This window comes from Chanodichthys erythropterus, chromosome 14 (genome assembly GCF_024489055.1).
Source record: "Chanodichthys erythropterus isolate Z2021 chromosome 14, ASM2448905v1, whole genome shotgun sequence".
In the NCBI taxonomy this organism is placed as follows: Eukaryota; Metazoa; Chordata; class Actinopteri; order Cypriniformes; family Xenocyprididae; genus Chanodichthys; species Chanodichthys erythropterus.
The window spans coordinates 29305994-29594351 of NC_090234.1; the positions used below are offsets into that span (position 1 = coordinate 29305994).

General features: G+C 37.5%; 6 protein-coding genes across 16 annotated transcripts; 1 reads left to right on the top strand and 5 right to left on the bottom strand.

The window, feature by feature from the left end:
• Positions 1-26007: 26007 nt before the first annotated feature.
• Positions 26008-72188, bottom strand: ramp1 (receptor activity modifying protein 1). Its single transcript, XM_067409915.1, has 3 exons — positions 71645-72188; positions 44804-44939; positions 26008-28780 (listed from the first exon to the last, which is right to left on the bottom strand). The coding sequence occupies exons 1-3, from the start codon at positions 71688-71690 to the stop codon at positions 28525-28527; spliced, it is 438 nt and encodes a 145-aa protein (XP_067266016.1). The 5' UTR covers positions 71691-72188; the 3' UTR covers positions 26008-28524.
• Positions 72189-73126: 938 nt separating this feature from the next.
• epb41l5 (erythrocyte membrane protein band 4.1 like 5) lies at positions 73127-113772 on the bottom strand. Of its 3 annotated transcripts, none has more exons than XM_067408976.1 (26): positions 113592-113772; positions 112388-112592; positions 101294-101398; positions 99594-99636; positions 99001-99079; positions 98869-98913; positions 98517-98569; positions 96544-96664; positions 96150-96237; positions 95948-96036; positions 94668-94737; positions 93372-93541; positions 92108-92214; positions 91856-91874; positions 89756-89795; positions 88209-88333; positions 83634-83779; positions 82474-82565; positions 82007-82135; positions 81732-81796; positions 81291-81413; positions 79326-79407; positions 77562-77639; positions 77329-77388; positions 75977-76101; positions 73127-74841 (listed from the first exon to the last, which is right to left on the bottom strand). In XM_067408976.1, the coding sequence occupies exons 2-26, from the start codon at positions 112565-112567 to the stop codon at positions 74775-74777; spliced, it is 2301 nt and encodes a 766-aa protein (XP_067265077.1). In that variant the 5' UTR covers positions 112568-112592; positions 113592-113772; the 3' UTR covers positions 73127-74774. The 3 variants fall into 3 exon arrangements, with proteins under 3 accessions (XP_067265077.1, XP_067265075.1, XP_067265076.1); XM_067408974.1 differs by having other exon boundaries at positions 94647-94737; XM_067408975.1 differs by having other exon boundaries at positions 94647-94737; positions 113471-113602.
• Positions 113773-114447: 675 nt separating this feature from the next.
• On the bottom strand, positions 114448-172600 carry ptpn4a (protein tyrosine phosphatase non-receptor type 4a). Of its 5 annotated transcripts, none has more exons than XM_067410375.1 (28): positions 172240-172598; positions 155155-155309; positions 143908-143953; positions 142327-142434; positions 141507-141549; positions 141300-141378; positions 138593-138637; positions 138241-138293; positions 136133-136253; positions 135621-135708; positions 135152-135240; positions 133962-134025; positions 132625-132797; positions 130869-130937; positions 129386-129520; positions 127767-127931; positions 124322-124475; positions 123125-123208; positions 122968-123024; positions 122589-122745; positions 120812-120978; positions 119810-119900; positions 119663-119724; positions 119411-119557; positions 119196-119324; positions 118065-118213; positions 117823-117958; positions 114448-116645 (listed from the first exon to the last, which is right to left on the bottom strand). In XM_067410375.1, the coding sequence occupies exons 2-28, from the start codon at positions 155250-155252 to the stop codon at positions 116553-116555; spliced, it is 2802 nt and encodes a 933-aa protein (XP_067266476.1). In that variant the 5' UTR covers positions 155253-155309; positions 172240-172598; the 3' UTR covers positions 114448-116552. The 5 variants fall into 5 exon arrangements, with proteins under 5 accessions (XP_067266476.1, XP_067266474.1, XP_067266475.1 ...); XM_067410373.1 differs by having other exon boundaries at positions 135621-135719; positions 136132-136253; XM_067410374.1 differs by lacking the exon at positions 143908-143953 and having other exon boundaries at positions 135621-135719; positions 136132-136253.
• A 1686-nt stretch (positions 172601-174286) lies between these two features.
• On the bottom strand, positions 174287-177603 carry tmem177 (transmembrane protein 177). 2 transcript variants are annotated; one of them, XM_067409971.1, is made up of 3 exons: positions 177512-177603; positions 175631-175700; positions 174287-175385 (listed from the first exon to the last, which is right to left on the bottom strand). In XM_067409971.1, exon 3 carries the CDS (start codon positions 175358-175360, stop codon positions 174428-174430), a length of 933 nt encoding a protein of 310 aa, XP_067266072.1. In that variant the 5' UTR covers positions 175361-175385; positions 175631-175700; positions 177512-177603; the 3' UTR covers positions 174287-174427. The 2 variants fall into 2 exon arrangements, with proteins under 2 accessions (XP_067266072.1, XP_067266074.1); XM_067409973.1 differs by lacking the exon at positions 175631-175700 and having other exon boundaries at positions 177512-177566.
• Positions 177604-178164: 561 nt separating this feature from the next.
• Positions 178165-191488, top strand: mrasa (muscle RAS oncogene homolog a). 4 transcript variants are annotated; one of them, XM_067409261.1, is made up of 7 exons: positions 178165-178447; positions 178529-178587; positions 186137-186343; positions 187260-187413; positions 187518-187617; positions 188682-188761; positions 188945-191488. In XM_067409261.1, the coding sequence occupies exons 3-7, from the start codon at positions 186151-186153 to the stop codon at positions 189042-189044; spliced, it is 627 nt and encodes a 208-aa protein (XP_067265362.1). In that variant the 5' UTR covers positions 178165-178447; positions 178529-178587; positions 186137-186150; the 3' UTR covers positions 189045-191488. The 4 variants fall into 4 exon arrangements, with proteins under 4 accessions (XP_067265362.1, XP_067265365.1, XP_067265366.1 ...); XM_067409264.1 differs by lacking the exon at positions 178529-178587; XM_067409265.1 differs by lacking the exon at positions 178165-178447 and having other exon boundaries at positions 178449-178587; positions 188682-188795.
• A 16109-nt stretch (positions 191489-207597) lies between these two features.
• Positions 207598-276514, bottom strand: pth2ra (parathyroid hormone 2 receptor a). Its single transcript, XM_067409925.1, has 13 exons — positions 276449-276514; positions 271663-271762; positions 269527-269637; positions 268459-268574; positions 268277-268374; positions 267012-267198; positions 254696-254849; positions 230652-230712; positions 226029-226095; positions 218261-218355; positions 216255-216393; positions 213623-213664; positions 207598-207987 (listed from the first exon to the last, which is right to left on the bottom strand). Exons 1-13 carry the CDS (start codon positions 276512-276514, stop codon positions 207598-207600), a joined length of 1626 nt encoding a protein of 541 aa, XP_067266026.1.
• Positions 276515-288358: the final 11844 nt, after the last annotated feature.

Genomic DNA, 288358 nt, shown 5'->3' on the forward strand with positions numbered 1-288358 from the left:
CCCATTGTTTCAGCTGGTAAAGCGTGATAATAAGTGTCCCATTGTCTAATTTTGCTCTTGGCAGCACCAAACAACACTAAGTTATGCTACTAGCCTTTCTACAGTGAGCGTGAGAATTTCTCTATGATGTTTAGTGAAACGTAATTAAAACACTTTTTATAGAAAGCTATGATTACAGGCTTATTCTCATGGGAGTGCACATCATTCAGATAACTCTTCATGAAAACATAATTAATTTATTAATGTGCAAAACTTTTAAACTTAGCACCAAACTACTGAATGCCCCTTTAACTTAAGTGTATTTTAAATTATCTTTAATTTTATTTAATGTAGTGCTGAGGGAACAGTGGATAGATTGCTCTCAGCAAATGCATTAAGAGAGAGAGCAAGCTCTAGAGAGAGAATGAGAGAGAGAGAGAGAGAGAGAGAGAGAGAGATTTAGTCATTTATTTTACATGTCTTTATAAGGCTCAAGACTGGCAGTTCAAGCTATTATTTAGAAGTTAAACAGGTAGGTAGGATGAAAGTCTCCTGGTTGCTTGGTCACATCAATCTATCATAGTGCAAAATCACCTTGTGTTAATTGTGCTCTTTGAACCAGAAATTAGTGGGCCAAAAACTGAGTGTGTCTGTCTGTGTGTGTTAGTGAAATCTAGGCTGTATCGCCTCATTAAATCTGCAATAGTGGAGATAAGTGTGCTTGTGAACCCCTCGTCTCACTGCAAACTCTTTCATAGTTATCTGCCATGGCAGTCACTGCTGATAAAGCTGTCTTGATTTCAATTCCCCCCGTTTACCAGCTCTCTTTTGCAGCCTCTCTGCAGGCAAGCTAGGATAATGGAGGTGATGACTATTTTTGGAGGATGGAGAGCCACCGTGGTTGTCAGCATTAGTGGTGGTTCGGATCTGCATCTCACAGCGGTATTTAGATTGCTCACGATGGAGCTGAAATTGATATAGAGTCACATCCCTGTCAACATTTGTACATAGGTGCAGCATTTTCACCCCTAATTCAAGTGAGGTACAGTATACCTGTGAAAATAATAAATATAAATACATGCTGAAGGATTTTTCCCTCACCTTCAGACTGTATAACACGATTAGATTGTACAAATCAGCTTTCTTTCCAGTCATTTTCTTTCAGTAACCAAGATTTCATTGTTTGCTTGGCTCGGTTCCCAAAACATATTAGATGTAAATACATATGGTAAAACTCATTTTGTCACATCATTGTGGATGTTGCTTCGGGTCCTTGACTCCATATTTTAGCAGTACATCTGCCATGTCCCTCATCTTTCAGAGCATATGCTGACAGATGATGTGATTCTGTCTCTGTGATTGGCACCGCTTGGTTTGTCAGACTGTGTGCCTGAGGGGAACCTGGCCAAACCTCTACATTTTTAATAAATCACTCTGTTGACTTGTGTGTTTTGGATCAATGAGCTATGCAGAGAAACCCGGAAGAGCAGAATGGATCAGTGTGGAGAGGAACACTGCATGAAGCTATCTGTCACTGCCTATGTTAAGAGATGAAGCGGTTCTGTTATCAGGATCCTCTGTTCTTCTATATTAATGAAGATTCAAGTTTTCAGATTGATTTGGGCATTTAAAAGTGTTATGCTTTTTATGATGCATTCCCTCATTGAAACATTTGTACTGCAGTGGCTCAATGGCATTGACCTTTATTTAATGATTAATTATTTAGCTGCTGGTGTATGTATCTTTCTGACTGTTTATCTAATAATCTAATACAATCTGATATTATATTCCAGTCTGGTATGTTTTTTATTATTTTAAATGGTGGTATTTAAGTGTGAAAATATTAACCATTATAGTGCTGATTATATATTTAATAATCTGTCTACTCTGTTTTAACAGCGCTGCCTGTTGTGGAGATGAGAGCCGGGGGGAGGTTTCTTTACCCTCTGTGTGATTAACCTCAGTGCTGAGCGGGCCATATGGATTACTGGGAAGGAAATGGAGGTCATGGCATCACACACATGCAGAATGCTGCTGATTGTGGCTGAAAGCAGTGGTTTAAATACATGCTTTTTTTTTTTTTACAGTGGTTCAGTGCTCTGAAAAGTGGGAGTTTTCGAAAATTATCCTAAAGTTTTACCCCCTTTCAATGGTGCTTTTTACTTTAAAGAGTATGTTTGTTTTTTTCTAACATAGATGGTGGGCAATCCATTTTTGTCAGCTCCAAATTTAAATGTCTGGGGGTTTTTTTGTGTGTATTTAATTATTAAGTCAGTTCAGTGTTGATTCAGTTCTGTTGTAAAGATCATAAATGATTAAATTAGTTAAATTCGGCTTTAAAGCAGCACTGCTGCAAACAGTGATGTTATCAACCAGCTCAGTTCAGTTCTCATCAAATAGTGTCAGTGCAGTCAGATCAATAATATTGTTGAATATTAAGTGTCCCCAAGTAAGCAAGCCTGAGGCAATAGTGGCAAGGAAACCAAACTCCATCCGGTGACAGAATGGAGAAAAAAAAAAACCTTAGGAGAAACCAGGCTCAGACAGAGGGTTAGTTCTCATCTGGCCAAACAAAGCAACATGGTGTGGTTAAATTCCAGGCTGTATCACAAGTCAGATTGAGGATTGGTATCATTCAAAATATTTTATCCAATTAATTTTGCTTGAAGATCAGAATCATCACGCCACTATGGAGCCAAAGCTGGTCATGTTTCTGTGCAGAGGACTTGCCTGGTTCTCATGGTCTTTGCTGAGGATCTGTGCCAGTGGCTGTTGTGTCAATGAGGTCTTCACAGGGGATTGTCTAGTAGACACTCAGGGCTGCGTTGTGGTTGTGTCTAGCTGCAGGTCCACCATCCTATCTGGATCCGGCTCAAATCTGGCTAACTACATTAAACTTGTGATAAGGATGAGACAGACTAGTGTAGATGCCTTTCTTCTTAAGAGGTAACAAGTACATCGGATGTTGTGGGAAGTGTTCCTGGTTCTGGCTGATCTACTTTATGCAGCCTAACAATCCTTTAATGGATTTGAATTGATAGAAATGTGATAGTGTGTTATGTGTGTGCTAGATTGTGTATGGTTTCATCTTAAATGGGAGTGGATCTTAACCAGTATCTGTTTGATAAATATTAACACCTCCTTGTATAAGAAACATGGGAGAAATAGAATGAATTTAGTCATTAAGGTTTCTTAGTTAACAAACATTTCTTAAAATCCTATGTTAAAAATGTTCAAACATTTTAGCATTTTTGCAAGCTATTTTTTAAGTAAATCGAGCAAATTCTTTTTTACAGTGTACCATTAGTTTCATTTAAATGTTTTGTTTGTTTGTTTGTTTGTTTTTTGGTCAAATTCACCAAACTTTTGTTATTGAATAGAACAATGAAGCATACATTCTGATAAAAGACTTTGAAGACATTTAGAAAAACAGGCATCAATGAACGATGCTGACTTTAGATGTGCTTACATGTGCATGACACTTCACAGATCTGTGTGCTCTAAGCTTTCATTGATTTTACATATTACCTGTATTCTTTTTAGAGCATTGAGAGATGTGTGGGCCTGCCATGGAGTGTTATGTAACTGCCAGCAGAAACAATTTACCTAGGATGTCGCAGAAACAATGTGTGTCATTGACTGTTTCCTTTGCAGGTTCACTTTTCGCTTTCTACTCTAATAATCACTTCTATTTTATCCCAACAGTTTTAATTTTAAATCATTTTAATGTAATAGCTTCAGAATAAACATGCTAATTAAAACATAATACTTTCATCCCAGCTTTGATCATCAAGCAAAAGTTGCATTGCTGTGCCACGAGGCAGATCCATTCGGACCATCAAGTGTTATTCTCATTAAATGCATAGCTGGGAGTCTAATTAATCCAGAAACAATGACATTTCATTGCCACATTCAGGGTGTTTTGCAGGCAAAACTGAATGCTGGACTAATTAAACTGTCATTTCAAGTAAGTTGACACTTTCCATTAAAAAAAAAAAATGATGTGTGCTTACCCTGAAGAACATGCAAAGATGCTGGAAAGAGGCTTTGTCTTTAACTCAGCAAACAGCAGTGTTTCGAGGGAATGAGAGCTCGGCTATGGGATGTTAATGACTTCTCACTCAGGTGGCCCATTCTGATTGCATGGACATAAATGTTTTGTCATGCCCCCCAGCTCCGACTTTAATCAGGGGGAGAACAACGCTGCTATCAGCCTGCAAATTTATCTTGGTTTGCGAGAGCAGCTCTAGCAGCTCTTCTAACCAGGACAAACAGAAATCTCATCTGTTTTTAATGTAACATAAATATTTAAAGCAGCAACATCCCTGCGAGATGAATAAATTAAATTTGATTTTGAAATGGATAATTGTTGGATAAAAGATAAATTTCATTTAACAAGGTTAAACTCATTGAAGTAAATGACAATTACATTAAAAAATCAAAACATACAGAAGAAACTTTTTCCAGAAGAGCTGTCATCAAGGACTTTTACAAGTTCTATAAATTGGTACAGTGATGGAGGGCAGATTTAAGACTTTCTGTAGATTTTCGGGTTTCTAATACATTAAACTTTCTGAAAGTCCAATAATCGGGAACTGTCAAAAATTCTCAATTGTTTGAGTTAACTACTTATAGCACTTAGAGTCACAGTGGTAAATGGGCAAGTTATGATTGACAGTTAATTTTGCCAATCCCTATTTCATTTGGTGGCTTCAGTCATTTGTTTTGTTCTGGTTCACACATTCCAGCTCTATATAACGAGTGTATTTATTCAGCAGAACACTTTAATGTTTGTTACATTAAGTAGTTTCCATCCCTCTCCTCAGTGGCAGGCCCTGCAGCAGGCATTCATCTAGAATTGCACATATCTTTCAAACAACTGACAGCTCTCAAATGCGCACACTATTGTCATTCATCCGTGGCCCACTCCAGTAAAATAGAATGGGAGTGTCACTGTTTATTTTGAAAAAAGCTTGAAACCCAAGAAACATATGCCACTATAATTCTATAAGAAATTAAAGCGTCTCTATTATGGAGTTTTGAAAATTTCCTTTCATAAAGATGGGACAGTAGCTGCTTTATTTGGACAAACTTGCTCCACAGAATCACAACTGGTAGTGTGATAACTATTGATGATTTTTATACAGAGTGTTCAAAATCATAGTTTTATGTTTTAGTTATATTTGTGTATGTTTCTGGCTAACTCATGTTATTTCTGTCTTACTGAAATACTTCTGCTTATCAACTTTGGCCTCACTATTACAAACCCGATTCCAAAAAAGTTGGGACACTAAATTGTGAATAAAAACAGAATGCAATGATGTGGAGGTTTCAAATTTCAATATTTTATTCAGAATACAACATAGATGACATATCAAATGTTTAAACTGAGAAAATGTATCATTTTAAGGGAAAAATAAGTTGATTTTAAATTTCATGGCATCAAACACATCTCAAAAAAGTTGGGACAAGGCCTTGTTTACCACTGTGTGGCATCCCCTCTTCTTTTAATAACAGTCTGCAAATGTCTGGGGAGTGGGGACTGAGGAGACAAGTTGCTCAAGTTTAGGAATAGGAATGTTGTCCCATTCTTGTCTAATACAGGCTTCTAGTTGCTCAACTGTCTTAGGTCTTCTTTGTCGCATCTTCCTCTTTATGATGCACCAAATTTTTTTTATGGGTGAAAGATCTGGACTGCAGGCTGGCCATTTCAGTACCCGAATCCTTCTTCTACGTAGTCATGATGTTGTAATTGATGCAGTATGTGGTCTGGCATTGTCATGTTGAAAAATGCAAGGTCTTCCCTGAAAGAGACGACGTCTGGATGGGAGCATATGTTGTTCTAGAACTTGGATATACCTTTCAGCATTGATGGTGCCTTTCCAGATGTGTAAGCTGCCCATGCCACACGCACTCATGCAACCCCATACCATCAGAGATGCAGGCTTCTGAACTGAACGCTGATAACAACTTGGGTTGTCCTTGTCCTCTTTAGTCCGGATGACATGGTGTCCCAGTTTTCCAAAAAGAACTTCAAATTTTGATTTGTCTGACCACAGAACAGTTTTCCACTTTACCACAGTCCATTTCAAATGAGCCTTGGCACAGAGAAAACGCCTGTGCTTCTCAAACATGTTTAGATATGGCTTCTTTTTTGACCTATAGAGTTTTAGCCGGCAACGGCGAATGGCACGGTGGATTGTGTTCACCGACAATGTTTTCTGGAAGTATTCCTGAGCCCATGTTGTGATTTCCATTACAGTAGCATTCCTGTATGTGATGCAGTGCCGTCTAAGGGCCGAAAATCACGGGCATCCAGTATGGTTTTCCGGCCTTGACCCTTCCGCACAGAGATTGTTCCAGATTCTCTGAATCTTTGGATGATATTATGCACTGTAGATGAAGATAACTTCAAACTCTTTGCAATTTTTCTCAGAGAAACTCCTTTCTGATATTGCTCCACTATTTTTTATCGCAGCATTGGGGGAATTGGTGATCCTCTGCCCATCTAGACTTCTGAGAGACACTGCCACTCTGAGAGGCTCTTTTTATACCCAATCATGTTGCCAATTGACCTAATAAGTTGCAAATTGGTCCTTCTGTCCCAACTTTTTTGGAATGTGTAGCTCTCATGAAATCCAAAATGAGCCAATATTTGGCATGACATTTCAAAAATGTCTCACTTTCAACATTTGATATGTTATCTATATTTTATTGTGAATAAAATATGTTTATGAGATTTGTAAATTATTGCATTCCTTTTTTATTCACAATTTGTACAGTGTCCCAACATCAGGTTTGTACATAAAATTGGGTTAATTAATGCAGATTGTCTTTCCTTCTTACTACTTTGAGTAATGATAAAGAACAGAGCATAATTTGTTTTACAAACTTTAATGTTACATCAGTCATTCACTCAGCTAACACATGCACTGTTATTGATACAGTTAATAATACCGTTTCCACACTGCAATAAATTAGAAATATACACCAGTTTGTTGATGTACATACACTAGTTAATGCTGATGGTGAGGAATTATAGTTGCAACATCTCATGATGAACATCAAACTGAATAGTGTGTCACTGAGAAACTTCCTGCTCAAGTCACCCTTGCGATGGAGGCTCAGTTTGAATAAGTTCTAGAATAGTTCTTCCAATATTTCATCATCGGACTTGTGCTCGGATTGATATGGTAAAATCGCCGCATCATTACTGTCTTTACAATGTGTACAGTGTGAACCTTTAGGAAACTCCGGAGCTGTAAGTAGTAGACCAATCACAACAGACTAGACCATTTGGCCAGTCAGAGCAGAGCAGGCTCACGGAAAGGAGGGATTTAGAGAGACCGATTCATCCGATGAGTCATTTGAGAATCATTGAAAAATGTGGTGATGTGCAATGTATGTTATGAGAAAATTAAAGTGTTTTTTGAACTTTGATTCATGTAAACCTGTAGAAGACATCCTAAACAGAATTAGGAACCTTTCAAATAGCATAATAGGGGCACTTTAAGCTCCAACAAAAGCTGTTTTGAATTGATGTTAATAATTAATAATAAGCCTAAGTAGAACACATTTTGACATTGTGTGGATATGCCATTTAGTTTAAGGTGAAGCGAGTGTAATTTGTATTCATTGTGTGCCTGTAATGAGATATAATGGATTAGGGCAACCCCTCGAATGTTTGTTGTGTCATGTTTTTATGGTAACTCTTATTTCCAAGTACTCCTACATCTGAATTCAAATTCGCCCTGAGGTGTCTAATCAGGCTTGTGCCGCCTCGCATCATGTTCTCAATGATACTTAAGGTACCAAAAAAAAAAAAAAAGGACTATAATTATATCTCTGATTCGCCTTTATCTTGTGCTGATGTTTTAAGGATAAGTATTATCATTTACTCAATGACTAGTTGGATACATGACTTGTGTGTTGACATAATAGAAGATTTCGGTTAGGCTATGTTGTGGGCAGTCTCAGTATTATTTCCATTTAAACTGCTACTATTGAACCAACCAGTAAACTTTCATCTTGTTGAAAAACAGCAGGAAGGCCTTAGAGAGCATTGATTCTCTAAGTTGACAGTCTTTGGCGTTAGGGTCGGTGTTTATCCCCCTTAGTGCCATCAGACCTGTGGAGCACGTATTCATGTAGCTTCCCTATGGGATTTCTTGCTATTGACCACAGTGTTAAGCTTGGTCGATGGATACTAGCGAGATCTCTGTTAGAGATGCCTGAAAAAAGCTTTTGAGACAGATCTCAAGCAAGTAGACAATGATTATCTGTTTATTGGCAATGACAAGCCTCACTCAGAATTTATTTGATTTTCCTTTAACAGGTATTAAAATAGACTTAGATTTTAAGAAGGAAATTGTGGTGCTTGTAAGACAGCCAAGCAATAAATTGTTTGGTTAGCTTATGCTTTAGACTTTAGTTCTGCATAATTAAAGGTGCAATGTCCTAAACATATTTGCAGTCAGTTTGTTTTAGACAATGAGGTCTGGAATACCCGGAGAGAGCGAACTGATAGCAATCACATTCATCTAAATTGAAGTTATTTTGTTAGCGTAGTAGTAAACAAAATGCATTTAATTTTGGACTGATTGTTTTTAATGCATGCCATATATGCCTTATTTCTCTGGAGGTGCAAGAAAACAATGTACTCACATGAATATATTTGTGCATATTTGTATCTGCTGCTTTTGACGTATGAAGTGGAAAAACTTGAAAGAACTGAATGCATTCTTCCCCATAACTGGGAAACCTGTTAGGAAACAATCATTAATTTCAATAATGTGCTTGCATTTAGAAAGAGATTAACAAAGGTGTTGATGTCATCCTCATTTTTCATCCGTTCCTTTCTGATAACAGTGTTTTGGCCAAAAACAACAACAAAAAAGCTATTTTTCATAGCATTGGCTTAAAATCAATGTATGATTCAAAATTCCTCCAAAGCTGTCTTTATTTCTAATTATTCACTTTAATCATCTTATATTTTTATATAAACAGTTATAAAAATAGCCTCTAATCATGCACTGGAATTTTCATGGCCTTCATACAATGTTAATTTGGTGCTCTTTGTTATTTCAGTGCCTGTTTTTAATGAGGAAAATCTGCCTTGTGAGAACGTTGATTAATTAAGCGATGCTGAGAAATCTTGAAGTCAAGAGCAGGTGAACACCCCATAAATAATTTATTTACTAGTTGTGTAAAAGGTTCTCTCTCTTCAACTTTGCCCAGCTCTGACTGCAGTGCCCTCACAGTGCAGGATAATTTCTGCTCTATTTAGCTGTAATTTGTAAATCGCTTGCAGCAAGTGAAATCTGAACAGTCCTGTTTTTACTACATGAGGATTTTTACTTGAGTGATATTTAGCTGAACAGTGAAAGTGAAAGTTTTTTTTTTTTTCTTTATTTAGATATTCTTGCAGTAACTTCACGCTCTGGAAATACCCTTTCCATTTAGCATTACTAATCCTTTCCTATGGATTATGTGGGAGAAAATACTATTTGTAAGATTCTGATCTTTTTTGAAGAAATGTTTTTTGAACTCACCGGTTTTCCTGCACTTAATATGAGGCATATATCATTCATTATTAATGCAGTCTGATTCATTTGTGTTCATGTTCTCAGCTAATGCTTTCTTCCCAAAGTGGCTATAAAGTTCACCGATTAGGAAAAAAAAAAATTATATCTCTAAACCAATTTACCTCATACATTAATATCACCACATACTGTATAATTCACATCCCAGCTGTGCATATGCATGTGCACAGTAGTTGTTCACTGAGAAACTAGTGTCTAATGAGTGCTGTGGGGCAATTTTCTTTCCTCTTTAGGGGTGGGGCAGATGTGTGTGTTTTCCATGAAGATGTGTCTGAATGCACGTCCTCTCGTCTCTGCACTTTTATGGTAGCTGGGCTACAACATGTTTGAGCAATCATTTAGTATGCTTTAAAACAATCAAACTGTGAGGAGGAAGGTGGGAAAATAGTTGGTCTATGTATGATGATCTTCAGATCAATCAGATCCCCTAGAACCATCTAAATCACCACTGAAATTCAGAAAAAGAAAAAATCCCTTTAGAAGTTATTCCTAATTATGTTAAAAAATAATATTTGTATTTATTTATTTATTTACTTACTTACATAAGCAACGAATGTATAAATAAAATTACTCTAGTGGCTGCATCCTGTTTACTTAGTTTTCCAAACTTGTCAGCTCTCCGGCTGTGTATTTTCATGGGCATTATGTATGACTGCCCTGTGGATGGCGCAGTGCCTGAGATCTCCTTTTGATTAAAGCTGAAAGCCCATTCCCACAGGCTCATATTATCTGCTAATAAAATCTGTGTCTATTTTAAAGGAGAGATAGCCAGACAAGAATAGCATTCTAATTTATTGGCCTTGCGTTTGTTAGTGTGTTCACTGATATTTTGACTCATTCAGTCTGGTGTGAAGAGCATCAGGGGAGCGAGACACTGTTTGATGCCCCACAGCTTCCCAACATTATACCAGATGACAAGAGGGGACGATAATAGCTTTATCCCTAAAGCCTGAGACTTTGACAGTCAGGAATAAACATGTCATCATGAAAGCAGTTCAGACTCTGTTTGCACATTAAAGTACCCTATCCTAAGTAACCCACTCCTAAAAGAGTTTTATTATACATATATATACATCTATCTGCCAGCTTTAAGACCATCTGTATGCTACTGTACTCCTAAAAGTTGACTCATAGTAGATATGCAGTATACATTTAATTTTACATTCTTTCTCTTCTTTGACAAAGGACTAAAAATAATGGTGGCAACAAGGGTTTATGTAAATATATGTATATTCACCTACTGAGTTGTGTAAACTAAAGAGAATCCAGTCAGCCATGTGGTTTGTAAATTATCCGCCAGATTAATACCCATTTGTAGGAACTATTTAAAGCCCCCACATGCCCAGGAATATTTATGTTACGTAAGGAGCTGACTGTGGGAGTTGAAGTAGCCTGTATCTCATGAGGCGGATTGTAAAGACGATAGTTCTGTCATCCTCATCCAGGCAGTTTGACTCCCTCCGTAGGCCAAATTAACTGCTGTTCATGTCTTTCTCTCTCTGTCTGTAAGGCATCCAAGAGTCAAATGACCTGATTATGCTGCAGCAGATAAAGTATCTTGTTTCATCCGGCCTCTGAAGACAACACATCATCAGTGCTGGTGGTTTTCTGTAATGAGACAAATGCTCAAACAGAGTTACCAGCAGTTTCTGAGTCTGTCTGATGCTAGTCCACATCTTACAGACTGTCCCCTGATTTGTGCCTTGAATATCATCGATTGTCCTCAGTATTGTTTTCTTCTTTGCCACTCTCTTCTTCTATTCTATATAATGTACAAGGCTTCCAACAGGGTTATCGGATAATTTGTCATCGCTGTTGTGATTTCAAAAGCACCGCTTTGGGTAAGAGATGACAAATGTGAGTTTAATGTCATATGTTTGGTCTTGAAAACATTAAAATAAAGAGGACATTTGAGAAAGTGAATGGGGATGCAGTCAAACTCTAAAAATGACAACAACAACAACAAAAAAACACCATAAGCTAGAGATGTTTCAATATTAAAATTATGTCCGATGATGAGCAGATTTTTATGTCATGGCTGATGATAACTGATAAACGTCCGATATTAGCATTGAAAATAAAATTAAAATGAAATCAGTTATTGTACATGTTAATTACAAGCAAATTTAGTCACCACAACATTATAGTAAAGAATTAGTGAAGAATGTTGGAACTTTATTGGAACTTAAGAGCTTTTCACTTTAATTGTTAAAAAATAAAAATAAAAAAAATACACACCCATGACCTTTATGATGACATTCTAATTTTTTCACCAATGATATGCACATGGTTGCGAGTCATAGAGTTGTAGATGTGTTTTTGGCACCCACCCTTCCAAGTCTGATATCAGCATGCCCTAGTGGACTGCTGTGACATTTAATATCCGGGGAAGACCTGTGGGAAAATGGGAAGTACATGGGAGTTTTTAGCCCAGAGCAGCGGACACACTAATCTGGTCTGAGTCAGTCCATCTCTCACACTCGCACCAGCAAGCCTCGCTCATCATCTAACGCCCAGAGCTGCTGTAACTGAACCTCAATCACAGACACCAGAGAACGGCCACCTGCCATGCTGATGAATAAAATGCAGATTTTGATGAGGGTGCACTGAGGACTGCTCACATAACAAATTAGGCTGGAAAGAAAATAAGCCCTGTCATTCTGAGATGCTGCCAAATTCCCCAGATGATCTTCCAAAAATCCAGCTGCGTGCTCATGCAGTATTCTCCCTGGAATCCTGGGACAACTTTTACCTTTTAAGACATCGCTATATAAAAACATTCATCATCATTCATCGTCAAGGGATAGTTCTTCCAAAAATGTTGTCATCCTTTACTTACCCTCAAGTTGTTCCAAACCTGTATGAATTTCTTTCTTCTGATGAACACAAGCAAAGACATTTTGAAGAATATGGGAAACCAAACAGTTGATGGACTATGAAAGCTTGTTTTTGCTACTGAATAAAAAATATAAAAAGGTAATTGTGACTTTTTAATGTCACAATTCAAACTTTTTCTCACAAATGCAAGTTTACAACTCACAAATCTTTTTTTTCTTTTGCTCAGAATTGAGTGATATAAATTTGCAATTACGAGAAAAAAAGTCTGAAATGCAAGATGTAAACTCGCAATCGTGAAAAAAAATCTGAATTCTGAGATTAAAGTCACATTTTTTTTTTTTTTTTATTCAGTGGTGGAAACTAGCTTCCATAATCCAGTCACTTCCATAGTGTGGAAAAAAAATACTATGGAAGTCAATGTGGCTCATCAACATTTTTTGTTCATCAGAAGAAAGAAAAGTCATACAGGTTTGGAATAACTTGAGTAAATAATGACAGAATTTTCATTTTTTGGTGAAACCTTTAATGTTGAGAAATGCATCCAGTATAGCTCGGACATAAAGGTCACTCTCCAGAGACCCTGGTTGTTTATGGCTCTTATGGACTTCTAAATGGTCTGTGGAAAGATGGCCTTGCATTTCCTCATGTAAAGTTACTTAATCTCTCTTATATAACGAAGGTGAACACAATCACTCCTCCCTCTAGTTTCTACTGTCAATTCAACCATGAATCTGGTTATACCAGTATTCCCCAAGGAAACACATCTCAACCTTTTAAATACATTTAATTTTTAAAGTCGAGAGATGTTGGTGTGAATTTCATGCGAGAGACCTGTCTTGGAAATTAGGTCAGTAAAGTGCCATCTCTTCACAACATACTTTCTTTCTTTCATATTTTGTATTAAAGGTATTTTTATATTTTACTTTTGCAAGGAATTAAGGGAGAAAGATTACTAAGCTTTGTGAAGTACTGCGGCATAGATGGCCACAAATACACAAGTACATTTACTTGAGTAAATAATTTTATTGCCTCTTAGTTTGTTGTCGTTGTTTAGCTTAAACCTCACAAAATTTCATTAAATGTCTTATTTAATACCTTAAGTCATTTTGCTTCTCGAAAAAACATTCTTTTAAGGATGTTTAGACAAAAAAGACAAAAAATACATGTATATATGTATATTTAATTGAGACTTTGTGTCTTGTAATAGTTTAAGTTTAGCACAGTGGTTCTTGTATTGCTTCAGAAGAGTATGGCACATGCACACACCAACTGAACTACATGTATGATCATTATGATTTGATGTGCGTTGTGGAGCCTGACAGTCATGAGCCCAAGGCATCCCAAAAAAACCTATACCAAAATGTATTTAAAATATATTTATTTCATAATAAGTATATTACAAATATTTACTGGCATATCGCTTGAGACTTACTGATATAATATTATAATTAAACTTTATTTGGAGTACTTCTTTATTGCACAGTGCACTTTTTTTTTTTTTAATTTTAAGCCTAAAATGTGTTTTAATATTAGTAAGGACATATGGTCACTGTATAATATCAGTCTTAAATGCAAGATATTTAAAGTGTACCTGAAGTATACTTGCAATAGTTCCATTTTAGTGCATTAAGTACAAAATTGGTTGTTTCAATTTAGCAGACTTTAAGTATATTAATTTAGTATACCAAAAGTACAATTGCAGGGTATTTATATTTAGTACACAAATATGTAAATGTATTTGTAGTATACTTAATGTATTTAAAATAAATGTATTTCAAATACATTTTGGTATACTTATTTTTCACTATAGGGTTGGTTTATTATTATAACTATTTTCTATAATTAAAGTTTTTTAATGTGGTTTTGCAACACAAGACGGACACTTTTACATAACATAATGGTGCAAAAGGTGTTTTAGTTTCAAAAGGGGGGCCCTGGGCGGCACATGGATTCATCTGTCCCAGTGTGCAGCTTGGGAACTAATGAAAAGACTGGGTGTTTTGACCTCATGTATTGATGCTTTATATAGACGGGGAAAAAACACCTCTAACATGTCTTACTACAAAAGAGACGGCAGTTTCTCACTTCTTCACATCTTGTTATTCTCATCAGATAGACTCAGTGAAGATACTGAGTTCAGTCTGTGACTTAAAGCTGCATTGCTGGCCTTTGCTCTGTCTGTCCTGTGAATGAAAGGAGACTAACATGTACTTGGTCTTCTCTTCTTCTAAAAACCCTGTTTACTGCTTTGACACTGGTGCAATTATTTATGATGCTTTGTTGGATTGTGTGACTGTGTGAAAGCTTGTGTGTGTCTGTGTGTGTTTTGCCATAGGCTTAGTGTTTTGTTTTGTTTTTAATTCAGAAGAATGTAATAAGAATGTAAAATCAATGGTCAAAGAGCCTGTGTGCATAAAATAGACAGCACACATTCACATCCATTGATAATGTTATATCTCAACAGATTTTTCACAGATTTTTATTTATATTTTTATTTTAAATGTATTGTATATAACACATTTTACACACTTGGCGAATTGAACAGACTCCTGTCTCCCCTATTTTCTCTCTGCAATATAGATACAAATTTTGCAATAAGTTGTATGGACAACTGTTATGCTATTTTTAGTGCTTACTGTTATTTTAGTCCTATGCTTGATCCTTTTATCCCTCATGAACCTCCTTTTGTGCTCCATGGATGGAATCACACAGGTTTGGAGCCATCTACTTTCATAGAACTTATTTGGACGTATATTGTTTTGAATGTTATTAGAAAACTAGATCCATAATAATCCAGAACAAGTCTCAGTGAGCACCAATGCACCTTGATGCCATGACGCCACCTTGTTATCAGCTTGAGCTTTCAGACCACTGTATGTGTCCTCAAAGCCTGACTCTATTCAGTGAAGAGAAGCCAAATGATCATCTCCATCTGAAGTGTAACTGACACATCATCTTATTGCTCTGAGCTCTTCACTGACTTCTCAATCACACCCCCTTCACACAGTACCAGTCTCCAAGGATGCCACAAATACATGCACAGCTTCCTCCATCCAGCTATCTCCCCCTGGACTCACTCTTGCTCAAGAGTCCTTATGTCTTATCAGTAATAGCTTTCTGTCTTAAAGGAATAGTTCAACTAAAAATAAAAATACTGTCTTTATTTACTTCCTCTAATGCTGTTTCAAGCCTGTATGATTTTCATTCTTCTTTGGAACTCAAATGATTTTTTTAAAATGATTATCGCTTATCGTTATGCGTAGTGAGTTGGCTCACGTGATTCAAGTTTCGCGCTTCAGAACTTCCGTTAAGGGAGCATAGTGAGCATGGATGCTCCCTGGTTTTCACGGTGCATTGTGGGACTTTTCAGGGAGCGAACGTTTCAGTGCCCTGAAAGGATTCTGTGATTGAGACAGCCCTTAAAATGGCCGACTCCCTGGTCAGTGCCTTGACTACTGAACTAGGGAGCTGATTGAGACGCATGGACTGACAGAACTGAATGGATATACACATACTAATGAACTCAAATGACTAACAGCTGTGGTGATAGTGATTGGTGTCCATGGAAACAGATTGTGGCAGGAAACTGAAACAAAGAAGCACGTGACAGAGGAAAAACAAACAAACTGACAGTTCATGTGACGTGTAGATGTGACAATATATCATCCGATATTGTATATTTAATAATGTAATTGAATAATTCGGGTGGTACTCGTAGGTTGACGCCGGAAAATCAAGCACGTCGGAGTTTGTCTTTGCATCATTGCGTCACATCTGTATACATAAAGAATGAGTCCCGGCTAGTAGGCTACATCACATGTGAGGCGGATCATTTATAGCCTTTTCTCACAGCAGCTGCAATAATTAAACTTATCATTTTGATGGCGGATTGTATGCTACGACAAATTAACGTTAGAGATTAGACTGTACAGAAATTGAAATCTACAGGTAACGCTAATACATACTAAATACATAGTCACGCAATGCTAATGTTGTGAACAATTTGAGAACAAAGTATAACAATAATAATAATTCCCGTGTGATCAGAGCTAAGCGATCGTTAGATGTAATAATCATTGGCAACGTGATTTATTGTAATGCTTTTTTTCCTCAGTTTGTCAGAACAAAAGTGGCAGACTTGTTCAGATGACATTTTCTGGTGAAAATTCTTACTTTGGTCATACTTCAAGACTGCGATCTGTGATTCCGAAGTACAATATCCACACCAGTGTGGTGACTGATGGCAAACACTAGATTAATATGTGCTAAGGAGCCATGTTGATGCACAACCCACATAAAGATGATAATTCTGCAAATAACTGCAATTGCAGGTTTCAGACAGAGATGGCGACAAACTTATGGACTGCACCTTTAAATTTAGTCTTTAGTAAGAAACATATATTAGTGTTATTAAATTATAAGTGTTTTATAATAACACTATGTTTCTTCAGCTAATATTTATCTATTTTTCATCCTATACATTATAATGTTGTAATGCCTAAATCCAGAATTTTAATATTACTTGCATCGCTACATCTCACAATGTGACTTTATTATTTTAAACCTTTTATTATTATTATTATTTTACTCGCAGGCATTATTTTACAAACAGGCTTCCATATGTTTGAGCAATTAAAATCAGCAATTAAAATCAATCACCTATGCCACATTTGAACCAACTCATGCAAATATCCCCATCTGGATATTCTCATATGTGTTTGGAATATTAAATATCACTAGCAAATATTCACATTGCATTATCTCCTTCTTTGTGTAAAATGACTTTAGAGGGGAAAGCAGGGGCAGTTATAACCATGGTTATTGCATTACATTAACAAAACCAACGAATGATTCATATTCACCTGCATCAACCTTCAAAACTGAGGACCTCATTCAGTCGCACTCAAATTTCTAAATAAAACTGCCTATTGCTCATCTTTACTGCACTCAGAACTAAGAATAGATATGATCACAGTCAGAGTTCAGAGCCAACAACTCTCTCAACATTATCACATATGCTGTTCTGAAAGAACAGTTCTAAACCAGTGTTTTATTTTCTTACTTTAGCTTTGACAAATAATAGTTGGCATAAGTCCACATCATCAGAATTTTTGTCTTTTCCCCCATTCATGACTTCTCAGTCATTTGGATGTTTGTTTGGTTAATTGATGGATACTTGGACCATTTCAGATTCATTTACATCTGAAATGAAGATCTCCTCTGTTCTATGGTCCTGAAGCATTTATGATTCTTGCCAAGCAGGGGTGGAGAGGGCACAGGGCATTTTTGCAGAGCAAATGCCAAACCTGTTTGAAGTTGCAAATGATTCTCGCCTGAGAGAGAGATGAGATGAGAGAGACACAGACCTGTTTCTGAGCCTGGCGGCTCAAATGTGTAACATGATGACCTGTTAGAGCAAGTAAGCCAAACAGTAGACTGTCTTTTTGTCTTGAGCTGTCAATCAAATTTCCTGTCTCTCGTTTTGCTTTTTGACGAGGCAGAGAGCGTGCAGGCCTGCTGGATGTGCCTCAAGCTAAGCAACAGCATTATGCATATTTACTTGTTTCCAACATTTTGTGGTTTTAATGCCAGTGTTGGTGAGATTTTTGAATCAAAAGCAGGTCACAGTGGTGTAGACCTATTAAAAACAAAAAAAACAAATGAGATGTTCTAGACAGAAATGAGAATCAGTAGAAGTCAAATATTTAAAGGAATAGTTGCCATATATATATATATATATATATATATATATATATATATATATATATATATATATATATATATATATATATATATATATATATATGTTGTGTTTCACCAAAGAAAGAAAGTAATACAGGTTTTGGGGTCAATTTAAGTCTCCTGCTTATCAGAAACAAAGACCTCAGTAATTTCAGTCTCATATTTGCTAAAATACCAAATGCTTTAATCAAAAGTCAGCATTTTCTGAACTCAACAATCCTCACTATTTTATTTCTCCAAAGAAACTGTATAGGGGAAAACTCTAAGTTGATAGTTCAGTGAAACACAACTGAGAACTCCTTTGACACATGAGCTCTGAAAGAACAACCCCGTGAGCAATGAAATCTTTCTCTCTATCTCTTCTCATAGCCCTGTCATTAAACCAAGAGTTATATTTTTTGGAGGGTGAGGTTAGGATCACTGTTTGACCGGGCCCTGAAGATATGCACCAATAAAACATGATGCCGTTTAAGACAGGACTGGTATTTCACTACTTCATCTCAGACCTGTCACTAACACCTGAAGGCATTTTAATGAGAGTCATTTTAAACTTTGGTGTGGGCTGTAGGGATTCAGTATAGTCTAACCATGTTTCCATTTGCTTCTTCAAAAATAATCAAGCTGTTGGATGCGTTCATTATTAGCAGCGCAGGCAGTCAGTGCATTAGATGCAGAGAACATAGTAAAGAGCCCAGTGTACATGACGCATTTATCATTATTTTCATGTCCACATAATAACAGGCTTTCAAAGAGCTCTTCCATCACACAGCTGTAGATACCATAAATATATATGTGTTGCTACATTGGTACATTAACAAAATACAGTAAAAGTACATTAACAGCATGGTTAACACTTCACAATAAGGTTCATCAGTTAACATGAACTAATAATGAACTGCACTTATACAGCATTTATTAATCTTTGTTAATGTTAATTTCAACATTTACTAATGCATTATTAAAAGCTTGTTAACCTTAGTTAATGCATTAGTTAATGCACTAACATGAACAACGCACAACTGTATTTTCATTAAATAACAATAACGAAGATTAGTAAATACAGTAACAAATGTATTGTTCATGTTAGTTAATACATTAACTAATGTTTAACTAATGAACCTTATTGTAAAGTGTTACCACAGCATGACAAAAACCTGTTGATATACCAGAGTAAAGACACAATGACAGTGGAAATACTGTAACACTGGGATAATATTGTTGGATAAAAATGAGTCTGAGCATCCCAAACACTCAAAATGAATAACTATTTTTGCTCAGATGGAATAGCCATTGTTTTGTTTGGCTCAATCTTTAGAGAATATTTGTCTTTTTCATGGGAATTACTCTGGTGTCCTTGTTTTCCTCCACATGCATTGACTCAATGGAGAGCCTTTGAGTCTGTGTACTTTGCTTTAAATCATGAAAGCCACCCACATTCAGAGCACTTGGTAGCATGAGATCATTCTACATCGGTGAACAAACCCACACGCTTACTTTACACGTGGGAGGCATTGTGAAGCAATTTGACTTCAATGCAAACAAACACCTTTTTGTGTAGCCAAGTTAAACACAGAAAATGGGGCAGAAAATTAGTTGGAGACTCAGCTGAGCTCTTCAGAATTAATGCAGTAGTTAAACAATCCAAGAACAGAGAAACTGAAAACTCTTCAGGAAAACTTATTGCATTTGACATATGAAAAGACTAAAAACACTAAATATTATGACATAATAATCAGTTACAGTATTTATTTAATAACCAGGCAGTACGATGATTATTTTGCCCTCCTGAAGACCCAAGATGATCTACTGTAGGGATGAACTGGACAGAGTGCCTGGAACAGCCATGGTGGGTTGGGAGCTGCTTGGTGGCATGCATCTGACCAACATAATATTAGAAGTGGTTACACACACACATGCATATATGTATATATATATACAGCTATGGAAAAAATTAAGAGACCACTCCAAGTTCAGAAATCAATGTTAAGTGGTCTCTTAATTTTTTCCATAGCTGTATATATATATATATATATATATATATATATATATATATATATATATATATATACATACACATAATAAATATATATATGAAAGCTTTTTCGGATGAAATGGCAATTTCTGATGGAAATCCATTTGAATGAAGTAGTTTATTCAGCAGTATTTAGTATTGCGTATGTAATACAGTAGTAAATGTAGGGATTATGCACAGTGGGTGTGATGGGCCGCCACTGCTCCTGGGCTTTTTGTTACTACTAGTCCATCTCTGCCAGCTATCATGCTTAAAACACAACCTTAAGCTGGCGTTATCTGGATTTTCAAGCAATGCTGTATCCATCCAGTAATGTTTTGTGTTCACAACCTGAACAACGACATTTGATTTCAGATTCAGGATAGGCAGGTTGTGCTTTAAATATCAAAAGTGAATGACTGACATCCCACGCAGAAGGCAACGTTTTCAGGACCTTGCGCAACGTTCTCTAAAAGTTCTCAAAAGGTGACGAAAATTCCGAACTTTTATAGAACATTTGGAACATTCCTAAAATGTCCTCTTTTGGTAATGAATGTTCCCAGAATGTTCAGAGACGGTCACGATGTGGAGTTCTCTTAAGGTTTGGCGAACGTTATTTAGTGGACCTTCAGGGAACATTCAGGACGTTCTGGGAATGTTTAGGGGACTATTACTATAGGACATTCTTATAAATTCCCAAATGTCCTCTATTTAACGTTCTCACACGACCATAAAATAACCAAAATAGAACGTCCCCCTAAACTCATATCGGGAACATTATTAAACGACCAACAGAGGACGATGTGGCAATGTTCAGTTAATGTCCCAAATGTCCTTTTTGTATCGTTCTTATGTGATCATTAAATTAACCAAATTGGAACACCCCCTAAAGTCATATAAGGAACCTTGAACTGCAGCACTTTCATTACCAAAAGAGGACGTTTTATGTCATAAATGTTCTGTAAAATTTCAGAATTTTCGTTACTTTTAGAAAACTTTTAGGCAAAGTTGTGCAAGGTCACGAGAACGTTACCTTCTACGTGGGTTTTTTATTGAAAACAATAAAGTTACCGTCATGGAGGTGAGCGTTTGCTTTAGATGGGCTCTTGATTCTTGCATTTTAACATTAGATTTTCTCTGACTGTTTTAGAAAGATTTCATCTGATTTCTGATCAGATTAATTTATTTGTTTAGTGCTGGTGATTCACTGATCATAAACTATGGTTATATGTTAGTTTTGCATTAATTAATGGTTATGTTTTTGTTTTTTTTATTCATTATACAGACAGAGTTTTGAATTGTGTTAGACTCACACAGACATCATGAATCAGCGTATGAACCTCAAAAATGGTGACAAACCATTTTTTGTGACTTTAGTAGCTTGTGTGATGTTCAGAGTTAATCTGTTTATCTGAAATATTTGTCACCATTGTTGAGGTTCTTACGCAGAATCTTGATGTCTATGTGTGTTATGTAATGTGGTCACTTATTATCAAAGCACAGCATCCTACTCAAATATTTCTCTTCTGTTGTACATATTCACTTAAATGGGCGAACAACCTTTGCTTTAAGTTTCCTTTAGTTATTTATGCAACCTGACTAAAACACTGAATAAAGTAACAGCAGTGCTTTCACTCAGTACTGGGCAGTACTGACACAATAAATAGATCTGGGGCAACTCTTTCATGTGGACCGGTTGAGAGTCCAGTCATTAATAACATGTTTTGATATCATCACATACTGGGACCTCCAGTGAAAGGCCAGATAACTAGAACCTCTTATTAGTGGTCTAATGAAGACAAACTAGGACACTAAGTCTGTCTCTAAAATAATTTATTTCCACCTTGCAAATGGAAACGTTCACTGCTCATTGTTTCAACTTCATGATCTCACTATTTAAAGAGCTTCACAGCATGACATTGGCATGCTGGGATAGGATATTTCTACCACTTAGAAATGAGTGAATACCATACTGTCAGACAGGGTTTTAGACAAAAACATTTTATAATAAATGGAAATAGCTCATAAAAGATTGTGCTGATGAAAGCAGCTAATGAGTGCTCCTCTTAGAAGATCTGTGACTGCAGATTGAATGTGTTGTTGTAGTCCTATGATAATGCATAAAATCCTGTCCTGCTTTGACATTTTGAAAGTTTTTATCATTGTGCAGAAATTATTCAGAAAGCTTCATGTAGATTCACACAGACGTCAAGATTCTGCGTATGATCCTCAACAATGACGGCAAAAGTTTCAGATAAACAGATTAACTCTGAGCATCACAAAACTAGTAGTAAGCTACTAAATTCACAAAAAAAAGTTTGTTATTGTCACCATTGTTGAGGTTCATACGCTGATTCATGATGTCTGTGTGAGTCTAAGAGACATTGCTCAAAACTCTGTCTATATAATGAAATTATAACAAAAAATAAATAAAATTTGTAAAAAAAAAGTGAATACACTCAGAGGTTAATCTCTGGAGAGAATCAGTGAATCATGATCATTAAAAAAACAAGTTCATCTAATCAGACTTTCTCTTGCATTTTTGCTATAACAACCTTGTTTTGGAAACACAGTTAAAGAAAAAGAACCAAAAAAAAAAAAAAAATCTAATGTTACAAGAATCAAGAGCCCATTTAAAGCAAACACCTCCATAACGGTAACTTCAAACTTTATTGTTTTCTTTAAAACACCCATGTAAAAGGCGACATTCTCGTGTCCTTGTGCAACTTTGCCTAGACGTTCTCAAAAAGTGAAGAAAATTCTGAAATTTTACAGAACATTAGGGACATAAAACGTTCTCTTTTGGTAATGAAAGTGCTGAAGTTTAAGGTTCCTCATTTGACTTTAAGGGGACGTTCCAATTTGGTGAATTTTATGGTCACATAAGAACGATACAAAGAGGATATCATCTAGTAACATTCCCAGAACATTCAGAGACGGTCACGATGTGGAGTTCTTTTAATGTTTGGGAAACGTTATTTGGTGTACCTTCAGGAATGTTTAGGGGACTATTAACTTCTTAGGTTCTTAGGTTAGGTTCTGTTAACTTCCCAAATGTCCTCTTTGTAATGTTCTTGTGCAACCATAAAATAACCAAAATTTAATGTCCCCCTAAACTCATATTAAGGAACCTTGAACTGCAGCACTTCCATTACCAAAAGAGGACGTTTTATGTCCCGAATGTTCTGTAAAATTTCAGAATATTCGTCATTTTTAGAGAAATTTTAGGCAACATTGCGCAAAGACAGAACATCGCCTTCTGCGTGGGTGTTTTATAGAAAATAGTAAAGTTTAAAGATACCGTTATGGAGGTGAGCATTTGCTTTAGATGGTCTTTTTATTTAATTTGTTTTGTTTGTTGTAGCAAAGAATGCAAGAGAAATCAGTTGAATTTAGTGATTGTGATTGACTGAACCGTGTTAATGGTTAGTTTTGCATTAGTTAATGGTTTGGTTTTCAAAAATTCATTATATGGACAGAGTTTTGAGCAGTGTTTTCTAGACTCACACAGACATCATGAATCAGCGTATGAACCTCAACAATGGTGACAATAAACAAAAATCTTTTTTGTGACTTTAGTAGTTTGTTTTGTGATGTTCAGAGTTAATCTGTTTCTCTGAAAATTTTGTCACCGTTGTTGAGGATCATACTCAGAATCTTGATGTCTGTGTGAATCTACATGATGCTGTCTGAATAATTTCTGCACAATGATAAAAACTTTCAAAACATCAAAGCAAGTTTTATGCATTATCATAGGACTACAAAAAAAAAATGCAACAGGAAACAAAACATCAGTGAATAAGGCCACCATATGATTATAAAATCATCAACAATGAAAAAGCAAGTATATTTGATCAGATTTGTTTTCTCACAATTTGTTTTTGCAATAAAAGTGCTTCAGAAAACACAGTTACAACAACTAAAGAAAAATTGTTATAATATCAAGGGTCAGGAGCCCAACTAAAGCAAGCGTTTACCTCCGTAACGGTGACATTTATACATTTTGATAAAACATCAACACCTTCATTAAGATGATTTGTATGAAAGAAATAAAGTCAGAGTGGTTTGTAATAAGTGAAGATGCAGATATCTAGAGAGATCTGTTAGGGTTTAACGTTGTTTCTGTTACCTGAGTTTTGTGAGGTCACCATTGTGCTGGAGAGTAGATCCTTTGCTTCAGTCAGTGATGATCCTGAAACATTGTTGTTCTGCTGCATGTTGCTTTATTTAAAGACAGTGTGTACAGTAGTTACATTAACTCATGCATGTGTTGTTATCAGCTAATGACTTACTGCAAGAGATTTGCATTTTAAAGAAAAGGTATTATAATATTAATCCAGGAAACACTTGTAAAGAGCTTTCCTTTTGTAAAACACTTAAGAAAAATTAGTTTTTGTTTGGTCAGCAGGGATGTTCTGAGAACATTTCTAAATAAAATATGGTTCCCTAAACGTTCAGAGAACGTCTTGAATGTTCTGTGAAGGTCTGTCAAATAATGTCCCCCAAACCTTAAAAGAATTCCACACCGTGACCGTCTATGAACGTTCTGGGAATGTTACTAGACAATGTCCTTAACACCAGTGGGGACGTTCTGAAAATGTTCTGGGAACGTAAAAGTAACAATTATACATGAAACCCCAGAGAATGGTAGACATGTACAAACATATCTGAATGCATTTTTAGGAAATGTTCTGTGTTACAAATTTTAACCGATTTACACCATCCTACGCCAACTATTTTGCTGTCGGCAAATTACAAGTATTACTTAATGTTTCATTGTAAATGCTCTGGGCCTAAAACCCAACAAAAGACATCTGGGTGGCATCAGGAAGCAGGGTTTTGTACTGCCAGGTTAAATTTGAGATCTAACAAACTTTAAAGAAGCAACCTTGAATAGAGCTGGAATCCTTGAATGGAATCAGTGCACCTGATACACATTCCAATTACAGAGCCGCAAATGTAACTTGTTTTGAGTCATTGCCGAAGCGGAGGGCACACAAGGATATCTAAAAGCCTGAGGTTATTTAGAGTCATCAAAAAAATAATGTGATTGCAACAGAGGGGATCCTAAGGTTTATTTGATTAGCTGAACAATGGTGTTCTGTAAAATTGTTTGAAAATCAGTTTGGTAATGTTAGCTGTGTATAAATTATGCACATAAGCTTTAAATAAATAATGTATTCATCTGATTTATCTGAAACAATAAAAAAAGCGAATTAGCGTGTTAAAGTGGTTTGTAGTGAGGGCCAGCGTCTAATTAAAGTATAGTGAAAATCATTGTGCTGTCCTTTACAGATTTCCTGCGCCCTCTCGTTCCTTTGTGATAACGGTTCCTCTAATTGGAGCATTACTTACAGTAACTGAAACTGTAACTGAAATTAAGTCTCTTGTGATTACTATTAGCTCTGGTGCGACTCCAGAGATGGATGGAGGGTTTGTCTCATTAGTGAGGAGACTGTGAATATTCCTTGTGCCGTTCCATTATTCCTTTTTATCTAACGGAAAGGACTGTCCTTTCAAACATGGCTCCAAATGCACTTATTTAAGATGATTATTCTCCTCCCCCTCCATCAAGGTGATTAAATGACATTATTAATGGCCTGTTTTTAAAGTGCTGAATAGCTAATGCATCAAGCAGTCATCCATTCATCTCTGTCAATATTACTATTTACTATTCTGATATTGGCAAATATTGGACATGGCGTCTTATGTAATATTCAATACACTGCACTTCATAAGCAATCAATAAAATATATGAGGCCAGGAACAGCACATTTGAAATCCTTTATTGATTCCACATACAGATTATATAAGAGATGAATGTTGCCCAAGAAAGATGCATTTCCCTGATATAGCACCAATAAATCAGCTCATTGTTTGCTCTAGAAAAAGTGATAGTTGTGTAAATGTTATGACCATTCATAATGTCACAACAGCTTTTTTGTACAGTCAATACCTGACTGGGTGATTCTCACCAGCTGAATATATGTGAATATTCAAGCATCTGCAGTCTGATGGATTTAAAGATTTACACCTTTTCACAAAAAACTTTGCCTGTGGTGCCCTAAACAATTTGCATTCATTGCTTAGGGTCAAGTGTAGGGTCATGTTGTGCTATCGGTTATTTTAGGAAATATCTGATGAAATAAAACAAAAATCTCAGATCACTTAAATAACACAATAATTCTTGATATTCCTTCCTTTGTGTTCCTGAGCTCTGTAAAGATTCGAGAAGGCTGTGCTTTTCAGATAGTATGGTGAGAGGAAAGAAATGATCATTTTTGAATGTGCTGTCATGTTTAAGTTGTGTCTTAGCTGAAATGAGAGCTGAGTTTAATGATTTTAAAATCTATTTTCCTGCTGTGGTAAATCTCATCTCTTTCATGAATTAGATTAGTGTTAGTGTTGAGACCTTTATTACATAATGATTTACAATGACTAACAGTGCGTTGTTGTTTTCTTTCAAATTTGTGTTAAAATAGTGGCACCTCAGTGCATTGGTGATACTGGCAGTTATTTACAAGAATTAGAAATTCATCTCTGTGGTTAAAAAATTAAGCTCCGGGTAAAAGGAGCATAAAACATGACTCCATGAACATCAGTGAAATTAAGAGATATCAACATCATGTGGCATCAACATCAAACTAATTCAGGAAACAGAAGCTGAGTGATTGTGCTGTAGCTGACCTCCTGTTATTTAACGGCTAAACTTCTGATGACTCACAACTGCGTGCCTTCTCTTGTGTCTGTTTGTTTGCATATGACGTGCTCCAAAGAAAACCCCCAATGAGGGGAAATGTCTGGAATAAAAGAGTCGAGGGCAAATGGCTTTATTATAACTTCAGCAGAATCAGAGGCTTTGAAATTCAGCTGAGATTAGGGACATCTGGTGTTTCTGTGCTGCTGTCCAGTTCGCCACAGGCAGGTGAAAACCACAGGCTTTTAATCCACTAACTGTGGACACAGAGCTCCAGAGATACTCAGACATTAAAAAATAAAAATAAATAATAGCAGACCCATGTAAATAAAAACATAATTTTAGTGCTAATACAAGAATTATTCCTTGCTGCAAGCTTCTTAGCCCGGGTTGCTCTCCACTAAAGAAAGAAAATATTTTCCCTTGACATGACCTCATGAAGCTGTGAGTTGAGAGACACCAAATAAATGCAGTAATTCTCTCAGTTCACTGCTTCTTATAGTATCTGATAGCCACTATCATTACAAAAGCTACATGGCTGTCTGTTGCCTACACAGCAGACATCTACTCTTTTAGGCAGTTACCCAACTGGGGTTTCACAAGATTTTGATAAAGGCAAACTGAACAAACACTTTTGGAATTTGAGCAATTTAAAACATTAAATGTAATGCAGGTAGTACATTGTCCCTTATGATGTTAGGCATTAAAAGTAAAAAACCCAGATGGTGTTGAACAATAGTCAAATCATTTGGAGTTTTTGTATGGTTATCTTTAAAGCTTCATAAGTGCCATACATTTGTACAAACTTAATTGAGATGACATTTGTGGTATATTTATATAAATGCACATAGATTTTATTATCAGTGCAATTGTGTTTTTTTTTAAGTAACTGAATATATATTCCACATGTTGTGTCCATTAGTCAAAATAGTCAACTTTTACTTGGATTGTAATTAGAAATTTTTATTGATACTTTTCAGTATTGAATGAAATCAATTTCTCACAGCTTCCCAAAATCTTCATAAAATAGTTTTTAAGCATTTTGGCCAAATATCTAATGGATTTGTTCACTTTGGAGCATATAAATACAATTATCAATTTATTTTTTTTATTTTTTTTAGGGATCATTAATATATCGGCATGTTCATGGTTGTAGCCCTCTTTTCTTATTTTTAAAAACTACAAAATAATATTAATCATGAATGTCATGCTACGAATGTCATAATTTGGCACAAAGCACATCTACGAGTGTGAAATACATTGAGGTGTCACAAAGTGATTGAGTCCAGTGTTCACATAGGTTCGTCAAACACATGGGAATAACAGTGTCCTTCCTTTAGTTTGGTGTTTACCCATTCAAGTTGACACTTATCCATCATCATGATAATGACTTGCATCCAGATTGGAGATCTGTTTTACTGACAAAATGCTGGCATGACGAAACATTTAGTTGAAAACTACTTAAAAGAAATTGTGCTTAAAGTTTTTGTCCATATAAATGACTTGTATGTTATCTGTTTGTAGATAACACAGTGACAGTGTTCACTATAAGCGTTTCAATATATGAGAAACAAGTCTTTCTTAGTGTTTGCAGTCTGTGAAATATCACCTTCTCTGTTGTTCAGTGTGGAGGTTCTTGGTTAGCTGTTATAGACTTATACGATTCCCTCACTGCGTTTACTCCTCCACACCACTAAAGCAGTCATGAGTAGCGTCACTAGAATGGGCACCACGATAAAAGGCCCCAAGATCCTATTGGGTGGGTCGTGAAGCAGCCGTCCAGAAATTGAACAGTCGTGGAAGTAGTGCCTGTGCACCCGGATGAAGAATTCATCCACCATTTGGTTGGGCCAGAAACAGTTCATCTTCAGAGCCACCAGGAACGTACAGTTGGTCAGTTCTCCATAGGACCTTTAGAAGAGAAAACAGGAGATTAATGTTGACTGTTTGCATAAGATGGTGTTGTGCACTTGTAAAGGTGAATGACTGTTTTAAAGCATTTCAGAATGAGTCAGGATAAAGAAAAATAGTTTAAATGTGAAGTGTGTAATTTTTTTTCTTTCTCTTTACAGAGCCAACTATACTGAAACCACACATATGTTTATTTCCCAGAGAGTGTAAACACTGTGGCACTTTCAAAACATTGCTCTTTTGGAGCAGTTCTACATACAGTTTTAAGCTAATTGCAGTGGCTACTAGCTTTTGCAACTTCAAAACAATTAATCAAATTGCTAATGCATCGCATATTTTCTTGAAAGTGTAATCTATTAAATGCAATCTACCATTAAACATTAAGCGTCTCTATAATGTGTTATTTTCTTAATTTGCAGGACTTGTTTTATGGAGGGCTAGGCTAATCAAGCCAATATAAGACTATTAGGACACTCAAAAATGACATTTCTGTCATTAAGTACTCACCCTCATGTCGTTCCAAACCTGTAAGACCTTCGTTTTGTCTTTTCATCAAAAATGTCTTAATTTGTGTTTCAATCTAAGGGTTTCTGAGCCCCACATAGACAGCAACATCATTGCATCTTTCAAGGCCCAGAAAGGTGATAAAGACATCATAACATAACATAATAATGTTGAACCACTGTAGTCACACGGACATTTTAACAATGTCTTTACTACCTTTCTGGGCCTTGAAAGGTGCAATGACGTTGTTGCTTAGGTGTGGTTCAGAAACCCTCGGATTTCATCAAAATATCTTAATTTGTGTACCGAAGATGAACAAAGGTCTTAAGCCGAGTTCAGACTGCACGATTTTAGCCCCGATTTTGGCTCGCCGACAGGTTTTGAGATATCGCTTGTTTCACGCGAGTGACAAACATGTAGTGTGAATGAGCAAAGATGCAATCTGAGAGAATCACCGACGAGTCGCCGACACCCGTGAGATATTTGGCATGCTAAATATCTGGACCTGTCGGTGATTCAAAATCCTGCTGTGTGAAAAGTGTTCTGACTGAAAACTACATTGGCGATGACCGACAGCCAATGAGAGAGCAAGATACAGAGCAGCGGGGAGTTCGGGGAGGAGTTACAGACCACTCTCGTTGCAGAACACACAATCCTTGTTCCTCACGTCTCCCCAACCATTTCCTCCTCCATATTCTTCTTTTCTTTTTCTTGTTTTCACTGCAAATCAGCACACAGGCAATTCGTATTGCAAGCTTCTTGCTGGCTACCGTTTTTAATAATAAACCCAGTCTCACGTGAGAACTCTGGTCCTGCACGTTGTTTCCTTGTCACATCTCGCATTTGTTTGGTTGTGAAACGTAGTTTGCGTGCCAGACAGAGTTGTCGCCGATTCTTCCTATTGTAAAGTCATGCAGTGTGAAACCTTCTGTCGCCGATCCATCGTGCAGTTTGAACACAGCAGCGACTGAATGCTGGCCAAGATAGACATGCAGTGTGAAAAGAAGAGTGATCTGACTACTTTGAAAATTGTGCAGTCTGAACTCGGCTTTACAGGTTTGGAAAGACATGAGTGTGAGTACTTGTTGACAGAAATTTCATTTTTAGGTGAACTAATCCTTTAACTGCTACACCTTTTTTTGTATAATACAAATGTACCATTAGAAATTAGACGTTATAAAATTGAACCAAGATTAGCTAAAAACCATAGACATTGGTTCATCGGTTCACTAATCTCGTTCCCTACTGGTGAACCATTGAACTTTCAAAATGCTTCAATATTGCCTCATTCACTGAGATCACATGACTTTAGTAGTTTGATACTACTGGTTTGAAGCAAAAATATGTGCAAAGGTTTTAAAGCTTCACAGAGCAGTGTTTTGAAAGTGCCCATCACAATGGCCAAACCTGAAACAATTTTCTCCAAGATAAAATTGCACGATTTTATTGGTAACACTGCTTTATTGACATACAAAAGACATTCAAGGAATCTGGTTGATAATGTTTTGCATTTGCCTTTATTTGCACGTGGCATCCAAAATTCATAGTGATATTTAAATTAAGTTAATTAAAGATATTTTTTAATAAGTAGACATTTGTCCAAAACCATAATTTTTGCAATTCCACTTGGTGCCACCAGTAATGCAGAAATCTCACAATTGACTTAAAAATTAATATAAATTTAATATGTGCTGAAATATAAAAGCACTATAAAAGAAATAATCACACCAAAACCTGCAAGATTTCAAGATACTTTAAGAACCATGAAAAAAATAAACAAAAGCAGCATATTTTGGATCTTACATATGCTAACTATTTGCATAGGTTCACACAAATCTCTTTGGTGCTGTTCCTAATCGTCCATAAAATGCACGTCTGCATATTTGTGTGTGAGAGTGTGCATGATAAATGTCTTTATTAAGCTGAATTAATGATTCTCTCAGTGACCGTTAAGGAGCCCTGATGGAATGAGATCACTCCAATAATGATGATGATGATGGTGATGAAGAGTGAAGGAGCTCAAGGAGAGGTTGTACTTCAGATGAGCTCTTAATAGGCCCCTGTGTGAGTGTTAGACCCCATAACCTCCCCCCCCCTCCCCCGAGCCGTCTATTTTTAAGCCCAGTCAGCCTAGCGTGGGATGCCTGGCATAACCAGTGCAGACTTTTAATCAAGAGTTTTCTTCCGGGCCTGTTTTAGGGGCTGGAGCACACTGCACACCGCCTCCCCTCACATTTCACCCCGAGGGATAAAGATGGCTTGCAGGATGGCAGCTCAAACACTCGGGCAGTGCAAAAAGCACGTCTCATCTTCCCAAAGTGGCATGTGACACATATGGGTGTCTAGGTCACTCCTGTGTGCACAGCCAGGCTGTAGAGGCTAAGGGTGTTTAGGTAAAGGAAATGGGAATGAATTAAAGAAGCCAGCAGAGAATGACTGGAACTACTGCAAATTCAGGATAGGGGTTTAAAGGATTGACTTGGAAACTGAATTTAAAACACTGAGCTGCACTTTATTTCAGTTGTACTGCATTGTTAAATGCACGTCCTTTTTTATAGTATAATTTAATCGATTTTATAACTACTCATACAATATTTGATTTTAAACTTGAAATTTGTCTTTTTCTTTTTATAATGATTTCAAGGTCTATTTCTTTCATAACTTTCAAAACGATTTTTATATAAAAATGTGCAATATAGGCTTTTTTTTTTTTTTTTTTTTTGCTCAGTGTTTGTATCTGTGTGCCTGTGTACCACTGAAAAATGTTAAAACAAAACAACAGAAAAAAAAAAAAATTTGTGGTAGACATTTACTAATGGTGAGAATGAGTCAGTTTTACTGAAATTAAAGTTCAGGAGAAGCTCCAGCTTCTGTTACACCCTGTCTGTTAATGGACTGACCCTGAACTCACACCTCTGACCGTCTCTGTCTGCCTGTGTATTTATAGCATTCACATTAAAGACTAAAATAAACAAAGAACCATCCAACTGTATACCCACAATGGACAGTTAAATAGTATGTAAATAGCACTGCATTTATTTCCCTCATTTCACTTTTAATGGTGTTTGCTAAGACAAGCATCTTTATTATTATTGCTCATACTTGAAGTGAACGTCTTATTACTGCGCATACTTAAGATTGGTGACAAAAACTCTAAACGTGTTAAACTTTAGTAGCTTTAAAGGTGCCATCGAATGTTTTTTTACAAGATGTAATATAAGTCTAAGGTGTCCCCTGAATGTGTCTGGGAAGTTTCAGCTCAAAATACCCCATATATTTTTTTTAATAAATTTTTTTAACTGCCTATTTTAGGGCATAATTAGAAATCTGCCGATTCAGGTTGCGGCCCCTTTAAATGCTCACGCTCCCCGCCCCCGGAGCTCGCGCTTGCCTTAAACAGTGCATAAACAAAGTTCACACAGCTAATATAACCCTCAAAATGGATCTTTACAAAGTGTTCGTCATGCATGCTGCATGCATACATCAGATTATGTGAGTATTATATACTGTTATATTGTTTACATTTGATTCTGAATGAGTTTGAGGCTGTGCTCCGTGGCTAACGGCTAATGCTACACTGTTAGAGAGATTTATAAAGAATGAAGTTGTGTTTATGAATTATACAGACTGCAAGTGTTTAAAAATGAAAATAGCGACGGCTCTTGTCTCCGTGAATACAGTAAGAAACTATGGTAACTTTAACCACATTTAACAGTACATTAGCAACATGCTAATGAAAAATTTAGAAAGACAATTTACAAATATCACTAAAAATATCATGATATCATGGATCATTATTGATCCATCTGCCATTTTTAGCTGTTTTCCTTGCTTGCTTATCCAGACGTTCTGCCCTTGTGTAATGCGTCGATCATGGGCTGGCATATGCAAATATTGGGGGCGTACACGCCAACTGTAATTCAATTTTTTTTATAGGGCACCTTTAATAAACTCTCTACCATTAAACATGAACACAATCATGCAGTCAAAACTATGCCAGTCACTGAAGCCATTTTAATTTGCATTAGTTTGATGATGTGTTTTCTTTCTCCTGTTTCTGAATGTTTACTTGAATACTGCTGTTAGGAATGTGAAAAAAAGTTTGTTGGTTCTGTTGTTTTTTGGTTAGTTCTATTGATGTAATGTTCCTTTAATAATTATTTTATTACTGACTGTTTAGTTGTCTTGAATAATTATAAAGCAGCTTGTTCAATAGCAACAAATTTTCCCTGTTTTATCAAAATTGGTATTGAGAATTGTAAAATTTCACTGGTATTGGTGCCATCTTCTGAAATGTTGGTATTGTGACAGCTGACACACAACACATACAGAAATATTATAATATTATTATGTATATGAGCACATTGTGGCCATTTTAATAAGACAACAGGCCTCAACTGAAGCCACAAAGCAGAACATACACAATATATATTTCATATACAAACAGGTATATGATGGCATAGTCCCATAGTGACATTTCACAGGGCCCTAAAGTGGTAGCCATCATGAATGTGAGAGAATCAGAAATCTAATATCATATCTGCTCCAGGTATATGTTATAAAGCTCTGCACATAAGGTTCATCTCGACATCAGTTATCACATTTTCTCATGAATCTGTTTTAAACACTGTGCCATTGTAAGCCTATAATAAATTCATGTAATTTGAAAGACATTTTGGTTAGAGAATCTGCCTAATTCATTAGAAGCAAATACACATCAAACCAGGACGAGATGTGCTCAGCTTTCCTCTGGTTTCTGCTCTGCTGAAGAGACAAATGAGTATTTCTGTTTATATTTAACTACTTCATCCAACTGTACAGAGTGATCAAGAGATGTCAAACGTATCATCACCAGTATGAACAGAAACAGCTGTGGCAATATTTAGCCTGTAGCATCAGTTTGAGAGGAAGTAATTTAACAATATAAATTTGAATGTTTTATTACAAGGAACCCTGGGAGCTTCATTTTTGCCCTGTCAAAACCTATTACCATGCAATTAACAAGTGAATACAGATAAGATGAAGCAATTCTGATCCTCTGACTCCAGATGTGAAACGTTGTATTAAGGCCATCATTTACTTTCATGTCATTTCAAACCCGTATGACTTTCTTCTGTGGAACACAATAGATGTCGAGGCAGAATAATGTCTTAAATTTAGGGCGGGTTCCTCACACAATACTATCTTCAGACGACCACAATGGCAGCTTTTATGATGCTAATCTCTTTTTTTTTTTGCATAATTATACAAAATTACAGCTTAACTGACTAAATAAAACTTTAGATAAAATAATAAACGAGATAAAACAAATTAATTGGTTGTGGGGGAAACAGTGTCACAAGAAGGACAGTCAAAAATTGTGTAAATATGAATATAACCATTTTCATACAATATTAAATGTTCATTTCATGCTTTTTTCGCATAGGCTTAAGTCAAGTTTTGATGGATTTTGTACATCTGGGACAAAAGTACAACAAAATATAGATGAAATAAATGATGACAGCAGTTTAAACTTGTAAGCAATCTTTTGTTTCAATTTAATTTTCACATTCAGTTCAATTAAGATTTACTGTACAATATTTTATTATCATTTTAATTAATATTTGTATTTAAGAGGAAAGTCTTAAGGAAGAAGCTGCACAAAAGTCTGTTTTTAGTTGTTTTGCACTTGGATATACTAATATGATAATAGTATACAGAGTTTAATATAAAACTCAGCAAGTCTTTCAGTCTATAATGGGTGACTGCTGGTGCTTTTCTTCATTGACTGTGTGATGAGAAAGTCTCCCTGCAGCTTTCAGTCTTGTAAGACAGCAGATTGAATTTCAAAATGGTTTAACAACACTAAATATAACTTGTGTGACAGGACAGAGACACTCAGGGACAAACATCAACACACAGAGACCATGACTACGGCACACTGTCACTGTTCATGCGGGACGTGAGGGTTTCTTGCCATCATAACCAGTCACAGAATAAAGATCGCAGTCATTTCCCTGATCGATCATTGCTTTACTAGCACTCATCCCTAGTTGGCACTGCACTATATGTCAATAAAAGCCTCTTTGCAAAGCCTGCAGTACATTGTGACAAATTCACGAAACTCATGCTCAAATATTACATTGCTAAAATCATTATTCTTAATCAGTATTTTGTCTTGTTTGGCAGAATTTTTTTTTATAAATAAATAACTAAATACATGGTAAATATAGTTACGATTTAAAATAAAATGCCAAATGGGGAAGAAAAATAAATTTAAGGGAAAAACACCCCACTGGCAATTTTTTTTTTTTTTTTTTTGGCAATACTTTTCAGTATCTCATGCTATTTTGCTTCAAGTAAATGTGTATTGTTTTAAGGATGTTTACATATTTGTACTTTTGGTTTTTGGATCGAAACAGCACATTCAATTGAAGACTGTTTGTAGCAGTGATCCAGATGATCATATACTCGATGATCCAGAAACGTCCTTTAAAACATCTCGAGCATTTGTCTCTGCAACAGTTACAGAAGCAGTTGATCTCTGGATGCTAAAGGTGATGAGAATTGTTGAAACATAATGTAAAGTGTCTCCCTCTTGTTGGCTCTTTCAGTCATTAAGTGTCATCAAGGCTGACAGAGGGGTTAAATGCTTTCAAGTGTGGTCACATTCCACAGAGCTAATGGAAACTATCCCACAAACACCTTGACTGTAATGTGAATGGTGCATGCCCTGGGGAACAGATGGACATTGGGATCAGAATCTTAAGCCTGCTACTGCATGGGGAGCAGAAGGATTTTAAGGGGGGCATCTTCCCCTATTTATATACAGTTGGGTATTACAGAATGTACTATGGCAGTATAAAGCTATATATTGATATTTTCCCTATTCATATAACTTCCAAGCACAGACACTGCAGGAAGTTTTTTGCCACTTGGTATCACAGCATTCAGATCCTACATTTTTACTCCAGGACTGTCTGTGAAGCAGCAACTCTAGGTTTTAGTATTCCCTTTGCCGTCACCAAAACAGTCACTCTGCTTTCTCTGCTCTCCTTTAGTTTCTCTCTCACTTTCCAAGTGATCACATGAGCTGCCTGTCCTCGTGCAGTCTCATCAGAAACAGGACAACAGGTCACAGAGGGCCCAAAGAGTCAGAACTGGCTAAACACCAGATGGCGTACACAGAAATGGCGGGTACAATGAGTCAAGACACCTGAGCTTGAGTTACAGGATCTCTGACGTATTATGTGCTTGAAGAAGATCGCATCCATCATGGAATAGATTTCTGGAGAGGCCAAAGGGTAATAGCCTCTAATATTTTCTACCATATATACTCTGGGTGCTCTCATGGCCTGAAAACATCACCCTTGTGTATCTAAAGGCATCTTTACACAGCCGATTTATGCCTGCTCTGAAACGGGTCTGTATCTGCTCAGAATTCAATGTAAAGATGCAATGCCGCATTAAAGCAGACCTAAAATACACCGGGTCTGACCCAGGCCCTAGTATCAAAGCCGACGCAATGCTGTTTTGATTTAGTGTAAATGAACAATGAACAATTATGTTAATAACGGCTTCAGCCACTAGAAATCTCTGGAAGTGTGCCTCCAACTTTTAAATTAGACCATTCATTTGTTTAATTAAACTCAATATAATTTAATTTTATCAACAAAGAACAGTTATTAGCAGACTAATTATGCCCTTTTTGAACACATTAACCTTTTGAGCGGTACGGTCCCACATATGCACATATGGGATTTACAATGTTCAGCAACGCCACATAACTGCCAAATTCAAACTGTGCTTTCGCGCTTTGACTGTGAGACGGCTGCTCAGCGCTTGTATCAGTGTTTTCAGCCACATAATGTTTTTTTTTTTTTTTTGGTTTCAGGCATTTAAATACACATAAGCACTAGTACAACAATGCATTTAGAGTTTGTAAAATACACACTTATGTCAGACCTCAGTGGAAGCAGCAATAACAATCCATTCAAATATAATTTGCCGACATTTATTCATATCAGACACACATAATGGGCCTAAGTAAATATAAAGTTTGATCAATTTTTCTTCCAGTTCACCAGCCACTTACTTGCATATATTTCGGGAGAAACTGATGAATTCACATGCTGTAAATCCGACTGACAGGACTCTGCGAACTGCGGTGCAAACTAAAATGGTGGCATCCAACTCCATTATAGATCAAGATAAAGATCATTTATAAAGGTTTTTAAATGACAAAACACACTCACTTACACATATATGAGAATCTGAATATCAGATAGTTGGTGATATGGTAAGCAAGGTTGTGAATATTTTAAATAAAAAGGGAAAAACAAAATAATAGCGATCCATCTGTCATAGAGTGTTATTGTGCATACAGCCAAAGTCCCTTTGTTATTGTTATTTGAGTGTTATTCTATAGTCTTTGATACAGCATACGTGACAAGCATGACGCATCACCGTGGAAACAATAATGTTCTAAAATAACGGTCGCTTTAAAAAAACTCACTCTGGGGGAGTCAGCTAAAATATTTTAAACATGCTTTAGGTTTGACATTGTGTCTCCCAGCTTGACTAATCCAGATAACACACATCAAAAATCTGACTACATAGACCAGGCAAATTTAAAAGATTCAGACCAGAGATGTGTTGGTCAAATTTTAGCTTGAATCATGCATTAGCTGTCATGTAACCATTAGCAGAATCAAGCCCTGAAGCACCAGACATTACTTTCTTTACTAACTATATACTGACAGTGTCGAACATCAACTCAGTTACTTGTTATCTGTTGTAAGTAATGGCACAAAAATAGTTAAGGTTAGTGCTGCCCATTTCTCAACTAAGTTTTGGAGTTGCTGTAACTGCCAAATCTCATTGAGTACATGCACATATTCAACCATGATGCTTCGATTCATGTTTTTTTTCTTCTTTCTTTTTTTCTTCTGTTTTTGGACAGCTTGACAGCTCTCAGTCACCATACTATACAATTTCATTGTAAGGAGAAAAAAAAAAAACATTTTTTTTTTTTTTGTGCTCCACAGAAAAAAAGAAAATCCAGTTTGGAACAATTTCGGGTGTGTATTTTCATTTTTGGGTGAACTATTCCATTAAAATAGTGTCCTGCAATAACCTGAAACCTGTTATGATCACCGTCTGTTCCTGTCAGTTCCCGGACTACATTACCCATAATCCTCTCTGCCAATCACCTGCACTCACTCCATCAATCACTATCACTAATCACCACACCCAGCTGCAGTACATTAACAGGACTATAAAGGACTCACACTCACACCACCAGTGTGCGAAGTCTTGATTACCATTGTGTCATTTCCGAGCGTTTCTATCCTGTCTGCCTGCTTGTTATCGTTCCTGCCTGTTTCTTGTTTTTGACCCGTCGCTGCCTGTCCTGATCATTGCCTGTCCCTTGACTACGACTCTGCCTGTTCCTCACTCTTCCAGTTTGTTCCTGTTTTGACCCTGCCTGTACGACCACTCTTACTTCTAATAAATGCTGCATTTGGATCCCCTGCCTGTGAGTCCCATTCGTTACAGAAGACTTCGCCACTACCAAGATCCAGCAGCTACCGTGAGTGTTCCTGTCTCAACAAATATGAACCCATCTGCCAAGTTAATAGGTCTCCGTCAAGGGGACAGATCCATTGAGAACTATGTCATGGACTTTATTGAACTGGCACCGTTAACGTGTTTTAATGAGGAGTGCCTAATGATATTTTTTCGCGGTGGACTATCTGACCCGCTCAGTGCTGTCATGCCGCTACACGATCCAAACGGGACGTTGGAACAGTATATTGAACAGGCTTTACTACTGAGCGGATCTCCCTTTACAGTGGGTGTCGCAGAAGAACGCGACACCATGCTTAATCACGTAATGGCCGCCGCATCAAAGAACACTCACAAAATGGCGGCCACCATCAAAACAACACCAGTCTATGTCCCAGCTGATCGCCCAGAGTCACGTCACGTCTCCGCTGATCGCCCAGAGTCACGTCACGTCTCCGCTGATCGCCCAGAGTCACGTCACGTCTCCGCTGATCGCCCAGAGTCACGTCACGTCTCCGCTGATCGCCCAGAGTCACGTCACGTCTCCGCTGATCGCCCAGAGTCACGTCACGTCTCCGCTGATCGCCCAGAGTCACGTCACGTCTCCGCTGATCGCCCAGAGTCACGTCACGTCTCCGCTGATCGCCCAGAGCCACGTCACGTTTCTGGATCCATCCAAGGGCGCAGAGGATTACGTTCCAGTGTGGCTGATCTTCCTCTGACTACAGTCCGAGCAGCTGGCATCCCCAAGTCCTCGCCGGCCACTTCGCTCTCAAACCAGTCGGCCGCTTCGCTCTCAAGCCTGGTGGCCGCTTCGCACTCAAGTCAGCCGGCCGCTTCGCTCTCAAGCCCGGCGGCCGCTTCGCACTCAAGCCCGGCGGTCGCTTCGCACTCAAGCCCGCCGGACGCTTCGCTCTCAAGCCTGCCGGACGCTTCGCTCTCAAGCCTGCCGGACACTTCGCTCTCAAGCCTGCCGGACGCTTCGCTCTCAAGCCTGCCGGACGCTTCGCTCTCAAGCTCGCCTGTTGCAACGCACCTAAGCGCCCTGGACGCGATGGACAAGATGGCTGCTTTGCCAGTGCCTACGGGCAAGATGGCCGCCCCTTCGGTGCTCACGGAGGTAGGGGGCGTTCCAGCCATTGAGTCCGCTCCAGAACCCGCTTCAGCCAGTGAGTTTGCTCCAGAGACCGCTCCAGTCGGTGAACCATTGCCTCACTCTCGGAGGAAGAGGAGGAGGAGGAAGAAGGCGTCCTCCTCTCCTCAAGACGCTGACGCCGTTCAAGAGGCCGCTGTGGGCCTGGAGACCACTCCAGAGGTCTCTCCTGCTCCGCCCAAGCGTCTTGCCCTGCCGGCGCCTACTGAGCTCCTCGCTCTGCCGGCGCCTACTGAGCTCCTCGCTCTGCCGGCGCCACCTGTGCTTCTCGCTCTGCCGGCACCACCTGCCCAGCCACTGCTGTCAGGGCCATTTATGGACTCACTGCCGTGGCTGCCCGAGCCACCTGACCTGCCGTGGTTGCCCAAGCCACCTGACCTGCCGTGGTTACCCAGGCCACCCTGCCTGTACGACCACTCTTACTTCTAATAAATGCTGCATTTGGATCCCCTGCCTGTGAGTCCCATTCGTTACAAAACCACAGCAGGATCTCAAGAAGCTGAGCTCCATTTCGATGTAATGTTTGCTCTTTATTAAAACTCTTGGGATCTGTTTTGAGCTTGTTAAATCAATAGCAAAGTATTTTAATACGTTCCTTAATCTAATTTCTTCAGAAAAGTGGAAATTGTTTTAGACAAACACCTGCCTATAATTCCAGCTCTGCATTGTTAATTTGTATATATTGTATGAGTTTATTTTGCCTCCAGACTGTGCTTTAAGAGGAATTTAATGAGCATACCGGCACACACAGGAATGACCCTTGGCAGGGCAAAAGGGTATGTCTGTAGATTGTTGGTTTTCGCCGAAGCAGTTAAATTCTTCATTGCCCAGGTGAGACAATTTGCTGAAGCACAAGAGTGCTTGCCGCCTCTGATCGCTTGTATATAACCTTAATTACCTGCGGTTGACTGCCCTCAGTGCTCGATAAGTCTTACATCGCCATTTCTAGGCTCACTGGAGGCCACACGCCATTCTGTGTAGCTCAGCCCTCATCCCAGACCTGTGGCTGTCTCTAGACAGTGCTTTGTGCATAATTGAGCAATGGAGTTGGATGACCTCGTGGAGGGAGCCGAGAGGCCATACATACTTTAATGAGCGCTGTTTCACAGGTGAGTGGGGCACTTGAACCTGCTTTCAGATCTGAGAACACCATGAAGTCCCCTGAGCTATGAAAGAGCAACCGTTGAGCAGTAACATTCTTCTCTAGGAAAGCTGACAAATTGAGCCTGGAGTCGAACTCAATGGTTAAAAAAAAAAAAAAAAACTTTTTGTCCTACCATGGCAGATTTATGCCATGCATTTTCTATTGATATATATATTCTATAATTTCTATTTTATATATATATATATATATATATATATATATATATATATATATATATATATATATATATATATATATATATATATATATATATATATATATATATATATATTATATATATATATATATATAATATATATAAAATATATATATATATAAAATATATATATATATAAAATATATATATATATAATATATATATATATATATATATATAATATATATATAATATATATTATATATATATAATATATATATATATATATATATATTATATATATATATATTATATATATATATATAATATATATATTATATATATATATTATATATATATATATATTATATATATATATATATTATATATATATATATATATATATATATATATATATATATATATATATATATATATATATATATATATATATATATATATATATATATATATATATATATATATATATAAAAAAGTGTGGCATCAATCATATTTGATGTACTCTGTATATTAAATAAAGCCAGCTAACTTAAGTCTGTGCTTGTTACTGAGGTTTATTTAAGGTTTATAAATTATTTAAAAATATTGTTAGCCAGGATTTAAGGCTTTAATTTTGTTTGGTGGGCTAAAGCTCTTCTCATGTAAAAAATCACAAAGATCAAGATCATGACAGACCATTATAAACAGTTAGCAGAATTTATGACTCTAAAGGGAATCACTCAAACTGCTTTTAATAAATTAGATGTAAATAATCATTTTGTGTTATAAATAATGGCTGAGCATAACAACACCCGCAGGAATCAATCAGACTCTTCAACACAATCATTTTTGTTTGCAACTTTAGGGCAACATTAGTTTTTGATCTGAATAACAACAAATGCACCAGCAGTTTTGTTAAGCCGGGCACACATTTAACGACTAGCTATAACATTCAAAGACTGAGCTCAACATACAGCGATTGTTTCCTCCGACTGGAGCCGATTTATATACTTACACATGGAATTTTGAACACCGACTTTAATCGCGGACTGAACGCAACTGGCTCTGACTGGACGCGTTTGAGCGTGATCAGTCATAAGTATCAATTTACATTCATAATTGGCTTTACAATCGTTAAGTGTGTGCACGGCTTTACTGAACACAAAGACAGTTTTGCTATGACAATCACTCCACTTCTGAGTGGAGCAAAAATCTGGGTTAAAGTGAGGCACTTACAGTGAAAATCCATAATTGAAATATTCAATAGACAGCCAATATATGTGTTAAGATTTTCTGTGTAAAGTTACATCTAAATTTACAACTACATCAATGGAATAAACTCTAAAACTTTAAAATTCATGGAAAAATCTTTTAAGCTTTACACCTCAAATAATTCAACGATTTAAAGCGAATAATTAATGTGCTTTTATAAAATTATAAGCTTCAAAAGTAATAATTTAAATTCTTCAGTAATTGGCCCCTTTCACTTCCATTATAAGTGCATTACCGTATAACATCCTTTTTAAAAATGTCATAATTTAAACACCCTCATGTTGTTCAAAACCTGTTTGACTTTCTTTGTTCTGTGGAAAACAAGAAGATATTTGGAAGAATACTGGTAACCAAACAGTTTTGGTTTCCATTGACTTTCTTTTGTATGGACAAAACAACAGCAACAACAACAACAATAAACAAACAAACAGTGAGACATTTTCAAAATATCTTCTTGTGTGTACCACAAAATAAAGAAAGTCATACAGACATGACATCAGGAATGACATCAGTGTGAGTACATGATGGCAAAATTATTATTTTTCTAGAAAAACAGTAAAACAGTCAGCATTTTGCACATTGACATTAGCTACAATAGAAATGAGTTAGGTCACAGGGGACAAACAGTGTATGAAGTGTTTCTGACAGGGACTGGCAGACCTTGCTGGCCCTCGATCCGACAGCCTAGACATCCAGTGTCACTTTTCTCGACTGTTGCGCTGGAGCGCAACGGTTTCAGTCTAATGTCACAGTTGCAGTTTTTTAGGGTCAGTTGTCAAAGGCACAAAAGTAAAGACAAGATAGTTCTTCTTGTTAAGTCCTTCAGTATCATATGTTTTCTGGGGCACCACAAATAACCTCCTCCATTATGTCATAGGGACAGCTGTGCATATGGAGGCATTCCCGAGAACGGTGTACGCCTGGAGCTGTGCCACATGGCACATTAAATCCCTCTGAAGTATGTGATAATATGGGAACCCCTGTCGTCTCTCTTACTGAGAAAACTCTGCTCTTCAATGACCTTGTCATGAAGTGTTCAAATAAACACACAGGCATGTCAGTGGCAAGGTAGGACTGCGCTAAACAAAAGTTGTTGAGTGAGTGCTGAACCAAACTGAGTGTGAAGTGAAACATGTAGGGGAAGTTTGGGGTCAGTAAGGTTTTTTTTTTAATGTTTTTGAAGTCTCTTGCACTCACCAAGGTTGCAATTCTTTTAAAAAATACAATAAAAAAAGTAATATTGTAGAATTTGCAATATTTTAAAATATATTTTAAAATACAATTTATTCCTGTAATGGTAAAGCTGATTTTTCAGCATTATTACTTCAATCTTCATGTCACATGATCCCTCAGAAATCATTCTAATATGCTGATTTACTGCTCATAAAACATTTCGGTAACACTTTACAATATGGTTCATTTGTTAAACATTAGTTAATGGATTAACTAACATGAACTAACAATGAGCAATACAATTGTTACTGTATTTACTAATCTTCGTTAGTGTTAGTTAATGATAATACAGTTGTTCAATTTTTGTTCATGTTAGTTCACAGTGCATTAACTAATGTTAACAAGCTTTTAATAATGTATTAGTAAATGTTGAAATTAACATTAACAAAGATTAATAAATGCTGTATAAGTGCAGTTCATTATTAGTTCATGTTAACTAATGTAGTTAACTAATGTTAACTAATGAACCGTATTGTAAAGTGTTACCAACATTTCTTATATCAATGTTAAAACAGTTGTGCTGCTCAATATTTTTGTGGAAACCATGACTAGTAACTCTTTATTTTAAGGTGATGTAGTTACATTGTACTTACTCAAATAAGTACTAAGTAATATTAATTAACAACATGTAATAACTATAGAATTAGGGTTAGGGTTTGGTTTGACTTTTGAGGATGACATTTAAGGATTCTTTGAAGAATATAAAGTTCAAATATGAAAAGTTATAAAAGTATTAATTTCTTTGAAAAAATAAAATAAAAACTGACCCCAAACCTTTGAACTGTAGTGTACATGTAACAGGAAAATAGCAAATACAGACAAATTCTGCACACTGGCTCAAGTATAACAGTTTATTCAGTTTCTCCTCCCACGACACAGGAGAGAAAATGACAATAAACACAGTTTGACTTTACTAAATTAATTAATGTTCTTGGAAAATATGTTAGCTAATCAGAATCAAGAATTTAACTATAATATATTACAACAAGTACAAGTGGTATGATTATCACTTACTCGACAGTGTCCTCCCAGCTGCACCACTGGCGCTGATCGAGAACCTCCATGTCCAGCTTGAACTTGGCCAGGCAGAACTCCTCAATGGCATTTCCATAGTGACTGCTGCATGCCATCGTTAACACAGACAGGTTCACTGCAAAAGAAAAAGAACTCAGGGTAAAGAAGGAAAAACAACTCAATTATTCTTTTATACCCCACAGATCATTGTGTTAACACTGTGTGTGAAAAAATAGTAACATAAATAGTGGAGCTCAATGGTAAAGGAACATCACAGATGTCTTTATATTGTATCTATTATAATTCTCTCAAGATCAAATGATCTGCGCTATGTAATTGTACAGCTCTTATACTACTGTATGTGAATAATTGTCTCATCTATGTCTATTTTTATTTCTACTAAGGAGTTTTCTATAAAGTACTCTGTATGTTTTTTGCCTTAGCCTATTTAAAGTTTGTGAAATGTTTCCATTCTAACAAAAAGAACCATATCTATTTTAATATCTCATTTTTAATCAATCTCATTCCCATGGGAATAATAAGGCAAGTGGTTAACCAGGATTTGTTTTAACCACATCCCTAGCATATGATGAGCTGTTGACTATCTGTCATTTGACCTAATAACCAATCAACTGGGAGAAATCAGAGAAAGATTTTAACAAAACACATTAAAATCACCATAAGGGGAAAATGTGTTTAAGCATGTGAGTTGCCAGTTGCCATCTCAGTAATAGCACAGGTCGCAGACACTTAAAACGTTCATTTTAATCATAAAGGGTAATGAAATATTCTGGTGTAAAATGGACACTGGAGTCTAATTTAGATTCACCATGCAGTTTGTAAAAGGCTTCAATCAAGCTTAACTTGATTGAAACTGGGACATTTTTTAAAAATTGAACATCACTTCCAGATAACCAGCAGTCGTGCTGTAATTAATCATTTGATTTAATTTAAAACTCTCTTAAAAAGCCAATAACAGATTAAACATTTTAGAAGGCAGCAATGGTCTGAGTAAAAGACAAAAAAAAAAAAACTTGAGAAGAGAAACAAGGATGAGTCATTTCATTAACTCTGATATAATGGTATTAATGTGCCGCTCTTGGAAAACAATGGCCTTTAAAACAGCAGTCATTGTCTGACTGTCATTTTCTTTCATATTCTCTATTCTCTCCTTCCTATTGTTTTATTCTCCTATAGAGATCCACAGTACCAGAGTTCCAGTGCACCAGCACTCACCCCCAATGCTGTAAAGAAAAGCTTCTGATCAGTATAAGAGACGGATTCAGCCAGAACCGCAGTGACTGCGCTCCCTCGGCTCATTGTTAGTCAATAACAACTATCACATCAATTATGTGACAGGTGAGACTTCCACAAGTAAAATAAATAGAGAAAGAAATGTTTGCGTGAGGGAAAAAAAAAAATCAAAAGGAATGTGTGCAGGATCAGGATTCCTATCAGACTTTCATATTCCTGAAGGATCCTAATGGGAATTCACTGGATAAACTGAACAGGATTTTTATTTATTTATTTATTTATTTTTGGCCTTCTTATAGGATAATGTAGTAAAGGATAGATTTGTGTTTTGTATTACATAAAAACTCTTTAAACTTTTTCCCAATTGTGATTCCGAAGACAGTCCTTAAATATTACACTATTTTCTTTTTAGAGAGTCTACAGCAGAATTGAATTCTGTTTGCCTAAATGAATCATTATTTTCCTGTTTATTCCTGTAAAGCTGATTTGAAACAACCTGTAATGTATAAAGCACTATATAAATAAAAACAACTTTATATTATTCTCTATGTAAAACCCCAGGTTTCTTGACATGATTTTGAAGAACTCTTTATGACAAAAAGTTATTATATAAGGAGAAATGTCTTAAATGGTTGCATAAAACTTTTATGTTTAACAGGTTATTTGATTTTTTTTCTAATATAGCATATAGTATATTTAAAAGCTGTTTACTTAAATTAAATTACAATTAAAATTTATTTTAAACAAAATGAATTAATTAAAACTAAATCTATAAAATTATTCCATGATGATGTTTATTTCCCTAAAATGTTCTATTTACAGTATGAAGCAACTGACAGAACCATTTAAGGTTCTATACAGAATCTTTTCATCCAAGAGTGAATGCTTTTGAGGTGGATTCAAGATGCTTGGTAAGAAAAATAGCAAACAGGAAAGGAGTGGAAATGGAAATGTATGTAACATCACAACATCAAACCATATTTGCAAATAAAAATAAAATGGGCAGAGGGGAGATGAAAGGATGATGAAACTACAAAATGCATGAGAGAGCATAAAAGCATTAGAAACACTAGATATTGCATAGCATCTGAGATAGATATGGGAATATGTTCCTGCTTTATTTCATGTACATAAATAACTCTGGACGTCAACCATGAGTAAATCCTCCAGTGATTTGAGCTATCAGGGTCTGAGATGGAATAGCGCAGATTCGAATAGCTTCTGCACAATTTAATGCAACACAACCATCACATATGCCAGGAAAGAAATATTTACATGCATCCTGTTGCTTAAAAACCTGAAATCAACTGCTGCAGGCACAAAAAGCTCTTATCCATAAATGTTACACGAGTGTCGTGTTGTAAACGGTTAAAAATGTCGACCTGTGGGCATTTACCAGCCTAATGATACAGTGAACCTAATGCTAAACTTCCTTCAGAGCATCTTGGGTATAATAAACTTGCTGGATTTCACAATGCATCACTTATTTCAACGAGAGTACGATTATCATAATTGCAATTCAATTAAATAATGTAATGTTTTATTTATTTGCCATAGCTTGTTAATACTTACATTTGCCTCTTGGAGAGTGTTAATTCTGGATGCTGACAATTTCTAAAATAAGCTACTGAGTAAAATTACAATCTAAAATAAAATTACAATCTAAAATAATTCTGGATGCTGACATTTCTAAAATAAGCTACTGAGTAAAATTACAATCATTTAATATTCCTCTCTCTGTTTTTGCTAATGTGCCAGTGTTTTCCCTTCCATGTGCCAAGACATTCAGGTTTCTGCACACTGCTGCAGTCAGTAACATTCAAAAGAGAGAAAATGTTCATTTTTGTGATAAGATTTTGAATACGAGCCACTGAATCTCACAGAATTGGATGGAAAGTGTTCCTTCACATTTTTCCTGTGTTAAAACACAATCATGACTTCAGTAATATAAAAGAGTTCTCTCTTGGGAAGACAAGAAACAAAACCATTCACTGTTCCAAATCCTTACCTTGAATTCATTCAGTTTTCAATCTTAAGCATGTAAACGAGTGAAAATAACAACGTAAAATAACTATATAAATATTAAAAGTGAATGGTTACAGTATATGAGACAGAAAACTGTATGTGCAAAGCAGTAAAATTCACAGCCAACCGAGTCAACCGAGTCTAACACACCCAGGAAGTAAAATTATAAAGAGTTGTTTAGTTTACGACCGAGCAACTGAGTCTTCCAGCGTTCATTTGCTCGAGCCGTAATAAGCTCTTGTAGCGGATATAAATATCCAACAATCGTGAAAACACTGATTAGAGCACGGTAACTTTAAGATCTACAGTTTAAGACATTAAATTTTAGAAGCACATAATACAAGACACTTTCTTTTAAAATCTACAAGAGACTTTATTTATTTTAACAAACTAATCTAACACAAACACACGCACACGCACACACACACTTTCATACACGTTGCAGTAAGAAAGGAAATGAGAGAGAAAGAGTTTTAAAAGAGAGAGTGATAATGAACAGGGTTCCTAGTAAAATATGCACTTCAAAGACCTGAACGAACCATGAATCATTGATTTAAATGCACCAGTTCAGCTTTTAGAATCTGGAGGTACTTGCTTGATTCGACTTTAATGTGAATTTGCCTCGTTGGTGTGCAGAGAAGGGTTTTCCAAGTCAATGATTTGTCACAGGGTCTTAAAGGGCCGTGTTGTGTTTGGTAAAACCCATTCACGTTTGAGCTTGCTGGAAAAATGAACGGAAGTCTCTTTGTCGCTGGAGTTAAAGTTGAAGCGGCAAAAGTCATTGGTTGAACTTTGCGGCAAAACTTAGAGCACGAGACTTTCTGTGGAAAAGAAAATTAAGTAAAAGAAATGAAAAGTGAGTGAAAGTTGGATGGTTTGAATGAGCTGCTTGTCTGTTCTTCTTGTTACTCCATGGTTACTCGTTGTTCTGCCTACTCTGGTCACTGTTGATCGGTTCATTCTTTTACTCTAGTTCTGTGTCTTGCGATATGACTATTTAAACTTAGGTGTTTGTCACACCTCTGAGAGGAGTTTTGGCCAATCAGATATCGTCCTGTTTCAAAAGGGCTTTTCTCTGCCCCCAATCATACTAGAGTACCATTTTAAACATAATTTCTATTAAATGGAATATGATACATTTATAAACAGATTTCATTCAAGCCAGGATAAGAGAAAAATAATTAAATTCATTCCAAATAAGGCATACTTTCAGTCAGTCATTCAAGAGTTATCACATTTACATGAATTGTGGGTGTTCTAAAGCAAAACTGGTTACAGGTAGTATTTGTGGACACATGATGTAAAATGTATGCAGTTAAAAGATGTTTGATAAGTCCATTTAAAATTGTTTGGAACAATTTTGATGCAGTTTTAGTTGTAGAACAGTCTCCGTTGGTTTTTCTGTGAAGTTAGGAAACAAAAGGGGCCTGCATTGTCTCTCTGTTTCTTTTGGAGAATCTGGTGATCAAAGACTCTTTATCTTCTTGACCACTTGGTTTGTCACTTCTCCTGCTGTGAGAAAGCATGAGGGTTATAAAAGTAATTAATGTTGGTTTTCTCTGTAGACGAGCTGGAGCCAGAAACCTCGAATCTGAATTAGAATTATGTTTTGAAAGAGTCTGGTTTGTCCACGGTTCCTACACTAGAGAAGACAACATCAAGCATGTCACATTTATATATGACCTTTTGATGCAATATTCTCAATATGACAGGAACCTTTCCACCAGAACACATAATTAGTCTCAACATCACTGCTCTCGCTGACATTCACAGCATATTTGTGTGTGTGTGTGTGTGTGTGTGTGTGTGCGCATGTTTGTGAGAGAGAGAGAGAGAGAGAGAGAGAGCAACACAACTACAAACTACTCACATCTGCAATATGCTGGCAATCTGGATGATATCCAGGATCCTTTAGAGTCAATTAGTCAGTAATACGTCACTCCATTTACTGGGGTGCGCAAATACAAATGGAAAAAAAGGTACAAAGTGTGATTTCACAATATAAGCACCTTGGAACCGTCCAATATGACCTAGACAACTTTGCAGCCTAAAACAATTCTATTTCATGAGCGATTCTAGCAGGCATAAGCTTTTATATTGCCCTGAAGAGGGATGAAAGAAAAACTGAATAATACAGTGGAACGCTGTTCCAGGTTTGCCTCCAAATACAGCCAAAAGTGGCATATTTGCTTATGCAAAGTGAATTTTTAACCAAGAGTGCACTTACGGTGGAGGGGACAGGGTGCGGTATTCTAAACATTTCGCATGTTTGCTTTCTGAGAAGCTGAACTCATTAAAACAGGTATTAGGACCTGTTTGCCATTCATTTTTAAATAGCAGGAAGAGAACAAATCACTGCGACATCATGGATTTTGTACATGCAGTGGCCCAAAAAACTATCTGTATACTTATGACACACTTAAAAATGTATGAATGTCATTGCATTAGATAAAATAAGGCAAACCAAGTGGTATTATAAAAGAAATAATGCTAAAGCTCAGAATTAACTTTTACAAGACATTTTCGCAATTACTATTAACCAACTTTTAACAGTTGAAAAAATACTAAAGTTTAGGCCAGCCCAGATTGTGTAGGAGGATGCTGGCCACACAGATCACATCCATCTGTTCTGGCTGCTAAGTGGTGAACTCACAAACAAGTGTTTTCAGAACCACTTCAATTTGTCACAAACCACTCAGAGTATCTGTACACAGAGAAAACTGTGTAACTGCACTGAATATGATTTGAATATTTAATTAGAAAGTTTGAAGTTTGAAATGGATTTCGATCTTTTTTTTTTTTTTTTTAATCAATACTTATCAGTATTTTTAAAAAGTATATTTATAGATGCTTTTTCATGCAACTCCATTTGCCATCTTGGACAAATATTTTTAGAGAACTAGTTACAGATTGCCTTATTTTTAAAGCATACGTGTGATGTTACTGTACAATTTGCCAAAGCATGACATCTTTGAAGGAAGCATAATGTTTTTTTGTGTCAGGGGTGCATCTGTGATGCCTTAAAATGCTGTGTATTGTTGCAGGGTCAAGATTATACTAAACTTTAAATATGAAAATAAAACAGTAAAATAAATAAATAAATAAATCTTGCTGGCTAATATATTACAGAAAGTACATTATGCTGCTACATGACCTTATTTTTCACTCTTCCAACTCTGAGATTCTTTTAATCTCAAACTCTTGCATAATGCACAAAACATTTGGTCTAAGATGAATTTTGAAAGGAATGAGAACTAAACGAAAGCATTTCGAGTTTCCTCCTTGATCATCTCTGTAACTTTGACTGTTTTGACTGGAATATTTATCATAATCTTTTCAGTGAAGAGTATTTATGCAGCTGTATGATGCGAGGCTGGCTGTTAAAGGAATAGTTCACCAAAAATGAAAATTCTGTCATTTACTCTCAGTCATGCTGTTTGAAACACATTTAACATTATTTATTCTATGCAACACAAAATGACAAGTTCATATGTACAAACTATTAGGTGTTATTTTAGTATTATTTATATATTATTATAGTAATTATTAATATTTTGAATTAGCTTTTTTATTGTGCTTTCATCATTTTTATTAATGTATTAATACTTAAGATATAATTAATTTGTGTTTTATTTATTGTATTCAGCTTAAAATTATTTATAGTTAGTTGCCATGTCAACAGTTCGAATTTTGTTTATGTTTTAAGTTAAAGTTTTATTTAAAATAAAAAACTTAGTTAACAATAACAGCATGTGCATTATATTCCAAGCATTGAATGAAGAACAGACGGAAATTTACTTAAAGATGCTTTATGGTTTTTAAAGACAAAATAATATGACCAGTCGCAGGTGAAGCAAATATCATTGATCATTTACTAACAACGCCACATATTAAAGCTTGGTAAGATTGGATGATAAGCAAACAATCAATTCTTGTAATCAACATGTTGGATACAGGAGAAATGGGCAGGAATAAAGATCTGAGTGACTTTGATGAGAGCAATTGTTATGACAAGGCTTGTGGGTTGCTCCCGGTCAGCAGTGGTAGAATTTACAGAATTTACCAACAGCGGTCAGAGTGACAAACCACACACTGGCGAGATTGTGTTGGGCACCCAAGGCTCATTGATGCACAAGGGCAACGAACGCTATCCCGTCTGGCCCGAGCAAACAGAGGGTCTACTGTGGCACCAGTCACACAAAATTCTAAAAATGGTTATTATGGAAGGAATAGTGCATTGCGAGAGTCGGAACTGGACCTTGGAGCAGTGGAAGAAGGACGTCTGGTCCGATAAGTCCTGTTTTCTTTTACATCACATGGTCGACCATGTATGCCATTTACCTGGGGAGGTGATGGTACCAGGATGTACTGTGGGATGATGACAAGCTGGTGGAGGGAGTGCGATGCTCTGTTGGGAAACTTCACACGTGCTACCTACCTAAACATTGTTGCAGACCCTTCATGACAATGGTTTTCCCTGGTGGAAGTGGCCTCTTTCAGCAGGATAATGCACTTTGCCACACTGCACACTTTGTTCAGGAATGGTTTTAGGGACACAAAGAATTCAAGGTGTTGCCCTTCAAATTCCCCAGATCTCAATTCAATTGAGCATCTGTGGGATGTGCTGGACCAACAAGTTCAATCCACAGAGGCTCCACCTTATAACCTACAGGATCTGCTGCCAACGTCTTGGTGCCAGATATTTTGTAGTGCTTTCATCATGTTTTCTTTTTTCGTTTTCCTTTTGGTAAGTTGACAACCCCTGGTCACTATCTGCTTTCATTGTATAGAAAAGATAAGCCTAGAATCTGAACACAAAAGGGACTGCATCTCTGGAAACTCTGCAGTGCCCTTTTAGTCCATTGAATTAATGCTGCTCAAAAGCCCCTAACAAGAGACATGAACTATTATTTCTAGCTCAGCTGCAGTTTCAGAACTATGTCCTTCCCCTTCCTACGTGTCAGCATATCTGTTATGCTTAACTAAACATGAAATATATCAGCACCACTCTGCATCCACTTGTGTGTTTGTATAGCTGATGCCCTATTAAGTGTGTATCCTCTTCCAAACAATGACTCACGAGATGTTTGAATATATTACTGGTAATTATGTGAAACAATGACACACTTTGAAACTCACAATTCAAAAGGCCACAAAATTCTCTATATGGGATAAAATAATGATGGATGAAAAATTTTGTATGCCATAAATGCTATCAAAACAGTTTAAGTTGTATTGAACCTGGAGTGTTCATTTAAAGGGGTGGTTGATTATGCTAGTAGACTGTTGTTACCATGCCGTCATTTTATGCCAAACTGCTTCACAAACGAGGGTCAATTCAACACTGGATTTGCACAAAAGATTAACATGACGGCACATGCTAGTCGATGAGTTGAATCAACTCCACAGCAACTACATAAATTTAACCACTAACCATTCAGAAATGTTCAGATGCATCGTAAAAGTTGTGACTTCTTTCTGAGTCTCTCCATCAGTGTCTGACTCTGGTTTGAACAATGATAGGCTGAACACTATTACTGACAATCGTCGTTTTGGCTACGTGAGATTCTCCAGCTTTTTTGTTTGTATGCAACCGAAGCATGAGCTGTTAAAGCTCTGCCCTCTTCTGGAAAGCGGCTGGGAGCAGCAGCTCATTTGCATTTAAAGGGACACACACAAAAACAGCGTGTTGTTGCTCACACCCAAATAGGGGCAATTTTAACAAGCTATAGTAAATTATCTGTGGGGTATTTTGAGCTGAAACTTCACAGACACATTCTGGAGACACCAGAGACTTATATTCTATCTTGTGAAAAGGTGGGTCTCCTTTAAATGTATTGTTGTGTTAAACTGATGCCCTTCACAGCTTCAGGAAGCACTTGAGACTGTGGTGGACAAATATTGCTGACAGATGCATTATACTGAAATTGCCCAGTTACTGATTTTTTTTCTTTCAGCAAAGCTTTTTATGCCACTGTCAAGCTGTCATGTTCTCTTAAGGTGTAACAGCCTCACAATTGGTAAAATTAATGCCTGCCACAACGAGTGTCTCACATTAGTAAATGGATGCAGAAAGACAGTGAGATTGACAGATCCTGAGGGGATGTAACTCAAGAGCCAGACTCATATATGCTGGGTATAAGACAACAGCTGGATTGGTTGGTATCATCTGAGAAAATATACTTTTGAAGGGACCATATGTCAAATTATCAAGACTGATCTTCTGCTACAAAATAGTGTCCAGTAAAAATGACTAATTATATACAAAAAAAAAGTCATGTTTTGGAATACATCTCTTGACATTATTCTTTTCCAAACAAGCACAAAATAAATTTGAATGTCATCTGTGCATTTTGCATTTCAGTAGTGGCCATCACAGTGATTTGGGCAGGCAGTTGTCTCAATGGTTTGGGCATGTCAGACTCAAGTCTAGAGTGCTGGTGTGAGAGAGGTGTCATTTGTACATGTGACACAGTTTCTGGGACCCACTGAAAGCCTCAAAGCTGCTAGGGCCTCATTTATAAATTGACACATAGAAACCATCCAACATTTGATTTTAGGATAATTTCTCAATGTGCGTACGTGTGAGTCAGAGAACGAACACGCGCAAACATACGTGAACGAACGTGCAAAAAATGTGCGTCAGCCTCTCTTCCAGATGTGAAATGTGTAAAAATCACAAATTGAAATGAAATGATGTGCAGCTGAATGGTTGCAGATCTCCACCTTGTAAACGCTGCATAATTAATGTCATTAACATAAAAGAGCACCAGTCAACATCCAAATCCTTTACTTGAGAATGGAGAGCAGCAAAAAATGCTTAGATTTCCAAATACCTGCAGTACTCCGACTCTCTGCCGTAAGGAAAATTGTGTACGTCTACGAAAAGCCTGACGTGGTGCTAAGCACTGTGCCACATCCAAAACATTGGTGATACACACACTCCATTTTAAAATCTGTGCGTACGCATGTTTTATAAATGAGGCCCCAGGTCACCTCAGACTGTTTACTAGCACGGACCAGTCAGCTGTAAACTCAAAGCTACATTTCAGCAACAGTAAAATCCATTGCAAAAGTTCAATTTTATTTTTATTTTAATTTTATTTTAAACAAAAAATTAGAATTTAGTAAAGCAAAATATAATTTTACACGTGTTTGTTTGTATATAACAGTCACAACTTATAACAAATAAAATTTATACATTTGATATTAATAAAATTATTTAGACTGAATCAGAAAACAAAATGATTGGACTAGTTGATATTAAAATTTGATACTATTTAGTCTAATTAAATTAAAAATAACACAAAAGTTGTTTTAAAGGTTACAAATGAATTTAGTTATCACAACATTTGAATGTAAACTATGAAACTTTATTTTGAACAGTCAAGAAGAAACCCGTACAAAACATTTTTGAAGTGTTGCGAGTGAACTACACTGCATGGCCGCCTGATCAAGGTGCTGTCTGCCATTTTTGGAAGCAAGCAATGTGCCAGTACAAATCGCCTCTTCCTTTTTTCATCCTCTTATTGCGTAACATGGTTGTACGTCCTGATTTTTCTGAATGAGACACTTTCCTAGGTCAACATGTTTGTTACTTGACCCTGGAACAACATTCTTGTCTGACAATTTAATCCTGACCATATCCCTACCTATAAACCGAACCCTACCCATAAGTTATCCCTAAAATCAGAGGGAAATGATACTGTTGAATAACACGGATATAGAAGCACCTAACTCAGGTTGTAAGCCTAAACTTGACATAAACTGTAAACCTATCCCTCAAATCTGACTGGTTGATTGGAATGTTGTTGAAGGATCAACAAAGATGTTGATCCAGGAACATGTTGCACTTGGTGAAATCAGGTTCTGCATCAAGGTTTATGACTATTGATAAAGCAAATGCCACCATTTACTCTTCTTATCACAGAAACACACATGCACAACATCCATCATGGCATTCCAAAATAATCTACATGGGCCATGGCACAGGTTCTTTGTGATGAAGCAATTACCAGGGCCATGAATGTCAGCGTATCTGTCTGTGCAGGTGATGGATCACTCATGGCTATTACACCAATGGCTGGTTCCCATTAAAGAGGGTCATTTGCTGTGGGTCACCATGACTCACTGCTGTAAGAGTTAATCGACACCTTGCACTGTAATTTGTTGTATAGCAATTGAAATGCACTTTATATTAAGCATCATAGTTAAGCTGCAAAATAAATAAATAAATAAAAAAAAATAAAGGTTTGTGTGTTTATATATATATATATATATATATATATATATATATATATATATATATATATATATATATATGTATATATATATATATATATATATATATATATATATATATATATATATGGGCAATTCCAGCGTTATGGACGTGACATTTGGAGTCAAAACTTGAAATATAAATGAATAAATAATTTTATTTCATTTTTCATGTTCGCATTAATGAGGAAAAAACAACGTTACGTATGTGACAGTTTTCCGTTACGGACGTGACCGGTCTGAAAGCGGCACAAAAGACTGGTTTAAAACTGCTTTAAAACTTTCACAGAGACCTCAAGCAAGCATTTAAACCACCAAATACTGAAATCTGGGATACCAGTATGGTAAGACTCAACAATTTATCAACTTTTTACTAAACTTTATACAAATGTAACGTTATACTCTGTAGTGCAAAAGGTTATGGATTAGACCTATTTATCATGTTGACAAGCATGTGCGTTGTTCAAGAATCAATTTAGAGACCATGATTTTCCTTCTTACAGGACTGCTTGCTAAAATACATTGACAAATATTTATGTTTATCATAAAGCAGTTTAAAATCGCATGTTTTCCCCACAGTCAGGTGAACCGATTGACACTATTGCCAATCGCAATCATGTCAGTTTTATGTTTTGTGTATATTTTTCGTCTAGTTTTCAGAGTTTAAAGCGGAGTCTTGAGTCAAAATGATCAAACTTTATTTCAAGTCAAAATTATTGCAATCTTATTATTTTCATTTTGTCAGCTTGATCGCGCGGATTGTGATCAATATAGGCTAGGCTATTCATTTTTAACCAACCGGTAACGCAACATCCCAATTCCCGAGGGAAGTGTCCTATGAGACACAATGCTCTTCTATAAGTTGTACTGTATCATATAGGCCTACCTTTTGATGTTCATATTTCGTTCTCTGGCAAGAGGAAGAGAAGATCGGTTCATGTGCACCTGATCCGCCGCTTACAGGCGCTGCAGTAGCTAATCTGTCACGCGCCGTAGGCTATTAAAGAGCGAAATCTATTGTTTAAATTGTTATAAAATCGACTGAATTTGAAAGTTAAACCTTTTTCATATTAAAACTAACAAAGCACAAAGAGTATTGCGATTATTGGATATGTTCTGATATGGTAAGCCTGAAACAGATGATAGCAATATAAAGAAGCAAACTCATAGGATTTAATATGAAGCGTCCGTAACGGTCACGTCCGTAACGCTTATTATGGTTGTTCAGAGCAACGTAGTGAAATAAGCATAAACATAATTTAGCTTTGCATATAAAGTTTCAAGTTATTTGCATTTATAATTGTTATATGACATAAACTTAATCTTTAAAACGTTACGGACGTGACAGAGCACTGAAGCGTCCTGACCTCTTTATTCTAGCTCTTTTAAATTCATCAGGCAGTGCTGTTATGACTAAATGAGTGTATTTATTTCTCAGGCATGTATCCATCTTTCTACACAATGCTTACTGCTAAAATAAAGTTTAAAAAAATGGGGTCTTTGATCACTTTTTTGAAAGCATGAAATATGGTTGGTTGAAAATTTAATTTAAGCATTGTTGCTTACCACATATATTGTGGATAAGCAAGGCAATTTTCTTAAAATTTCTGTTAGAGCACATTGATACAGTATATTACAGACCTAAATGAACAATTTAAAAAGGGTTTTGTTCTTTTGGTTAATTTTTTTTTTTTTTTTCATGGTAAAGATGACCTTTGCGTGGAATTGCCCATATATATATTGTAACAGTCTAAACGTTACCAAGTTTTTTTTGTGTGTATTTTTTCTTTTTATTGAATTAAGGGTTATATCGGGGTCAAAGGTAATGTCACTTGGAGCTGCCTGAGGGCGCTAGCGCACTATAGCTACCATATATAAGCCCTAGTTACCTCCGAGCAAGTCAAGTTGTTTGGTAGAGGGAAACCGCATGGGTGGTTGAACTGACTACCTAATTCTACTCGTATTAATGTCCTGTTTTGAGAACTCGTTGAGAGTTTACGCTCAGTGTGAGTATTTTCCAACTATGACTTGTTATAAGTGTAAACGCATTTGACTGATGGGAACTATTCTGCTTTCTTTTGTAGAAAGGACTCTTTTTGTTTCTCCTACCTCATATTTAATTGCATTGCTGTCGCAATAATACTCGTGCACGTCTCCAAGGTAGCATGAGCAGTTGAAAAGGAAAAGACCACGCGGTAGCGAGGCTACGGCGCGTGGCCTAATCAACTCAGCGTTTCCCAGAGAGTCGCCAAAAGCCGCTGACTGTCTTCTGTCTTCACTCCTCACTCATTGGATTTATCATTGCGTCGCTCTCAAAATACATCGTGGATTTACACTCATCTCATCGCTCATCATTCCAGCTCATCTACAGTTGATCATTGACGATAAGTTTCATTCATTGACTGCAGAGACAGAGTTTTTTTCTTATGGTTTATTTTTGTGGCAATTATATGCACTGGTGTGAATAAAGAAGAGTAAAATGTATATTTGTTTGGTGAAGTGGTTTTAAATTTCAGTACCGATTGAATTTCTGTTGAACCCCCTCAGAGTAATATCTTTTAAAAAGGGGAGGTATTACAATCTCTCTCTCTCTCTCTCTCTCTCTCTCTCTCTCTCTCTCTCTCTCTCTCTCTCTCTCTCTCTCTCTATCTCTCTCTCTCTCTCTCTCTCTCTCTCTCTCTCTCTCTCTCTCTCTCTCTCTCTCTCTCTCTCTCTCTCTCTCTCTCTCTCTATTCAATTCAGATAGCTTTATTGGCATGACAAAAAGATACATTTTGTATTGCCAAAGCATTTAACCAACATAGAAAAAATATTTAGAATAACAGAACATCTGAGTAAAGCCTATGTAGAGAAAATAATAAAATAAATAAAAATAATTTTAGTAACAGAATAGAATAATTCTAAAAAATAATAAATAAAAAAGATTATAATACAGAAATCATGTAGTAATAACTGAACTTAGAATTTGAACATTATATACAGTATATACAGTGTGTAGGTCTAATGGGGATGTGTTTACTGGCTGTTTGTTTCTTTCTGGTTGTCCCTCAGGAGATGGCAAGATGCAACAAATCTTGCAGCTATATTGGAACATTTGGCTTCTTCGCCAAGAATGTAATATAGTTTTTGGATTGGGCTATAGGAGTTAAATTGGGGGAATATTTTATTAATTTTGGGGAAGTAGTGGTCTCTGATATCTTGGTATTTTGGGCATTCTGTGAGGAAATGCAGCTCCGTCTCCATCACTCCCAGGATGCAGTGCGAGCAGAGTCTGTTCTCACGGGAGAGCCAGGTCTGTCTGCGCCGGCCCGTCTCTATGGCCAGACTGTGCTCGCTGAGTCTGTACACCGTCAGTGTTTTCCTGAGTTTCGCATCACTAACTGTGCTCAGGTAGTTCGCAATAGCGTATTCTCGATTTAGTGCCGAATAACATTCCAGTTTGTGTTGGTTTTTAGTGGTGTTTGTCCAATGGGTGATGTACTTGTCTTTTTCTGTGTTTATAATTTGTGTAAGCCGAATGTGTGTGAGTGTGTGTGAGTCCCGAGGCTGGCAGATCTCAGCGGGTGTGAGGTCAGTCAGTCTCAGCACCAGCTGGCACAGGGGACTCTTACTTACGCTCAGCTCTTGGTGTTTTAGGGCTTTGTAATGGTATGTGTTGGGGTCGCTTGTTTTTAGGTGTTTCCAGAATTTGATGGCTCTTTTTTGGATATTTAGAAGGAGAGGGTATTGGCCTAATTCTGCCCTGCATCCATTGTTTGGCGTCTTTCTTTGGACTTTCAGTATTCTTTTACAGAATTCTAAATGTAGAATTTCAATCGGATGTTTTTCCCAATTTAAGAAATCAAATTTTATAGAAGGACCCCACACTTCACTGCCATATAAAACAATAGGTTCAATTATAGATTTGAAAAGTTTGAGCCAAATTTGGATTGGGATGTCAATTTTAATTGATCTTTTAATGGCATAGAAAGCCCTTTGAGCTTTCTCTTTGAGTTCATTCACAGCCAAAGTAAAGTTACCTGTTGGAGTTATTTTCAGGCCAAGGTAAGTGTATGTTTTTGTGCTTTCAATGGTTCTGTGTGATAGTGTGAATGTGTGTGTTGGTCCCTGAGATCTGGAGCGTTTCTGGAACATCATGATTCTAGTTTTTTGGAGGTTGACTGTCAGGGCCCAGGACTGACAGTAATCCTCCAGCAGATTCAGGCTGTCCTGAAGCCCTTCTTTAGTGGGCGACAGGAGCACCAGGTCATCTACATAGAGAAGACACTTTATATCTGTGTCGTGTAGAGTGAGACCTTGAATGGGAGCGTTTTCTATAATATTGGCCAATTGATTGATATAAATGTTAAAGAGGGTGGGGCTTAAACTGCAGCCCTGTCTCACTCCACGCCCCTGGGGGAAAAATTCGGTTCTCGTGTTTCCAATTTTAACCGCACATTGGCTGGCTGTGTACATTGATTTGATCAAATCATAGAATTTTCCCCCTATTCCACTGTCAATAAGTTTTAGGTATAATCCTTCATGCCAGATTGAATCAAATGCTTTTTTGAAATCAACGAAACAAGCAAAAATTTGTCTTTTGTTTTGATGAACATATTTATCAATTAGTGTTTGTAATGTAAAAATGTGATCGGATGTGCGACATTTTGGAAGAAAGCCAATTTGACATTTACTCAAGGCATTGTGCTTCATAAGGAAGTCTAGGAGTCTTGTGTTCAAGATGCTGCAGAAAACCTTCCCCAGGTTACTGTTCACACAGATGCCTCGGTAGTTGTTGGGGTCTGATTTGTCACCATTCTTGTGGATAGGGCTGATGAGGCCCTTGTTCCAGATCTCAGGGAAAAACCCGACACTCAGAACATCATTGAACAGTTTTAGCATGGCCAGTTTGAAGCTTTGGTCTGTGTGTTTCAGCATCTCATTCAGGACGCTGTCAACACCACAGGCTTTCTTGGACTCAAGGACCCGTAATTTGTCTTCCAATTCTTTTATTGTTATGGGGAAATCTAAGGGGTTTTGATTTGCTTTAATTGATCTTTCCAAATTGTCTAGTTTGTTTATTATTTCATTTTGATTAGAATTTAGAATTTCAGTTGGGCTATACAATTCTTGGAAGTGGTTTTTCCACTTCTCCCCATCTTGGATTGCCAGAACTTCTTGATTTGGTTTGTATAGTAATCTCCATTTATCCCAAAATTTGTGTGAATTTATAGACTTTTCGATTTCTTCAAACTGGTTTTGCAAAAACTGTGCTTTTTTCCGACGGAGTGTGGCTTTATATTGTTTTAGTGCATCACAGTAATGAAGGCGGACATCTGGATTATCTGGTTGTCTGTGTTTTTGATTTGATAAATTTCTGAGGTTTTTTCTCAGAGCCTTACAGTCCAAATCAAACCATTTGTCAGTTTCTAAATATTTTTTCTTTGATTTAACAATTGTCAAATTACTTTTTCGTGCTGTTTTGTAGAATATGTTGTTTAGATCTTGTACTTCCTGATTGATGCCGAATTGATTTTTAGGGTATACTTGTATTTGGAATGAATGTAAAAGGGATTGAATTTCTGAAGATTCAACAGCATTGATGTAATTAGTGGCGCTGTTTTCTGTCCATTTAAATGATGTTATTTTGTTCATTTGATATGGTGTTTTAATTGGTTTGGGTGATGTTTCAGATTGCTTTATATAAAGGGTGATTTGGCTGTGGTCTGAGAAAGGTTTTAAGGGTTTGACTGTGAATGCTCTCAAAGAAGAAAGGTCGAGATCTGTGATTGCGTAATCTACAGTGCTGTTACCGAGAGCTGAGCTGTAGGTGTATCGGCCGAGCGAGTCCCCTCGCAGTCTTCCGTTGACGATGTACAGAGCCAGTCCTCGGCAGAGCTGCAGCAGCTGCCGTCCGTGAGCGTTCACTGTGTGATCACAATTTTGTCTGGTGGGGTAACAAGGGAATAGGTTATTACTGCCAGTGATAAATCTTGAACCATGTGATTCTAAGAAATCAAATTCTTCTCCAGTTCTGGCATTCAGATCACCCATAAGCAGCACATTTCCCTGGGCCTGGAAATGGCTGATTTCCCGTTCTATGGTTTGAAAGGTTTCTCTCTCTCATATATATATATATATATATATGAGTCTTTTTTTTAGTGGTGGGCCGTTAACGTGCTGCATTAAGGTGAGACTCTTATCGGGCGATAAAAAAAATATCGCTGGTAATCTATTCTCAAAGATGGGTTTGGAGCTGGGTCTATACTACGCAAGCTATGATGACTTTCACCTTGATATTTTGGCGCGGATGTATACCTATCCGAATTGACCCTTCGCAAATACCCGCCCCCCTTAGTTAGCCTACTGTTGCTTTGTCCGATAAGCCGTAGCGCTGTCACTCCATACACAAATGCATCACAGAGCAAAGACACTGACAACACGTCGACAGACAAGATAGAGCAGGTTACTTATGATATTAAACAAAGTGCCAGCTTTAAAACTGTGTAGTTTTTTTAAGAAATTCAAACAATAAAAAAAACAATTTTGTTTCTCTTTAATGTGTCGTGACCATGGTTGTGACAGATTGCTGTAGCGCCTCAGCTCAAGAGGCTCGTAAACCGATCATCTCTTACTACAAGTCCACAGCATCAAATAAACATGAATGAACATGAGAATCAATGTCGTTTTAAACGCGGAAAGATGTCAATATACACAATTTTTCAAGTTTAACTCCACCGAGGTTAATCTTCTAACTCCTGACAGCTTTGTCGGACAAAATGGCGGATTACTTTTAGTCGTTATTTGGGTAGCACACATATTCTGAATGTCTTCGGCAGAATTCAAATGAGCCATTTTAATCTAGATCACTTCCAAAATTACAGTGAGATTAATCTAAATAAAAATAAAAAAAAATCTATGCCAAACACTAATCTTTTTATATCACATCCATCAGAGTTCAGTTTTACTATATAGGAATCAAAATCTGCTAAGGGGTAATAATGGAACAACAGCTTTAAAAAGTGATTTTTTTTTCACTGTTATTTACAACAGGACCTGCATTTGTTATAAAAGAAAATAAAAGCAATTTTGTGCATCAAAAACACTCCTTTCCTGTTAAAAACAAACTTGATTATCAAAATTCAATGAATTTGCGACAGTTGAATGTAAACTTTTTGGCAAGCCAAACATGTCAGTCTCTGAGTAACATGTAGGTTAATTTTTTAATGAACTACACAAAAAGCATTTTCAAAGTCTGCAGCATGTTTTATAATTACCCAAAAATCAATCATAGTTCACCCCTAATGCATGTTATCATGTCAAAAACCTAGGCTGTCTTTTGGTTGGGATATTAGAACTAAAAACAACATAACACACACATGGGCATCAATCACTTCAATGAATACTTGCTGGCTAAGAAATAAAAAACCTTTTTACCTTTTGATCCATCTGTTTTCATCTCCACATCATTTGAATATCACAACATCAATGTCTGTCAAATGAAGAGGTCCATTGAGTACACACATTTCCTGAAAACCCACACCACCGGATGTTTTGAATGCATTATCGCTTTCCGAGAAGAGGGAGAAAATGGCGACCTGAGCAGATTCAACATGCTGTCAGAGATGATAACATATGATAACATATGTCATACCGCATGTGAGTATAAATTTGTTCTGCACTCACTGAAATTGTTCAAATTGAAATGATCAGGAAATACTAAAGAGAGCACAACAGCTGCATTCTAAAGAGAATAAACACCAATCCAATTGAAAAACTTTGGCGGGTTAGTGAACATCGTTCAACATGTTGGTTTTGATGGATATTTTTATGCACAAACTACACATTCTGATTCTGACATTCCTGATTTAAATTTTTACAATAATTCTCTATTCTTGACAGATATTTTTTCATAATTTTGGAAATAGATGAACTGATAAATGAGTGATCTTGTGATGAGTCCATGTAGTCGTCCAATTTTACTCTCATATGCTTATGTTATATATATGATAAAATTGACAGGTAATGTTTTTAAAATGTAGTTTGATCAAAATAAAATAAAATAAAATGTTGTTTTATTTTTCCAATAAGAGACGACAAATTCATACATGATTTGTTTCATTTTCCCCTTAGCAGATTTTGACTGCATGAAAAACAAAAAACAAAACATGAGTTCATTGTATTATGAAAACGATCATGAAAAGCTAAATTCTGTTATATTCTTTTTAAAGATATGACTGCTTTATAGGGAGAATTAATAATAGGGGATGTTTTAAAATCTTTTAAACCCTAACCCTGAAATCAAAGTTTTTTAGCTTTTAGTATGAATATGTTAGCCTTAGGCCGTAAAGCGTTTTTAGCCAGCTGAAAACGCTAGGCGCTCTGCTTAAAATGCCTATCTGTGAGCGCAGTGGGTTTTTTTTTTTCAGTTGGGACGCTTTGTTGCTATGATACGGAATATCTGCGGGCCTGCGGCACTATTATTTATAACTGATTTTGCAAGTAATTTGTTTCAGGCTAAAAATGTTGACACAATGTGAAATTACTTGCTATGTATTTTCGGCACTGTTACTTATGACTGATTTTGCAGGTAATTTGTTTCAGAATAAAAATGTTGACACAATGTGAAATTACTTGCTATGCATTTTCGGAGACCAGCAATATTAATTTCTCATTCATTTTGTTCCATACTCTGCTTGTTAATGTCGTCGTACAGCAAGAATGTTGTGACAGTTGGTCGGTGTTGTATTTGTCCCGCCCCTCCTCCACTCTGATTGGACGGATGGCTAAAAAGTGACAGTGATGAGCGCAGAGTTTTATTCAAAGTTGAACATTCTTCAACTCGAGGCGACCAGTAAAAAATGCCCAGCTCTCAGCGCTTGAGCATGAAAAAGACACTCAGCGCCTCGTATACGCTCTTGAAAACAATTGAAAAAGTACGCTAGCAGCTGGAAAAAATTCTCTGGTGGACACATGGCCTTAAGGTTATGAATAAGCTGGTGTGTTCAAAAACAATGACAAAATTCGCATTTAGGAGATATAAGCACTTCCTCTAAAATGGATCACGGCTTTTCATGACATCACTGCGGACTTCAGCTTCTCCTCAAATCTTCTGTCCAATCAAATGCTCTCTAGAATCTAAAGTGTCCCGCCCCCTACATTATAAATATATGCTGAAGCTGTGGCTGAAATTGGTCACTTGTTCACACATTTACTATTTCCTACATGGTGAATGGCACGTACTTAGTGCACTTCATAGCGGATAGGGAACATTTAAGACAGTGTAAATATGCTTTCCATTGAGGCGAATGAAGTCTGGTTTCACGTTAGTGTCACGCGAACCGCAGCGCGCACAGTCTGCTTCGGGCCAGAGACACAATAGCATAGATCGGATCATATCCTCGAGTTGGCGCAGACCACAAAATGTAACAAACCCATTTGAATTCTGCACAGAATGCTATATTTTAAAGCAATATGAAGGAAATTAAGAGGAGAAAAGATTAGAGATTAGAAGGAAAGTGAGGTTTTACAGAGCTCAACTGCTCTGGCCGAGCTGTGATATAAACAAAATGCTATTGGCTATTTAAAAAAAAGGGGAGGAGCTGTTCGATATGTCCTGCCCTGTCTTCCTGTTTCAGTGGAAATTATTTCAACACATTGAATAATGCGTTCCAAGGCACTTCAGTGGGCATTCAAGCTGTTAAAATACCTTAACCACTGAGCTTTCCATGTTGAATCTAAAGGGAAATAAAACGAATGATTTTGTTGGCTCAAGTGTTGGTTTACAACTTGGGGGCAAGTAGTTGTGGTTAAGATGACACTGCTCACTCGGGGGCTGAGAAAGATCTTGTTTCCTGAGCTCCTGCTGTCAGAGAGGTCTTAAAAACACCATATGGGGTCCAGTGCTGCTTTAAGCGTCTCTTTAGACAATCAAACCAAAGACTCCAGAATGATTCTTCACAGCACATTATGCCACATTCAGAGTCAATGTCATGTTGTCTGTCCCCTGCTTGATAAGAGGGGCCTGCTGAGCCTTTAATCTCAAGCCTGCCAGTGAGCAGATGAATCAACCCACCTCTTGTTTCCCTTTAAATCTAATTTACACCACAGTGATGCAACGCAGTTTATTGGGTGACTCAATCTGCATAATGAATAATCAGCTAATGCAGGAGTTCCAACCTATCCAGCAGCGATGCAGAGAGCTGCACATTCCAGCACGCCAATTCCCTGCTGACATCACATGACAAGTTAGGCATCAAATATTAACTGTATTTTTCAGTTCAACACCTATTTCTTAATGCATTAAACAGAGCAACGCTTTCATTTTGTAGCAAGACAAATCCTAAATGTGCCTCAAGGGGTAAGGCTGGCGCACAAATAGCCTGTTTTTTATTTATATGATCAGCGGCCAAGAGCTAAGACTCATGCCATTGCCATTCTGATGAAAAGAAATGTCTCCATTGTGTCTCCTAGACAGAGATTAAATTGAGACTTTTACTGAAGCCTACTGCTTTTCAAGACAAAAAAAAAAAAAAAAAAAAACTCAAATGTGTGTAGTATAAAGTTTCAGAAGATATCTGTGTCTATGCTCAGATTTCTCAAGATACCAAAGTCTGCAATGAAATGACTAAATTATGTTGCTATATACGTTTTCTAGCTCTGTATGTCATTCTTTTTATTCCATTTTTATTTGTCCTTTATTTTGAAATTGCATAAATATTTATAAAAAAATAAACATTTGAGATAAGGTTGATATTTAAATACATATTTCATAACTGAAAACTACATAAGTTTTACTATTTAACTGTAAGCGATTAAAGGCCCGTTCACACCAAGAATGATAACTATAAAGCCTCCACATCAGCACAAAATATCATTCTGTTTATTATAAGTGCATGACGCAGTTTTGTTGTCTGTCGCTTTGAATGCTCAAGCTCTTTAAAGCAGGATATATTATGATTAGCTGTTGATATTTTTATCTGTTATCAGATGGTAAACAAAATATAATTCTGAAAGTGATTCCAATGGCATTGTTCCTCTGTGCCATTATCATTATAGTTTAGTTGTGGTGTGGACTCTGCTATTCTTTTAAATGTAGAATTATTTTTAAAACTATATGATATATCTTTATCATTATCATTATAGTTAACTGTGTTTTTGTATTGATATTTCCCATATGTATTCTGCTGGCCAAATAGGTCATGCAGCACTCTTTTTTTCCGAAAAATACGATTATTGATGCAGGTGAAGCAGTCACGTGCCAAACACAACTCAAAAGGGGCATCTGAGTTTATGAACAGCATAAAAAGTAACTTTCTTTCAGCTTGACGGGTAAATATCACATGGCTATCTAAAATTGAGACAATGACAACACAGAGTATAAAAAAATTCATCCAGATGAATTTCAACTGCTTTTGCACTTAAAGGTGCCCTAGAACTTTTTTTAAAAAAGATGTAATATAAGTCTAAGGTGTCCCCTGAATGTGTCTGAAGTTTCAGCTCAAAATACCCCATAGATTTTTTTTAATACATTTTTTTAACTGCCTATTTTGGGGCATCATTAAAAATGAGCCGATTCATGGCTACTGGCCCTTTAATTTTCGTGCTCCACGCCCGCGGAGCTCGCGCTTGCCTTGTACGGTGCATAAACAAAGTTTACACAGCTAATATAACCCTCAAATGGATCTTTCGTCATGCTCGTCATGCATGCGTCGGATTATGTGAGTATTGTATACTGTTATATTGTTTACATTGATTTTGAATGAATTTGAGGCTGTACTCCGTGGCTAACGGCTAATGCTACACTGTTGGAGAGATTTATAAAGAATGAAGTTGTGTTTATGAATTATACAGACTGCAAGTGTTTAATAATGAAAATAGCGACGGCTCTTGTCTCCGTGAATACAGTAATAAACAATGGTAACTTTAACCACATTTAACAGTACATTAGCAACATGCTAACGAAACATTTAGAAAGACAATTTACAAATATCACTAAAAATATCATGACATCATGAATTATGTCAGTTATTATTGCTCCATCTGCCATTTTTCGCTATTGTTCTTGCTTGCTTACCTAGTCTGATGATTCAGCTGTGCAGATCCAGACGTTACTGGCTGCCCTTGTCTAATGCCTTTCATAATGTTGGGAACATGGGCTGGCATATGCAAATATTGGGGACGTACACCCCGACTGTTACGTAACAGTCAGTGTTATGTTGAGATTCGCCTGTTCTTCGGAGGTCTTTTAAACAAATGAGATTTATATAAGGAGGAGGAAACAATGGAGTTTGAGACTCACTGTATGTCATTTCCATGTACTGAACTCTTGTTATTTGACTATGCCAAGATAAATTCAATTTTTCATTCGAGGGCACCTTTAAGTTACAAAAGCCTAATGTTATTGAGATGTCTTCAGATTTTCACAAGTCTGCACTTTTTTAAAAAAATGACCGTGATTTTAACGATAAAAGACTAAAAATGCTACCGTGCAAAACCATTAATTGGTTTACAGAAAGTTTCTGTACTAGTGAATAACAGTGATAGAACGGTACATTTAATGTAATTTTACGGTAAAATACCGCAAAATTTACAGTTTTTTGGGGGAGTGAAAAATAACGTCATTGTATAATTAACAGTGAAAAGCCGTAAATTGATAATCCCACAATTCTCTGCGTGACACTTCACATTTAAATGCATTTTTGTTGAAATAACTTGGTTTTTTCTTAGTTTTTATTGAATCAGTTTATGTACATTAGGGTTTTATGTTACATCTAATGTTGTTAACAATGTTTATTTCATTTTTTTAAATGTTATGTGTGTTACCATGATGGTATTAAGTGTTTGTGTGAATGACACTGTGTGCACCGTCTATATATTAGTATTGTCCTTATCAGCTTTTGTAAAAGCTGCTTGTGATGAGCTTTGATTCATCATGTGATTCATCAACACTATGATTAGTGGTTGTCAGTGTATAGCAAAAGTACATAACAGATATTAACACTTCAATAATTTGATTAAGAACATTAATATTATATCTGTTTATGACATGTTTTTTACGATAAATTTAACATTTTTTTTTTTACATTGCTACCGTATTTTTTACGGTAAAGTTCTGGCAACCACAGCTACCGTTTTTGAATTTGTTGTTCAGCTCCAGCAGCCATTCTACACAATCAAGCATGCTTAGTTTACTCCAGCAGCCCTCGGGATGTAATTCCAAATGCTTCATTGGTAAGATGATTTCCTTAACAATTACCGTTAAATTATTTGCACACAATGTACCAAATGTCGAGATTCGATACCTATTGAACGGAATTATTACAAGGAAAGAACTGCTTAAGGCAGTACATTGAGAATGAAATACAAAGCGGTCCTGACAAGCGCAAAGAAATAGAGCAGCCATATATTCATCTTCACTTGTTACGGCTGTCCAGATCTCCCCGCCCACTGCCATCAGGTTATTCACCTCAATCAGAAAAATGCACCATGTTAATCTGCATTTAGAGAACTGTATAGGACACATCCTTGAGCTCCCCTTCATCCTGAAGTGTTCTTAACTGCATGTGGTGTTTTTATCTGTGATAGACTTTCAGTTGTCAGATATATGAGGGCAATGGATCTCAGCGGATCTCTAAAGATAAAGCATTCTGGCCTGGAATACAGTGAAAGCTTTGTTCGATTTTTAAAAAGTGAGCTCGACATTTATCTCTCGGCTCGCAACAGCATAAAGCCACCTTTTTCTCCTTGCCAGTAGTGAACTGTTATGATGCCATCAATATCCTGGGACTTCTCAGGCTCCCCTAGTGCATCTGTGTGACAAGATGGACATAGCCGTCTATAAAGAAAGTAGGGTGGGAACCATCTATAAAGGAAGAAAGGGAAAAAGGAAAAGAAAGTATAGGGGCCTTTGCAGCTATGCCGAAAATGCAACACATGCATTGTAGTTAGAATACTGCATTGTGACCTATTCTGAACGCAACATTAAATTGAGTTTTTTTTTTTTTTTCACTTACTTTTGTAGAGTATGTAGCAGGTTTCAGAGAACAGTTAACATCAGAGCCCTTTTTAACATACACTCCTCCTGAGTTCACTTCCTCACGCTGTTTCAAAGTCAGAAGATTCTCCTGCTAAATCTACATATTTTATAGGGCTCTCGCTACAGCAGGCTTAACTGGAGCAGAAGTGTTTATTCAAGAGTTACATATTTCTACAGACTGATTGCATATTTTTTCTGTAGTTACATGAGCTTAATGCCATTCTCTTGTGTGAATCCATCAGCATACTGTTTCCCTCTGCTGTCAAAGAGCCAGATACATGTTTGTCACTGTCACAAACAAGAAAGAGTCACATCCATGCATTACTTTACTGACAGTCAGGTCAGTTCACAACAATGAACCGCTCATATTTGCGTTAAAATTCTTTAGAGACATCCTTCTTAAACATATGCCATGAATCTTTGCAGAATAAATATAACAATCCCAATTGAATGGTGACAGGAAATCAAGGCAAGCAAACAGCAGCTTGTTAGTCATGCCTAGTACAGCTCAGTGAGCTTGTTAAGGTAAGTGTGAAATGAATTCTTTCCAACAGAAGGAGGTTGCCATGCATTATTAATTAGAAAATTAGATAATTGACACATACGTGGGTGGGCTTGTCACTTATGGATTTTTCACCTTCATCAAAATTCCCAACCTGTGTGTATTGTGGAAAAGGCTAAAAGCATGTGTTCTATGTAAAAAAATATTCCATGTTTTAAAATGTAAAAGGTTACAACATAAAAAATAAAATAAACCTGTTTTGGCCAGCAAATACTGCAGTTAATAACTGTGTGTGTGTGTGTCTGTGTGTGTCTGTGTGTGTGTGTGTGTGTTACAGTGTAATATACTACTAGCTACAACTAAATGTTTTTAATACAATACCCTGACAACACAAAATCAGCAATTATTTTGATTTGTCTGAATATACTGTATGCTAGTGTGTTCACTTGTTAACCTTAACATTCATTATCTTAATATGGTTTGTATTTGATTGAAACCAACCAACATACAAAACCACTGCAAAAACTGGACTTATGACTCAAAACCTTACAGTTACTGAGATATAGCCATAGTGGCAGCTAGTCATATCTTCCCTAAACCACTAACAAACCAAACAAACAAACAGATAAACAGACAGGTAAACAACTGGATAGTTCTAATTTGCTTTAGCTTTCTTTTTGTGTGTGTGTGTGTGTTTTACAATCAGAAACACACATAATAGGTTGAAATGCAGACATAAACAGGACAAACCAGTTTAACTTACCAACCACCAAGAAGAAAAGCGCGTGTCTCCACGACACTGATGCCATGACGTGTCAATGTCAGTCAAAGCAAACAGAAGTTTGTTGATTAAACTGCACTATTCCCTCAGAGCTCGACACATCTGCGCGTTTGGCAGGTAATTTTGCAGACTGTTTCATTCAAAGCTGAATCTCCAATCAAGACGCTGAAGGGAGAATTCCTCCGTTCCTCCTGGTCATCATGCCCTGTTTTATAAAAGTACTGCTTTAGTGCCGAATAAAGCTCAAACGAACAACTGAAATGGGTCTCGGGGTGACTTGAAGCGTGCGCGCTCAGTAGTTCTCGCTAAAGTCGCTCGTGGACAGGCGGAATGTGCGCTCGAGCGCGCGTCAGGCACACAAGTAAAAGATGCGAGCTGTGCTGTGGCAACTGTAAATGCGAAGCCACCTCCCTCAAGGATCATCAACTTATGCAGGCTAATAATAAACATGAAAATAATTAATTAGGGAAATGAGGAAACTATTATAACTGTTCACACTGTGGAAAAATTAAGGTAAAACATTTGCGTCAATTCTATGGCAAAATGGAATTATGCTCAATTACAATGTTACTGTATACGATTTTTGCAAATGCAATATATAATTGATATTTTCAAAAAAAAAAAAAAAAAAAAAAAAAAAAAGGGAAACTAAAGATATATTGACGCAAATGTTCATGTCCAGATGCCAATTTAGAAGAGCAGTCCCAGTAAAAGTGTGATTTTGCGCCATCATAATGTGAATAGGGGGATTTGCCAAACTAGACTGAAAAATTAAGCACCAGCATCAGTTCTGCTAAAGAGAAATAATAGGTTATTTTTAGTTGGGCTTTGTGTAGTATTTTACAAAAATAAAACCGGGCAGTTAAATTGATTTCCTCCTGTAACTATTTTACATTGTTATAAATAAGTTCTTGATATATTTTTTATGGTTGTCAACAATAAATAAGCACAGACTGCTTTGATTTCATGTTAACAACTTAACCTGGCTGCTGTAATTAATCAAGTGACATTTATTTGGTAGACTACTAAATGTTAAAATTATTTATTAATAATAATAATGTATTAAGATTTCCCTATATTTCAGTTTGGTCTTTTTGAGCTACTGCGCACCTTACGAATCTGTAGTTTTAAATTTGACCTAATGAACGAGTTAAATAAATGTGCTGTAAATATTATTTGGTTAGAAATCGCACGATGCATAAGTTTTAAGTAGTAAGCTAATCTGCATTTGTTTCTGATGCCGTTTTTAAACAAATTTCCTTAAATATGAGGCGAAAAAAAGTACCTTGGTCTGTTTCAGTTGTATTGAAGCTAGAGGACTCAAATCAGAGCCTCACTCATGTAGGTGAAGAGCTCTGGCTCCACCTGCTGGTCCGCTGGAGACTTCAGCCCAACTGTACAGTCTGTCCATCAAGTGTACAAGGGGTTAAGTTCAGTGAATTTCATACAAATATTAATCTTCCTTTATTATGCCTAAAAAAGCCTTACAATTTTACCCATAAGTACTGGATAAATATCAGCAACATGTATGAGATGAAATGATTAAATTAAAATATAATTATTCTAGAAAATCATGGTTTGAATATGAGCTACTGTACACACTGCATGCACATGAAAGCACTGGTCAATAACCGTTAAAATAGTTTTACTTATGGAAAGTCTCACAACATACAAAATTTGACAAGGCTTACAGTCAGTGTATTCATATAAACAGATCATTTCTGTGACATCTACAGATCATTAATATATGTAAATAAGCCTACAGTGTGAGACTTGGAGAACAGAGGTAATTAGCATATCAATGGAATCCAGCTACAACTGACTTGTGATTGAGCACTTCCACTAAAGCAGGGAGTACAAAGCAAATCAGAAGATGTAGACCATATAAACAACCTCTGAGAAGTCTGACTTTCACAAAAATTGATTTTATAAAAAGTTGATATTTGACCTCCAAACATTTTCATCCCAGTGATTTCAGTTCCAGTGATTATACCAATAATGTACTTTTCAGTGTGCTGAAAAATAGCAGCAAATGCTTGTGGAACTTAAAGTTGAGGAAGAAAGGCCTCTCATTCGTGGCAACTGGTGGCACAGACAGCGAGTGGTAATTTTTCCTCCCATTATCACATATTACAATCACAATAAAAATATTTTAGTTTGTTTACATTGTCCAAGTCTTCCGCAGTTTTGATACTGTATGAGCCATAGGCTGAGCTGCTCCTGCGTCTCACATAACATCTAATGCAGCATTTATAACCACAGTGAAGCACACTTAAAACTACACAGTGAAATACGTCAACTAAATACAGTAGATGACAAACTACATTGTAATACGTTCTGCTGTAATATGTTCATGTACATTTAAAATCTTATATGAACTATTAAAATAAGGCAGGTCATAACTACAATGTTTAGATAAAAACAGCATTGATGAAAGGTTCAAACAGCAAATCTTGGCTCAGTGACTTCATGACTGCATGTTGCCCAATGCTACACAATAGTGCTCTAACAACCTTGCAGTTTAGAGTACAGTAATTAAAAGCATAAAAATGAATGCAGCTACTTCTCATAAGAACATAGAAAGCAGAGCAAAAGAAAGGCAAAGATAAAAAAAATAATTTCTGTAGGAAGAACTACTCCAGTTATAAAAATAACGAGTAACGCATTGTGATCCAAATGTGTTCACAAGCTCTTTCGCAGTCATCCAATCGGAGAGCAGGTGGATCAAACTTTCTACATCGAACATCCAGTCACAACAGGACTGGGTCTAACATGTGCTGCTGCTGCTACAACAAAGGGCTGTATAGTCTCACTCAAAAGAGGTATAAAAGTTATCAAAGGAATGGTGGTCCCCAAACACTGGACCCTGCTGCTAACCCTTTGTGCAGTAGAGTTGAATTGTTTTATTCTTAGTCATCAGCATTGAGATCTGGGTTTGTGGATGCCATCTGTCCAAAGCCAGCGTTCTTGAAGATGCCCAGAGTCCAACTGTCTGTGCCTGCACTGTAAGGGCACTGGAATGTGTTTGACTGGAATGTTTGACTCCCTTAATCAAGGGAAACCTTTTGATGGTCCAGTGACAGGTGTCGGGCATGTGCTCAAGGCATCGCTCTCAGAGTTCAGTGGTCAGCAGACCTTTGGGCTTGTGGCTGTCGTCCTTGGTTGGGTGAGCCACAATACTGTCAAAGATCAATTCAGCAATTGGTGGTTACAATCAGAAGCCGAGTTAAAGGGATAGAGATCACCCAAAAATGAAAATTCTGTCATAATTTACTCACCTTGAAGTAGTTCCAAACCAGTATGAATTGCTTTCTTCTGCAGAACTCAAAAGCAGATATTTTGAAGAATGTCAGTAACTAAACAGTTAATGGACCCCATTGACTTCCATAGTATTTTTTTTCCTACTATGGAAGTCAATGGGGTCCACCAACATTCTTCAAAATATCTTCTTTTGTGTTCAGCAGGAGAAAGAAATTCATACAGGTTTGCATCATTTACTCAACTTCAGGGTGAGCAAATGATGAGAGAATTTAAATTGTTGGGTGAACTATCCCTTTGAGTACATACTCCAAACACTAAAGAATTCAATTAGATTAAGTTAAAGCAATTTCTGTTGCAATAAAACATTTTTTTTTTTTTGCAGTTTATATGCTGCATGCAAAAGCACACTAAGTATGGGGTCTGTTTTTTGAAAGAAATGAACACTTTTATTCACAAAGGATGCATTAAATTGATTACAGTAAAGACTTTTATAATTTTACAGAAAATTTCTATTCCAAATAAATGCTGTTCATTTGAAGTATTCATCCAAAAATCCTGAAAATAGTTTCCACAATATTTAGGCAGCACAACTCTTTTCAACATTTATGATAATCAGAAATGAGCACCAAATCAGTAAATTAGAATGATTTCAAAAGGAAGGATCATGTGACACTGAAGACTAGAGTAATGGCTGCTAAAAATTCATCACAAGAATAAATTACATTTTAAAATATGTTCAAATGTTAAGTTGTAATATTTCATAAATGCAGCCTTGGTGAGAAGGATAGATTTCTTTGACTTTTTTTTTTAAAGATTAAAAATGTACAGACCCCAAACTTTTGAACGGTTGTGTATTTAATGGAATACACAACTACTTTTGACTGGCTGTCGGTGAAAAAAAACACACCCACATAATGGTGTAGTTACAGCATGACTCCTCTTGTATTTATCATCCACCAAGTTGAAAATGGCGAATCTGATTGCTTAGAAAAGTAATAGGACAACTGCCCTCAACAGAGCAGAAAAAGGTTATGGCGCAAGGATGAAACAAACCTGGTGGCAATCACATTATGAGTGAGAGAGAGATGGGGGAGTGGGGAAATAGCAGCTCCCTCAGGATGTTGAGATGACATCTTTGCTGTACAGTCAAGGAGGCCGTTAGTAAAGGTGCCAGACAGCTAGAGGAGAAAGAGGAAGCAGGGGACAGTCAGTCACTAAATTAACTACTAGAAATGTGAGAAGTGAGGATAATGAAAATGCACACTCCACTGAACATGTGGCTTGAAAGGGAGTCATCTGGATCAACATCATCAGATGCAATATGAAAGCTTTTGCTAAATTTATAAGTCTACAGAGTGCATATACAGAACTGCAGAGAAATAGGAAGAGACAAGTGCTTTGATAAAGTTGCTGCTCTTCTACAATATTGCATGGATCAGTGCCTGGAGTGACAGAGACCGCTAAAACTCTGATTTCTGCATGTACTGTTAAGGCTTACCAAATGTATCATATTCTGAGAATTCATTCTATTCATCTATCTGAGATTTCAATTTCATTCATGTAATATCTTCTAGTCAGGATTATTCAAAATGACACTAAACCTTTAGATCAGTGGTTCTCAAACCTGTCCTGGAGTACCCTCAGCACAGCACATTTTGGATGTCTCGCTCATCAGACACAACTGATTCTATTCATTAGCTCATTAGTAGAGAGTGCAAGACCTGAAGTAGGTGTGTCAGATAAGTATGACATACAAAATGTGAGGTGCTGGAGGTCCTTCAGGACAGGTTTGGGAACCCCTGATTTATGCTGGGTACACACTACAAGGTAATCGGGCAGATTTTGGGCCTATTTCTCCCCTCCCGACAATCCTAGGTAATGTCCTTATTATCTTGATGGTTCTACAGATTATCTTATCAGATTTTCCTCTGGTGTGAGGTGTGTTAAGAGTGACTGAATCTGCTCGGAAGGACATTGAAGGCGCCTCGATCGCGAATCGTAAATATTCAACATGTTGAATATTTACAATCAGAAATCCTGAGGTGTGGGGGAACCAGAGGACAAACGCGCGCACGCTCTGGAGATTATGACGTGAAACTAAACAATATCCAATCAGAAAGCGAACTGACAGAAGACAGAAGCATAAACGCAATCATGGTACAGAACAAAGTTAAATGGATTTGAACAGCAGAGATGGAGGATGTTTGTCACAGCATGGCACACCACTCACTATAGAAGCAAAACTGTTAAATCTATATTTTTTTTGTCCTCTTCTTTGTGGTCTCTCACATTTTGAAAATCTTACAAGTTTTCAAAAATCATTTAGTGTGTACCCAGCATTAGATAAAAGCTTTCAGATGGAAAAAAAAGCTCTTGATTTTAGAGTATTTTAGCAGTAAACTCACTGTAGGTGCTGAAGCTGGAATGATCCATCGAGGAGTGATTGTTGGTTTGGGGGCTGGAACCTGTGTCAATTCAAATGTTTCCATAAAATAGTAACACTTTAGCAATGTGGAAAAATCTGTAACAGGCATTATTGTGCTATACAGTCAATTACATAGTCAAATGGTAAACGCTGGCTTACTATAAGCAGTATAAGCTTATTGGTTCAGTCTTAGAGTTGCAGTGCTGAACTTACTACAGGGATGGGGTCTGTGAAGTCTATCAGGTTATCAGTCAGAGGGGCAGTCAGCGGCTCAGGATCCTGAACTTTGACCTGTATTGCAAAAAGCCACATACTCTAAAGGGAATGCCAACCAAAAGCACAGTCAATGTCTAGATTTGCATTTCCTGCAGGAAAAAGACAATCAATAAGTTTTACAGCTTTTGTAATCATTAGAAAACAAAACTTTAACAGATGCAGAAAGACAGAGATTGATAGTAATATTCAATATAGATGGGTAAACAAAGGAGTAAATAGTAAATATAGCATTGCTAGGTGGTTTCTTAGTGGCCAAAACACCCTCCCCGAGTGTTATTCTGGTCCCTAGATATGGCGCAGGTCCCTCCCGTAATAAGTCTTAAATTATTAATACGTTTATTTATTTATTTATTTCTGCAATGGATTCATTAAGTTGCAGTCACAATAGTTTTGTGTTGCGTAGAGGAATAGGTCCTAAAACCCAGAAATGAGTTTACTTCAGGTTCCAACGTCCTGAAGTCAATAGGTTTTTGGTTAAATGCCTCAAGTAAGGTCTGTGGTTAACACAAGCTCAAGATATTTTCACATTTGAATCTACTACAACATAAAATACATCAGTAATACACACCACTCATGATTTTTTTTAAGCTTTTACATATCTTAAAAGGGTGTCAGTGACACCCTAAGGGAACTATTATGCCCCTTTTTACAAGATGTAAATTTAAGTCTCAGGTGTCCCTAGAATGTGTCTGAAGTTTCAGCTCAAAATACCATGCCATGATATGCCATGATGTAAAAACCCACTTTTAGGTGCTAGCAAAAACATGCTTTTTTCATGCACGTGTCTTTAAATGCAAATGAGCTGCTGCTCGCCGCCACCAATCCAGAATCACTGCCTTCATTCACAGCTCCTGCATGCATCGGATATTCTGCCAAATTCTAACAAAACATCTGCTTGGTTTTGATTATCATCTATATCGCGATCACACTCAGGTTTATTATCATGCGTTTTAAAGCTATATCAGTTTAAACTTGTAACTGATTGTTTTCTGAGCGCACACATGCACAGAAAGCTGGCTGTCAGATGACACGTCTCGTGAGTATTAAACTAACATCTAATCACTAGTCTGCTTTTACAGCCTTGTTGTGTTTATACTCATGATCTTGTATAATATTTTAACTCAGAATTTCCAACCTGAAGACTTTATATAAAGACAAACAGTTTACATTTCTGAGTTTACATTTAGAGTCAAAAGCTGGTGACAGTAGTGACGTTAAAGTTGTGTGACCATGGCGGAGTTTGTTTATAGCCTAACTTTTGCTTTTTGACTTCTAGCAATTCTATTTAGGCAACAAAATTCATAAACTTTGTGATACTGTCATTTGTGAAGATTATCATTTGTGTAAGTATCAAACTTTTGTTGGTTCCAGAGATTTTCTGCAATAATCCAAAAACCAACTTATTGTTTTTTTACCAAGGGAACCAGGGTGATGTGAATTTTTGTGCTGGCCTACAATATGCAATCTCTGCAGCACTCTATTACCTGCTGAACCAGCCAAAATGTCAACATGAATGTTTGACAATCAACGGAAAAAGAAATTTTTTTTTTTTTTTTTTTTTTTTTTGCCGAATTCAATTTCCCTGTAAAGGAGAGCATGCGTTAGCTGAGAGTGAGTAAATGATGGGGTATGTTGACAGCTGCTGGGGACTCTCATTACAGCGTGCCAGCAGCTGGAATGACATTAAGCCACTTTTGTTACCTTGGATGACTGCGTTTCATTCAGTGGATCTGATAACAGAGGCGGCACAGAAGAAATGAAGTCATCTGTGTTCTCTTCCAGGCTAAGGACAGACAATGGATAGATTGGTTTATGAAAATGCCAAGTGATTGGTCTTTGTTAGAGAATCTTGAAGATGCCATATATGACAAAACAATGGCAGTTGTTGATGAAGTTGTTTTAGTCCATTTTGTGACAATAAAACAAGCAAATAAACAATAAACATTATAACAACAATATTTAGGCATTTTCAATATTGATGAAGCATGTCTGAGAAGAGCTCTGGACACAAAACCTTTTGATTTGAACACTGGTAATGTGCACAAAAGACAGAGAAATCCTTTTAACATTTCAAAGCACTTCACAAGCCATTCATTAGTGTTCATTCAAAAGACACACAGGAAATCACAATGTTCACCCTTGAATGAAATCTATGAACACCTCTTATGAAGTGTTTGAGGAAATGACTCAGAGGTCACTTGTGATTACTGTTGATTATGGGTTTGTGTGTGTGCACATTTGGACAGCTTCCTACCAGAGCACAGCAGCCTTGACAAAGTGGGTACCATTGTAAAGGTACAAATTATTTGCACATTTGGCAGACGGTTTTGCCAGTGTGTGTGTTCCCTGAGAATCAAACCAATAATTTTGGTGTACAAACTGAGCATCTGATGTTGGCATAACTAGTGAATTGTAATTTAATCTCTTGTTCCTATCCATAATAACTGATTTTCTTATGGTATATAATTTCAACAATTAGTCACATTTGATAAATTTAATTTGATTCTACAGATATCTAACTGTAAATAAAATCTGCAGCTGATGTGTACAGTGATGTTGAATAGAGAAAAAAAAAAATCTTCCACACTAAGACACTTATTTTACATATCTTTCTTTTATCATGTGGCTATCTGAGCTGAATGGCTCCAAGTCAGTGTACACAGATAACTGTGCAGTCAATCTGTGGCATGAGTACATGTTTCCAGGCAGACCACGGCCATATGAACCTTCGGTAACTACATATCAACAGTTGCCACTAGATGGCAACACCAAGCTACATTAAGGATATGTTAAAACTAGATTAAGGAATGTTCTGGGTTCACTACAGATCTTTGGAGGAATGTGTCCAAATCTGTACTACTTCCTTACGTACATTCTTGCCAGTTCTAGTTAACATATACTACTTTAAAAAGTTGGGGGTTGTTAAGATTATTAAATATTTTTGAAAGAAGTATCTTATGCTAAGGCTGCATTTATTTGATCAAAAATTCAATAAAACAGTAATACTGTGAAATATTACAATTTTAAATACCCGTTATCTATTTTAATATATTTTAAAGTATAATTTAATTCTGTGAAGGAAAGCTGAATTTTCAGCATCATTACTCCAGTCTTCACTCTTCAATGTCACATGATCCTTCAGAAATCCTTCTAATATGTTGATTTGCTGCTCAAGAAACATTTCTTATCATTATCAGTATTGAAACAGTTGGGCAGCTTAATATTTTTGTGGAAATGATGATCTATTTTTTCAAGATTCTTTGATAAATAGAAAGTTCAAAAGCATTTATTTGAAATAAAAATTTTGTAACATAATAAATGTCTTTGCAGTCACTTTTATGCATCCTTGCTGAATTAAAAAAAAAAAAAAAAAAACATACTGACCCCAACCTCTAAATGGTAGTGTATGATCATATACAGTATAGAAGAAATAAAACAAGCCCTGGCTTGCTGATGGGAGGACCAGGTGGCCCCTTTAATCTGGGTGTGCCCCAGTTTCTGCCTGCCTGCTTGTGCTCCACTGTCCCAGGAGGATTACAGGCCCACAGGCTCACTCACATGGCCCTACTATGTCTTAATCCACACACTCAAACAACAAAGCAATGCTTCTTTGTAGTACAATCTTCTCACTGTACTTGGACTAGGTTTTGTGTGCTGTGATCTCACCTGCTAGTAGAGCAGGGCAGCAGGCTGGGCTGTTTGAACAGGTCCCAGGACTCCTGCCGTTCCGCTCTCCCACTCACTGGCAGAGAAGTTGTGCTTCCCATACGCCCCCCTCGACACGTCAGTCTGACAAAGAGAGACAGGCATCCACCGTTCACATCTTTTGTTTTTAAAAAATGATTCTTTTTAATAACAATCATGTAACAATTAAAATGTTTGTATTAATGTTTGTCATCGGTTACAAGAGATTATTACAAATGTATCAAAAACAATGTCTGACCTTGAATTTCAGCTGCTACATTGTCATTTATAATGGCAGTGCATGAAGCAAATAATTTATGGCATAAACTGACATTAAACCCAAAAACAGTTTAGCTATAAAAGGCATTCTACACCTTTAGCACAGATGTACAACAGCGTTCTCTCCCTCAAAATAAATCGTACCTGGCTGCTGCCTCCTGTAGGTTACAGTTCTTGTCTGGAGTCAGTCCAAGTTCATCTCTAGAATCCTGAACAAAGAGATGGACATTTCCAAACATATACATGCACAAGACTTTATGCAACAGTTTACCTGACATTAACATATATAGTATCATGCTGATGTTGTGACCATGTATGTACCCCTTCCACCCCCTTGAGGAAGACGAACAGCCAAATTTCCTAGAATAAGCTAATATGTTAATACTGCACATAAACGCTAAAACTGCCTATGAGAATACCTTGAGTGCTGCTTCTGCCTGAGCTTTCAGGATGTTGCTCTTGAGTTCATCAGGAGCTTTGAGCTGGTTCAGCACAGGACTGTTGCCCTTACTATTTAAACTTTTCTCTGTCAGTTTCACCACTTCCTCCTGCACACAAATAAAAGATTGAATGTGTGATGATGAAATTGTATCCACTGTGTATTTGTGTTCTGTTAATGTTCCCTTTGCTTAAATATACAGACCAGGCTTAAATAAATATCAGGTCGAAAAGACCTTAAGTGGCATTGAGCTGGAAAAAATATAGATATCACTGATTGCAGTAATAACATGAGTAATCATCTTCCCTATTCACATTTAATGTAAAGTACGTCCTTAGGTTAGAGTGTTGAACACAGTGCCTACTCCTTTTATTTAAAGTCTGTCAAGCTTTAATTAGAAAGCTTTGTTCTCAGTGTGTGTGGGGACTTCTGGATGGCTGAACTGACCTGGTTGTTCATGTTGAGGTTGACGTTAGTTCTGGCAGGAGCAGACACTGGAGTGTTTTCGATCTCTAGTTGCTTGAGCCGAGCTGCAGCCTCTGTGGATGAGAACAGATTCAGTGAGCATCACTAAACAATGAGAGGTCAGATAGACAGATGGAAACACATCTGCATGTGTGGGGATCAAAACAGATTCACTCTTGGGTTAATTGGTTCACACAATGGAAAGGCAGAGTGTGACATCGCCATAACTGTGCAGAATATAAATACAGGTCTGTTAAAATACTCAAAATAAAAACCAAGTAAAATATAAATTAAATAGTTTTGTCATAAAAGCCTTTAGATATTAATTCAAATATATAAATGTATATATCCAATGTATATACATGTAAATGTATATATAAATGTATATACACTACAGTTCAGAAGTTTATGGTCGGTACAATTTTGTTTACATCTCTTATGCATCAAAACTGCATAAAATAAAAAAAGTAACTGCTTTTCCACTATCAGCCCAGTGCGAGCCAGTGCCAGCAATGTGCCGGGTGGGGTCAATAGCCTCGGACCTCGACCCACAAGGTCAAAAATCAAGCTGCGTTTCCACTGTCAAGCCAGTAGCAAGATCGCAAAATGCACATGACAGAAGCAAACGTTTGGTTTTTACTTAAGGACTTAAGATTCCAGCATCTATATTTGACCAATGTTTTACAATAAAAAAGTTACAGTGACAGTAATTTGTTAATTTGTGTCAGAAGTGAACCTCAATCATGCTGAATTAAACTGGTATTTACCATTTCACATAAAAAAAAGAACACATACAGTACCTATTCAGTTGCACCATAAGTTTTTACTGTCACCTTTGATCCGTTTCATATATCCTTGCATAATAAATATATTAATTTCTTTAAGAACGGTAATCTGTGTGTAATTGGTACTGGTCAATATTACTGTTTTATTCATTATTCTGGTAGGTTACAAAAGCACTAAACATTTCTAATGTACATTATAAAATTGTTTTGATGTCTGATTTTGCTTTTGAAGCATTTAAAATGGTTCATTGTAAATGCACTAAACATTTTAAACGCATAAAAAACATTATGTAAAAAATAAAAACATTGTCCAAAATTTTCAGTACATCCCACTGTATTTGTGATGTATTAACTGACCGGTCAGAGAGAGGGTTTCCTCGGTGACAGTGCTAGCTGTGGTATAAGCTGCACTTGGTCCCACTTCTTCTGCTGTCACCATGGAAACAGTGGCCCGAAGAACCTCATCTACACACGTCTCCAAGAGGTCAGTCACCAAGGGCATGCTGTGAAGGATGAAAGGGTTAATTACCATTTGTCAGTTATAGGATGTAACCCCCTATGTGCTGCGCGTACATGGTCCACATCAATAGATATGACAATGTCACTCACCTGGACAAAAGTCCTTGAAGCTGAGCCAACCTCAAGTTACAGCTATGTATGCAATAGCACAGTATCGCATCCCAAATATATGATAGTCAAAATTAAAATATATTATACACACACATTTTTTATATATATATATATATATTTTACACCCAGTGAAAGATGGTGTTCTCACAACTAGATGCGTTAGGGTTGGGCGACAGATTTACTTATATATGCGATGTTTTGCACAATCCTAATAGCACATTCAAACCTTTATAATCAAATTTTAGAACACACACACTTATTACTGAAGAACCTCACACAAAAGGAATGGAACTGTTATCTAACAGAGTCATATGCCAACTGACCACGCACATTCCTGTAGATCTAGATTAAAAGACCACACACACACACACACAATTTGCACTATACAGTATTCAGTGCCTGTACAGACCAAGTAATTAGCACTTCATATATATATAAATCATTCCATTCCAAATCAAGTTTGTCATTTACAGAAATGTCACGTCACATCACATGAGTTCTAACACAAAACGTATATAAATCTCCCACAGACCTAAAAAGAAACTGAAACAAACAATGGGGAGTTGCTTTAGTTTGTTAGTTTTAATCAAATGTCTTACAGCCATGTAAGATACAGCTGTCCTTTGGTAATAACTGTACTGTTGACAATCTAAAAACCATGTATACTGCCCTACACGTTGTCAACTGGTTAAAATGTCTAATCACCCCAATAAGAACTTACAGCAAAGTTCAATAATCAGATCATTCTTATTACACAGAGATATACTGAAATAAAACACATCTTAATGGCACTTTTTCACAAACAGGCTACAAATAGGTTTCCCTATTCCCTAAAAGGCACAAAACCAATGTTCTTAAGAGGGGGAAAAATCCCTCTTTTTCTTTAATTTAAAGGAAATTTTTTTCCTATAAAATAATTTTCCTTTAAAAATAAACAGGTTCTTATTTAGGCAGCACTGTTACCCACTTTGGTATTTTATTTTATCCATTTTTTTTTTTTTTTTTTTTTACATTTATTTAATCAAAAACTAATAGGTTTTCAAAAATTTCTAACCTCAAATAAATATAACCATCTTGAGGTGGACAAACATCACTTTCTAAAAGGTAAAGCACTTCCTTTAAGTGAAATTCTAATGCCCTATTTTGTACCCTATTTGTGAAAAGCACCTAATAATGGTTTTAAATGTACAGTAGGTCTAAACAATCAATTAAAACCAAATATGTTGATCAAGGTATAACTTTTATGTCAAATAAATAGCTAAAATAAATGTCAACAAGATATTTCCTGTGTGACAAAGCTGGTTGAATAATGACAAAGTCATTGTCATCACAAGCACAGCCACAGTAAGAATTTCAGGCATCTCCCATGAAGGTTATCTCATCACTCTGGCTGGTTTCAGTCTAAGAGGGAAAGGGCATAGAACGCTTTCTGTGGTTGGAATGAGGGGAAGAGTCCAGGTAGTTTCACTTGATCTCAGTCAGAGAATATGCCTTTTATCCTGGCGTTTCCTGGCGCACAGTTTGTATCCAAGGAATGCGGGGGAGGAGGAGCTGTGACAGCATCCGTGCCTGAGAGGAGGTGCAGGGCAGTCACGCTGGAGTCAATGGTGGGATTGAGTGGGGGGAGTGAAGCCTGGATGGGTCAGTGGAGGAGGGGGGAGTGTTAGCATGAGGGGACAGGAATACTGTAGAGTTTGATATGCAGACATCAGAAAAGGGTAGGCAACATAAAAAGGGAGGTAAAACAAAGGCAACAAAACAAGGTAAGAAGTTGAAGGAGCTAAGGCAGAGGATGATATACAGAAGATATATTAAGAGCTACATAGTTCATAGATGAATGCACTAGTTCAAACGCACTGTAGAGGCAGTATTTCCTGGTAATGATATTTCACTCTTTCAAGCTGCATTAACACACAATGTGTTCTACAAATTTAATGTAGTTTAATATCATGCATTAAACATATCCCATTCATAGCCTGTTCTAATGCAATGATATTTTCGAATATCCTAATTTCTGAGTGAAAGGGAGTAAAATATCTTCATGTTTAAAATCCATTCTTAAATAATGGTACTGTTAACCACTGGACTACTACCTTTTGCACCTTGAATAATAAAGTATGTGGTAGACTTCTCACTAGCCAACTGCCTGAGAGGATAGATTCAGACTACAAAAACAAACTGTCACAAATACAAGATAATACAAATACATTTTTATATAATTTTATCTAGCAAAAAGGCACAAGTTAATTGCATCTTTTGAGTGCATGCTTCCTGAATCACTATTCAACATATATCTTCTGTCCTTGTTGCACTCAACAAGAAACATCTGAGATGTCTGATTTTCAAATTATGTTCCTTTTAATGAATCAGGGTGCATCTCAATCAACTCCCTAGCTTCCTAGGTCGTGAACCTGTATATCGTGTACTGTACAACATCACTACTGGTATTTATGACCCAGAGCAGAACTGATATATATTATTTTTTAATGTTACCTAAAGTACATTATTATAAATACCTTGCTTGGTAATATATGTGCAACATTTCAGCCGTAAAAAAAAAAATGTTAGCTTGATTATGTTCATCACCTGTCTAGCGATGTGTTTATGCTGACACAAATAATGGTTTGCATGTTAAAAAACATCTATTGCGTGTCATTATGTGTAGTGAATTGGCTCATATGATTTATGTTTTGTGCTTTAGAACCTCCCTTATGTTAAGGGAACATAGTGAGCATTGATGCTTCCTGGTTTTCACAGTGCATTGTGGGCTTATTTATGGAGTGAGCGTTTCAGTTCACTGCAAGTATTTTGCGATTGAGACAGTCCTTAAAATGGCCAAGTCCCTGAAATAGGGAGCTGATTGATTTGAACAGATTCACAATTTGGTGAATCTGATTCATTGTTTGAATAATTTTACCATTCACGAATTAATCACTTTGTTGAGAAGCAAAATTAGTATTTTTACTATTAAGTATTATTGAGACTAATTAATTAATAAATATTGAGCAAAAATGTGTTACTAATATTAAAACTATGATATTATACTTTATTAAATATTTATTAAATTTATTATAGCACAAAGATGTGGCAATGAAAATGGATCAGTGGGAGAGCAGATGGTAAGACATGTAATTTGAAAAAAAGAGGGATGAATAACTTCAAAACATACTTGAGTGAACAAAATTGAAGGCAAGAAAGTATTTTTAGTCTATTTACTAGGTTAGGCAGAAGGGGGTTGTGTTTGGTTAGTGAGGAGTATTAATAGGACTTAAGAATCAATTAAAATAAGAAGAACAGAAGTGAGAAATTGTCATCAGAAAGGAATGGAGAAGAGATGTCCACTTGTCTGTGTTGATTCCATCTTTGACAAGCAAAGTTACTAGCAGTAGTATCAGGTTTGATGAAGGAGAGGACAGGACAGTCACCAAGCCAAAAACAGAGAGCCCATTGCTCATCTGGCATTTACACCACACCATTCTATTGGCCCAGCTGAGATCACAGGTACCCTACTGATTAGGTTGGTTGGTTTGGACAAGAATCAAGCAATAGCAAAACTGATGTAGATACTGATTTTCCCAGCCAGAGAAAAACAACAACATACAAAGCCAATCACAAGGACTCCCTCAGAAATGCACTGATTTGTTGAAGTGAGCCTATGAAGGGTTGAAAACAGGAGTATACATACCTTGCCTTATGAAAAGGCCACTGGGGTTTCAGAACATCAGACTAGAACAAAGTTTAACAAAAAAAAAAAAAAGAAAAAAGAAAAAAAAAACTAGAACATTAAGGAACGAGGATCAAATTTTCATAAGACAGGACAACATATCCAACACTCACAATAATACCACTGTCTGATTTAATTTATTTTCCATATTTCAATTTTATAGCAAAGCTCTGCACAGCACAATAACCCCAAAGACAGCCTCAGGAGATAGAGCAAGACGGGGGTGGGTGGGGGGGGGGGGAGACAGAGAGAAAGACAGGCCTTTCACGTCAAGAGAGAGTTTGTTGTTGTCAGCCCAGCAGGCGTTTTCTCCTGTGCTGAAGCAGCCATCTGCTCAACGTCAAAGCTAAACAGCATGAAGCACCTTCGGCACCAGTCACCAGCCAGCACTACAACCTCACACCAGCTCACCATCACACTACCAGCAGCAGTACCAAACAGCCAAAATATATCTTTTATACAAGTGTTGCACTCTGCAAAAGTGATGTTAACTGGCTGTGCAGGAGCCTGGAGTAACAGCAGGGAATCAGATTAACCTGCTTAGAGGTCTTATTGCATTAAAATTGTGAAAAGCTCACCTCCTCTTGTCCGATTGGCTGCCACCGGGGCTTCTGGGGAGGGTTTCGATTTCCATGGGACCTGGTGCAGAGGGTGGGCTGCTGACCACGGGCATACCGGACCAGGGAGGCCGTGTTTGGGTGGGCTGAGGAAAGAAGTGTGTGGGCTGCAATTAGGTACAAAAAAACTCAAAGCAAAATAGCCTTGCCAAAACAAATATGTGAATGCATTAAAAAAAAAAAAAAAAAAAAAAAAAAATCAAGTTAAAATCAAACTAGTTAGAGATATCAGTGTTTCCCACAGCATTTTGTGAGACTGTGGTGGGTAGACATCTGTTCCTCTAGGGGGGTCTGGAGGCATGCCCCCCGGAGGGAAATTTAGTACATTTTAAATTTAAATGGATAAATCTGGTGCATTCTGAGAGCAAAATTAAGTGACTATATCAATGAAGAAATTTGTTCTCTTGCAAACAATTTTGTGCTCTAAAAATAATTTATTTATTGGTGATGGTAGGGCACAGTTATGTACACAACATATAGTAGGCTAAATGATAGTTCATAATTGGTCAAACATTTAGATTATACATTTAAACCACTAAAAATATGTAGGAAAAGAGGTTACTTTTGTTGAATTAAGTTATTAGTAGGAGCCTGTATCTATACATCTGTATTTGAAGAACTAATGGTCACTCTTTGTTAGTGACTCACCAAAGCTGCATTTATTTGATCAAAAATACAGTAAAAACATTATTGCAATTTAAAATAACTTTTTGATTTTAATATATTTTAAAAATGTAATTTATTCCTGTGATGGCAATGCTGAATTTTCAGCAGCCATTACGCCATTATTAACCCAGCCATTATTGGTGCAGTAACATTTTTTATTATCAATGGTGAAAACGGTTGTGCTGCTTATTATTTTTGTAGAAACTGACAACTTTTTTCAGGATTCTTCGATGAAAAAAAAGTTTAAAAGAATAGCATTTATTTGAAATAGGAATCTCTTGTAAAATTATAAGTGTGTTTATGGTAACACTTTTGTATGAAGAACACTTTTAACTAGTTTATTAGCTTGCATATTTGATGTTTATTAGTACTTATAAAGCACATATTAATGCCTTATTCTGCATGACCATATTCTACATCCCTAAATCCTATCCCATTCCTAAGCTTAAATGCTACAACAACTACCTTACTAAATATTAATAAGCAGTAAATTAAGAGTTTGAGGCAAAAGTCATAGTTAATAATGAATGTGCTCCCCATACCAAAGTGTCACTGTTCACCGTCACATTTTTAAAGCAACCTTGCTGAGTAAAAGTATTAATTAAAAAAAAAAAAATCTTACTGACCCCAAACCTTTGAAAAGTAGAGTATTTTACATAATTCATTACTCTGAGATTTTTTTACTCATGTTTACTCATATGCAATAATTTATGTTTGGAGTGAAATACGACCTGGCATTTCTTTGGAAGATTAAACCAAACAATTAAAACAAAAAACATCTTAACTGTAATAACATTGGTTAGCAAGTACATTTTTGTAAAAGAACAGCAAGGATGTACTACCTTTGTTTCTGAGCTTGGGCTCACTCCGTTATTGTGGTTACTGTGGAAAGAGAAGAGAAAATGTGAGGTGATATATAACCTGTCAGGATTTATGAGCTACTGTTGACTGACTACAGTAGGCAGCACAAAGATGGTCCCTTTATAGAGGTGACCAGAAAACATTGCTATGTCAAACCAACACTGGAACAGCATGAGCTAAGACATTCCTGATGCTGTTTCAGCATGTGACCAGGGGCCTCAAGTATAAAACTTTCCGTAGATTTCATCCTAAAATCTAGAATTTGCGTATGCACAATTTTTCAGAATTATAAAACCAATGCGTACCTCCGAGCTTGAGCAAAATTCCCTTTATAAAACCCAGTCAGCTGAAGATTGTGCCTACATGCATCTCCACCCCCCTCCTCCCTGAAATAACCATATATGGAGCTTAATGTCTAGTTTTACTAGACATGTCATCTGCATATCATTTCCATAGGCATATTCCTAGTCACTTGATACCACATTTAATAAATGCCATTTGTGCCATCAGATTACAATAAAAATCAATCAGTATCTTTGTCTTGTTTTAGAATAAATTATATATCAAAAATATCCATAAAAGCCATATAAAATACTTTTTAGAGAACATTTTCAGAGAAGAGTTATTCTCATTCATTCCCACTGGCAAAACAGTATTTTTAATTGTTTTAAACAAATCAAATTTATACAGTTTTTCCTATAAAGAACATATATTTTAGGATGTTTATACAGTATATTTTTAATGGAAACAGATAAGACTACTTATTTTTTGCAGTGTAAATACAATTGTCTGACATTGACAAAACTTTTTTTTTTTTTTTTTTTTAAGTGCAAATCTTACAGTTTCTTTCAAATACAATGGTATTTTTCATAATATTGGGAAGATCACAGGAGGAGTTATCATTAGGCTACTGTCTGCCTGCACACGACATCGCCTGCACACGACATCAACAGCACACCTCCGTGCCGCAGTGGTTGTACAGTATTGTCATCGGACCGTTTTAAACTGCCAAATGGACCATTCTACCACCAAACTAATCCAGCAGTGTCTGCTATAATATCAGAGTCAAGTGAGCATCAATGATTATTGTTCTCGCAGCTCGCAAGAAATATTTTCTCAGAACATGAGTTCTGCAAATTAGTTTAAAGAGGAACTGTCATGCACCTAGCACTCCTTGCTGAATTAAAACATTAAAATGTATAGTGTGCCACAGCAAAGGTGTTCAAAAGCAGCGCATTCACTACAAATATTTCTAAATTCTAAATTCATAAAAAAAAATTTAACTTCTGGATAATGATTTTATATAATTTGAGTGTTTAACTCCATTAATAAGACTAGAATATTTAATCCAAATGTGTTTATCAAAATGAAAACAGAGTTTAAAATCATTCTGTGTACTTCATTACTTTGCTCACTCCAGTAAAAGTGTGTGTACACAGTCTAGAGTGAGCGGAAAGTGTGCACATATATACGCTGTTTATTTTTTTTTTATAAATATTTTATAAGCATATTTAAGAAGCATTATTGTATTAGTCACAGCATCAGTCTTGAAAAGTCCCTACAAATGATCATGACAAAAGTGCCAGCACATGATGTTGCCCACATTTGCATCTTTAAATCCAGCTAAATCATAGTCTAAGCAGGGGTATTTATAAGTCTTTCAACCTGACAGCATGCCCTTAAGCTGACAGACTAATGATGCATTATTCCCCTGGAAAAAGAACATAGTAGTAGTACTTCACATCCTATATTACATTCAAATCATGTTTAAAAAAAAAAAACCTCAAAATACCCTAGTTAGTTTGACAGCATCTCGGTATATCTGGACATTAAATCATTCATAGTTTATAAACAGTTACTATACGCACACATAGTAAAACTATATACTAGTATAGAAACATGATCAAGTCCATAGAAGCAGTGAACAGCTCTGAACAGTGTGTTGATGTGCTTTCAAATGACATACTTTATGACTGATGTTGAAACTCAAATTCACCTTATCACTATTTAAAATTCAAGCCTAATTTAAAATCAAGAAATTTAATATTCCATTACACAATGCAGCAATGTAAAATACTTACTCTAAAGATCTGTTAGGACCTGTGGGGAAACAAACAAAAGAATGAGCATGGTATTATGCAAGATCACACAAAGCTGAAGTCCCAACAGAATTATGTACATGTAGCTGAAATGGTGTTGGGGATGAGTCAACTATTTGAAAAAGAAGCTGCTAAAGAACAAAAGATGAGTACATAACTATTTATAGGAGGCAAAAATGGACATAAAATGCTGTACAGTTTTAATCCCCAACACTAAGCAGGTCTTTTTCTCACCTCTGTTCTGCATGGTCCTTCTAGAATAACGACGACTTGGTCGTCTTTCAAAGGATGCAGATCGTCTAGCTTTGTTGGCCTTAGTTGTCTGATATTCTGTCTTCCCACTTCCCACAAATAAAAGAAATATACATCAGTTATACACATCTGTAAAACCTTCATGATAAATCCCCGCTGACTTGATAAGACTGTAGACATTTACTTTTACTAGCTTAGAGTAATGAAAGTCTAATGGCATCGGAAATTGTAAAAAAAAAAAAGAAAAAAAAAAAAAGTAATTCCACTGTTCCTTGGAGGATAAGAAGACCAACCAGCATTAGTAAACAATTTAACAAAAAACTAAAAAAAAACTAACTAATTAACACAATCAGACACACACAGGTGAAATCAAAGATAAGTAAACTCACTGATGTAAAAAATAGATTAATTCTGGAGCTAGAATAAGTGCAAAAATAAATGCAGGCAAAAAAAGCCTGGCCAATAAGAAGCCGAACTGGACAATGTCAAAGCTCCAGGCTGGCAGCTGGAGATAAGATGCAATTCCATAGTAAGTACAACTAACACACACACACAAACACACACACACACACACACACGTTTAGAGCAGACTATGCTACGATTTACAACTTAGCAGCAGATATTGTAAAGTGGACCTATAAAAAACAGGAAGTCTTGTCTAAATACAGGGAAAAAGACAATAACATTCAACTGACCACTGGGCATGATTATAATGGGTTTATACTAAATTCATAAATAAAACCACAGGTATTACATGTTACCCAAAATGCACTACTTTAAAACGTGCCTCCTACTGAAGTCATTGTACGAGATTTAATGGTTATAAGAGCTTCAAATAAATCCAATCCCTTCACCAAATTTAAATTACACAAAATTAGTGGTTGCTTTCAACAAAACCATATAAACAAGTAGTCTAAAATATAGTTTGGTCGTGCTCGCCCATACAAAACTCATTGCTAAAATGCATATTGTGGGTCGGCACCAAGGCATTGCTATGTAGGTGATAAAGTTTGTGTAAGAGGTTTTAGTGTGAGCTAAGTGTCTAAGTCATTGTCATAAGTCTGTAGGATTTCTTTTCCCCATTTTATTATTTCCTAAACACTCACAATGGACAAATGATCAATGAACTTTAGGAGGGGAAGAGAAGGGGGGGGGGGGAAGATAAATAAATAAATAAATAAATAAATAAATAAATAAATAAATAAATAAATAAATAAATAAATAAATAAATAAATAAATATCTGACCTGTATCTGAAACGTGAGCCCATTCGGATGAACCCGGACCGAGCTGAGCTCTTCTGAACGGGACCACGTAGGCGGAAAAAGGCATGGTGTTCTACAGCACACTTCCACAGATGCTTGCAGGCCTTCGGATGGTCCATGCGGAAGACGAATGTGTGCTCCTGCTCTTTCCCCTATGGCAGAGTACACAACGTAAGAGCAATGTACTATTAATTTATCTATTGGTGTGATAAAATAAGCACAGAATGAATGGTTTAAGAATGAAGGCAGAAAGAAGGCATAAACAAATGTAATCTCAAGAACATGCTGAGAATGATGTTGAGAACATATAACAAATACATTTTAAGTGGTCTACTGCAAAACGAGCTGCTACAAGACACTGAGAACACTACACCATGAACTGAACTTCACTCATGTATTTAAATAATTTGCTTCCTTTGCAAGTGTTAGCAAAGACAGAGGGGAAAAAAATGATACATTCAGCAAAAACCAAATGCTCAATCTAATTTCCATCTGCTGTATTTAGGCAAATCAAATTCTGTCTGTTTTTTTTTTTATTAGTTGAACTGCTGAGGTGTAACTTCAAAGACCTGGGGAGTCTGGGGGCTCAGTGTGCAATAATCAACTTCCAGACTTGGACAGAAACCGCAATGCACCAAACCCCAGAACCCCCTCAAAATACATCTTTGGTTTCTGTCTGATACCATCATGTGTCATGACTGACGTTGTTATTGTATATGTTCAAACTTAAGAGAGTGATGGGCAGTTCTGTCCTCACATTCACAGCTCGAGTGCTTTATAAAGTGTGAAGTGCTTCAGATGCCAGGCATGCCTGAAGGGAGTCCGTTGTTTATTAACTCGTACTGGAGAGATGCCAACAGTCTCAGCAAGAACACATTTTCTCACACAAACAAACTGGTTCGTTTCTGGATGCACAAAGGTACATGCTTCACATTGTGTTATTGCATATATTGCAGATGTATGTTATTGCATTTATTAAACATAAACAAACAAATGGGTCCTAATAGGCAACTTCAAAGAACCAACTACCAATTGTTTTTGCTTGCTAATTATGTATGAACAAAACAACCATCTGATCACAAACAGTCAGAAGTGGTCATAGGAGATTTAAGATGCATGTTAATACCAGCCATAAACCACACTCAGGTCAGGAGTGTGGAGAGTGTGCATACTATTTTCGTCACAAGCAACCTCACAAGCAGATGTTGTGTCAACTGTATGTGTGTGCGTGTCTCTGTGTGCGAGATGTTTCTTTACCTCTTCTGTCTCCTGCATTACCTGTTCATCATCCTCCACTACCACCAGGGTGAGTTTGCTCTTCTTAAAGTCCAAACGTGTGATCTTGGGCCTGTGCAGACAACCGGTTTGCTTTAGATAAAATGGCCTTTGTCACTACATTTACTGAAGTATAACAGAACATTTAGTGGACAAATATTTAAAGTATTGCTAAACTTGTGGTTAAAGGTGAAGTGTGTGTTTCTTCAAGTTTTTAAAATCAGAATGAAGGCTTTTTATAACATTTTTTTTAAGACCTGCACAAAGAAAACACTGTATGTCTGTTCATAAATCATGTATCTCAGAAGCTTTTATTTAATAAACAGGCTGGGGCACAAGCTCAAAAAACACTGGACTCCTATTTTGAATAGGGATGTGTCACGATTTTCGAATATTCGATTAGTTGATTTAATTATATAATATCGAATAGGTTCTGCGATTGTCGTCTTAAAAAAAATTCCTCATGTTTTCAATGGTGACACGTTCATGTAACCAGAGGGTGGCGCGCGCTGCCAATAATGCACCTAACAAGCTGTCAATCAACTTTAGACAACAGTAGAACACAGACTAGCGTGGCATATAACAGAGACGTTAAAATCAATGGTCACATGACAAGTGCCATCATTCAGGCTGTTCACAATGTTATAACGCGTTTAGGCAGCCTAAAATCAATATGGCTTGAGATAGGCTTGCTGCAATAGTCAGTGTTGCCAGTGTTCAGGAACAACACCGGTATCATCACTTGTCTCCACTCCCGAATTGGCGCTAATTTGAAAGTGAAAGTAAAATCCCCTCGGTCATTCATGGTGCGTGTCCACTGGCGGAGAGCGAGCGTTTTCAGTTTATTCCTGTGGAAGCTCAACGTAGGAATTAATTGAAAACGCTCGCACTGCTTCCCACCGTTATGAATGGCCGTGCGGATTTTACTTTCACTTATCTTAATGAACATATTAATGTTTCAGCACATTACAATCATTTTATGGCTTGAGTTAAGACAGCATATTCCCAAATGAATTAAACTGATTATCAATATCATACAGATTGAAAGCGTGAATGGTCTCTCTCCATCTCTCTTTGTTTGTGTGTGCATGCATGCGGGGAAGGGGTGTGATTTTTGAATAATAAATCAAATAATTCCCAGCGATCTTTGAATATTATTTTTGCTTGAGATGCCCATCCCTAATTTTGAAATGTCTATTCTTTACTATTTACTATTTTTGGTGCTGCTAGTGGTGAATAAATTACACACTGCAGCTATAAAGAGCTTGTGAGGGAGCTCTTACCAGAAGAAGAGGCCAATCTTAGATTCCCCTTCAAACACAAGCACTCCAGTGGGGGTCAAACCCAGGCTGTATTCATTTCCGTCGCGTGCCTGAAGGAGGAGGTAACATAAAGAACAGATAAGTTTCTAGATATATCTGGATTGAAGAGAGTCCCCCTCAAGGTCCTGATTTTAACAAACTAATGCATGCTTTAAATGAATACCTTAACCATATGCATGTCCACCCCATACATCTCCAGCCATTTGGCCTTATTCAGGTAGTTTATCTCAGCTTGTGCTGGTGTCTGGCCCCTGCAACACCAGCAAACAAACAGGGTAAAACAAAATGTAGAGAAAAATGTAACAACCCGAGCTGCTGCACATCTGCTGTTGATTATAGCTTGTCAAGGTTACAGTGATGGGTCATAAATCACATATGAAGTGTTCAGGGTCAACAGTAGAGCTTTGTAGACAGGAGAGATCCAAGAAGAGTTAGAGGTGATGACCCACACATTGAAATTTAGCTACCTGCTTTACATTTAGATTTCCTCTCTAAGCACCTGCTTAAAAAGAGTCATTATGTGTATGTTTTCATAGAATGAGCTCTTTCATTTATACCTGCACTCCTTCCAGGCATTGTAGATATCTACTTCCATGTCTTCCGTCTGGTTTGGGGTGAAGCGGAATTCTGACACTAGGTCAAGTCCGTGCTCAGCAGGGTCACAATCGCCCAGTTCAGCTGAAAGGTAAAATGCTACAGATCAGCATTTGTAGCTTTTAGGTGATTTTTTTTTTTAAATATAAAAATTAGTTATCAGGACTGAATGCTCCATCATGGCCTGATCTGTACCAGTTTTTGAAGAAAAGAATTGCTACTGGTTGCGGCTTTTGTTGTCATGTTACAACTCAGTTCAAGTTGTTCCACAGCAGCTACAGTGGTGAAATTATGAAAATATCATAATTAGAGAGAACCAGGACAAATCATTCTCTCCAACAGATAAAACACATTATCCTCAAGGTCATTGCACACTGAGTCCGAAATTTTCGCATGCATTTTTTCGTATTCGCAATCCTAAAAATTCGTCACGCACAGAGACCTTGCACACTGAGTCCGATGCGTATTAATGAATGTGTTGCGGGAAAAAAAAAAAAAAAAAAAAATTTTTTCGCAAAACAATATAAAAGTCTTCAAGCAGCAGTGAGCACGATTAGTTGTCTCCTCTCTTCTTAAAAATTGAAAAAGAAAGAGGAAATATTGGGTCCATTCAATCCTGAGATTGCATAGAGAGAAAGGAGAATTCACCTCATCAAGGAGCTGCGGGATTATCCGAGCGTTTCAAAGATTAGTTACTTCAGGATATCAGTGCCTCTGTTTGATGCTTTACTACTGGCACAATATGTCTTTATATTCGGTCTCTTTATATTCCTCATGTTGTTTGTCATTCAGTGCAACTGATTTGTGCTGTAGACGATGTGGATCAACTTGTCAGATGGCATTCTGGATTTTTGCGTTCGTGTACGGTTGCTCTGAATTGTCAAAACATCTCTCAAAATGCGTGCCACAGATGCGAAAAACGCTGAAAATCGAACCTGATCCGAATATTTTTTTGACGGACGAAAGTTTCGGAGGCAGTGTGCAAACGCGATTGACATAACATGAGGTCGAATTTATTTTTTAACGTGCAAAAGTTTCGCATGTGAATTTCGGACTCAGTGTGCAATCACCTTCACTCTCCTAACTTGAGATTACATAACCATGTTTCCCAAAAAAAAAAAAAAAAAGCGGCTAAATGCCAGCAGAATGTGGTGCATTTATGTAGAAGATCAGAGCACAGTAGGAGGGTGATAAGGAGCCCTTTCTTTCAGACCCACACTAATGAGTCATTTACTTTTGAGAATGAAAGAGAAATTTTGCAAAACCACTGTCACACTTTCTCTCTCTCTCTCTCTTTCTCTCTCTCTCTCTCTTTCTCTCTCTCTCTCTCTCTCTCTCTGACCAAAAATGTTCAAGTTCACAACAAGCTGGGAAATTGATCTCTCGTCAAATTACTCCTTGAAATGAAAATAATGTGTAATATACTGTAATATACACTACTGTTCAAAAGTTTGAAAGAAATAAAAACTTATTCAGCAATGACACATTAAATCAAGACATTTATAATTTTTATTTCAAATAACTATTTTCAAATAAATGCTTCAAACTTTATAAAAAAAAATCCTTAATATTTGTCATGGCTTTCACAAAATTATTAAGCAGCACAATTGTGTTTGACATTGACAATAATAAATAATTCTTGAGCACCAAATCAAGCATTTTAGAATGCTTTCTGAAGGATCATGTGACAATGAAGACTGGAGTAATGATGCTGAAAATTCAGCTTTGCCATCTCAGGAATAATTTACACTTCAACATATTTTAAAATAGAAAACACTTAATCAAGCATTTAATCAACTTAATCAACAATAATATTTCAAAATATTACATTTTACTTTATTTTTTATCAAATAAGTATAACCCCAAACTTTTGAACAGTAGTATAAATCATAGTATTTCTAAACAAATTTTAAAAACATCCAGTTCTGTCACTTACCCTGTAAAGCATACGCAGCCAACTCCACTGCTGTTTCAAACGGGCACTCTAACCTAGATTAAACAAGATGATCACAGCATAATTACTAAAAGTCATAAAAACATTCAAGTTTTTTTAAAAAAAAAAGCATTTTTCAAAGTGTTTCGTAACAATGAGAAATTTATCACGGATTCTGTTAGATGTAAAAGGTTTTGCTGCAATGCCCTTAATAACACCAGCTGTTTAGTACAAGAATACAATTATAAATTCTAAAATCAGTTGAAAAAAAGCATAATACAACTTTTAAATAATAGTAATAAGTAGACAAATGTCAAGATGCTTTTAGGACACAATTCAAAACAACTTCACTTACTTTCCACTGAGAATGTCCTGCTTTAACTGTAGTACAAAAAGGTATCTGCAAAAGATAATGAAGACAAAGAAATTGAGTAAAACAATTGAGTAAATATTAGTAGTTTGTTAATTGTATAAACAGGTGATGAACCTTGTTAGCTCTTCGTGCAAGTTGTTGGGCTCTGAGGAGTAGAACTTTACTCTCATATGGAGGCAATATGGTGGTCCAACTGAAACAAGGCATAATAGACACGTCAAACAAAGCAAAATGCTTGAGTCTGCAGTGCACAAGTATACAGTTTGTTGTGGTGTAAAAAGTTAACGTTAAAAAAAAGTTAAGACTGCAGAATAGAAATGGAATTTCAGAAAGAATGTCATGCATGATGAGATAAAGAGTTTCCATTTCATGGTTCATTATTAACCGCCCTTCACATACACAGTTAAGCGTTAACTCTATACAAACAGTTATTTCTGAGAGTACTCAGGAAGACTAACTAAAAATGTTGCTCTGTTTCAAAACCTTATGAGCTTCCTTCCTAGATAGTGCAATGCTAGCCTACAAGGTTTTGAAACAGAGTTTCTGAGTGAATAACCATGGATAATTCTCTATGAAGGAGTGTTCGAGTGTATCAGGCCTGTATCATTTAAAATCACCAAAACACCCTTCATGTTGCTTATATAATCAAAACATCAAACATAATTTCACAAGTGAGTTCAGTAGTAAGAAAACAGCATTTTACTTACTTTTGACTTGTTTTTTGATGCTTTTGGTGACATCAAGCCAATGCTGTAAAAAAAAAAAAAAAAAAAAAAAAAAAATTATGTATTTTTGTATAAATAAATAAAAAGAAAGAAATGCATCATTTGCTTGGGGATATGGAAAACCTTTCATTTTCTGAATATAAAAACAGCAGTCTTATGTAGTCTTTTTGATGCGTTTATTGAAGATATTATTAACATTTAACAACATGTCTGGTTTAAAAATAAATAAATAAATAAAAATCATCAGCCACTTTGGTCTGCTTTGAGCCGTCTGAACACACTAGAAAATTCTGTCCTGTCTATTGAGCTGGGCTGCTATAGTGGGGTGATGCATGAACAATGTGGAGGGAGTGATGGAGGGAGGAAGGGTGGAGGCACTCATGCTGATGGAAGAATATAGTGTCTCAATCTCTCCCACACATTCCTTACACACTCTTCCCTCCCTCTTTCCTCTGCACTAGCCTGAGCTCTGTCTGCTGCTCTTTAGCAGATTTAATATTTTATCACTCTTAAAGTTACATAAGTGTCAATAATGAAAGTTTATTAGAATGTGCATCCTGGAGTTCTTTTTATTCAGCTGAACAGAAGTTAATAAATGATGACTACTTATTCTACAAAAGAAACCATCAGAATAGTTAAAGCAAATGAAACTGCAAAAAATGACAATGTTTAACAAATGCAATTAAGGAAAAGCTCCTGAATTTCAGTGATTTTGCAGTAACAACACTTGCATCTACAATGCAAGCAGGGAATGCACCAAATCTAGAATATTCCTTGTCAAATTTAGCTAGGTATGGTAATAAAAGCAGCATCCAAACTTGTCAGGAATTTTGGGAGATCTGTTTGACTCAAACCAAATCATGAAGACCACCCAGTCCTGAGGACTGCCATACAACATCAGACAACGTGCTCAGTCTTGATGAGACTAGGAGTTGATGTTAAACTCTCTCTGTCTCTCTTCACTGGCTGCCAGTTGCTGCCCGCATCAAGTTTAATAAACATACGTTTTAGTAACCCCCCTACCTCCAAATAACTCCCCTGCAAATTTAATGTGAAATGCTGCAGTATCCCTTATTTGTAAGCAGCTTTGGATAAGTGTGCAATAAATTAATAAAAGGAAAATGGAAATCAACAAAGCCTTTTAGTAATTCTGCACCGAAATGAAAATTCTGGGCCAAACTTCTCAAAATAAAAGTTTGACACGGCATCAAAATAAAAGTCGCTTCTAACACATAAACCGATGCCGACATTTTAAAAATGCCAAACATCAGCCAACATATCGGCCTTGCCGATATATAGCGGATGACCACTAGAAATTAATCTAAATTTAAATTATCTCATGGGTGTAGCTATTGTGGTTCACAGCCATAGTGGCACTAGCTGGGTCCAGTAAATTTGGCGCATTCAAGTGGCTTTGACATAGTTCTGTTATATTTACCCACTTCAAATGCATACTGCCTAACGTGCACAGTTTCTCTAAAGCTTGGGCCCAATCATTACTGCTTGCAGCTATATTAAATGTAGAGCTTTATAAAAAATAGATTGTTTCAAAGCAGCTTTACAGTAATAAACAGGAACGTAATGATCAAATAAACAGGAAAGTAATGATCAAATCAGATGACATATCAACACATATCAAAGCACATCTTGCATCCACTTTCTAGAAATCCTTTTGCTCTTACCGGTACTTGGGCTGAATCCATGAAGCGCAGGCCAAAGTAATCCTTCTCGACAACATCCAGGTGGTACATGATCTGTTCAAACAGCTCTGCACCTTTGGCTTTTTTCTGGAGAGAGAGAGAACATGATTTAAATCCTAACAGTCAATAGTGCCTTTCAGGTGTAGCATTTAAACTAATATTATGTAATAAAGTACTAATGCAAATTTCATTTTTGTTTCTAACATAAATATGCATATTGGAACCGCAGTGGATAAGGTCTGGCCAAGCAGGCCACTCTAACTTGGCTGTAGTTTTAGTTCTACATAGTTTTGTTTCTATATCTGTAAAAAAACAACAACAAAAAAAAAACACATCTAAAGCAAAAATAAGTTTAAATGTTCCATTTAAATGTAAACACTGGACTCCACTCATCTATGGGACATAAAGACCCTCAGCACTTTAGCGTACAAAATCACAATTTCCAAACTGTAAGAAGAGCTCTTCTGTCTAAACCACGATAACTCAGCAACAGCATAACTACTTGACTTCTAAATGTGCCTGATTTCAAACCATTTCTAACCATTTGTTCTGCATCTTGACGAACCAATGAGCCACAGTCTGTCTTTACAACGAAGGAAGCCCCTGACCCATGACCACAAAACAAATAAACAAAAAGAGTAATAGTCAAACATTTAACATGGCTAGATTTAAGCAAGTGATAAATGTTACTACTAGAGATAATTAACAATGGGGCCACTTCATGGACGCTCCGGTGTACATCAGCGAGTTATAAATTTAAATTTCTTGATTTCAGATAATCTAATCTAATCTAATCTAAACACCTTTATTTTTACCTTTATCTTACAGTACACAAAGTAGTACTTTATGGACAGCTACATACAGTACAGTCCAAAAGTTTGGAACCACTAAGATTTTTAATGTTTTTAAAAAAAGTTTCGTCTGCTCACCAAGGCTACATTTATTTAATTAAAAATACAGTAAAAACAGTAATATTGTGAAATATTATTACAATTTAAAATAACTGTTTTCTATTTGAATATATTTCACAAAGTAATTTATTCCTGTGATGCAAAGCTGAATTTTCAGCATCATTACTCCAGTATTCAGTGTCACATGATCCTTCAGAAATCATTCTAATGTGCTGATCTGCTGCTCAAGAAACATTTAATGTGTACAATTGTACAAAATATTTGTGTAATATTTTTTTTCAGGATTATTTGATGAATAGAAAGTTCAAAAGAACAGTGTTTATCTGAAATCTAATCTTTTGTAACATTATAAATGTCTTTACTGCCACTTTTGATTGATTTAATGCATCCTTGCTGAATAAAAGTATTCATTTCTTTAATTTCTTTTCAAAAAAATAAAAATAAAAATTCTTACTGACCCCAAACTTTTGAACGGTAGTGTATAATGCTACAGAAGCTTTGTATTTCAGATAAATGCTGTTATTTTGAACTTTCTATTCATCAAGGAATCCTGAAAAAAAAGTACACAACTGTTTTCAACATTGAAAATAATCATAAATGTTTCTTGAGCAGCAGATCAGCATATTAGAATGATTTCTGAATGATCATGTGACACTGAAGACTGGAGTAACGATGCTGAAAATTCAGCTTTGCATCACAGGAATAAATTACTTTGTCAAATATATTTAAATAGTACACAGTTATTTTAAATTGTAATAATATTTCACAATATTACTGTTTTTTACTGTATTTTTTATTAAATAAATGTAGCCTTGGTGAGCAGACGAAACCACTTTTAAACGCATTAAAAATCATAGTGGTTCCAAACTTTTGGACTGTACTGTACATGCTAGCATCTCCATGTATAAACCAAAGACAAGCATCTCACCCAACTGCTTTTCTCCAAGTTGGGAAGGCCGGTTTAGCCGTAGTCCGGGTGCTCAGCACCGGATGCTCACGCAGGCCCCAGTAAGTTGGCATAGTGTACAAAGCATCCCAGCGAGCTGCAAGAATGCAGACAAAGAGTCTATTGTGTGCTTGAGTGAACCCCAGGCTCAGGACTCACATTGTTCAGCTGAGGTTTTCCAGGCTGCTAGGCCAACATACAGCCTTTGGAGGCGCAGTTACATTCCTCAGTCTGCTTCCAGCAAGCAGGACAGAAAGTAACACTTGGTTTGATTGCTTGTTCTGAACCCAAATCCACCACACTCTCTCAGTAGGTATTATTTGTCATTTGCAACTATTATTAGGTTAGTGGGCTGTTTGCACAAATAGCCTGTCTTTAAAAAAAAAAAAAAATGATAAAAAGTGGTGCTCTGATGCTAGTAGTGGGGTTAAAAGGTGATTTTTTTTTTTTTTTTTTTTTTTAATAAATGCACCATGATGATGTGTTTCACAGTATGGTTAACTCTCTAAGAAACGGTTCCTAAATTCATCCCCTTACCACCACTTCAAATATCAGATCACAGCTTTTCTAATTAAAAACTGCCCATTGTCAGCATTCTAAAACTATCTCTGAAAAACACTACCAAACTCTACCACTAAAATATTAGAGCTTCAAAAACAGTGTCAATAAACTAGTCAATCTCACTAAACAAACAGGTTGACCAAGCCCTAAAGTGTACTAATGATTTGTGGCATTGGGCTTTCCTGTGTAGGGCTGAGCTTCACTCCTCAAGACAAGAGTGAGAGAACATACATGTCAAGCCAGAAAATTAATTGAACTTGAATCACCAACCTCCATACTGGGCAGTGAAACATCGATTCAACATTTATGGGTATCCAAGGTGACTGTTTGAAAGGCTTTTCCTTGGAGATGCACCAGATGGTCATTGCATGTTTGTGCAGCTTGCAAACTGTAAAGATATTTATGTCTCTTCTTTCTCATCAGCAGAGTACTATAGAATAGGTTTGTCGTCTCTCTGTCTAGAGAGAAGCAGTGGTTTGTCTTCTGTACTTTGGTGCTTAATTTGTGTGAAGAGGAGACCAGAAAAAAAAAACAATTGTTTTTTAAAAACAATTCAAGTTTACTTAAAAAAAAAAAATAAATAAATAAATTCATGATGCCCTTTTTTAATACACTTATTCATTGTGAAAAAATGTAGTATTAATGTTGTACCAAAAAAAAAAGAAAAAAAAAAAACTACTTTATTGCAAGTCATATGCATTTGGAAAAGCACGAGTTGGAATAAATTGATAACTTTCACTATTCCTTAAAAGTTAGTTATTTAGACTGGCATATGCTCATTTGATGGAATTGTTTACTCTTGGTTATGAAGTTTGGAACTCATCAAGATCCTCTAATTTATCAGTCATCACTAGTTCATTTATGCTCATCATTCCCTTGTGTATGACAGATCAGAGGAAATCTTTAAAACAACAACAACAAAATAGTGCCAGCTATCTAAAATAAGAACAAAGCAAAAATAAAGGCAGATTAAGATCTTAGCGTAAACTACTATGGCAAGTGGATCCCGCTTGCAGTGACTATTTCCTTCCCAAGCCTCAAAGAGGCCACCATCAGTAATTTAGAGTGACCAGCCCAGAGATCGCAGTGATCCTTATCAAACCAGATGAACAAAATCCAGTGCCTTCAGTAAACAGCTAACATCTATTAGACCTACCTCACTGAAATAATAAGATGCTAGACAACTAAATAAAAATGTAACATTGACATATCTGGGTGCAAGACCACATATTAAGTAGCTGAAATTGATGCCCCCAAAACACATATATTTAAGCCTTTAATTTAAGCTAACCTCAACCGTGAATGAGCTCCAAATCACCACATGTATTGTAGCGTTCAACACATTCAGGTGCAGGTCGGAGAAATTCCTGCCAGAGGCTCAACCACAGTGTAAACAGAGGCATTAAGAAGCTGAGGGGATGAAGTAATTCACTGTCCACACACTCCAATGACCACATGCTACAAGAGGGTTGATGGCATTATAACTAATAATTAAACAGACTGACACACATCTTTGAGACATGAGCTTGAAGAAACATCCTGAATCATCATTCAGTTTTGGAAGTCAAACTCATGTAATAATGGAAATAACATTTAAGTCAGGGACTAAACAAAATCAAAAGTACTTAAAGGGCTCATATCATGAGACAAAATTTTCCTTGATCTTAATTCTGAAACAAACAGGGAAAAAAATGAAATTTAATTTTTTTATACGCCCCTTCCGCGTATTCCTCAGAAGCCCTATTACATTACACCAGCCCCAATTGGCTGGCAGACGTGACGTTCAAAAACCTCTTCTCGCTTCGCACCAGAAGCCTACGAACTCCTGGGCGAACGACTGGCCACCACGCCGTTATTTGCCTGACTTCGAATGCAAGAATTGTTTGTTAAAACGATGGCTGCAGCAATACAGACTGTTCCGGCTAGTGAGGGAGATGCTGTGTGACTTTGTTCATGCGGGAACAAAATTTCATGCAAGGACACACACCAGGTCTGCTCTGCATGTCTTGAGCTGAAACATGCCCAATTGGCGATCGATAACCCCGGTTCCTGTGAACACTGTGCGCGCTTCACTACAAAGAGCCTTTGTCGCAAGCTAGCACGCCAAGCTAGCCTGTCAGGCCAGGATCCCCTCATGTCACCTAGCCCCGTTCCAGCTACCACTCCACAGGTACCCATTCCTATAGAGCTGCCCACCACGGCAGCTTTATCTTGGGGTGAACAGCTCGATGTTTGCGTCCCTCTGCCCAATGTGCTCAGCACGGACGATGAGGAGGACGTGCTCGATTTCGAGGAAGAGGGACAATCAGATTACCTCCTCTCTGAGGAAGAGTAGGATTTTGAGGACTCCCCTTTCCTTCCCCCTGCACACTCGGCATTACCCCTCACCGCGGCGGGATCCACAGAAGATGTGGGAGGGGCACCATCCCCGCTTCTCAGTGTTGATCTGCAAGATGTGTGCAAACTCGCTACAGAGAAACTAAACATTCCATGGCTGACCGTGGTAGCAGAGACTGCAAAGTCTCGCTACGAGGGTAAGAGGCTGCCGAGGATGAAACAGGCAGCACGGCAGCTCCTTCGTGTGTTTCCAGAGCTCCTGGAAGAAGTTGCGGTAACCTGGAAGGACAAACCGTTCACCAGTAAATTGCCCGTGCAGGGAGGATCCGCTCTCAATGTGGAGGGAATGTAGAAAGAAGGGCTTCTCCGAATGCGGCGGCTGCGAATCCAACATTGCCATCCAAAGCGGACCGTTTCCAGTTGAGCATAATGGAACGCGCTTATAAAGGCAGTCGCTCTCTCTGTCAGGGCTCTGAACGCAATCTCTTTGCTGACCGCGTACCAAGTGGAATTGCAGGACGAAGTGTCAGCCACAGCAGGTCAGACGAACTGGGAAGAGATCTGTGTCTTTACCGATCTTTCTCTGGCCAGGCAAGGCCATGGCCATGGCCAAATGGTCATCCAAGAGAGAGGACGTTGGCTTAATTTGGCGAATATCTCTGACAGGGAAAAAGAAGCCATCCTGGACACACCAGTGATCGTAGAGGGCATTTTTGGCTTGACTCTGACACTGATGCAAAAGAGATGCGAGGAAAAGAAAAGGGATGATGAGGCTTTGCGGCTCTGTATGCCTAGAAAGATGCAGTCTGCACCCCCTCCGCCACCTCGGCAGACCTTCGCACAAGCTTCACGAGCTCCCGACCCCCAGATGTTCAGCGTTCGACAAGGGACGAGTTTCGAAGTTCCCAGATGTTCTGTGTGGAAAACGGAGCCCGGTTGAGCCAGGGGAAGCACAGCAGTGAAAAGGACAAGAGATGGTGCAGTGGTGCACACCCACCCACAAGTCACAAGCACTTTTCATGTTCAAAACTCAAAGTTTTCACTGTACTCCCAGAACATATTGAAAACAATTCCCCAAAAAATGTTGCAAAACATATTAACAGAACACAGTATAACATCACCTCTGGGAGTTATTGCTCCTTTAGAGGTGATGAGACACTTAAACTCTGTCCAAGCGCTAAGTTCCCATGCATGTGCAGTACAGACCCCGAACTTGTCCACTGCTCAGCCACACAATGGTGCCAGAATGCTGCAAATAAACAGTTGGCAAGAATGCACTCAGTCCCGCTGGGTATTAAAGACAATACAATATGGGTACAGACTGCAGTTTGCCGCTTCCCCCCTGCACTTCAAAGGCATAATTCATTCTCAGGTGCGGGGAGACTTAAAGCATGTTCTTCAGGAGGAAATTTCCTCTCTGTTGAACCAAAAGGTGATAAGAGTGGTGCCAACTGAGCAGAGCCACAGCGGGTTTTACGCGAGATACTTCCTCGTCCCAAAGAAAGGGACTCAAGCTCTTCGTCCCATATTAGATCTGCGTGCACTAAACAAATACTTAAGGAAGTACAAGTTCAAGATGCTCACTCATTCTACACTCCTGAAATTTGTACGCCAGGGCGAATGGTTTACGTCGATCGACCTAAAAGACGCATATTTTCACATAAAGATATATCCACCCCACAGGAAATTCCTGAATTTTGCTTTCCTTGGCGTGGCATACGAAGATCTGGTTCTACCGTTTAGCTTGTCTCTCAGCCCCCGAGTGTTAGTAAAATGTACAGAAGCGGCCCTGACCCCGCTCAGGGAGAAAGGCATTCGTCTCGCTACTTACATAGACGACTGGCTGGTGACAGCTCGGTCAGAGCGAGAAGCGAAAGAACACACAGCTATGCTTCTGGAACATACAGAAACTGGGTTTGAAATTAAAAATCGAAAAAAAGTGTTTTAATTCCCACACAGTCTATAACATATCTGGGGCTGTCACTGAACTCAGTGACGTTCAAAGCGTAACTGTCGGAAGACAGGGTGAGAAAATTGGTGATGCAGGGGTAGTTTTGAAACCCAATCCTGCATTCATGCCCAAAATAGTTAGTGCTATCATTCCTCTTGAGAGCCTTTTATCCACCATCTTTTGCTTCAACAGAACAGCAAAAGTTAAATGCGTTGTGCCCAGTGCGTGCTTTATACATTTATACACGTATTTATACACAAAGAACCAGAGGGTTCAGGAAGAGTGATCAGCTTTTCGTATCTTGGACGAAACCTCGTATGGGGAAGCCGATTACTAAGCAACGTTTAGTGAGGAAGAGGTGTGCTCGTTTTGAAATGTCTTAGTGACGTTGTGTCACTCCCTTTATACTGAGGGGTGGGGAGGCCAATCCCAGACACAACATCACGTCTGCCAGCCAATTGGGGCTGGCGTAATGTAATAGGGCTTCTGAGGAATATGCGGAAGTATGGCGTATCCCACAGTGAGACACCTCACTTAATGCTATCAGAGAACCGGGGTTATGCAAGTAACCTATTGTTTTCCATACACAACAGAAAAAAAAATGTTTTTTGCGCATTAGCACAAGCATTAACCCTGTAAAAGCCTGACATATGAAATAATAGTTTGAAAAATGTATTTTGTTTTGAAAATGAAGTTTATTAAACCTTGAGTATAAATATAAAAGAATCTACAAAAGGCTTGCATATGTATGTTTTGTATCATATTTCATATCATCAGGTTTTATGGTTCACATAGTACGATCAAGGCTCGACATTAACGCTTGTCGAGGACAAGTGGATTTTTGAAGGGGCAAGTGAAAGAGAATTTTACCTGCCTGACTAGACAAGTAGCCTGATTAAACCTTCAGGAGACCAAACAACTAGGGAAGCTTCGAAAAACAAGAATGATACTGATTTTATTACATTCAGTGTAAACGCTGATTGATATTTCTGGTAACAAGGTTGCGCTGTTGTGGCTTGCACTGCCTGTCTCTTTGGAGAAATCAAAACAAATGAGCGTAACAGCATAAAGAAACTCAAAGAAGAAAGTTTTTTTTTATTTATAACACATAGGAATGCTAATGATTAATTAGGGATGTGCGATATGACGATATATATAGTTACCACAGAATAAAATGTCTATCGTTAGAGATTTTGCTATATCGTATATATCATAGTATGTAAATATATTGCACTATTTACACTTCAGAGTGATGAAATACATGAATGAGAACGGGACGTGCTTGATGTTAAAAGAGTTATAAGTAGGGTTGTGCCGATTTCATCGTCCATCATGATGGCTGACCGACATCACGATGGAGAGACACCATCGTGATGCCACGCCCCCGCCCCTGCTCCGCTGCGAGTCTTGCGAGTCAACACCATAGACTGTAAAATAATACACACTAATCCTAGTCTCTTCTATAGATTATAGTTAACCTACAATCTTTGCAGGAATTGCTCTGTAAATTAAATTGAGAATATAACTAATGCACATATGCTATTTTAAATACTGTAGTCTATGCCAGAGACGTGACGTGTGTTAATCTGTGAGTGGCATTTGATCTTGACGTTGTTTTTTACATGTCTAACACTGTACATTTAACTTAAAATATTTAATTTTGTACAAGAAAACAGCCCTTATTAATGAATTATTAGTAGCCTATTGTAGTGTCTCGGGAGATCGTGCTCATTGTTACATAGCTCTGTGGCTATACTGCACTGAAGCAGCAGTTTAAGATATAAATCCAGAATTCAGCGAACGTCAGTTAACTTTTGTCTGGTTAATAAATACCTTTAAAGACAATTTTCCTTGGCCATAATGTCAAATCAAATAAAAGACTGAAGGTGATTCTGATAACACAAATTTATTAAAACACAGAAGAACAACAAAGAACAAGAAAATGGGAACAGCACTCAGACCTAAACGCAGGATTTAGATACATAGACCATGTTTAAATTTCAATGTTTCTGGCCAGAAATACCAACATGTTCACTTTGTTACATGCAACCTATTGGAAAGCCCGGGTGAGTCATTAGTTGGGTTAGTAAAAAAACAAAATTATAGCTTTTAAGTAGAAAATAGTATTTATGTAAAGAAATATATTAAAATAAAAAGTGCACATCTCTTAAGTGGATGGAAGTTAGAGCCATTTATGTCTTAAGTGAAGGTTCGGTTGACAAAAAGACAAGGCTCGAGTTAATGGATCGGTGCAGTCAGTCTTAAAGAGACAGCATCCAAATTTACCAGCTGTTATTATTAATGCTAATCAAACAACAAAAACTTTAATAAGAATAAATGTATATTTAATTTACACAGTAAAGTCTATGCAATGTTTTTTATACCTTTGATTACTTTATACATTTTCCAGTGCTTGAAGCTTTTTCATGTAGGTCTATTTCATCTGTCTTTGTTCTATTGTAGTTTGTTTTCTTTGCTCTTTCCTTATCACAGTTTATTTGCCTTCAGTAAGCTTGAGAGTTTTTTAGGCTAGTATTAATTTTTTTAATTATACCGAGATTGATGATAATTATTAATTTTCAATATGGAAAATTTTGATATCATAAAAAAAAAATCGTATTTAAAGCAAAAATAACTATCGTGATATATATCGTTATCGTGATATAAAATTACTCATATCGTGATATAAGATTTGTCATATTGCGCAGCCCTACGATTAATCGACAATCAATTAATTGTCGATAATACATTTAATCGATAAAACAAATTGGGATTATTGAGGTTTAATCTAATCACACAACCATAATGTTCTAGCAAGAGGGGGAAAAATAACCAACCAATGCATTTGAAGAGGCCAAGAGGGTGTTTTCGTTAATGTGTGGACAGAGCAAAAGAACCGAGCCAGTGTGGACCTCATCAAAAGTGAAATGGTGCAGGTTACGAGTAGCATACCGTAATCACTGGTTAGGGAAATTTATATTCAGTTTCAGTTCATTCAGTTTAGTATGACTGAATAGGCCCCATGTTATATCAAATTGAGTGCCAGACATAGAGCTGATTAAAATTAACATTTTTACAGCTTGTTGGTGTCATATTATCATCCAGCATCACTGAAAACAACATAAATCAATATTTACGTAGTCTAATAACAATAATAGTTATCGCCCTCCCAAGGGTCCTGCATAGTTTCGCAAAAAAAAAAAGATACTAAAAGGCCTTTTGCTTGCTAAAAAAATATGAACAAATCATATCAATCTGATGACAGAACTTAGGCATGTAGAAGATTGTGTACAACATGTTGATAAATTAGAGGCCTTAGAAATTAATCTATCAAATACGATACAGTAGGCCTTATATTGTTTAGATCAGTGTTTCTCAACCAGGGGTCCATGGACCCTAGTGGTCCTTGACATAATGCCAGGGGGTCCTTATAAAATATCTGAATATTAATTTTTGTATATTTTGACATTGACATGTTCCCATAAAAGAGGAAGATAATATATGTATAATGTACCCGACAATATGACTAAATATAGGACAAGTCAACAAACGTAGTAGTAGTAAATTATACTTGATTGCATTTGGTTGTCACAAAGACATTAATGATACCAATTTGCCATTTTTATTCTTGGGTCCTTGAGGATGGTTCCAAATATGATGGGGGTCCATGACTCAAAAAAGGTTGAGATTCACTGGTTTAGATGAACTTTTAGGAAAAATGGCCACAAACCCTCAGCTTGAGAACACAGCTTCTCATTTCATTCACACAACAACAGTGTAAAGTCATAAAAGCACAACAGCAAAAACAGCCTGTTTAATGACAAGCATCAGGTTGAGAGTGGAAAATGGTACTGAAAACATAAATAATGAGTGTTTAGCACAAATAAATTTTATGTGGATGCTTGACTCCTAAATAAAAAAAAAACTTATTTTAAGGAACTCCTAATCTCAGTTCAAAACAAGGTAATTATAACTACAAAATTGAGAATAAAGACTTTTATTTGTCAAGTTATAAGTGCCAAGCACATCTCCAGTCTCCAGACAGAGATGTCTAGTTTCACTTTCTCAGGTTTTCAGCCTCAAACAGCAATGAACAATGGAGAGCTTTCTCTCTGGCATACTGGAGTATCAATGTGACCCAATAGGCAAGGACAAGTTTCTGTCAGAGTACAGGCTGAAAACTGATGCCAAGGACTCAACCATGAGCTTCAATCAAGGTCACCTTTTTACTTAAGCAACTCAAGAAAAACACTTCACAAATCAACCAAACAAGAGTGTCAGAACACTGAAACTGACTAAACAAACAGATCTGTTTATGAAAACCATATTCAACCAAATACTGTGCAACACTTGTGCTTTAATCAACTCACCGGCAAGTCAACACTGACATCTGTGCCATCTAACAAGGAAACTCGACAGGTGATGATGGACTTGGCATCTCCAGCAGCAGGGATGTGTGTTGTGGCTCGCTGGGCTTCCCGGAGTCGAGCTTTCTCTGCATGTTTGCGGATGGACCGCCGGCCCAGAGTCCGGCGCAAGAAGCTCAGCATATTCAGGAAGATTTGTTAGACCAGTCTGAAAGAAAGAAAGACCATCAATGTTACAATCAGGCCAATCAGGCCAGCCCTGTGAAAATGTGCTATTGTTCTTACCACAGTAAAACTATTGTTAAGAAATAGCTATAGTAAGACTGTAGTAACACCATAGATGGCACCTTATTTCCTAATGAAAATACACCTCAGCTTTTGTGTATTATTGTATAATTACTATTATTTGACTGAGTCATCATCTGTAATAAGACTAAAGTAATAATAATAAAAAAAACACACAAGTAAAACCATCAACAAATTCTCACCATGCTTACGTCAGAGAATTTCTATTATAAATAATATTAATAATAACGGTCTATGATATTTAAAGATAACTACAACTGCAGTTGTAAGTTACTAGCTTAACAGTTAACGTTAAATGTACAAAACTTAAGATATTACCCTTAGCTCTCCCGATTTTCCTTACAGCAAAATATAATTAGTTACTATAGTGTACTATTTTATTCATAACAGACAGTGGTCGGTTCTTTCCTGTTACTACAAGTTATTAATTACTTTGTCTTCAAATTACAGCCACATTTCAATAACACTGACGCACCTTTTAAGAAAACAACGGCGAAAGCATTTAAAATAACGGCGGTCAAAAAAACGTCAAACGTTTAACGCTGCTCTCAGGCGTGCACGCGCAATATCCAAACTGTTTCATGTCCCGATCAAAAACTGTAGCGAGCTCACGATCACGCGCTGACTGACTGAACTACACTGACACCTGTTTGCGCAAGACAAACTGCGCCTAAACTGACATTTAACGGCGGAACGATAAAAAACAGGTATTTGTTTAATTACACAAATATCTAGAAATCACAATACTGCTAAACACGACTGATTAATCTAATTTTGTACCGATATATATCGCGTCTTCCTATAAGGATGATCGTACTCGAGACGCTCGCGCGCTAGCGGCGCGAATCCACTTGTTGATCCTCCTCAGTCAGACCAGAGCAGAGACAAAAGCTATACTTACTACAGATTGATGAATATTCCGCCAATGAAAGAGTCCTCCAGCATCGGCTTTTATCAGTAAACTCTGTGCTTTGAAATATCCATCTTTTATGCCGCAGTGTGGCACAGCCACTTTTTTGTTTTTTTAGATAAGTGTAACTGATATTCTCTCTGCTCCGAAAGATTGTGGGATGTGGGGTGGCTGTTTTCCCCTCAGGAAATGACGTCACGTAAATCCCTAAAAGTGGATTTACATTTAAAGGGCCGGTGTTGTGCCGAACTTTGTGTAATAGATCTACATCTGATATTTTGTACGGTTTAAAAAAAAAAAAGAAAAAGTAATGGATCTGCATATCCCTTTATAAAACGTAATGTAATAGTACATAGCACAGTAATCAGATGGTAAAAGCATGGTACTAAATGATTAACTTCTACCAAATTAATGTACTGATATTTACATAACTAATAATACCATTTTGATATATGATAAATTCAACACAATTCACCATCATTTACTACAAAGTCGTTTTTTCCCCCATTTCATATGCTTAATTATTACAGCACGTTTAGACATTTATAGGTTTGAAAGAACAATTTGTAATTCCCCTTGGAGCATCAGATTGAAAATGTAGAATTTAAAATGAATAAATTGAATATATTTTAAAAATGTATAGAATGGATTGGAAATGTCTGATGTGAAGATATTGCAAACTGTGAGGTGGTTACAGGTATTTTGTTTTCCCAACAGCACCACCCACTGGTTACTGAGGGCTTGAAACTGTTGTAACACCTCTCCTCCCTGCCAAAATCAAAGGAATTAATATGTACAAGTATACTTGTACAAAAAAAGAACATATTTAATGCAAAAACGACCCAGATCAAACATCTTATTTTATTTTAAAGACTTTCTTTTTAATATACAACATTGTATGTACACTTTATAATATTTTCATAAAAATGGACAAGTGGCACAACTTGACCTTGCAGCAAATAAACGTTAACGCCAGTCTACAATAGTACATCTTTGTTGAAAAAGTGCTGTCTTTCCCACAAGACAGGAGGCGTGTAGTTTCTCCGAAATTGCATGTCGTATTCCTGTTTTAAATGTCTTTTGGTAAAACCTGTAACCTGTTGAGCATAGAAGGGAATTGTTTGGTCCTAAAACCAAGGTTCTCCAGCAAACATGACCACAGAGAAATGACAAATGATTGACTGTAAAAGTAGATAGTACCTTACAAAGAGTACAGGTATGGACAACTCTGCGTTCAACTAGAGACAGCCTGTGAAACTGGGCAATGGGTCACACATTTAATTTGCAGACATCTCAAACAGCAACATCTTAGCATGCGAAGCCAATGCAATTTTGTCAAAATCAATGCCAATGTTGGATTTGATGGATTCTAAACATAAGACTGGTCGTAAAACTAGGGCTTAATTAAATAAACTAAATAAAATCATACAGTCTGAGCCAGGCACCAGCTCTAATGTGTTGAACCAGGCCAAGATCAAACCTGAACATGTGATTTGGGTTATTACATTCACACTAACAGTATTTATAAAACACACTTACGCACATACAGACAGCAAAAACATACAGTAATAACAACACACATACTGGACACACTCTTAGCTTGCTAATGTTGGCGAGATATTCTGCATGAGCAGTCTGCAACAAGAAATAAACAGGTCAACCATAAACAAACTCCAATCTGATCCCCCAACACAGTACTGCATTTGACACACTGTGGTGTGTAACGTTCAGATTTAGCAACAACAAAAAAAAGCAGTTCTTATTCGCAACACATAGCTATTACATCACCTACAAGGGATACTAAACCCTTTAATTGAATATCTGATTTTAAATGATAATGTAGTTCATTTTCAGGGAATGTTTACTTCTGGACAGATCAAATTTCTGAATGGCATTCTTCTTACAACAAAACAACAGCAATTTAAAAAAGAAAAAGAATCAATTTCAGTTTTAAAGTGAATTTCTGGTTGGTTTGTGGTCCTGAATTTAATATTCAACAGTATTGCTGGTTCTTGCATTTGGGAGGAATATTTTCAGTAATTAAAGTTAAATTTTAGTCTTTTCCTCACACAAAGCTATTATTTGGCTTAAGAAGATTTGGAATATAGTCAATATTATGGTGTTTTTTTTTTTTCTTGTAGGCTTTCATTGTATGAAATGAGCAGCATGAACATTTCTCAAAACATCACGGAAGAACATAAGGTATTGGAAAGACACAAGGGTGAGTAAATAATTAAAATATTTTCATTTATGGATGAACTATTCCTTTAACATTTGCATTTGAGAGACTGAACTGATATTTTGCATCACAGCTGTAATGCAGAGTGCTTTAAAGTCCTTGTTGACAGCATTTTAGTTTGACAGCAAAATAAATAAAACTATTTTCACCCTGTGCCAAAGAGGGAGAACAGCAAACAGAAAAAAAATATAGAAATATGAATTTTGATTTGTTAGTAGTTAGTTAAGTTGCATGAGCAGGGCTCAAAATTTGTAAGTAAAACAATAAATATTCCTAATAAAAATACAAATGTTCATCTGCAGCACAGGCCTGGATGTGAATTGATTTGTGGGTGTTGTTTGTCTCCAAATAATAGGTGACCACATATAAAACACTCATTCATTCACGGGCCTGCCCTTACACACTTACTTATGGCACCAGCAATCTCTTTACTATATTCATTATTAACATATATATTTGTCAAAACCCTGAACACTCAAAGTCCCAACATGTACCTAATTCACCTTTGTTAGATTTTTTTGTCCTTTCTTTCTCATTAAAGCCTGGCATATAGTCTCTTTGCCAGCGTAAAGTGCAGCAGTGCTTTGTTTATGTCCTGTATTCCTGGCTCGAGATGCTTCTCCATCGCTCTGTCGTGAAGCTGCGATATCATCACGTGGAGAAGATCCTGTCAGTGAATTCCAGCATCATTTTCGGGAAAAGCTGGCATTGCATTAGTTGGATTCGTGCAGAATGGACTTGAGCGGTTTCACCAGGCCCTCCTCGTAAACCTTCAGTATGGCCTCGCACACAAACTTGAACTGGCTCTGAGAAGACAGAGAACAGAGGAGAGGTCATAGTGAATGGAAGATGCGTCAGTCTGTCATGCAAGAGCAGCCAAGCGTGACGGCAGTATGCGAAACTGGGATGAGAGCATAATTCATGGACTGTGTCTGTGTATGTGAGAGAGAGAAAGAAAGAGAAAGCAAGATGGGAGAATGCATATAGAACCACCGCTGAACAACCCAAAAACATTTTTGTATGTTAAGCAGCAGAAAATAAGATGTGGACAGTCAAAAATAAGCCTTTAAATACATTTTTTGTCCACCAAGTGAAGGCAGAGAAGAAACAGCTGATCTGATAAATCTGATAAATGCAGTAAAAATAGAAATATTGCTCTTATATTAATATTATTGTAACTTTAAAAAAAAACTGTTCTTTTTTAATATATTTTAAAATATAATGAATGCGATGACAAAGCTAATTTTTTCACATGATCCTTCAGAAATCATTATAATATGTTGATTTGTTGCTCAAGGAACATTTCTTATTACGTTGCAATGTTGAAAATGGTTGTGCTGCTTAATATTTTTGTGGAAACTGATACATTTTTTATTATTATTTGATGACTAGAAAATGTAAAAGTATTTTTTTTTTAGTAATAATGTAACTTTACACTCTCGCATTTGATCAATTTAATGTATCCTTGCTGAATAAAATTAATCATTAAAAAAAAAAATCTTTCTGACTCCAAACATTTAAAAGGTAGTGTATGAGCGATAGAAATAGTGACGCCTTAGAAACACCACTAATGAAAATGAACAGAGTGGGCATGTAGTGAACAAGAGTTTTCACTGAGCATCGGCCCTTTCTTCTTCTTGCTGTCTAATTAGTGTGGTTTCATGGTCAGCAGCCTCTGGGCGGACAGGCCTCATGAACGCACAGCAGATCATGTTGAAATCATAGCTGCATCATTGTCTCAAGCTCTGAGAGTCCCAGCCTAGACAAGACCACCCTCTGCTACAGCAACTCTTCTTCACGTTATACAGTATGTGAAAACATGACCTGTAGCTACATTTTAAATGTGAGTGAAAATGTCACTTCAAATGATTTCTTATTTGTTTATTTAACATCTCATCATTGGCACAGTGCAGTATTCAGCCAATTCCCAATGGATGACTGAGTGGGGATATGACATGACAAAAGGGGGTGGGCGGAACTTACAGGCGTCTGAATCATCATGGCCCTCTGATCCCGCATGGTTCTCACAATGTCTAATGGATACACTGGCTGACTGCACTCCATCAGACACATCGCAGTCTCCATGGTGATGAGAACTCCCGTCCGGCCAATCCCAGCGCTGGGACGCAGCAGAGGGAGGGAGAGAGGAAAAACTTGATTACACTGTAATTCTCTTTGGATAACTAAATTTAGAAACTACTTTGTGATACAGATATATGAATTACCTGCAGTGGACCACAACGGGCTCATCCTTCCCAGCTCGTTTATTGCGGACCAGAGCCACGAAATCCAGGAAGTCCGTTGAGTCATCTGGTACACCATGATCAGGCCATGCCAGGTACTGGATTTGGGTCAACTCCCTGCTCTCCCCACTCTAAAAGCACAAACAACAGATCAGCAAACACAAAATGACATGGTTATAATGGAATCATGGCAAATGATACACTGTAAACAAGATCTCAGAGTCCAATATTAAGATTTGCCAAGTGCCTAATGCAAGTAAACACTGGCGTAAAAACCAAAAATGAAAATTATGCCATCATTTACTCACCCTCATCATGTTGTTACTTTATTTCTTCTGTGGAACACAAAAGAAGACATTTTGTGAAATGTTGAGAAATGTCTTCGTCCATACACTGGAAGTCAATGGGCACCAAAACTGGTTACCAACTTTCCTCAAAATATCTTCATTTGTGTTCCACAGAAGACAGAAAGCCATACAGATTCGGAATTACTTGAAGGTGAGTGAATTATTATTTTTATTTTTGGATAAACCATTCCTTTAAAGGTGCTAAAGAGGATCTTTTCATCGAATGAAAAACCAAAGACTGTTAGTGAGTTTTTGAAATGAGCGCATGCGTAAGAACAACCCCCCCTCCTTCACAGCTCATTTCGAGGGAACGCCTCCCAAAACTCGTGCACGAGTATTGTAACACGAGTGTTTACCACCGGCATTCACTGTGTCGTGTTAGTGGATTCATTATGTCGGACTCACCGCAGGTAAATTATAATCTGCAGTTGTTACTCCTGTCTCCTGACAAAAACATTGCATGCGGCGCCTTCAGTGTGGAAAGTTACTGGAGCGCGCAGCCGCGCTTGTCTCTCCCAAGGAACGTCATGGCAGTGATTGACAAGCCAGAGGGCTTGATGTTTTTAGGGCCCTACCTCATGCACAGATGATGTATATTAATATTATTCCTTTCAGTGCACCTAATAAATAGTCTTTTATCAGTTAGTAAAGACAGTTTCAAGTAATATTGCAAAAATGTATAAAACAAAACATCCTCTTTAGCACCTTTAAGAACAAGTAAATCAAACACCAATTTGGTTGACATGCAAATCTGTGATACACTCACCTCAATGTGATTAAGAGTCATTTCTCTAACCAAGAAAGCAGAGTTTCCCTCCTCAGTCTGGCAGGAAACCTGAAAGCCGCCATATGTAGCGCTACCTGAGGGGTTCGGCCAGTACTGATGGCACTTTACCTGTGGTAGAAAGGTATTGGATGATGTTAGCTCAAAAAGTTAAGAAAAGACATCAATTAATATCAAACATAAAGAGGTATACATACACGTCCTCGTTCAACCTGAGTAGTAAGCATGACTACCATAGAGGAGCCCTGCTCCCACGTCATCTGCCAGAAATCCGGGCATGTGTTGGGCAGCGGCCCCTGGCAGGCGATATAGCGGTTTATGAGACGGGAGGCAGGGATTTCCATCTGCGAGCATGACAGAACCACATTATGAGAGACTATTAATCACAGTCCATCTTTCGCTGGGTGTTTTGAGTTTGCAGCGAGATAAAATAATTATAAGCTACTCACATTGATGTAATTTGCATTGATGTAGTCATCTGTGCCTTTCAAGATGACTCTAGTAGCATCATCTGACAAGAAAACAACAAAAAATGATTTATTTTTTATCACTTCCACTGGTTATCAGTACAAAGGAACAGCATGCAGCATACTCACATGGTGAGATGTCTCTGTAGCGGTTTTTGGAAATATTCTGAGGTAATTTGGCACATGACATTGTCATTCCAGGTCTTTTCCGATACAGTTGCTTTAAAACAAAGCAAAAACAGTCAGTCTACAAAAATCCCAATGAATAAAAACTCATTATTAGACACCAGAAATTAAAGTATGACCTTCAGTATTCATGCCTTCCTTTCAACTTTCAAGTATTAGACCAGAAATTTTATACATTCAATTTTTTGTGGGCAGTCACTACAGTACTGTGTGATATAAGAGTAATATTAAGGCCGGGACACATATAGAAATATGTCTCCTTTAGTCATATATTGCACATTTTATCAACATATTCACACACACAAACCCCACACACGCTAACAGGAAGATATTAGAGCTGCCTGATGAAAGACAGGAAGTAATAGGAAGTTCTTTTGATAAGACCACATCCTGAATAACCCTGATTGCTGTGGATTTCAGATCATTCTGTAAATTAGCAATTTAGATAAACAATAACATATGAATTTGAACTGCTTTTTGCCTGTGGAGAATAGAAGACACACATTATCATGGAGCTTTTTTAATCACCTATGGTGTAAAAAGTATTTGATCGTAAAGATCAAAATACTTGAAAGTAGAGGTGCGTCCCAATTCGTGTACTTATGCACTATTCTATGACGTTTTAAAGTACAAATAGTGCGAGTAGTGCGTTCACAGAAAATTCCAAAAATAAAAAAATGCACTTTAAATACCCGGATGATGCACTAAATTAAAGGAAAAAACAAAGTGTGGAATGTTGGACACTTCATGCACTCTTTAATTACATTGCTGAGGGGGGAGGGGGGAGGGGGGGGTCAGACTTCGATGTTTAATAAGTGCATAGTGAATAAGTGCGTCATTTGGGACGCAACTCTGGATTTTTTGCTACTAAAAAAAAGGAAGTAGAAACATGAACTTAATTAGAACTCAAAAGGATGAGTGACAATAATCAGTTTGTTAACTCACATCAAACTGGGCTAGTATAGTAGCATTGTTGAGACCCTCCTTTAACTGCAGCATTGAGTCCCTCCAGGCATCCTGGTCTAGGTGTGATGGGTCTGTTGGAGATTTCTCTGGGATGTACTGAAAATCCGGCTCCGTCTCCAGTTTCTCCTCAACTACATCATAGATAGCTACATAAGAGAAAACAGTTTTGTGATGGCAGTCCACAAGATGTAAATAATTTTCCCCTAACAAAAGACATAAAAAGTGAATGAATCAAGTCAAATGCTGTCTGTGTCTCTATACTTCAGTTTGGAAATCGTAATTATAATGTATGCAATTAAATTGATTTTGGTCAAAATAAAATGGGCGTGTACAACTAATTCCAAGATTTTTTAAAACAACGAACCAAAAAAAAAAAAAAAAAAAAAAAAAAAATCTAGTTATCCATAGTATTTACATAATTGTAGTGGTGTTCATGTGCACCATTCAAAAGTTTGGGGTCAGAGAGGCTCTTTTTTATATATATATATATATATATATATATAAAAAAATATATATATATAATATATATATATATATATATATATATATATATATATATATATATATATATATATATATATATATATATATATATATAAAAAAATATATATATATAAAAAAGAGCCTCTCTGACCCCAAACTTTTGAATGGTGCACATGAACACCACTACAATTATGTAAATACTATGGATAACTAGATTTTTTTTTTATATATATATATATATATATATATATATATATATATATATATATATATATATATATATATATATATATATATATATATATATATATATATATATATATATATATATATATATGAAGAGTTTCGTTGCAAAACGAGATAACTCCGTTTTTTTAATTTTTCAAAAATATTGTTTTTTGGTTGTGCATTCCAATTAATATCAATTCAACTGCAGTTGGTTTGTTTTGATTTAAACCTTCATAACTTAAAAAATACAGCTAAGTAGCACCATAAAACAAAATAATAACATGATAACATAATAATAAACATGTTTTGACAAAAATGTTAAAAACGGATTTATCTCGTTTTGCAACGAAACTCTTCATATATATATATATATATATATATAATATATATATATATATATATATATATATATATATATATATATATATATATATATATATATATATATATATATATATATATATATATATATATATATATATATTAATAATACTTTTATTCAGCAAGGATGAATTGATCAAAAGTGACAGTACATTGTTGCAAAAAAAAAATCTATTTAAAAATGAATGCTGCTCTTTTGAACTTTCTATTCATCAAAGAATCATGTAAAAATATTATCACCGTTTCCATAATTTAAATAAATAAATAAATAAATTATATATATATATCTATCAAATAGTGAGAAATTTTCTGCACCAAATCAGCATATTAGAATGATTTCTGAAGGATCTGAAGGATCATGATCAAGACTGGGGTAATGGCTGCTGAAAAAATATAGCTTTGCCATCACAGGAATAAAATAGACTTTATTAAAATATATTAACATATTAAACAGTTATTTTCAATTATAATGATATTTTACAATATTGTTTTTACTGTATTTATGATCAAATAAATGCAGCCTTGGTGAGTATAAGAGACTTCTTTCAAAAACTAAAAAAAAAAAAAAATTGTACTGACCCCAAACATTTGAAAGGCAGTGAAGTCATTTCAACATGACATGAAGGCAGCAAAAGATTTGTTTATTAATCAGGCAAGTGCTCACCATTGGGCCGCACCAACAGGATGAGCTCCCCCGAATGGCTCTCACAGCTGGCCTTGATGAACATGACCACCTGATCGTGCGTGTGCTCTGCAATATCTCTACCGTTGATCAGCACAACCTGATCGCCCTCGTTCAGTCGAGGCACACACAAATCAGCCTGAAGAGGAGACACAGTTTTTTTGCAATTTTTCACAGAGAGCAACATAAATCCTTCAAACAGGCATTAACAAAACATTGACACACAGGGCAGTTCCCTGCAAATCCTATAGAGGTCACTCTTCAATTAATCTGTCCTTATTGTTTTCAGCTTTAATCCCAGCTGCCCTATAAAAAGGGTAATACTACAGTATTTATGACAATAAACAGCCATTAAACATACCGATGTTCCAGGCGCTACTCGAGACACAATAATGGGCATCTTCTGATCAGAGCCACCCTAAAAAGGATAGAAAGAGAGAGGTGAATTCTAAGAGGCAATGGAATCAATAAATCATCAACAATCAGTCACAGTAAATAACATATGCTGAGCATTTTACCTTCACATTAAACCCAAATCTCCCATTCTCATCCGGTTTCATTTTAATCAGGACAAGGTTGTCATGAGGAATGACTCCATTGGGCTGAATGTGAGAAAAAAAAAATTACAATAATAATCAACATTTACATTATTGTACATTTTCTATATTCAAATTTTAAACAAATTTAAAAAAGCACATTGAATTTGTTTTTCCTATTATTCCATTAAGTACAGGATTCTAACTGGTTTTTAAAACAATGTATGACTTGGCACCTTCATACATTTCTGACTGTCTGTTTAAGCATGTTTCAAATCATTGTTTGAGCTATTTTATTGGCAGACTGGCATATAAGCAGTCACAGATCAGGTGAAGATGCTTTACGCCCCCAAAATCTGGAAAATATTAGCAATTGAAATTAAGTAAGTTCCAAACGATCACAAGAGTTTCTAAAGACATCTTAAGCCGCGTGGCCACCACAGGAACTTTCCCCAGGAACTAGTGACTTTGGGGTGGTACTCTCTGTGTGTTTCGACCGCAACCAGGAACCAGGGTTTAAATGAAGTTCCGGGTAAAAATTTCCCCCCTTAGAAAGTCCCTGCTTGTGAGGTAGAAGTTTTTCAAAGTTCAGGAACTTTCAGGAATAGGACTTGGGTGCTGAACATGCTGATTGGTTGAGTGCATGCAGCATTTTGATTGGTTGACTCCACGCATCATTTTATTTTCAACCACCATTTTTAAAAGTCTGTTGCGGTGCATGCAGTAAGAGTTGTTTGCCATTCGAATCAACAATGTAGCTTTAAAAAAATACAACCGATGGACCGACGACGAGGTTCAGGCTTTATTATAGTTTTTTTTTATATTGTACACTGAAAGAACAAAGCAGTTCAGCCTGCATTTTATGTATGAAATATACTTCATACATAAAATGCATTATTACTATTAGTTTTCACAAACACTGCATTTTAATAGATATATAAATAAAAATAAAAACCTTTGAAATATTAACTCGCACTGAGGCAGTGAAAATTATTTATGTGCAAGGAACTGCGTGCACTAAACCACCAAGTGTTTTATTACTTTTTGAGAGTACAACCACATCAGCGGTGAACCATAGCAGGGAGGGACGCCGGACTATTAATGCCAACTTTGGAAAAAGGAACAACAAAGCAGCACAAAGACGGTCTGGGTCGAGTGAGTCAGTGGATGTATTCTTACCATGGTCTTGTCTGTTGCTATGGGGACATCGTACATTTCGTTGATGTGGTTGTCCAAGTCCTGTTGGGAGTGGGACAGTATAAGCTGGCTCAGGTTCTTCCGGGACTGTTTGGGAGGGAGGGCAGGGGGCGGGCCTTCAACACCTTCCGGAGACCTATTAAATTCATGGAGAATATAAATATATATAATAAATAAGAATAATACATTTATACTTGCATTTCATTGAAAAGAGCATGAAAACATTCTTTAAAACATCTCCTTTCATTTTGCACAGTTAAAAAGAAAACTATACATGTTTGGATCAACTTGAGGGTTAGTAAATTATTTTAATTTTTTTTATTTTGTTGTGAAATATCACTTAAGTAAAAGGGTTCCGATACCATCATTTTTAGTTTAGTAGTAGCAGCAGCCAGCTAGCAGAGACTTCAAACAGGTTTAGTAGAATTCAGCTCAATATATTTTATTCAGTTAAACTGAACATTATACAGTGTCAATCCAGTGAACCACTGAATTATGCAACACATTGTTTTAGCTTTCACACTTGAACACTACACCATGGGGGTTACAAGTATCTGAGTGTGTGTTTGTACATGGGGCATACAAGTGTGGGCATCTCAATGTGTGCGTCAGCTCTCACTGACCCCTTTTGGCTTTTGTTTTCATTTCTAGTCATGTTCTCACCCCAGCATGGTGTCAGAAAGTGACCGCTCTGACCCAAACTGAACACATCACGCACATACAGAGCAGCTGAGCAGGCCAAAGGTCACAGAGCAAATGTCTGTTTATCTACAGACAGCAGGGACATACAACAACCAGTGTAGTCCAATACTCAAACAAATTATTCTTAAAAAGCTGAATGGTTTAATGAATCGAGAATGATGAAAAAAAAAAAAAAAAAAATGATGTCATCATTTGGCAGGTGTACAGGAAGAGAAAGAGGAAGAGAAAGCATTTTATGCATTGTGGAGCATGAGCCTATAGATCTGTGTGTTAATAAATATATATTCCTATTCAGTTCCTTTAAATGATATATAAATAAACTAAGAAAGCAGAAAGACAAATTAAATATACTATACTGACCAACATCTCCGACACTGACCCTAAGATATGCCAAACGCTCACTTCCCTATTACAGCTAATTTTACACAAGGTCTCTTTACTGGTAAAGTGCCAGTAATTTACCATATAGATATCATGGGAACAGGACCTTTTCAAAAATACCATAGATCAGTACTGGCAATTTTCCGTTTTAAAATGTTGTAACATTACTGGTAAATTAATGGTATGATGCTATGAGTGAGAGAAAAAAAAACAACAACAAAAAAAACAACAAAAAAACCAAAACAGGATTACCGGTATGAGGTCAGAATGTGCTCACATTAAAAATCCTCTTTGGGCCAATCATAAAGTTCTGTCTGAGATGTTTACAGTAAGGTCCACTGCGTTTAATTGTTTTTCTATGTAAACGTGCTAGAAGGACGTCTGACCATTGCTCCATGTCTAACACTAAAGAAACAGCCTTCTTTTCCGTTCATCAGCGCCGCAGTTCTGCAGTTACTTTTTCGCACTAATAGCTAAGTAAAGTCTGTACTATAGTAACTACAGTGTTATGTGTCTCATGTTTTTAAGAGCAAAACACGTTCTGTGATCATTACTTTACACCAGTATCTCAGAAGAAGAAAAAAAAAAACAAAAAAACAATAATGGTAATGAAACTAAAGTGCTTCTACTTTTTTAATTTATGATGATTGACATCACAGAGTTTACCGGTATTTTGGTACTGAAGTGTAAATTGTATCTTTCCAAAAAAAGATGGAACGCAGATGCTTGTGTGAACAGCACATTTGTCTATTTACCGGAAAAGTCAATTTGGTAATTTTACGGTATGTATGAAAAGGGGCTTAATGTATGAAAAGGGGCTTATATTTTACACTTTAATTTTCTGTGATTAATCAAATTTTTTGTGAAGATAATTTAACTACCACCGTGTCCAAATACATTTGATGTGAAATACACATTAGGAACCAGATGTTGGACTAATGAGATTTCACTGTGGCCAGGGAAATTTACATTTAAGAATTTAGCAGATACTTGTATCTTAATCGACAACAGAGAAACATAAGTAATTTATCACAGAGCCAACAATATTCAAAATATACAGCAAAGCCACCAAATTTGAAACCAAGCAATTGACAAAACATCCAATCACACATTACATACTGCAGCTTTGGATGTTAGGACATGGTGTTGGGCTATTTTATATGTGTTAAACTGCATAAAAATAGAATGAATAAACTTTTGTATAAATTAATAAATAAATTGCAAGCATTGTAAGAATGCTCACCAATCAAAATCTAACTCGTACTAAAAATTCACATAAATAAATCTCAATCTTTCAATAAAAATCACCTTAAGAAACTATAGCACCGCAGGCGCTATCAAATTACTTAGATCTGACTCATTTAAAAAGCAATCAAAATGTTTTCTGCACATCATTAGACAGGTTCTGTGGTGATGCCCCCAACTGTAAACAGGTCAATTCTAAAACGGTTCAAAGACTAAAACAAAGGAAAGGGGGTAGGGTGATATATTTCAATTAAACTAGCTCAGCAAACAAAGTCAAAACAACCACATGCCATGTAAATAGCCTATCTGCCAATGGCAATGTCATTAGGCTTAAGTACATTGCAGACCTATTCAAGAGGATCACAAAGGGCTTGACATGTTTACCATGCACCGTTAAAATCCAAAGCTCTGCGGCCATCGCAATGAGAGCGGTAAACACGTTTTACAGCTGCGCAGTGTGCGTTTAGTTTCCATTCGGGGCCATTTAAGGGCGCAGACAGAGGGTGGTAGCCGTGATTGGAAGGCAGAGACAAAACAAACAGCCAATAAAAGATGGTTTTGGTGCAGTAAAACCACTTTTCCCATTTGAGGAACAGACTTGTGCTTCTGTTTTTTTTACACTAAATTATGTGGCTTCTGTATATAGGGTTTTATAATAACTGAAATGATTTAATGTTTCAATAAGTTAGAGTGGCACTGCAGTATGGATAAGCAAATATTCAAGACTTGAAATGCATTATAAAGCACATTAATAAAAAAAGCAAGTATACCAAATGTCTGCTAAAAAAAATGTTTTTTCGGGGTATTCTATTTTAAGACTTATTGGGATGTAAGATACTGAAAGATTAAAATGTCACAGAAATTACTTTAAATAAAAATATCAGCATTTCATACATCTGACTATGACATCTGGAGAGCCTTATCCTTAAAAAGGCTTAATCCACATATTGCTATGTGGTTGCTGGGGTATTGTGGTCACTAGATTGTTACTAGTGAGTCCTCGGTGGTTGCTTAACCAAGTATGAATACAAGAGGAACCTTAGGAAAGCCAGTTCTTGAGGACGGACTGTTTTCCTACTGAAGAAGAGGAAGTACTTACGGCGTAGACTCCAGGCTGATGCTGTTAGCTTGTGTAGAGGAAGCGGATTTGTGATTGGAGAAAACAGGAAGGCTTGGGGAGGCGTGGATGACATGGTCCACCAGGTGACCCATAGAAGAGGGCCGTAGCCGGGGACCCTCACAATGCACAAATAAGGAGTTCCTACTGTTGACAGAACATTTATAGATGCTGTAATCATTTTCAGCTATTTGTTTTTTTGAGTAAACACAAATCCTCTGGCTTAAAACAAATATATTTTGCACAGTAGCATCCATAGTTACTGTAAAGAACATATGATGAAACACATGATACTATGTGTTAACCCTAACCCTATTTTTTAATTTTACTGCATTCATCCAGTCTCTCTCCCTTCCTGAAAACACTGTCACTGTTAGTTGACTGATAATGCTGAAGTCCATCTCTGAATCTTTGACAGAGAGGGACAGTTTTCATTAGAGCTCCATGAACAGCTGTCTGAATCCCTGACTTACTGCGTGGGTAACACTAACGAAACCTGTCAAGAACATGTCTAGGTTATATTTCATCCCTGAATCAAAGGAAAAATTAATTTTAATACACTTTGCTTTAAGAAACAAAGCCTTTTTAGGACCATTAAGGTTTTTGTATTCTTATTACTGTAATACATGAAAACTTTGTGATAGTAGTTAAATTTATTTAAAAATGTTGGCATTTGGTTTAAGTGCCGATTTAAAAAAAAAAAAAAAAAAAAAAAAAAAAAAAAGAAAAGTTGCATTATGGTATTTTTTTTTAAATGTACTGTATTATAGTAATGAAATATGAGATTCATTGCTATGCATAATGGGAATAAAAAAGATATGTTAATATGTTAGGCTAATGTAAAAAGTGGGCAAAATGTGCTGAATTGTCATGAAAAAAAAATATATATAAATTTTTTATTAATTTCTCCCCCGGGCCATGTTCCTGGTTGCATTCCCACCAAAAATAGGAACTATGAAGCGACCAACAGCGGCGTCTTTAAGCACGGCATTTACAAACGCTAAAAAAAATGGTGGATGGAAGATGCCGTGATCAGAGCTGTGTATGTTGTGTAACGTGGGTTTCATGATAACGGAGATAGAATGTAAAAGCATAATTTATGTGACTGGAAGAGAAAAAGTGGGGCTAAAAGACAAAATCTCATATGACAACTTTCAGTATTACATATTATCAGGGCGGAGAAAAGAACACAACCCTGCAGACAACATGTTTGGCATGCGTTTGACCAATCAATGTACACTCATGTCACTCATAGTTCCTATAGTGCTGGTTTAGACCCCTACTCTGAAGTAGGAGCTAATTTAGTTCCCCCAAAAGGAGTTCCTAGAACCAAAATTGTTCCTAGTTCCTGCTGTGCGTACGCGGCAAAATTCGGGTACTTCAGCCAGTAGTTTTAGTAACAATGAAAAGGTTCCTCCGGTGTGAAAGCCCCTTACAATTCCACCCCCCTTTTTATTTTGGAGTGAAATGTGACAGGCATGCAATTGTGAGATTCACTTACATACAGCTTACACGCTTGTCTTTTTCCCCATCACCCCCCAAGCACCCTAAAGTCTTTGCTCGTTAGGCTGGATGTTTCACTGAAACAGAGAGACACTTACTGGTTGGGTGTCCCAGGGGGGGAGCGGGTGGGAAGGCTACGGGTCTCCAGCCTCTCATCGGACAGTGAGTTCCTGCTCACTGCTTCCCAGTCTGTCACACCCATCAACTTTCTGTCCAGGGGCTTGCTGGGAGATCTGAGAGATTAAAGGTATTCTGTTAATCTCTGCAATACCCCAGTAGAGCCAAAGGCTAAGGTCACTTATAAGCTTGTGTTAACTCTCTGAAGTAAGACAGATATCATTCCACTGTACAACTGTACATTGATATCCAGTGGGCACTTTTAAGAGTGCTAAACCCCTTTAGTTCTTCTGAATCTTAGGGCTTTTGAATAAATAATAAAGTCAGATAATATCTCACCAACTGTTTCTTTATATTTAATGGTTTAATAGTGATTACACCTATTTTGACAGAGATCACACTCTTTTTAAACTGAATTCTGAGTTTTATCTTTATGTTCTCCTGAGACACTGTTCTACAATGTTCAATTTATATTTTGAATGTTTAACTGCAGACAGTCAGTACATTTTGACACAGTAACCCCTAGTGAGATATCTATTTTTAGCAATAAACAAAAAACATTATATAGATAATTATATATATATATATATATATATATATATATATATATATATATATATAAAACGACATTCAAGCGTGCCGTCATATTTTGTTGTTATACCAGTATCCACTCTGAAAGTCAGACATAATCTACTGTAAATCTGCCAAATGTCAATCATTATTTTGAATTAAAAAGAACAAAGGCAAGTTTGACTATGCTCATCATTTCAGAGTTTCGCATTTGTTAACATTTCAAACAACTCAAGTGCATAAAACAAACTTTTTGAAAAGTCATTTTTTTCATGAGCAGTGATGTTCCAATTCAAGGTCTTTGGAAAGCAACAATCTTAGTATTGGTCAACATTCTTGTGAAAGATAAGAGATATTATAGACTCTAAAATGATGCATAACAAAAGTCATTGTCAACAATTTGGTGAAAGTATTAGATTACTTTGGAAAATTGTATTTTTAATATGATTTGATTGAGCAGTAACTCATTCAAAAATTCACTACTGACAAAGGCATTAACTGTTTTTTTTGCTTTATAATGCTCATGTACACTACCGTTCAAAAGAAAGTGATTTCATGTATATGACTGAAACATAAGCTTAAGTTGGCAAACAGTTTTGGAGATTTCTAGTAGATAGGAGCTGTACTTTAATGACTGTAAATATCTACCCGGGGGTGTTACTAAGACAGTGACCACTGAGTGAACTGATTTACTTAAAAAAGGACTTTGATCCCAACATCTCAAAGCTGCTGAACCAAGTCACTCCTCCTCACCAGCTGGTAGTTTATTTTATATTTAAGTTCACACTTCCACAATAATAAATACTCTTTCAGACTATATATGCTAATGATCATTAACTGAAGAATCATATCCGGTCACCAACACAAAATCCCTGAAGTACAAGCTTACATTACCTTGCAAACACTCTGTCCTTGATTCCCTTCTCCTTGCCATACTGAACAGATTGTGCTTCAGTTCTCCCGCTGTGAAGAGATGTACAATGTTTGTCAGGATTCAAACCATATTTCGCAACTTCACAACATATAATGTGACTTTCTTGCCTGAGACCTCCAATTCTGTGAATGGCCTAATTTTATATGAGGCTCTTACTGCTCAAAGCTACAGAGTTCAAATATGTTTTAATATACTATAGACAGCACCAATAAACTTGTAAATCTAGAAAGTTTCACAACATGAATTATTGATCAGCTACTCATCCTAGTTTCCCGATATCTAAAAATGGCTAAAAGCGCATCATCTATTTTTCAAGAGTTTATCCCCATGATTTACTTGAGTATTTGTTTGTGTCGACTAAGGTCAAGCTTTCCGGTGACTGTGGCCTCCCTCAGCACACAAGTAACTACTGCAATGAAGAGACTGAAAACAAAATCTATGAATCTATGAAAAAAAAAAAAAAAAATGAATTGAAATGAGCATGTCACACAAAATGAAAGTTTTGGGATTTGTATGAATAACTTTTACATTGTTCACATAACCCTCGTTCAACAATAAGAATTATCTGTTGGCTCAGTTTCATATATAAATATAATAACATTTACAGCTATTATTGCAAATGTCTAAAAAATGTCTAATAATGCTTATTTAATTTCATTTAAAATTAAAATTAAATATTATACAGTAAATTATGAGAAAATGAGAAATATAAAAATTGTATAAATAGTATAAATTTAAAATTCATACAAATATTAATACATATTTAATACATATTAAAGGGTTAGTTCACCCAAAAATGAAAATTCTGTCATTTATTACTAACCCTCATGCCATTCCACACCCGTAAGACCTTCGTTAATCTTCAGAACACAAAATAAGATATTTTAGTTGAAATCTGATGGCTCCGTGAGGCCTCCGTAGGGAGCAATGGACATTTCCTCTCTCAAGATCCATAAAGGTACTAAGAACATATTTAAATCAGTTAATGTGAGTACAGTGGTTCAATATTAATATAATAAAGCGACGAGAATATTTTTGGAGCGCCAAAAAAACAAAATAACGACTTATTTAGTGATGGCCGATTTCAAAATACTGCTTCATGAAGTATCGGGGCACAAATGAATCAGTGTATCGAATCATGATTCGGGTCGCGTGTCAAACCGCCAACAGCTGAAATCACGTGACTTTGGCGCTCCGAACAGCTGATTCGACACACGGATTCATTTGTGCTCCGATGCTTCCTGAAGTATTGTTTTGAAATCGGCCATCACTAAATAAGTCGTTATTTAGTTTTTTTTGGCGCTCCAAAAATATTCTTGTTGCTTTATAATATTAATATTGAACCAGTGTACTCACATGAACTGATTTAAATATGTTTTTAGTACCTTTATGGATCTTGAGAGAGGAAGTGTCATTGCTCCCTATGGAGGCCTCACGGAGCTATCGTATTTCAACTAAAATATCTTAATTTGTGTTCTGAAGATTAACGAAGGTCTTACAGGTGTGGAACGGCATGAGGGTAAGTAATAAATGACAGAATTTTTATTTTTGGGTGAACTAACCCTTTAATACAAGTGAAAAAAGGACAAGGAGAAATCTGAACGAATCTGGGCGAGCAGAGAAAAAAAAATTAAAATAGCAGCTCATAAGTTGCACTTCCTCAAACTACATACACTATTTTTCAACCTGTTTAGGAACACGGGAAGAATGTCTTACCAGTAACGGAACTTGGAGCCCAAACTGAAGTAGTGCGCAAAGAAGTTCTTCTGTGGAGGAACAGGCCGATCTAGCCGGAAGAAGGTGTGGTGTTCAACACAGGCCTTCCAGAGATTTTTACAGGCCCTATAGTTTACCATGTTGAAACCGAGCAATGTATCTCTTGTCTCATGCTGTAGGCAAAAAAAAAAAAAAGAAGAAAGAAGGATCTTAAGGCTGTTAAATCAAGCATACTGCATGATTAACCCAAAAGGAGATGTTGGTGACATTTACATTCCCTGCCCTGAACGTTACACACATTATGTCGTCTTGTTTTGCTCTGAACATGGGCTTCCATTTGAAACCTGGCCAAAGTACCCAGAAAGCTCTGCTCTGGAGAGACCTATTAGGACTGACACTCCAATCTGCAAGGCTCCATTGGTCACTGGGGACACCAGAGGGGGGTAAATGCACTTCCTGGACTGTTTTTGGTTGTACAAATCGCAGGGGCTGCGACCCAGGGCCAGGGAAATTGGACCCACTCAGCCAAGCTCTGCCATCTGGGCATCAATTATGGATCATGACATCATTGAGTTCTGCTTTTAGTACAACTGCTTCTGAAAGGTCCCTGTGCATTATTCAAACTACCGGGGTGTTTTGAGGTCTCCAGCAGAGGGTGTGTGATGCCATGGAGAACCGGCTCAGGCACACAGGTTCTCATCAACGTTGTCAGGTCGCATCCCACTTCCCCACATGCAAAATGCATCATCTACTCTCCATAATTAATAAGCTGTAAAGAATCTCTATCTCACTCCACATCATCACTGACAGCAGGGCAGTAATTACAGGGGGATTTCAAATAAATAAAGATCAGTGGTGCTATGGGAGCCAATATGCTCTTCAATTTGATATAGCCTGAGCAAGATTGCTTATTAATAGAAACTGCGGCACTCTGCAGTTTGGAAATGGGAGTGATGATGTCTGTAGGAGTCATCTTATGATTTTACATATTGTTATTAGCAAAAAGTGAGAGGAAACGGCACAGATAAACAAAAATATTGTAGTTTAAATTGAATGTTCTCTTCACACATATAGAAATGTGCTGCCACGCATCACACAAAAATAGTGATATTTTTAATATTATAAATGTATACTGTTTTAATATAGTAATTTTAATACATTAATATTTATTTAATAATTGAATATTTAAATTATTTGTGCAGTCATATATTCCCCTACACTTTCAGTCAAAATCTGCATACGAATCGTGAATCACGACCTTTGTTTTGCGATGAGTATCATTGAGCTAGAATCACAGTATTAAAAGGAAAAAAAAAAAAAAAAAGTGTACCACTTACTGCCTCTTTTCTTATCTGGATGAAAAACTGTTTGCATTTAAAAGATATTTTCACGATCTTCAACCTAAAAAAGAGGGAAAAATTAATTTGTTGGTAAAACAAAAACACATTTTCAAGGGCAGCAACAAACACATTGTGACCTGTTAAAATTCCCTGACCCATTTCCTGACCTCTTTGTGTCTCTCTAAGCTTTACTCCTATTAAAATATGACTCAGAGTGAAGCTAAATATATTCAACACAACACACACACTCTAAAATTTCTGAATAAACACATGCTTGACTGTCATTCACTTATGACACATTCTGTCACACACAAATAGTACAGCACAGTGCAACTCATAAACACAGCCAATGGTGGTCAAACTGAACTTCATTTGTCTTTAGAGATCACTAGCATCCACATATTTATGTGCATTCATTGTCAGTGTTGTGTATACTCTTTTTAACCATCACTATTGAAGTCTATGAACTGCAGGGGTGAGCAATAAAATAATCAATAAGTGCAACCGTTTGCCCTGAGAGCTTATCTGTGGTAAACAGCCACTGTTCTCTTCTGGGCTAAACATAGTTTGCCTGGAAAGCATCTGTGCGTGTATTTCAAACGGGAGGTGCTTGGACTACAGCTACAGTAGCAGCTGGGCTTGTGTGCCAGAAAAACTGTCTGGTGGTGGGGGGATGGGGGGAAGCTTTGCCTGATGAGGATTTGGGTGTCGCTTTTTACATTTGATCATTTAACAGAGGCTTTTTTCCAATCCACATCAGCTAGTGCAACCAAAAACATGGATAATCTTAAAATGTCTGAAGATAAAATGTCTAAACATGTAAATATTTCTACCACATCACCACATCAAGCTTGGTAGCCCCACCCACCACAAAATCTCATTGGTCCAGTTCTGTTCCACATGACTTTATATTAAAACCGCATATATGTTCTTATTGGCTTTACCAACAATTATTATTATACTATTTCTCATGGAAATCTGACGCCTAGTTAAAATAAAAAAAAATATAATAATAATTATAAAAAAAAAAAAAGCATTTTAAACTGGAAATCTTCATTCAAGGATGCCTTGAGGCTGACAGCAATGCATAACATTCAGACTTACTAAGTTTACAACCTCAGCCACAGTCTTTACACTTCATGACTTGAATGAACCCAAATGACACCAATAAAGGCAAGTTCACTTACCATGGAAAGTAGTTGATTCGTACCCTGTTCTTGTAGATGGCAATGCCAGTTGATATCAAGCCCATGAAAATCTCTGTGTTGCTTTGATCCTGAAAGCAGGAACAGAGCAAGAGAGAGAAATTATTAATGAGGATCATTAAGCTTTTTTGAAACTGTCCTGTGTAATGTTGTTTAAAGAGTTAGCCCACCCAAAAATGAAAACTCTGAATGAAAAAACATTAATCTTATTCTGTTATTCATCTTATTTCGTTCCAAACCCATATAACTTTCATGGGACATAAAAGCTATGCAAAATGCTCTTTCCCATACAATGAAAGTACAGACAGTGGCCAAAGTCTTCTAAAGCTATACAATAGCTTTGTGTGAGGAACAGACATGAAATGGGCTTTGCTGTTTGAATGATTATCTTTATAATGTAACAAAGAGCCTTGTGTGTGGATACATAATGAAACAGCTCCGGCACACTTACCCTTGCATAGTGAAGTTCCACTCCATAGAGTTCCAACGTTCGTGCCGTGTTCAGATAATTGAATTCAGACTGTGCTGGGTTAAGTCCACTGTGTCCAGGCCAAAAAAAGGAGAATAAAGGGTAAAAATTAAGACATGTGCTTCAGATTCACATCATAAGATAGTGTAATAGAAGTGTGTTTGTACAAAACTCTGGTGTAAATTGCTTAAATTGCCATCTTTGAGAATCCACCGATTTGGCAGTATGGCTAAGACATGGGATACAATGAGCTTCCTGTTTTCAGCAAAGCTCTATAGTGTGCATACTGAGCAATGAGTGCTGAGAAAGCACACGTAAGTGTTCACTGACACAGTGTTCATGAATATTCATAAAGCCATATGTGAAATCAACAAGACTCCTTTATTGTGGCCAAATTCTGACAGCAATGTAATGTGCTGAAAGGAATATTTGATTATAAAAGAACAGTGACAGAGTTGGTCAGAGTTCTGCCAGAGTAAAGCGATGATTCTTACTTGTGTTGCTGGTGATGTTTGGTGACATCTTTTTCAAAGCCCTGAGGCTGGTTGGGGATGAAGCAGAACTCAGACAGGTATCCTGACAAATTCTCGGCCTCATTGTAATCACCCAGCTCAGCTGAATCACACAATACAACCACAGTGTTACGGATAACAGTACAACATGTAGACAAAGTCACCTGATAATGTAAAGGGGCAAGATCACCGATGGATACATACTAGTGCCCAAATCTCTTAATCACTTGCTTTGTGTGTAAACCACATTATAACATTATTATGTATCACTATTATCATGTAACAAAATATCCCTAAATGCCCTATTACTATAAGCAAAATGGCCTAAAAAATTATATGTATAACTTTGGTAAAATAAACTGATACATTAAGTGACAGTAAAGACCTTTACATTATCTATCTATCTATAAAATAAATCCTGTTATTTTGAAGTTCATATTCAAAGAATCCCACCAAAAAAAAAAGGAAAAAAGCACAGTTTCAACAAAATCTTAAGCAACAATTAAGCAACTATTTTCAACCCTGATTATTATCAGAAATGTTTCTTGAGCACTAAATCAGCATATTAGAAGGATTACTGAAGGATCATGTGACACTGAAGACTTTAGTGATGATGCTGAAAATTCAGATTTCCATCACAGGAATGAATTACATTTTAAAATAGAAAACAAAGTTTTAAGTTATTAAGTTATTTTAAACTGTAATAATATCTGACAATATTACTAATTTTATTATTTTTGATCAAATACAGCTTTGGTGAAACATCTTATCTTATTTTTCTAACTTTATTTGAACAATGAAATGAAAATAATGATTAAGATGTGTCCAATCATGTTAATTCAAGGTGTAAAATAGAATATAATATTTTGTACATTTTATACATGTACCACATTACAGGTTTAGAGTGTTTTAGAGTGAATATGCCAAAACATTCTGATGCGATAATATATTCTTATTGAGTGCCAAATGTTGATCAAACATGTTGAGACAATGTATGACTGCTTTGACTCAGAGGCTGAATGAGTTCACTTCACCTTCACTTAATTTTAGGCCAAGCATTGCATTATCATTACATTCATCCTCAGTTTAAAATACAATGATAAAACGCACTAATGTTTAAAGCTATTGAAGGGTTTAGCATTATTGAACACCTGTTACAATATTTATTATCATGTAAAACACACAAGCACTCAGTAAGTCTTTTGAAATCCGCTAAAACACTTCCATTGACTTCCACTGAAAAAAAAAAAAAAAAAAAAGCAGCATTTAGCATCAATTTTGCCACTTTGGCAGCTTGTCAGTAAACCTTAGCAAACAAAATGAGTTGCAATATATAGCGCTGTGCTAGGCTACTGGGCTTAACAGAATCCCCTCTGACCTATATAGTGCCCAAACTGCATGCTAAAAGCCCCGGAGAGACCGGAGCAAATGTGCTCACTACAGCAATCTGTCAAGAGTCATTATTGCTGAGCTCAATCTGGCAAGCGGACCCCCTAGGGCCCAGGATATGCCATGTCACTCACTGCTCCATCTCAAATGGGCACTATTAGGTTAACTAAGATGTGCTGGGCTGTGTTTGTGCCTGCTGTACTTCAGAAAGATTTCTTGCTCGCATGTACTCCTGTTTTACAAGCTAGTGCTTGTTAAGTGTTGAGGTTGTGCACAGATGGAATGTACCATGCTGAGCTTGCGCTGTTGTATTTCAGTGGTTTGCTGGGAAGCTCAGCACTGGATTTTAGTTTGCATGATACCATCTATGGTGAAATTTATTGCCTGACGTGGAAAAAGCAATGTGGTGCATAACATAGGCGGAAAACAACTTTAATTATAATTCTGCTGCTATGCTACTATCAATTCCTCTCGCTCAAGAAAGAGAGAATTACAGGCGCCACTTGTTTGATACCAAACATAACATTAAACAGGATTTAAAGTTGTAACATTAAAGATGGTGAGACCAAACCAGAATTAAAGCAAACCACGTGTAATTGACCGTCACATACCGTTCTGCTTTAAAAAAATGATTTAGTTTTGTGGCTTCTTTGTCATTTAAATCCTACAACCATTCATTCCAATGAAGACCTCATACTTACACTGAACAGCATATGATGCCAGGAGTGCGGCAGTATTGTGCGGACAGGGCAGTCTGGGAAGGATATATATTATATTAAATTAACAGTCTAACATGTTGGGAGATCCAACCAAATTGGAACCAAATTATGTACTTAAATAACCATAAAAGAACATTAAGCACATGCAAATTCAGAAGCACAAACTGAAGTGGTATCACTAGATGAATATTGCATGAACAGTCTACATAGTACAAGTTACAGACATAATCATTTACGAATAAACTGAATGCCCCCTACTACTGAATGCATATACTATGCAACTGGACTTAGGAAGAGATTTTCAGTTAAAACAGTCACACATCATCCAGCTCACCTTCCACTGAGTATGTCCTGCTTAATCTGTAGAAAATACAGGTACCTACACAGATGGAAAAGAACATGACAAATAATATCTTTAATATATGTATTATTCATGAGGTGAAGTCTTAAATATTAAAATAACTAATAATAAATATATAAAGGGGGGGGGGGGGGGTCTAATGCTATTTCATGCATTCTGACTTATTTACACTGTTAAAGAGTTGGATTCTCATGCTAAACATGGCCAAAGTTTCAAAAAATGTGTTGGACGTATAACGTATATAACGTGAGTATTGTCACTTTGTTTTTAGACCAGGAAATCAACAATGTCATCAAAGAAGTGTGTTTTTGGTAGTGACGGAATGATAACCTTTCTTCCGAAAGAACAGTTCATGTGAGTACAGTGTTAATATTAATATTATAAAGCAACGAGAATATTTTTGGTGCACCAAAAAACAAAATAACGACTTATTTAGTGATGGTCGATTTCAAAACACTGCTTCAGGAAGCATCGGAACATAATGAATCAGTGTATCGAATCATGATTTGGATCGCATGTCAAACTGCCAAACTGCTGAAATCATGTGACTTTGGCGCTCCGAACAGCTGATTCGACATGCTGATTCATTATGCTCCGATGCTTCCTGAAGCATTGTCTTGAAATCAGGCATCACTATATAAGTCGTTTTTTTTTTTTTTTTGCGCACCAAAAATATTCTCGGCTCTTTATAATATTAATATTGAACCACTGTACTCACATTAACTGATTTAGATGTGTTTTAGTACCTTTATGGATCTCGAGAGAGGAAGTGTCACTGTTCCCTATGCAGGCCTCACTGAGCTATTGGATTTCAACTAAAATATCTTAATTTGTGTTCCAAAGATTAATGAAGGTCTTACGGGTGTGGAACGGCATGAGGGTGAGTAATAAATGACAGAAATTTCATTTTTGGGTGAACTAACCCTTTAAATGGCATTTTTACATTATTATCTAACCAAGCTAAGCAAACAAAGACTTATATAAGATTATATAAGGCATCTTAAGTTTGTGTAATATGATTACAATATTAAGATACTTGTTGTTTAAGGCAGTAAATCAGTTTACATTGCATCTAAGATATACATTTTAATTGTTCAATCGTTCCCTGGGTATTGAACCCATGATAACCTTAGCCATACTGCTAGTGCCATACTCTACTGTTTGAACTACAAGAACACTACAAAGAGATAATGCAACAGTATCACCATGAATCACTATGAATCACCGTCACAGATTCAGATGATGATAAAATTACAACAAATGTCAATCATTGTAATTTTAAATTATGCATGCGTAATCCTGCTTTACTCATCCCTGTTCTAGCCTATACTTCTCTGAACTATTTTTGACCTCTATACGTTTTTTACAGCCTCCTTAGAAACAACAATTACAACATAAATAAATCAAGCATGCTGAATGAATAAATGTATAATAAAGACCCGCATGACATCATCTGTACACTAAAATCGTACACTATAGTGTACACTTAAAGGATTAGTTGACTTTCAAATTAAAATTTCCTGATAATTTACTCACCCCCATGTCATCCAAGATGTTTGTCTTTCTTTCTTCAGTCGAAAATAAATTAAGGTTTTTGATGAAAACATTCCAGGATTATTCTCTTTATAGTGTACTTCAATGGCCTCCAAACGGTTGAAGGTCCAAATTACAGTTTCAGTGCAGCTTCAAAGGGCTTTAAATGATACCAGACGAGAAATAAGGGTCTTATCTAGTGAAACGATCTGCCATTTTCAAAAAAAAAAAAAAAAAAACTATATGCTTTATAAACACAAATGCTCGCCTTGCAGTGATGGATGGATGTGGATGGAAGCTTTTTCTTCAGCTCATACTCGTGGGTCCCGTTCATTGCCGTTATAAAGCTCAGATGTGTCAGGATATTTATTAATATTTCTTGGATTATGTTCATCAGAAAGAAGAAAGACATTTACACCAAGGATGGCGTAAGGGTGAGTAAAGTTTGGGATCATTTTCATTTGAAAGTAAATAATCTTTTAAAAGTTGGCAAAATGAACTTTTATCATATATATTTTATAACAAATTTTACTTTTACATTTTAATTGTTTTTAAACAGATTTAAAAAGTTTAGTATTTCTCTTTTAGGAAAACAGATCACAATTTGATTTAACATTTTTCCATTCCAATGTGCTACATTTCCATTGTTTTTGCAGCGTCTTGCACATGAGCATCGCGTTTTTGAGATGCCATGTTAAAAGAATATCAACTTTTACATGCAGTGCTGCTCATCAATGTCAGTTCCATAACAGTGGACCAATCAGATGACCCCGGAGGTGCGGCAAGCATTGTGAGCTTTTGTTTACAGTAGCAAGTTGGCATGGCAACTGTTTTCTTTTTTTCCATGTCAAAAACAGTAGCTATCTGTTCTGCTGTTTGGCTATTTCTGTTATTTCCATTATTGCATCACATCTCAAAAGTGCGTCTCGAGACCCTCATGTTCTGCGCTGCGCTTTTTTTTTCTTTTTTTTTTAAACCATTCCTGAGCGTTGCGTCTCATATTTTTAGACGCAAAGATGCATTTTGTGTGAACGAGCCCTAACTCATGCCATGGGCTAATTCAAGGCACACAAATGAACAGAGCAATGTTTTCTTTAATAATCACTTTTTAAGGTCTTTACATCAAAGCTGAAATCCACAAACTCACCGTGTGTATTCTTCCTGAAGTTTGTTGGGGTCACTCACAAAAAATTTCACCCGGAAGTTCAGATGATGTGGGGAGCCCCCTAGCATTTTATTCATTAGAACACGTGCAAGTACAAAGATGTGCAGATACAAAGGAAGAGAAAGAATACATCAATGGTGGGTGGTAAACAATAGCCTACAGTATAGTGCTTTGTATAAAATTACTTACTTTTTAATTGCTTCCTTATGGGTTTATTTGGATCCAGCCACCTCTATAAATTATTGATAGATAGAGAGAGAGAAAGAAAGAGAGATAGAGAGAGGGGAAGAAAAACCTTAATAACATGGCAACAGTCCAACACAACCTAATGCCACTCAATAATTCAATAGGCTTGTGTTTTCTGCTGTAGGGAGGTGGGGATGTACTTATCTGGAGTTACACAAAGAGACAAAGTGAGTATGTTTGTTGAGTAAAAACTCTGATCCAGTTTCAGCTGAAACAATGTAACTTTAAAGTCTTTGCAACCACAAATCGACCGATTGGTAGATACCTACTGGTAGACTGATGCAGGTGTAATATGAAATGCTAGATGACCAAGATGTCTACTAATGTGTTTGCTTTCATCTGAATTATGTCATTTATTTTAGAGTTTCTGGAATATATACAGTATTTAAAACATTTACTGTAAAATTTTAGGAGGAAATTTTCTTGTGTCTTTGTGATGTTTTAAGATGTGATTTACTCATTAAAATACAATTTCCCCTGAAGAAACTAATAACACTTAAAACTCACATTAGATGAAGAATCCAGTCATATCAGTAGTCTAATATTCTGCTAATACTGAATATTGAGTTGGGCCACCCAAAAGGGAGAGATGCTTAACAGGATCTTTAAACCTGAATCATTGTGTGTCCTACATTCCTAAATGTGAACCTATTTCAGGAATACTGGCCATTCATACAAAAAGCTCCAATCAAAACCCTTGTGAATCCCTGAGGGCAGACTGGCTCGGCTCTGGCACATCATTGAGCTTGACCTTTGAACTCACCGGGCTATCAGAGGAGTCGTCGGCCAGGTGCAACCCAAAATAGTCTTTCTCGGTCAGCTCCAGGTGCTTGAAGACAGTGTCCAGTAGGATCTGTCCTTGATCGTGTTTCTATAGAGTATGCACACACACACACACACACACACAGATAGAGGGAAAAATATTAGTTGTAAGAATACATTTTAAATCCAATAATTTTTTTTTATTATTATTTTATATAAAATATTTAAATATGAATATTTCATTGTAATAAATCATATTCTTCAGAATTATACTGTCTTCAATATTATTACACAATTACATATTTCTATCCTGATTTCTTCACTTTCATTTTGAAATAAAGGGAACCTAGAGCATAAAATAATAACTGAAGCAAATCAGCAGCAAAATAAAACTGGAAGAATGTCCATATTTCCAGTAAAGGCCAAGCCACTTGAGAAGTTAGAAACAGTCAGACATAAGCCATTTTTATTGGCTGTCAGATCCGTTACAGCATCCTGATAGAAGAGTCGAGGCATTAGCAGCGCTTTTATTTCCCGTTTTACCCTTTTTAATGGTCCTGGAAATGCCAAGACAGCATATTCTGAACACATGCCTTCTGAGAAACACAGACAGACAGTTCAAACCACATACATGCTGTGTTGCTCAATAAACAAAATATGGCAACAGTCACATCAGCAGAATGAATGACAGGCCAGTCGAGAGAATATGGACTATGAAAATCATATCATGTTTTCATGGATCATGTCAGATATTATCGCTCCATCTGCCATTTTCACTGTTGTCCTTGCTTGCTTACCTAGTCTGATGATTCAGCTGTGCACATCCAGACGTTAATACTGGCTGCCCTTGTGTAATGCCTCGATCATGGGCTGGCATATGCAAATATTGGGAGCGTACATATTAATGATCCCAACCGTTATGTAACAGTCGGTGTTATGTTGAGATTTGACTGTTTTTCGGACGTCTTTTAAACAAATGAGATTTATATAAGGAGGAGGAAACAATGGAGTTTGAGACTTACTGTATGTCATTTCCATGGACTGAACTCTTGTTATTCGACTATGCCAAGATAAATTCAATTTTTAATTCTAGGGCACCTTTAAATACAAATGAGCTGCTGCTCAGGCCCGCTTTCCAGAAGAGGGCAGAGCTTTAACAGTTCATGCTTCAGTTGCTCAACAACAACAAAGCAGGAGAATCTCACGTAGCCAAAATGACGATTGTCAGTAACGGCGTTCAGCCTTACATTGTTCAAACCAGAGTCGGACACTGATGAAGAGACTCAGGAAGAAGTCACAACTTATACAATGCATCTGAACATTTCTGAATGGTTAGTGGATACATTTATGTAGTTGCTGATTCAACTAGCATGCACCGTCATGTTAACCTTTTGTGCAAATCCAACGTTGAATTGACCCTCGTTTATGAAGCAGTCCGGCGTAAAATGACGGCATGGTAACAACAGTCTACTACAACAACTCTTCCTCTTCTCTAAAGCAGCTCATCATGGCCTCACCACCTTTAATGTGTGCTCTTGGGGTCAGGGTTTATGTACAATTTAGGGATAGTGATGTCACTAACCTGTGAAGAAGCTTGTTGTAGTCCCTGCCAGCCGTTTGTTGTAGTCCTTAAATAGAGAATTCTTTAAAAGAAAATATCTCCCTTTGCATTGACCTTTGAGTCGTAACTTTGCAGATGTTGTTTATGCTCTAACAGCAACAATACGCACTAACTAAAGTTAAAAAAAAAGTTAAATCATAATCAACCACCCCTTTAAAGTCAAATAGTATACAGTAAATAGTAAAATAGCAAACATTTTGTACCCAAGTAGATTTATAACAAAAAGTGACAATGGCAAAGAAAACAATTTTCTACATCTAGAATCACACCTTCTATATAAAAGATTTCCAAGTTAAAGATCATACATACTGTACACACTCCGCAAAACACACCAGATAAATTATTTGTTGTTGTTATTTAGACAGGTTACATGCCTTTAGTCACATCATGTAATTAAATGACTCAAGCGCATTTATACATGTGATTTGCCTTTTATATCAGCATGATAGCCAACATATATAGTCAAGTCATACTATATACTGCTTAACACAATAGCTACAGCTTGTTTCAAAGCAGCTACACAGCAGGTAAAGTAACAAATAGGCTACAAATAGGTCTTACAGCCACTGTGTAACTTAAAAAACACCATGGGAAAATTTTAGGTATATCCAAAACAGGAAGTGTTTATATGGGCTTTGATTCTTCCAAGCGTTTTTTTTAGGATGTAGTTATGAACAAAGTTCCCGGATTTTTGGAACCTTGTGTTTCCTTCCCCTACCCTCAGCACTCTTGTATAGATATACACACTAATTAAAGTGTCTGAGAGGAGACTTGCTGGGGTCTCAGACCTTGTGGCTATTCGAGTGTGCGCTTTCAAGATTAGTCTGAAAGTAACGGTCAGATCTGGAAAAGGGATCTCAGTGTGGTATTTCTAATGAATGTGTCAGAGAGTGTACATTAAAGTCATAATGACACGGAAACAGAAACAGATATTTTCTTTTGAATTTTGATTTTATTTTATTTTAAAAAAAATAGAAAAAAAAAATGTAGGGCAAGGACTTAGTTCTCTCCATCAGTTGCTGATTGGGTGAAGGCAAAACTGCTGAATGTAAACTCGCAGTCAACTATAAGAAAGTGTTGGGGTTCAATCAGACAATGATTGGAGAAGTCCGGCATATGTCACTAGAGAAGTCTGTAGTTTTACTAGATAGTCAAGTTTTGACATTTTAAAAATGTAAAAAATGAAACATTCATAGATGGATTTAATTTTTCACAATAATATCAATAGCATACATTTAGAAAATACTGTAAAGTATATTTTAAAGGAGAAAAGGATAGGAGTGCGGTATGACAGAAATGCAAGCAGACTTGCACCAGCTTGTCCAGATATCAGAGGTCTGCAGGAAGCCTGCGAGTGTTTTGAAGACAGTCAGTCATCTACACACACGGCAACCAAAGAAACAGGCAACAAATAGACCAGTTATGTAGTTATGACGTCTGTGTTTTGATACTAAGGGAAGACTGGCACTGCACAGGAGGCCTACAAAGTATTTGGACACTTAAGCCACAATTATAGCCAACATGAAAACATTTCTCAATACACATTCCTGGGTTTATTGTGAAAGATTCATTAGAGCATGCTGCTTTGAAGTAATCTTCATAATGTTTTATCAAAATAGCTCAGCTTCTAAAACAAATTTCCTTCTAAGCTCACATCACTAAGGCCACTAAAGTATGTTAAATGTATCCAGAGCTAAACAACAAGGATGGCCTGCTAATCCAGAGACAGCATGAGAGAGTTTCAGTCCATCTGATGAAACCATCATTGACCCCATTGGGTTGCTACATTTTACATGCTGCGCGCAAAAAGATGGCTGTCAGACAGACAGCATGCAATCCCAAATTCAGTTCTCTTTCGTGACTTATTGCACTTGAAAGGTCAAATTCACATAAAATATTCAAAATGCCCATTTTGGTGAGTATATCTTGGTCAACCCTAATTACCATCATCTGATTTGGCAAGTAGAATATACACTTATTGTTAATCCCCTGGTGTTGCTTCTCATTTGCATAAAGTTGCACAGGGCTAAATTGCATCGCTATATTAGTCATCTCTGTTGCCAGCCCTCAGTGAAAACAAGTGAAATCCACACAATTTGAGGTATCATTCATGTCCTGCGCCAAAGGCTAATGCATAGGGTCGGGGATTTCAACAAACCCCTAACCCCAGTATGTGCAATATAATGTTCGCAAACATCACTGATAAGAAAATCAAGATCAAAGTGACAAAATCTGTTACAACCAAGACATGCACATTAAGAAAGACGCTACAAGGCAGCAATCAAGTCTAATATTTATAAACTTTCGGCTTCTTCTCTGCATTCCAGACGTAACATGCACCTCAAAAAACACACAGATGAGACATATTTATGATGGCCTCTCTGTAACATCATCATCATCAACTTCTGTAACACAAATAACAGCCCTCCTGTTTTCAACACCGTGCCCCCTCCAGATTATTTGCCTCAGGTCTCTCCTTCCATTAGATCTTTGTGCTTCCGTTCCATATGCGCCTAATACTCATCAAAGGCCCGCTGTTTTGCCAGACTATCTAGGTCACCAAGAGGTCTGGCACAAAAAAGTACAAGACCAGAGAGCAAGTGAGTAAATTTGATCAATGGGGCTGTTACATGAGGACTGGCTTTCCTGGAAATGTTGGTCACGAATCAAAGAGTATCATGACAGACAAGAAGAGACCGTAAGAAGGCCTTAATTCATCTAACAGATTAGCAGCTGTTTAAAGTGAGTCATGTGATGTTTATAGGTTTATTGTTTATTGCTTGCTGCAAGTCAAATATGGAAATACTTCCTGATTCACAGGAAATCCTTGTACAATATAACTGATGGGAAACCACTGGGGGAAACATGAGCAACCTTTTATAACACGAGCAACCTTCAATTCAATTTTGGCACAAGCCCTTACTTACTAAGTCAGGACATAACAGTTCTCAGTAACTCAGTAACTCCCTTTTACACAACACTTTGCAAAACACTGAGGACAAGGATGAACAAACAAGGGTTTTGTAATAAGACTAAGCAAATGAAAGAGCTGAGGATTTGTGCCTTTGCTTGTCGCGTGTGTGGGGCATGTCATGGTAGCTTTATAATGCAGGTGCAAGTATATACATGAATCTCTGGAACCCTGAGGGCCACTTTTCATCCTGCTGGAATGTCAAGCATGCATACCTTCTATAAGCAAAATTACATACTATCCTCTAGCTAGAACATGAGCATAATGTAGATGATGCAGACCATTATGCCTGTAAAAACTCACATTGAGGACAAATTTTAAAGAAATATGCGTATGATTTGGGCTTCATACAGATAAAAAGATAACAAAAGAAAAATTCTATTAAAAAGACTTTAAACACTGTATAATGCTCTGCAGATTAGTAATTCACATATAATCATTAATTAATATATGATTAATGAAGTTTGGTGGCAATTCTAGCTATTTATTACACTACCATTCAAAAGTTTGGGGTCAGTAAGATTATTTTAAATGTTTTTGAAAGTAGTCTCTTATGCTCACCAAGGCTGAATTTATAAAAAATACAGTAAAACAGCAATACAGTGAAATATTATTACAATTAAAATAACTGTTTTGTTTTCCAATTGAATTTTAGAATTAAATTTATTCCTGTGATGGCAAAGCATCATTTAATTTCAGCATCATTACTCCAGTCTTGTGTCACATGACCCTTCAGAAATCATTCTAATAAGCTGAAGAGTTTAGCTCCAACCCTAATTAAACACACCTGAACCAGCTGGTATAAAGTACTTACTATAGGCCACAAACTTCTAGGCAGGTGTGTTGAGGCAAGTTGGAGCTAACCTCTGCAGGACAGTGGCCCTCCAGGACCGAGTTTGGCAGTAATTTTTAAAGGAATTTTTCAAGATTAAAACATTCACTGCATGGTTAAAAAATAGCTACACTACAGTTTTTTTTTTGTTTGTTTTGTTTTTTTTTATTATTATTTTCATTATATTACTTTCAAAAATTATGTAAAATACCAGTAAATAAATGTTTACAAATCTTATAAACACTAAACACAGATATAGGCTATTTTAGTTTCATAACAGTGGAAACTTAAATATTCCATCATTTATGGTCATACAGATAAGAGTAAGACAACATTCGAAACTAAAGGGTTTACTTTTATTTGTGTAAACTCACAATAAAAACAAAAAAACACTGTGCTTTTGTAAAATAAGAAAAAAAACAATGAGGCTGCCGCTTTCTGCCGTCTTGGTTTCCCTTCCGTGAACTTGTTTTTGGGGCACGCCACAAAAATGAATCCCAACTCAGCATATAGCTACTGCTTGTCACACAGTTTTTTCTTTCGTTTTGTTAGTCTGTTAATTATTTAAGTGAAACTTATTTTGAATATTTATTCCTTTTATACAAATATAATTTTATTCTGTTTTTCTCTTTTCACAGAAGCACTGCAGGTACGTGATGGGACGATGTGTGAATCCTCGTGTTCTGTTGTTTATGCTGCTATTTGAGCATGTATTTCACTATAATTATTGCACATATTTATGATTAGGGATTTGAACAAAAACCTTCATGTATTAAACATTGGTGTGAAACTGATCTTGCACCATGTTACAGACATGAATCATGCCTCAAATTGAACAGCTAGTTGTGGAGAGCTAAGCTATAACTTTTCCAAATTATTAGACTCATCTGAGGGATGATGAAATGAGTGAAAATACACAACTGACTAAGCTATAAAAACCACCATATACCATAGACACTTGGACGTGCAAGTAAGCATCTAGAAATGATCTATCAACTACCAAGAAGCCCCTAGGGTCGCTGTGATTTTGTTCCAGGGCATGTTCCTGGATCAACATCTTTTGTTAATTTTAGAACAACATTCCTGTCCGAAAACATATTCCTAACCCTATCCCTTCCCCTAAACCTAATCCTACCCATCACTAAAATCAGGGAGAAATTGTGAATAAGAATGGTGTAGAAGCCCTTAATCCTTGCTGTAAGCCTAAACTTGACATTAACTACCTAATCTTCAAATCTAATCGGTTGATTGGAATGTTGTTATAGGATCAATAAGAATGTTGATCCAGGAGCATGTTCTACTTGGTGAAATCACGTTACATTTTCTTCAGAAATGTAAAAATGCAGTTACAACATATATTGCTTAAAGGGTTACTTCACTGCTGGCAAAATGGGCTTTCAATAAAAGTTGGCTGCCTAATACAATTAAAAAAACTGAAATGGTTGCTACCTGAAAACGTACTCGGTTACTAACGTAACCTCGGTTCCCTGAGATACGGAACGAGTACTGCGTATGGGGAAAGGTCTCCCTTTTTCCCCGCTGCTGAAGCCTTTTTTCAATAACGCAGTGTAACTGCACCGTCATTGGTTCACTCATAGACAAGTTGTTGAACCAATGGCGGCGCGGCATAGCTGCGCGGCCTATGGCGACAAAGCGCGCGAATATTCCCGCCGAAATGGGCGGGGTATAGGGCTATATAAGCAGGCGTTTCGCCATAGGATTTCAGTGTCAATCGACTGAAGCGACGACCCTGAGCCGCAGCCTCGTGGCACGGCAAGTGACGCAGTACTCGTTCCGTATCTCAGGGAACCGAGGTTACGTTAGTAACCGAGTACGTTCCCTTTCGATACTTCACTCGTACTGCGTATGGGGAACGAATTCAACCACGCCGTGCCACGGCTGGGAACGATATAGCTTGCATTTGGCCACCCAGAGGGGGGCAAAAAGGACAAGCGGAGGCAAAGCCTAACCGAACCCATGGTTACACTGAAGGAAGATACTTCCTATGGTGGCGTGAAGCGGGACCTGTTGGAAGCCGCTAATCACACCGACAGGACCCGAGCTTGTAAGGTCGGGACATCGAGGTGATAGAACCTGACAAAGGTGGACGGCGAAGACCAGCCGGCCGCCTCACAGATGTCTTGGATGGAAACTCCGTTGGACCAAGCCCACGAGGAAGCCATTCCTCTAGTGGAGTGGGCCCTGACTCCTATGGGGCAATTAGTGCCCAGTGAGGAGTAGCACAGGTTAATAGCATCCACTATCCAACGGGAAATGCGTTGTTTCGAGACCGGAGACCCTTTGGTGCGGCCGCCAAAACAAACAAAGAGCTGATCCGACAGTCTGAAAGACTGTGATCGGTCTATGTAGGTCCTCAATGCCCTGACTGGGCAGAGTAGCTGCAGCTCTGGTTCGTCCGCCGAGGGAGGAAGAGCAGAGAGCGAGATGACCTGAGCTCTAAACGGAGTTGAGAGCACTTTAGGGACGTAGCCATGCCTAGGTTTCAGAACGACCTTAGAGTCACCAGGCCCGAATTCGAGGCATGCAGGGTTCACAGAGAGGGCCTGCAAATCGCCAACACGCTTTACCGATGCTAGTGCTAGTAGCAGAGCGGTTTTTAGTGTTAGGGGCCTGAGGTCGGCTGAACCCATTGGTTCAAATGGGGCTCCTTTCAAGGCCCTGAGGACCAACGAGAGGTCCCAGGAGGGAATAGTGAGAGGGCGAGGAGGATTCAAACGCCTAGCACCTCTCAAAAAACGGATCACGAGCCCGTTTCGTCCCACCGATTGGCCAGCAATAGGAGCGTGGAACGCTGCAATGGCTGCTACGTAAACCTTAAGCGTGGAAGGGGAGCGCCCCATTTCCAAGCGTTCTTGGAGGAAAGACAGTATGGAAGATACGTCACTCTCCACAGGGTCTATGTTGCGTGTTGAACACCAATCAACAAAGACTGACCACTTCTGGTCGTAGAGGCGCCTCGTAGATGGGGCTCTAGCCTGAGAAATGGTATTTAGGACGTCCTCGGGGAGGCTAGTCGGCTCCCATCGAGGGACCAGAGGTGCAGAGCCCAGAGCTGCGGCTGTGGGTGCCAGATTGTTCTGTTTGCCTGAGAGAGGAGGTCCCGTCTCAGGGGAATCGGCCACGGGGCTCTTAGAGAGAGCCTGAATAGCTCCGAGGACCAAACCTGGTTCCTCCAGAGCGGGGCCACCAGAAGGACTCTGTGCTGGTCTTCTCTGATACGCCTGATGACCTGGGGGATCAGTGCGATCGGAGGGAAAGCATAAAGGGGCGTGCTGGGCCATGTGTGGGCCAGAGCATCTACTTCCTTCGAGAAAAATGTTGGGCAATGAGAGTTGTCTTCTGAGGCGAAGAGGTCTACCTCTGCCTTCCCGAAGAACTCCCAGATCGTGAGGACCACTTGGGGGTGGGGAGCATCCACTCGTCGGAGGGGATGTTGCTCCGTGACAACATGTCCGCACCCAGATTGTTCCTGCCAGGAACATGAGTCGCTCTGAGCGACTGAAGCCTCAGAAGAGCCCATTCCAGCAGACGTTTCGCCAGAGCGCATAAGCGGCTGGACGAAAGACCGCCTTGGTGGTTCAGGTATGACACCACCGTCATACTGTCTGACCGAACTAGAACATGACGTCCCGTCAAGTAAGCCTGAAAGAACTGAAGGGCTTTCATCACTGCTAGCATCTCTAGACAGTTGATGTGTAGATGGCTTTCCTCGTGGCTCCACGAGCCGAAGGCCGGTCTGCCCTCGCACACAGCGCCCCAGCCCAAGTTGGAGGCGTCTGTTGAGAGCACCGTCCTCCGTGAGACCGCCTGTAAAGGGACTCCGCGTTGGAACCATACTGGATCCATCCAAGGTTTCAGGGCTAGAAGACAGGCCCGATTGACCTTGAGACATAGGCGGCCGTGCCGCCATGCGCTGGGAGGAACCCGGAACTTCAACCAGTACTGAAGAGGCCGCATCCGAAGAAGGCCTAGCTGCAGCACCGGGGAGGCGGAAGCCATCAGCCCTAGCAGCCTCTGGAAAAACTTCAGAGGGAGATAGGCTTTGTTCGTGACAGATGCCGTGAGCTGCTGAATTGCCAGGGCGCGCTCTGGCGAGACTACTGCCGTCATACGGACCGAGTCGAAAACTGCTCCCAGAAACGAAATTCGTTGAGTGGGGCATAGCGAGCTCTTGGCTAAGTTGACCCTGAGACCCAGGCATTGTAGATGGCTGAGGAGCACGGATCTGTGGCGTTCCAGCTCGTCTCGCGAACGGGCTAAGATGAGCCAGTCGTCGAGATAATTCAGAACCCGGATTCCCATCTGTCTCAGAGGGGAAAGCGCCGCGTCCATGCACTTGGTGAAAGTGCGGGGAGCCAGAGACAGCCCGAAGGGCAGGACCGTATATTGGTATGCCACCCCTTCGTATGCGAATCTCAAGAATCGTCTGTGACGGGGGCTATCTGGATGTGAAAATACGCATCCTTCAGGTCCAGCGAGCAGAACCAGTCCTCGGGGCAAATGTGCGCGAGGATCTGCTTCAGCGTCAGCATTTTGAACTTCCGTCTCATGAGGGAGTGATTCAAAAGCCTGAGGTCTAGGATGGGTCTGAGACCGCCATCCTTTTTGGGGACCAGAAAGTAGCGGCTGTAAAAGCCTGTCTCGCTCTCTGACGGAGGAACCATTTCCACAGCTCCTTTTTCCAGCAACGACATGACTTCGGCCCGGAGGACATGAGCGTCGTCCGGATTGACCGATGTTTGAAGCACCCCGGCGAAGCGGGGGGCCGTCGTGCAAACTGGAGCGAGTAGCCCTGGTTTACGATCCCCATGACCCATTCTGACACATCGGGGATGGCCTGCCAGGCCTCGGCCCGAGTGGCTAGGGGTTGAATAATGTTGGGTGACAGACCGCCGTTGAGAGGGTCGTACACCGCGAGGGGTGGAAGAGGAAATTTGCTCTTTTTGTGATGAGGTAAAAATTTGTCCGCCGTGAAAACGGCGTTTGGAGTGGGCGCAACAGGTGTGGGCCCAGCTGTCACTTGGAGTATGTTTCCCACGCCCGGAAATAAACGAGGCGGAGGGGAAATTACTCGTGGGAGCTTTTGGGGTGGTCCGGTCGTAACGGGACGGTCCCCCATCCTCTTCCTGTCCGACGAATCAGGACGACTTCGGAGGCACCGGGTCCAGCACAATCCTGGGCCGGGGTCCCTGGCGCCTCGGGAAGGGAGGGCGCTTCGCAGGGCGCGAGCGCTGGCGATGCTCCTGGGGCGGCGCTGCCTGTGTTGCAGGTGGGGCTGGTTTGTTCTGCTGAGCCGGCGCAGTCCTGGGGCGGCTAGACGCAGAAGCGGAGCTGGAGCGCTTAGGCAAGAAATGCCTCATAGCCTGAGACGATTTCTGCGCGGCAGTAAAGCGCTCAGTGAAGCCATCCACTGCAGGCCCGAAGAGACCAGAAGGCGAGACCGGGGCGTCTAAGAAGGCCGTCTTGTCTAGGTCTTTGATCTCCGTTAGGTTGAGCCACAGGTGGCGCTCCAACACGACCAGGCTGGCCATGGAACGACCGATGGCCTGGGCCGTAGCCTTCGTAGCTCGCAGGGCAAGATCCGTGGCGCTGCGGAGATCTTTGAAGGCTGGCGCGTCGATTCCAGACTCATCCAGAGAGCGGAGGAGTTTGGCCTGGAATGCTTGAAATATGGCCATGGTGTGGAGCGCAGAGGCAGCTTGGCCCGCCGAGGTGTAAGCCCGTCCAGCCAGAGTAGAGGTGGTCCGACAGGGCTTGGAAGGAAGGGCCCTCTTCGTCTTCCAACCCACAGCCGCGGGAGGACAGAGGTGAGCAGCCACCGCTTCATCTAGGGGTGGCAAGCGCTCGTATCCCTTCTCCTCGGCGCTGTCGACGGCGGTGAGGGCGGAGCGGTGCGTAGTGTGGAGGCGGGCAGAGTAAGGAGCGCGCCACGACTTCGTCAGCTCTTCGTGGACCTCAGGAAAGAAGGGCGCTGAACGCTGGCGAGGTGCTTGGCGGCGGCCTGGCAGAAACCATTCGTCCAGGCGGCTGCGAGACGGCTCCTCTGGAGGGGCCCACTCGAGGTCCAGCTCTTCAACGGCTCTAGACAGGATGCGGAAGAGCTCGGCATCCATGCCCTGGCCATGCTCGATGGGTTCCAAGGGAGGCGGTGGAGCGGGGTCTTCCGGCTCGCCAGCCCATCCTTCCGCTTCGGAAGCCGCAAGAGACATGGAGTCGTCTTGTTCGTCGTCTGTTCCCCCGAATGAGACGAGGTCACTCGCTTCTGCGGAGGGACGCTGCTCAGGGCGAGAGAACAGAACGGGAGAGAGTTCCCTGGGAGGAGAGGGCGAGGCACGCGGGGGCTGGGCCGGCGTGAGCTCGCTCAACTCCTGGCGCTGAGTCGCTCTACCCCGCTGTCTTTTCCTCGCCGGCTCGCGGGAGGAAGGAGACGGGAGGGCGCGAGCGGCGAGATCGCCTTCAGTGAAGAAGGCGACCCGCGAGCGCAGGGAAGCGAGACTCATACACTCGCAGTGCGGGCATGAGTCTCCAGCGAGCGCGCCGTCTGCGTGGGGCTTGCCCAGGCAAGCGACACACTCGCTGTGTCCATCGTCGTCGTGCAGGGGGCCCTGCAAGTACCACATGAGTGGCGGGGCATCGTGAGACGCCGCTGCCGTGAAAACGGCAATTGGGTGGCTCTTTTAGAGCGGCGAGGGCCGCGGAAGCTCTTAGAGCGGTGAAAACCGCTGGAAATCGCTCTTTTAGAGCGGCGTTAAAGCCGCGGATGAAGCTCTCAGGCGGCGCGCCGGATGGCGGCAGGGGACGCACAGGAAGCGGCCGGAAGCGGGAAGCGGGAGGCGGCGGCTCGGCGACGGCGCTAGAAGCTGCAGTCCGCGAGGGCGCCGGCGCTTTCTTCCACCGGCGAGTCCAGGCGAGTCCGCTGCGGGAGCCTCTTCAGACGGCGGCGAGAGCAGAAGGCGGCGAGCTTCTTCGGCTTCAGGCGGAGATCAGCGAAGAGAAGTAGATGTCGTCGCTGAAGGAGAAAACACTGAAATCCTATGGCGAAACGCCTGCTTATATAGCCCTATACCCCGCCCATTTCGGCGGGAATATTCGCGCGCTTTGTCGCCATAGGCCGCGCAGCTATGCCGCGCCGCCATTGGTTCAACAACTTGTCTATGAGTGAACCAATGACGGTGCAGTTACACTGCGTTATTGAAAAAAGGCTTCAGCAGCGGGGAAAAAGGGAGACCTTTCCCCATACGCAGTACGAGTGAAGTATCGAAAGGGAACTACCTGCTACCTGTTGTTTTCACTTTTAGCGAGTTGAAAACAGCGAAGTTAGACTTAAACACAACATTAGTTCATGATCTGATCATTAGTAAATCGAATTATTCACATTACTTACATTGACTTTAAAAGGCTGGACAGTGTTATCCAAAAGAAGAATGTTGCAGACCACCTCGGTGCGCTGCCTGTCGCGTGCCAGCTCCGTCGCCCGGACATTGTAGGATCTGCCTGCAGGCAACCGGAAGCGTGTGGTCATTACGGTCCAACCAGAGTCTGTAACACAAAGATATCTGCTTGAGGTTGCGCAATTCCAGTATAACATAACATCTGCATCAGGTTGAGTTAGTAATTAATTTTAAAACAGGAATAATTATTACTATAAATATTTAATTACAGCATAGGCAAATTTGTACCAGTTAAACTGGATCACAGCATTTACAAGGCTGATTCGGACTCGAAATGAAATGCACATATGACAAACTGATATTTTAATGTACAGCCTACATTGTGCCTAAATATATCCATTTCCTTAGGGGCTCTTACGCAGCTTTCCTGCTAAAAGTAACAGCAAATGGGGGCAGTGGATGGACTCAAAGAATAGGTCGCATGCACAGAAATACAATTGATCCGATTACAACAAAATAATTTTCAATTTTAAAGTAAAAATGGCAAGACAGTTTCAACTGTTGATTCAGGTTCATCTTAAAGGTGCCCTAGAATTAAAAATTGAATTTACCTTGGCATAGCTGAATAACAAGAGTTCAGTACATGGAAATAGTGAGTCTCAAACACCATTGTTTCTTCCTCCTTATATAAATCTCATTTGTTTAAAAGACCTCAGAAGAACAGGCGGATCTCAACATAACACCAACTGTTACGTAACAGTCGGGATCATTAATATGTATGACCCCTATATTTGCATATGCAAGCTCATGTTCAAGGCATTAGACAAGGGCAGGACGTCTGGATCTGTGCACAGCTGAATCATCAGATTAGGTAAGCAAGCAAGCAAGAACAATAGCGAAAAATGGCAGATGGAGCAATAATAACTGACATGATCCATGATAACATGATATTTTTAGTGATATTTGTAAACTTTCTAAATGTTTCGTTAACATGTTGCTAATGTACTGTTAAATGTGGTTAAAGTTACCATCGTTTCTTACTGTATTCACGGAGACAAGAGCTGTGGTTATTTTGATTTTTTAAACACTTGCAGTCTGTATAATGCGTAAACACAACTTCATTCTTTATAAATCTCTCCAACAGTGTAATGTTAGCTTTAGCCACGGAGCACCATCAAACTCATTCAGAATCAAATGTAAACATCCAAATAAATACTATACTTATGTGATTAGACATGTTGCATGACGAACACTTTGTAAAGATCCATTTTGAGGCTTATATTAGCTGTGTGAACTTTGTTTATGCTGTTTAAGGCAAGCGCGAGCTCCGTGGGCAGGGAGCAGGAGAATTTAAAGGGGCCGCAGCCTGATTTTTAATGCGGCGCATATTTAATGATGCCCAAAATAGGCAGTTAAAAAAATTAATTAAAAAAATCTATGGGGAATTTTGAGCTGAAACTTCACAGACACATTCAGGGGACACCTTAGACTTATATTACATATTTTAAAAAGACGTTCTACGGCACCTTTAACGTTCAGGAGACCATTTACATCTCAAATAGACCCAAACTGGCCTTTACCGAATAATACACTGGAATTTCATCACTGGAATCAATTATAAATCTACATATTAACACTTTAGTGTTACCCATTTTTTCCATATTATCTTAGGATAATATGGAAAGCCTTATCAGGAAGTTCTGTTGTACTCTATTTAGGTGAATAGAGCAGTAGAGCAGTTTGTGTGTAAGATCAGCCGAGTGGAAGTGCTTTTACTTCAGCATTCTGACATGTCCACGGGTCTTCAGGCCATCCAGATACAAAGACACTTCTGAACCCCTCTCATGTTCATTCATAGATCTACAGTCACGCAAAGGTCAAAGTAAAATATTTCTGACCTTTAAGGTACCTCACAGGGATTTCTGGGCATTCAATCTTAAATGTTTTTTTGTATTGGGGGGGGGGAGGGAAACACTATAATAATGCAAATAGATTAAATATAAGCATTAGCATTTGAAATGAAATGAAATTAAATTAAATACAACTCAAAAGCAATGCCTAGTTTTAAAGGGCAATTTTGCAATGTCACATCAGCAAGAGAGATCAGGTAAAATGAATGCTTATGAACTAACAAAAGATGAATATCATTTTGTGAAAATGCTAGACTGGAACTGCATGAGGAATACATTTTAGCTGACAGACCATCAAGAATGAGCGCACCTTGCAGGATTCTCGAACACAGTTATAATGAAAAACATCTGAAATCACCTTGCCGATGATAACGTACCTCACCTGCCTTCTGCCTCTGCATTTAAAACAAATCTAGAGAGAAACTGCCCTTTGCAGACATTAAGTAATATAGGATTCAGTTTTTCACAGGTTTATTTATGATTTAAGAATAAAGAATGGCATTTCAACGAAGCAGCTTACATGTGCACTGCTGGAAGTCAATAATAAACAAAATATAAAACTACTAAAAACAGTTACAGTTTACAAACTCAGGACAGATGCTACAAACAATGTTCTCATTGTTTCATAATGCCGAACTAGAAGCTGAGGGACTTATAAAGGTGTAAACAAAAAGTCAAACGTCACCTTAATGGTTTACTACGGTCTATTCCAAAAACATCAGCTTTAATGCATTCAAAGCACACAAACAGTGCGCAAAGGTCAGTAAGCATGGCAGCATCTACAAAGCCCAGGTGTCCTCAGTGTACTGTAGCTCGAACCTCCTTTGCAGGCTAACCTTTATATGTCTGTTCCCTCAGGGGACGTCACCTAACCACATGAGCGTGCTTGAATAGGCTTCTATTACATTCAAACATAACTCTGCTCTGCAGAACAAGCATTTAACTCGCAAATGAATTAGAATAGAATAATAATTCACTAAAACATAAATCCTTCTATGCAAATTGGCCATTTTTCATTCCATTTTTTTCATTCCCTCTGCCCAGTTGTGAAATTATTTCGAGACCATCTTGAGATCCTTGCATTCAATTGTACAATCTCAATGCAAAATAATTACTCACTGAACCTCTGCTTCTCGTAAACACTACCGTGTATTGTGACATTGATGTTGTGATATTCAAATGATATGGATTTGAAAATAGATGGATCATAAGGCAATAGTTATTTATTTTAATAGGTATTAATCATTTATTTCTTAGCCAACAAGTATTCAGTGAAGTGATTGATGCCCATGAGTGTGTTATGTTGGATGTTTTTAGTTCTAATATTTCAACTGACAGGCAAGCCTATATTTTTGATGGACGTAATGACGTGCATGAGGAGTGAATTAGATTTAGATTTAATTATAAAATGTGCTGGAAATGTTCTAAATGCTTTTTGCATAGCATACTTATTTTATGGAATTAAGTTTATTTCATGGGTTACATAAATTACATGTTACTGACTGACATCTTTGCTTGTCAAAAATGTTACATTGAGCTGGTCGCAAATTCATTGACTTTTGAAAATCAAGTTCATTTTTACCAGGAAAGGAGTGGTTTTGATGCACAGTTGTTTTTATTGTCTCTAATAACAAAAAAAAACCCATGAAAATGCAGATCCCGTTGTAAATAATAGTTTAAAATCACTTTTTTTAAATTGATGTTCCATTATTACCCCTTGGCAGATTTTGACTCTTTTTTTTTTTTTAAGTAATTCATATTTTTATTCCATAAAGAAGCAAGAGATGTTTATTGAGCACCAAACAGCCATTCAGGAGGGTCCATTCATGTAACCTAAAAATATCCATAATCCATGCCATTGTCATAGGAGCATTCATAAAGACATCTCATAAAGTGAGGTAGATTACGTTCACCTCAAATACAATATATTAATATATCACTTTATGTAATCTTCTTTATTTAAATTAGGGGTGCACCAAAATGAAAATTCTGGGCCGAAACCAAAAATTCAAGATGCAATTGGCCGAAAACCGAAACTGAAAATAAATAAGTTAATAATCAATTAATCAAACTAGTTAAAAATCAACACTCAAATAGCTAAAACTGAGTGTTACAAACATGTAAATTGCACACAAAGCAGTTTTTATAAACTATTTTTATATTTTTATATAAAGTTTATATTTTAATAACAATTGTTTCTACTCTAGTTTGTTGGTGAAATATAAACATTTAAACAGCAATAAACTTTTTCTTGACAGATTTATTCAAACATGCATTAAATAATGAAGACCCCACTAACAGGTATGTAAAAGTATAATAAAAATATATAAAACAGTGCATATATTTAAAAAAAAAAAAAATGCTCCTCTCTAGAGTTATTTTTCTAGCTAACTAATGAGTTTATGGACATTGAATAGCTTTGTTGAGGTAAACGTAACATTAAGTGACATTGTATAGCCTACAAGCGGTTTTATTGACGTCTTTCCCCAGTTGAAACACTGACCGATTTCATGGGATATGCAAGTTGTAATGTATCTTTCATCACATCTTCTGGTGTTCACCCATGTTTACTTCATGCTGTAACTAGTAGTTAAGAGGAGATGAGATGATCGCTTCATGTGCGCTTGATCCGTCCTGCCGCTGAAACTGTATTAAAGAGTGTCAAATCTACATTTATTATTTGAATTTCATAATAAAATCTACAGAATTTTTAAGTTGAGACTTCATATTAAAAGTAACAAAGCACAAAGCAGAATTTTCGGTGCATCCCTAATTTAAATAACTATAATATCATTAACAAGCATACTGAGCCAGAAGTCGACATGTATGACCAGAGCAATGTTTTTAAAGTGCCACACAGCAACAGTATACATTTTCTGGAAACCAACCTACAAACAGCTTATTTATAGTAGTCTCTGAATATTACAATTCTTTTAACATAAAAAAAGACAAACTTCAGCTTTAAATGTTGTTTTCATTGGATGATGTGAATAGTGGGTATGCAAGAAAATGCTAATTATCAAAACCAGGTAAAATTACTGTCACTTTCACATTAGCAGCTTGCACCAAAATGTTTTTTGTGTGTTCTCAAGTACAAAATATTGCAAGGCATGGCAAAAGGCTAGACAAGGTTCTTGCTCCCCCTGAGCCAAGACTCAACATTGAAAAAGAAACACATTTTTTTGATTAAAGCTGCACATTCCAGCCAATTCTGCATTGCTTACAGTAGCAGGTTTAACTGCTGAGGGATTGTCCGCTCTAATTATGCTGTGAGTTTCTGGACACACAGATCCTGCATGCTTCCACTCCTGCATCCGGCCTCTCCGCTGAGACACAACCAACCACCAGGAACATAGAGCTACTTGAATAAAAGGACGACTTCCACAGTAATCAATATCCTGTAAACAAATCTGCCTCACTTCATTAGAGTGAAGAAAGCCTCCCCTGGGCTAGAGATGGTAGAAAAGGCTCAAGTACTTTAGTAATGGAGACTACAGCTGAGAAGTCGGCTAGCTCAAGTCAAATGATCTGTATTCATTATACGTCCCCAGACAAGGGACGCCCAGATCGATAGACGCTGAGTGTACTACACGGTCAACTTGGGCCTTGAGCCCTTTGCACAGATCTATTGCATGCTGGAAATCCCCAACGTCACATCTCCATCCATTCATCTTGCTTAAGATACAGATGACTCAGGAGACTCACATGTTACTCTGTCCAATTAGCCTGCAGCATCTCTACAGATGAAATTGTGACTCAAAAGGCACAAACTGGATTAGTTCATTATAATAATACCATTGCAAAAACATGTTGAACAAAGCAAGGATTCATCAGAGGCTATGAAGAAAAAAACAACTTTAAGTGATTGATTAATAAAAAAGTGGCAACATCAATATGATAATGAATTGAAATGTAATGTATTATATATTATAATAATTATAATAAATCACAACTAGAAGAAGGATAAAGAAAATATGGAAGGCAAAGGTTTAGGTAAGCTTAAAGGATTAGTTCACTTTCAAATGAAAATTACCCCAAGCTTTACTCACCCTCAAGCCATCCTAGGTGTATATGACTTTCTTATTTCTGATGAACACAATCTGAGAAATATTAATAAATATCCTGACGCATCCAAGCTTTATAATGGCAGTTAGTGGGATCAACGAGTATGAGCTGAAGAAAGTGCCTCCATCCATATCCATCATCATAAACATATTCCACACAGCTCCGGGGGGTTAATAAAGTCCTTCTGAAGCAAAGCGATGTGTTTGTGTAAAAAAATATCCTTATTTAACAATTTATGAAGTAAAATATTTAGCTTCTGCCAGACCGCCTTCTGTGTTCTACTTATGAAGAAATTGTATAACTCTCACAGTTCAAAATGCTTACGCTACATCCTACACATTCCCTATTCAACTTACGGTAAAAACTTATCTGACAGTTTACACTTTCTTCGTAACTTGAATAGGGAAGGTGGTCTGGCGGAAGCTGAACTTTCTTCAGCTCATATTCAGCGATCCCACTAACTGCCATTATAAAGCTTGGATGCATCAGGATATTTATTAATATTTCTCTGATTGTGTACATCAGAAAGAAGAAAGTCATATACACCTAGGATAGCTTGAGTGTGAGTAAAGCTTGGGCTAATTTTCATCTGAAAGTGAACTAATCCTTTAAGTTTTAAGCTTTTGGTTCTGGCGCACAAGAATCAATATGCAACACATGCAGTCTTTGTAGTGTAAATGTAGCTATATGGTAAAGTATGCAAGAAAGATCAAAATTCAGTATGCAAAAATATGTGAGAAAAAAAAAATGTAACACTCCATGATAAAGTTTCATTTGTTAAAATTAGTTAACTATGGCCCGGTTTCACAGACAGACAGAGCTTAGACTAAACCAGGATTAGGCTTATATATTAGCTTTTATAACCATGCCTTTGAAAGAAACATTACTGGTGTGCATCCTGAGACAATACATTGGCACTGACATATTTTAAGATATGTGAGTGCACATTGCTTTCTGTTAAAACAGCGAAAACATGCATTTTAGTCTAAGACTAGCTTAAGCCTTGTCTGTGAAACCGGGGGTACATGAACTAACAATGGAAAATAGTTAATAAATTATTATTAAAATTAGTTAATGTTAATTTTAACATTTAAATATACATTATTAATCAAAAGTTGTATCTGTTAATATTACTTTTTGGACCAGAGCTGAACTAACCGAAGATGAACTAACAACTAACATTTTTAATTATTAATAACATTAACAAAGATGAATAAATACTGTTTAAACTAGGGGGTGGACGGACGATATAGCAAAAATTATTGTATCATTTTTTTTTTTTCAGGCAGAATCAAGATCCACGATCTTATCTATTTTTTTCAACTTGGCTTTTATTTTGTAAGTCATTGTGAAATACAGCCAAACTAATTTACATAATTAACAAAATTTTGCCTTATCCATTTGGGCCAAAGTAGAGGTGGGCTATATGACCAAAATCTTATTTTGCTATTCTATTTCATTATTTTATCTTCTTTGTTATTAAAAATAAGAATACAAATAATAGGTCGAATAGAATATAAGATACCAAAGAAGTAAACAGTGCTTTAATTTTTTCAGATACAGTAGGTGAATTTAACAGTAGCATTCAAGTAAAAAAATAGAATGAACAAATGTAAAAATAAAACATCATAGAATTCACTGTATGAATTAAAAATGCACTGATCCCTATCAAAGCTCAAATGAGAGTGATTTTTTTATTTTTGCTCTGTATGTGTCGTTTGATTAACATTAATGACACAGACGGCAGGAGGTTTGTTAGGCTGCTGTCACAGGCCTATTGCACAGTTAAAATACAATGACACGCACCCCAACATTTTACATACACTAAAGATATAAATGACTGTGTTCATGTAAACGTATGTATTTGACAGTGTAAATGCAATAACAATGTTTTACCTGGCAAAGCTTGAAAACAAATGCGAATAATAAACTTTAGTGATGGCAAAGAACTGCCATGTCACATGGGTGTAACCCTACCGCTGTGTTGCTAAACATGTGATGTGAATGTACGTCGCTTTGTACAGTATGTTGGGATGGGGCGCCAGAACTGCAACTAAATCATTCACGATCTAAAATTGCGAAATTTGCACACCACTAGTATGAACAAATGTATTGCTTGTATTAACTAACATTAACCAATGGGACCTGTGAAGTGTTACCAAAAATGACCAAATAATAAAGAAATATCTGATCATCCTCCATAACACGGTTGTTATTTACATCTCATATCATCAGTGTGACCATTTGTGAGAGTGGCCATTATCAGCCCCATTGTGGAAAATTAAACCGTAACTGTACCAGCTGGCCCGGATCGGCACGGAATGGAGCGGTTCCCTGCTGAAAAATCCACCTAAAACTGCCTAAGCTGGTTGGCTGGTCATAGCTGGTTTTAGCTGGTCTCCCAGCCTCCCAGTCTCCTAGCCTCCTAGCTAACCAAACCCCCTCTAAAAACAGCTATGGCAGGCTGGGAGACCAGGCTTAGGCTGGTTTTAGCTGGATTTTTCAGCAGGGTTACGCAATGAGAACTGTTCGGCTAATGGCTAATAAGAGCTCTCAAACTTTCAAAATGTCAGTTAAGCAGTTTAAGCTAAAAAATTTTAAAGCAAGATTTTTTTTATGTTTTTAAATCAATTTTGTAACCAGCATGAAACATTAAGCTGCCTTGAAAATCTAAATAAATAAACGTCTGCCAATATAGTTCATTAGCTTAACTGTAACCTGATTACAGTTGCCTAGCAACTTGCTGCATTAATACAGTATTCAACTGACTGTCACGTCAGCCTTTTTAGAACTTTATCTATTTATTATTAGTAATTCTGGTATAAATGTGGGCAGCCATATGTTTTATGGATCCAAAGCTGTTTTTATAGCTTAATACTTAAATGGTTTTAAAATCTAAAAAAGTACATTAAAGTCTTATTTCACAGGGAAAATTAGCTTTCTCACAATATGACCCATTCAAACATGAAAAGGCTCTTATGAAGTGGTTGAATTTTACATTGCCTTGACTATGTGGATCCAGAAACTGTTACTTTTTATATTAGAAAGTGTTAAAACGGGATCAGCACATCTAGATCAGTCAACAACCAGAAGTGAAACAGGAGGAGGAGGATCACACAATTATGCACAGACATCATTCAGAATCACTGCAAGCAAAAAGACTCCCTCAGACTAAAGCTTAAAGTCTAAGGTTAGCACTGCTGAACACTGCAAAACAAATGCAAACAATCTCTCTAAAAAAAACATTTGCAACAATGCAGCAAAATACCGCAGACACACATTACAGAGAAAGCTTAAAGCGAATAGTAAATAAGTTATAAAAGGATAAAGCATTCAGTAAATTTGCCATGCATATTAGCTTGCAGTTGGTTTGAATCCCATTTTGGGAGAACAAACACAGACCTTTCCTCTACAGTGAGCGGCCAATGGCAGCCCACATAAACAGTGCAATGTGCTGTGAGTGTGTTCTCTGGCATGTGGGGAGGGGAAGTGGGCGTACATCCTGACTCAGGTGAGTACACACTTTCAAACTAGGTCTAAAGGAGTCAATGTGTAACCAGATCTTACAAGCATGACCCAGCCAATCTCTGAACTTGACATTTTTGCAGCCTCTGGCTACATTTGGCACATCAACCACAAATGCAATGGCTGGAGGAAGTAAAAAAGGAAAAGAGTGATTTTCCAACCGCTCTGCTTCAAAAACAGTTTGAATGTGGATGAGGGAAACGAAAAACAGCTTGAACAGTATGGAATTTTAAGGCAAAGCACTTTAGGTAATGCATTGTGATTCTGAACAATTGTGCATCGATACATAATCGATTCGATGCACAAAAGAATTGATTTTTTTTCTTTTTTTTTATTAAATAGGCCTGTCATACATATGCACTGTTTTACTGGTAATAAAGTACTTTTACTATAGACTATAATAAAAAGCATTTGGGTCTGATGTTTTGTGTTTCAAAAGAACATGCATGAATGAGAAAACAAGCTTGATGTTAAGGTTATTATATTATAGGTTATTCCTCAGAAACAAAGTGAAAATTTACTTCTTTTAAAAATTGCACAAATGTGCTTGAACAGCCAGATACTCAAAATAATAATTAGACAGATAATTTCTTGACGAATATTCACAGAAACATAGTCGGTTATGTCTTAAGTGAACATAAATCTGATGTGTAACATTATTTTAGATCCATGTATTAGGTTTTATTATAAACCTGAAGCTGTCTGTGAGATTGATGTTCATCAAAAAATAAAAGAAATGAGGAATCGAATCGGTACCCTCAGAATCAAAATCGGATCGAATAACACATCAATTAGATTACCTTTGTCGTGATTTAATGTTCACTTAAAAGTTCATCTTTAATAACACTTTAATAGTTTTAAAAATAGCAACATTAAATGTATGAATCTCAAGCAAATCTCAAAATGAATATCCAATTTTTTATTCTGTTTATTATAACGTCATGATGGCTAAATTTACATTAGATTAAATACCCAACAAATATCTTAGAATTTGTATTTAAATTCATTTACACAAATTAAATGCATTACAATTAAAAGGATTGATTTTAGTTATTATTGTAAATTTATTTATACAGAATAGTACAGCATTTTAACGTCAGCTTAAATTATTTATTGGTGAATTTCTAGTGGGAATACTTCAAAATATCCCATTGTATTTGCACGGTTCAACAAGAACACTATGGTATTAAAATAGTAATTTGTCCAAAAAGCCATGGTACTCATTATGTTCATTCAAGCATACCACACAGAACAGAATCGAAGCTCAGCTGATGTGGCCAAGCATGCGGTGTCTGTTTTCCGTGAGGTTAAAGGTGTGAAATGTTTTCAATTCATATTCCAGTTTAATATGCAGAGACAGCTACAAGTAAAGCTATGAGTAGGTTGATATCCTCGCCAAAGCGTAAACACTGCGGGCTCTGTTTGTTTGAGTATCCCAATGCAGCAACACTGGAAAAATTTGAAATGTAAAGCTAAGAAGCAGAGGACCCATCAAAACAGGTTTACTCTGAACTGCAAAGCTGTTTCCTAAGAGTTTCAGCATGTCTGGTAGTAGCATCTGAAATCAGTTTCCTACATTCAAATTAACTACAAGTAGTTAAATCAGTTCATAGCACTGTAATTAAAATTTGCTTCCACTCACTCCAGATTTGTAAAACACCACATCAAACATCCTATATGAAAAAAGTTCAATAAACCAACATTTAACTAACTTTTAACATCTTACCCTTCCATTATCCTTCATACCAAAAACAGAGGGTCCAATAGTTATAGGCAGATAGCTTATGGTTCTCATTTGAATAAATCCCTAATCTAAGGTATTTAATCTTTGGCATATAACTTGTCATTTTGTAAAAGGCAGTCACTGAATACTGAAAATGATCATTCTGATTGTTGCACAAAATATCAGATATTACATAATGATATTTATGTGCACAGTACACATAAAAAGCATACTGTGAATATCTTGTGAAAATATTTCATGCACAAGTGGTCCAAACACAGGGAACAGGTTGTACAATCAAAGGGAAAATACAGATGTACAGATATAGACACTCTCCCGTCCAGTGCTGTGGAAATTTTCCAAAGGACTCTTCCTCTTTCTGTCAAAACACAAGAACTTTACTCATTAATGCTTAAACATCTCATTGTCTCTTTGAGATGTGTCACAAGCCTTACATTAAAAATTTAGGGAAAAAAGGAGGTCGTCTATTTTTGTCTGTCTGAGTTTAGTTGCAGACAGGCAAGAGAAGCCAATGAAATGCAGTAGGGAATCTCTTTTATCATAAATCATATCTTCTGGGGCAGAAGGGACATTTTAATAACACTAATATTTTTTTCAGTTTTGTATCTTTCATTTCTTTTAAGGTCAAGTTCAACTTAGTGCTTTATTGTATGCCAGCATTACACCACCTTTCCCAAGTTTGGGGTCAGTAAGATTTTTTGGTAACACTTTACAATAAAGGTTTCATTTGTTAACAGTTAAACTAACAATTAACAGCTTTTATTAATCTTAGTTAATGTTAATCTCAGCATTTACTAAAACACTGAAATCAAACGTATGTGTTAACATTAGTTAATACACTGTGAAATAAAATGAATATGAACTTTTTTTGTTAATCAATGCTGTAAACATATATTGCTCACTGTTGTTAGTGTATGCATGTTAAGAAACAGATGAGACTTTATTGTAAAGAGTTACCATTTTTATGTTTTTGAAAGAAGTCTCTTATGCTTACCAATATTTATTTGATCAAAAATCTGTATTTTAATATAAATTCAAATGTAATTTATTCCTGTGAAGAGTGGAGTAATGGATGCTGAAAATTCAGTGTCACATGATCCTTCAGAAATCATTCTTACACTGATTTGCTGCTCAAGAAACATTTCTTATTATCAATGTTGAAAAGATGAACAAATTTTTAGATTAATAGAAAGATCAAAAGAACAACCTTGATTTGAAATTTGAAATAGAAATCTTCTGTAACATTATAAATGTCTTTACTGTCACTGCACCCTTGCTGATTAAAAGTATTAATTTTTTTCCCAAAAAAAAATAAAAAATCTTACCCAAACTTTTAAAACGGTAATTAGTGTTAGGTTCCAAATAAGAGATTTTATTCCCTGTCCACACAGTGATATAAATCTCAAGTAAAAAGGAAGCTCAGGATAGCTTTTCCTTTTCATTCTGGAGCACTTACCACAAAAATCTGACACACTCATTTCCTCAGGGCCGAGCGCGTGTTTGGTGACAGCATAAGGAAGCAACACTGAGCTTTATAATTAACAAAATCTATGATGTGGATTTGAAGGAGTACGCCAGTTCATCAAGAAAACTGGGAAATGGAAACTATTGAATGAATCCTCCCTCACAAAAACATTCTGCTAATAATAACATGTACCTTTACACTTGTAAAACACCTTTGAGTCTGTGACAGATGGAATGTACACACAGCTGTGATTTGCTTCTGTCATATCTGCTGAAACGCATGCGATGTGTGGCTGGTGATCCATTTTGGAGAGCCACATGAGCAGTCACCGCAACAGTGCTGACAGAACACTCTCTATTCATGAAACCGAGGACAGTCATCCATCGCGTACCTTCTCAGACAGGAAGTTTTTATTGGAAAGAACAAGCAGAGAAATCCTGTCAAAACGAGCCTGTATTTCCTGCAGGCTTGTCTCTTCATGACTCAATCCTGAGATGAATATATTTGACCTGCCAGAAGAAGGTGCAGTGACTAGATGAACTAATGATAATTCCTGACCGTCTGATGGGCGTTTCTGCATTGCAACTAAAATGACTTCTTCTTCAAAAAAAAAAAAAAAAAAGCGCTTTAAATATTATCAAGAGAGTCAGACACTGAAATTCTCAGTTGGTGATGAAAAGAAGCCTGTTAACTATAACAGGCTTCTTTTCAGCACCAAGTGAGAATTTCAGTCTCACAGCTCAGCTGATCTGCCTTGTGTCATCTGGAGAGAACACTATGATTCAGAAATTAATACTTTGATTCAGTAAGAAATTGGAACACTTTGAGCAAACGTGTCAGTAAAGAAGAAGATTTACACTTTAAATAAATGCTGGGTTTTTTTTAGCTTTCTATTCATCAAAGAATCCTTGAATATCACAAAAATGTCACAGTTTCTACAAAAATATTAAGGAGCGCAAATGTTTTCAGAGTTGATAGGAAGAAATGTTTCTTGAGTACCAAATCAGCATATTAGAATGATTTCTGAAGGATCATGTGACACTGAAGACAGGAGTAATGATGCTGAAAATTCAGCTTTGCCGTCGCACGAATAAATTACACTTTAAAATATGTTAGAATGAAATTAGTTATTTTTATTTAGTTTGAATCAAATAAATGCAGCTTTGGTGAGCATAAGAGACTTACAAATCAACTTTAAAGGTAGGGTGCATTCATATAACAAGAAAACTGTGGAAAGGAAGACCCTTCAGCTTGAAATGAAATAACAGCTCAGTGTGAGAGAGTACATGGTATTATGAAACATCCCAATAAGGTGCTTAACTTGGCCATGGGTTGCTCTCAGGAGGTCAGAACTTACATGGCAATGTGCTCGGTCAGGCAATGTGGTTTCCCATACCGAGATGGGCAGGTGCTGCCAGTTCCAACTGTCTGAGCACCTGCCTCCTGTTACCCCCTCTTCAAAGCCCCTCAATTCAGCTCCACATGGCCTTGGCTCAGGTGCACAGAAAAGCCTGCCAGGGCATTTGCTGCAGCCCTCACGTCCCTAACAGCTGACACCCTGAAATCATCCAAACTGCTCCTGCATAACCACTCCACTCAGCTGTAATGTTCATGACCATTCACAAAGTTAAATAAATAAATTAAAAATATATATATATACAAATTTTTGCACATGGGGATAGTATGTTTTTCTTTATTAAGAAATGGACACTTTTATTCAGAAAGGATATCTTAAATTGATCAAAAGTGACAGAAAAACCTTTAATTTGTTACAAAAACTTTCTATTTCAAATAAATGCTATTCTTTTGAACTTTATATTCAAAGAATCCTGAACGGATTCCTTAAAAAAAAAAAATTAAGTAACTGTTTTCCAAATTGATAATAATAAGAAATGTTTCTTGAGAGCCAAATCAGTATATTATAATTATTTCTTAAGAATCGTACTGAAGACTGGAGTAATGATGCTGAAAATTTGTCTCCTAGTTGGTTTGAGTTTAATTTGAGTCTAAATATTCACTATAGGGTTTAAATCTGGACTCTGACCAGGCCTAAACGAGCCTGATGGACGTGTTCTCAAGCCACTTCTTAGTTGTCTTTGCAAATTGGGTAGGAACGTTGTCTAGTTGACAAATAACTTCTGATAATTCCTCTTTAGATAACATTTGTGGGAAACAAGCCATTCTGCAATATTTTCCTGTAATTCAAAGCGTTCAATGACTTTTCAGAGAAGTAGCTCACCAAAACTAGCAGCTAAAAGGGCTCCCCACACACTGACACCTTTTCCTCCAAGAATCCTTTATTATTATATTCCAACCTTATTTTCGAAGAAACCACTGCAGGCTGGAGCATCACCATGCAACTTGCGTTTTATTGTGGTTCATAACTTCACACACATCTTTCCATATTCTGCCAAAAACTTCATTCTGTCTTTGATGTTGTTCTGAAACAGCAATGGCTTTTTAAGTTGTGCATTTGCTTAAATTTTGCTAATTTCCTGAACAATAATTTGTGGTTAAGACAATTAATAGCTTGTTTAGCCATTTTAGGCTTGGCCCAATATTTTTATTTTATTTATTTTTTTGCCCAGGTGTGTGTGTGTGTGTGTGTGTGTGTGTGTGTGTGTGTGTGTCTGTGTGTGTCTGTGTGTGTCTGTGTGTGTCTGTGTGTGTCTGTGTGTGTCTGTGTGTGTGTCTGTGTGTGTGTCTGTGTGTGTGTCTGTGTGTGTGTCTGTGTGTGTCTGTGTGTGTCTGTGTGTGTCTGTGTGTGTCTGTGTGTGTCTGTGTGTGTCTGTGTGTGTCTGTGTGTGTCTGTGTGTGTGAGTGTGTGAGTGTGTGAGTGTGTGTGTGTGTGTGTGTGTGTGTGTGTGTGTGTGTGTGCTTTTGTTTATATTACATTGTGGGGACCAAATGTCCCCATGATGTAATATAAACCTGAGTTCACCTACATCGTGGGGACCAGCCAGCGGTCCCCACAATGTAAATGGGTTTATAAATCATATAGAATGAGTTTTTGTGAAAAAGTAAAAGTTTGCACAGTTTCCTGTGAGGGTTAGGTTTAGGGGTAGGGGCAGGGTAGGGGGATAGAATGTACAGTTTGTTCAGTGTAAAATGCATTGAAGTCTATGGAAAGTCCCCACAATTCACAAAAACAAACATGTGTGTGTGTGTGTGTGTGTGTGTGTGTGTATATATATATATAATATAATATAATATAATATAATATAATATAATATAATATAATATAATATAATATAATATAATATAAAATAATATAATATAAAATAACAACACTTATTTTATATAGCACCTTTAAAAGTGTCTTTCTCAAAGCGCTTTACAAGAAAACATAACAGAAAACAACACACTTTAAATACAAAATATATACATCAAAGAAATAGAAAAAATAAAATGATTAATCAAGTAAAAGTATATACATACATACATACACTGTACAGTATATTATATATATATATATATATATATATATATATTTATATATATATATATATATATATATATATATATATATATATATATATATATATTTATATTTATATTTATATTTATATATATATATATATATATATATATTACACACACACACACACACACATACATACATACAGTATATATGAGTGTGTACAGTGTATGTAAATTATATATACACACACACACCTACATGTAACCATCTAATCGTGCCTTCATGAGGGAAGAATTCTGAACAACTGGTTTTCACCTGTCCATATGACGTCGTAATGATCGAGTCACATGCGTCTAGTCATAAACCCTGTCAAAAATGATGACGTCATTGACATGTAGACAGCCAATGCAACAGAGAGAGAGAGAGAGCGCGGGAGAGAGAGAGAGAGAGAGAGAGAGAGAGAGAGAGAGAGAGAGAGAGAGAGAGAGAGAGAGAGAGAGAGAGAGAGAGAGCACAAACTCGTCTTTGACTTCGAAATCACCGAATGTTTCACCAATGACAGGAATCATCAGTTCAGTGTTCGGCTCTTAATAAGAGAAGTTAAATTAGGATAATCCTCTCAAATAGAATAGCCTACATGATCATGGCCATCTCCCCTCAGAGCACTATTGTGTTGGTTAAATACACCACAAGATCCAACAAAATCAAATCTGCTTTAAATGTCTTCAGCTAAAGAAAAAGCTTCTTGAAAAACTGAACTTTCTAGTAAAACATTTACAAATAAACTGCTAAAGAAGTATTCCTTGTATGTGATCATTTTCTTGTCTAAAAGATAGCATTATGATATAAGAAACAACTTGAAATTTGTTTTTAGTACATACAGGAAAGCAGGCAGCATTTTAGTACAGAAATTCCCCAGCAACATCAAAGTGACATTCCGATTCTTACCGTCATAAACTGCTCCAGGGGTGTCCAGTTTTATAAGTAAAGGTTATTTCGTTAGAGACCCAAGGCGGAGGAGCGGAGAGCCCGCTCAGAGCAGCAGCCTCATACTGACCCGCTCCAGCCCAGCACACACATTCAACTCAACGGGGCCTCCGGTTCCAATAATCCACATAAACTCAATCCTGTAAAGCCAGTCAGCTACGACACTTAACAATCCAGTCAACGGACCACTAGGGCGGTGGAAGGGATCTCGTAGGAGAATAAAAACGCATTTCCCACTCCGGAGGTCGGCTCATCAGGATCGCTGACTTTTTTCAGTTGTGTCTCAGTTCACGGTGCTGTTACATTGTAGGAGCCGCAGAAGCAGCAGCAGCAGTGCTGAGTGTTACATTGTAACATGGCGCGACATCTCTCCGCAGCGCCACCAGCGGTCGGGGGTGGAGTCACAACCTGGAGATTTAGACGACAGACAGACAGACAGACAGACAGACAGACAGACAGATAGATAGATAGATAGATAGATAGATAGATAGACAGACAGACAGACAGACAGACAGACAGACAGACAGACAGACAGACAGACAGACAGACAGACAGACAGACAGATAGATAGATAGATAGACAGACAGACAGACAGACAGATAGATAGATAGATAGATAGATAGATAGATAGATAGATAGATAGATAGATAGATAGATAGATAGATAGATAGATAGATAGATAGATAGATAGATAGATAGATAGATAGACCAGTTTATTAAAATAATTATGCTGTTCACAGGCTTGTTTTATCCAGATACAGTGGGACTAACATTGATTGTGGACTTATTAACATGTCTTAACAAAAGTCTATTGCAGCAATTATTTTGCCAAAGGCAAGATCACATATTCGAGGCACAGAGTTTTTATGGACAATAGTGGCATCATGTGGTCAAATCGCGCTGATGCTCTTAAAGGGATAGTTCACCCAAAAATGAAAATTCACTGACCCTGACCCTAAAGTTCTTCTAAATCTGTATAAATTTCTTTGTTCTGCTGAACACAAAGGAAGATATTTGGAAGAAAGAGTGTAACCAAGCAGATCTCGACTCCCATTGACTACCATAGTATTATTTTTTCCTACTATGGTAGACAATGGGGGGGTTGCGATCTGCTTGTTTACAAACATTCTTCCAAATATCCTCCTTTGTGTTCAGCAGAACAAAAAATGTATACAGGTTTGGAACAGCTTGAGGGTCAGTAAATGATGATAGAATTTTCATTTTTGGGTGAACTATCCCTTCAATTACATGTTTAAATACATGTAGAGATTTGGTCTTGATTTTGAGTCTTCTGTGTTTTTTCTCAATTTTTTAATTTTGTTAATATTGTTAACTGTTTTCAACTGTCAATAATAATAATAAATTGGTAGCTAGGAATTCTTTAACTATGTATCTAAAACTTCACTGTGCAAAGAATATATCACACTATAACAAATGTTTAAAGACTAAATATAGTAAAAAAAACAAAAACAAATGTATGCTTTTAGTTTGAAATGAGCAATTATCTGGAGGGGAAACAGTGCAGTAAAACACTGTTCAGATGGCCACAAAGGGCTGACACTGCGGAATGCCAAACCTATTGGAAATATCATGGTAGAATGAGTGATCTAGTTTGTAAACACTGGGAAATGTCCACACCCAATGTGTGCTTCAGCAAGATTGCCTCTCAAACATCTTTTTGGCATCCATCCTTTGGCTGACTGTCTCTCACACTATGTTTGTTATGTAGGCATGTGCCAGCAGCAAACATTCTTTAAAAACGTGACCAAAAACTATTTCACGTTTTACTATGTTCCATGATCATTTAGGTTTAAAACATTTTTTAATTAATCTCAATGATCTTATATGTTATATGTCATTGTGATGACTTACAAAAATATATTTGCCATGTGGTTTACATAATATATTTAGCCAGAAGCCTAGTGTCTTTTTCTAATACTGTAAACTATTCAGAAACATGACACTTTGACAGATGTAAACTACAATATCATAAACATAAGTTGTAAATTGTTTATTCATGAGAAAGAGAAGACACTGGTATCGAGTGGTGTGCTGTACCATTTCAAACGCATTGTACATATACAATCTCATACAAACACAAAATCCAAGAGTTAATCATTTACATATATGCTTTTAAATTTTAGGCAGTTCATACTTTCTCATTTTTCAAAAGATTTAAAATCCCGTCCCGTCTAGATGTGTATGTTGCATGTCTGAGTTGAAGCAGGTGCCCAGGAAATAAGTTTCCACTGGGGGCGTACATCTGTTCCCCTTTAGGGCCCATCAGAGAGCGCAGGGTCTTGTTCCGTGTCAAGATTTTCTCATAGAACTCTAAACCACCCTTTGCATAATCGCTAGACAGACATGCTGCGCGATGATCCGAGCTGTAGTCCAACCACTGGCTCAGAGCATCAGAAGTCAGGATATACGACACAACTCCTAAACCCAGTGCAACTACATTAACACCAGCCCTGAAGATGATGGACCCAGCTCGGAGCCCAAAGATCTGCTTGAGGGCTATACTGTATATACAAGCACCGGCCAGACATGCTGGAGCCACTGAAGCGTGCAACACAGGACCCCCAGCCCTGAGTCGAGCAACTTCTCGGGCTATAGCAAACTTCTGCGCCTCTGGAGAGAAGACCAGGGAGTTTTTGAGAGCAATGCCTGAGTCGCTGTCCCATTCCAACTCTTTACCATTGATGAGAATAGTGCGGTTTGTGATGCCCGATGGATCATCAGTGGTGCTATTGAAGTTGGCTGGGATGCCGATCTGCGCTCCAGAGGGAAGCCATGGAACACCTGCTCCTACCGGATGAAAGCCAAAAGAGGCAAATGCACTGAAGTTTTTAGGGGAGCTAACAGCAGAATCTTTCAGCACCTCCTGAAAGACGTTCTCAAGCTTCTCTGACAGGCTGGCTGGTTCTCCTTTGTGCCAGGCCTGGTACACTTTTCTGTATGTATGATCTGGGAAAGCATGATAAAAAATGTTGGCAGAGAAAACCCCGCCACAACCGACAAGAAGCAGCGGTGTCCGATACTTCTGAATAAACACAGAGAATCTGAGAAAACGTGAAGCCATCTCTTCTTTTGCTCACCTGGCCAAGCTGTCAAGACAAATGACAAAATTATATATTATTAATCACAAATTATATAATTTTTGCATTTAATATCAATGTCATCATTAACAAACTATGTAGGCTAAATATTAATAAAATATGGGTTTTTTCGCCAAACTCTGGGTTTTCTGTTTCAGAATGGGAGGTATGTCAAATCAGAGAAAGCAGGGTAAGTCAAGCCCGTTTCTAAAGGAGAGGTAACCTATACTCATTCAGTTTCCATGGTAACTTACTCTGTGAACCTAACCTGGTTGCGAGCAGGTTTTCTTCGGTAAACCCAGAGTTTCTTTCAGTCTCCTCCTCCTTTTTAAAACACAAGCAATGTTTAAATGCCTCATTCATTTATTCACGCTGAAAAATGCTTTTCGTACTGAATATTTTTTGTCTTATTTCAAGTACAAATCTCTAAAAATCAAGATGGATTTTCTATATAAGATTTATATAAGATATTTCGTTTTCCTGATGTGTTATGTGATCCCTTTTCCCATCACATAACACATCAGAAAAGCATTTATTTTCAATAAAATTAAGAAAATGTTCTAAAAGTGGAAGTAAATTGCCTAACGATTGTTTAATAATGATAAAATCATTTACACTGTTACAACAATACTGAGGTGCAAATAGTATGTATCTGCCAGTATAAAGTATAAGTAATGATTGATTATAACTGACAACTAAGGAAAATCCCAAATTCAGTATCTCAGAAAATTAGAATATTGTGAAAAGGTTCAATATTGAAGACACCTGGTGCCACACTCTAATCAGCTAATTAACTCAAAACACTTGCAAAGGCCTTTAAATGGTCTCTCAGTCTAGTTCTGTAGGCTACACAATCATGGGGAAGACTGCTGACTTGACAGATGTCCAAAAGACGACCATTGACACCTTACACAAGGAGGGCAAGACACAAAAGGTCATTGCAAAAGAGGCTGGCTGTTCACAGAGCTCTGTGTCCAAGCACATTAATAGAGAGGTGAAGAGAAGGAAAAGATGTACAAGCAATAGGGATAACTGCACCCTGGAGAGGATTGTGAAACAAAACCCATTCAAAAATGTGGGGGAGATTCACAAAGAGTGGACTGTAGCTGGAGTCAGTGCTTCAAGAACCACTACGCACAGATGTATGCAAGACATGGGTTTCAGCTGTCGCATTCCTTGTGTCAAGCCACTCTTGAACAACAGACAGCGTCAGAAGTGTCTCGCCTGGCTAAAGACAAAAAAGACTGGACTGCTGCTGAGTGGTTCAAAGTTATGTTCTCTGATGAAAGTAAATTTAGCTGTTTTAGAGCACTTCATGCTTCCTGCTGCTGACCAACTTTATGGAGATGCAGATTTCATTTTCCAACAAGACTTGGCACCTGCACACAGTGCCAAAGCCACCAGTACCTGGTTTAAGGACCATGGTATCCCTGTTCTTAATTGCCCTGCAAACTCGCCTGACCTTAACCCCATAGAAAATCTACGGGGTATTGTGAAGAGGAAGATGCGATATGCCAGACCCAACAATGCAGAAGATCTGAAGGCCACTATCAGAGCAACCTGGGCTCTCATAACACCTGAGCAGTGCCACAGACTGATCGACTCCATGCCACGCCGCATTGCTGCAGTAATTCAGGCAAAAGGAGCCCCAACTAAGTATTGAGTGCTGTACATGCTCATACTTTACTTTTCAGTTGGCCAAGATTTCTAAAATCCTTTCTTTGTATTGGTCTTATGTAATATTCTAATTTTCTGAGACACTGAATTTGGGATTTTCCTTAGTTGTCAGTTATAATCATCAAAATTAAAAAAATAAACTTTTGAAATATATCAGTTTGTGTGTGATGAATGAATATAATATATACAAGTTTCACTTTTTAAATGGAATTAGTGAAATAAATCAACTTTTTGATGATATTCTAATTATATGACCAGCACCTGTAAAGGCATGACGCTTTAAATATCTGCTGCACATTTTCAAAGTAGCCTATGTATCGCAAGCCCTTCTATTCCGAATACATTTTTATATTTTTCGAATGCATACATTTTCCGTACATTTTCGAATAAAGTCGCAAACAAGTCTTTGGGAATAATTGCCTATCAAAAGACTATAAAAACCATTAGTATTCTCTTACTTGCTACTTTGTGTTCATTCTCTCAAGGACAGCACGTTGAGTGTTATGGAAACACATCTGCCGCAAGAACATTACGACACTTTTACGACAGCACGGATAATTTGCGGACTCCATAGAAATAGAATAAGGATTAGAATAGAAATAAGAATGTATAATTTGTTTTGCTATAACATATATACAATTTCACAAATTTTAACTCTTCATTTTGTATTTTTATTAATGTATGGCTATCGGCGTTGTCTACGTATCACGGATGTCACGCATGAATATTTGGATCAAAAACAAAACATGCCCCAAAGGAGGACTCACAACCCTTTCTTTCCCTATGCTTTGAACTTCATCAAACTTGAGCACGCGTTCACAACAGACAGTTAACGTTAGATATTAATTTTACACGGATGTAAGCGAAACTTTTTTCTTTAGTTCAACCTTATCTTTCAAATTGTGAAAAATGACAACCCCATACACTTTTCTTTTTATATATAATTTTAAAAGTTGCAATAACATCTGTGCCAAGCGTCGTCCTATTAAGATGAATGGAGAAAATATAAAGTAGGCCTTTTTAATGTCCATTATTTTTATTTATTTTTATCATCTTATAAATCGTACAGTAATCATATAAACTCAGCTGCCGCTTTAAAAGTGATGATGAGGCTTCACACAGAGGAACAGTCCATTTGCGCTTGTGGGGAACAGTCTTCCGTTTACTCGACGATGGACGCGTTTTGAAGAAGACGGCGTTTTAGGACAAGATCTGGGTACATATTCACGGCTGTTTGTATCAGATGGAGAATGCCTCTAGTCAAATAAAACAGTGAATGAATGCTCTATAAGAGTTTGCAAAAGAAACGCATCCACCCCATCGAAACCATGCTATTTATAGCATCAGCAGTTGCGATGTGAAGTTTGTTACACAGAAATTTCATAAGGGCGGAGGTAAATGTTTTAATATTTCATTTAATCTGAACAGCAGGCTCCACAAAGAGCCTGTTGATAACTCTGAACTTAAATATACAGGGATGTCGAGGAGGAGTCGGGATATTTGCACACTTGGTAAATCAACCAACCCAGCATTGGTAAGTTTCCTGCCAGAGTTTGATGATGGTTTTTGATGATCATTGTCATTTGTCAGTGCTCAGAGTCACACTCATGTGTAACTTCAGACATGAACGTTTATCAGTGTATACCCCTCGTGCTCAGCCTTGCATTGTCTGTAATTGTCAATAGATGTTTAGTAAATGAGACTTAACTCTGAAATCTGAATTGAGTGACTGATCTAACGGGATATACGTCACTACGCCGCGTTAAAAGTGACGTCATCTCTGATGGAAGGGCGTATAAAACATCTGAGTAATAGACCATTTATAAAGCTAAAACTAAATATAGCTTTACATCTAAGTGGAAGTGATATAATGATACATTTAGAAAATATATGATACAATTTGTAACAGTATTAGGGAAGTTCCATATGCATAGAATCAAATGGTCTGGCTCCAACCCATTTGTTAAATCAAAGACTTAATACTTTAAACAGCAGTGTTCTGTGTAAGTGTAAAAGGCAATTATAGAGTCTAAAATTATTAATAAATATGATAGACATTTACCCATTTCCATCACATAAGAAAAAAATCATGATTCGGTAAATCATAGTTAGACATTTAAAAAGCCTAAATTTACATACTGAGTCATAATTATGCAATAAAAAGTAAAAGTCCTAATTATGAGTTTGAAAGTGCAAAATTATGGTAAAGTGGAATTAGATTAGAAATAGAATTATTGTCTTAATTATGATTTGTTTTGGCAATTTGTCATAATTTCGTCAGTTTATGTCATTGTCCTCTTTTTATAGGCCTATCATAATTCTTACTTTTTATAGGCCTACATTTCTTTGAATATCAAGTGGTCTTAAAGGGATAGTTCACCCAAAAATGAAAATTTTGTCATCAACCCTCAAGTTGTTCCAAACCTGTATGAGATTCTTTTTTTTCCTGCTGATTACAGAAGAACCAGAAGACGGAAGCCATTTACTTCCATGTTTTTGTTTTTTTTTGTTGTTGTTGTTTTTTTTCCCCCTACTTTGGAAGTCAATGGCTACTGTCAACTGTTTAATTACCAACATTCTTTAAAATATCTTTGTAACAAAGTTCGTATATAAGGAAGGAAGACGACAAGGGTCGGCTGCGACTACTGGCTGCTTTTATTAAATAAATATAAACAAGAGGCGTGCAAACAGGCACAAAAATAACCATTAACAATATCATGAGTCCACTCCGTCAGCTCCAGCAGGTTTCCAGGAGTGTGGCAGCCAGTAGTCCTTCTCTCTCTCACTCGCTCCTGTTTCTCCTGGCGTTAAATACTCTCTCCACGCCAATTACTGTAACAAGAGACAGGTGTTTGTTATTTGCGCTTAACCCGCTCATCCACCGCGCTTCTCCTGACGCTCTCCCCCGCTGCAGCGTTCGCTGAACCACGCCCCCCTTGCCACATACCCCCACTGCCCGAATCAGGCCGGGGAGACCCCCCCCCCATTTCTGGAGAGGAAATCGGCCACAGCCATCTGAACACCCGGCCTGTGGACCACCTTGAATTTAAAAGCCTGTAAAGCTAGATACCAACGAGTGATCCGCGTGTTGGTATCCGTCATGCGGTGGAGCCACTGCAGAGGAGCGTGGTCCGAACAGAGGGTGTATTCCCGTCCCAGGAGATAATAGCAGAGGGTGAGGACGGCCCACCTGATGGCCAAACACTCCTTCTCCACGGTGCTGTACTTAGTCTCTCTCTTGGAGAGCTTACGACTAATGTACAGCACCGGCCGTTCCTCCCCCTCTATCTCCTGGGACAGGACAGCACCCAGCCCCCTGTTCGACGCGTCAGTCTGCAACAAAAAAGGGAGAGAGAAATCAGGAGAGTGAAGCAACGGCCTGCCACACAGAGCAGCCTTTACTTGGGTAAACGCCTGCTGGCACAGCTCCGTCCACTGGACCGTATCTGGTGCTTCCTTTTTAGTAAGGTCAGTCAAGGGGCTGGTGAGGTCCGAATAATTAGGCACAAACCTTCTATAATATCCCGCCAGCCCCAAGAACTGTCTCACCTCCTTTTTGTTCTTAGGGCGCGGACAGGTCGCAACTGCTGCAGTCTTATAAATTTGGGGACGCACCTGTCCATGCCCCAAGTGGAAACCCAGATACTTTACTTCCACGCGCCCAATTGCACACTTCTTCGGGTTGGCCGTGAGCCCGGCTCCCCTCAGCGACTTCAAGACCGCCCTCAAATGCTGCATATGCCGCTGCCAGTCATTACTGAATATGATGATATCATCCAGATAGGCAGCCGCATATGCAGCATGGGGCCGTAAAACCCTGTCCATCAGCCGCTGAAAGGTGGCTGGTGCCCCGAACAGCCCGAACGGAAGTGTAACAAATTGGTGTAATCCAAACAGCGTTGTGAAAGCTGTTTTTTCTCGGGATAACGGAGATAAGGGGATCTGCCAATAACCCTTTGTTAAGTCCAGTGTCGAATAAAAACGAGCCGTACCAAGCCGGTCAAGCAATTCGTCAACCCGTGGCATTGGATATGCGTCGAATTTCGACACCGCATTCACCTTGCGAAAATCCACACAGAACCGGACCGAGCCGTCCGTCTTAGGAACCAAAACTATCGGGCTCGCCCAGTTACTGTTGGATTCTTCTATTACTCCCATCTCAAGCATCGCACCCAATTCTTCCTGAACTACTTTTTTCTTGTGTTCAGGCAAGCGATACGGCCGGCTGCGAACCACCACGCCCGGCTCTGTCTCGATATGGTGCTGAATGAGGTTTGTACGGCCAGGTAGGGGAGAAAACACGTCAGCAAACTCTGCCTGTAATTTGGTTAAATCAATGAGCTGGGAAGGCGAGAGGTGATCTCCCCCTGGGGCCAGTGCGAGAGATTGTTTTTTTATATTCGCCTCTGGCCCGAGATCATCCTCTCCGCTAATCACCGTCACCAGCATCACTGATTCCCCCTCATTCCATTTTTTCAGGAGATTGAGGTGATAAATTTGACGTGCTCCTCTCCTATCTGAGCGTATTACCTCATAATCGAGCTCTCCAACTTGCCGTGTGACCTCAAACGGTCCTTGCCACTCTGCAAGTAATTTTGAACTTGACGTTGGGAGTAATACAAGCACTTTATCTCCCGGTGCAAATTTACACAGATTGGTCCCCCTGTTATACAGCCGGCTCTGTTTGTCCTGGGCCTGCAACAAATTCTCCATAGATAGCCGCCCCAACGTGTGGAGTTTTGTTCTCAGGTCTAGCACATATTGAATTTCGTTTTTAGATTGAGAAGGTCCATCCTCCCAAGCCTACATTATGACATCAAACACACCTTTGGGCTGACGACCATAAAGAAGCTGGAAGGGGGAACACCCAGTGGAGGCTTGCGGGACCTCTCGCACAGAGAACAACAGGGGTTCCATCCATCTATCCCAATTTTTGGCGTCTTCCTGAACGAATTTACGAATCATTGTCTTAAGCGTGCGATTAAAACGTTCGACCAGCCCGTCTTTTTGTGGGTGAAAGACGCTGGTCCGAATCGATTTAATGCCCAATAATTCGTAAAGTTTGCGTAACGTCCGTGACATAAACGCCGTGCCCTGATCAGTGAGGATTTCCTTAGGAATCCCCACTCGGGAGATTAAAGAAAACAGTGCGTCAGCAACACTCTTAGCGGAAATGTTGCGGAGAGCCACTGCTTCTGGATATTGTGTTGCATAATCTACAATGACCAATGCAAAACGATGTCCTCGTGCTTATCGCTCTAATGGCCCGATGAGGTCCATGCCAATTCTTTCAAAGGGGACCTGCATTAATGGAAGGGGGCGCAAAGGCGCTTTTGGGGTGGCCGGTGGGTTTACCAACTGACATTCACGACAAGCCGCGCACCACCTGCACACATTCTTGTGAATGCCGGCCAAAAAAATCGGGTCATGAGGCGATTTAGTGTTGTCCCCTGTCCTAAATGACCAGCCATTGGATTAGAATGAGCCGCCTGAAAAAGCATTTCCCGGCGGCTTCTGGGAACTAATAACTGGGTTGTATCTTCTTTTGTCTGAGCGTCTTGGGTCACTCGATACAACCTATTTTTAATAATTGCAAAATATGGATAGGTAAGCGGTTGTTCAGGATGGAGAGGCTGACCGTCGATGGTACTGACCTGTTCAAACGCATGTTTCAGCGTCTCATCCTGAGACTACTCCAGGGGAAAATCATCGCGCTCTGAGAGAATCAGTCTCTCGATTTCGCTCTGTTCCCCTGAGGCAGTACCCAGTGGTCCCGGTTCAGTCTCTCCCGCCTGCACACTCGCGTTCCCCTCCGCTGCATTTTTCCGCCAAGAGGCATCCATGCACAAAGCCCCCAATAATTCTGTGAACGCTGGCCAATTGGTCCCCAAAATTAACGGATGCCGGAGGTGCGGGTTAACTGCCACCTCTAGACTATGCTTTTGACCCCGAAATTGAATAATGACTGGCACAATAGGATATTCCACCACATCCCCATGCACACACTGCACCTTAACCATGCGGCTATTATCCAATGCCCCAGATTGTATCAAGCTTTGATGGATCGAGGTTTGGTTACATCCTGAATCCACCAATGCCTGATAGGTACCCCCCTTAATACTCACAGGTATTTGGTACCACCCAGCCTGACCGGGGGCAGCCTGCGGGACGTCCGGGACCCGGACCATTGTCCCTACCTCCATAACAGGGCACCTGTCCACAAAATGCTCCGGGTCCCCGCAACGCCAGCAGGCCTGCCCAGACCTCCCCGGCGCTCCAGTGGCAGAGAGAGGGTTAAGCGGCTGACGTGGAGAGAGCGGAGAAACAGGAGCGGGGTCAAACCCGGCCGGTGGTAATCCCGCCGACTCGAGGCGCCGAGTATAGATTCTGAATATTCGAGGAGGGCCGGGCGGACGGGACCTAGGTAAAGGGACAGGTCGAGAGAGAGAAGGAGGTGGGAGAGGAGGAGAGAGAGAAGCAGATGGGAGAGGTTCGCCGACCCCTGGGCACGCCACCATGTGGTCCTCTGCGAGGTGGATGGCCGATTCCAGCGACGTGGGGCGGTGGCACTGGACCCACTCGGCCGTTCTTCTGGGAAGCCGAATGATAAACTGCTCGGTCGATGATGCTCTCCACGTCACTTCCATCGGCCAGCAACCATTTGCGGCAGGAGTCCCGGAGCTGTTGGGCCATCACGAAGGGCCGGCCAGCCTGGCGATGTTGTTCGGGGCTCCAGCCGACCCGCTGGATGATGGCCCTCTTGAGATCATCAAAATCCAGGAGGTTCTGCACCGGAAGCTGCTGCGCCACTACCTGGGACTCCCCGGAGAGCAGTGGGACCAGGTGCATCGGCCACTGGTCCCGCGGCCATCCACAAATGTCTGCCGTCTTCTCAAAAAGGTCTAGGAATGCCTCCGGGTCGTCCTCAGGCCCCATTTTGTTGAGAGGGAGGTGGGCGGTTGCAGCTTGTTGGACTGTGGCTTCCGGCCGAACCTCCCGGTCAATCCAGCTCCGGAACGTCTCGCGGTCTTCCTGCTGGGCTCGGAGGACGGTCTGGAACCATCTTTCCTGATCCTGACGCAAGTCCAGCAGGGCCTGATGTTGCTCTTGCTGCATGACCGCGAGAGATGTAATTATCTCCGCAAATGGCGCAGTGGCAGAGGGCGCTTGCATGGCAGCGGCTTCCGTCTTCCTTCCCGGGTTTCGGCACCAGTGTAACAAAGTTCGTATATAAGGAAGGAAGACAACAAGGGTCGGCTGCGACTACTGGCTGCTTTTATTAAATAAATATAAACAAGAGGCGTGCAAACAGGCACAAAAATAACCATTAACAATATCATGAGTCCACTCCGTCAGCTCCAGCAGGTTTCCAGGAGTGTGGCAGCCAGTAGTCCTTCTCTCTCACTCGCTCCTGTTTCTCCTGGCGTTAAATACTCTCTCCACGCCAATTACTGTAACAAGAGACAGGTGTTTGTTATTTGCGCTTAACCCGCTCATCCACCGCGCGTCTCCTGACGCTCTCCCCCGCTGCAGCGTTCGCTGAACCACGCCCCCCTTGCCACAATCTTCTTTTGTAATCAGCAGGAAAGAAACTCATACAGATTTAGAACATCTTGAGGGTGCATAAGTGATGACAAAATTTTCATTTTTGGGAGAACTATCCCTTTTAAAGGTAAAAAAAAGAAAAATTATTTGAAGCAAATATGAATAGAACAGTTTATGTTAAGCTATCCATATCATACATAATATCACTGTTTATATATATTTATTTACTTATTTAAACTTGGTATAACCCTGTTATTAATTCTCTTTTTTTTTTATTTTTTTTTTTTTAGTAAAGTTAAAACTCACAGTGATAAGTTCATTGCACTTTATTGACCACTTTGTATTGACATCCTGATAAAGAAAATAAATTTAAAAACACTGAAGAAGGAAAGTCATGCGGAATGGCATGAGGGAGTAAATGACCATTTTCAGTTTTGGGTGAACTGTGCCAAAAGCATCTTAAAAGGTCAGTTAGGGGTCTCGATCATGGGTGTTTCTGGTCGAGAGGTGTCTCATAGCTTCCTTATGAAAGAGAGATCTCTCAAATATCCAGGCCTGGTGGAATTAGGAAGGAAGTTTACTCCTTCCTCACATTGTGGGCCGCAGGAAGGGGTGGCCGTCACCCACTGACAGACTTTTCCTCCTGAATAGTCCACAGTGCCCTGCTCACAGGCCAGACAAACGCTTCCTCATTAGCCTAGCTGAGTTCCTTAAAGTTTTCTTTCTGCTAGAGTTGTCTTTTTAGGTAAGAAAATGTGTTTTTACTTATTTTATTATTATCGTTTATCATACAACTTTTAAGTACAAATTTGCTATTTCACTGTAACTCTAAATTTGGGGACTTGCTTAAGAAATGTGCTAATAGGTTTATACAGTCATTCCTTGTTTTCTTGTTATTTGATATTGATAAGTACATTAATTATTAATTTATAAAAATTTGTATTGCCATAAAATAAAATATGTTTAATGTGAGGTAGCTTAATGTGCAGAAATGTATATGTATTGTTTTTGTACCTTATGATACATTTCATATATTTATTTTTTTTTCTGTCTCTATGCTAGGATTAAAGATACTTTTTGTATTTAAAGACATTCGCAGGGCTATAACTGATCTTTTATAAATAATAAATAATACATTATGAAAATATATGTCAACATTTTGACATTTTATTCTCATCCTCACATACAAAATTCTTGGAGCTTTAATGGAGTGTTTTATGAATGTTTTTTTTGCTGTAAACAAAAATAAAAGAGACTTGGTCTTGGAAGATTCAAGGCTTGTGTTGTGCAGAAAATAACAGCAATTACAAAGAAGCACAATGTCTGCGTCTAGACCATATCCTTGGTAATGCATCCTTCTATCCTAAATTAGTTCTCTCCAGAACTATTCCCAAACCACACAAAACCTCATTTGAACTTTTCTTCAGTACTTTGAGCTTCTTTATTTCACATAAAACTTGAGACATGCTCATAACTGTCATCTACCTAATGCTTAGGCCTAAATCATGGGCTAGCATTCTCCTCTCCTCTATCCTCAGGTGTAGCTGTTATCATGGCAACTAGCGCGGTCCCTAGCGACAACCTCCCGACGTACAAATTGGTGGTTGTTGGAGATGGAGGCGTGGGAAAGAGTGCTCTTACCATCCAGTTTTTCCAAAAGATTTTTGTGCCAGATTACGATCCTACTATTGAAGACTCCTACTTGAAACACACAGAGATTGATGGCCAGTGGGCTATTTTGGATGGTAAGTATCAATAGCTCATTATCTCTAGTATTTTCCTGTATTATTTATAAGTAATATTCATGTTTTATTGCTCTCATAGTGTTATGTGTATTTGCAGCCTTATCAATATATCAAGCTTATAGCCTCATTACGGCACAACAAAAGTCATGCCTAATGGAAAATCCAGCTAAAACTAGCTGCAGTTGATTGCAGTTTTAAATGATTTCTAACTAGTTGAAGTTGGTCAGTTATGGTTATTAGTTGGTCCAAATTAGTTTAAGTCTGAGGGAAAAAATTAAAACATAATATAATACAAAAAAAAACGTAAAACATACAGAATTTGCCATTTTTATTAATGTCTCATTCTTTGTAAAATTACTCTGATGTTGGGTAGAAAAAATGTAGAGAATATTAGAATATTATATATATATATATATCAGGACTGTCAATAGATTAATATTTTAATCACGATTAATCGCACAATTTTGTGCAGTTAATCGTGATTAATCACATACCTATCGTGACATTAAGCATACACAATTTATCTTGTTTAATAACACGTTCATTTGCCATGTCCAACAAAGTAAATCATCATTGATTGTCTTTCCAAAAAAGGACACTTGGAGACTCCAAAAGGACACCCAATAATAAAATTATATACGGAGTCTATATAATTCATAAATTTACAGTATGCACACCAAAGCACCCATGAAAAAAATTACAGAGAAAACTTTTCAGAATTCACAGTGTATAGTATGTGTACAGTGCAGCAGCAAAGAGCTTGTTTACATTTTAGACAAGTCAGGTTGCAATACTGAAGAGAACCACGGATCCATTCAGAATTACTAAACACGGCAAAATATACAGTATATAGAGAGAGCGCATAAACATTTTCCAGGTAATATTTTACACCTATTATTATCTTTGCTCCTTGCAGTTTTAGACACAGCAGGTCAAGAGGAATTTAGCGCCATGCGAGAGCAGTACATGAGGACTGGTGACGGATTCCTAATTGTGTTCTCTGTGACGGACAAGGCCAGCTTTGAACATGTCGACCGGTTTCACCAGCTCATTCTACGAGTGAAAGACCGGTCAGAGATCATGTTTACTTCATGTAAAACTCAAGACCACAACACATATTTGACTAGACTTCTCCTAACAAAAAAATGTAAAGTTTCTTTCGTGTCTCCACTAGAGAGTCTTTCCCCATGGTTTTAGTGGCTAACAAAGTAGACCTGGTGCATCTGAGGAAAGTGACAAATGAACAGGGCTGTGAGATGGCCGCCAAACACAACGTGAGTCCGTCAGATATAGGAGCACTAATTTATGTAGGACTAATAACTTTCAGTGAGCCCACAACTTACAGTGTGTGTTTGTGTTGATTGACAGAGGTTAATGGGTTATTTCACCTAAAAATGAAACTTCTTTCATGATATACTCACCCTCATGCCATTCCAAACCTGTATGACTTTCTTCTGTAGAAGGGGGGGAGAATTTCAGTAAATAACAATCAAATTTCACTCTGCACCGCTACTACTAGTAGTACTACTTTTATGGTGCTTTTTATTTTTGGAGCATTCAACCCCATATATAAACATTATAAATATATAGTCCTGTTCAAAACTTTGGGGTCAGTAAGATTTGTTACTGTCTTCAAAAGAAATATCTTTAATATCTTCTGCCTCTTTAAGACTGCATTTAATTGATCATAATACAGTACAAAAAAAACATAAACTATATATATATATATATATATATATATATATTATATATATATATATATATATATATATTACATGTAATTTATTGCTGTGATGGCAAAGCTAAATTTTCACAGCATCATTACTCCACTCTTCAGTGTCACATGTTCCTTCAGATCATTCTAATATCCTGATTTGGTACTCAAGAAACATTATTATCATATTATTATCAATATTGAAAAAGGTTGTGCTACTTAATATTTTTGTGGCAACCATGATATATTATTTTCTAGGATTCTTTGATGAATAAAGTTTAAAAGAACAGCATTTGTTTTAAAATAAAAAACCTTTTGTTCATTAAAAATGTGCTTACTGTCACTTTTGATCAATTTAAAGCAAACTTGTTGAAATAAAAGTATTATTTTCTTTGGAAAAAAATAAAATCTTATTGGCTCATTTTGAACAGTTCTGTATTTTTGCAATTATTCTGATTTTGTATACATAATTAACAAGTCATTAAATTTATTAAATGTTTTGAACTCTCAAATCTTTAAAAAAAAATCACATTTATGTTTACATTTTAAAATGTTTATGGAACTCCTACTCCTAATGTGAGTGACTTCATTGCAGTAATTTGCATTTCTTAACTATTTCTTTAGATTACTTACATTGAAACAAGTGCCAAGGATCCCCCAATGAATGTGGACAGAGCCTTTCATGAACTAGTCAGAGTTATCAGGTGAAGAAATCTCATGAGCTCACATTTTTCAGGGGTTTGTCTTCTCAAAATGATGTACTATGATGATATACAGTGAAAGATGTAAAAACATGATTTATTTTTGCCTAACAAAACAGCATTTTAGGCATAATAGGTGCAGTTAAAAGTTATACTAAAATTTCTCTTTCATTCATGCCTTTTTAGACAGCAAGTTCCAGAGCGTAGTCTGAAAAACAAGAAAAAGACGAAGTGGCGTGGAGACAGAGCCATGAGTTCTCACAAGCTTCACTGTGTGATACTGTGATATTGTGTCTCTTCTGTTGGAATCATCAGCGCTTGGCAAGATAAAATGCCAGACAGGACTGACTAGAGATCTGCACTAATCAGAGGACCACAGACTTTATCAAAAGAACTGGCATGAAGCCATACTATCTCTTCCTGTCTCAGGGAAGCATATTAGGTGAGTGAAGGACTCACTGCCTCCAGACCAAGGAGGAACAGTCAGTTCAACGTGTCCTAATTGAAGCACTGCCTGAAACAACAAAAATCAGAACATGTTTGATGTTTAAAATACTATGTGAAGCTAAATTTAGTTCAGTAAGATTACACTGTGGGTGGAGCTACCCAGAAAGATGCATCCAAACCGAAACCATGCACCGCAGTCATTCACGCACCTACATCAAAATTGTCTGCAGCTTCCAAACACTCATATAATTATGCGGATGATTGTTTTGTAGAGCTTTTTTTTTTTTTGCAGTAGTTACCAAAATATGAAGGGATATTGTTGTTTAACTTTCAAGAAGAACTAACATCTGCCTTACAAATGCATATTTATTTGCAAAGGAGTATGTAGCTATAGACTTCTTTAAAGAAACTTTTAGTGTCATCGAGTGTCAGGTGCATCTTTAATATGGCCTTAACTGTTAAGCACAAAGAGTATTGACACAATTGATGGGCCTGTTGCACTAGAAGACAAATGCAAGTCTTTTTGCACTTTCAGTATTTTCTCATGGGCTTTTACTGTTTAACATGCTTGGGATGTTTTTGTTGCACACTTCACAAGTGCTCTAAGCCTTTTTTTTTTTTAATATATATATATATATATATATATATATATATATATATATATATATAATATAGTACCACACAGAAAAATTCCTACTAAACAGATCCCACTGAAATAGGTCCAGAGAAATCACACGTCCCTGTGACGGCTATGTAAACGGTATAAAAAAAAAAAAGTGAGCTTTTTTTTTTTTTTCAAAAACTTTGAATCATTTGCACTTTTGGATTCGTTGACAGAGAGATATGATTAAAGTTAGCAGAATAGTTGAATGAATTTAATGAAGCAGCACGGTATAGCTGTTTTTTTTTTAACACTGATAATAAGAAGAAGAAATCTTTCTTGAGCACCAAATCAGCAGATCAGAACGATTTCTGAAGGATCATGTGACACTGAAGACTGGAATAATATAATGCTGAAAATTCAGCGTTGCCATCATAGGAATACATTATATTTTAAAATGTATTAAAATAGAAAACCGTTATTTTAAACTGTAATAATATTGCTGTTTTACTGTATTTTTATCAAATAAATGCAGCCTTGGTGAGACTTCTTTCAAAATCATTAAAAAAAAGAATGTGAATGGTGTGTACCTTTAATTTTGCATACAATGTCACTGAAGGTTGCCAAGGTAGTGTGAAGAATATGATTCTGCTGGATAAATTGGTTAGATTTTATGCTTGATCAACCTTCAGTATTCAACAGTTTGCCAAACCTCCTGTGCCTCAGTTTCCTCTACTTTGGACCAATTAATGTGCCTGTGCCAGTGTGCTAAATAATCAGTTTCTGATCATTTTAACTGTTTCTGAAGCACAGGCCTGATAAATGAGATATGTTGTAATGTTCAATTCAGCTTTGCTCTGCCCACTCATTTTTATATTGACACATCAGTAAGGCACAATATCAGACCTTGCTGTGATCTGTTGGATTGGGAGTTTTTGGTTTATTTTGTTACTGTTTGGACACATTAATTCTAATAAGCTAGAGAGATCAAAATATTAAGCTCTGTTAGAGTTAGAATAATTAAAAGTAAAATCACAGTAATCTGGCAGTACATTCCATTTTGATTCCCTACAAATATTGTTACGTATTTTTGTTTTTTTAAAACACTTCACAATTAGAACACTGATGTCATAAACTGGTGAATTAGTTCGTACATTAGATCAGAGTTCATTCCAATCCAATCCCATGTTATAGTACGATATGATAGATCCAGACAAGCCTTGCCAAGCATTAATCATTGTCTGCATGCAAATGATGAAGTGAGTTGTTTTGCATCCAGAGGTCATCGTGTGTCTAATGGGTTTTTCATTCTGTGATTAAATTTGTTTTTTTTTTATTTGTGAATGAATGGAAAGATTGTTTGTTGCATTAGTTGTCACTTGTTTTACAATGCTAATGTTTATTAATAAGTTGTCATCTCTAAACGTCTCAAGCATAATGAACAGAACCAACATTTGTTCAATCAGAGAAGCTTGTCGGGTTTGATAATGCTGTGCAACAAATGCTTCGTTTGCTCGGTTTTTTGTTTTTCTCACCCTGATAAGATTGAAAGTGTTTCGATGTGCAAGTCATTATGAAAAAGCTGCTCAAAAGAAAATTACATTTCAATTTGCCTTGGATGAGAAAGTAAACCAATTATGATGGATTGTTAGTGATGTGTTTTTAAATAAATAATTCTTTATACGCAATGTAGTCAAGCATGAGTTTTTACAGGAAGATGATTTGCTTTTGAATGTAAATATTTTCATTAGGTCAATACGCTATATCTTTAAATATGGAGTAAATGCTTAATGCTTTTTTTTCTGGATATTAGGCACTGAATGTAAAATCTGAACAAAAAGACACCAGGATAAACTTGAATTTACCAGCAGGTGGCAGTAAAGTACAGCCATTTGCATTGACCTGACTTCAATTTAAAATTTAATTCGAATCCTACATGAACAGCGGTCAAAATGATCCGTTTCTTCTTGAAAAACTAAAAAGCTGAAGTCTGTAAGAATAATAACATTATAGTATATAACACAAACAAAATAATGTCTTATTTTTTTGTTGTTTAATGCTGAAATCATTTATTTGGCCTTTGTCATTTTTAGTGACAGACAGAACAGGAAATTATAGATATAAGTGTCGGAAGATGATGCAAATCAGACTTGTTTATTAGCAGACTTGTCATATGTTAGTATTCGACTGTTGCTCTTTTCCTGTGAATTACAAATTTCATATTCAATTCTGCTTAATATTGAATTCTGCCTATTCATTAAGAATAAGAATTTGAGCATTTTAAAGTTTTGTATCTTATCTATTTCCCTTCCAAAACAGTGATGCTTCCAAGCAACTTTTCTAGCTCTTTAACACCGTTCCTTTGAGGATTCACTCTGTTCTCTGAGTCTGGCTCTAACATCCATCATTAAATGCTGGGTGTCAGCAAAATATTATGCAAAAAAAAAAAAAAAAAAAAAAAAAAAAGAATTTTTAAAGAGCTCAGCATTTGATTTCTGCTTAAATAAAGCTTCTTTCCCCTCTTGCAAAGATCTCCAAACCCCACAACCGAACTGCGATTTCAACCAAGAGAACCGATGTGAGTTAACTATAGGCTCTTACATTCTTGCTTACCAGTTTTTTCAGAAAAATTATTTTGAGATCAAAGAATAATTGGAAGAGCGCCTTCAGTACAGCCGTTCATGCTCCCTGAACAATTAGAGACTTTATTAGCATCAAAGATTCCTGTATGCTTTAAGTTAGGGGTTAAATGTAAAGATTATTATAATAACAAAAAAGTAAACATTTAGAAGAACACCTGTAGGCCTACTTCTGAGAGATAAAGGTAGAGAGGCAGAGACCCTGAAGAGCCATGTGATAGAAAACCAGCATCTGAGAAAAAGGGGAAAAACACCAAAGAAAACTGAATCAAAGCTTTAAAAAGCTAAAGAAAGAAACATGCATTAATGTCTTCTTTTATTCTTTTTTTTAATCACGTGGCTCATTAAAACTCCAAACATTCACACAGACTAACAGGAAGGTCACGTTAATCTCCAACTGTTCTACAGATGCTGAGAGCAAACACAACCACTAACATGTCACAGGCTTCCAGAAGCAGCTCCGTATAATGAATGCTTTTGTTGCGTTTTTTCCTCTATTTATATGAATCTTCAGAATTTCACAAGCTGTGAATGGACACATAATGTCTCTTTGCTTGTAAAAGCCACAGTTCACTTTTTTGCAGTTTTTTACTTACAGAGCTGCTGACATTTCACTTATATGTAGTTGATGATAATACCACTTTTTTAACTCTTGAGTATCAGATTCAAATTCTACAGGGAAAAAAACAGTCCACATATCATAGTCATACTATACATTAAAGGTGCCATAGAATTTAAAATTGAATTTACCTTGGCACAGTTGAAAAACAAGAGTTCAGTACATGGAAATGACATACAGTGAGTCTCAAACTCCATTGTTTCCTCCTTCTTATATAAATCTCATTTGTTTAAAAGACCTCCGATGAACAGGCGAATCTCAACATAACACCGACTGTTACGTAACAGTCGGGATCATTAATATGTACGCCCCCAATATTTGCATATGCCAGCCCATGATCAAGGCATTACACAAGGGCAGGCAGTATTAACGTCTGGAGCAGCACAGCTGAATCATCAGACTAGGTAAGCAAGCAAGAACAATAGGCAAAATGGCAGATGGAGCAATAATAATTGACATGATCCATGATATCATGATATTTTTAGTGATATTTGTAAATTGTCTTTCTAAATGTTTCGTTAGCATGTTGCTAATGTACTGTTAAATGTGGTTAAAGTTACCATCGTTTTTACTGTATTCACGGAGACGAGCCGTCATTATTTTCATTATTAAACACTTGCAGTCTGTATAATTCATAAACACAACTTCATTCTTTATAAATCTCTCCAACAGTGTAGCATTAGCCGTTAGTCACAGAGCACCATCAAACTCATTCAGAATCAAATGTAAATATCCAAATAAATACAATACTCACATAATCTGATGTATGCATGCACAAACATTTTGTAAAGATCCATTTGAGGGTTATATTAAAATAAATAATGTAATAAATCACTCATGTTTAGAGAAAAGGTTGGATATGGCTTGAATTCACTAACAGTTAGCTAGTGGTAGTTAATTCACTGTGACCTGGAGTTAACCCTGCTGTCCTGGCTTCCGTGTCACTTCTCATGTCCATCAGAACCAAATATTACACCTTTCTTAATTAACAATTGTTTTTATGTCTGATGTCATGGTAATATAATCCTTTGTTAAAATTACAAATTGCAAAAATGGAATTCAAAATATTTTTAACTATGAAAAAAAAATTCCCTGATTTTAGCATTTTTTAGTGGGGAATACATTTTTTTTAAAAAGTCCCGTTCCTCACAATGTCAAAACAGTGACATTTCAGCAGTTGTAACATTTTATTTCTTCATTACAACTAGAATGACTGATATTAAATACAAAAAATAAAAATAAATAAATAAATAAATTTTAAAAATCCATAATTCAGTGGTTCTCAAAGTGTTTTTATAAGCCAGTTCTTTTTAGGAAATCACAAACACAGTAAGGTTGTTACAAACTGCTCCAAGATGTGGGTTGAAGATCCAAATGCAGTTTATTGGGATGGTCCAGAATCATAATAACAGGCAAAAGGCCAAACACACAGGCAAACAATCCAAATGAGCAACTGGGCATGAAACTCAGGTAAAAGGGTAATTCAAGACACACAAAACCAGGATAACACTCAGAAATGCAGTGTAACAACATACAAGACTTAGCAAAGACAGACAGAAAATGCAGGGCTTATATAGGCAGGGTTAAAAGGGTAATGAGACATATCTGAATGTAACTAAGCATAATGAGTCTGGGCAAAGGGTTATGGGAAATGCAGTTCATGATGAGATAACAAAGACGGAAGGAGTGCCCTCTGGTGGAAATCAAGGACACTCCAGCTGGAGGAAGTAAAAAGTAGAGCAGTTCCTTAGTTTATCTGACTCAATTACGGAATTGCAAATCATTCATTTTTTAAATAGCCTATTCATGAAAGTCTATTTAAGATTTGTTAGATCTAAATCAGTAAAGTTACTTGGTTGTTCATATGACCATTTTAAAAATCCAAATTATGAGTTTTGTCAGTGGTAGCCTATTAATAATAATAATAATAATAATAGGCCTAATAATAATAATAAAATGATATGTTACTGTTGTTTTATGATTAATATTGAAATGATCCCAGCATTTGGCAAGAAAATTGCATTTCTGTTTTCCAAATATTTTTTTCATCATATTCAAAAGCATTGTTAAGAGGAATCAAAACCAGCAACATTAAATTCCTCACGATCCAACCTACTGTATGATGACATAGTAGTAGTGCCACCATGTCATCATATGATTTATTTTTTAGTATAACTTAGCTCTATAGTGTGTAAATGTGTGGGGGAAATAACTTTCATACTCTTTATAGACCCTCACAAACAGACATTTTCCTGGAAAAAAAGCACCTCTGTTGTCAATAAGCAATTCCTTTATTAAAAACATAAAATATTAAATAGTGAGGTGATGCATGAATGAGCAATCACCATATGCATAATCAATGTCCTATACACTCCTGGCAGTGACTCTATAGCAGTGGCTCTCTGGTGATTCATATTTAAAAGCACTCGCAGCTGCTGTGCCATAACACTGACAAAAGCCATAATTGGCATGAGCAAAAGCTGTGCATGCCAGCCAAAGACTATATATACAATAAAAATTCATTTTAGTCCATTATTTCAAACAATGTTATTCCACATCCTGTCCAGTGCTGTCCTCCAAACAATGAGTACAAAGCCTAAAAAAATATAGTAGGCTATGCTGTACATTATAAGCAAAAAAAGGTTAAAATACAAACATTACATTGAAAAGTTAAACCAAAAAACAACTTATTGCTTACTATTTTTAAAGCAGAAATTAAAACGACTAAATTAAAAATGATAATAATAATAAAAACGCAAAAAAAATTAACTTGTTTGAGGTATGAAGAACACACCCTTCTGTGTACTCTAGGCCACATCTCCATCTGTGGCTGAGAATTTAAAGGGTACATCACACACACAGTTTCTGCCGATCTCATGTTAATCATACCTGTAGAATAGTATTGCATCCTTCATTTCTCCGAAGAGACTTTAGGATTCTTTGGGAAGCTGAACTATCTTTCACTCACAACCAAAAACACACTTCTTTGGTGACATTGTTGATTTTGTGGTCTAAAAATAAAATGACAAATCTTTCTCGAGCAAGTCCTGTGCAGCGCTGCCGACGACTTCCGTAACTCAAACGGAGCACGTTGATGGGCCGACTCATTTTTTTTTTAAACTTTGGCCATGTTTAGCATGAGAATCCAACTCTTTAACAGTGTAAATAAGTCAGAATGCATGAAATAGCATTTTGGACATCCCCTTTAAGTGGAGCTGTTGATATTGCAGATTAAGCTGCATTGCCTCAACAGGGGACTGTATTACGGACAGGATCTGCTGAAGAACTTCATGCCTCCCAGCTGTGACTCTCTAATGTGACAATGTTGTACAAATGCTGATGAAGCTCTGAGATGCCCACTTGGGAATTCAGCTAGCTAGGTTTTGCTGAGGAGAGAGATCTGAAAATTAACCACTAACTCGCCAGGCACAACTTAGTAGAAACACACATTGTGCAAACATTTTCATGCATAATGCAGGATTTTTTTTCTGAAATGATAAACAGTTAACTGTTGAACTGGCAATTGAAGGGGTGGGGGGTGTTGCTTTTCTCCTACTTGGCTTTCTGTGTGCATTGTCAAGCTCCCAAACTACATCATTACTATAGCATTCTACTGCAAGCATTATTAGTGAAGTGTCAGTCTGCTTGAAAGTCACATGGAGCATGTGACTTTCATGTTCGTATAGCGAACTGACACTTCATTAATAATGCTTGCAGTAGTGCTATAGTAATGATGTAGTTTGGGAGCTTGACAATCTGCTTTCTGCCTACTCAGCATGTTAACATAACTTTAAACCCTTATCATGAACTTGATCAACAGTTGTCTAATCACAGAGGGCTAATTGCTGCAACAGTTTTTAATCTTCAGGCATAATAATAGTGCCGTGTTTTTCAGACACCCTGCAAAAAATAATTTCCAGATGTCATGAAGCGTCAGTTTAACGTTGTAAGAAAGTGAGGTAAGATGTAAACAGCGATTTGTAAAGAGCTGTAATGGGGTTGCTAGGGTGTTCAGGGTGGTTGCTAGGGAATTTGTACATAGTTGCTTGGGTGTTCTGAATAGGTTGCTCTGAGTTCTGAATGTTCTGGGTGGGTTGCTAGAGTTGCTAGTTGTACGTTAGCATTATGTAGATGCCACATGTCCGCCAGCTTGTAACAGTCAGCGTGTCGTCATTCACAGTAAGAATCAATTTTGCCACAACATTGCACAGCATCTGGTTGTGAAACCACCGAGATTTAAATTCCCAAAGAATTTGGATAACCTTTCTCAGGTTAAAATTGTGTTAGTCTGTTTTTATATGTATTACAGGTTATACTATGGTATTTTTTAATGTTTTTACTTTTACTATGGTAACTTTTTAATGTTGTGTTAGCTGATGCCTTCCTTTGACTTGTTGTATTGTGTTAGTCTATTGCAGATATAGATAATCATACATGTGTCTAAACGCTTGCAGATGCAGTCAACTTGCTATCGAGTATGGGTGATTTGTAATGAGCTATTATAGGGTTGCTAGGGTGGTCAGATTGGTTGCTAGGACATTGCTAGCTGGCTGTGGAGGTGTTCTAATGGGTTGCTAGTATGTTCTGAGGGGTTTTAATGAGTTGTTAGGGTAATCTGGGTGGGATGCTAGAGTTGCTAAGTGGTTGGTAGGGTGGTGTGGGTGATTTGTAATGAAATATTGGTTACTAGGGTGCTCTGGGTGGTTAATAGAGCATTGCTAGATGTTGCTATGTTGGGCAGTAGGGCATTTTTGGTGGTTTCTAGGGCACTGATGTAGGTCTTCAGGGGTGTGTTTTGTTGCTATGCTGTTGCTATGGTATTCTGAGTGGCATTCTGTTGTTCTAAGTCATTGCTAGTTCTGGGTGATTTTTTTTCTATGCAGTTGCTAGGGTTTTCTGTGTGGTTCCTAATGTAGGACTACTGTAGGTGGATTTTAATGTGTTGCTGTGTGGTTGATAGGATGTTCTGGGTGGTTTCTTACATCTATTACATCTATAAGGCATTAAAATAATAAGCTCACTGTGGGTAAAAGGCTGCATTAAACAGGGTGTATGTATTTTTCAGAGAGTATGTGTTGTTTTAGGTGATCAGGTAGTTACGTGATTGTTGTTGTGAGTCAACATTCTAAGAACAGCTTCAAGTAATGAGAAACCTGCCGTTGAGTACAGAGTTCCAAGATTCAGCAAAGTTAGGCTGAAACACTTGTTTGTGCATCAGGCTATCCTTGAGCTGAATAAGACACTTAATCGAAAACCAAGAGTATTGTATCTATTATTAGAATCTGAGAGTTGGTTGACAGTTTTAGGTGCATTATCATCTTTAAAAAAAATTCCCCATGTTTTTGGTGCTGATGCGGCGGTAAGATGTTCATGTAACCAGAGGGTTACGTTACATGAACGTCTTACCGCCGCATCAGCACCAAAAACATGGGGATTTTTTTAAAGACAATAATCGCACAACCTATTCAATATTCTATAATTAAAACAACTAATCGAATATTCGAAAATCGTGACACATCCCCAGTAAATTGACAGTGGCAGGATCACACAGACCAAAACAAAAGCAGACATTCCGACACGGAATGCACATTTCAAAGTAGAATAACTGGCTATAGCATTCAGAGAAACAAGAATGTGAACTTAGGATGTTTCCTAAATCTCTGCAAACATATTATGGTACTTTTATGTTTTACTACATTCAAAAGATTACATAGAGCACTTTTAAGGAGTTACCTTCTTTTTTTTTTTTTTCTTCAGAAAAAAGTGAAGTTGTGTGGAATCTAACAGTAGAATATGACTAAACTTTAGAGTAAGATTACTTTATTTTTCTTTTGAGTTCATATTTTTCATAAAATGTACGGTGCATTTATGTGATTATATGTGAATATTCATTGTTTTGAGTCTATTCTTTGTCATGCTTCCTGGGAAAATAAACTAACAAAGTGCTGTATTATTGAAATAATGTTTGAAATTATACATTAATGAACATCTCTGTGTACATGCTAAATAGCCCTTTGATAATAGTTAAAGGGTTCCTGTGAAGATGGTTATGTCTGCCAAAGGCTGCATCTAAATCCATTCTCCAGTAATTGTCAGGCACATTCTTGTTTACTTTGTAGTCATGTGATTTGCCAGGATTGCGCTTCTAAATGTAAAATGAATCATATAAAGATGAGGGCACAGTTCCAAAACAACTATTTCCATCTGAAAGCCTTTCAAACCCATTTAAACATAATTAAACTTGTGTACTCTTGAGTAGTAAAAGTACATTCACTGTTGTATAACAAACAGCAATTGTTGAATCGCATTGTGTCTGACATGCTCTGCATGAATATCATAACTCAGAGTAGACTCTTGTGATGTGAGATATATTTTCCCCCATATTAGAATGGTGTTTATTTATTTTTGCTTAAAAAAGAGATTCCATTACTGACAGTCATGCTGTTTCGTGCTGTGCTTGTCACTTCCTGGCGTTTTGGGTAGCGTTTCCCAAAAGCATTGTAAGCCTAAGTTGATCGTAGCTCCATTGCCACAAATGGAGCTATGATCAACTTATGCTCACGATGCTTTTGGGAAACGCTGCCTTGGTCCATGCAGTTGTCCAGGTTATGATATAAGTAGCCTACTTTGCATCAATACTATAATCTAAGGTCCCACTTTATCTATTATGTATTAACATTAAATAATTTGATGCACTTGTGTGCATACATGTTTTTATATTGTACTTATTATTATAATTACCTGTAATTATATATGTAATTAATTTCTGTAAATTACATCTATGATTACACTGGTGTCCCTTCCCTTGCCTTTTTTAACCCATCATTAACACAATAAGTACATTGTGCTTATTGTAGCCAACCTAGTAGTTAAAGACACCAGTAGCACTTTATTTTACAGTCCTGTTCCAAATCCCATAGCCTGGTAATACCAGACTCTGCTACTTCACTTTGCTTCGTAGACAGTCTGGAATGGCATAATAGAGAAGTGTTTTCTCTCTCGCTAGGGGGGCGCTTGTCTGAAGTTTAAAATCATTGCTTACCCGTAAGCCAATCAGATACGTTTAGTTTTGACGTATGTTATGCGCCTGTACAGCCGCATCGAAGCACAGACATCATGCATTGAACTCAACATCACCTCCATTTAAAATTTTTATCAAACACTCTTCTTGTTCTGGCTTCAGTTTGAAAAAGAGTTGAATGTTCTCCATAACAGAGCAAATTGCATCCCGTGTCTCGTTTCCCATTTACGCGGTCGTTTCGGTTTTCGATTTATCTAACCTGCAATGTAAAACTCTGCGTTTAGCATCTACGTCACGGCTCTCGGCCCGCCCTCTGTTCGTTGATTGGCCCGACTGTTTCCAGACCGGTGGAAAACAGAAAGCTCTGACGCTGTATCAGACTGAGTACAGAAGCGAAATGAAATTGAGCGGAAGTAGGAAGTCTGACGTAGTCAGGCTACAAATCCCATACTTAATGCCCCTAAAAATAGATATATGCGATTTGCTTGCCTTGCATTATGCTCATTGTATATGTTAGCCATATCCAAATCAACTGAGTCATTAGGCATCGCGTACGGTGGCCCAGTAGTGCACAACACAACGAAATTAAAAAAGCAAACATAAGTTCACAACACAACGAAATCAAGCCACAACACAACGAAAATGCTCCCGACCACTTGGGGGCTCTCAGAGCTCGGTAATGTTAGTATTCCTTGCCACTGTTCTATAAAGTCGACAGTCTTACAAATATATCAATACCATAATTAGTTTTAAGTATGTAAACATTGTATATCGACATTAAATATTAATTAAAATTCAACTACGTGCACAATAGCTTCATATTTATACTTGTTAATGATTTGACGAGATACCACGGCGCATGATGAAGGGAACATCCACCAATTCCACCAAGTGGTTAAAACGTATAATTTGTATTCATTACAATGACTTTTATATTTAAAAACAGACTTGTTCAAATTCCAAAGCTTGTTAGTTCATATTGTTCAGACTGACAAGCTTTGGAATTTGAACATGTCTGTTTTTAAATGTTAAAAGTAATTTTAATTAATACAAATTATACGTTTTAACCACTTGGTGGAATTGGCAGACGTTCCCTTCATCATTCGCCCTGGTAGCACGTCAAAACTTTCACAGGTATAAATATGAAGCTATTGTGCACGTAGGTGATTTTGAATTATGATTTCATGTCGATATACCGTGGTTACATACTGTTAAAACTAATCGTGATGGTATTTATATCACTGCCGAACAGTGGCAAGGAAAACTAACTTTACCGAGCTCTGAGAGCCCTCTAGTGGTCGGGAGCATTTCCGTTGTGTTGTGGCTTGATTTCGTTGTGTTGTGGCTTTATTCCGTTCTGTTGTGGCTCGATTTCGTTGTGTTTTGGCTTTATTCCGTTGTATTGTGGCTTTATTCCATTGCATTGTGCTCGATTTCGTTGTGTTGTGAACTTATGTTTGCTTTTTAAATTTCGTTGTGTTGTGCACTACTGGGCCACAGTGGTACTGTAAACTTAGCTTATTATAAATAGATTTTCCTCAAATAAAACGCGCTTTAAACGCGCTTTGTGTATGAAAATTATCTGTACTTCATTATTTAACTGTATTTACTTCGTTAGGATGTTGATATAACTGTTTAAGTGTCAATTAAGTTTAATAAAAATTTGACCCTCATAACCTGTAGTAGCCTATAGTGGGGTAAGATGAGCCAGTGGGTAAGTTGAACCACCCCCTGTATCTTGGCAACTGTATCATTTTATTGTCATGTGACCATATATTTTAGAACCACTCATCATTTCTGCCAGACTGTGAAAAGGAGAAGCACATGGGAGGAATGGAAGTCACTTATTTACTTTAAAAACTGTTTTTGGCTTGTCAAAGTAAAATTTGAACATAACAGATGTAATGGCAGTCTCATCAAAGCAAATTTGTCCAGGTCTAAAACTATTCATGATGCATATTGGTGATTTAGCAACGTATAAAACCATGCAAGTCATTTAGCTTAATATTATTCTGAATTGGTAAGCTAGCTAGCTTTTCCTAAAATGGCGGCTATGGGGCAAAGTGAGCCACATGCTGTGGGGTAAATTGAGCCAGCATTTTAACTTACCCCACCATAAGGCAATAAATTTAAGTTAAATCTGAAGTATAAACTGGTGTAATTTCAATGTAATATTACTCAACTGGTTTAGTAGTTTATTTGATAGGAAAAGTGTACAAGTACACCAAATCCTTCTCTGATACGAACCAGAGGATGTTTAATCATATATATATATATATATATATATATATATATATATATATATATATATATATATATATATATATATATATATATATCTTTCCACCTGTAGTCTCTAATGGCCTAACATGGTCGACATTGCAGAAGAACGATGTCAAAAACCTTTTGACTAAAATGTTTAGTAGTTTCAGTGACATTTATTCATTCTTATTTAGTTTTTTTTTTAGTTTTTTTATTTTACTCAACAAACTCTCTGTTTTCTTTTCCTCCATGCTGTGTATTAAAATTGTCTAATACACAGTTAGCACAGTGGACTATCTCATTTACATATTCTGTAAACTACTTACTGAAATTACAAAAGATCACCTGCTTCTTGTATTGAAAATTTGATGGCCACAATTATATATTAAACTGAACCTGGTAAAATCTGAAATTCCAAATAGATTATTTGTCATCGGCAACACAATATGAAACATGAGGCTTTCAGTAAAGCATTGCATCAGTTGGTGATGCAATGTTTTTTAATAAAATGGGTCAACTTATTGCAGAATGTTATTGAAAACGAAGTCATTTTTGTTCCTCCAGTTTATATCACAAGATTGGCTTTAAGGCATGAAGTATTTTGCTTAGCTTGACTTCATATATGTTGTTGTGAGCACACTCTAGCACACAATTGAGTAATATGCTCCTGCTGTTATTGGCAGTGAGGATTCAGAAAGCATTCATCCCCACACTTATGCTAGCAGGTTAACATTGTGGGCAGGATAAAGTCCCTAGGGAATAGAAGAGACAAGTCTGATCGCTCAAAGTTAAACCCAGGAGAGCCAAACCTGTCAAGCTGTCTCAAGCAGAGGTTTCTTGAAAACCTGAAGAAATTTCCTGAGAAATTCTTGATAGGATGTTACTTCATGCAATAAACACATTAGGCCTTGACTAACAATTCATTGGTTCTATCATTCCGATATTACATTTTTATTTGATTGCTTCAATGGGTTAGTTCACCCAAAAAAAAGAAATTTCTGTCATTAATTACTCACCATCATGTTGTTCCAAACCTGTAAGACCTTCATTCATCTTCGGAACACAAATTAAGATGTTTTTGATGAAATCCATGAGTTTTTTTTTATCCCCCATAGAAAGCAACGTAATTACCATCTTTCAAGGTGCAGAAATGTAGTAAAGTCATCATTAAAATAGTCAACATGATTACAGTGGTTCAACCTTAAAGGGATACTCCACCGTTTTTTCATATTAAACTATGTTATTCCCTTAACTAAGACGAGTTGATACATACCTCTCTCGTCTCAGAGTAGTGTAACTCGACCTAGGACGGTGACACAAAACAAAACGTTGCGCTTTTCTAAGCGTGTAAAATGGATAACTATATTGTATGGCGGAATACCATAGCAAGTGCTCGGGAGCACTTTGACTTGGCGCAGTAATCCTCCTCCCATCCTGCCGCTCCCTCTCCTCCTCTCTCTCATTTCCGTCAATAGAACCAACGAGACTTTTACAGGAGAGGGAGCGGTGGCCGGTGAGAGGACTTTTCACGAGTGAAGATATTACTGCACCAAGTCAAAGTGCTCCCGAGCACTTGCTATGGTATTCCGCCATACAATATAGTTATCCATTTTACACGCTTAGAAAAGCGTAACGTTTTGTTTTGTGTCACCGTCCTAGGTCGAGTTACACTACTCGAGTAACTGTATTTAAATAGGGAAAACGTGGAGGTGTTTGGTAGCTTCTCTGCTTGGCCCCTATTGAATGAACTGGGCTAAGCTAAGTGCTAACAAAGTTTCGCCGCGAGACTGAGCGATTTAGTGCACGCACTGAGGCGAGAGAGGTATGTATCAACTCGTCTTAGTTAAGGGAATAACATAGTTTAATATGAAAAAACGGTGGAGTATCCCTTTAATGTTATGAAGCGCAAAAACAAAAAAAAATAACGACCTTATTCAAAAATGTTTTTCTACCCTGTCATTTTCCTACACTGTTTACGTTGGTTTCCAGGTTCTACGTCAGAACGCTGGCTCATTATAGTCCAAAGCAAGGGTAGAGAAGAAGTTGTTGAAAAAAGTAATTATTATTGTTTTGTTTTTGCGCACAAAAAGTATTCTCATCGCTTCATAACATTAAGGTTGAAGCAGTCACATTGACTATTTTAAAGATGTCTTTATTACTTTTCTGGACCTTAAATGATGGTAATTGCGTTGCTTTCCGTGGGGGATAAAAAACCTCCCGGCATCAAAAATATCTTAATTTGTGTTCTGAAGATGAACGAAGGTCTTGCAGGTTTGGAATGACTTTTTGGGTGAACTAACCCTTTAAGGTCATACTTATATTGAAATATATTTAACCCTTTAAGGTCATGCCAATATTTAAAGTTAACCATATTATTTACCCCCCTTAAGTTTGTGACATTTTTCCTTTAACTGATCCTTTAACGTATTCATTTGCAAGTCACTTTGGAAAAAATTTTGCTAAATGATTAAATGTAATGTTGAAATGCTTTTGTAGTATTTGAAACAACCCCACTGAATCTCATATTGGGAAATTCATATCATTACTGCAGTTTTTCTGCAGTTATTTTTGTTATCAAATTGATTTGCATTTAATCTACATATGCCATGGCAATTTGAGGATTAGGAGTGATTTGCAATGGGCCAGTGGGGTGCCTGTTATGGAGATAAAATAAAAGAAGCTTTTTACTGAAGAAAATATGAGTGATGCAAAAATGCCATGATGCTGTGTGTGATTGCTGAGGGGTTGCTTACATATTTTCTTTGCATTTTATAAATGGTTCCTATGGCATACTTACATTTTGGTTCCTAAAAAATGGCTTGGGTCCTTCTATCAATGTAAGTCTATGGGATTTTTTTTGTAAATTGGAAGTCTGTTCACACAGATGTCCTCAACAAGCAGGATTTGAGGTATCACTAATGTCTGAAGCATGAATAGTGTGGAATTAAATTCCAAAATATATTTGGGGTTTCATGTTTACAAGTATGAACAATAACTAGATAAAATGTTTTTCAAGACAAAGCCTGGCAAAAAAAAAAAAAAAAAGAAAAGAAAGAAAAAAAAAGTAGTTTCAAAATCTTTGAGAATTTTGGTTGCTATGGTGTTTGGTGTTTGGATCTTGCAAGGATGTTTTTGATCAAGAGTGTTTCTATTCAAATGCTAGTAGGTTTTATTGCAATCCTAGTTTAAGATAGATAGTATGCTAGTTGTTAGGTTTGTTAGTGATAGATAAACAACATAATGAAGTACCATCGATAAATAATTATCAGCTAGTCATGTTCCACATTGATACAAACTGTAAATGTGTGCACTGATTATATTTTTGTCAACACATAAGGAGGAGATTAGCTGTTCATAGTTGAAAGTTGAATGATATAATATACAAAAAAGATTTCACATGTACATATGAAGAGTGATAATGATTTTAATCAGTGCTGCTTCTCCATATTCCTGCTGACTGAGCTACTCATTCTAGCAGATGAATCAAATCCATAAATGTACCATATATTATTAAAACACCTGGGGACAAGCATATCAATTTCGCCAATATGGGTGTCAGAACCCATTTATTGTACTTATGCAATCTGTTTAAGAGTACACCATATCATTCTCTATATAATGATTTTACAAATAAATAAAAACAAAAAAATAACCCATGGCCTTCTTCAGATTACAATGCACATGTTGGACCAATATTTGGACAGGGCCAATTAAATTACTAGACTCAAGAGGGCTTGTTATATCAAATCTGTACACTGACAGCAATGGCATCTATCTATCTATCTATCTATCTGACTGACTGACATCCATCCATCCATCCATCCATCCATCAATCCATCCTTCCATCCTTCCGGAGATTGTCCATGAATTTTCCTGGCAATGATTTTTCCAGAGTAGTTTGACTTTCCCCAACCCTCCCCAATTCATGGCTTGGGAATCAAACACACTTGGGACTTGAACTTGAGACCTTGCCGTGAGGTGACAGTGCTGCAGATTCATTTAGGCTGTGATAGTGCTGCCATAGAAACTCACAATTTCACCAATGTGGGTGTCAGAACCCATTCATTGTACTTACACAATCTGTTTAAGAGTACACCATATCATTCTCTATATAATGATTTTACAAATAAATAAAAACAAAAAAATAACCCATGGCCTTCTTCACATTACAATGCACATGTTGGACCAATATTTGGACAGGGCCAATTAAATAACAAGCCCTCTTGAGTCTAGTAATATCAAATCAGTACACTGACATCTGGATGGATGGATGGATGGATGGATGGATGGATGGATGGATGGATGGATGGATGGATGGATGGATGGATGGAGATTGACCATGAATTTTCTTGGCAATGATTTTTCCAGAGTAGTTTGACAGGTCTTTCCCCAACCCTCCTCAATTCATGGCTTGGGACTCAAACACACTTGGGACTTGAACTTGAGACATTGCCGTGAGGCAACAGTGCTGCAGATTCATTTAGGCTTTGATGGTGCTGCCATAGAAACTCATAATAACGTCACATGTTGTCATCTCGTAATTATGGTAATTACCACGTGACGTGAAGCAGCTAATGTCCAGCCTCATCTTAATTTAACAGCTGATTGGTCCATTGCTAGTCAAGCTTCTGATAAAGTGAAAGTAACTTTTGCTTAGAATTCAAGAACAAAACCAACACTCAGATTTTTATGCATTTAAAATCAATTTTATTAAATTATTAAAATGTATCCTCTGGAATGGAATATTAGAGTAAGTAAAATGTATTATCCCCCCAACATATGATGGACCAATTATACAATCATTTATCCAGAGCATTGCCTCCACAGTCTACACGAATCATGCTTTTGACTAAAAAAATCACTTGATGACATCATGGTTCTTTGCAAATGAAACCAGTATTAAAAAATAAATTGTTGGCATAATAATAGAAAATAAAAAAAATCCAACATTCACATTGTCCATTTGGCAGTTTCAGAATTGCACGAAGCAACCAGAAATTTTACCCACCATCAGCATTTCCAGGGCCATGATGGGTGGAGGTGTCTTTTCACGATCATATCAATCTATCTGCATATGGCATTACGTTAAAAACAAAACTGTCACAGATTGAGCAGGAAGTGTCCATTATAGAGGTGCTGTTGCCATCCACAGCGGTGTGCGCTGCAGGTGATGTACTGTCATTTTTGTTCTTTAACAAATGCCGTGTTTGCTTTTACACCCAATTAAGCTGACTATCGCCGCACCATTATCTACAGAGTTTCCTCGTCATCCTCCAGGCCACTGCTGGGCCTCGTGGGCAAGGATTCCTTCAGCAGGATGTCATCGACCTGCTTTGCACTGTCCTCCGGTTCCTCAGGTATAGATGGTGGTAAGCTGTCAGCATCCGAATTGAGCACATAGCCTGGCAAGGTGGCATGTGCACTGATAGTTGGCCCACCGCTGCTGCGGTAGACTCGGCTGGAGAAGAGTGTGGTGGAACGGGTACCTGGACCTCCGGTAGCGAACTGGGATTGACTGCTGGTGCTATTGTTGAGGCCAGTTAACACAGAGCCGTAGCGGTAGCTCCCGCACACCACCGGGCCCTTCCAGTCGAATGCTAGATTCCACCGCGTCCATGTCTTCTTGATCTCAGTCTGGACCTGAGGATCAGAGTTAGATGATAAGGAACAGTGGATGCTGAAATGCATGGTGACAAAACAACCTTGTTTCTGCAGCGACTTTAAGCTTGTTAACAACATCTGATGTTAATGTATTACGTGTCATGAGAAAGTCACATAAACCACAGAAAGTAGTCAGACCGAACGGATTTCCAGAAATACGATTTGAATAGGATTTCAAACCACATTTATCTAAAAAAAACATTTCATGTGATTTTTGGTAATGCATTACAAACATTCTTCTAAACATTTTTTCATTATGTGAGCCATCATGTGCAAAATTATCCATTCAGTTATCAGCTTTCAGACATGCATGAATATTCCATAAATCTCTGACATGGCAAATGGCCTGCCATTGTAATGAAATAGGAATCATATCCTCCTGGGACCCAGGGAGAGACTTTTGTCCTCTGTAGTGGACATTATATTTTAGTGATTTTCTCTGACCTCATGAATGTCATTTAAGTCTTGATGTCCTGTAAAGAGCACATTCAGGGCTTTGCAGAGATACCAAATTTTTAGAGGTTTCGCCATGACAACTAGGGATGTCCAGATCCGATCACGTGATCGGAAATCGGGCCCGATCATGTGGTTTCAGACTCGATCGGATGAGGACAATACCTCCCGATCAGGACTCGGATATGTATTAGGGGTGCAACGGTTCTCGGTAAAAAATCGAACCATACGGTTCTCCATCTCGAATGATGACGCATCTATTGGTTAATATGGTTTGTTTAAAATAGCAACGTGGAAAACAGACAGAATTCATATAATGTATGTTTCAGTCGATGGACGCACAAAACGTTACAACAACGATAATCAGAAAGCGTGGACAAAACAGTCACTCTTTGTAAACTGTTAACTGCGAGTGCCGTCTGCTGTAATGTCCAGTCATTTAAGCCGTCATCACCCGGGTGTTGATAGCGCGCGAGCACAGGTGAGGTGAGACCTGAACACTGAACAGCACACGTTGCTAACTCATTTAAGCCTTGCTGATTTAAACCTTAAAGAACAAGACGCGAAAGAGAACTCGCACGCGCTGTGAGAAGATTTGTGTGCGCTCATCAGAAGCGCGCACACGCTTTTTCCAGTCAGCGCGCAAATACTGAGTTCTCTTTCAAGTCTTGCACTTCGGCGGCCACATTCATACAAAAATTATGTCAACATGCCCGTCCTAGCGAGTATCCTAGCAAACATAGTCGTTTATGTCTTAAGTGAACGTATATTAGTCGAGAAAGACAGCGCATGTGGAACAGTATATTGACAACAACAACAACTCCTTGGTCTTTAAATATGACTGAAAATCAAAATTAACACTCTTATGGAGATATGATTTGTAATTATCATTTAAATTGGATTAATTTTCAAATTGTTTGTTATTAATCAACATCTCAGGAAAATTTTATGGGGTTTCTAATCAAAATATGACTTTCTGTTATGAAACCTTTGTAGAGGACACCAGGACATGTTTATCAGGATTTTGGGAGACACAAGTGCATAGGTAAAGAAATTAAATATCAATATTCCTATTAATTATTAGATAATATTATGAAAATCTTGACAATTAGGCTATTACTCTCATTATTATACCTCTTTTTTCAGTGCATGTTGCTCCAAGAACACATGAATATGCAAATTAGATACAGTGTAGGCTACTGTATAGATACATTGTATTGAATGGGAAAACCCATGTATGGCCATTTTACCCACATATTGCATGAAGTAAAATGGTATATCGATTCATTCCGTTCCTTTCATAACATAGTTAAAGCTGCTGTCCGCAGTTTTTCCTCTTTGTCGCCATCTCTGTTTGAAACATGCGATTGCAGTCATATGCGGAACAGTTATCTGTATGTGCGTTGTGCATCGGCGCAGCTCATCAGCGCGGATGAATCTAATGTTTGCTGTCAGTCACCGCACCGGTGTGGATACTGCACTTCAGAATCACAGACTCTACGTCTTGAAAGTATGACCAATATAAGAATTTTCACGGGTAAATATCATGTGAACAAGTAAGTAACATGTCTGCCACTTTTGTTTTGACCAACTGAGGAAAAAAGCATTAGGCCTACAATAAATCATGCTGCCAATGATGATTAAATCTAATGATCGCTTAGATCGGATCATGTCAAACCGTGCAAATTATTATTACTGTTATATTGTTCTCAAATTGTTATTGTTAACAACATCAGCATTGCGTGACTGTTTATTTAGTGTGTATTAGCGTTACCTGTAGATTTCTGTATCCACTCCACAGTCCAAAGTCTTTTGCTTTTTGTCTACGGCTGAATCTCAGTTGTCACTGATGATTGTCATTTGGACCTTTCTGGATTACAATCCACCATCAAAATGATTGTTTATGGACGTGACATAATGACGCACAGAGGAACTGATGCATGCTTGAATTTCCCGCGGAAATCCGCCATGTCGCTCTTATTATAAAACATTATTACAAGCTTACTGTTCTGAATCGAGACAAGATAATTAGATCGTTTTGAACACTGGCTGGTTATGTACTTGTTCAAAAGTTGGTTTTCGATCATTTTTAACTAAAAAAAGTTGCAGACTGCAGCTTTAAGAATCATCTTTACACAAAGTTTGGTTTTAAAAAAATCCTGAAGCCTAAAAATTGATTGGTGATTTAAAAAAATCCCATTGTTTTTGTCATTGCCATGTCATTTTATTTTTTAAACAACTTAGTCCTGGTGTCCATGGTAGGCTACATGGCATAACATATGAATAAAATATCATTTTTCAAAAATGTTTTTCCCCATTTGTTTCTTATGCTCTAAACAATGTAATGATGTGAAAAAATACTAAATTCAAATAATAATATTAATAATAATAATTTTGGCGGGTCTCAGGAGGTTAAATATGGAGTTTGCCCAGCTCAATCACTACCATTTTTGAGCATGGAGGAATGTCACAACCCTAAACAGCAGCAGCTACAGCACTACTGTAGATACATTTGTATTATTTTTGTAAAAAAAGAAAAAAAAAAGAAAAGGTGTTACATACTGAAAATTCACAGTTGCTTGTCATTTAAGAGCAATATGAAGATAAGCAAGATGTGGGTTTAGGGGAAGACATAATAGAGTGTGTAAAAATGAACTATGAATTTTCAGTTTACATGTAACACATTTCTATAAAAGTAAATGTACTTTATAAATACAAATGTTAATTTCCTTTTGTTTACTACAGCATTGACTTTTCTCAGTAAATTTTTACCTGATGTTGATATCTGTATCTAAAAATCTCACTGTGATACACAAGAGAAATCGATGTGCGTATGTGTGACTCATTGAATGAACATACACAGAAACGAGCGTACGCCTCGCTTTCAGATGTGAAATCTATAAAACACAAATGATCTTGAACTTGTGCGCAGCTGAATGGTTTCAGTTTTTCGTATGGTAAACGACACCTAATTAATGTCATTTACTTATAAAAGATCACCAGTCATCATCCAAATCCTTTAATGTAGAATGGCGAGCTGCAAGAATAGCTTATCTTTCCAAAAACCTGCAGTAATCTGACAATGAATAAGTGCGTACGTCTGCTCAGACCCTGACTTGGCTCTTAGCACTTTTCCATGTCAAAGACCTTTTTTATAAATATGAACATTGGCGTGGATTTAAGCGTACACACACTCAAATCTGTGCATATGCACGCTTTATAAATGTTTCAGCAAACAGCTGTGACAACTGCACTTACAATTTAGAGAGTGTTAAGAATTGCCAAAGCGATTGAGAAAAACTGTAAAATTGAACTGGAAATGCTTTTTAAAATGCAAATTTGCAATTGGAAATACTTCAAAATTGATGATGACAACACACACATTGCGAACTGCATGCAAATCGCTCTGAATGACACAGACCAGAAGCGCTCACTCAGACAGCTCCTTTGTGCCTGAATGGTCAAATGCACAAATAGTTGTCGAAATGTCCATTGTGTGGAGTATCTCACGTAAATACAGTCGGTTATGCTTAAGTGGACGTAAACAGGTCGGTGAAAAAAAGGTATATGTCAGTAGGCCTATGTTACATCCATGGATTCGGTCTTAAAATGACAGTAGCCTAATTAAATATTTGTCTGTCATTAATGTTAATAAAACAACACAAGATGTTAAATGAATGTATTTTATATATATATATATATATATATATATATATATATATATACATATATATCGTGAAAAAATTCTCATATCATGGTCATATTGCTCACTCGTCCCATATTCCACCATGAGAAATCTGGTCGCCCTGCTGCTAGAATACTCACCCATACCAAGCGTTCTGCTCATATCACCCCAATTTTGTATGATCTCCACTGGCTTCCAGTTGCATACCGTATTAAATTCAAAATTCTCCTGCTCGCTTTTAAATCTTTGCATGGCTTGGCTCCCCCTTATCTTTGTAATATGCTCATCCCCTACACCCCGACTCGCTCACTACGAACTATGTTATGTCTCTTAAGTCCTGTTTTGTATTTTATTGTACTTGAATCTATTCTTCTGTATCCTTCCCTGTCCATTATTGAAAGGTGCTATATAAATAAAACGTATTATTATTATTATTATTATTATTATTTCAGTGAGTGTGGCCAATTAATTTCAAATTCACACTCGGGAATTAAAAAGGAGATAATTCTTCAGTTTACTTTGCACCACCCTAATTCTGTCATTCAACAACAACTAGAGCAAAACAGATTAAAGAACAACAGCTGACAGTTGGAAGGGTGAACACTTGTTCCACCCACTGCTTCTTCTGATTGGCCTATTGTTTAAAACTAACTATGTTGTGATAAAGCACTTAAGTATAACAGCAGTATGTTTAAATTAATAGCAATATGTTACTTTCATAGCACTCAAAGTACTTTAGTGGGTGGTGGAATCTCCATTAACACCACCAGTTTGTAGCACCTGCCTGGACAAAGTGATGGCAGCCGTATGCCAGAACACCCACCACACACTGGCCACTGGTGGAGAGGAGACCAGTGATGTAGCCAATCAGCTTAAAAGGCATGAGTAGGAGGCTATGGATAGGTGCCATGACGGATGGATGCCAAAGAGCAAATTTTTATTCCTTTTGAGAAGCACCCTGGGATTTCTGATGACCCCAGAGAGTCAGGACCAGTTTAAAAATCTTATCCAAAACTCAGCCACTCTTCTGACAGCATCCTAATTTTCCCAAAGAGGTCAGTTTAACTTCAGTGGGAAACTGGCTTTCTAAACCCATGAGTGCTTCTATATTAGTGTTATTCACCTATCATTTCCCACTATCAGTGACTCATCGCAGAACCTGCCTTGCCAAAACACTTCAAGTGAACATTTGTGAGACACACTGCAATGAGTTGGCACTTTGGGTATGACAGGGTTTCTGTAATGTACAAAATCACCGGCACAAATTAAGAAACGGACTCTTTAAATGTGTCACAGGGTAACAACTTTCAGTCTTGAAGTGTGCAATTGTCCTAAAAACAATGTTCGATGCTGCAAATAAATGAGACACTGAGGTGGCCAAATTGTCCATACATAATGAGAAAATGGTACAGAATGCAATTGCACATTCTCTCTATATTCCCTAAATTGTTGTGAAGCAGCTTTGCTGATGCTCACCTCTCCATTACAGTAGCAGTAGATGATAGACACAAAGAAGCCCTAAAAAAAAAACAGAAATAGATGTTAGAAGGGCAACAGCAGGCTGTCTCAACACAGTGCAAAAAAAGTCACAAATTAATCTTAAAACTAAATATTTTTTTACTTTTTTTTTTTTTTTGGAAGAAAATACACTTAATATTTCACTTAATAAAGTAACAGCACATCTCTCAAGCTGCATGATTTGAAATATCATTTATAATGCAGGAAGAGTTATGTGTCAATGTTTAATGCTTAGGCGTTTTTTTTTTTTTTTTTTGGGTTTTTTTTTTTTCAGATCTCTATTCCTAAAGTCCTGTTCACACCAAGGACAAAAACTATAACGATAATGATAAACACATAGTTACAAAAATCATTCAAAATATAAAAGAATAGCAGAGTCCACACCAATGATAACAGCACAGAGGAACAATATACAGGTGCTGGTCATATAATTAGAATATCATCAAAAAGTTGATTTATTTCACTAATTCCATTCAAAAAGTGAAACTTGAATATTATATTCATTCATTACACACAGACTGATATCTTTCAAATGTTTATTTCTTTTAATTTTGATGATTATAACTGACAACTAAGGAAAATCCCAAATTCAGTATCTCAGAAAATTAGAATATTACTAAAGACCAATACAAAGAAAGGATTTTTAGAAATCTTGGCCAACTGAAAAGTATGAACATGAAAAGTATGAGCATGTACAGCACTCAATACTTAGTTGGGGCTCCTTTTGCCTGAATTACTGCAATTACTGACTCACTTTCAGAATGATTTTTTTCCAGCTGATGAACGATAAAAACATCGACAGCCAATCAGAATCCACTCCACTTTAAAAACTCGAGCATTTCAAGTGGCAGACAACAGACAACAGAGCATCATTGTTTGTTAGTGTGGACTCTAATTTAGTCACATAATGGTGCGTTCAAGTAATGTCGAAAGTTCCGTGATCCGTACGGATAAGGTCCAACGGTTTGGCACAACACGAGTTGCGGATTAACTGCTAAATTTAACCATCATAGAGTGAAAGTTTATCATTTGGACGTGTTTTGTGTTGTGTCACCAATTAACACATTCAAACGCACACGCAGAAAGAGACAGTCAGACAGCGTTCCAACACCGAATGAATTCCTCTTTCGCATTTACTTGCGCTTGAATGGACACATACACACAAAATACCTGTCTCGGCAAGTATTCTCTCGGTTATGTCATAAGTGAACAGTTCAGAAAGAAACCAGATGTGTGTCAGTTATTCAGTCTGTGCTCTCCTTCGTAAAGTGACAGCAGCCTAATATTCTTGCTGTTGTCTGTGTCAATAATGTTAGTAAAATAACTAACATCTACCATGTTCGAGAGAAAAGAAGATAGTGAGGAGAGCAGTCAGGAGGAAAGTGATGAAGAGTGATGAAGTGATGAAGTTTTTAGGATAAGCGTGTCACAACATCTCCAGGTGACCAAAAAAATTATGTGCAACCCTGAATATAGTTATCTTTGTGGTTATCTTTATAGTAATCATTCTTTGTGTGAACTGGTCTTAAGTATGACCAATACTAATGGATTAGTAAGTCTTTTCTTCTTCACAACCACTATTTAAACACTTTTCTTTCATAAAGACTTACAATTTCATTTGTAAGTTTGGCAGCGATTCAGAAGTTAAGAAATAATGTAGCGCTGTCTCTGGAATATTTTTGAATTTGCACTTGGCCATGTTTATTTCTTGGTCACACGCTGTTTTCAGTGGTTTGGAATCATTATCTTACTATAGGTAGGTAATTAATTAATTACAGTTGACACTGACCACCTGTTTAGTTTATATATTATATTGCAGTATAAAAACAAATTAAACGCTTTTGCATTTTTCCAGTTCTGTCGAAGTGTGGCTGTTTCTGAAGATAGTGTAAGTGGACATGGAAATGATTTGTTCTTGATGTGAAGGACATGCATTGAGTCGTGTCATCCAGATCCAGATAATAGACTCTTAACCTAACCAGCACCTGTCATTTAAGACAGCCGAACATCTCAGACAAAATCAATGTGGTGTGTCATCAGATGTCAAGCCCATTTGGAGTGCTGTGAATTGGATTGACCTGTCAGTTTATTTCTCTGTCTTACGCATTATTGAACGTTTTATTGCTTGCAGTTTGTGCAACAATCATCTTCATGTAATTGAAATTCTCATCCAAATCCATGGGTCCTTGTTACTTTTTAATTATATTTAATAGTAAATTATAACCATGTGCATTTTGTACAACCTAGGTTAAATAGCTGAAAACATGACCATTAAATTCTTGAAAATGAAAATATTTCTTCTGCTCTGATAGTTGTATATTTTCAAATAATTTTTAATGTTAAAAAACAACTTTCATTGCCTGAGCAGTTTTAAAAAATTGCCTGTCATCAGCAGCTTCTTTTTTTTTTTTTGTGTCTTTTTTAGTCTTCCAAATCAATATTACAATGCACAGCATTTATATAAATTATGCTGAAATACAAATTTGAATTTATGATTTTTGAATTATCAAAAGAAAAACATGCATCTTGACTTGCAGTGATCACTGATTACATTAGCTATTCATGCAATAAAAGCATCATTTCCAATTACCTGGAAAGAATTGAAGAACAGCTCAAAATACATCCGCACCTCCCAGCCCAGACCGTCGAAGGTGTGTGGCATTCCAACAAACACAATGTAGTGCACCCCAAACACAAACACCAACACAAGCGTGGATTTGGCAAGCTTCCTGAACAGAGAGAAATGCAAATGTTCTGTCAGTTAAAGGGACAGTTCATCCAAAAATTAAGTTATCTAATCACCTTCATGTCACTCCAAACCTGTATGAATTTCTTTTCCCTATGGCAAACAAAGACAGATATTAAGTTGCGATCACAGCGGGGCAAAATGCGCTTATCTCAATAGGGGTCTCACTTTCACATGGGAAATGAGTCAAAAAATTCAGCATGCATTCCCAATGAATCTACTTGCAAGGTTTCACAGAAGTTTTGTTAATGTGATCGCACCTTTGGGCAGAATGTTCAGGCTGCTATTTTCAATATTATATTTCCATATTCCATACTCCTCAAGACATAAAAGCATCATAAAATAGTGTTACATTTCCAAATCTTCTGAAACTACATGGTAGATTTGTGTCAGAACGGACTGATACTGAAGAAGTCATTTGCTGAAAATCATCCACTGTAAAGTTATCATACAGCTTCAGATGACTAGGAATATAGGACACAATGGACAATGGACACAATGCTTTTTTTTTTTTTTCATTTTTAGGAGATTGGTAGCATCTGTCCCTACTCAATTTCATGCAAAAAGAGTCTGCCAGCATCTCCATTTGTGTTCCACAGAAGAAAGAAAGTAGATTTGGAATGACAAGAGGGTGTACCAGGGTGTAAAAATGATGACAGAATTATAGGTTTTGGCTGAAATGTCACTTTAAGTGCTATTAATGCAGTTTCCTGTAACTCTTTTGATCTTGGGGAGATATCTGTGTAGGCCGATGATGCCAAGTACGGAGTCTGAGGTAGTTGTGATATTATAAATTCAAAAAGTTTGTTTTTAATCCTTGTTTGATGAATGACACACCTCCACGTGGCTTTAATCAGAATAAAGACGTGCAACATCTTAATGGCTATGCCTTGCCTGCCCTGTAAGACTGGTTAAGATGTCTTGCAAATTAGTCATGAAAAGAATCATGAAAAATAATTGGAAAAGAGCAATGCTAGAAGATCATGAGGTGTAAATCCTCTTTTAACAGAAGCCCGTCTAAGTTTGATCAACCAAAGTGTTCTAGTAAAGTAAACGACGTACCAAATAAGAGTCAAACAATGTGACGCGCGAGCGTACGAGGTCATTCGCATTACAGATTTATTTCTATTCAAATTATGACAAGGAATTAACCAGGGCTCTCTTTGGCTCAGCAAAACACACCGTTTGATAATGTGTTTGCAAACACAACTGTCTGTGTCTTCATGTCTGTCCTACCAGCTGTGCAAGCTGACACCTGGGGCTCTGGATAACACTAATTAGCAGGGAGGCAGCAATGATCGAATTGATTACCGTTATTAGCGGCACAAAATGACATCCATTGGCATTGTTTTGCTCCAAACTGGAATCTTTTAGGGAGCATCCAGAATAACATTTTGACATGCCAATGCCCATTTATCGGGTCTAAAAGCATTTTTTAAAAGCCAGATAAAAATGGAAGCCAAAAATGTTTCTTTCCACATGTAATAAGATCAAATCTATAATAACCAGTGTCCTCAAAATGGGACACTGATTTCAGTACATGATGGAATGATAGAAACCATAATCCGAATCAAACCGCAGAATGAGTGGGCGTAGGAAGGGAAGCTTATTATCGCATCTCTTAGCCACAGGCAATTCTGCCTCCAAGCTGTCAGATGAAAGGTTTTGCCTAAATTACATAAGGAAATAAACAGTTGCTGTAGGGATACCTTCCACACTCAGCAATCTAATAGCAGAGACGATGCCACTGTAATGACACAGGACAATTTGGGCTGGTACAATGCTGAATTCACAATTTCGAGGCACTTGAATGCATAAAAACATTGCCCAATGGAAGTGGACACACAAACCTGTACTGTTTCCGAGTATCGTATCTGCCTGCATTGGTCTCACGGATCTTGGTTGCGAGCACCCGCACGATATTCACAAACAGGATGAAGTTCAGCTGAAAAAGAGAGTGCAGAGAGAATGAAATAAGTAAAGTTAGTAAAAGGTGACAGCTGATAAAATCCCTTCTCACGCAATTCATCCAATTTGTGTAGCTGAAAAACTGTAATAAGGACTGAGGACTATAAATATTTGATCCATTAAGGATAACTGGACAACAAAGCATGTCGCAGGAGGTCACCAGATGACCGTGTGAGTGATTTGTATGGCTGGCTTTACCCAAATGAGCTGAGATGTCATTTGAAAAATGCTAATTTCTGTCTACTTAATCACAATGAGTGGGACGTCTGTGCATGAGATTTTGAGCTCAGTCTGAAATCAATAAGACAAAAAATGCATTCTTGGAGTAGAAAATAAGCTTAAGGGTATAATTTAAGTTATGGTATTTGTAATTCAGCATTTCACACACAAAAAGGACTCCATTATAGATGCATTATTGTGTGTGTAAATTTATTCTAATATTACTTTCTTTTGTTTTGCATATGTACTTATAAGCTAAAAAAATGTTTTGGAAGCAAATGCTAGAGATTTCTAGGCTGAGCATGAATGATTAATGAAGAAACTTGAGTACATTGCTCACCTAGAAGCATTGTTGTTACTGAACAACATGAATTATGATATAAAGTAGTGTGTTCATGATTAATGAACACTTAAATGCCTCCAAAAGGTTAAAGAGGGTAGATATACAAAATTATTTACATAAGAAACACTTCTTATAGTGTTTCAAAACAACATTTACCACAAAAGTCAGACACTTTATTATAGATTTACATATCAGAATAAATGTTCAGGTGCAGGGGGGGGGTAAAAGACCATTCCTGCAAGATAAAGCTCAGATTGTGCTCTGAATACTACCTATAAAAATTAAAACTGCATACACTCTTAAAAATAAAGGATCTTTATTGGCATCGATGGTTCCATGAAGAACCTTTCCATTCCCATTTCACAAAAGGTTCTTTATAGTGGAAAAAGGTTCTTTAGATTTTTAAAATGATCTTTACATGGTCTTACATCTTTTAAAGGTGCCATAGAACGTTTTTTACAAGATGTAATATAAGTGTAAGGTGTCCCCTGAATGTGTCTGAGAAGTTTCAGATCAAAATACCCCATAGATTTTTTGTAATTAATTTTTTTAACTGCCTATTTTGGGGCATCATTAAATATGAGCTGATTCTTGCTGAGGCCCCTTTAAATCTGCCGCTCCCCCACCCATGGAGCTCGCGCTTGCCTTTAACAGCATAAACAAAGTTCACACAGCTAATATAACCCTCAAATGGATCTTTACAAAGTGTTCGTCATGCATGATGCATGCATACATCAGATTATGTGAGTATTGTATTTATTTGGATGTTTACATTTGATTCTGAATGAGTTTGAGGCTATGCTCTGTGGCTAACGGCTAATGCTACACTGTTGGAGAGATTTATAAAGAATGAAGTGTTTATGCATTATACAGACTGCAAGTGTTTAAAAATTAAAATAGCAACGGCTCTTGTCTCCGTGAATACAGTAAGAAACGATGGTAACTTTAACCACATTTAACAGTACATTAGCAACATGCTAACGAAACATTTAGAAAGACAGTTAACAAAAATATCATGTTATCACGGATCATGTCAGTTATTATTGCTCCATCTGCCATTTTTCGCTGTTGTTCTTGCTTGCTTACCTAGTCTGATGATTCAGCTGTGCACATCCAGAAGTTAATACTGGCTGCCCTTGTCTAATGCTTTGAAGGCATATGCAAATATTGGGGGTGTACACCCCAAATGTTACGTAATAGTCGGTGTTATGTTGAGATTCGCCTGTTCTTCGGAGGTCTTTTAAACAAATGAGATTTATATAAGAAGGAGGAAACAGTGGGGTTTGAGACTCGCTGTATGTCATTTCCATGTACTGAACTCTTGTTATTCAACTATGCCAAGATAAATTCAATTTTTAATTCTAGGGCACCTTTAAAGAATGGTTCACTGTAAGGTTTTCTGGTAAAACAAAAATGGTTCTGCTATGGAATCGCTGTGAAAACAACCTTTTGGAACCTTTATTTTAAAGAGTGCAGCAATGCCTGCGTATACATATTTCTATTCCTCAAAAAATCAAAGAGGACACTGACAGCACTGAAAAGACAATCAAAATTACTGTTTGCAGAAATATCTTTTTGTGATGAAAAACACCACATTCTTCTCCACACAGGACTCGTAGAGCTCTTCTCTGACATGCCACAGGAAAACTATGATGTTATTCCCAATCATGGCAATCACACATTTAAATGACCCCTTCTGCAGAATATTACCCCCATATCTACCATCTGTTCAGTGGGTGTACGGAAAAAAATGGAAATGTGCTTTAACAGTTTGCAACATATGAATCATCATTGGCCAGATTTTACTCTCATTATACATCTGACTTTCCTATTCATTCTTGCCCATCTATACACAATGGGATTGAATAATATTAAGCATTATATAGGACTGTGTGTGTGTTGAATATATATTATCTCAGTATTTTAGAACTGCATATCAGCAATGAGGAGAAAAAGAACAACTGCAAACTTGTTTCACTGTCTTTAGTTATAGTCAAGTCGCCTTTATTTATATAGCGCTTTTTACAATACAGATTGTTTCAAAGCAGCTTTACAATGATAAGAGGAAAATTATGCAACAAAGTTTGTTTCGGCTGTATAGCAGCTCTAGAAGAAAACAGTGTCATTGTCCAGATTAAAGGGATAGTTTACCCAAAAATTTAAATTCTGCCATCATTTATGGACCCTCAAGTTGTTCCAAACCTGTAAAAATGTCTGTTCTGCTGTACACAAATTAAGATATTTGGAAGAATGTTTGTAACCAAGCAGAGCTCACTCCCCATTGACTACCATAGTAGGAAAAAAAATATCTGACATCTGTTTGGTTACAAACATCCTTCCAAATATCTTCCTTTGTGTACAGCAGAACAAAAAAAAATGTACAGGTTTGGAACAACTTGAGGGTCCATAAATGATGACAGAATGTGTTAGTTATTCATTTAGTTCATTAATATACAGCAGCTCTGGAGAAAACAGTAATATCATTGTCCAGCTCAGTTCAGTTCTCATACAATAGTGTCAGAACAGTCAAATCAACAAAATTGTTGAATAATAAGTATAGATTACTAATGAGGAAGAAGGAAGGATTTCTATTTCCCAGCATGCTTTGCCCATGGCACTTGAAAGGGAGAGTAAATGCTCAAATTAAGTGTTATAATGTTTTTTTTTTTGTTTTTGTTTTTTTGCGCAAGATTAATGGTAAGGGAGATTTAGTAGTGATTAATGTTTTGTTAGGCTAATTTAGAAGAGTTTCTGTTAATGTGGGTTTTTGGAGAGTTACCATTATGGTGACAAGTAGCGCATGCGGCTTGGTTTGAGAGCAGGTAAATTACATGTTTTAAGACGTTGTACTCATTTAGTAAGTCCTACACCATGCTACTGGTAACGTGTTAGCAAATTAGCAAGTTGGCATTTTCTTAGTGTTTACAGTGAAGCAAATAACTCATTTGATTTGCAAGAACTCAAAATAAAAAAGTTAATTAGCTAAATATTTGGAATAAATTGCTATCAAAATGCATGAGTTAGCTAACTCAAAACTTCAAGTTAGGAGCAATTAACACGCATGAGTACTACAAACTCAAAACTTGATAGTTCTGCTTACTTAAAAAATTTGAGGTAATCAGTTACATTACATTTTTGAGTTATGATGTTCCCAATTTTGAGTTAACCCAACTTATACAGGTTTACAGTGTGTCTCACATCTTACAACCATATAATTGTTAAAATATGCATCAAAATATCTCGGAAACCAAAAAGAATCATTCAAAAAATTATTCATCACTTAATTTTTGAGTGCATGTAAATGTGTGATCCCGAATGACACAGTGTGAAATATCATCATCTCACTATCTGAGTAGATCAGCATGAAATAGAGCTAAGGGAGAGTCACTGATTTTCAGTCTTTTTTCTCAGGGCAAAATTCATATAATTTAAATTTGGAATCATCTCTTTGAAACCACAACCATCATTCGCCTTGTGTGTGAAACTTGTAAAGAGTCCAGCTGTGCTGCCTGGAACATGTTATAAACAAGGCTGTGGAAAAAAGAAGTTGTGCTGAGGCAGCTTTATCATCTCCCTGGAATAATACATTTGCTTGATGTGCACTAAGAGATCAGCCGGATATAAAAAAATGAATTTCTCACAAGTATGGAGATTAATTACACCTTTAATTAATGCAAATGAGTCTATTTACATATGCGCATATAGGATTCACACATAAACACATCCCTCAAATGTGTGATACTATGGTGCCATGAAAATGCACGCATAATCCCCTATATAAAGGTCAGCGACATTGCCTGGCAACATTGCTCAAAACGTTGCCACGTGTATCCTCCCATTAATACATTAAAATAAAAGATCTATTTAATTAACTTAAATTGAAAGTCTAAACAACATTTACAAATAATAAAAAGTTACAAATGAATCATATGAATATCAAACTAAAAAAAAAATAAAAAAATTAACAATGTCAAATTCAGACCTACATCCACTTGAAATGAATAAAAACTGAAATTCATGTATGTCTTTCATGGGCCCTTTAAGGGTTATTGTGATTCAGTTTCAAATAATGTTTTTGCCAAAAACGACATCTACTCGATCCCAGTGTTGTTATTGAAGATTTAATTTATTATATATTATTAATCCTTGAAGATGCTTTGATGAAAATTGAGCTGCTCAGCTGTGGGGACGACCTAAACGAGCTGAACTTCAAAAGTTTAGTGGCGTAAGATTCTTTTCAATTAGTACAATGAGGAATGAAACAAAATTGTCAGCTGCACATAATGTGCTCTATCCATCAGCACCACAATTGCAATTACTGCAAGTAGTACTGTTTAATATTACAATGGCTATTTACAGTACGTGTTACAAAAAATGGTAAATAGTGTTTTGCTCCAAGTAAAAAAAATATCATCTTATTTATGCTAATTGACAGATTCTATTCATACAAAGTGTAAACAGAAGTGAGCTATTTGTACAAAAGGTAGCCTATACTACCGCTGGTAGTACGATGAGGTTGACTGTTGCACTCAGTGTAAACAAATGCTGCAGTGCAACCACAAAGTGATTGCTGGTGCCTGCCCGGCCATCCCTGTCAAAAGTCCTGGCTTCGCCGTTTGCCAGCATGCCTGAGAATAGCAAATATTGTCACTAAGTATTAGTACAATCTAAGCCCTTCAGAAAGTTTGTAACCAAAGAAAAAGATTCTTTGATAGTCTGGTCCTGTCGAGAGCCATCTGGAGGCAGAGCAGGTGTTACCTCTGCTCACAGACTGTCATGATGGCATCATCTAGGTGAGTGGATGTGGCCAAAACATTATCGAAGCCTGCAGGCACCTCAAGCTGAGTCAAAGGAAAGCACCCAGTACTGCCTGGTGATATGAAGGCTTTTTCTCCTTCACTGTAATTTAATTTTCTTTTTTTTTTGGCCTTTTGCTATTTTTACATATGACGAGATATGGGGAACGGGATTGGGAAATGTTTCAAGCTGGACGTAAAGGGATAGTTCACCCAAAAATGAAAATTCTGTCATTTACTCATGCCTCATGTCGTCCATACATGTATGACTCTCTTGCTTCTGTGGAGCATAAAAGAAGATATCTGGCTGATAACCAAACAGTTTTGGCTATTGGCTTCCACTGTATGACCCCCCCAATTTAATTCCTGTAAATCAGGAATTACAGGTTTGGAACGACATGAGGGTGTGTACATTTTCATTTTAGAGAGAGCTATCCCTTTAAAACTAACCGTGAGCTCATCCATTCTTATAGGGTTAGTTCACCCACAAATGTTGGTCTGTGACTTTAAAAGACTTAGAAAACATTGCACAAGTCTTTTTTTTCATGCTTTGTTTTGCCATTTGTGGAGCTTAATCTATCACCATTCAATTTCATTGCACAGAAGATGCAACATCTACAAAACCATACAGGTGTAGAATGACATGAAGGTGAGTAAATGATGAGAATATACATCTGTGGATGAACAACCCCCTGGAAAGTTGTTAGAACCAGAGTACCATCACATTTGGTTAGATGTTTTGACCTGTGTCACTTTGGTCCTTTCTCACGACTCACTCGCCTGGCTGAGTCTATCCAAGCGCTTCGGTGAGATGCGTTAGCATCTGTGGATCCATTACTCTCACAGCTCTCCACTCGCTTCATGGCAGGGCAATCAGGAATACATCAGCAGTGACCCTCTCTGCCACCTGGATGGCAGTAGATTGTCCAGAGAGCAGCAAGCAGCAGGCAATCAATGCCAGCTGTGAAGGCTGGGGCCTTATAGAAATGATGGTGTCATATGACCTATCATCAAACTCCTGGACCATGCAGGCTGGTGACAGACATATCTGTGCCAAAAAAAAGTGACTGAAAAAGGATAAATACTTTCCTTTTCATAGCTTACTAGAACTGTTTTTTAGAGTGGATTTCAATGGACTTGACTGAGAAGCAGCTGTCAAAATGCATTTATTATGCATTGAATTATGGTTGATGCATATGCTGTATTGAACAACAAAATATATTGTATATAAAGTATATGCATTTACACTAGTTTGACTGTTTTTTTTTTTTTAAGTTTTTGAAAGAAGCCTCTCATGCTTAACAAGTCTGCATTAAATTGATCAAAGTATTGTGAAATGTTATAGCAGTTTATAATTACTTTTCTTTTTTAATATGTTTTGAAATGTAATTTATTGATGGCAAAACTGAATTTTTTGGAGCCAGTTTCATAATGAATGTGAAACTAATCAATAACTAATGCAGTTACAATGCATTAAAAAAATAAACATTTTAACCACTACTTTAACACTTAGCCACTTACATAATCAATAAGTAATAATGTGGTAATAATTAGTTCCATTTTTACCCATCATATACTCTAATGAGAGTTCATTGACGTTTAGCTGCAAAGTTACTTATAGTCAGTAGAATATCAAAAAACAGCAAGACAGTACTGAGAAAAGGTCTAGAGTCTTGGTCTTGGTTGACTAGCCACTTGGTTCCATAATTTTCATTAATTTTTAAGTGTGACTTTAAAGTGGTTAAATACTTTTTTGGGTCACTGCATATCACTTCATGGTATGTATGGCTGATATTAACTTGGCAGTTGACTGGTGGAGAAGTTAAACCAGCAGCTATAAACCATCACTTAAATTTAACCAAGTTAAATAAATCCCCAGTTTTTAAAATTAAACTGAAACTGTTTTTAAATGAGCAGAATGAACTAGAATGAAGAACTTAAGTTAAAGTGGGGACCCCCACTGAGACACTTCAGTCTCTCCGAATGTGCCCATGTCTGAATCATGTTATTGTCTGCATCCAATAATTGGCAGAACTGGCAGAAACACACGCGTACAATTTGTAATTATGGTAATGTTCTTGCCAGTTCTTCTGACATTTGCCTTCTTTGGCAAAGTTCTTTTCATCTCGCAGTGTTGAATAACAGACAAGAGAAAAGTTAAGCTAAAGTTAGACAATTTCTCCCTCCTCAGGGTAAATTGCCTCAGTCTTTGAACTGTTTCCCAGGCTGCTGCTTGGTTCTCACGCCGTGTTTATCAAGGACCTGACAGTTTTTCACGTCGCTTTTACTCACCCCAATGGCTGTCAGAATGGGGACCTGGTAGATCCATTTGATGTTTCCTGCACTCAGCTCCCAGCATCTGCACAGATAAAGACAGATCGAATGATAAATTAACTGGCACACATGGATTATGATGAGAGGCATAGAGCGAGACAGTGGGAGAGAAGCAGATTTCCAGTCCCAGAGGCAGTGCTAACACAGTAATGATATACTGTACTTCACAGTACATACTGTAAAGATCAGAAGGACATAGTTTAGTCTCTCTAGCTCTCCTTGAAGTAACTGACCCCCTCATTCACTTTGAGCAAACTCAGACGCTTTATAAAACTCATTTCCATTTGTTTACCACCAATTTGTTACAGCATTCGTAATCCAATTAGGAATGTTTACTATGATGTGCAGTTGAATGGATAATCTGCCGTGCAGAGGATTTTGTCCATAAATAGGATATACTGTAAGTACTCAGAGGGATGCTGAATCCATGGCCGGTCTGGAGCAAAACTAAAGAGCCATAATGAACATTCGTTATTAATTACATTCATTACAATTTGAATAGATTTTTTATAATCCTCATTTAAATGACTTTTAGTGCCATAGACAATTACTAAATATGGGTACTGCAGGCAGAGTATCATGTGATAGTCCATTCTACTTTCATGTAAAAGAACAAAGAAAAGAGTGCTGTTGTTTCTTGTATATGCAATCTGACAAGGACTGAGTCACTGCTTTTTATATGACAATAGTAAATGAAACACTTTGATGCAGAAAGACATCAACAGGGAAACACTGGAGAACCATATTTGTGTACACCATATTTGTGTACACCATAACCTACAATAACAAAATAATCATAATATTCCAGATAAACCTGTAAAACAACAGTGAAAAATCATTTGAAGATATTAATACAATATGCCATGAGATGCCGTAGAGTGATTTAAAATGATTAAAAAGTGTTTTTACATACACCACAAAAGCTGAATTAGAAACAACCAAATTTAGGTTGAAGATGTTTGCCCAATGTGCTGGGCAGTTTTATTTAACCCAACTATTGTTTAAAAATTACTGTATGGTTGGCTTAAAATTAACCCAAAATAGGTTGAAAATTAAAAATCAGACACAAAATTACCAGACTCAACAATAAAAATCAAAAGGTGAACATTTTTAATAAGCAATTTAATAAATCTTTGTTTAACTATTATTAATTAAACTTATTAATAAATGTGCATTTATTACACATATTAATACATGTAAATTTCCAAAATATTTTGGGTTCATTTTAAGAAAGCGATACAGTAATTTTTAAACAATCGTTGAGTTAAATAAAACTCAAGCAGGTTGGGCAAACATTTAACCCAACTGCTGGGTTTGTCCATTTTCAACCCAACTTGGGTTGTTTTTTACCCAGCATTTTTTCAAGTGTAGGCACACCGCAAAACTTAAAAACTGCAAAAATTTCCGATTTGATACTAGGTCAAGGCAATATACACAGATGAGCAAAATCATTATGGCCACCTGGCTAATATAATGTTGGTCCTCTGCATGCTGCCAAAACAGCTCCGAGCTGCTCTATACAAGACTCTATATAAGACCTCTGAAGGTCATTAAACCTCTGAAAGACATTAGCAGCAGGTCCTTGAAGTCCTGTAGGTTGTGAGGTGGAACCACTGTGGATCGAACTTGTTGGTCCAGCACATCCCACTGATGCACAAATGGATTGAGATCTGGGGAACTTGTAGGCCAGGGCAACACCTTGAACTCTTCATCATGTTCCTCAAACCATTCCTTAACAATGTGTGCAGTGTGGCAGAGTGCATTATCCTGCTGAAAGAGGCCACTTCCACCAGGGAACACCATTGTCATGGAGGGGTGTACTGTTTAACACACTTGGCTATTAAAAGATTAGTTCTGAATGAAAATTTCCTGATAATTCACTCACCCCCATGTCATCCAAGATGTTCATGTTTTTCTTTCTTCAGTCAAAAAGAAATTAAGGTTTTTGAGGAAAACATTCCAGGAGTCTTCTCCATATAGTGGACTTCACTGGGGTACAACAGGTTTCAGTGCAGCTTCAAAAGGCTCTACGCAATCCCAGTAGGGATCAGTAAAGCTCTGAAGCAGTGTTTTGAAATCGGCCATAACGAGATATTGCTGAAAAGTCATAATTTTTTTTTTTTTTTTGGCGTACAAAAAGTATTCTCGTCGCTTTATAATATTAAGGTATATCTACTGAACTCACATGAACTGTTTTAAAATTAATATTTTTTTAGTACCTTTTTGGATCTTGAGAGAAGAAATGTCATTGCTGTCTATAGAGGCCTCACTGAGCCAACGGATTTAATCAAAATATCTTAATTTGTGTTCCGAAGATGAACAAAGGTCTTACGGGTGTAGAACGACATGAGGGTGAGTAATAAATGTAACTATTTTCATTTTTGGGTGAACTAACCCTTTAAGCCGAATGGCGATTTTGAAGTTGGAGAAGAAAATTAGTTTTTGCCCTACCGCGGTACTTCCACCTTTCAACGTAATGTGTGGCGCATCGCAGAGCAGTGCAAGACAAGCATTTGTGGTTAAAAAGTAGAGCTCTTTGAAACTGCACCAAAACTGCAATTTGGACCATCCACCCCAGTAAAGTCCACTATATGGACAAGAATCCTGGAATGTTTTCCTCAAAAACCTTAATTTCTTTTCAACTGACATGAATATCTTGGATGACGGGTTAGTAAATTATCAGGAAATTTTAATTTAGAAGTGAACTAATCCTTTAAGTTTCCTCAAATACCTTTAATGAATTTCTGAGAATCAGTTCTTACATACTGTGTCATTTCAAAAATGTTTAAATGAAAAATATGCATGTAAATAATTTATTCATTTGTTTTGTTTATAGAAATATTGTGTATTCATATAAATAATGAAAGGAATTTTTACTTTTTTTTACTTCTTGCACTAAACAAGTTTAATAAACTTGGCAATGTTGCTGCTAGGTCAAAATTATGGCTCCTCTGACTCAAAAAAAAAAAAAAATGCAGAACAAGTACATAAATATTGAGATGCATGTGGAATATCAAACACCCAGAGAAAATTCACATTTACTAATTTGGCAGCCAGTGTGTTATGATGCATTCAAGGTATACATTTTATCAGTATGTGTATTCCCTGATGACCTCAGCATTGTTAGCGCTACCAGTTACGCTACAGGAATGCAGATCAAGACAACTTGAGGATACCTGTAATCTTCTTCACATTTGCTTTTCAGAATGGAACATCTCATGGTCTTGCAGAAAGCCATTAACCCACCATCACTCAGAAATGATAAATGTCAGGATAATTTACAGAGCTCTGCAGTTTCACTTCTTGCATGAGCATTTCGTTTGTATTTTACTCAAGTGGAATAAAAGATCACTGAGACATAAGAGAAGCTATTTTTATCTTTAATAACAAGGAAGTTAATTAAAATGAAATTAAAAGTCGGAAAATTCTACGTCAGTCTCAAAAGCCATTCAGTCTATTAAAAAGCAATTATTATTTTTTGTGTGTGTTTTTGACGCAATCTTGGTGACCTATATTTTAATTTAGATTACATTACTGAAGAAAAAAAAATATCTTTGTAAAATGCATGTGACAAAAAGAGACAGAATTCTAAATATTTTCATAGTGCGGAAGATTATTCAACAGTTAGTTCCGGTCTACTAATTAACTGGTCAAACTGTGTTCCATAGAAAAAAAATTACTTTATTTTTACTCTGCCAATGAAAAAGTTCCAAAACAAGGCAAGAAACACACTAACACACTTCTTACTCTGTGAGAGAAACCCTGCTCAGAGCAAATACTGCAGTGAGGAAAAACGTTAATATCCTTCCAATAAAACTTATCAAGGGATTTATGATATTTCTTAATAATTGAAAAGATTAATTGATTTCTTATTACACCATATCACCCTATTAAAACATATAATGCAGTGCAACTTTTTTTAATAAAGATAAAGATACAATCTGTGATAAGCTAAACTAGGCCACCTTAACAACTGAAGTAAAAAAGAAACACTACAGCTAAAACAAAGCCTAATGTTTATAAAGAACATTCTCCCCAGAGAAGCAGCAAGTTGTTGCTTGAAGACATTTGCTTTTGTACCATCACTAACAGCCTACAAGCGGCAAGAATACAAATTGTGCTCTCGAGGGGAGTGAGACAATGGCATTTGTCAAGTGTTTGAAAATAAAACAAGGAAAAGATAAGTCCTCAGGCATGCTCTTGCATCAATATGACATGAAAACACTACTTAATTTTGATGAATTGGTGATAAATAGCTTGAACGTTGACGTGGCTTTTTAACATAAGAACACAAGCATTTACAGTACAGATCCAAGACAAGTACTCACTGATTGAATCAGTTCACTAATTAGCAAATGTGCCCTGAAAATAATAACCCTATACTGTATATATCAAAAGGCTAAAAATGGAGATAGATAATATTTTTTTTTTTTGCTCTATAGCCAAGCTTTTTATGTTTTTTACCCACAATACTTTTCATAAATAGTACCATACAAAGTCCTTAGATGACATCTGCAATCATTTCTACAAAGATGAATAGGACAAGAGGTCAAGTCTGTGAGGATGAACACATGAAATCACCTTGCATCTGCCAGCGTTGCCCTGACAACTGCCCATGCTGCAACAAAAAGAGCAGGAACACCTGAAATGAAACACAGGGGGGAAAAGTATTTCATTGTACTGTAAACATTGTACTGTAAGTGAAAATAATGGTTAAAGTTAATGGTCATAATTAATATATTATTATTATATTAATATTATATTAATATTAATATAATATTAATATAATAATATTATATTAATATTAATATAATATTAATATAATAATATTATATTAATATTATATTAATATAATAATGACATTATAATATTATATTATAATGTCACAGTCAAACTTTTTTATTATCTAAATAAAAAATATGCTTCTGATCACCATTTTACAAATATATATCTAAAGAGAGTAAACTGCATTTGTAAAGTAATTTCAGAACTAACACTTTAATTACATACCATCCCTTCATATTGTGTGGACTATCCAAACAAAAATGCAACAGTATTTTGTTTTCCTACTTTAGTATGCATTGCAGTAAACCACAATATATGGCGTGAACAAAAGCTAACATCATGTGAATGGATGTTAAAACGTCTTAAGACATTTTATTGAGGCACTGAAGCATGACCCTGATTTAACGCATTCACAGGGGTTCAAGAGCACCTGCAGAGAATTGCACTCATAGATGGATATCCTGCAGAGTAATCTAGATGAAAAATGCTGCTTGTTTACTTATTGCCAATGGAGTGTTTTTCATTCTAAACACTGGACAGGAAGAACATCCGTTCTGTCTGGTATGTAGAAAACTTGATTGAATATTTTGTTTCTGACAAAATTGCTATTATTTTTTTTTTTCACTTTAAATGGTTTGTCACAATTCATAATCAGCCTCTGAAATTGAAAACTAAAAGCTAAACTTTTTTTAAATTATTTTGATCATGTAAAAGTTTCCATATGCCCTTCACTGCACACCCAAGTAAACAAAATCCAGTTCAAGTCTTTGGTGACTACAGTCACTAATAAATATACTCAACAAAAAAGAAACATTCTCCCACTTTCAACTGCTTTTTTCTATGGAAGTAAATCAGTAGCAAAACACGAGAGGTTGCTGATTTGAATGTGAGAACTTGTCGTATTAATATTTGTATTTGTCAACTGAAATTTACACTCACAGTCCACAGTAAAATAGCATTCACATAAACAAAATGACAGACACAAATGCGTGAGACATATTTACTTTTACACTTTACTTCAGTTTCGCTGTACAGCTTCAAGTCGGCGCTTACAACCTCTCAGATCTGGCAGTACAAGTTCAATTCCCGGCGCTTTGACTTTTGCTACTCTTTTTGCGATATTCCTGTAGCAAAACTGACTTGAGCACTTGAAAGCAGAAGTGAGAGAGCAGAACGGGGATGGGGGGGTGAAGGCGTTTTATTGGTCGATGCCTGACCAATGAACAACGCCATCCAGTGCGACTTGGCATGCGGAAAGAAATAATTGCATATGTATGAGACAATATTTTCATTAAAACATCGTTAGTTTTAACAGGTTTTTAATATTACAGTGAAAGAGTAATAAAGTTTTGGACCACCAAAACAGCGCAATCTGCTCTATGTAGTGACGTCATTGCGTACAAAAACGTCCTATTTCATTGGCTGACTCCAACCAATAAACGACTTTACTACTCAAGATAATATGAGAGGGCGCTATTTTAATTTAATTATTTTTTTTTATTTTTTGCGTAAACTCATTACATATTAAGAGAGCAAGAGAGAGGTTTCAAAGCATCAAAAGGTTTCAAAGCATTAAAAGTGTCGAAAACAGTGCCATCTTGTGGCAGGTAAAATTTACAGCAGCCATAAACCTGAGATCGCAGCTCCGTTGTTTTATCCATTAAACACAAATGAAAGCCTGACGACACTAAATGTGTTTATTTCAATAATGTAATTCACATCTTAAAGCTTGGCAATAAATGAAATGGATCAACAAAAAGAATAATTATAATAATTACTAATAATACATAGCCTACTGAGTAGTTTGATGCAAGTAAATTGTGCTGTTGTGTGTTTATTGTAGCCTATATGACAGAACATATTATGATGTAATATAGGCTACAGGCTTTATTTAAAATGTTTAGTAAATGGACTTGAACTTTCATATAGTAGTGGTCTGGGTTCAAACATTCTAACAGGCAAAGTGAAGCATTTACACGACTGGAAACAATGTGAGGCTTTGTTTTTCATTAATCACATGTTTCTTGGGGGGGGGGGGGGGATAAAATCCCTGTTTTCATTAAAATTAAAATATCATTAGTTTTAACTGAGTTTTATATTACAGTAAAAGAGTAGAAAAGTTGTTTATTGGTTGGAGTCAGCCAATGAAATAGGACGTTTTTGTACGCAATGACGTCACTACATAGAGCAGATTGCGCTGTTTTGGTGGTCCAAAACTTTATTACTCTTTCACTGTAATATTAAAAACCTGTTAAAACTAACGATGTTTTAATGAAAATATTGTCTCATACATATGCAATTATTTCTTTCCGCATGCCAAGTCGCACTGGATGGCGTTGTTCATTGGTCAGGCATCGACCAATAAAACGCCTTCACCCCCCCATTCCCGTTCTGCTCTCTCACTTCTGCTTTCAAGTGCTCAAGTCAGTTTTGCTACAGGAATATCGCAAAAAGAGTAGCAAAAGTCAAAGCGCCAGGAATTGAACTTGTACTGCCAGATCTGAGAGGTTGTAAGCGCCGACTTGAAGCTGTACAGCGAAACTGAAGTAAAGTGTAAAAGTAAATATGTCTCACGCATTTGTGTCTGTCATTTTGTTTATGTGAATGCCATTTTACACATTTGTAACTATTAATCTGCAACTACAACTTCGTAACACGGGTGTTTTGATTGTTGTCTGCGTGTGCAAATCGAAACATTCAGCTTTTCACATCAGGACTGTGAGTGTAAATTTCAGTTTACAAATACAAATATTAATACGACAAGTTCTCACATTCAAATCAGCAACCTCTCGTGTTTTGCTACTGATTTACTTCCATATTTTTCCAGCAAATTTCTTATGTGTAAATACAGGTGTTGGACAATGAAACTGAAACACTGGCCAATATAGTGTTGGAGGTTTCAAACCTATATAAGCGCGGCCTGATGGCCAATCTTCACTGATTTTACATTCCATCAGTAAGAGCAGAGTGTGAAGGTTGAATTAGCAGAGCAACAGCACAGCTGCACATAAAATTTTGCAATTCAGACAACATAATGAGAGACATATCAAAGGTGAAGAGAGGACAAATTGTTGGTGTGTGTTTCGCTGGCGCATCTGTGACCAGGTAAGCAAGAACTGTTCGTCAGGAGCTCCACAGAGTCAATATTCATGGCCAGGCTGCTTTGGTCACAAATGCTGGTTTCATTGGTTCCAACAGTGCAAATCTTGGGCTGTGGACAATGTAAAACATGTATTGTTCAACCTTCACTGTGTTTCCCACATCTGTGGGAGTTATGCTTAACACCCAACTGTGGCGTGCCCAGAGTAGAGGTCTGCACGAAATGGATTTATTAATCCCACTCTTGCAAGATGCTGTACTGCTCCCACCAAAAATATGTTTGTTTTTTTTCCTGCTCCCGCCCAAAACTTTAATATCTTGTCCTGCTCCCCCCCGCAAAAGCCCGTAGGAAGAGGTCTATGCACTCTTTTGAAGCACAGGGGTGGATCAGTGATGGTTTGGGCTGCGATATCATGGCATTCTCTACTTTGCTTGATGTGTGCGTCACTGCCAAGGATGTCTGAAGCATTCTGGAAGACAATGTGCATCTAATTATTCAAACATTGTACCCTGAAGGGGTTGTTGTGTATCAGCATAATGCATCAATACACATGGTAAGACAGAACGGTTTGATAAACATGAAAGTGAAGTTGAACATCTTCCATGGCCTGCATAGTCACCAGATCTAAATATTTTTGAGCCACTTTGGGGGATTTTGGAGGAGCAAGTAAAAAAATGTTTTTCCCGACCAGCATCATATAGTGACCTGTCCACTGTTCTGCAAGAGTTATGGCTCAAAATCCCTCTGGACACTCTCGGTCATTCCCAAAACGAATTGATACTGTGTTGGCTGCAAAAGGAAGACTCTACACCATACAGATAAATTATTGTGGTCTAAGGGTGTCCTCACTCTAGGCACTCTGAACCGTGCCCAAGCTTTTGACCCCCAAAGCCTGGTTTGTTTGACAAGTGTAAGCGCTCCGTTCCATGCCCTGGCGCGTTTCGGTTGGGCTCGAGCGTGGTTCGCATGCAGTGTGAGCGCTGACCATGCCTAAGCATGGAACAGCTATACCTGTGCACGCCATACTGTCATCACTATGACGGCAAACATCTTTATTACTACACTGATAGTATACTTCATGTAATTCATTTGAGTGTATTTGGGTTTATAACGGATCTGCTTCTCACCTTTGATGAACAGGAATTGTAGATTGCGAGTAAATTCCTCCATTAACGTCAGCTACTGTAATAATCCTCTGAAACGTGCAAGCAGGGCCGGCGATTGCTATAGGCGAACTAGGCGGTTTCCTAGGGCGACAAATATGTTGGGGGCGCGGGCGCCCTCTAGGGCCGCCGTTACGTTAAGTTAGGCAAGTGCGCAGTTGATGAAGAAAATGAAGCGGTCTAATAAACCCTCCGGTGCACAGGGACGAAAACGGAGAAAGCAAGAAGATAAAAGGAAAACCCAGTATAGAGGTAAATCTTCTCATCTCAGCCATTAGGCCGTGTGTCCACCAAAGCGTTTATAGCCAGCTGAAAACGCTAGGCACTCTGCTTAAAACGCCCGTCTGTGAGCGCTTCAGCTGCGCAGCGTTTTTTTCCGTTGAGACGCTTTGTTGCTATGATACGGAATATCCGCGGCACTGTTACTTATAACTGATTTTGCAGGTAATTTGTTTCAGACTTAAAATGTTGACACAATGTGAAATTACTGTGCTATGTATTTACTGAGAGCAGCAATATTAATTTCTCATCCATTTTGTTCCGTTCTCTGCTTGTTAATGTCTTTGTACAGCAAGAATGTTGTGACAGTTGGTCGGTGTTGTACTTTCCAATAAATGTGCAATAAATTAATGTTTGCGAATTTTAAGCAGCGACATGATATTGACAACCAACGATTGTCAACTTACAACATTTTTCACAGTCGATCAAAATAGGCAAGTATTGTTTTAATGGCATATTTACTTGTGAATGTCCACCGAATGTCCAATGTAGTGTGATTAACAAGGCTATTGAATACGGATGTCCGAATGTGCGAATATAAAACCAACTTTACCGAAGTCACATCTAGCATTCCAGGCCCCAGTGAAACACAGACCACTGAGACCAGGGATACTCAGCCTGAAGCAAGTAAGACCCTTGAATACCGTTTATTCAACCACAATTTAAAACTTCAGTGACTTGTTTCCAAGTAAACATTGACATTCCTCATTAATTAATTTCAAACACTACTGGTCTATTATACTCTATATGCTGGTCTATAGTATATCTATAGGGATCTCGCCTAGGGCAACCAAAGGGCTAGAGCCGGCCCTGCGTGCAAGTGAAATTTCGCTGCACGGCATTAATGATAATATATATATATTAGGCAGTATTTTAGCGAAAGTGCATTTCTTCCTGTTTTCTTCCAAAAAGATGCATTGTATATGACGTAAGCGGGCTTCGGCCCGTAACGTTAAGTGCAGTGTGAGTGCAGGCCAGCGGAGGAGTGGGGAGGGGGAACAATCGCGCTCGGGCTCGGTTCAAGGCAACCGTGCCTAGTGTGAGTACATCCTAAAACCAGGTGCTTCAGTTTCATTGTTCAGTATTTGTATGAACATAAAAAAATTTAACAACTGAGACATAGGTGGAACAAATTTCACAGACATTTTATGAACAGAAACTGGATAATGAGTCCCTGAACAGAGCAGGGGTCAATATCAAAAGTAGCAGTCAGTATGTAGCAGTATGTGATGTTTCCAGCAGCTGCTTTAAGTAGTACAGTGCTTCTCATCAGTCAGATTTGCTGTGAGATCATGCTGTAAGATTTTAATCCACTCTTCCACCAAGGCACTTGCGAGTTCTCAAAAATGTCTTGGGGGACATATGGTGTTTGGCACTGCAAGGATGGTCAGCTGTCCTTCCTGTCTCCCTGTAGCACTGTCTTAAGCCCTATTCAGACGGGATTAATTTTACATGGGGAGGTGGGGTATAGTAATTATTACCAGAGCTTCTCTGTGATTTTAGTCCCATCCGAATGTACCATCTCGGTAATCATTATTGACAATGTCAGTAAAGATTATGGCGACTTTTACCTTCTGTAAAAAGGTCCGGAAAAATGACCTCAGGTAATACTAATCCCGTTCGAATAGACCCGCTGTGAATATGTATGGTAAAATTCCATCATTTCCTGTTTAAAAGTAGTTTCACGAGTTCACATATCCATATAATTAAATGGAGTGAAGTTATGCGTATTTGGCGTGCTGTCCGGGGAGAGGGCTCCGAGCTTGGAATTTTGGCCCGAACCCAGAGTACTCCCCCCGTTGTGGTAAAAGTAGATAGAACTATAAGTGAAGAGATGGGGTGGGGGAGGGATGCTGATAAACTCTCAGATGAACAGAAGTCAGTCTGCTGAATTTATACCTTTTGACATTGGTTGAGCTGATTAACAGAATGCACTCCACCTGTGCTAATTAGGTTAATTATCTGAACTTGCTCCTCCCGAATTTTGTTAATAAAACATCATTTTCTGCGCATTTTTCAAGCATGGAAGCATTTAAAGAAACATTCATTTGTGTTGTAGGTGTTGTGACAAGTCTGTGGCAAACCTATTTTCTACATTCCATTCAGAACAAAAAGAAGATCGAAGCAATTGTCAGAGGCACAAAACTAATTTTATCTTTAGCTAAGTGCCTAAGTACTATTACAATCCAATCAGAATTTAATTAATAAATCGTTTGACCGGACCTAACTGTCATATTGTAATGAAGCGGGACTGAGGCAGAGATCCATTTGCAAGCTTTCATTCAAAGTGAGCATAGTCGTACAGGCTGGGTCGATCAGGGGCAAACAAGAACAGCAAGGAACAGGCAGAGTCGTAGTCAGAGTACAGGCAGTAGATCGAGGCAGGCGGATATCATTCACAGGTCGGTATACAAGGCAAGAGTCAGGACAGGCAGCAACGGGTCAATAAACAGGAACAGGCAAGATCAAACACGGGCAGACAGGAAACACAGAAACGCTCAGAAATGACACACTGGGAAATCAAGACTTCGCGGTGAGGTGGTCTGAGTGAAAGTCCTTTATAGTCCTGATAATGAGCTGCAGCTGGGTGTGGTGATTAGTGTGGAATGATTGTGAAGTGAGTGCAGGTGATGAGCAATGGAGGATAATGGGAAATGTAGTCCGGGATGTGACAGGAACATGACAGGAACAGATGGTGATCGTGACATAACGCCCCCCTCCCGGAAGGCGCGTCCTCGCGACGTAAATGGAACAGCTAGGGAGGGGGGGTGGGTGCAGGTTCCAGGAACTCGACCACCATGGCGGGTCAGGTGCTACGGGCAGCCACGGCAGGTCAGGTGGCTCAGGCGGCCACGGCAGGTCAGGTGGCTCAGGCGGCCACGGCAGGTCAGGTGGCTCAGGCGGCCACGGCAGGTCAGATGGCTCAGGCGGCCACGGCAGGTCAGGTGGCTCAGGCGGCCACGGCAGGTCAGGTGGCAAGGGCAGCCACGGCAGTTCAGGTGGCAAGGGCGGCCACGGCAGGTCAGGTGGCAAGGGCGGCCACGGCAGGTCAGGTGGCAAGGGCGGCCACGGCAGGTCAGGTGGCAAGGGCGGCCACGGCAGTTCAGGTGGCAAGGGCGGCCACGGCAGTTCAGGTGGCTTGGGCAGCCATGGCAGGTCAAGAGTCTCTGGCGACCACGGCGGGTCAGGTGGTCTGGGCAGTTCAGGGACCGCTGATGACCGCGGCCGTGCAGGGTTCCCACCCCTAGGTATACTGCCCCCCCCCAAAAAGTTCTTGGGGATTTCAGCGGGGCCCGTCGCAGGTTCGTGGGCAAGGGGTTCGGGTGGCGGCGGCAGGGCCAGGCGTGTGGATGAAGCCGTCAGGGCAAGACTCCTGAGTGGCGTTGGCAGCGCAAGGAGTTTGAGTGGCGCCGGCAGGGCTGGAAGCGTGGATGGCGCCGGCAGGGCTAGAAGCGTGGATGGCGCCGGCAGGGCTAGAAGCACAGGTGGCGCCAGCAGGGCAAGAAGCACAGGTGGCGCCGGCAGGGCAAGAAGCACAGGTGGCGCCGGCAGGGCAAGAAGCACAGGTGGCGCCGGCAGGGCAAGAAGCACAGGTGGCGCCGGCAGGGCAAGAAGCACAGGTGGCGCCGGCAGAGCGAGGAGCACAGGTGGCGCCGGCAGAGCGAGGAGCACAGGTGGCGCCAGCAGAGCGAGGAGCTTGGGTGGTGCTGGCAGACCGAGGAGCTCGGGTGGCGCCGGCAGGACAAGACGCTTGGACGTAAGAGGGGGAAGAACAGAAGGAGCCTTCTTCCTCCTCCTCCTCCTCTTCCGAGGATGAGGCGATGGTTCACCGACTGGAGCGGTTTCTGGAGCAGACTCACTGGCTGAAGCGGGTTCTGGGGTGGACTCCATGGCTGGAATGCCCCCTACCTCCGTGAGCACCGAAGGGGCGGCCATCTTGCCCGTGGGCACTGGCAAAGCAGCCATTTCGTCCATCGCATCCAGGGTGCTTAAGTCCATTGCAATCGGCGAACAAGAGTCCATAGCAACCGGCGAGCTTGAGAGCGTTGAAACCGGCGAGCTTGAGAGCGTTGAAACCGGTGAGCTTGAGAGCGTAGCAACCGGCGAGCTTGAGAGCGTAGCAACCGGCAGGTTTGAGAGCGAAGGCGAAGGCGTGACGTTGCTCTGGGCGATCAGCGAAGGCGTGACGTTGCTCTGGGCGATCAGCGGAGACGTGACGTTGCTCTGGGCGATCAGCGGAGACGTGACGTTGCTCTGGGCGATCAGCGGAGACGTGACGTGGCTCTGGGCGATCAGCGGAGACGTGACGTGGCTCTGGGCGATCAGTGGAGACGTGACGTGACTCTGGGCGATCAACGGAGACGTGGACTGGGGTTGCTGTTATGGAAGCCGCCATCTTGTGAGTGTCCTTAGGTGCAGCGGCCATTACACAGCCAGCCGAGGAATCGCATTCCTCCGCGACACCCACAGTAAATGGAGAACCAACTAACAACAGAGCATAGTCCATAAAACCGCGGAGTGATGAACGCGGTCCCTCTCGTCTTAATCTACTCTGGAGAGGTTGGTTGACGCCATCACAAAAGAAGTCAATCAGAGCACAGTCCGGTAGATCAGAGAGGTAAGCAATGTTCAAATATTCCTGCACATATTCCTCTAGCGATCGTGTACCCTGTGTACTCCACAACAATAATTGAGCAATGTCCATACCGTTTCTATGCTCTCCGGGAAAGCTGCTGGATCGTGGTGGCGGCGAAGTCTTCTGTAATGAAGCGGGACTGAGGCAGAGATCCATTTGCAAGCTTTTATTCAAAGTGAGCATAGTCGTACAGGCTGGGTCGATCAGGGGCAAACAAGAACAGCAAGGAACAGGCAGAGTCGTAGTCAGAGTACAGGCAGTAGATCGAGGCAGGCGGATATCATTCACAGGTCGGTATACAAGGCAAGAGTCAGGACAGGCAGCAACGGGTCAATAAACAGGAACAGGCAAGATCAAACACGGGCAGACAGGAAACACAGAAACGCTCAGAAATGACACACTGGGAAATCAAGACTTCGCGGTGAGGTGGTCTGAGTGAAAGTCCTTTATAGTCCTGATAATGAGCTGCAGCTGGGTGTGGTGATTAGTGTGGAATGATTGTGAAGTGAGTGCAGGTGATGAGCAATGGAGGATAATGGGAAATGTAGTCCGGGATGTGACAGGAACATGACAGGAACAGATGGTGATCGTGACACATATATAGTTTATATATTTAGACAGCCTGGTCTCATTGTTAATACGTAGTTATTAATACGTAACTTTAAAAGACACAAAACGTACATATTTGTACGTTTTGAATGGTGCTAAAACGTACAAATACTGACGTAATTATGGCACCAAAGCGTAAACATACTTACGTTTTTACTGCGAATAAAACGTAAAATATTTACGAATCTTTCATGTCATAAAAATATATGTATAAAATATATATAAATGTTCCCTTTTTAACATTTTTAGTTGAATGTAATATCCCTAAACCCCACCCCGAACCTAAACCTACCCATTTTATACATAATGTTAAAAGAATAAATCATAATGGACAGAAATGTGTAGGAAAATGACAATTTTAGTAAAAATATGACATTAAAACGATATTTTGAGCCACTTATCCTACACCTACCCCTAAACCTACCCATAACAATTTCTTAAAACTACATAATGTTAATAAATGAAAAACAGACAAACAAGCATAAGGTTAATCACAATCATTTATTTTTTGCAAATATGTCAAAAGTGGTACCAAAAGTTAAAATGATGATGAGTTCCAGTCGCAGTCCTCTCGGGTGGTAACGTAATAGTTTTTATAGGGTACAGAGCAGAATATAATTTATTAATCCATGAAATTATGAATCTGTTCTTCTCTCCGTCAAGGCGCGCACTCATTTCAAATGTCAATCCACTGAAACACAGCATATCGCAATCTGCGACGAAGCAGGTGAGAACCAATGAGCGTTCGATATCAGTGCCGTAAACCATGTCGTAACGCTTCTCGAGGGTGGCGCAGGCGCACTGGCGCTATTTTTTAAATTTGAATCATAACGTGCGCGGGCTTTGATTGTGACGGTTGCTGTTGCTAAAAATGAAGGTGAAGATCGACAGATAAAGGGCTGAATTTGAATCTGTTCCTCGCAAACATATGGATTCTAAAGATATGGAGTACAGCAAACAAATAAAATGGGTGTGATTTGTTAATTTATGTTGTGCTTTGGTGTATCTTATGGTTGTATTGTCAGTCACTGCATAGGAAAAAAATCGCACAGCAAAATATTACAAAACGATTATAGAAATGTTATTCATTTTAAGGTTTCAAAGTGTAGTCTCGTTTAACATTATGTAACGTTAATCCCCCGAAACGAGTTATGTTATTTGCAATCTGAGTAAACTGCTTTCAAGAAGTTCAACTAAAAACATGTATTGATATGACAATTGAATACAACATATTTGAATCATTAAAGCCACGATTTTAATATTAAAACATGGTAATTCATATACATTCACACTTTACGTCAATGTTGTACGTTTTTGTGTGTATGAAAACGTTAGTAAATGTATGTGTGGTAGAACCACACTTCACGTAAAAATACACACGTATTTTCATGAGATCACGTTGATTTAGATTATATGTGTTTGCGCACATGGTATCAGAAAGCAACATATACCCACATGACAACAGGGAGGTGACAGCGGTGTGTAAATCGAGTTACCCCTCCCACTTCTGCTAGTTTTACTGAGATGTCTTGTCCCATGCAAATTGGCCAATTAATATTACAGGCGTCCTGAGGTAAAATTACTTTACTACTTTACATTACTTTACTACTCCCCATGTAAAACTAATCCTGTCCGAATAGGGCTTTAGGCGTTTTACATTACGGACATTACAGTTTATTGCTCTGGCCACATTTGCAGTCCTCATGCCTCCCTGAAGCAGGACTATGGCATGTTCACACAAGTAATCAGGGACCCATCTTTCTGTCTGTAGAAAGGTCTCTTTAATGTTCTCCTTAAAGTTACTGGAACTGTGACATTAATTTTCTTCCGCCTGTAAACTAGTCTCTTAAAGACTGTTCCACAGGTGCATGTGCAATAATTGTTTTTGGTTCATTGAACGAGCATGAAAAAGATTGCTTAAACACTTTCTAATTAAGATCTGTAAATCTTATTTGTATTTTACAAAATGATCTTTAAAATACAGTATCCTGAAAAAGGTATGTTTCTTTTTTGCTGAGTTTATTTATATCAATGGCGTGACAAAGAAACAAAGCTCTCACTGTTTTTTTTGTTGTTGTTGTTGTTGTTTTTTTTAGTTTTTTCATGTAAACGTAACCCGAGACGTTCCCTTTCATGGGAACATCAACGCTGCGTAGTCGCTTTGGGAACGCTATCCCAACTAGGCCATAAGACCAAGTGCCTGTCTGTTATCTTACGACGAGAGCACCGAGGACCCTGGAGTGGAGCCCAAATCAAGGTTATACAACCTAATGAAGGTATGCTGAGATGACACCCAGCCGCATCACATATCTCGTTAATGGGAACCCCGAGATCAAAGCCTTTGAGGCAGCCATACCCCTAGTAGAGTGTGCCCGGACAGCCAAAGGTGAAAGCTGCCCAATGACTCATGGGCAAGAGAGATGGCCTCGACCACCCACTTGCTCATTCTTCCTGATCCGGATTAATCAAAGGAGGAGGACAAAAGGCCTGCAGTACAATCGGACCTGGGAAGTTGGTGGGGACCTTGGATTTATAACCAGGTCTAAGATGAAGGAAAGCCCTGAACATACCAGACGCAAATTCCAAACATGAGGGAGCAACGGAAAGTGCTTGAAGATCTCCAATTCTTTTGAGAGATGATATTGCCAACAGGTGGACAGTTTTAAGAGAGAGGAATCTTCCAGACACCTCCTCTAATGGTTCAAAGGGAGCCTCAGCTAACCCTTCCAACACAATAGCCCAGTCCCAGACCGGAGTTTTTGTATGCACAGAAGGCCTCAGCCTCTGGGTACCACAGAGAAAGCGTATAAATGGGGAGTCTCTTCCACAGAAGAGTCCCCCAACAAAGCATGATAAGTGGAAATGGCCACTATATAAACCTTCACGGTAGAAGGAGATAAACCATCCAAGTTTTATACTTTGTGAAATTGCAGCACAAGACTGATAGAAGAGTGGAACAGGTCCAGCTGACGTTGTCTACAGCAAGTAGAAAACAACTTCCATTTATTTGTCTGTATAGCTTTCTCGTGGAAGGAGCTCTGGAGTGGAGTATAGTCTCGACAACCTCAGTTGGGAGACCGGGTTCTATGAGCCTAGCCCCCTCAGAGGCCAGGCTCAGAGTTTCCACAACTCCAGGCGGGGGTAAATTATCATGCCGCCCGCTTGAGACAGAAAGTTCTGTCTGATAGGGATCTCCATGGGGGAGCAGTGTAGAAGAGACACTAGGTCTACAAATCAAACTCGGGTTGGCCGGAACGGGGCTATCAGTATGAGATAGACCATCTCTAGGCAAACCCTCTCCAGAACTCCTGGGAACAGAGCGATCAGGGAAATAGTGTGTACAGACGTAACCTCTGCCACGTCTGCACCATGGCATCCAACCCCAGAGGGGTGGATTAGTCAGAGCACCACAGTGGGCAAAGAGATGTTCTTTCGAAGCAAATAGGTCAATTTCTGCACGACCAAAGTTCTCAAATGAGCTCCACCACCTCAGGGTGGAGACTCCATTCCCCGGGCCTCGGCCCCTGCCTCAACGGGATGTCTGCCCCCACATTTTGATGCCCCGGGATAAGTGCTGCTCTCAGGGAGAGGAGCTTCCCCAGGGCCAACAAGAGGATCTGATGGGCTAATCTGCACAACTGGCAAGGCCTCAGACCCCCTGATGGTTGATATGAGAGACCACTGACATGTTGTCTGTGCGAACCAACACATAGTGGCGACCCTTGGGTCTGGGAGGAAATATTGAGTACTCAAAATACCGCCATCATTTCCAGATGATTTATGTGCCAGGAAAGTAGATGGTCCTCCCAAAGACCCTGAGCCAAGCGACCACTCATGATCGCCCCCCAGCCTGTGAGGGAAGCATCTGTCGTTAGCATTACACGATGACAAGGAGCCCCCAACACAGGTCCCTGGGACAGGAACCAAGGCTTCTTCCACATGACTAAGGCACGAAGGCATCGCCGCGTGACCTTAATCATGCGAAAAGGATTTTAATCATGCGAAAAGATTTCTTCTCTGAGAAAACACCTTGGTCCTGAGCCACCACTGTAAGGGTCTCATGTGCAGCAGGCCAAAAGGTATCACGTTGGACGCAGCTGCCGTAAGACCCAACAGTCTCTGAAACTGTTTTGCAGTGTGTGACTGGCCTAATTTCACCCCATTCACGGCTGAGAGAATGGAACGCACCAGAGCAGGAGACAGACGTGCCTGCCATCGTGATGGAATCCCAGACTACCCCTAGACAGTTGGTAGTTTAAGCTGGAAGAAGCACACTCTTCTTGGCATTAATTCTCAACCCTAGCCTTCTGATGTGAGACAGAACAACATCTCGATGTTGGACTGCTATATGCTCAAACTGAGCTAAATTCAACCAAGTGTTGGTATAATTCAACACGCGAATGCCCTGGAGTCTCAGAGGAGCCAGGGCTGCATCCACGCATTTTGTGAAGGTGTGGGGTGAAAGAGCTAGACAGAAAGGAAGAACCCTGTATTGATAAGCTTCGCCCCCGAAAGCAAATCTGAGGAACCTCCTGTGCTGAGGATGGATGGATACATGAAAATACCCTCCAACCCTCTTTGGAACAAAGTACAGACTGTAAAACCCTGACAGCTTGTTGGGAGGAGAAACCCCTTCATTAGCTCCTTTTTGCAAGAGCGCCAGAACTATGTGTTCCAATACCAGAGACTGCAAGGGGTCCACCACTATAGGGAAGACCCTGTTAAATTGGGGCGGGCGAGACCCGAATTCTGTAACCCTTTTCTATTGTGAGCAGTACCCATTGAGAAATACTTGGAAGTTTCCATCTACCAGAAATCTACTAAGGGAACCAGTCTCTCAAGACTGGCCTCTGGTGTTTCTTTTTTTTTTTTTTTTGAGCATTTGACTCAGCGCCCTGAAGCGGCGAACCGGCAGGGAACAACCGAATCAAATGTTGACCGGCCCTCCTCAGAGGGTCAGTGGAGACTGCTGCGCCCTGAAGCACACGAGGTGGCAGGGTTGGCAGAACGGCCCCCTGAGGGCACCGAGGAGGGGCGGATACCATATAGTGTGGTAAAGAACCCTCTTCGGAAGGGGGCTACCCTCGATTGTCCCATGCCACTGGCGTCAGGACCTTTTCGAAGCCTTCTTGGTGATAATAACAGTCCGCAGATTCCACAAAGACTTCAGCTGTGTTGCCTGTCCCGGTCCCCAAGCTTTCTGCGGGGGAGCACGGGTGGCGACACTTTTTTTTTTTTTGAATGAATGAACGGTCAGACCAGTGCCCTGAAATGGCGAACCGGCAGGTAACAACTGAACTGACTACTCTAGGACCCTCCTTTCCTTGGAGGATCACTGGAAACCGCTGCGCCCTGAAGCACACGAGGTGGCAGGGTTGGCAGACCGGCTTCTTTTCTTTTTAAATTCCTCAGAATTTAATGTATTCAATATTTCATTTAATTCTCAAATTAAATGCAGCCAAAAACAGTCAAAAATGACAGGCTGAATATATTAGAATACAAAAAGAATTATAGCTCGAAATAGTTTGCAATATTATAGGGAAAGAGAGAAAGGGAACTCCCGTCTACTCAGTTCCCTCCAAATATATATATAAACGTATATATATAAACATATATAAAAAATATATTACGGGCACGATATCTATGCGCAGCCTCGGCAAACGCGAGATCCGAGCCGTATATTCTTTATTGCGGACTTAATCTGCGCGCTGCCTTGGCAAACGCAAGATCCGAGCTATATGTTCTTTATTGCAGGCTTAATCCACACACTGCCGCGGCAAACGCGAGATTCAAGCCTTGCGTTAGACTTTTATTCCCTCGAGAATAAAGCCAACAGGAGTGGAGCTAAAAACTCTCGCTGGTGCATACTTTTCTTTACACTTCGGGACATTTTTATGAATGAACACTGTCAGCTGTGAACTGACGTGCATGCTCCACTCTCAGCAAACAAAACATCGTGTGCATCCTTACTCGCTTTGTAGTATAGCACTGGAAGGAACGCAACTCAAACTGCTGTTCACTTTCTTTATATATACAAATATATCTTCAATATTTGTAAGTTGACAAATTCAGAAAGATATTTAACTTCTCAGTTAAATCGGGAAAATAATCAGACAAGTATTTCACGGTCTGAATATTAAACAAAATAATCATGGCTTTCAAACACAACTGATTTGTTTTTGATGTTAGAATAAACGTGTGATTTTGAAACACGATATGTGTGTGAGGTGGCGAGTCCTCAAATCAATATCACAAGATCCACCTCCTCAGAGCTGGACATGTGAAGTACCGGTGCCTCAACCCGGGGGAAGAAACCGCAGAGCGTGCTTCCACCTGGGAGACAGCACTGAAACTGGCAGGTAAGGGCAGAGAAAGGGCAGCGCCCGTCTCTAACCCCTCTGCCAAATTCATCTGCGAACTCCATGATCTGAGCCGCCGCTCTGCCTCGGCAGATGCGCGGGACCCGACCACGAAGAACGCGAGCCGCGGCACCTTCCTCAGAGAGCGCCCGGCGGGAGTGGAGAGGTTTTATATTACAATGCTCGCAAACAACCCCCTCGAGGGCCGCCTGGGCATGCTCCGCTCCCAGACAAACAACACAGAGCTCGTGTGTATCCCCACCCGTGAAGTAATGAAAGTAGGGAAACACACGGTCTGATGCTGTTTGCTCGCCATTATAGTGTCTTTTATATACTATATATATGTGGTGTAATACTGATACTCTTGTTCTCAAACAAAAGAGATCGTTTTTGTATATGTAAATGACAGACAACACCAAATAAGACACGAAAACACAGAGCGCTGCTGAAGACACAGAAGCTGGCGTTCTTTGTTCTCAGGAGTGCTTTATAGCTTCCTGGTCCGTGACGTCACCCGCACTGACGTCCCGTCACACTATTGGTTCGATTTCACGAGTGCTTCAAGACAAAACGCGCAGAGGCGTTCCCAAAGCGACTACGCAGCGTCGATGTTCCCATGAAAGGGAACAATTTATACTGTTTATCATTCTATTTATTAAAATGAAGTAGCATATTTTTAAAGCATTGTTTTAAGCATTTTTACATTTATTTCAAATAATAACTTTAAAAATGCATTTAAAAATACGTTAACTGATGTTCAGCTGTTCTTTTTTTTATTCAACTTATTTTTGGATCATCAGTCATCAAAGCTCAAAAAACAGATTCATTGCCTCCTCTAACATGACTCATTCATTCTCAAATTCCCCCCACCAAATTCACGGCACGCTTTAGTGCAGTGGTTCTCAACTGGTTTGGCCATGGTACCCATATTTTCCCATAATCATTAAGCAGTGTTTCAAATTTTTAGGAATCTGAACCAAGCAAATTTATTTCTAAAAAATGGTTGACACATGCAAGTACTGTCCCACTTTACTTACAGAAAAAATTATACGAATATCACTAACACTGATGAATAAATAGTATAAGTTAAGGCAAACCCAAACTAGTTTTTCATAATACAACAAAGTTAGTAAGCCACCACAGTCATCAAAAATATCGAAAATTTCACAAAGTGAAAATAAAGTGGTATTTTGGGTTGAGGTTACGGAAACTATGGTTTCTATGGTAATAAATACACAATATTAACATGAACTGTTAATACAACATATGGACACTGATCATGATTACCAGAATGAACATCATACCAGTATGCAATTCCTTCCCAGGTAACACACAACAACATACCAGTTTTGTAATTCACTGGTACTTTTTGGTAATTTCATGACTTACTAATTGACAAAATAACCACAACGTTGCATGCTTGAGATTTGATTTGCTCTTTATATATAGTGAAGTGGTATGCAGCAGAGTGCGCCTCCACATTTGTGTGTGCAATTGAAGAGTGTGTGCTTCAAGCACAGTATGACAGGACAGGAAATTTCAAGAGAAACTAAGTTTTGAAAATAATGTTAGAATAATGACACTTATTCTATGACAATGACAAAAATGTAAATGTACAATTTACAAATGTACAATGACAAAAAGAGACTTTCTCATGAAATGTAATATGTTTTTGAGATGGGTGGACGCATTAATGAAGTAGGCTTTTATCCCTGTCTTAAAAAAGATGTTTGTCCTTTTAAGAGTTTAGAAACACTGCTTTAGGGGGTCTGCTAAAACTCAGTGGGCTGAATGGTAAAATATGGCAGTGCATTTGTTTTGTTTTATGCAAACCAAAATAATACAAAAATGATTCTTTAAAGTATTTCTCTGCTTTTGCAAAATCCATAATGATTACATTGTTCAACAAATCTTGAGCGGCTCAGCCACTAAACGAAAAAAAAACACTGCTTCCTACTGATGAGATGCACCGTTTAAACCTTGGAAAAACCAAGATCATATCATGCATATCGAGAAGCAAAACTGCCTGGATCTGAGGGTGAACATGTCAGTCGAGGGTGCCCTCCTCTCACACAGCTGTTCCCATGGCAATGATGGGGTAACTGTGGGAATCTAGGATTATCTTGATGAAATAATGTGTGCCTTGACTCATAATACATTCTCTTTCACATCTTCACACATGCTGTCGATATGCTCTACAACCTACTTATCATTAGGACATTTCCTGATAAATCAGGAAAAAGTAGGTGAGCAATCAATCTACAATAAAACTGCATCTCTAAGAGTATGAATATCCCGCTGTCAGAGAATTTGTACTTTCTGTCTATTGAATCAATTCTTAAAGGTACAGTCCACCAAAACTGAAAATGCTGTACTCAATGATTTTCTTTTATTGGTGGAATGCAAAATAAAATAATTTGAAGAATATTCATGCAGTTCTTTTTATACAACCAGACCGTGACCAATGTCATAAAATCAAATAAAAAGCAACATAAAAATAGTTATTCAATCAACTTATTAACGATATCCCAAGTGTTTCGTCCCCCGGTCTTCAGGGCTGTCCACTTCACTCAGGACTGTTCTCCGGGCGGAGATTGCTGTCCTCCTGGCGAAGGATACAATCGAGCCGGTCCCTCCAGCCGATATGAAGTCGGGGTTCTACAGCCCCTACTTCATTGTACCGAAGAAGGGCGGTGGGCTACGGCCAATCCTGGACCGTCCCCAGGATTGGTTTGCAGCAATAGACCTGAAGGACGCGTACTTTCATGTCTCGATTCTGCCTCGACACAGACCCTTCCTCCGGTCCGCGTTCGAGGGTCGGGCATGTCAGTACAAAGTCCTACCCGACATGGTTTTAGCTCCCAGCCGGTTGGGTCTTCAGGTCAACTGGGACAAGAGCAAACTCGCCCCCGGGCAGAGGATCTCTTGTCTCGGTCTCGAGCTAGACTCGGTCGCACGGACTGATTTCAGAGGCTCCTGGGGCATATGGCATCTGCAGCCGCGGTAACGCCGCTCGGATTGCTTCATATGAGACCGCTTCAACACTGGCTCCGCGGCCGGGTCCCGAGATGGGCGTGGCAGTGCGGCACGCTCCGTGTCCCCGGGACACCGAGCTGCCGTCGCACCCTTGTCCGGTGGTCGGACCCTTCGTTCCTGTGGGCCGGAGTACCCCTCGGACAAGTGTCCAGGCATGCTGTGGTCTCCGTGCAGGGCGGAGGCAGCCTGCCCACAGGCACTGTAAGCCTTCTCAGTCAGACCGGCTAGAATTTACAGGCCCAGGACGGGAGAGGCGGCTCACCGCGCCAGCCAGCGGCCGTTGGACACAACTGCATCGCAACAGACCGCTCGACTGGCGGGATCCTCGCGTATCCCCTGGCTTCTCCGCCGTCCAGTGAGGTGAAGGCGGACGAGGGACCAGGCCTTGTATGAGCCCTATACGGAGCTTGCCAAGACCTGGTCACCTCATCGTGTACTTCCGGGAAGAAAGGCATTGGGGCGGGACGCTGGGTTTGACCAGCGCGACCCCCCCCCCAAGTACCAATCGTCCAACCGAGATGGGCCGGGACAGGGTGGAGGGTTCCACTCAAGCCCGACGCACAAGGCCGACTCGGGCAACGCTACCGTCCCGGGCGGCAGCGCGTCCGAATCTTCCTCCCCCGAGGACTCAGGCTCACCTTCCGATGCAGCGATCGACATCCAATCCGCCGCCGGCACACCAAAGGTAACGGCTGGACAGTCCGTAGAGGGCCCAGCGGAAACCAACGGTGGCACGATAGGTTGCGGTGCTGATGAGGCGGCAGGGACCCGAGGAGCGTTTCCGCTCGCGGGGGAAGCCCTGACCGTAATCCTCAGGTCACCCTTCCTATACACCGCCGAACCGTCATTCCGGCCCGGGCCGGAAAAAACGGTCGAACGGGGCATAGGGGAGGGGACCCCCGCTTCCTGAGACTTCAGGAAGGAGAGTCTCGACCTCAGCACCGCGATAGTCATGTTCCCGCAATGGGAACATGAACCATCCACAAAAGCTGCTTCAGCGTGCTGAATGCCCAAACACGAGATGCAACGATTGTGCCCATCAGCAGGGACCAGGGAACGACCGCACCCATTAACGCACAGACAAAATGACATACTGTCAGGGTTCTTCTGTAAGCTCTTTTAGAAGGGGAAAACAGTCAACTCGCTCGTGCCGAAGCACACAGGGAGTGACGCGATGTGCCAGGTACACCACTCCCTGGACACACCGAGGAACCGGCCCAAATCGCAACACACACTTCAATCTTAGGCGTGTGCTGTGAAAACAGCAGTTGAGAGCTATAGCTCGGATCCTCGGGAGCTCGCGACCTCGCTGTAGCACCGTTACACCAGCACACACGGCTTGCTGTGAATCCTCTTCGAGGCAGTTTAGTTCACACAAAACAGTCTTCTTAAACAGGACACCACTGAATGGCTCCGAAGCGAAAGACAGAGTGCGATTGCATCTGCTTCCTATTTATATACACCTGTCGGAGGCGGTGCGCATTATGCAAATATCGCACGCCAATTCCATTGATTTGTTTTAGTTTACACGAAGCTGATAGGGCGCTCTAAGCGATATCCCAATTCGTCGGTCACTACTGACGTACGTCGAACGTGACCGACTGAAAGGGAACATACAGTTTTGGAAAAACATGAATGTGGGCAAGTGACTGACACAAATGTCCTTTTCTGGCTGAACTATTCCTTTAAATAATTTTTAGACTAAAATCTTCCTTTGCCATAATGATTATTGCATCACACAGCATTGTTCAGTTACCCTTCCTTCCTAGTTCCACTAAACAAATATGAATACTTTATGTAAGATATCGTCATTGTGCCATTAAAAGATATTAAGGAGCTCAAATCCACAAGATGAATTACATTGCTCATGCTCTGAAGATGGAAGATTTCCCCTCATTAAGATTATAATAATACCATCAATGCAACATTATTGTGTAGTACTTTCACAGACTTAACCCACAGGTCATTAATAAGCCATGTCAAATGCATTCACGAGAACGTAGCAAGCAGCCGCTCCTAGAACAGTGAATCTGCATATCAAAGGTACTTCGATCTCTGCCCTTAGGAACACATCAAACAGGAATGACAAATAAATAAAGAACACTTCAACTTGAAACCACTTGAAAAGGAAGCAAGCTCTCAAAACAAACTGCAGTGAGCCATCATTGTGCTGTTTCTCTGAGTGGGAGCAGAGGAAAGGGTATGAACACCACTTGCTATAAATAATAGCTTATTGGTTTCCATGTAGACATTTCTCAAAGGAATACATAAGATACATATTCAAAGACAGCCATCTCTGAGGTGGGCATCTGTATGTTTTATAATGTTGAGCAAAAGAAAGTAAGTAGCATTTCTTCCCTATATAAGCAAGACCTTCACAGCTGCAGAATATACGTGGGGTGGCCATCAACATCCCTGTTGAATTATATTCTGCTTTGACCAACATAATGAACTGAATGCAGATAATCTGCCAACAGTTAAATCAGTTGCTCTTTTTTATAAGATTAGTCATCCAGTTCAGATAGGATAGGTGATGAGAAATGACATAATGAGATCTTGGTAATATCTATTTCTCAAACACCCCTGTAAGTTATTGCGTCTGTATCAAGGTTTAGCTGGCTGAAACTAAACCTTGATATTCAGAGCTCATTAAACCTCTCATTAAAAAAATAAAGGCTCGGTTGATTATTTCTGTAACGGTTTTATCTTTTCAGCAAAGGAATGTGTAATGATAGAGATAATTAATAACAATGATATCAAGCAAATTAGCGGAATTACAGTATATTTATTTCTAAATGCATGAGAACATTTGAGGTCAGACATTTTAATGTAAATATTTAAAAAAGGTAAAGTATTATAAATACTTATTCAAATAAAAAATTTTTTTTTCTTTTTCCAATTTTAATCAACTTTTTGACTTCACTAGTTAATTTGGAATGGTCCTCTAGTGTGAAGTTGTATTAGTACAAATATTCCATAATATGAGGTCATGAAAATAATAAACTAAATAAATGAACAGGAAAGTATATCTCCACATTATAAATTGAATTAGTTTTTCTCAGTCAGTTTTATCCAAAGTAAGGTCAATGTTCTTGAAACTATTTACACAACCCTTTAGAACTCTTTATTCAATTTCATTTTATAATGAAGTGTTGCTTTCTTGTCAACTAACACATTTATCACCAGCCAGTACTCAAATTAAAACTATTTGTGTTCTCTACTGATTACATATTTAGCTATAAACACACTGCTATTCTACTGAAAAAAATGTCAACAATAAAGATCTTTTGATCCTATACCTAATTCTGTATATTTCTGAAGATGTACATATCATGCTTCACAATTATGTTTGAGCAAAGAATTTTCTCCACATAATACAAAAAAGCAGTGAATATAGCTCAATATCTCTGCAGGCTATCTCTTTAGCTTGGAGAAAAATAACATTGTCATAGAAGCTGCATGGAAAGGGAGTAAAGAACTCCAAGAGTGCATCCAGAAATAGAGAATACAGTAGGAGCAACATGCAATACAAAATATGCAATACTGGACTGAACGGAAATCTTATTCCAGTATTTTTCAAGTTCAGATCATGATTCATATGCTTAATTAGAGTCACTCTTATTTTTTCTCCGCTACTCCATTTACTTCCTTCCTGTGGTTTCGTTCCTCTCTATTCATCTCTTCTCAGTAAACACATATTCTTGTTCTAATCGCTCTTTCTCCAGGGTCCTCATTGTTGGTTTGCTCTGGGGTTTTTCATTGTGACCGTCTATTCATGGCAAAGTCAGTTTAGTAAATTGCGTTTCCTGTTTGGTGTGCATTATTGTGTAGCAGGCTTTACAATGTAATTCCGTCAACATGCATTCCGTGTAGGGAAATATTATCGGTAACACTTTAGAATACTGATCCTTCATTAATGATTAACTACACAGGAACAAATGAATAATGCATTATTAACACTCTAGTAACTACTAATAACTAACAAGAAACTGATTAATGAATTAGTAAGTAATAGTGTTCAGTTGAAGGTGTTAGTTCACTATTAGCTAATCAGTAACCACACAGTTATTACCTCGCTGGTGAGTCATGTATCTTAATTTGCTAAACTATTTTACTGATGAATTCATCAGACCGTCTGACCAAATGTGCGAGTGTGTGTCCATACTATACAGTACATGTGTTCATTTGAAAGAGAGAGTGCAAAATAAAATGTATTTTGTGGCAAAAACCATGACAAAAATTTGACATTTTCATCCTATTTTAAAGTCGGTGTCATTTTTTTTTTTTTTGCAGTTGTAGGCTGTAAGGACCTATTAAGAAAACTGAAAACATTTGGCAAAGTGATATGGAAATGTAATGCGTCAAGACCTGCTAGAACTACTTTAGCCGTGCGTTTACCTGAAAATAATTGCACACCTTAGAAAGTTGGTCAACCAATCAGATTTGAGCATTCAACAGCCCCGTAGTATATAATATAGTTATAGTCTCTCACTCACACATGCACACAATAGTCACTATACAACAACAGTCAACCAACTGTCCATGAACAAAACTATAAATCCAGCAGATCAAAATCTAATTTCATTTACCAAGAAATGTTACAAACTTAACAGAAGAAGGAATATACAAATTGAAATTCACAACCATGACATACTCACCCCACCCGATCAAAGTGAAGCCCCACAGGTATTTAGAATCAGACAAGAAGGCCATGAAGATGAGACTGTGCAGGTACAAGCCCTCCACCAGGATCCAATAGTAGTTTGTAGCCAGGAAATAGATGAACAGCAAGACGGTCACTTTACAACCCATCTGAAAAAGAAGAGCGAGGCAAACATGTCAATACTCATATCAAAACATGGCAATTTAGATTAAATAGAGCCAAATGTCTCAAGTTATTCAGTAAACATACTGGCTGGCAATACTTAAGGTGTGACAAATTATATCCTACTCTTGGTTGGAGGCCACCTCTGTTGAGGTGTCTAAGTTCAGGCTAACATAAGACAGAAAGACAAAATGAACCAAGATGCTTTTGTTCTGTTTTCTGTTATGGTACAATTAGTAGGTTACAATCACATGAGCTCCTTTATATCAAAGCAAAATCCATCCAAGACTCACTAATGTGCTCTTATTTATTTAAACATACTGCATCAGTGCATGACCCCTCATGTTATTCTAAATCTGCATGAAAGTCAGAACACGTTTGGACCCCATTGTCTTTCACTGTATGGCCAAAAAAATAAATAAAATAAATAAATCTTTTGTGTTCCACAGAAGAAAGGGTGAACTGTCACATTTAAGCCCTCTCTTTTACATTCTAGAAAAAAACAGGCTCATCATCATGAATCCTTTTTTAGAATAATTAGCACACTAACTTCATTTTAAGATGACATGTTGTCAGTGTCAAATGACAGAAACACTCTTTAGGACAGCAGAAGTGTGACAAAATGACAACCTTTCACTACAGTCAGGTGACCGGCTGAATGCTGTAGGTAGAAAGCGGCACTTCAATGAAGCTATTAGCTCACTGCCATGACAGATCTGTGTGGTTAATGGCCATAAGGCATTTCCAGACCAATGAACTGAATTAAAAGGGATTTCACATCACAAATCATTTTCAAATTTTAATGATGATGGATATTTCTTTCTTTATTTTCAGGAATAATTATAAAGTCATTTTACACTGAGAATGTCAATTAGTCAAAACATATGGATGTATAGGGAATAATGTAGTGACCAACAAACGCTAAACAAATCTAAACTCTTATTTTCAGAATTTTTGAACTCTGCCAAGATTGTGCGACAGAGTCTAGGCAATTTCTTGAAGTCATACCATGGATCTTTTTCAAGGACTATTGAAAGACTTCCTATGAATACTGGGCACTTGCTTTTCTTGAACAGTTGTAAGTGGATGATGTGTTAATGATAACTCTGAGGATATTTTTTGAGGAAAATCAAAAGAACTATTTCTATGGATATTCTCTTTGAATTAACTGATCATATGAAGATTTGACTAGACAATCAGAGAAAAGAAGTCTTCTGAGCCGTCAAAGTCTTCTGATTTTGATAAAGGGCATAAAACATGTTTCAAAATGTTAAATGGAAATTTTGGGCATGTAATAAATTGGTTTTGTATGTGGGTTTAGCATAAAGTATTAGAATGTTATGTTTTGGCAAGAAAGTAAAGTGCCAAAAAAAGATTGACCACACTGAACTAAAAAGCAAATTTTGATCTTTACCATATAAATAATAGTAACCAAACTTTTTTTTTTTTTTTTTTTTTTTTTTGACTAAAGGTCTTAAAAGACCAGCAACAGCTAATTGTAAGAAATCAAAGATACACTTATCTTTCTCAATATTATTTTTGAAAAATCTATGTTTATATGGAAACTACTGGCATAAAAAAAATATTTTTGTTTGTAAGTTTGGCAAGTATTTGAGTGTTATGTTTTGAAAAAAAAAAAAAATTGACCTGAAAATTGAATTGAACATACTGGTATTCCAAATAACCCATAAATACATTTCCAGCAGAACCCATCATCTTGTCCTTTCAGTCATCTCATTTAAAAGGTGTTAACAGTGACATTACTGTATAGTATCACTCGAAGTATAGTCTGAGCATCAATAAAGTTAGAAAGAGGCTCAGTCAGTAATCACAGACACAGTCTACCTATTACATTAATAAAAATTAAAAAAAATAAAATATTTTTGCCTTTTTTATTTTTTTTTAGAACTGGCTATAAGCTCTTGCATTAAGAGTAGTGATTGAATCCCAAGTGTTTTCTTTTTTAAAATAAAGCAAGTAGCTTCGGGATTCTAGGTGAGGACACTTTCTCACTTTCTTTTTCTGACTATGGACAGATAACAGTGAAGGGGGAGTGGGAAGAGGGAAAGTAGCTATAGCACAGGAAGCTGCTTTGAAAACATTACCTGTGGCACTGTTCAATCTACACCTGAAAAAGTTAAAGAAGGACTCCTGGACACTTCAGAATCTACTGTAACAGTAGATGATCAGTCAAGTTAAAGACTGGGCTCAGTTACTTTGTCTGGTGTTGAACCTCAAACCTCTCTAACCTCTGCAACATGTCTGGATCTGCCAAAAAGTCTGTGTCTGTGCCTGTAGGATTGTTTTGCCCCTTGACAGAACACCAAGGATAGACACATTCACCTGATAGTATCTCTCTTTTATATATATATATATATATATATATATATATATATATATATATATATATATATATATATATATATACACTACTGTTCAAAAGTTTGGGGTCAGTAAGATTTTTTGTAAAGAAATATTTCAAATCAGTGAGTATACATTAAATTGATCAAAAGTGGCGCTAAAGATTTTATTAATGTTACAAAAGATTTCTTGTTTCAAATGAATAATCTTTTCAACTTTCTATTCATTAAAGGATCATGAACACAATGTACCACTAAAATATTAAGCAGCCCAACATGCTTTCAACATTGATAATAAGAAGAAATATTTTATGAGAACCAAATCGGCATATTAGAATGATTTCTGAAGTACCATGTGACACTGAAAATTGCTGTTTTAACACTTTTTAACAGTTGTGCTGTGAGAAAAATTTGTTCATCTAATGCCCTCTGGACATAATCAATAATAATGACTTTAAGGTCAAGATCTCTTGTTTTACGTCACATTACTGGCTGCAAAATATATGATGATCATAATGACTCAAAGTGGGTTCTTTCTCAATCAGAAACCCTCTGGAAACACATATGGATGTAATATATTCACTGACAGTGGATTAAAAAAAAAAATTAAAAACAGAAAAGTTTTTGAATCACCAAAAAGGTGTGCCTATCTCTTTAGAGACTATCATCTCGTTTTAATTGACTGTTAGATGACATTTCATTTATTTTTAGCCTGGTCACTAGCAATTAGTAACTGTTAAACTGTCAGTTTGTAAAAAAACAAAAAAAAAACAATGATCTTTTGTAATACTGAAATCTAAAAATCTGAAAGAGATAGTCTTAAAATTTGGTGCAATTTTGAGCAACTTTTGACATCATCAGTTAAAACAGTGCCATCTCACAAACAAGTTTTAGCCTTTTTAGGTATGTTCTTAACTGGTTTGGATTCCAGTCAGGGATAAAATTCAGTGTTTGTATATTTATTTATTTATTTTCCTGGGGATCCATGTATAGCTCTTGCTGTACACAGATTATGAGTTAAAGACATACGAAACATTATATTTACATTTAATCATTTAGCAGACATTTATTCAAAAGCGACTGACTTACAAATGAAGAGAACAATAGAAGCAATTAAACCAACAAAAGGGCAATAATACGTAAGTGCTGTGACTAGTCCCAGTTAATCTACTGTAGCACGCAGTACAAATAGCAATTTTTTAATAAATAGAAAAGATAGATAGAATAGAAATAGAAAGTATAAGTATTAATGGGTCAAGAGCTGGTAAAATAAGATACATCTGTAAATGGCTAAAGACTCAGCAGCTCAGGTTGAGTTAGGCAGGTTATTCTGCCTGCAGGGAACAGTCAAATAAAGATTCATGAAAGTGATTTAGTGCCTCTTTGGGATGGTACAACAAGATACCATTCACTTGCAGAATGCAAGGTGCAGCTTTAATTTAACAAAGCTGAGTGGTCACTCGAAACCGGCTCACTCACAGATCTGTTCATTTCGAACGTGACCGCAAGTGGTGATCACTTTAATCCATCCATTACCAAGTCTAACCTATTCAGGCTGATTTGCAGAACAGCCATAACAGGTGAGTGTTAGCAGATGGACAGCATAATCAGTCAATCACAGAAGCACTGCCTCCTCTCGTGACTTTTCTCCAATTTTCTTCTGTCCTTACAGATCTGCAAAAGCAAATCATTCATTAAAACAGACATTTCCATTCCTCAACCACATGAACAGTAAAACAAAAGATCAAATCTCGTCTGTGCTGTGAGCAGGTTTCAGATGAGCATGAGGAAACCTCATTGGATTTTGAGTGTTTAACCTCCCTGCTTTCAGCCACTTATAGACTTTGTGATGAGAATATCTGTCCATCTAAATGTCATTATATATATATACGGTGTTTGCATACCTGTCCAAAAGAGTGACATTCTGGTCCCGAGATACGCTTGGTCCCTTCATTGTAAGTCTATGGGATTTTTAAATTTGATTTATTGCCTAGCAGGTGATAATCGTAAGTCTGATCACGTAGAAAAGTAATAGTACACCTCTCCTCAACAAGCTGCACTTTTTGAGGCATCATTGAGCCCAAATGCTGCAGGATAAGTTACACATTATAGTTTAACACCTAGCATAAGGAGTTTGTTGAAATCCCTAACACCAAGTATGACCAATAATAGAGATGCCTGCAACATCAACTACTGATCAAATCTTAAAATATGTTTTTAGCTCTGCTTTCACTCCACACTTTTAGTCTGGATATATTGATATGATTGTTCGATAAGAATGATGCTCTATGACTAACAAAGGGCACTGAATGCAATACACTTTCTTTGTATGTTGAATACGGAAGGCGGTCTGGTGGAAGCTAGATATTTTACTTCATAACTTGTTAAATATGGATTTTTTTTTTTTTTTTTATACAAACGCATCGCTTCACTTCAGAAGGCCTTTATTAACCCCCCAGAGCCGTGTGGAGCACATGTTTATGATGGATGGAAGTGGATGGAAGCACTTTCTTCAGCTCATACCTGTGGGTCCCGTTCACTGCCATTATAAAGATCGGATGCGTCAGGATATTTATTAAAATATCCCCGAGAGTGTTCATCAGAAAGAAGAAACTCATATATACCTAGGATGGATTGAGGGTGAGTAAAGTTTGGGCTAATTTTCCTTTGAAAGTGAACTAATCCTTTAACACTTTTTTGTGTCACATTTTGTAATATTTGCATTGTTATGTTTTATTTTCTGGTTATTTTTTTTGAGGAGACACTGCCCTTGCTTCCTCGGAGGAAACGCCCCTGATTCATACACTCTTAGCCCAGATTTTATATTTTCTTAAATATTTTAAATATATTGCAATTATAATTTTAAGTTTGGTTGCATTACTTATAAAATATAAGTATATTCTACTTATTTGTGGGTGTATTTGAATGTGTTAATAAATGTAAGTTAAATGCACTTAAATTATGAAGTTTTTCTCCTGATCACGCCTCCTACACACTGGTTTGAGGCAGGTAATGACGCCATTTTGTCGTGGTGTGTGTGAATTCAAGGAGCTGTTGATGAGCAGTTGGAACATTTGTTTTGGCTGTTCTACAGACATTTTTTCCAAACATTTACCTTTTTATAGTTTTTCACCAAAGGAGAAAATCACAATTTTTAAGTTACCATCATTAAGGTCAGGGTTTGTTTTAGTTGAGCTCTTGACCCTTGACTTTTTAATATTAGATTTTGTTTGGGCAGTTTTAACTGCATTAAAACCAACCAGACAAGCAAAGTTAAAAGATGATCAGGTGGTGTTGATTATGTTTTCACATAATCATTATTTGATCTGAATCACTGAACTCATTTAGAGCCCAATCTCTGCGCTAGATTTACATTATTGATTACAGCAGCACTGTGATTCTACAGCGGAAGATCAACTTTTACAATACTTTTTTTTTAAAGTTGTCCTTATCACATATACATACATATATATATATATTAGGCACACACAGACATCAAGAATCAGCGTATGAATCTCAACAACGGTGACAAGCAACATATTCTGATAAACAGATCAACTCTGAACATTAGAAAACCAGCTACAAAAAAAAAATCACAGAAAAACAGCAAAATTTAAATAGTGAGAATGAAGAAAATTACTAAGACAATTCAGCTCATAATTTATTCATGCAACAATGCATGATGGGAGGCATGGATGAATTTTGATTGGTGGCAAGTTAACTTGCTTAGTACATTGAACTTAAATATACTAGGTGTAATAACTACAAAGTAATTAATATTACAAAACATTTTAAGTTAAAAGAACTCGAATTATTAAGTTAACATTACTTAATTTTTTTAGGGCAACCAGTTTCCTCAAATTTTTTAAGTAAATTCAACTTCCAGGCTAACAGTGTAACATAAAAAGTATGCAGCCTGATTCCATTTACAGGGCCATCAATAAGTCTCAGTGTTTGAGTTTTCATTTACCACAAATATCCATGAATGTAGCGCAACATTTCTTGAATAATCAAAACATTATCTGTCATAAGTGATTTGAATAAACTATAATTACCATGTATAATGTGCAAAACTAGCTATAATTACAGTGCTTTTTCCAACTTGAGCTCTATATTCTATCCACTGAGAGAGAAAGAGGTAAACAGCTTATGAATGAGAATAAGATGCTGGTTTTAATCAGTATTACATTTTTTTCAAAGAATAATTTTAATCCTCATATATTCATCCATACATCATACATCAATAGGAAGTTTTTTAGAATATGATAGTTTTGTTTGAGGAACAAAAATGAAGTCATTCAGTTTAATTTTGCATGTGATGTGGCAGGTTTAAATGTGTGTATGCTCAAATGAGACTAGAGAGCTATGGTTGAAATGAAGACTTAAATTTCCATCTGTTCCTCAAACAAAGCTATTGTATGGCTTCAAAGGCTTTAAAGACTTAGAAATATAATGCATGACTCATACAGACTATTTATGAATATTTACAGTAGCACTTTTTTGCAACTTGGAAGCCCCTCGGTGCTTTAACTAAATGGAAAAGAGCAGGATGAACATTCTGAAAAACATCTTCTTTTAAGCGCTACAGAAGCAAGAAAGTAAGGCGGGTTTTGAACAACATGAGGGTGAGTAAATTATCACAGACTTTTCATTTTTAGGTTAACTATCCCTTTAATGTTCCCTACTGTTGTCACTTTTACCCCAAAGGAGTGCATCAGCCAGGTGAAAGGAGCTGCTATTCTGACTATGGACAATAACAGACATCAACTCCAGACAAAAGTGCCAGAAACTATGGGTAACTGTGAGAGCTTCAGGGCTTTTGACAGATGATCAAAGAGGCGCCGGAGGAAAGCAAGGTGCAGATTATGCTGTCAATACACCTGGAGGATCTGAACAGCTCATCTGAACACCTGAAACTTTTGTTCTGTCTTTTCTCTGCCCCTCTGCTGACAATGTACTCTTAGAGATCTCTGCCCTCTTTTCACAGCACTGATTGGAAACACAATGCCTTCTGCCGACCACCACAGCGAAGCAGTAGGGAGGCTTCTATAGAAGTAAAAATGTTATAGATATCAAATGAAATCCTGGATCAACAAGGAAAAACTGGACCTAAAATAAACTGTTGACTGTGCCACTCTCTTCAGATCTCTTCAGATCATCATCTTACATCACCAATAAAAAATACTGTCCAATTTGGTTTAGCAGTGAATGGACAATTTACTATTCTTGTTGCATAATGCAGATCTCAGTTATTATTAATAATGGAAAATACTGAATGCTACAAGTGGAAAAAGTACAGCCTTTTCTTCAGTTCACACAATACTGAGAAAGGCATAATGGTTTGAAAATAAAGTAATCATATTAGCCTTGGTCATACAAAATTAATAACTCATGACTAAGAAATTACAAAAATATCTAAAATGGTCATTTAAAAACTATAACTAAATAAAGTTAAAAAAAAAAAAAATATATATATATAATTATAAAATTATAATGCAATCCCCCAAACACTTTGTGAGTCACTCTAAATCCTCCAAAAATGCAGTATCATAATTCTGTACCAAGCATAAATATTAGCTTACTAATGTTGCTTGCTTTAACTGTAATGGTTAATTTGGTCAAAAAAACATTTGCCAGTTTTGCCAATAATAATAATAATAATAATTACTATTATTATTATTATTATTATTATTATTATTATTATTGCCAGAGGTGTAAAGTCCAGGGGTCAGAAAGTAAAAGTCCTGCCATATGTTTATTCCAACCATGAACTCAGCTAGCTGATTTCACTAATAGTTCTTCCTCCTGGCTGAAAAACTGTGCTAATTAGCAAATCCAGGTGATTGGAACAAAATACTGCAGACTTTTACTTTCTGAACCAGGACTTTACACCTCTGTTTATATACATAACGCCACATTGGAATTATGGCTCTATCTGACATTTTTGTCAAAATTGAGTTATTCACATATTCATATTCTGTAACAACTTATTTACATTATGTGATGTTTCTTTTTTAAGTTGTGTACATTTTGGGACTTTTTTCTTTTTTTAGAAAACTAATAGGTTCTGTCTACAAAGTCGAACTCTGAAGCCGAGGACACACTTAACGATTGTAAGGCCGATTATGAATGTAAATTGATACTTATGAGCTAGTTGCGTTCAGTCCGCGATTACAGTCTGTGTTCAAATCCCGTGTGTAAGTATTTAAATCTGCTTCAGTCGCAGGAAACAATTGCTGTGTTGAGCTCAGTCTTAGAATGTTTTAGCTAGTCGTTAAATGTTTGCCCGGCTTAACTTGGTTCTATAAGGTTCTATCTGCGTGAGCAAATTAGCACTTCGAATGCACACACGAGGACCAATCAGGATCAGCTTTCTTTGTCATGTCGCCCGTCTGATCCACGATAGCGGAAGAAAGTGCAGAAAAACGCTAAATCAGTGAAGAGAAGACGAAATAATTTCACACAACACAATGTTTATTAGAAACCTCATAATCAACTATCTTATTTAAGATCTTGTAATCACAACAGCCTAAATTCCAGGGAATTACAGTCTTTTTGTGTGTTTTTCTGTATCTTTTGCTGAGGAGTTATTTTCAGTTAGACACCACGCTAGCCAGCAGTGCTATTCAGAGGATAGGTCAAACGTTCCCATGTTTTTCTAATGAGCCTGAGTTGTATTTCAGCCATGCTGATGTCTAGAGAGAAAGCCATTTCACATGTTCCACTATCTAAGTGATAAAGTCCTGCTCAGATGTATTACAGTAGCTGCTTTCTGTCTTAACAAAAGGAAAATTAAACTTAAATGGTTCCTGCAATAATGTGTTAAATTACCCACCATATTCCTACCTTAATTTAATATCTTCACTGGACAAAATATTTAGCACTGCCTTTTATGCTTAACTTGAAAATATTCATTTAAAATATGAAATAAATGTCTGTCAACGCATAGTTACAACACTAATTATGTTTTAAAACAAATGATAAGTAAATTGTTTGTGTTTCTTGAAAATTATTTATTTCCAGATAGAACCTTATAATTCCAAGCGAAAAGGTTTTTTTTTTTTTTTTTTTTTTTAGAATTAGAAGTTTCTATCTGCATTCGACCCATTCCAAATATCACCATTTACAAATATGAGAGGATTTTGATTGTGTACCTTTAGAATACATGTAGGGTCTCTGTCATATTCATGTTTGAAAGAAACTTGTTCCCCATATAATATTTGCTATATGGAATGCAAAACTTTGAAGTTCAATATCTCAAAACTGCTCAGAACCTTGTAGAACCTTGTAATTAGATAGATAGAACCTTGTAATTCCAAGGCGACGATATGTTCATTTGTATTTGTTTTGTTCCTTGTGATGAGTGTGTTGTTTTTTTATTTGGATGTTTTGATTTTATGTAAAAGCCTAACCAGGGACGTGAGCTGCAAACTAGCTTTATGCTATATGTTGTCTGTGTGTAACAATGCCTAGTAGGGGTGCAACGGTTCTCGGTAAAAAAATCGAACCGTACCGTTCTCCAGTTACGGTTCGGCATGCACTTGCACCACAGTCCATATCAAATGACGACGCATCTGTTGGTTAATATGGTTTGTTTAAAATAGCAACATGGAAAATAGACAGAATTCAGATAATGTATGTTTCAGTCGATGGATGCGCAAAACGTTACAACAACGATAATCAAAACGCGCACAAGCGCAGGTGAGACCTGAATAGCACACGTTGCTATCTGTTTAAACTTAACTCATTGGAGCCATGCCATTTTAAACATTCAAGAGCAAGACGCGAAAGAGAACTCGTGCGTGCTTTTTTTTTAAGCACAAACTTATTTCAGACAGCACACAAATACTGAGTTCGCTTTCAAGTCTTGTTCTTCAGCTGACAAATTCATACAAAAATTATGTCCACATGCCCGTCTTGGCGAGTATCCTAGCAAACCTAGTCGGTTATGTCTTAAGTGAATGTATAATAGTTAAGAAATACGACGCATGTGTAACAGTAGACTATATGTACTGGATCGTGCATTTCTTAAAGGGAAAAAATATTCCTGCTGCCTGTGTGTTTAATGTTAAATCAAACAACAAATGACAAAGAAATCACTCACTGCTCCCTCACGTGTTCTTATTTTCTTTCTTTTTTCTTTTCCCTGAACATAGCACATACCGAACCTTACCGAAACCATGAACCTAAAACCGCGATACGAACCGAACCGTGAGCAATTTGAATCATTGGACACCTAATGTCTAGTGTATTGTCCCTGTTAAATAAACAAACAAATAAAAAAATAATAATAGCCAGCCTTAAAACATATGAAAACACAAATGTGAGCATGTTGTCTACTTTGACAAGTCCTCACAAAAATCCTTGTTGAAGAAAGAATATATACAGAGCAAATATTTCCCACTAATTGGTTCCTCTGTCATAATGGTCCACCGAGAAAAAAAAGGAAGGGCAGGAAATTTCCTGCATGTTCCTTTAAATGTGAAAAATAGCCAGAGTATAATAGCCACCTATCGATGTGAGCATTTTGGCTCACTGACCTATACAAACACAACACACACACACACAACAAAATGGATCAAAGCAAAGCATTTGTGCCTTTGATATTTGAAGACACATTGTTTGCACCAAACATAAGCGTTGCAGCTATGGATGCTAAACAACTGGTCACAAAATCCTCCCTCACATTTTGGCTCCATCGCACTTATCTCCTGCAATGCAGCTGTTTGAAGAAAAAGCTGAGGGCGCAGTCAATGAGTCTCCAGTATTGCCCGCAATGGGATACAGTTCGAGTCTGAGCGTAGGTGGGAATGAATAATCATTTCCCACCCAAAAGACAGCAAATAGGGACAAGTGAGCTTTTTTAACCTCTTTGCATGGATTGTTGAGCCTGGCCATGTGGTGGGCGTATAGTATAACACTCAGACATGTTGTGTATGAGCTCTGGGGTGGAGACTAGAGTTAGTATGAAACAAAATCCCAACAGTAAGAGTGTGACACATTGCACAGGATGAGACTGAGCACTTATTGCGAGACAGCGTCTAGCAATACAATAACCTTTGACTTCTAGCTTTGGCATTTCTTCCAATAATTTTAGCCCAACAGAGTGTCAAGACAGGGCACAACCTTGCACTAGCATTAAAATATTTATTCTTCACCATAATCAGAATTAAAGTCAAACTTCACCAAGATGTCATTTCATCCAGACCCAACTTGACCCCTTTCAATTTCCGCTCAACCAGGCTTGTTTAACACTTCGCTGTGCCTCTATGCAGTGTTCAAGCTGTTATGGATGACATTCTGCAATGATTTGTGGTTATGGTCATTCAAGAGGTACTAATTCAAATGGCAAATTTTGCACACAGCATCATGTGTACCTGTGTAACAGAGCAGATCATTTTGAAGATTCCTCCATATGTATCTATCTATCTATCTATCTATCTATCTATCTATCTATCTATCTATCTATCTATCTATCTATCTATCTATCTATCTATCTATCTATCTATCTATCTATCTATCTATCTATCTATCTATCTATCTATCTATCTATCTATCTATCAATCATCTTTTCAAATTAGTTACAGCTTATGGAAAACGCATAAAAAAAGGTTAAACGATTATTCATGGTTACTTATAAATTAATATTAGAATAAAAAAACCCAGCCCTAATATAAATATTCATTACATAATCTAAAATCTAGCCACACAAGTTACTTGATAAATATTTAATGAAATACTCGAACATTTGATGCATGAGATAGTGTAGTCAAATAGCGTTTGACTCACATACTGTGAAGTGTCCACTGGTGCCACATCCACAGCATTAGTGAAGTTATTCATGAGCACAGCGTCAAATTCCTGCAGCCCAGTACCAGTGTGAACCACGTGATCCTTTACAAAGATGCTGACGGCACGCAGCATGAAGGAAACAAACAGGTGCATGTGAATGTAGTTCCTGGTGCAGTGGAGACGTCTGAAGACACACAGAAATACATATTAGCTTGTTAGGGCAGAGAATAGAAAAGATGGTAGACCTCAGAGACAATGTGCATTCAGGGAAATTAGGAAAAAAGGAAAGTTTCAACTATTGCACTTTCCTTGTTTGTACATAATGCTAAAATGCTGCTACTTTGAAGACAAGATTTATATTTCCTTTGAAGTACGCAATCACAGACTAACTGGATGCCACTTAATGTAATGATGTGCTTTATTTTTATTTGGTTTACCTATTCAGTTTCAATCTGTTCATTGTGCATCATTTACACAGGGAACTCAAACAGAATACATACAATACCAATACACTCAGCGACCATCTGTTCACAAAAATCCCCAAAGTCTGACGTATGTTATAAAGATTTTACATTTTCTACATTTAGTATATGGATAATTACATGGAAGGCACAGACTCATCTAATTATGTTGTCACTACAGTCTTCAAATGTATTTCTTTTCATAAGTGATAAAAAAGCAACAGCCTTGACTTTTGTACTTCAACAGAAGCTGGCACTTTCAAAATTTCACCTCAGAAGAAAAATGTGTTGATACGTGTCAGCCAATGCTGTGGCCAATTCACTGCATTAGACACTGTTACTTTTTAAATTTAGAAAAATAGCCATTAAATATGTATTCTAACCAATAACAGTGGAGGTGTTCAATATGTGTATTCACACTACCTTTCTCATTAAAAGTGTATAGCTGCAAGCTAGCAACCTCCCGCAATGTTACATTGTTCTTTACAGTTCGTCAGCTGTCTGATTATTATTGACATTTTGTACCAAGCACTTCTTTTACTGTGTGAATATAGTATTGGCAAGTCTCTGCTAACTGCACATTCTTACTGAACTCAAAACATCTGATGAGCTGCTAATGGAGCATGGAGAATAGAGAGAGAGAGGAAAAAAATACACAGTAGCACTGATTCACATTTGTGCAATTACAGTCTGATAGAATTAGAGATACAATATTTGAGTTTAAACTATTTAAAGCATCCGTTTAACTGTTTTCATGCTATTTATGAGATGAAATACAAACACACACATTCAGTTACTTACCTAAAGTATCCAATAATAAAGATGGCCACTAGAAGAGAGCCGAAGGAAACTGCATAGCCTACTGTGTACATGATGTGCAGCCGTTCAAAAAAGACCTGCTGTGGGGTCAAAGAGGCAGTGCGTCAAGCCACCTATAAAGTGATCTCAGTCCATTGAAGAGAACTGATGGTAATGTAGCTTACTCTCTTTTTGTTGGGCTCTGGGGATTTGATGCACTCCGTGTAGTTGACCCAGGTCTTGTTTGAACTCTCTGCAAGCACCCAGGAACCATTAGAGTCACACCTCCTGTAGGCGTGTCCTGAAAGATTGAAAAAATTTAAATTATGGTAAATGTTAGTTTATTTCTATTTTAAATCAATAAAAAAAATACCTCAATAACCATTTTTAAATGATTAATCAAGAAACAATGAACATTACAACTTCCAATTCTTTCATCACACTGAAAATTGAAGGTCAAATCAAGAACATTGCATTGTAGGCCTACAGGTCATCTGGGTATTCAACACATACAGAACATTTGCATATATGCACTACATACTGTACACCTCAGAAACAGTATGTGTAGTATTGTTCAAACATAGAGACTGGGTCTCATTTAGTAATAATAATGTGGATTATTCGTATTTATACACACAGGAGAAGTTCTCACAAAAAAGCCACCTAATTCTCAACACATATATTTGTTCTTAAAGGGATCTAGTTCACCCAAAAATGAAAATTCTGTCATCATTTACTCACCCTCAAGTAGTTCCAAACCTGTATGGATTTCTTTGTTCTGCTGAACGCAAAGGAAGATATTTATAAGAATGTCAGTAGCCAAACAGGTCTCGCCCCCCATTTACGAAAAATAAATGCCCCCTAAGTAAGAAAAATAAATGCCATTGTAGTCAATGGGGGGTGATTTTGGTTACTGACATTCTTCCAAATATCTTCCTTTGTATTCCCTTTAAACTCATTCTAATGTAAAAATAATAATAATAATAATAATAATAATAATAATAAGGCATGGAATAAATGAATGACTGCATGTCCAAGGTTAGTAATTTGCACAAAACATGCCCATATAAGGGCTTTCCGCTTAACCTCTAAGCTTTTTGTCACTCTTGGCAAACATATGATGCTCTCTAAAGATGCTCTCTTTTTCAAAATCAGTTCAAAACAAATTTTATACACACACAAAAAAAGAAAGACACAAAGTTTGGCAAAAGACACAATGGTTGATGAAACAGAGAGAGAAAACTGTTTCAAACCTGCATGGTTGAAGTCATAGACGTAAGTCGGGCAGGGGGTCTTGGTCAGAGCTCCAGGGAAGCCTTGCGACCAACATATCAGACCATCCCACTCTGGGACACACACACCAACTGAGAGTAGAACAATTACAGAGCAGAGATGTCAATTCACCAAAGGACAAGTTCAGATATGACCAGTGAAATCATCCAATCTTGCAGGATAACTTGACACCATATGAAGGTTTTGCACATTTTCATTCCTTCTTGATCATTACAGTAGATCTTGTAGCCCGATAAACATGAAAAGAGCTTTAACACTCACCAAATGAATCATATGTGCTTTCTATTAACTGAACACCTGTGGGTGATGTTTCGTGTTGTGTGGATATTGGATTATATCCAGCTGGCACGGCTTAACATGAACCCACACTAACACATCATGAAAAGGCAACAAGTGTGCTTGTGTACAGGAACAGGTACTGCAACAAGTGTAAGGTTTTGTACTGTATATGTGTTTAATTCAATTTTAAATTCTGAACTTGATCAGTGTACTTATCTTTTGTGTTAAAACTGAACAATTTATAACTGTAACAATGGCTATAATGATTTCTGTTGAAATAAAAAGATTGAGAAAAACTATGCAATTAACACCAGTCGGTCCAGCAACCACAGATTTATTCTAGTATCAGACCATAGAAGCACTGAAGTGTTAAGTTTGAAAAGATTAGACCATGAAGTGCTTTCAAACTATTCACTTGGAATGATTCAGAGAAAGGCTTGTGCTATTCTAATGCTAAGTCAATATGAAACAGTAATTTGCTATCCATTTTACTTTAAAAGTGCCATCGAACGTTTTTTTACAAGATGTAATACAAGTCTAATTCAGGTGTCCCCTGAATGTGTCTATGAAGTTTCAGCTCAAAATACCCCATAGATTTTTTTAAGAAATTTTTTTAGGGGCATAATTATAAATGTGCCGATTCATATTGCGGCCCCTTTAAATGCTCACGCTCCACGCCCCCGGAGCTCGCGCTTGCCTTAAACAGTGCATAAACACAGCTACAAGTTTACACAGCTAATATAACCCTCAAATGGATCTTTACAAAGTGTTCGTCATGCATACTGCATGTATGCATCGGATTATGCGAGTATTGTATACTGTTATATTGTTTACATTTGATTCTGAATGCATTTGAGGCTGTGATCCGTGGCTAACGGCTAATGCTACACTGTTGGAGAGATTTATAAAGAATGAAGTTGTGTATATGCATTATACAGACTGCAAGTGTTTAATAATGAAAATAGCGACGGCTCTTGTCTCCGTGAATACAATAAGAAACAATGGTAACTTTAACCACATTTAACAGTACATTAGCAACATGCTAACAAAACATTTAGAAAGACAGTTTACAAATATCACTAAAAATATCATGCTATCATGGATCATGTCAGTTATTATCGCTCCATCTGCCATTTTTCGCTATATTGTTCTCGCTTGCTTACCTAGTCTGATGATTCAGCTGTGCACATCCAGACGTCCTGCCCTTGTCTAATGCTTGATCATGGGCTGGCATATGCAAATATTGGGGACGTACACCCCGACTGTTACTTAACAGTCAGTGTTATGTTGAGATAGCAAAAAATTGTGAGTCTCATCAGCTGTCTGATTCTGTTTATTTCTTTTACCTGCAAGCTTCATTTATGTGAGTTAGCTGACTCATTCGAGTTTTATATAAAACATGTTTTGGCAGAGGTGATAATGATCATACTTTTGATGAACATGTTACTATTTCTATAGATGAGCTTGTGTGGTGCACAACAACATTGATTTTGAGAACTGAAAAGGCCACTTAAAGAACCACAATATCAAAACTGACAATTCTTGTTTTTTATGGAATGTTGCAGTATTTGTTATTAACTCTTTATCCATGCACATCATTATTTTGTTTAAATCCATGTCCCCTCATAATCTTAAATCAAAATGATTTCCCCTCCCTCTTGCTATGACATCTCTTCCCTAATGACTTGTTTATTGGAGCAGGGGCGAGACAACTTACATGAGATCACAGCAAAGCTATCCCAACTCATGCTTTATCATGCCAACTTTAATTAAAATCTGTGTGGAGAAAAAAAAAGTTCAGTGGAAACGGTGCCTACCTGCAATGTCGTCTGTGGAGACCTTCTGTAGGCATTGCAGCTTTGCATCCAGTAGCATCTGTACCTGTTCTTCAGCTGTAATCTCACCATCTTCACCAGCCTGTTCAAAAAAGGGCTCATTTTGTTTCTTCATTATGTACAAAATTTTCTGAAGCTTTGTGTGAGGATGTCATTTACAAATGTCATTCGCATTTTCGGTAACACTTAATTTCGATGGTCCACTTTAGACATTTAAGAACTTATCTTAAGTAAGTTATAAACTACATGTCAACTAATAATTATTGAAATAAAGTGTAACTACATTTTTAAGCTTGGCCCATCAAGGCGAATTTGGGATCAATGAAGGCAAACAGTCATTTTAAGTCTGTTCCTCTCAGAACCTTATGTTGCTATTTTTTTCTTTTCTTTTTTCATCCACTTTCACTACACTTTCAGTATGGAAAGAACAGCTCTGAGATTCTCTGAAAAAAAAATCTTCCTTATATGTTCCAATGAGGGAGAAAAAGTCATAATTTTGGAACAACATGAGAGTAAGTGATGGCAGAATTTTCAAAAATGGTCCATAATTCCCTTTTTATGATATATGCAAAATTATGTAAAACTGTGTTGGTGTGGTTATCAAAGGGTTAGTGGTGACTTTCTCTCTCTGCATAGCTCTCTCTCTCTTTCTCTCTCATTTCTGGTTGCTTATTGAGTCTGCGAGGGAGTGTGAAAATTTGAACTTCTAAATACCCTGAGGAGATGAAAGAAATTAAAAGATTCACTCTCTGTAATGATAGAAAGGTTTTCAATTAGTGTAAAAGTGTATCAGAAGGCTACTGGATCTGTCATTGCTGCCTGATATTCTGCCTCAATTAAAATAATTTTCTCAGTCGTGCAAAGTAAAAATACATCTACAGTTTTGAATATTGTAAATTGGGCATTGTTCAGGAGGATATTAAAATGCAGCTAGAAAAAATACGTAATGTATTATGAGCTGTGAGGAAGTGCTGCCTGTTCACTGGGGTTGTACTGTCACATCTAATTTCACAATCCAGTTTGTTTGCTTGTTTTTGTTTGTTTGTTTGTTCGTTTAGGCTGTTTTAAATATTTAAATGCAGTTTACAAAACAAGCTCTGACATTTGTGAAATTATATGAAAATGCAGGTTAACAAATCTGTCAAATTCCCATTATGTCTGAATTTACTCTTTCCATTGTACTTGGTTTAAATGAGAGAGCTAGAATCTTCTGAATAATGACTACACATTCAATCTTTATGAAGAAGCTCTCTGTATAGACATAAAAATGAAGAAAAAAAACTTCCAATTACTAGAGAATTCATGCATACAACCTTGTACCACAGGCATTGAGAAAACGTGAACTGTAATTTTATGCATTTACACACATTACTATTGTATGCTCTTCTTACACTAAGTAGTAAACGCACACAATGCCAAGCATTACTATACAGCTGGAGATCAACACGTCAAAAGCAAAATGTATTCCTCAGAGATGATGACCATAAGATAACACTACCTCAAACTTCCATATTTTCACACAATAGAAAGCCATTTCTAAAGTATCTTGTCCACCACGTCCTTCATATCTACTGCTACTTTAAATACTGCACTGACATCATGACTCAAATTAGCATAAAAATGATAGTAGGAGACATTTAATCATTTGGGCTCAGTGTGACTCAATGTGTGGGGAATTCTACATCTATGATTACGTTCATAAATCCCATGGCAGCTTCAAGAAGTGTGTAAGTGGACTCTCTGTTGGTTCTAAAAATTTATAATAATTATGATATAATTGGTATACATTTTTTTATATATTCCTGCAGCTCCCTTGACATCATCAGTCGACACTATACAGACAGTGTTCCAGTAAGATTGGCAAATATGCTTGTCCATTTCAAAATACCTAACAGATTCTGAACGTATCTAAACAATCAATAAGTGAATAAAGCTCAGTATGAAAAACATTCTGAGATTGATCGGTTAAAAGAAAGGTCCTACAATTGGGAATGGGTAGAATATATGTCTGCCAGTGATTACGTAATGGAAAACAATGGAGCTTACGGTTGTATTACTTGTCTGTATTGTGCATTCATATGACAAAAAACATACAACTATCTTTCAAATCAAAACTAGAGTAAAAAGCTCCACATCTTGTTGCTAGGACATTGAGTTTATTTTTAAATCTTAGTTCAAATTCAAAGAAAATTTTGCTTGATTAGTGCTGTTCATCTTAAAAGCAATGCAGAATGGGTGCAGTGAGTGCAGGATGATTTAAGTAATGGATAATCCACTGCTAGCTGTGCATTATATGATTTTAATTTAGTTGGGGACACTTGACATTTGATATTCAATAGTATTCTTGACATTTATTCAACAGTGCTTCTGATCTGCCTGCATTGACACTATTATTTAAGAGCTGCTGTGCAGCCAAAATATGTACCAGTTATCAATGTAAAGCTGCTTTGACACAATCTGCATTGTAAAAAGCGCCATATAAATAAAGGTGACTTGACTTGACTTAATACGTGGAGGCAAAGAACTCTGTTGAGTGCACATCTAGCATTGGATTATTCCGCTTATACCAAGGTAATTTGCCAAATCTAACAAGTTAAAGCTGTCATTGATATTTGCAGTGCTAAATTTGATGGGAAGGGTTAATATTCTTTTTATAATGATCTTTTTTTTCTTACTCATCTAGCTTTCTGCCAGCTTTAAATCAGACTCAGACATAAAGTAGTGCAGTAAGGTTACATTTACTTGACTGAATTATAATATTGTTTAAATAAATTCGCCTATCTAGAAAGAGAGAGAGAGATTTATGTGAGATGTATGTGTGCAAGTGATGTATGTGTGAATTACCTGCATCTGTGCCTTTGAGTCAAAAGGCTGAGAATCTCTGAATTAAATATAACGGTAACACTTTAGAATACTGATCCTTAATTAATGAATAACTACACAGGAACAAATGAGTACTGCGTTATTAATACTCTAGTAACTACTATTAACTAACAAGAAACTCTAATGAATGAATTAGTAAGTAATAGTGTTCAGTTGAAGGTGTTAGTTCACTATTAGCTAATCAGTAACTACTGTTTTTTTCATGCCACCCAGATAACTACTAAGAACTACTATATACATGTTCGTAATTAATGTGAATAATGTATAATTAATTCTAAAGTGAAGGTCATAGTAACCCACTAGTAATGACTGAAGTATTACCAAATCCTTCAGAAGGAATTACTAATTATTTGGATCACTATTCTAAAGTGAAAAGCATGATAACTCTCTAGTAACTACTGGAGTCATTGTAAAATTTTGAGGTTTTTGTAAAGTATTGGATAGTAATAACTCAAGAGTTACTATATAACTCTACTTGGATCAGTATTCTAAAATGAAGATCATGGTAACCCACTAGTAATTACTTAAGTGTTACCAAATATATCATAAGGAATTACTGTACAAAACTGTACAAAAACATACAAAAACCTCAAAATTTTACAATGACTCCAGTAGTTACTAGAGAGTTATCATGCTTTTCACTTTAGAATACTGATCCAAATAATTAGTAATTCCCTCTGAAGGATTTGGTAATATTTCAGTCATAACTAGTGGGTTACTATGACCTTCACTTTAGAGTTAATTATACATTATGCATCATTCATGTTAATTATGAGCCTGTATATAGTAGTTCTCAGTAGTCTCTGGGAGGTGTGAAAGCTAATAGTGAACTAACACCTTCAACTGAACACTATTACTTACTAATTCATTAATCAGAGTTTCTTGTTAGTTAACATTAGTTACTAGAGTGTTAATAATGCATTATTCATTTGTTCCCGTGTAGTTATTCATTAATGAAGGATCAGTATTCTAAAGTGTTACCGATATAACAAATTTAGATGTGCCACATGTAGCACATGTTTTCTTACAGGACAAGCACATTAGTAGTGAGGATACGTTTCAGGTATTTGAAAGAAATAATTAACAACACACGACTCAAACCTGCAATATGACCAAGCTGGCCCTCATGAAAAATAAATCTCACAAAGCATTCCCAGTTTAACTGTGCTTTGCTGATTATTACACAGTTGTGAGGTTATACAGTCCATGAATGAGCATAACTTCCTAATGTTGTGAAGAAAGTGGCAACGCACAGGCAAAACCTTGCATGTTTGTATGACATTGTGTATTGTTATGTTTTATCATTTGTTTTCTGCAAGCATTTTATTTGGTTTCTTAATGCATGATCAAAAGCACAAGCCACTCAAGTGTGTTGTGCTCACTTGAGTGATTGCATTTACTGGTCACTGATCACCAGTGACAGAACAACAGCGAGCAATCTGTCAATAACATATAATGGAATGCTTAAAAAAAAAAAAAAAAAAAAAAAAAAAACACATTAATGCATGTTTACTATACTCGCATGAGCAATTGTTACCTGTTGGATTTCATGTCTCAGAGGCTGATATTAGGGATGGAGATTACATGCGAAAAACATGTAGTTTGCTTTGCTCTTGCATTTGAAGGTGAATCACAGTTCAGTCAATTATTAATTGCATTGTAAAACTGTTTTGTCGGCCTGAAACGTGCTTAATGTGGTAATATTTATTTTATAAATCAGCTGGTTTTATTTAAGTCTATACGCACACCGACAAAATACATTGCACGTTATCATGTTCAGTTCAGGTTCATACCTCAGCTACATAAAACAGAAGCACCATTCCCATTTAAACTTTCCCTCAGATATATATAGAAAGCCCTGTAGCCTATAGACCCAGTGTCTTACCTGAGCATCAGCTAATGTCCAGAACAGAATCACTTTGGCGAAGTTCCACAGGAGACAATCCCTCATGTTTCTAAGGTGATGCTTTTGTCGAGATACCAGGCAGTCCTCTTCCTTCAAGACTTTGTGTGTCTCCTCAGACTCTCCAGCGACCATGATCTAGTCATGTCGTAAGTGAAAAACATCGTTAAATCTCCCGGAAATCTTTTCTTCAATGTTTAAGCACAGAATCACGAGACGTCGCTGTTATAAGAAGTTCAAATGCGTTCACATCTCCTTTATATCGTAACTTAAAAGCAGCTTGAAAGTTTGCAAGTGTACTCCTTGAAGAAATCGCCTCGGCCACTTCGGCTGACGGACTCAACGTGAATGATATGGGCGCTTGAATGAGAGACGCTCCCGCCGTCACAAACAGCAAGTGTCTCACTCTCACTGGGAATGGGCGGGTTGAACTTGAATTATCTTTAGTATAGTAATACTCACGGTTTATCGCGAGGAAAGACCCTCCTCACGTCAACAATATTGACACAATGTGTTTTAAGTAGTGTTTTCTTCTTCTTCTTCTTCTTCTTCTTCTTCTTCTTCTTCTTCTTCTTCTTCTTCTTCTTCTTCTTCTTCTTCTTCTTTTGTTTTGAAAATGAATGCGTATCATGAGCTCCGAAGTGAAAACAATTAATCATATTATAGTTGTGTAGGATAGGAACTATTTCTTCTTCCGCTCTCAACGCTCAGGAATACGGAGACAGTGATAAGCAGCGCTCACTCGCCATGTCTTCAAAGAGTTGAGAGAGAATGATAGAAAAATCTTCAACTTTCTTTAAGTTAAGTTTTTAAATGATTAATCGCGTTCTGTGTTGAAAAATGAAAGAAGTCTGGTCATTTGTGACAACTTCTTACACACTTCTTGTATTTTATGTTCAGTGGAACGTGAACAAGGCTATCAATATTTGTTGTTATGATTTACAAGTAAACAAAAGTATATAATTATCACAATATTTTACTATTATAAATTACTATAGTGTCCCTATCCCTAATACTGAACTTATTTAGGCATAATTTATGAGTAAAGACGTGTTATGCTCAGTTATAGTACCAGATGGTGATATCATTACAAGGTTCTGCAAAGAGCCAGATTAGAAATGTGCAGTATAGTCTGATGGATAAAGATCTGGTATCCCCAGGGAGGATTAGCTAAATGACTAATAATTAAAATCATTGAATTAGTGTTCAAGTAGTGGCAAAATAAGTTGTGGATCTGTCCATGGTGCTGAAACACCAACTAGCAACTGCAATTCCTAATTGACTGCCTATCTTTTTTCTTTTAGGGGCTGTTTACACAACACCATTTTAAACTAAAAACTTAAAACTTTTTGTGTTCATTTCCCAGGTGAAAAAAAAGTACACTTCTATAATGTACTTAAAGTGCTCTATTTTCGAGCACTAATTTTGTACTTAATATACTAAAAATTCTTCTTTAGTACTTCTTAAGATAACCTTAAGAACATCAAAGTGTGCTCAACTGTACTATTTTGAGACACCATGAATATGAACTAAAATGTGCTTTTAAAATACTATCTCTGTATTTAAAAAATGTATTTAGCTAACACATGTAATATACTATGGGTTCAAATGTACTATAAGTGATATCTAAATATATTTTTTAAATACAGAGATAGCACAATTGAGTACACTTAGATGTTATTAAGATTATCTTAAGAAGTACTAAAGAAGAATTTTTACTATATTAAGTACAAATTTAGTGCTCAAAAATAGAGCACTTTAAATACATTATAGAAGTGTACTTTTTTCACCTGGGTTTGCACAACAACGGCATTTTGGGGGCCTGAAAATCCTGCAAAGTTTGGAAAATGTATTTCAAAGTGCAAGTTTTTGAAAACTATTCCGTTATAGACGGTGATGTTATGCACATGCATATTATGTGTTCAGTCTATAGTTTTTCTTTACAAAATGACCCCGCCAACTACTTGCCTGGCATGCCTAATATAGCATTTTTAGTCATTTTTTGTGGATCCATGTGAACGGGGTTTGTTTTGACAAAGTTGTTGTCTGTACGCAAAAAAAAATGCGAAGGACTTTTTTTCCACTTTTAGTACATCGTTGTCGCGTAAACCCTTTGTAACTATTCCACATTTCATTAAAATGAAGGTGAACATAGTAGCCTCTATATATTACTGCATTACAGAAACCCTGTGTAGTAAAACATGTGGTTAACCATTATAAAAGGAATCCTGCAGAGCAAAACGCCAACACATTTTCTCACACAGCACACTAGTTATTCAAAGGAACCCTCAGGATTCAGCATAACTCTTATCACTTGGATTCAGTCTCTTTGAAGAGGCAGCGACAGGCCACCGCTTAACCAGAGACTGAGTGAACACACATTTAGCTTTCCCTGAGCTTTTAAAAATGTATCTGATTTGATCCAATGGTAGCTGAAAATATTTAACGAAAGACATGCAGCCTATCTACGGTTGTGAAATGTTATGTGAATAAAAGCCACATTAAGGATAATGGCAGGGAACAAATCAGCTTCAGCTGTCAGGTTTGAGAGGACGTTTAATATAACAATCTCAGTCCAATTACTCAGCGTGGGGAGCATTCATTTATATCAGTCTCAAACACAAAAAGAAACATTTAATGCTCCCGGTATCTGTTCATATGTCCAAATTGATATCAGTCATATCGCTATTAATCATCAATGATACATAAACAATAAATGAAGAGAATAGTAGTCTCAAGCCCATTTCTGTCAATGCTCTGTCCCTCTTTTTGTAAATAAAAGGCTGCTAAAAGAACAATATTTGCATATTTATTGCTCTTTTGCAGAATATATTCATATAATATAGGAAGAATCTATCATGGTCTGAATATTTTACTTTGAAAAATTCAAACTCTGCTTTGAACTTTCTTTGTGCCACTGTTGCAATTTTAACTTTATTTACATTTAAATTAAACAACTTTTCAACAAATTCCATAACAATCTTATAATCATATTCTGTTTCTAATTGAGTAAACACTGAACAATCATTTCCTTTCCATGCAAGTGGAGTAATGAGCTTCGCAACATGCACCTTGAAAGGAGTTGCTGGAGCGCAGTCTAGCATTTTTTAAAATTCATAAAAGGATCCTCATCTGATACAATTACAAGAAGAGACCATCCTATCAAAGCCTTCCTTTTGCAGACATTGATTTTATTTTCATATTCAAAATTGGTTTATATGTTTGTCTTTTATCTGTTCGCGTCACTCGTCAAGTGAAAACGTACAGTGGGGTAAAGGTCCAAGGAAACACAGAAATGTGATTAAAAATCTAATTTAAATATACAAATAATATTTAAGGACTTAAAACCGAAGAAACCTTATGATGAAGAAGAAAACTTTTAATCACTTTGAACAAATGATCAGAGTTCACGCCAAAGTAAAATGAAAATGTAATGTAAAACGTAAATGTACATTTTCCAATTAAGCTTTTAATCTGTTTTAAAATTAATCTAAAACTGTTATAAAATATTCTATGTAATGAAAAAAGTTATTAAACTGGAAAAAAATGCTAATTGGAAACATTTTCACTAGTGGTCTCAGACTTTGGGCTCTCACTGTTTGAGGTGCAAATATCTACTACTACTGGCAGCACTTCAGCATCTAACTGGCACAGTGCTACTTCTTACACCAGAGTCTTAGAAGTTGAAGACTTTGTGTTTGGCTGGTAAAGGCAGCAGTGTCGAGAGAGATTTATGTGTGAAAAATCTCAAGTAGGGGATATCTGTCATCTGTCTCTACCCAACCAAATCAGCTTTCACAAAACCCCCAACTAATTTATAGGTGGTCCAATTAGGACAGATTCAAAATGGCTCAGATTTGCCTGAATTGCTTGAAAATGTCACATATTCAGAAAAATTCAGAGGATTTTCCTTAGAATTGTTTTCTCTATTGCTCTTATTTTTTCACTTCTTAGCTGAAGAATACATGCACTGCACCAGACAATACCTCATTAGTGCATGTCTTCACAGCAGCCTTGCAGCTTCTTTACCCAAAGTTTTGACACTATCTTTTTTATTATATATTAATGTTCATATTTTACAGGATCATTTTCATCAAAGATTTGAGAAGAGGACAATAAATGCTGGAAAGAACGGCATTAATTTCATGAATGGTTTTATAAATGCTGAAGTGTGAGGTTTTTAATTTGGATACACACAAACAAGAACACAAACTGGAAACAGCTGCCAAGCAAGCGGACCACCATCAAGTCAGCATTGTCAGAGATTTCTACAGGCAATGTTTAAAGGGGTGGTTCGTTGCAGTTTCACTTTTTTTAACTTAGTTAGTTAGTGTGTAATGTTGCACGGAAGACAGCTTCCAGAATCTACATGAGTCCAATGCTGGATTTGCACCAAGGCTATTACTGAAAGATGAAGCAGTTCCCACTTTAAAAGCAGAAGCTGCTGTTTATGGACCCCTAACTGTAAGTATGTTTTATTGTTTGTACATGTCTTATGTTGCTATTTGTTTATTGCATCAAGGAAGTAAACAAAGACCAACGCATTTTTGCTTCGCTAGCCAGTTAGCTAAATTCTATTGCATACTTCTCCAACAAACACCAACAAACTTCTGTTCATAGACAAACAGTTGTTCATGCTATAAATTAAATGATACCTTTACAAAAATGCTACACTGTAAAATCCAATAAGTAAACCTTACTTCAAAAAAGCATGCAAACCGATTGCCTTGAAAAAAACAAGTAAGGTGAAATAGGAATAGTATGTAGAACTAACAAGTGCCTGTCTAGTATTGTACACTTACAAGAGAGTTCCAGTAACTTAAAACAAATTTGTATCATATACTTAATCATTTACTTTAGATGTACTTGTCTTAGTATAGACTACTCAGAATTACTATTTTAAACAACTAAATCATTTAAAGTAAAATACACTTTGTGAGTATTCCTAACTCATTTATGCAAGTTGTGCTAAGGTGATGTTTTCTGCATACAACTTGGAATTACCGAGTTTACTTTAGTTCAAAGGCAATCCAGTTTACTTGTTAAAACCATGCAAACGGATTGCTTTAAAAAAAAAACAAGTAAACTTAGTTGTTTTTTTTTGTTTTGTTTTTTTTAAGGCAATCGGTTTGCATGGTTTTAACAAGTAAACTGGATTGCCTTTCACTCTCAGAAAACAAAGTACATAATTATACCTTTAGGGGTACAATGGTACAAAGGTACAAATTTGTACCCTTGTGATTTGTACCAGTTTTGTACCTTTGGTGACAATTTTGTACCTTTATTTAACAGGACAAAATTGGCTTTGACAGCGTACAATTGTTGACTATAATGAGATTTGGTGTATTGAATGAGTAATGTATGGATGTATTTGGCTACAGTAAAGCTTTAATGGGGATAAAACTGTATATTAAAAGCTAACAAACAGCAGTAACATTTACAAGTCACAGCATATACCGTGCTTGCAAAGGTTCTGCTTGACCCTTAAAATTAAAAATAATGTAATTTATTTCTCACCTTCATGCCGTTCCACACCCATAAGACCTTTGTTAATCTTCGGAATGCAAATTAAGATATTTTTGTTAAAATCTGATGATTCACGCTGATTCATAACGCTCCGAAGCTTAATGAAGCAGTGTTTTGAAATCAGCCATCACTATGTAAGTCTTTATTTTGTTTTGTTTTTTGGTGCACCAAAAATATTCTTGTCGCTTTATAATATTAATATTGAACCACTTACTCACATGAACTTATCTAAATATGTTTTTAGTACATTAATGGATCTTGAGAGAGGAAAAAACATTGCTGGCTATGCAGGCCTCACTGAGCCATCGGATTTCAACAAAAATATCTTAATTTGTGTTCCGAAGATTAGCAGATGTCTTAAGGGGGTGGAACGGCATGAGGGTGAGTAATAAATGACATTATTTTCATTTTTGGGTGAACTAACCCTTTAACAGTTTTGTATTATTAGAATGGCAGTGGCTAAATGCATTGCATATTGTACTAGGCAGATGTGTATTTCCGTGCGTGTTTTTTATTGTGGCGACTTGCTTGCAAAAAAATTGACGTCAATTTGATGGGGGAGGGGGGGGGGGTTGACATCAATTGGACATCAGTGTGTGGACGTCAAATTGATGTCAAAAAATTTACGTCAATTTGATGGGGTTTTTTTCAACATCAATTGGACATCAATGTGTGGACGTCAAATTGACGTAAAAAAAATCGATGCCAATTTGATGTTTTTATTTCGACATCAATTGGACATCAGTGTGTGGATGTCAAATTGATGTCAAAAAATTGACGTCAATTTGATGGGGGTTTTTTTCGAGTGAATCAGTGAATGGATATCAACAATGTCCAGCAGCTTTTGGAAAATCTACTTACCCTACCTTTAAAGCAACTTATACATCTTAACAGTTTTGTATTATTAGAATGGCAGTGGCTAAATGCATTGCATATTGTACTAGGCAGATGTGTATTTCCGTGCGTGTTTTTTATTGTGGCGACTTGCTTGCAAAAAAATTGACGTCAATTTGATGGGGGAGGGGGGGGGTTGACATCAATTGGACATCAGTGTGTGGACGTCAAATTGATGTCAAAAAATTTACGTCAATTTGATGGGTTTTTTTTCAACATCAATTGGACATCAATGTGTGGACGTCAAATTGACGTAAAAAAATCGATGCCAATTTGATGTTTTTATTTCGACAACAATTGGACATCAGTGTGTGGATGTCAAATTGATGTCAAAAAATTGACGTCAATTTGATGGGGGTTTTTTTCGAGTGAATCAGTGAATGGATATCAACAATGTCCAGCAGCTTTTGGAAAATCTACTTACCCTACCTTTAAAGCAACTTATACATCTTAACAGTTTTGTATTATTAGAATGGCAGTGGCTAAATACATTGAATATTGTAAAAGTTCTGTCATGACAACGCTTGGAGTGTTTGGCATGGTAATGGGTATGACAACGTTGATATGTTTGGTCTTGGCGGAATACATCTTCTATGCTGCTGTTGATTATTGCTGCTGCTGCTGCAGAGCAAGTATGAGATTTGCTACTTCCAATACGTACACGACCCATTGCTGTGAGCAAGTAAGACATGCTGCTGCTGTACACTATAGTGTACAAGAATTACCCGTAGCAGATCTATACAGGTGTAGCTGAGGAAGGTGGAGGGTTTTTTGAAAGCACACTGCACTGCTAATGCAAATGCTATTTGTGTATTTGAAGACTGAGCATGCAAGCTCATTGGCTACTAATACAGCAGGAACCAATCATCTGTGTCTTATAGATAATGATGTGATTACGACCAGTTGAGTTAAGGACCTATTAGCCTGCGCATTTAGACTTTCATGACAGAACTTTGTATTTTTCTTTCATTGCATTGCTTTTGTGTCGTTATTTTGGTTGTCGAAAGAATATCAGAAATTTTTGACGTCAGTTTGATTTGCATTTTTGACCTGTTTTTTGATATCAATTTTATTTTATTTTTTTGACATCAATTGGACATCAGTGTGTGGATGTCAAATTGACATAAAAAATTGACGTCAATTTGATGGAGGGTTTTTTTTTTACATTGTGTGGACGTCAAATTGACAAAAAAATTGACGTCTATTTGATGTTTTTATTTCAACATCAATTGGACATCAGTGTGTGGACATCAAATTGACGACAATTTGATGGAGGGTTTTTTTTTACATCATTGTGTGGACGTCAAATTGACGTCAAAAAATTGACATCAAAAAATTGACGTCAATTTGATGTTTTTATTTCAACATCAATTGGACATCAGTGTGTGAACATCAAATTGACAACACAAAAAACAACAACATCAATTTGATGGGGGGTTTTTTTACATCAACTGGACATTAGTGTGTGGACGTCAAATTGATGTCAAAAAATTTATAATAATTAACAAATAATTTGCATTAATTGTGTGCATTATTAACATATCAAAAAAAACATGTCAAAAAATTTATAATGTCAAAAAATTTATAATGTCAAAAAATTTATAATAATTAACAAATAATTTGCATTAATTGTGTGCATTATTAACATATGGAACTAACTGAAACACTGCCACCAGCCAGCGGGACATTAAAGAGGAAGTGTTTGTCCAAGCTCACAGTAAGGGAACGATAATATCTTTGCGAGGGAACGCAAAAGTTTTGCAAGGGAACACAAATATCTTTGCGAGGGAACACACATTTTTGCGAGGGAACGCAAAGTTTCTCAGGGGAACGCAAAAGTTTTGAAAAAAAAAAAAAACACAATTTCCTCCCTTTTTTCCACCACAATGTCCCTTTAGAGGCTCCGTAAAGTCGGGCTCAATTTGATACAGCAATATAGACGCCATTATTTACATTTCCACTGAAGCACATGTAACAACTAATGGTAAGGGGTGTGGCGTTTCCGGACGTTTCAGCGAATCACAATACACTGAGCCAGCTACCCAATCTGAACACATTGCGGATTTCGGAGAGAGTGGTATCATAGAATCAGGAAGACAAACCAGACATTCAAATGACGATGGAAACAGCAGAGTAGAATAAAGGTAAAATATATGAAAAATACAGCTTTTTTTTTTTTAAACGAAGCAGTAAGACATGTTAAACTGCGCCCTAATGCCTTACCTTGCATGTAGCATCCTAAAGCACAAACAAAGACAATAAATATCTTAATAAATAAATTATTAATCAACAGATGGCATATTAATAACCATAATTATTAAAATAAAATACAAAAACTGGGCCACACTTTAGTTTATGGTCCAATTTTCACTATTATCTGAATATATTTTTCAGCACTGCTGCTTTTATTTCACTTATTATGGGAAGTTGATTTGATTCACTTGCCCTTTTTCATTAATCATTGTCATTATATTTAGTTAGACATTTCTTAAGGCTCTGATTTATTTATTACTATTTTTTAGGAATATGGCAGCCCCATCAAATGCCCAGTGGATGTTGTCTCATTTTTTTGCCATCAACAGTACAACAGCAATGACAGAGTTCATTCTCAGACCAGCAGTTCTCTGTATCTAAAATAAATGTACCTCTGTTGAAGTAACAGATCACCTTAAAATGAAAATTCTGTCATTTACCCACCCTCATGCCTACCCTTTGTCAATAGTTCAGCTAAAATGCCAGCCTGATGTGTTGAGGTGAATTGTTTTTGTTACAAGGAAACACGTTCAATCTTTTGAAACTCAACTAAGAACTTGTGTATGATATGAATATATAAAAACTCTCGAATGCTCTCCCTTTGAGTCTTTGCTTCATTTCCTCCATCTGTGCTTTCAAATTAATTAAATTAAAAACTACTATTTCTATCACTGACTCTTAAAGTGTGTCTCTCTCTCTCTCTCTCTCTCTCTCTAACAATCTGCTTCTCATGACTGTCAGTAATATCTGCCTCTTAAAAGTTGGTTGATAGCTGATCTTCAGCTGAGACAAAGACACTTAATAAACTAAATATTTCTTTATTATTAAAGACAGTTTGTTCAAGACAGACATTAAATTAGCCATGCTGTGGTACAATTCTTCTTTGTGAGAAATGTTAATGACCTACTAATTATAATAACAAACATCTTCTCCAGGGTATACAGTGATTATCTGTTTCTACATCCAAAAGATGAAACATTTGATCTTGCTGGCAAAAAGTGTAAATTCTTAATTTGCCAAATGTTGAAAGCATTGAAAAGGTCTATGCAAAGTTGCTAGATGCACCCAAATCTGCAATGCCTGCTAATTGGAAAACTGCAGGGAGTGTTTCCATGTCATTCTATAAATGGATCAGATTGATTGAGTTTCTTCACCAGATGTGATTGCTGTTACTCGTGGCTGTGGCAGGAACACACTTCTAATTTACCCATAACATTCAATGATGAGGGCCAGTTTTCTGTCTTTGTTAGAATAATTGAATCTGTTCTCCTATGACCTCCAGAGGTTAAGATGGAAATTTCATTTCAACTCAAAAGCTCCAAACAAACTTTTAGAAAATTAATATGTTATAATAAAATGTCAGATTAATCTTTCCCTGAAAATTGTTTCAAGATCTGGATACATTGACAATCAACTCCAAAAGCGTTAGCAAATAAGCGTCAAACAAAAAAATATAAGTCATCGAATAATCATAAGTAATTTTTAGCTCTGGAATCACTCATCTATATGTGCATCAGACTTAAATCTATTTTCATTACATTAAATTGCAGTAAAAATGAAGATAATTCAGTCAAATGAGTTTGTTTTCCTTACAGATCTGTTCCACAGATTTGGTAAACAGTCAAAGTTATAGCATGCTGCGGTGTTTCAGTTCTGTTCCTTGATAGTTTTGCTGCTCACCACTTTTCTGTTAAATGTTTAAAACAGTAGGCTATATCAGTGGTTCTCAACTCCAGTCCTCGGGACCCACTGCTCTGCACATTTTGTATGTCTCTCTTATCTGACACACTCAATTCAGTTCATGCAGACTCTCCTAATGAGCTGATGATCTAAATCAGGTGTGTTAAATAAGGGATATATACAAAATGTGCAGAGCAGTGGGTCCCGAGGACTGGAGTTGAGAAACACTGGGCTATATGATGTATCTGCCGTTGATTTATTATTCCATTAAAACACAATTTTTACGACCACTATTATTATCGATGTGCTTTCAAATCAGGTCCTCCTCAAAGTCTGGTCTCTGTTAGGACCTCAAGTGATCCCATTGGTTCAAATTACTTTTAATGCTCCCCAGAATTAGAATTAGCCTGATATCGTAGTTTATACATTCATTTGCACTTGTCCTAAATGTACTCATGGGATGAGGATAGTAGCTGAAGGATTCTTTCCTTTCCTTTTCCTTTTTTTGTTTTTTATAGTGTGGTTAAATACCCATGGGTTTACACAGATTTTAATTTTTGTATGTGTTTAGTGTTTCATTATTTTTATACTTTTGTATATAATGAATTGTATGTTTGGTCCCTGTTTGTTCATTTGGTACAGGCTAAGGGCGGAGCCGGCCCTTATAAATAGGAAGTGATAGTGCTTATGAGATCAGTGGTTTTGTTTGTTTGTTTGTTCTTGTTTTTTGCAAACATTGTTGCAAATTTACTCGTCAAGGTACTTGTTGAACTATGCTGATAACGATGGAACTTGCTTCCAAAGCTGGTTAACAATGCTTTTGGGAAACACACCCCAGAGTGACAAGTATTAGGTGACAAAGCATTTCAATTTGTTCATATAACATAAAATTAAAATGGTATGGCAAATCTATACTCCAGTTAAATAAAGTCAGCTTTCTTGCAATATTAACCAAACTTTATTTTTTCTACTTTCATTCTCCCTTAAACTATGCTTGAGAACATTCTCAGCAACTCATGAGAATTATTTTAATTGTATAATAACCTATCCCCTTCATTATCTTACACTATACTTCTGCAACCTATGTAGGATTTGTTTACTTTCACACTGTCTTTTAACTTGTGTTATTGTTTACTTGTCCCATGAAACACTTTTTTTGTTGTCAGCTTAGAAAATTATTCTTGGATGAGACTATTATTTACCACAAAATATCACAGTTTCTGTCCTGTTCATTAAACAAGGCTACATAAAGAAGGCTGGCTGAATTAAAGCAGATGTGAGAACAAAGTCTGCAAAGTTTGGCAAGATGAAAAACAAAGTTCAGCCATTGAACACTCTCTTATTATGCTAATGGACTACAGAGTGAATAATACTGGTATGCTAGGATGCCATAAACTGATTAGAAGTGAGATAAAGACATTTTAAATGTCAAAAAAAAAATTCTATTTCAAATCAATTCTGTTATTTTGTACTTTCTAAATATCACAGTTTTTCACAAAAATGGTCCTATAAGCAGCACAACTGATATAAGAAATATTT

Coding starts and splice junctions, on each gene's coding strand:
- tmem177 (XM_067409971.1), bottom strand. CDS start 175,360: ATGGCTTCACGTTTTCTCAGATTCTCTGTGTTTATTCAGAAGTATCGG.
- pth2ra (XM_067409925.1), bottom strand. CDS start 276,514: ATGAGGGATTGTCTCCTGTGGAACTTCGCCAAAGTGATTCTGTTCTGG. Junction 254,850..267,011: donor CAGTGGACACTTCACAGTAT/GTGAGTCAAACG, acceptor CTTCTTTTTCAG/ATGGGTTGTAAAGTGACCGT. Junction 207,988..213,622: donor ACTGCTACTGTAATGGAGAG/GTGAGCATCAGC, acceptor TCTGATCCTCAG/GTCCAGACTGAGATCAAGAA.
- ptpn4a (XM_067410373.1), bottom strand. CDS start 155,252: ATGTCCGGGCGACGGAGCTGGCACGCGACAGGCAGCGCACCGAGGTGG. Junction 119,901..120,811: donor CTATACTAGCCCAGTTTGAT/GTGAGTTAACAA, acceptor TTTGTTTTAAAG/CAACTGTATCGGAAAAGACC. Junction 116,646..117,822: donor CCATGATGATTCAGACGCCT/GTAAGTTCCGCC, acceptor CTGTCTTCTCAG/AGCCAGTTCAAGTTTGTGTG.
- mrasa (XM_067409261.1), top strand. CDS start 186,151: ATGGCAACTAGCGCGGTCCCTAGCGACAACCTCCCGACGTACAAATTG. Junction 187,618..188,681: donor AGATGGCCGCCAAACACAAC/GTGAGTCCGTCA, acceptor CTATTTCTTTAG/ATTACTTACATTGAAACAAG. Junction 188,762..188,944: donor GAACTAGTCAGAGTTATCAG/GTGAAGAAATCT, acceptor ATGCCTTTTTAG/ACAGCAAGTTCCAGAGCGTA.
- epb41l5 (XM_067408974.1), bottom strand. CDS start 112,567: ATGCTGAGCTTCTTGCGCCGGACTCTGGGCCGGCGGTCCATCCGCAAA. Junction 96,037..96,149: donor TGGACATGCATATGGTTAAG/GTATTCATTTAA, acceptor CTCCTCCTTCAG/GCACGCGACGGAAATGAATA. Junction 76,102..77,328: donor TTCCAGCTTCAGCACCTACA/GTGAGTTTACTG, acceptor TTTCTCCTCTAG/CTGTCTGGCACCTTTACTAA.
- ramp1 (XM_067409915.1), bottom strand. CDS start 71,690: ATGGCATCAGTGTCGTGGAGACACGCGCTTTTCTTCTTGGTGGTTG. Junction 44,940..71,644: donor GCTTTTCTTCTTGGTGGTTG/GTAAGTTAAACT, acceptor TTTCTTTTGCAG/TGAACCTGTCTGTGTTAACG. Junction 28,781..44,803: donor AGCTGGGAGGACACTGTCGA/GTAAGTGATAAT, acceptor TCTCTTCTAAAG/GTCCTATGGAGAACTGACCA.